The sequence below is a fragment of the Aethalodelphis obliquidens genome, unplaced genomic scaffold (genome assembly GCF_003676395.1).
Source record: "Aethalodelphis obliquidens isolate GAN/ISIS:26980383/991018 unplaced genomic scaffold, ASM367639v1 scaffold8, whole genome shotgun sequence".
In the NCBI taxonomy this organism is placed as follows: domain Eukaryota; kingdom Metazoa; phylum Chordata; class Mammalia; order Artiodactyla; family Delphinidae; genus Aethalodelphis; species Aethalodelphis obliquidens.
The window spans coordinates 16,684,384-16,960,237 of NW_020837952.1; the positions used below are offsets into that span (position 1 = coordinate 16,684,384).

Below are 275,854 nucleotides of genomic sequence, written 5' to 3' on the forward strand. Positions count from 1 at the left end.
ACTGAGACAGAAGAACGGATAAGTGACCTGGAAAATAAAATAGTGGAAATAACTACTGCAGAGCAGAATAAAGTAAAAAGAATGAAAAGAACTGAGGACAGTCTCAGAGACCTCTGGGACAACATTAAACGTACCAACATTCAAATTATAGGGGTTCCAGAAGAAGAAGATAAAAAGAAAGGGACTGAGAAAATATTTGAAGAGATTATAGTTGAAAACTTCCCTAATATGGGAAAGGAAATAGTTAATCAAGTCCAGGAAGCACAGAGAGTCCCATACAGCATAAATCCAAGGAGAAATACGCCAAGACACATATTAATCAAACTGTCAAAAATTAAATACAAAGAAAACATATTAAAAGTAGCAAAGGAAAAACAACAAATAACACACAAGGGAATCCCCATAAGGTTAACAGCTGATCTTTCAGCAGAAACTCTGCAAGGCAGAAGGGACTGGCAGGACATGTTTATAGTGATGAAGGAGAAAAACCTGCAACAAAGGTTACTCTACCCAGCAAGGATCTCATTCAGATTTGATGGAGAAATTAAAACCTTTACAGACAAGCAAAAGCTGAGAGAGTTCAGCACCACCAAACTAGCTTTACAACAAATGCTAAAGGAACTTCTCTAGGCAATAAATACAAGAGAAGGAAAAGACCTACAATAACGAACCCAAAACAATTAAGAAAATGGGAATAGGAACATACATATCGATAATTACCTTAAATGTAAATGGAATAAATGCTCCCACCAAATGACACAGATTGGCTGAATGGATACAAAAACAAGACCCATACATATGCTGTCTACAAGAGGCCCACTTCAGACCTAGAGACACATACAGACTGAAAGTAAGGGGATGGAAAAAGATATTCCATGCAAATGGAAACCAAAAGAAAGCTGGAGTAGCAATTCTCATATCAGACAAAATAGACTTTAAAATAAAGGCTATTAGAAGAGACAAAGAAGGACACTATATAATGATCAAGGGATCGATCCAAGAAGAAGATAAAACAATTGTAAATATTTATGCACCCAACATAGGAGCACCTCAATACATAAGGCAAATACTAACAGCCATAAAAGGGGAAATCGACAGTGACACATTCATAGTAGGGGACTTTAACACCCCACTTTCACCAATGGAGAGATCATCCAAAAAGAAAATAAATAAGGAAACACAAGCTTTAAATGATACATTAAACAAGATGGACTTAATTGATATTTATAGGACATTCCATCCAAAAACAACAGAATACACATTTTTCTCAAGTGCTCATGGAACATTCTCCAGGATAGATCATATCTTGGGTCACAAATCAAGCCTTGGTAAATTTAAGAAAATTGAAATTGTATCAAGTATCTTTTCCGACCACAACGCTATGAGACTAGATATCAATTACAGGAAAATATCTGTAAAAACTACAAACACATGAAGGCTAAACAATACACTACTTAATAACGAAGTGATCACTGAAGAAATCAAAGAGGAAATCAAAAAATACCTAGAAACAAATGACAATGGAGAAACGACGACTCAAAATCTATGGGATGCAGCAAAAGCAGTTCTAAGGGGGAAGTTTATAGCAATACAATCCTACCTTAAGAAACAGGAAACATCTCGAATAAACAACCTAACCTTGCACCTAAAGCAATTAGAGAAAGAAGAACAAAAAAACCCCAAAGTTAGCAGAAGGAAAGAAATCATAAAAATCAGATCAGAAATAAATGAAAAAGAAATGAAAGAAACGATAGCAAAGATCAATAAAACTAAAAGCTGGTTCTTTGAAAGGATAAACAAAATTGATAAACCATTAGCCAGACTCATCAAGAAAAAAAGGGAGGAGACTGAAATCAATAGAATTAGAAATGAAAAAGGATAAGTAACAACTGACACTGCAGAAATACAAAAGATCATGAGAGATTACTACAAGCAACTCTATGCCAATAAAATGGACAACCTGGAAGAAATGGACAAATTCTTAGAAAGGCACAACCTGCCAAGACTGAATCAGGAAGAAATAGAAAATATGAACAGACCAATCACAAGCACTGAAATTGAAACTGTGATTAAAAAATCTTCCAACAAACAAAAGGCCAGGACCAGATGGCTTCACAGGTGAATTCTATCAAACATTTAGAGAAGAGCTATCACGTATCCTTCTCAAACTCTTCCAAAATATAGCAGAGGGAGGAACACTCCCCATCTCATTCTACGAGGCCACATCACCCTGATACCAAAACCAAACAAGGATGTCACAAAGAAAGAAAACTACAGGCCAATATCACTGATGAACATAGATGCAAAATCCTCAACAAAATACTAGCAAACAGAATCCAACAGCACATTAAACGGATCATACACCATGACCAAGTGGGGTTTATTCCAGGAATGCAAGGTTCTTCAATATATGCAAATCAATCAACGTGATACACCATATTAACAAATTGAAGGAGAAAAACTATATGATCATCTCAATAGATGCAGAGAAAGCTTTTGACAAAATTCAACACCCATTTATGATAAAAACCGTGCAGAAAGTAGGCATAGAGGGAACTTTCCTCAACATAATAAAGGCCATATATGACAAGCCCACAGCCAACATCGTCCTCAATGGTGAAAAACTGAAAGCATTTCCACTAAGATCAGGAACAAGACAAAGTTGCCCACTCTCACCACTCTTATTCAACATAGTTTTGGAAGTTTTAGCCACAGCAATCAGAGAAGAAAAAGAAATAAAAGGAATCCAAATTGGAAAAGAAGAAGTAAAGCTGTCACTGTTTGCAGATGACATGATACTATACATAGAGAATCCTAAAGATGCTACCAGAAAACTACTAGAGCTAATCAATGAATTTGGTAAAGTAGCAGGATACAAAATTAATGCACAGAAATCTCTGGCATTCCTATACACTAAGGATGAAAAATCTGAAAGTGAAATCAAGAATACAGTCCCATTTACCACTGCAACAAAAAGAATAAAATATCTAGGAATAAACCTACCTAAAGAGACAAAAGACCTGGATGCAGAAAATTATAAGACACTGATGAAAGAAATTAAAGATGATACAAATAGATGGAGAGATAGACTATGTTCTTGGATTGGAAGAATCAACATTGTGAAAATGACTCTACTACCCAAAGCAATCTACAGATTCAATGCAATCCCTATCAAGCTTCCATGGGCATTTTTCACAGAACTAGAACAAAAATTTCACAATTTGTATGGAAACACAGAAGACCCCAAATAGCCAAAGCAATCTTGAGAACGAAAAACAGAGCTGGAGGAATCAGGCTTCCTGACTTCAGACTATACTACAAAGCTACAGTAATCAAGACAGTATGGTACTGGAACAAAAACAGAAATATAGATCAATGGAACAGGATAGAAAGCCCAGAGATAAACCCACGCACATATGGTCACCTTATCTTTGATAAAGGAGGCAGGAATGTACAGTGGAGAAAGGACAACCTCTTCAATAAGTGGTGCTGGGAAAACTGGACAGCTACATGTAAAAGTATGAGATTGGATCACTCCCTAACACCATGCACAAAGATAAGCTGAAGGTGGATTAAAGACCTAAATGTAAGGCCAGAAACTATCAAACTCTTAGAGGAAAACATAGGCAGGACACTCTATGACATAAATCACAGCAAGATCCTTTTTGACCCACCTCCTAGAGAAATGGAAATAAAAACAAAAATAAACAAATGGGACCTAATGAAACTTCAAAGCTTTTGCACAGCAAAGGAAACCATAAACAAGACCAAAAGACAACCCTCAGAATGGGAGAAAATATTTGCAAATGAAGCAACTGACAAAGGATTAATCTCCAAAATTTATAAGCAGCTCATGCAGCTTAATAACAAAAAAAGCAAACAACCCAATCCAAAAATGGGCAGAAGACCTAAATAGACATTTCTCCAAAGAAGATATACAGACTGCCAACAAACACATGAAAGAATGCTCAACATCACTAATCATTAGAGAAATGCAAATCAAAACTACAATGAGATATCATCTCACACCAGTCAGAATGGCCATCATCAAAAAATCTAGAAACAATAAATGCTGGAGAGGGTGTGGAGAAAAGGGAACCCTCTTACACTGTTGGTGGGAATGTAAATTGATACAGCCACTGTGGAGAACAGTATGGAGGTTCCTTTAAAAACTACAAATAGAACTACCATATGACCCAGTAATCCCACTACTGGGCATATACCCTAAGAAAACCATAATTCAAAAAGAGTCATGTACCAAAATGTTCATTGCAACTCTATTTACAATAGCCCAGAGATGGAAACAACCTGAGTGTCCATTATTGGATGAATGGATAAAGAAGATGTGGCACATATATACAATGGAATATTACTCAGCCATAAAAAGAAACGAAATTGAGCTATTTGTAATGAGGTGGATAGACCTAGAGTTTGTCATACAGAGTGAAGTAAGTCAGAAAGAGAGAGACAAATACCGTATGCTAACACATATATATGGAATTTAAGGGAAAAAAATGTCATGAAGAACCTAGGGGTGAAACAGGAATAAAGACACAGACTTACTAGAGAATGGACTTGAGGATATGGGGAGGGGGAAGGGTAAACTGTGACAAAGCGAGAGAGAGGCATGGACATATATACACTACCAAACGCAAGGTAGATAGCTAGTGGGAAGCAGCCGCATAGCACAGGGAGATCAGCTTGGTGCTTTGTGACTGCCTGGAGGGGTGAGATAGGGAGGGTGGGAGGGAGGGAGACACAAGCGGGAAGAGATATGGGAACATATGTATATATATAACTGATTCATTTTGTTGTGAAGCTGAAACTAACATACCATTGTAAAGCAGTTATACTCCAATAAAGATGTTAAAATGAAAAAAAAAAAAAAACAAGTCTATATAGGTAGTATAACAGATTCCCCCAGAAATCAGTTAGACCTAGCTTTAATAAGGGTCCACTGCTTATAGTGACACAATGTTTTTTAACATGTTTCTGATTCAGTTTTCTCATCCGTAAAATGTGGATAATACTAATAGCCACCTCATTTACTTAGAGTCAGGAATAAGATCATTTATACAGGTTCTGGGCCCATTTAGCAAATAGAAATGATTACACGATGATGATGATGGTGGTGGTGGTGGTAATATTAAAGGGGGGAAAAATCACAAAGCCACAAGATTTAGGATACAGAAGTGTTTATTGAGATAAAATAAACATATCATACATAGCTCCATAATTATTATCATAAATATTAATATTAGCCTTATATTAAGTAGAAATATCTTATAATGCTTCTATAAATAAACCCATATTAGTAAAATGACATAAATAAGACAGGTACTTATAACAATAAATTAATTCATAAATATAAATTATTGATTATGGAAATGAAATTATTTAGGGGCTTTTTCCCTAAAGAGATGGGAAAGTAATCTTTTTTGTGGGGAAATAGACAACTGCTTAAAAATTAAATTTCTGTGTATAAAACACCAACTACGATAAAATGTTATCTATTAATAGATCTCGTTACGCTTGGAAGGTCTACCTTCTGGTCGTATGGATACAAGTGACATTGTTCTCTTTTTTAAGCTAAGCAGGGGTTTGTTTAGAATCCACACAGGACTGTGGAGTTTGGCGTCCCCTTTTTCTTTTGTTAAAAGAAAACCTCAGGGGATCTTATTGTTATTTCTAACAGGCAAGAAGCGTTAGTTATCCATTTCTGAGCTTTGCCCTGGACGAGTGCATTCATTTTTCAGGGCCATAAACAGCAAATTCAGTTCTCCAATTACTTTGATCTCTCCACTCTCTCCAAGCTGTGAAAATAAGAACACACAAGTATTTCAGCATTTATACCATGTTTTCTAAAGAGAAACGAATTAGAGGGAGATGAGATGGTTAGGTTGCTGGGACAGAAACCAAGGTTTAGCCTTTTGTAAAAGATCAGTAATAATACCCTTTTAGCAAGTGTACGTGATTTGCCAAAGACTTTAAAAGTATGGCTATGTGAACTGAGAGGGCACCTGTGGGCATCAATCTAAGCTGATGATGTTTCAAACCACTTCCTAACCAGAGCAAGCAGATAGAGGCTGTGCTGGGATCTGGGGGACCCAGAGTGCCACTCATCCTCCTTGCCCTACCTCCCAGGCCCACTACTGTCTATGACCAATCAGTTACATATAACCACTTATTTCAAACACCCTTGAATCCAAACTGCACATCACCAATACACATGGGCTTTTTCTGTTTCCACTTTCTTGACCGAGGGGTAGAAAAAACACGTTTTCACATTTATGGGGAAAATACCAAATGCATCCTATCCAGTTGCTTTAAGAGTAGAGGGCCAGATACGACTTCTAACACCCCTTCTTTCCTCCTCCTTCCAAGCAGCAGGCAAATGAAGCTTTCAAACTCCATGGGTGAGGGAACCCAGGTTCAAGTCCAAATCATCCTCCTCTGAAATTCATCTAATCTATTAAATGTGCTCAAGATTACCTCAAAGAAAACAACAACCCTAAGTCATCAGTGTCATCTAGATTGCGGTCTCCTTTCTCTTCCTGCTTTCTTCCACCATTCCATCTTTCCATACTTCCTTTGACATAATGCCAAGAGATCATTTTTATATCTCAAAGACTCCCAAGATTATAAAGAATTTTAAAGCTTCTCTTGCCCTACTGTGTGTCATCCGTTCTGCTATAGACTGCTCTCTGCTTTTACCTCCAGTGACGGAATTACTACCCCCCAAGACAACCCTCCCGTTTCAGACAGCGTTGACCAGTTTTTCCTCATGCTGCGATTTGTCTGAATAACATTCCTCTCACTATGCTTTCTGGAGCTAAAGGGAAAAACAAAAGCATAACCACTCTTCCACGTGGCAACCTGTTGCAAACGTGAAAGTCAATTCTCTCAAAATGGATTAAAAGATTTAAAACCTGTTTTCCCACACAGATCACCAGCAGATTTTTCTCTCCCACACTTCACTTTTCTAAAGACAAAAAAGTAAGCCGACATGAGGGATTTTTCAAACCAGAAGCGCAAAGTACTTCTTAGCTATGTCATGCTAATATTCAGCCCTCCACGTCTAGCTAATGATTCTATAAAAAGAGAGTTGATCTTCACAATGAAAAACAACAAATCCTTCAGTTATCAAAGAAAGAGCCAGACACGTTCATTAAAGCATGTTCAGGAAGAAAGACTTTTTATAAAAAACATCAAGATGGAAAAAAGGGGGAATTGAGGTTACGCTTGTTCCTGAAAATTCCATCAACTAGAGCCTTCATGTTTCTGAGGTTTCATTGTACCTGCTTGCCAAATCAACACTTTTGCTGCTACTAATCATACCTCTGGTTTTTGGACGAGTCACAGTTGCTGGCCTGAGCCTTCCACCATTGTTCTTTTCCTCAAATAGGCCACTTGACAATATCTTTCACTGTCGAAATATACACTAACCTATACCAGATAGATGCTCACTAGGGCATTGTTGAAGGAAGGAGGAGACTAGAAAGGAAGGAAAATGAGAGAGGAAGAAAAGAGCGTTTCCAGCTCGGACTTTCATTTCCCTATAATGAATCCGTTACTAGTATTTTCATTCTATTTGAAACGGTGTAAAAGAAACTGGGGGTTGTTCACTTTTGCTTTTAAGTTAAAATCAATAGATATTGGGTATTATATTATAACAGTTAAATGTAAGTATCAATCATTCCAGAAATTCATCCTATATGCACGTCCAGCTCTTTTGTTATGGTTGTTCTGGGTATATTTCTCCAAGTTTTAAATCTTCAAATGAATGACTTCAAAAATTATTTCAAATAAATTTACCCCCAGACACTTTTCTGGTTTTGAACAAATGCTTCTTCAGATTAAATGAATCAGTAGGAATCTTAAATTTCCCTTAGAATTAATGAGACTAAACATAATATCCATTGCTTCTGGCCTGGATGGGATTCAGAAGACATGCATTCTATTCTGACTCTGCCAGTGAGTGGCATATGGGGTGATGAGATTAGATGATTTAAGTTCCTAACCAGTTCTAGAATTCTATGATTTGCAAAATTTGGAAATTGACTTATAAACATATAGACACATCTAAACACATATGCACCTAAATAGTCAACCCAATGGCAGGAGAATCAAGTAAAAAGTCATGACATGGGGGGAAAAAAAGGAAAGAAAAGAAAGGAAAGGAAAACAACATTGTCTCTTCTAGCAAATGATTTAGCATTAACAGTTATTAGTAGTACCTTTTTCACTGTGTCCTTCAGATTCTGTACATTTCTCTGGATATTCTGGTTGTCACACTCCATATGCTACAAAATGAAAACCAGAGTAACAATTTTAACACAGCTGTACTGAGGCTTTTTGAACCTCAGCGCCCCTAAATGAGGTAAGTTACATTCACCTGGAATTAATGTGCTTAGCAATTTTGCCCACAATGACCTAGATTTCACCAGTGGCCTAGATTTTCTGAGCTCTTGAATTTCCTTGGACACCAAAGTCCAGTCATTTCTATTACATGGGACCTCACTTCACTTTTGGGAAACCCTACTGAGGTTGAAGTTTGTGGAAAGAGTGGAGTGGTTTATGCAAATCCTGTCAAGAATAAAACCATAACTGCACCTCATCAAAAATGCGTGCTCAGAACAAGAAACATACATAAAGCATCTTATGTGAACAGGGCCCTCTGCAATAAATACTAGGCCCCCTTTGCTCTGCTCACTCCACTCAAATCTTTTTTCATAGTTTTAAATGTTCAGAGGCATCGAGTTCACACACCTCTGATTTTGTCACTTCCCATATCAAAAGCGCAGCAGTCTTCACCCACCCACCACCAAATATTAAATCTTGTTTCCCTCTTTCTCTCTTTCCAGTTCCCTCCCTCCATCAACTTATACTCGGTGGATTCATTTGCACCAACTGGTATTTTTCCTTACAGCTCCCAACTCCCTTCTCATCTCACATAACCCAAATTGGTTTTTTCCAGGGACAAATAAGCTCCATGTGGTCTTTCAGACCCTGTCCATCACCATCAACTCAAAGTGTGACTCAATTAAAGCAAAAATAAACATTCTGTGACTCCCAATGATTCCTGTAATGGTGTTACTGAGGCACTTCTAACTGCCAGCATGGGAGGGGCAACAAACGAGGGTGGGAAAGAAAAGGGCTCCATGAAGAAGAAAGAGAGAGGGTGGGCACCTGGGAGCGGGTGGACTTAGGTTGGGAAAGGAACTTACGCATTGGCCTAGCTTTTTGTTGAGCCTGGCCAGGAAGGGCACCACCTCCTGCATGTAGGGCTTGAATCTATTGGATTGGGGGAGCAGCACCTCTTCAAGGGCAAAGTTCAGCACCTGCTTCAGCATACAGCAGCGCTCCATCATCTGTTGGTGAAAGTGAAACAGCAGGGCTCATATTAGGCGACATTCAGAAGACCCAACCCATCCTCACCACCGCTCCAAACAACCACGAGTGGCATCATGCCTATGGCTTACCTTGACTCCCTGGAACAGTTTGCTCCCAATGAGACGAACATCTGTGTTGTTATCTACCAAACTAGCCTGGAAGAGAAGAAAAGACTAAGTGCCTGGATGTCAAGGAGCTAGAAGAAATGTCTGTAAGTAGAGCTGTACTCTATCCCCTCTCCCCAGAGCAGCCACATAAGGACTAAAGAAAGGATTCAGATATGTGCATGAGTTTAAAATAATGCTCAGGTGTTGGGAGGAAGGATAAATGAGGAGTTTGGGATTAACATACACACACTACTATATATAAAGCAGATAACCAACAAGGACCTACTGTATAGCACAGGAAACTATATTTTGTAATAACCTACAAGAGAGAAGAATCTGAAAAAGAATATATATATATATACATGTATATATCTGAATCACTGTGCTGTACACCTGAAACTAACACGACATTGTAAATCAACTAGACTTCAATAAATAAATAAGATATGCGGGTATAATGTACAGCATAGGTAATATACCTAATATTTTATAATAACTATAAATCCTTAAAAATTGTGGATCACTGTGCTGTACACCTGAAACTTAAATAATATCGTAAATCAACTATACCTCAGTTTTAAAAAAAAATGGATTTAAAGCTCCTAGCATAGAGTTCATAATATAGTAAGTGCTCAATAAATGTCATTTTCTTTCTCTTCAAAATATAAAATAAAATAAAGTAAAATAAAATAATGCTTAGAGGAATAAAGGGAAAAATAAATAGTAAGATGAGCTACTAAATGGCTCCTTTCAGGGTAAAACTCAATGTATGCATCCTAAAGGCGTACATTGGAAGATCTCCACAAAGTCTCAGAAGAGACAGAGAATATGATGGCTGGTCTACCAGTAGAGATAAATGTTGGTTTCTTAAAGATCTTAGATGTGCTCTGAAGAAACTTTAAGAACTATTCAGGTTCCAGGTAGATAAGGATGCAAAAGAAAGAGAGAAAGAGTGAGATGAGTACCTCATTAGCCAACGCGAAGGTGCGGTTGGTGATGTAAGGCTGCTGAAAGTTGGCCCTGTCGAGCCTGCACGGTGACACAATGGGCACAGCCGCTCCTCCCTGCACCCACAGGGCCATGAGGAGGAGGCAGCTGGCCGCCAGAGTCCCCATAAGGGAAGCGCTCATAGATTTCTGCCGGGCAGCCATTGTAGACAACACAAACTCGAGCAACTGGTGACTAGGGAAGGAGAACATGGTATCAAGAGAACAAGAAGCAAAAACAACATAAAGGAAAAAAGTAAGTCTCAAGAAGTGTCACACCCAACAAACAAGCATGCATACCAAGTTTGTTGGAGGACTTACCTGTTGCTTTCAATGATTCTGCTTGTGATGGGAAGGTAGAAGATGCTGCTTTTATAGCGCCCAGGACACCAAATTGTGTGTGTGAAAAATATGACATCAGCAATTATCTAATTTCCAGTGCTGTCTTCTGAGAACTACCTAACCACCATAGGAACCCGCAAAGCACCACTTCCTAGCTTTCCCAACTTGATACGCCAGCATTTCCATAAAACGTCACTTTTAGGGCCCAGAGGATGCTTGTACAGACAAATCCCAGAAATTTTCCAAACCCTACATACTTTTCAAAGAAAACAATTGCTTTGCTTTGTAGGTTCCAGGTTTAGTATAATAGTTTTTGATTTCCTATAGTCAGTGAGTAAGCATTTTGGTCATGAACTCATTTTCCTACCAGCTTCATAGATTCTTATCTCATTGGAGGTGATCAAAAATAAAGCACTACATCCTCTGCTTTAAAATAAACAGTAATGACAGCTTGAGGATAATTCCATTTTCAAAAAATAATTTTATCTCATTTTTTAAAATATGCTGAGTCCTGAAGAAGACTTACATTTTAAAAATAACAGTTTTGGCTAATCTAAGCACTGTTTTCCTCCCGTTCTGTGACTTTTTTTAAGTGATCATAACAATTATACTAGATGCAAATATACCTTAAATGTTTTCATTAAATTATAATCAATATCAGTTTAAGTTTGGAAGTATTAATGCTGAACAATCTGATCGCTATTTTTCTTAACATGCAAGTATTTTAAGAATACAAGCAATTATACTTCAATAAAGATTGAAAAAAAAGAATATAATAAATACAGTAGTTCATCATAAAATTTTACCTGCACTACTTCTAAACAACACACAAGTCTCAAAAAAATTTTCCAAAAACCTTATAACATTTTTTATTATATATATGATGGTCTAAAGAAGAGAATCTTGCAATTTAGTTATTACATGTAGACTTTATTAAAAATACATTGAATTCTATATAATACCTAAAAACTAGACTGAAACCCTCCCAATGGGTGGGAGCAGGGAGCAAGTACACTAATCTATTGCTAAGGGAAGGAATGTGAATTCATGCAAAGTAGTTTGATCAGATATTTCTCTTCACAACGAGTTCAGATCAGGAACATCAAAGAAGGGATGTGAATAATTGTAGAAACTTGAGCATTTTGTGAGATGGCACAGACCTAGGCAAGGAGCCACAGTAAAGGCTTAGGACAGCATGAGGACGTTGAGCATTTGGGAAGGTGGTCTTAGGAAAAAGAGAAGGTTAAGGTGGGTAAATAAAAACTAGACCCATTGCCCACGTCTTCTTGTGGTTGTTCATGAGCCCAAGATGAGGAAACTCTTCTTTTCCAATTTCCTGTTAATAAGATATGACCATTTTTGTCCAGATCTCTGTATAATTATATTAGCATTAGGGTTAAGAGTTAAGCTCTTAACTCTATGTAGAGTTAAGCCCTATGTATAGAGTTAAGAAATATAATGGATTAAATAGGCTTTTGTTTGTTTGCCTGGGAACCTTACAAACATACATAATTTTGTTCCTGGGGAAAATAAGTTCTGATATTATTGAATTATATGCTTTTTTTTTTTTTTTGTGGTACGCGGGCCTCTCACTGTCGTGGCCTCTCCCGTTGCGGAGCACAGGCTCCGGACGCGCAGGCTCAGTGGCCATGGCTCACAGGCCCAGCCGCTCCGTGGCATGTAGGATCTTCCTGGACCGTGGAACGAACCCGTGTCCCCTGCATAGGCAGGCGGACTCTCAACCACTGCGCCACCAGGGAAGCCTTCATTGTTGTTTTAATTAGCAGTTTTCATACATTTGCAGCCACTTGGGTTTCCTTTTATGAATTGATTGTTTACATCAATTGCCCATTTTTCTAATGGGCTTTGGTCTTTTATTGTTGTTGATGATGATTTGTAAGAGTACCGTGTATATTTTATATATTATTCTCTTTTTGGTTGTAGGCAACTCTTCTCCCAATTTGTGTCCTGTCTACTAACTTTTTCTACTTGTCCTTTGTTGAACAGAAAATGTAATTTGGATGTCATGTAAAACATTATTTTTCATTATATGGCTTGTGCTTCTCGAGGCTTTGTGTAAAAATCTCCCTCCATCCCTAGGTCACAAAGATATTCCTCTGTCTTTTCTTTCATTTACCCTATAATTTTGCCTTTCACAATCAGGTTTTTAATGCCTTTGTGTAGCTGATGGGAAGTAGGGAATCAGTTTTATTTTTTCCACATAGCGAGCCAGTTTTCCCAACACAGTTTACTAAACAGTGAGTCCTCTATCATATGTGAATTTCCCATTTATAAGTAGCTATCTTTGAGCTCTCTGTTTTGTTACACTGGTTTATTTATTTTTCCCTTTTTGTTCTTGAGCTAGTTCCATATTTTTTATTACTGAGGAGTGTCATTATATCTAGACAGGAAAGTCTACCTTCTTTTCTTTACTTTTTCAAGGCTGGCTTAACTATTCATGAAATTTTTGTATATATTTTACATAAATTTTATAATAGATTTGTCAAGTTTCTAGAAAAATGCAGCAGAAACTTTAGAATATCATTTAATGTAAAGATTAATTTGGGAAGAATTAGCATCTTTATAACATAAATTCATCCCATCCCAGAGCATTTACCATCTATCTCTCTTCTATGGAAGATTTTCTTTTATACCCTTTGATAGTCTTTCAAAATTGTCTCCCTGAGATCTGGTGTATTTTTTAAATTCCTAGCTACATTATAGTAGAAGTAAGATTTTAAGCTGTTATTTATCACTTTCACCTGGGTGTGAATGAATACCAAGATGGCTTGGAGAAAGAGACTATGTGGGTTACTCATCTCCTGAGAACATAAAAAGCATGTACCTTTTTCAACTTCAGTAGAGAGGAGAGGAGAGATAGAGGTACCCAGCAAAGAACAAAGCTAGAGACTGGGGTTTCCAAATGTGAACTTCCTTTACTTTTCACTTCTGCTCAAGTATAACCCTGTCAGTACCCAGGACAACTTCCTACCATGTCCACCCTCCCTCTTAACACCCTGCCCACAAAGACACTTGTCAACCATAGCCACCTTTCTCTCCTTCCTGAGGACTAAATCGTGTGAATCTGTACTTTACCTCATCTTAAAGGGAAGACTATACTCACGGGGATGTGTCATAATATAAATGAGTACAGTTTCCTCTCTAGTAATACCAAGTACTGAAATTGATTTAAATGATAGAAGAAAGCAATATTTATGCAGTTCCTCACTACTCTAGGACATAAACACAGAATTTGACATTGGCTTCTTAATGTCCACCCTCTACTGTCAGATTTTTTTTAACCCATAGATCCATCCCAGTCTCTCTTTCCACTGATTATTTTGGCTAGTAAATAAGTCTTAAAACATCGTAATTCACCCTTGCTTATATCACCAGATATTCTAAATCATAGCTAATTGCCTATTATCAGTGAAACTTTTATCCCAACTCTCTAATCAGTTTTAGGATTATTAATGTTTCTCACAGTCATTTGCACAGGTTAAATAGTATTTTAAAACATGACTTTAAAAATTCATATTAAAAACTCTATGTATCTTGGTGCAGTTTAACCAGACCCTCTCAGTCTCTGATAAGAAAATTTGGGGCCATGTGAACTAGACATTTCTTATATTCTCATGACCCTGTTGAACTTGTTAAAATACAACTGATCAAACACAGTTCCAATTCCTAGGTGATTTGGTTTTAAAATATCACAAACGTCAATCCTGAGAAAATGTCCCCTTTCCCTTTTCTTTGTCCTAATTCAAAAGCTGTGTGTGCTATAAATAGGACAGAGCATCACCAATTTAGGTCAGCTGGACAAGATGTCACTCTAAATCAGTGCAAGTCTGAACTTCTTTTAAAAGAAGTACCATTTTGTTATTACCTCCAAATTCTTATAACCAGATAAACTAAGCTAATTTATTTCATTCTGTTTAACAAATATCTGTTTTGTTTCTATTGGAATATTTTACCAAGTAAGGGTTCTTGAACCCATGTTTAATACTTTTTAAAAATACAGTAACAGTTAACGAATTGCATTGTAGTAGCCTTAGGATTAACCTGAAGTGGGCTTACCTTTGAGAGGAAACACTGAAGTACCTAAACACTGATTAGAGAACTGGAATTGAGATTGAACTCATATTAGTAAATTAACATACCTTTAGAGAAATTTGACCTACAGGCCTTTATATGAGTAGGGAGGGAATTAAATGTAAGAACCAGATGGAAATAGTATTGTAATACTTAAAAGCCTAGAAAAGGGAGGAGTTAACAATACATAATAAAGTCATAGACAGCGGGATCATCTATTAGAACATTTAGTTGAATGTGTCCAAGAGGAAATATCTAAGTAGGTTTACCAGGAAATGGAGCAGAGACAAAGAGCTATGCACAGGTTGCTGAATGAGAGAAAAAGGGTAATTTGCTTTATTTATTCATTTCCTCATGCATTTCTTCATTGTAACATCAGCTCCATAAGAGCTCAGGCTCTATCTGGCACAGTCCTTAGAACATCCTTTTCTATGTGTTTATTATGGTTTAATAAAAGTTTTCCTAACATTCTTCAGAATCAGTTACACCTTTTCAGCAGTGACCCTGTCCACATTTTTCTCTTACTTGGGCAATAATTTCCAGGGCGGCTTCTGCTCGGTTCTGTACTTCTCAAGAAGTGATCAGTGTCGACCTTCACTATCTGTTCAGAGTTCTCTTCTTAGGTCATGGACAAAACCAGGGCCACACCTTAATTTCTAGAGCTGATCCTACACATCCCAGATTTCGTCTCTTTTCAAGCCTACTCCCTTCCAAGCACGAGAATTCCTACTTCTTTATCTTGACAACTCAATGTATTAATGACTGCCGAATACCTGCCATGTGCCTAATACTGTCTTGGGTTTTCAGAGATGCAAAATGACTAAGACATGGCCCTGGCCTCAAGAAGCTTATTAATACAACTGATTCAATAACATTTTTAATTCAACTGCTATGTCCCAGGTACTGGGCTGGACACTAGGGAGGCACAAATGAATAAGGTATATTTCTTTCCTTTGGAGCCCTCAGAGTATAATGGAGACGGTGATCACTCAAAGAGAAAAGTAATGATTCTTGTAGTATTATCCTACAAGTACAAAATAACATTAAATGAATAAAATATGCTACAATGGAATTATAACCATTACAGTAGAGATGCCTGATTAGAAATTGATACTGGAAACTCATTCAAGACTTCAAGATGTTGAATTTGAGTAAAATTGTTAATACTATCAGTATTTGGATCAGTTTAAAGCATGGAAGAAGAGTTTCCCAACAAGAGGAAATGGCAGGGAAAAGAAACCTTGGAGATGGGGCTGGTGGAAGAGAAATGACTAGTTAGATTAGAATAGAATGATGTGGAGAAGTGATGGCAAAGAAGGGGTGGGGTAGATAGGGTAAGAGCAGCTTACGAGCAGCTTTGAATACCAGCCAGAATAGTCTAGACTTGAGACAATGGGCAATAGAGAGCCATTATGGACAGTTGTGCATGGAAGGGACTTGTATAAAGCAATAACTTAAAAAGACAGCCTGAGAGTTACGGGAAACATGAATTGGAGAGGCGGAAACTGACATCAAGGAGATGAGCTAGGGGACTGTGACAGCAGCAGCAGGGGAAATTTAGCACTACTGGTGCCATAAGAAACAATGAAGACGAAGGCCAGAATCCAAATATACCGGCGCCACCAGAGGGTAAGATTTAGACTTAACGCTAGTTTGAGTTTGTGACACAAAATATTTTTTGAACACTTTAATTGAGGCAATTCAGTAAAAAAAAAAAAAAAAAGCTACTTAAGATGTTTTAGGAACTAGTGATCCTTGAAACATAGTCCCATACGCTACTGGTGATCAGTGGAATGATCTGGTAAACAGCTGGCACACCCAGAGTGCAGAGATGCCATATGGGGGTCCCTGAGAAGGTGCAGCCACTTGGGAGAAAAAGATAAACGGAATAGGAACCGCTGACTCTGAGGGAAATTTAGGCCAAATTTGAAGGCTTCAGGAAGAATCACCAAACTGCTGCCACTGATTATATCTGCAGCAGCCCAAAGGCTTCTAGCCAACTTTCTCCTCATAATTGATTCATGAGCCCAAAGGGTCCCTTCCTGTCCTCAGGGATCACTCCTCCTCCCCCACTCTAGCTGAAATGACAGGTGGGGAACCAACTGAAGCCAAGATCAAATACGCTTCCCCCGTGGAATGGGGTGCAGTGGGGGGAAAGGATAAGAATGAGAATGCTGGGGCCGGGGAGATCGTATGTTTGGAGAGAGGGGTAAAAGGGACTCGGTGGTTCCTGGACTTTGCCCTCATAGAGATGGCCTACGCACCAAAGGCAGAGAACTGCTAGTGAAAACAAAATGATCACTTGGTTGACAAAGATTCTAGTTGCTTTGACAGCTTCTCGACAGAGCCTGAGCGACAGCGTGCACTAAGACAAAACCCTTCTGCTCATCAGACACTCAATCTGGAGGCAACTGAGTCATGAGAGCTGATTTCTTCAGCTTCAATGTCGACTGCCCTCGTCTCCACACATTCCCAACAGAGAGAAGCACGTGGGAGAGTGGTTTCCGCTGACTTTGACCTAAAGGCAGAACTTTATCCAAAAACATCAAGGACGTGACTAGAGACGTTCCTGCTTGAGGAAGATCTTTGGTGTGACATTTTTTACTCTCTTTCATACAAACACCCAATCACAGTTCACCATTGGTCTCTTCTTCCCATTCCCAATCCTCCAGCCCCACCCAGAATCTCTCTTTTCAGGTTCCATAAGAATTGAGTTAAAATTCTTCAACTTGGCATCATCTTGGTCTCTGAATCTGATTTGTTCTGATAACCATATTCTCAGGCTGTTCTCAGCCAGCCATGAAAATGTGCTCCTGTTGGGCTTTCAGGAACTCCGCCAGATCCTTTGAGGAAAAAAAGGAAGTTTGATGATGTCGGTATAGTTTCTATTGGAAGGAAAAGAGGTGGTTTATATCTGTGGACAGCATAACACTGACTGAGTCACACACATTCTAGTCTTTCTTTCCTTTTCCTCGTTAACAATGGGGTTAATTATTCACATTTCTCAATGACTATTATCTTCAGTTAGAATGGATTTGAAGCAAAACTGTGGAATAAAAGAAGCGTGCTTTGGGACTGTCATCTCTTCCTTTCCACACCATTTCATTCACCATTGTCTCTCTCCTCTCCAGCTCCAACCTCTAGCCCAAACTGTTTTATATGCATACTAAGTGATAAATCATAAAACTAATGTCATCCATAATTTTCATCTGTTCCCCCAGATTTTATCTCATTTGATCTTCATAATAGCTTGTCAAATTATGTTATTCCAATTCTACAGATAAGAAACATGAGGCTCAGAAGGGACAAATAACTTTCTCCAAGTCAACTGTTACACAATGACAACTTCAGGGCTAATGAAGGGCTTTTTCCATCACCATGCTATCTCATAGTGAAGTGTCAAGCTAAATGCATCTCCAATTATAAGATTTCAAGTATTAGCAATCCAGGCAAAGGAAATACTTGGTCAGCAAAGAAAGTTTTCTGGAATCCATGAAACTATACCACTTCCTCTTCCACTAAGTCACATAGTACCTTGTGTGCACTCCTAACATGGCACATGTGAATCTGAATTAAAATACCCTGGTTATCTCTCTATCTATCTCCCCAACTAGATGGCTGGCTCCATCACATCAGGGAGCATGGATAGGTCAGTTTTTATGTGCTTCTCCCTGTAATTCCATTAAATACCATGGTCTGTCTGTCTGTCTGTCTGTCTCTCTCTCTCACACACACACACACACACACACACACACACACACACACTACAACACTTTATGTTTTGCCTAGGGATGACCTGAAGTAAAGTGAAAAGAACAAGAAGTGAGGATATGGCTATTCTACATAACATTTAATATGTTACCTGATTACTCAAACTGAACATAGAGAGTTTTTTTATGGGAAATCTCCCCCTTACATTAGGAAGAGAGATTGAGAGAGAATGGCAAGGAAAAAGAAGGGGAGTGCCATGGGCACCAAAGGGAGAGGAGGAGCAAACTGCCCACTTCCTTATTTTATGAAGGATAAAGCCGGCACTCACGTGAACCCAGCCTCTCTGTGGTTCATTCCTTGAGCTAAGATCAGACCTGGAAGATTCACTGAAAGAAGGTCGGGTTGGGAAGGATGCTGTCTCTGTGTCTCATGAGACTTATCCAGTTCTTCCTACCACAAGCAGACACACATGCTCCCAGAGTGACCCAACTTCAATGACCACCCAAGTTCACCGCTTTTCTGCTTTCTCCACAGTTGCAAGGCTGTCCTGAGGGCACTCTAGATGAAAAACTGAAACTGTGAGTAATTATTAGTCAAATCCTTTTCACCTGCCTTCACTAATCAAGCTTGTTTTAAGACTTGCATGTCCTCCAAGCGGCTTGTGGCCTAAACAATGGGATGTTTGCCCAAGTGGTTTTCCAGGAACTTGGGGTCAACTGTGTCTAGTAGGAGCTGAGCTGGTTATGACTGGATAGGACCATGGACCCTCCCACTGGGCATGAGCAAGGGTCCCCTTGTGACCTTTTGACCTCAGGGAGCCAAAAACTTGACCCTCAGATGCTGCTGAGTGCCTCCACATTTGAACGTGCAGAGGCCTGGAGCGTAGTTACACCTGCCCAGAACCACAATCACTGCACCTTTTTTCAATCACCTTTCCCCATGCTCCCCACACTCCCCATGCCTCAAACCACCCTGCAGCTTCATTCCTCATCCCATAAATACCCTGAGCCCCGCGCCTTTGGGGAGGTGAATCGGAGACTTTTTCTCCCATCTCCTCGCTTGGCTGCCTTGGGAATAAACCCTCTCTTTGCTGCAAACCTCAGCACCTCAGCATTTTGTCTTGCTGCACCCAAGCAAACAAGCCTGGCTCGGTAACAAACCCACAGTGGCAGCCACGCTCACCTTCTTTACTAGACCTGTTCTCCTCCACTCTTCCGCCCTTATGTTGACCCCCAGACTGCTCGGGGTTTCCAACGTTTCCCCCATGGAGGCATAGCCTCAGCAGAAACACGCCATGCCCTGGTCCTTACCTCCTGCCCCAAACTTTATCAAAAATTGTTCTGACCTGTATTGCTACTACCCACTGTGGCACCAGGTAACTGAGACAATAATGGCTAACTAATCCACACCTAGGCATTAATAGCTAAGAAATTCTACATGCAGATAGGCATTTTTGCAGGATTCTTTAATATCTTAGCTCAAAGGAACAACTGGCGGGAAACTGGTACAAAATGACAGGCTTATAGAGGAAAGAGTTTGGGTATGTGTCTCTGGGCAACTTTCCATGCCTCTTACGCATGTGTTGGGCTACGCCCTACCCTGACCCCCTGACTTTCTTATAACATTATCATTTCTGTGACCTCTTTGGAAATATTTGTGATTGGCTGCATTCACTGTAATTGAGAAAGAGTACAGGGTTTTTTATATTTTCACATAAGATCCCAAAACGTATGATTGCATTTTTGGCACCAGGTTGACCTGGGGGACTTAATAGCATGCTCACTACCAGATAGCCATGAACTAACTCCCCCAGGAGGTCCAGAAAACCTCTTCCAGGGACGCTTCTGAGAACATGTTCTAATATGTTTGCCTATGGGGTTCCCCTGAAGCACCCTGGTGGTTTAGTGTTCTCGACAATGACTTACACAATGAAGGGTATTGAGGGAAAGAACTGGAAGCCAGCATCACTTTACCTCAAGAGCCACAAATGCTTCCTTCTTTCATTTTTCACACCCACAAAAAGAACCGAAACTCTACCTTGATCTTTTGAGATAATCCACTTTCCTAGATGTCTACATTTGTCACACGATGTTGCTAGGTGCTGGCAAAAGCATCATTCATCATCATGAATTAAATTAATTAAATTAATTTGAAATAAAATAAAAGTTCTGACACTCGGATAGAAGTTATGTCCTGAAATCCTGATCTATCCAGAAAGGACTTTTCCATGAGTTTATGAAAAGCCACTTCTCCCCATAAGTCAGTGTCTCACAAGAGCATTTATTGAGTGACTTCTGCATGCCTGACCCTGTGCTGGTCCTCATTATGTAGGAGGAAAGAAACGTAAGGAACACCTCCTTACCTTATATTTGAATCAGTGAGACAAACACAAAGAAGGAGCAATTAGGAAACATGAAAGTAATGGTCAGAACAGTCAGTGTTGACATTAAGAATGATAGAAATTCAGATCAGGGTGAGTGTTGGGCTGCACCCCAGAGGCCTGCAAGCCCTGTGCTTGCCCAGCCTCAAGACCAAAGAAAGAGCCCCCGGAGCCAGTGACAGAGACATCAGTGGTTGAATGGATGGGGGATCTTACTTGTCTGAAGCAAGGTCCTGGAGCGACACCCCACCGTGTGTGCAGCAGTCTTCGCTATGGGGAGAGGGAAGTTGCCAATTACAGGGGGAATTGACGTCAGGTGGATTTATCGGTTACCAGGGAAACCAGCAGAGGAGCAGACCCCTTACTGCCCTTTCGATAAGCTATCATAGTGGAGCCCTTCTGATCTAAAGTTTAGAACAATCACGAACTGGGGCTGGGGGCAAGTATGTAGGCATTTACTTGTTAGGCTGTATGATTAAGAGAGTTTAGTCTTGTGAGTAGGGTGTAGGTGAAACAGGCACTGGTCGAGCAGGGCATGTACAGACAGCAAGAGAACAGTCATCTTAAATGGCCTGACCATAGTGAGAAACATGTACGTGTGCAAATTTCTTGTTAAAAATGCCTCTTTTTTAAGAAATTTTGCCATCTTCCTTTTTCTACCCCTATTAGAGAAGAGAAAGGAATTTGACCTTCAGGGTCCCAAGTGAAGCTAAAAAGTTATCCTTGCCTGTTCACAATTTCTGCTCTGAGCCACAGTCATAAAAGGAATCTGAATGCAGTATAACAACATGACTTTGGAATAATAGCCTTCTAGGCCAGCAGAGAATCAACCCAAAACACAGGCACCCCCTTGGATGTCCAGGCCCCAAACACTGAGAGAACAAGCCAGAATAATTTGAAATTAGAGAATTCCATTTTAGCAGAGAGTGGAAGTAGTGTAAGAACCGTACACTGCTTTGAGTTGTCATCAACAGAGAATTAATAGAAAGTTAAAATCTCTTGACTGGAGGTGGTAGTAAGACTGCATACATTTGTCACAATTCATAGAACTGCGCTTCGAAAAAGGATGGATTTTACTATGCATACATTATATCTCAGTAAACCTGATGGAAGAAGAGAAAGAAGGAAGGAGGGAAAGAAAGAAGAAAGAAAAAGGATGGGAGGGATTGAGGGAGGAAGGGAGGAAGGAAAGAAGAATTTGGCTAATATTTGTCTCTCGTATCCTAAAATCTAATTGTGTTTGAAAAAATAAAATGGGGCTTACCCAGAGAAGGTATTAATCCCCAATTTTGCCAGTTTCAAGGCAATTGTTTTCTCCTAAATAGACTGTTCAATAATAGAATGGAATGCACTGTCTTGTAAAGGAACAAATTCCTACCACTAGAATGTGGCCAATACTTATTTATATAAAACTTACTCAGCTAGGTGATTTACATAGCCCATTTATGATCTTTAGCATATCTTCCAAGGGAGGTATTTTACAGATGAGGAAACAGAGACTCAGAGCATTTATGTGACTGCTATTTGGTGACGGAGGTTGGTCCAAGCAGGAGCAGAATATCTTCTTGCACTTGATACATATGCATTGAGTTCCTACCAAGTGTCCATTGCTCTGCTGGGTACATGTTATCACTGTGATAGATCTGGCCCTATCTTCACAGAGAGTACCATCTACCTAATGAAAACCCCCCCAAAAAGGCCATCATCTTACAGTGTGTCAAGTGCTATGGGGGTGGGGTGGGGGGTACGAGGAAGACGTACTTTCCCCAGACTAGACAGATATGAAGAAGCGGCATCTAAGCTAAGACCTGATGGCTAAATGAGGAGTTGATGAGGAGGTCGGCAGTGGGAGTGGGATGGGTTGCAGTGGCAGGGAGGGGGCAAGGGGTGAGTTATGGGTGAAGGAAATAACATGTGGGAAGACCTGGAGTTAAGAAGGAAAATAGCGCATTCAAATAACTGAAGTAAGTTCCATATGACTTCAGCGCTATAGGAAGAGTAACAAGACATCTCCCCGAGATGTGCACATGACTCACTCCCTCATCTCCTTCAGGGGTTCTTTCTCTCTCCCCAACTTTAGGAGCAGTTTTTAGTTCACGGAGATTTTCCATGTACCCTCTGACTCCATGCTTAGACTCCCCATTTTCAACATCCCACACCAGAGTGGCACATTTGTTACAGCTGATGAACCTCCACTGACACATCGTTATCACCCCAAATTCCTCAGGTGTTTGTTACAAAACTCCTTCTCAAGGAAGCCTCCCCAACCACCCTGGCAACTGCCAACACCGCCCAACATATATATTCACTCTTTTCTTTTTTTATTAGTCAGCTACTGCTGTGTAATAAATTGCCCCAAAACTCAGCACCTTAAAACAACAAACATTTGTTATCTCATATAATTTCCAAAAGTCTAGCTCAGGGTCACTCATGATTTGTATTTAAGAGCTAGGCCTGCAGTCCTCTGAAGACTTGACTAGGGCTAGAGAATCCAGTCTCTCTCCCACAACTGCTGTTGAAGTCCTTGAGGTGAGGAATCTGGCACATCATGGATGTCACAGAGGGATTCTTCCATCGGTCGCTGCATTTGAACTCCAGTCGTCTAAGGGACTTTCTGACTCAGGGTGTGGTCCATACTGGCATGGCACAAGCCCTCATCAGCTTCGCTGCTGGAGACATGCCCCAGGGTTCCACCTACTGTGGAACTAGTCTCATAATTTGGAAATTATTTGCTGTAAGCCGTTGATAAATTTTAGCTGTGGGGGGAAATTATGATTCACTGAATTATAAAAGTCTCAGACTTTTACAATATAATCATATCATTAAAGAAAAACATGTCCCTAAATATGTAAACAAAAGATACATACTAGGCTGGGCTATGTTCTCAGGATGATATGCCTTTCCTTTTTTAAAAATCAGGAACAATTGGATAAAGAAGAAACTAAGCTAGAAAACATTTTCCCTAGTGTCATGAGAAAACAGAATAATGGCAGCAACAACAATGATTAGCCAAATTTTTAAATGATGTTTTAGACAGCACTGCCATGCTGAGGATGAAGAAAAGCAAAATAGCCCCCAGAATAAAGCTATAAATAAGAAATTTTCCTAGGATTTTCTGCACATTTTTGCATAGTGAAACCAGAAAACTGTAATGTGAAAAGTGAAGGTCTCTTGCAATCCTGCCCTCCAGAAAAACCCTCTTTAACAGCCTGGTGCATAGCCCTCCACATTCTTTTCTATAAATATGCTAACTCAGTTATTCTAATTTTACAAAAATGAGGTCATGCTATACACAGTTTTATATTTTTCTTTTTGTGTTTTATTTTTTAAGGTTCTGCTTAAGTCAATATATACCTTTTCTTAAAAATATATACCTTTTCTTAAAAAAAAGTCAATATATACCTTTTCTTAAAAAAAAAGAAGTCCTGCTTAAACCTGTTTATAACCATGTCTAAAAAATTATACCACAGGGAAGAATATTCTCTTTCCTTGGTAGCTTCAGATTATCATCCAACGCATAGGGTATTCGAGTCCCTCAACTCTGTGGTTAGCTTCACCAGGAGGAAAGACAAATCAAAATTTGAATATACGCAAGTCAAAATGATATGGCAATCCCATCTGTAAGTCCTTTATTTTTTCACGAAAAAAAATCAGTGGCGTAGGAACATTTTGCACCATGCAAACGTTATGCAAAAGGTAATGTGTTGCCTACTTTAAAGCTATTTGGAATTGTCTTCAATGCTGGAAATGGTTGTTGCTGCTGAAACTCAAGGAGTGAGAGGAAGCGTAGCCAAGCTTAGATGTGTCTCTGAATGCGTAAGAAAGGGAGAGCATTATAAAATTCCAGAAATGTTGGGGGGGTTGTTTTTGTTTTTTCAAAAAAAAAAAAAATGCAGCGCCTGATGTGGTCAGAGGAACTAAACAGTTCCTCACATGACTTGTGATTCTGTCCATTGGTCAATTAAATATACACCAACTCATCATGCCCTTCAAAATTGGAAGTTCATTTCTTTACTCAGCAAACAGCTGTACCTCACCTCCTCCATGCTGGCATCTGGGCTATTTTCTGAGGATGGTACACAGTTCTTGTCTTCAAGGGGTTTACCTGTGAGACCGGTTTCCCCACCCCACCCCCCAATGCCGGGACTCAGGCCCCCAGGGCCTTTTTTAGCTTGCAAGACCTGTTTTGCCCAAGGCTGTTCCCCAGTCCTTTACCCAGATGGCTGTACTCTTGTCTTCTTGTCTCAGTAGGGTTGCTGGATCATACAGTAATTCTATTTTTAATTTTTTGAGGAAACTCCATACTTTTCCATAACACCTGCACCAATTTGCATTGCCACCAACAGTGCAGGAGGAGTCCCTTTCTCCAGAAGCTCGCCAACACTTGCAGTCTGTTGTCTTTGATAAGTGCTGTTCTGACAGGTGTAAGCAGTTTGACTCCCGCTGCTGTATAATCACCTTGGTTCTTCCATTCTCTCATTCCATTGCTCATGGTAACAGTAATATCTATACCCTAGAGGAGACACAGTAAATACTATACGTGGTGCCTAAGAACTGAGCCACTACCCAGAGAAATCACTGCACTGGCATCTCAGTGCAGGGGCCTTTATCTGTTACCTTCTGAGACATCTCAAGTTCTAAGAGGCTGGTGCTTTTCTGGGAATCTCATTTAGGGAAATCCAGCCTACTTAATTCCAAGGGTGTTTTTATGACTATTTTGCAATTTTTCAAAGGGGAATCAAATTTAGTGAGACCTTTATTGGAATCATTGCCCTTGACTGGCCTACTTTTGCAAGCAGTTCGGCAATGGTGCATTTTCAGAAATCAGCGTTTGCAATCAACGTGCATGCAAGGATGTTTATCAAGTCCTTAGTGAGATTGATTGAAGTATCAGAAAATGGGGGGAGCCTCCTTTGATCTGGAGAGGCAGAATGGAAAAGGCAGTGGAATAAAAGAGAGTGGCTTCATTGGTTTTGTGCTGAGGCCCAGAACTGGATCAACCTCGCTTTAAACTCCTCCTCTGCCCCCTGCTAGTTGTGAGGGCCTCAGAAATCTGTTGCAGTCAGGTTAACTCTGGCATTTAACTATCAGTTGAAATGCCACTGATTTAAGAGAAGGCTGTAGGTGCCCCTTGTCCATTTCTCCACGGCATGGAGAGGAACACACAGGCTTTAGAGTTAAAAGAGCTGGGTTTGGATTCCAACTTATCTCAGCCTCAATTTTCTTACTGGCAGATGGGAGATAAACTCATAAGATCATTCTGAACATTTAATTGAATAACGTAAGCAAAGGACAAGTCACGTAAAACCCATTGATTCCTGTCATTTGGCTTCTAATAATGGCTAGCGTTTACTGCATGTTTGCTGTGTACAGGGCACTGTGTAGGAATCCTCTATGGACCTACTCAATTAATCCTTGAGGGAGAAACAAGGCTTAGAGAAATTCAGTATCTTGCCTAAGAGATGACATCAATATGTCAACGCAGAAAATCTGAACCCAGTCAGTCAAACTCCACAGCTCGTTTGCTTAACCACTGTACCACCCAAGCATTTTCAAAAAGAAATCACAAGTTAATACTGTGTTGCTTTTACTTATCAAACGTTTAGAACTTTTACAACGAGAAGACTTGGGGAAGTGATTCTCAACCAGTGTACGCAGAAACAACCCAGATAGTATTATGACTTTCTTAAGAGTTCAAGTGGTGCGTATAAAGCTCAGGCTAGACGTCATGGTGCTTAGACGTGCAAAAAAGGCTACAAGTGCAAAAAACACGGTTTTTCTCTGTAATGGAACTTCACTTTCACGTGGGTGATAGAGTGGAGTCAACTCCAGGTGATCAGAATCAATTAATCCCTCCCACTTATCTATTACATCTGGAGTTATCTCCATGTCCCTGCCCACCAGTGGGAGCAGGGAGGAACCTGGTCCTCTGTGGTCAGCTGTCCATCTTGTATCTACTGAGAGACAGATCTTCTGACTGATCGTTGATCATCAAAGAGCACAGGCTCAGCTCCATTTCAATTGCTTGAGTCCCTCTTGAAAATACAGGACAAATTTGAGCATCTCCCCTGTCCCTCTGTGGCCATGGGAAATTCTGGGATGCTGTCTCATAACCTTTCTGCTAAGACAATACACAGGCCACAGAGTCATTTCTATTTTTTGCTAGACATGGGGTGGACATGAGACAGATTTCCAAAGGTTTCCACCTCTCAGGATACTACCCAGGAAGTGAAGCAGAAGTCCCCTTTCTTCTCAGTAGATTCCAAACTAGTGGTGTGCTGGTAATTGTTTAACAATCGGTTCTCCATGGGGAAAACCTTGATTTGTCACAGTTGCCAATTCTGCAGTGTAAATACTCCTACTGTGGCCAATTCCAAGCTGTCAACGCGAGAGCACTGAACATGGAGTTGGGAAGAGATGCCACCATTGGCTCTCATGAGCAGGTACAGCGGCTCCAGCACACCATTGCCCCAAGCTAACAAATGTCCACAATCCTCACTCACTCACCCAACCCAGGGCTCCATCTAGGAGAGTCTCAAGGAGGGGCTACTCCTCAGGAAACCCCCAACCTCCATCCCCTCTCCTTCCCTTTTCCATCCCCAGTTTGGCCACTTTGAGTCTCTCTCAGGGGCTAAAAACATTGTTTTATCTTTTGAAAAAACCCAAAATAAAATAACTCTACTACTCCCATTATTCAATGACAATCTTTATAGGTAATACTAGCTTATGGTCTAGTTAGTGCTGAATTGGGAGAAAAACAGTTTAACAGAAAATACCCGGTGGGGCGGGGAAGTGGGAAGGATCTATGTTTACTATATCAAAATAATAGCTTGCTACATTACAGAGAATTTCCTCACCTCCTACACTCCCACCAGCACTGCCTGCCAAGGATTATACCCCCTACCCATTCCCCAGGTGATGCAGGCATGATGTGGGTTTCAGTAGATGCTCAGGCTACAAGCTCAGGTGTGCAAGAAACACAATTTCATTTTTTTCTCAATTATGAAGATTAACCTTTTTTTTTTTCAGGATGGCAATACGACCAATCAATAAATATAAAATGTATACGTTCTTTGACCCCCAAACTTCATGTTTTTTTGATATATACCTGTTATGGGCTGGGCTGTGTTCCTCTCCCCCACCCACCAAAATTTTATATGTTGAAGTCCTAACCGCCAGTACCTGAGAATGTGACTGTATTTGGAAAGAGAGTGTTTTGAGAGGTAATCAAGTTAAAATGAGATAATCTGGGTGGGTCCTAATTCAACATGACTGGTGTCCTCATAAGAAGAGGAGATACCATGTGAAAACATGGGAAGAAGGTGGCCATCTACAAGCCAAGGAGACACACCTCAGAAGAAACCAACCTTGCTGCCAACATGATGTCAGACCTCTGGCCTCCAGGAATGTGAGAAAATTAATTCCTGTTGTTTAAGCCCCCTAGTCTGGGGTAATTTGTTATGGCAGCCCAAGCCAACTGAAAAAGACTTGCACTTTTGACAAGGCAGGTATTTGTGGGACAGGACTCAGACTCGTAGAGCTTGACTTCAAGGAATCAGGACAGAGGACAGAAGAACACAGCACTGCAGCAGACACTAGGTGCTTCCCTCTACCTACCCCTCCACCTCTTAAGTGCACACCTTGGCCTGAGGGCTATCTCATCCCTTCCACACAGGAGTTGCCAGAGCATTGATGCTACTGATGCTTATTCACTTTCCTCTCCATCCTGCCTCCTTCAGTCAGTGACTCCTTGGGAACTCCTTTGACCCTCAGCGCTCAGATACGAGCTCCCAGAGTTCTCCCAGCTGTGCTGAGCTCCAGTCACCCAGCATGGTAGCTGGTTTAACAATATACTCCTTTACTGGATGTTTCTCTGAATCTCCAGGGTAGGTGCATTGCTGTAGTTGCAGGCTTCCGTGTGAACAGCATCCTCTCTTTTCTCTTTTTTTAAACTTCTCTTTCTAGTTCCATTTGGGTGGGTGGTAGAAAGGAGTCAGAGGAGATAATATTCGAGGTCCAGACAAAGAGATGCCAATGAGCTGCTGTGCACCTCTTAAGGTTTACCCTCCTTGGCCCTTGGGCCACTGCCCTGACTTCCTGTCTCACTTGTTAATTAAAAATGTTTTAAATGCTAAGTGAGAATAACTTTCATTCCTCCCAGCCTCCCTCATTTCCAATAAAACTGAGCAATTTTAGGAAGTGAAGTAGAAAATAATCATTATGATTTTTGAGTTCTATGTGGCAGCATTAAGTGCTTCAGGTGCACAGAATTACTTAATTTTCACAGTAACAATTTGAAATAACTTATGCTTATTACCCTATTTAACATACTCATCAACTGGAGCTCAGAAATTAGGTAACTTGCCCAGGATCACACAGCTAACAAGTGGCAGAACCAAGATTCCAACATCCTCTCGCCTGACCCAAGAGCATAAGCTCTGTTTAAAACGAATATTTGGGAGTGTTTCTTTTTTCCAGCTTCATTGTAGTCTTGTTACAATTGTTAAAGAAAATCTACTGTAGGAAGACTCGTGGGGATTGCACCATTCACCCATAGAAAAATATGGTAATATACTCCAACACATTTGACCTTGTGTCCTTGCCGCATCTGGATTTGAGATGGCCTGCAAAGGCCAAGGAAAAGGTGAGTTCTAGAGTAACCGGCACCTTGGAGCCCAGGAAAACCAGAAGGCAGAGACAGGGCAAATGTTCTTTAAAGCAGCTTGATTTGACAGAGGAAAAAATATGCAAGACTTGTTATTTCTATCTTATTTAGTGTGCATAAAGTAACTGAGGTAGTGTGTTGGTATCATCAGTAACATACATGCAAACACATAGGTACACACACAAACCACTCATACCATATTTTACTGTAACTGATGAATTTGTTATTAGCAACTAGGAAAGAGTTGAACAAAGGGAACCTGACACAGGAAAAAGGAAGACTCGCTGGCTGGTTACAATGCCCTCCAGAGAAGGAAACGGAAATTAATTGTTACAGAAAATTTGAAATCCATGAATCATGAGTGGAAAATGATTTTTCTCCTTATATGGAATTAACAAAAAACCAATATCTAAATGTCTGGTAGATTATTTTGTAACTTGCAACTGTGACTTGTGTTTATCTTAAAGAGACACTAGGATTAACATTGTGCATAGCAGAAAATATCTGTGGAATTTTTGCATGCAGTTTTAATGAATGAATAAATGAATATAGTCACTAAATTTATAAAATAAGGATTGCCAGATTTTTAGGAGCTTCTCTAATCAAAAGTGTTCTGCTTCTAAGGTTTTCTAACATATTATTTAAATAATTAAAGAACTGTATGTGTTGATTTTAGTCTTTACTGTCTTTTTTATATTCAAATTATAAACACAAACCTAAATTAAAATTTTTTTTTAATTTTTCTTCTTGGTCCTCACATGTTGATTCTGAATGATGAAAAAAACTGATTATGTTCTTAGAGCCTTGACCTGTGATGTTTTTAAAGTCTTGGCAGCTACAATTCACAGTAATTAAAGTGATCAGGCTGGAGTGTTTGTTAATGCCAGGTTATACTCTCAAATTAGTATAGTACTTTGGACGTTTCATCTTTGCAAAATTACAAGTTAAACCTTATTACTGGTTCTTTATGGAACAAAAGTGTGAGTATTGTCATACAAACCTATTTTCAATTTTCTTTGGTTTTTTTCCAGAACCTTAACTGTTTTGACCTGAATAATTTTTAACGGGAACATTAACTGCTAAGGTACTCATTGTGGGCAAAATTTTCCTGGGTGACATGCTCAAAGTCTGACTGTAATTGAATTTATGAGTGTAATGTTTCTACATTTTCCCATAGTGTGTGGCATTTAGGTTAGTTTATATTTCCTTCTTGAAGTTACAAAACTCTGAGTTTTTATTTAATTCATCTCCAAAAAAATAATAACTTGTAGCAAAAGTAGGAAATCTTTGATATTGACTGTGCATTCATTCAGAGACCAACCTTGCCTATCTTTCCTTTCATCAGTAATTATCGTGGGTCCTTTATCTCTGCATGTCTGGCTCATACCTGATAACATCTCCAATTCATGGTTCCTCTAATACACTTTGCATATACCGAGTAATTGATTCCACCTTCTAGAATCGCTGAGTCACAACACTGTAGTCACAGACTTCTTTGCTTTACCACACAACGGAAATAGACAAATCATGTCAGCACCCCTGCCCCAAACTGCCTCTGTGTGAGCTGAATGTAGGTCATCGCACACAGGGCTGTGATGCGAGATGCCACGATTTCAGGATACACTGCCTCTGGCTTTTTTATTTAAATTCAGCCTCTCTAAAACACACCTTTCCCCTACCATTGTTTTAGTGAAAATTTGCCTTCAAAATAACAGAACTAACATTTCCAATTGAATTGTAACCAAATCCAGGTTTGGCTATCCACAGCTCATATGCCAATAATTGAGAGGCAAATGTCAGTAGAAAGGAAAGATACTTTAATCAGAAAACCCAGCAATCTGGGGAGATGGTGGACTCATGTCCAGAGACAAATTCCAAAGATTCTGCTCAGCCATGACAGTTTTTAAAGGAAAAAATGGGGGGGGGGGGGGGGGGGAAGAATCTCAGTGATTCATCGAGGCAGGAGATTAGGTTCTATATCATTCTCCATTGAGTGTAGACTAGCTGACTCTCTCTTCAGAAGTTGTCTTACCTGTGTGATCTGCCTGCAGGATTGCTTAGGGGGCTGCTGGGGGTAGAGAGCTAATCATTTTTTAACTGCTTATTTCTTCATTCTTCTTTTTATCTAGGAAAAGAATCAATAGTTTAGGCAAGGCATGGTGTACGTTCAGGAGAGCGTAAGTCAGGAGTTAATTTCAACTGCTTAGTGATCTCATTCCTATAATTAGGTTTTTTTAAGGTTAGAGGGGAATAGAAATGGGCAAACAGGAAAGGGGCAAAGAGCTGCTTTCAATTCCCCACTATCAAGCATCATTCCATTTCCAAGGGATTAAGGGGAAGGTCTATCTTCTGTAACATCTTCATACTGACATAGGGCACCATATTCTCAAGAGTGGAAGATGTCAACCTGGGTCTGTAGCATCTCTTTGCTGACAATTTTAGTTGCCTGCTTACATATATGGGCAGAGCAAGCTACAATTATTTTGATGCCCACAAAGATATAGATTACTATGAGCAGTAACGTTAATCCCATTCTCTTGAGGCCAGTTTCTTGGAACTGTGCTAGCCATAGATTCAGAACTACTCAAGATGAAGAAGCTTATATCATGACTACAGTCTGGTCATCAGGCAGTTTTTGTTTGTTTGTTTTTCTTTCCCTTGGTGGCAGTTATAGTATCTGTAAAACAGCTCAGGAATATGCATCAGACACTGAGTCTGTGACTCTATTGTCCTAATCATTAACTGCTCAGTTTTGTACTTGGGGGGGAGGGAGGTTCTGCTTGGTTCCAGAATGACATTTCGGTAACATACATGAAACGTCTTTACAGACCTTAATCATAAGTTTTGTAGATGAGAAACAAACTCAAAGGGATTTAACCAGCTTACTCCAGGTTGAGTTGGGATTCAACCATAGCTTATTATAACCCCAAAGCCAGTGGTTCCCAAACTACCTGAATATCAGAATCACCTGAGGATGACACATACAGATTCCCAGGCTCCATTTCTGGATAATTCTGTGGGTGGATCATGGGTAGTGTCCCTGTATAGTCTAGTATCTGCTATTTGTGGCTTATTTTTATTTTCTAGGTAGACTTCAGCCAAGAAAGGAAATTAAACCAAAGTACTTTATTTTTATAAGCCAAGGAAGATGTGAATGGTTTAATAAATCTCATAGCTTATCTTGAGCTGCTCTTTTCTTCTTCCTGAAATGGATCATTTTCTCTATCAGGCAAATGATATGGAAAGAAAAGCAGAGACTGATGCAGTGGCTGCCATGGTGAGCTTGTATACTGCCTCTGGACGTAATGGGGAGGAAACCCTAATCTATAGCATTTGCCAATTTCTGTGGTGTAAATACTCCCACCATTTTCAAAATTGTCAATTTCAAACTACTGATGGTTTAACAACCTGCTCACAAAAGTTCTGAATATTTAACAATTGGCCCAAAAGCCAGCTTCAGGATAGGATACTACTGGGTATAAAATACATAGGGGGGAACTGAACAATTTCCCAACATTATCGATATTGTCCACTACATGGCTCGAATTAGTCGCGTGGTCCGAGTTGGTTGTGACCTCCCCAAACATCAGTCTATCTGTTGCTCTCCTGCTCTGACTTCCAAAGGGACCTCGGTGGCCCCGCTCCTCATCTCTCACTCAGTTTCCAAGGACATGCTCTGATATGGGCCTGGGGAGTAATGAAGCCATGGAAGGGACTAGTGGGTAGGGAGCATTTAGTGGAAGAGAAGTGGATGCCGTCTTTAGGAAGACTACTCTTTCTTCTTACCTGCCTTATAGCAGGGGCAGTACAGCAGGCGAGCCACCCTCTGCTTGAGAAAGGCTTCTATCCTTAGCAGGCCTTGCAGGACAAGGTGGGAATGACACATGAAACAGAGTTTAAGGGAGCTTGGCTCTGAATCTGAGAGGACCAAAAAGGGCTGGGTGTTTCTGTGCCTCCACAGGAGAAACACGCATAAGGCCAAGTCAGAGTACAGGATCAACATTAGCGAAGATACCATAGTGAAGATACCACTGGCTTGATTTTAATCCATGAGTTAGGCTAGAGGGGCAGGCTGGTTTCCCAGGCAGGGCACAACCCTAGCTCATCCAATGACAGAGACTGTTCTTTTGCCTGGAGTAGCCTTTGTGCCACTGACTCATCTTAGGAAACAGCGACGCTGGCAGTTTGACAAAGACTGGGCCCTGAGCACGCTATCGTGACTAATGCCACCACATGGAAAAGGACCCAAAACATATTCCCAAACCAAATGTAAATGATTCTAAGATCACTTACCGTTTTAGATGATTTGTTCCTTAGGTAAACTTCCAGAAGTTGTGATATTTTGGGGGTGTCTACAACTGCAACAAAGGTACATAATCCATCCTTGAGCTCCTTGAGTAGCCAACTGCAACACTACTTATATGAGAACAAACTTTTTTTGAATGTTAACTCACTTTTACTCTGGTTCAGTCCATTTGTACAATAACTCATTGCCATATACTCTTTTTCCCGACTAGACATAAAGATGTTTAATTTATCTTCTAAGATGACAAAGTTAAATTAACTCCCAAATGAATCAACCAGAGAGAAATGAATCACAGTAGGACTCACAATTTTAGTATAAACTCTAGAGCAGGCAGCGTGGGTAGATTTCAAGTAAAAAGACCTAGATTTACTCCACCAGCTGTCAAGTCTTGGTCCAGTCATTTAACCTAAGAGGGTTTTCCCATCGGTAAAACCAGGATATTTATACTTAAATCTCATGGTAACATTTCCTGCCATGTACTAAGCATGTTTATCATGTTCTTTGTCCTTAATCCTCAAAATCATCCTTTAAGAGTGCTTAACTTGGAGTTCAGACTCCCACACAGAGATCGAGATGAGATCCAACATGAACATGCCTTCCCGTACACGTGTATGAAATTGAATTGAACAAAGTCTCCCATATATGTGTGTTTGTGCATTTTTATCTGGGTTCTCAGCCAGGGACACATGAGAATCTCAGGATCTGGGGTGAAGATGGGGGTAAGGAAGAACAGAGGCAGTAGGTGTGCTACTTCCATTGTGATCCTGACATTTGCTCCCCTGTCTAGTTTGTGAGATACCAATTTTGACAAAACGACCAAACCACCAGTTTATAACAGTGATTTGGGTGTGTACCATATACGTAAAGTAGAAGTTATATTAAAGATGAATAAAAATGGAATTACCTAGGATTTTCCAGAGAAATTAAAGCACATGTCTACAAAGATTTGCACACAGATATCAAATATTCATTATAATCCGAAACTGCAAATAACCTAAAGGTCCACTGTGAATGAGTGGATTAAAAGGAAACATAGGTGCCCAACACATAGATGACTCTCAAAAACATTCTGAGTGAAAGTCATATATAAAAGATAGTTCCATTTATATAAAATTCTGTGGGACTTCCCTGGTGACACAGTGGTTAAGAATTCGCCTGCCAATGCAGGGGACGTGGGTTCAATCCCTGGTCTGGGAAGATCCCACATGCCGCGGAGCAACTAAGCCCGTGCGCCACAACTACTGAGCCTGCGCTCGAGAGCCCGGGAGCCACAACTACTGAGCTCACATGCCACAACTACTGAAGCTCACGAGCCTAGAGCCCGTGCTCCACAACAAGAGAAGCCACCGCGGTGAGAAGCCCGTGCACCGCAATGAAGAGTAGCCCCTGCTCTCCGCAACTAGAGAAAGCCCACGCGGCAACAAAGAGCCAACACAGTCAAAAATAAATAAATAATAAAATTCTTGTAAACTAATTTATACTGACAGAAAACAGATTAGTGATTGCCTTGGGGACCAGGGGTGGAGGGATGGACTGAACTGCAAAGGGAAATGAGGAAACTTTTTCCATGATGGAAATACAATGTATCTTGGTTGTGGTGTTGGTTTCACGATGTACACATTTTTTCCAAACTCATTGAGCTGCAAAATTTTTAATAACTGCAGATTATACATAAGTATGCCTTAATAAAATTGATAAAAAATTGAATTAACAACTCCAACTCCTAGATGCCAGCAAATCTCATGGAGCATTTCTCGAGTAATTAAAACCACTCACCAACTCAAATGCATGTCCTTTGAGTTGCTCTTTTAGGGAGAATGATGAAACAGTACTGATCCCTCAACACTATTCTCTCCCTTGGGCCTCTGAATAGGGCTTTTAAGAGGCAGTCAGAAGTATACTGCAAAGCTAAAGTGTCATGCGGAGGCTGGGGTAATGACCTCAGCCTCATGATAACCATACCCTAATCCATCTTAACACCTGATAGACCAAGTTCATGTGGTCTGACTTATCCAAAGGGTATATCCAGATTCTACACTCTGTGGCTTAGGTAAAACAGACTGTGTGTTATGCACAATTCCCTGCAAGCAAGCTATAATTCCTCTCTTTACTGTAGATCACTGGTCAGCCATTGAAAACTCTATGCTAACCAACTAAACTAACAAGCTTTTTAGAAAGAACACAATGATACATCTAAGCTTCCAGAGAAATAATGTTTCAAATTTATTTTACAATATGCCTCAGTACACATTTGTATAGAAGCCAAGATGATCTGTGTTCTGTGTTCTAAAATCCAATTATACACTAATTTCTAGTTTTTATTTCCATCTTTAGTGCCTTAGTTTTTAAATTAACAAACGTTTTTAAAAGGTCTGTGAAATGTAAGCAAATACTTTGCATGACCACAGTTCTTTATAACCTCATGGTAACATAAGATCTTTAAGACTTATTGTGAATCAGTGATTTGCAAAAACACTCAACCAAATTAAGCACTTTAGAACAGACTGTTCACTTGCTTTCTAACCAACAGGCATGAATATTCTGTGTATCATCTTCAGTACCTTCTATCTATTGTAAATATTTTATGAAATCCATACTTTTTAGAAAATTAAGTTTATCATGACCTGCAAGATAAAGAGTAAGACCACAGAACATGTCCTAAGAGTAAAGAAGTATAGTCAAAAAGTTTGTGTTAGGGACTTCCCTGGTGGCACAGTGGTTAAGAATCTGCCTGCCAATGCAGGGGACATGGGTTCCAGCCCTGGTCTGGGAAGATGCCACATGCCACGGAGCAACTAAGCCCGTGCGCCACAACTACTGAGCCTGCACTCTAGAGCCCATGAGCCACAACTACTGAAGCCTGCACGCCTAGAGCCCGTGCCCTGCAACAAGAGAAGTCACCGCAATGAGAAGCCCGTGCACCGCATCGAAGAGTAGCCCCTGCTCACTGCAACTAGAGAAAGCCCACGTGCAGCAATGACCCAGTGCAGCCAAAAATAAATATGTTAAAAACAAAAATTCTTAAAAAAAAAAAGTTTGTGTTAAATTTTTAAAAAATGAGTTTGCCTTGGAAATTCTACATTTTTCCTACACTTGTGCAAAAACATTGTGGACTCAGTTTTGCTGCATTTGGACCAAGCTGCAAAAGAAGTATGATATGTTTAAGTTGTTGTGAGTAGAATGTTTTTAAAAAATAATTATTTGTTCCAGATAATAACTTTCTAGAGAAGCCAAACCCTTGAAACCCTTGAAACAAACAGAACTGAAACACTTGATCAATTTTTATTTCAAAATGTCTACAAAGTTATAATTCTCCATTTTACAAATAATTTTTCAAAATTCAGACATTATTCAAATGTAAGCCAAAGTCCTTATACAAACAGAATACACACAAAGATCAAAAATATACATATTCTCTCAGCAAACTTTGTTACATAAATAAGTATATACAAAAGCTGGTATTTTCAATCTAAAGAACAATTATTTTAACACTGTAACCATATACAGAAGGTACTAAAATAAAAATAAACACCACAGCAAAAGTTAAAGGAACAACAAACTCATTTTATGACATCTACAACTGTAAACATACATAAAGCCAATCTTGGGGGGAATGTATACTTCACACTTATATCTTAATTTTTACTTCACTTTATTCATTTTTAAGAATATTCTCTGGATAGGTGAAATTCACAATTCTACCAGCTACCCCTGACACCTAATACAAGTTAGAACATGTGAAGAACTATATACTCTATGTCTTTGTACTTTGGGACAGATGCAAAACGAATTCTTCAAAAGTTAAATTTTTATGAACCTATGTTAAAAATTTTCCAAGTAAATTGAATTGGCTATTGAAAAATCAAACAATTCTTTTTAGGTAGGAAATGTTAGAAAAAAATCCAAACACTTGTAGTCTTAACATAGTAAAGCAATAAAGAAGATTATGCCAGTGGTTCCCCTAGATAAAAACAATTTAACTAGGTGTATGTCTAATTATGTTTTGCCCCAGAAATTCTCCTTCCTTCTCTGAGCTCGTGACAGAGTTTGAAAAGCCCGGAGACTAGAAGCTGCAGAGCGAGCAGAAATCTCCGACAATCTGTCCTCATCTGCAACGAAAGAATTATATTCAGTGCAAAAAATATGTCTTATAAAAATACTATGTTTCAAAACATTAACAGCAAATTAAAAGCATCAAGCTTTGTAATGTCAATATTGACTCTGTCAGAAACCAGTAATCTATTAAAATACAAGATATCAACATTTTTAGGATAGTTCATAGTAATTTTCCAAGTTTATCATATTTAGAAATCAAACATTTTAATGTGAAATGAGCATTGTTTCCTTCCTGAAATCCCACTATGTCATTACCTAAACACCTGGCCTGTGATTTCAGTATTACTCGGAAACAGTTCATCATCATATTGTCTCGTCCTACTTTAAAAAGCACAGCTGTTTGAGCAGAACTTTAATGTTTTAAAAATGAAATGCCATACCTTAACATGGTACTCACATCACATTTCTAAAATAATTTCACTTAATATAGAAATAATGTCTGACTTTAATATGCTACCCTTCATTATTAGTGAAATTCCACAATCGGAGCAAGTAAATCTCTTATCAAGTTATTTGTAAACACTGTTCTTCCATTAAAAAGAAAACAGAACTGGATTCAAAGTGTCCAGATATTGGCATTTCAAAACATAGCAACTTGATTTCCAGCTCACTGAATTCTGAAAAAAGTCTCAAACTTGCTAAGAGAAAACCTTTAATGTGTGTGAAGCTATAATACATAAAGTATTAATTCAAATTTAATTTCAAATTCAAAATTTATAAATTTAGTAATTTCATACTTCTTAGGGTGCATTTAAAATAGTAATTTCAATTGTTCAACACTGAGAATTCAAAATTCCTCCTGCCACTATTAGAAGCAAATGAATTTGTCAAACCGAAAGAAAAAAAATTCATTTTCCCTAATTATATATATTTTAAGAATATACAGACATATGAAAAAAATGATGGATATAATGCTAGGCTGAATTCCTGAGCCACCAGCTACCCAGGCTGTAAAACAGAGTACTGACCTTAGGTGTGATGCTAGGCACAATCTCTTGCCAACTGTTTGTTTTAAAAAAGATTCTTCAAGGCTTATTTTCCAGTTTACTCATTTATAAAATGGGGATAATTTCACCCTCTTCACAGGGTTTCAAGGTTCTAATGAAATGACATCTGTAGAAGTACTTTGTAAACTATAAAGTGCTAACCAAATGTAAGATCATACTATTATGAACTACTATATAATAAAACATTATACTTTTATCTTGTGTTCTTTGACTATTAAAATACCTTCATCATTAAAGGCTTCTTGCTGGGGTAACTGGAAATTGTTCATCCTTGATTTTCCCACTTAAAAAAAAAAAAAAAGCCAGAAGAAATTATCCTTCAAAGCCACTCAACAGTGTATCTTATTTCTAGTCAACTCTAAGTGAAGGTAGGCTGTCAGAAAATTTATTAATTTTATAACTTTAATAGAAATTACTGCCAAAGGGCCATTCATTAATTCATAATGTACTTAGCAAATATGTAAACAAACAATGGATAATCTCCTGGGATTCTTTTCAGTGAAAATACTGATCTATTCTAACTTTAAAGAAATACAGTAAGCTTCTCTTTAAAGATGGCAGCTGGACTACACACATCTACAAAAGTGATATAAACCCACAGGACAGCGAAAATGGGAAGCAAGAAAACAGCACCAAAATTTTGGAAAGTGGGAAGCAAATGGAAGGGCAGTGAGTATGTGGTCATCATAGCCAAGTGAGCTGAATCCTTAGCAGCAGAGGAGGGATACCAAGAAGCAACCAATTTACTCCCCTGATGGCTGGGGTTTTGGGAGTTCTGAGTACCACTGAGAGTTGGAGCGAAGGTAAAACTGAGTCAGGAATCTAGTTGAAAGTCTTTCTACAAAAGTCTGCCAGATCCTTCTTCAAATTTGTACAGCAGGGTAACTCTCCCAAAAGAGGAATGGAGGTCTCATTGCTGGAGAAGGTTTATCAGAGCTACTTTGACTGAAGGACACCGGATTCAACTGGGGGCACATATTCAAAATAGGGGTATTATATATATCATTTATCTCCTCAAACAGATAAAACATGCCATCCATGAAATAAGAACTGGATGCTGTATAAAAGGAGTATGTAGTATTTTAAAAATCTTAGAAATTAAAAATATAGCAAAATATCATTTAAAAACTCAAGTAGAAGATAAAAATTAGTGACCCTTTCAAATTAAAACAAAAAGACAGACATGGAAAATAGGAGCGGTAAGATAAGAAAATATCATGTTCAACACGTCCAACATCTGAAAAATAGTAGTGCTGGAAGGAAGAAATAGAAAGTGGAGGGGAAGAAATCACTGACTAAATAACTTGAGAAAATTTCCCAGAACTGAGGAACATGACTTTTCAGATTGAAAAGGTCTAGTGAGTACTAGCAAAATGAATGAAAAGGGACCCACTATAAAACTTCAGAGCACTGGGTATAAAGAGAAGATGCCAAGAGCTGCCAGGAAAAAAAAGAAAGCCACATACAAAAGATCAAAAATAAAAAGAGCTTCAGACTTCTCAGTCATAATAGTGGACGTTAGAAAACAGCAGAGCAACACCTAATAAAACCAAAGGAAAATATTTTATGACCTTGAATTCTACAACCAGGCAACATTTGGTAATGTCTGAAGACATCTTTGGTTGTCACGCCTGGGGAAGAGGTGCTATGGCACTTAGTGAGTTGCCTGGATGTTTATGGGAAAGAACATGAGAGACACCTCACACTTAGACCAAAGTGAACTTGGGTACAGCACAACTGAGTGTTCCAGAGATGAGATTTTTTTCTATTTAAAGAAATCTATTACATTAACTAAAAAACTAAATAACACAACTTATTAATACATAGTATATACTCAGAGCCTTTGTATCTATCAGTATAACACTTTCATTTTAATAGACAAAAAACTAAAATCCAAGTAATTACCATTATGCTGAAATTCTGGATCTCTCAGGGAGCCCTGAATTCGACGAGAAGGATGCCAGTAGGATGGGGCACAGGGTGGAGATGGAGACTGCCCAGGTGTGTTAGTTGGATTTTCTGGAATTTTTGAAACTGGAAGAGTTGTCTCAGCAAATTTGGGGATATTGGGTTCAGAATCTTCCCTCAAAGGCAAGGGATCAATTGTTTTTAGACCAGCAGCTGGAGAAGTCAGGAGGGGTATAGCACGACTTTCTTTCTAAATGACAAAAACAAAACAAAATACGTATATGCGTGTGTACATATATAAACAAAACAAACATTTAAACACACAAAAGTATATAACCATAAAAGCAGTAGGAAAAAATATGGGGAAAATTTATGTAACCTCCATGTGGGGAAGGTTTTATAAGCCTAACAACCGATATAGATAAAGATATTTAGCTAAGTAAAAACAAAAGATATGTAAATATTTAAAAAATGAAAGAAAAATGACAAACTTGGGGAAAATATACAACTTACTGGATGGACAATGAATTATTATCACTGTTACATAAATATTTCTTTAAAAGTAGTAAGATAAACCTAATTTAAAGGTAGAAAAAGGATACATGTCAGCAATTCATATACATACAAATTACAAATAGCAAACATATTCCACACCTCACTGATAATCAAATAATTACAAAATAAAAGCAATGACATAGTAATTTTTCACTTACCAAATTACAAAGATAAATTAAAACAAACAAACAAACTATAATACCCTGAGCTGACAAGGATGCAGAAAACTGGCACTCTTATCCAGTGTTACTGGTAGGACAACCTTCCAGGGGAGCTGGCAAGATAGCAAAAACCTTAATACTGTGGCTCTTTGACCACACAATTAATACTTAGGGAGTATTTACATAAAAATAGGTAACAACAATATGAACAAAAATGCAGGTAAAGAATGGATTTCTTTAAAGCATTTTTTCAAAATAAAGTAAAACTAAGAAATAACAATAGGCATCTAGTTTTAAAAAATACATTTCAACAATGAGCATCTAGTTAAAAAAAAAACTATAGTATAACTACAGATCGTACATCATATCACAATTAAAAGTCAGATTATAAATTAATGGTATGGATGTATGTTCACAATACATTGCTAGGCAAGAAAAATGTATTATGAAAACTTATCTACAGTATAATAAACAAATACACTATATATCTAAACTCAAATTCAACAACGGATGTTTCTGAACAGTAGGTATGAATTACCTTCTTTTTTGGTTTGCTCAGTATTTTCTGTTTTTCCACAATGATAATATATCATGAATAGAAAAGTCCCTGTATAATTTTACTTTTGAGGAGAATGTAAACAAGTAGTATCAAATATAGCCCCAAACTTTCCTGATCATTCCTTGTAATTGTTGCCTTTAGTTATTAACTTTGAGTTTATCAATGTAATGTTCAAAACATTGCTTTCTGACCTTAGGCATCATTTTCTGCAATTAGAGGGCTTATTGCTTCAAAGGGGAGATAGCCTGGGGTCTCATCCAAAAAACAAATATTTTTAAATCAAGATCTAAGATAAAACCACAAATTTTCCACTTGCTTCCCTTTTTTTTTGCGGTACGCAGGCCTCTCACTGTTGTGGCCTCTCCCTGTTGTGGCCTCTCCTGTTGCGGAGCACAGGTTCCAGACATGCAGGCTCAGCAGCCATGGCTCACGGGCCCAGCCGCTCCGTGGCATGTGGGATCTTCCCAGACTGGGGCATGAACCCGTGTCCCCTGCACTGGCAGGCGGACTCTCAACCACTGCATCACCAGGGAAGCCCCTGCTTCCCTTTTTAATTACAAAGATCTCTTATGAAAATCGTTCTTTTGGTTTTTTCTTTTTGTATACATATATGTAGAATTTGGAACTTCTGTCAAATTGGTTTCATTACTGTTAAAACCTGAATTAAATCTATAGAATATTTGTAATACATGGGGTTCCCAGGTTTAATTTGACTTTATGATCTGTTCTTGAACCTAAAAGCCTCCTTATTGGCCTCACTGCTTCTACTCTCCCCCAGTATAGCCCATTCTCCACTGAGTAGCCAGAGTGATTTTAGTTACCAAGTGTATCAGAGATCTATATCTGCTTTACTGCTTAAAATCCTCCAAGAGCTTCCCAGTGCCATTAGAAGAACATCCCACTCCTTACCCAGCTCCCTTGCCCACTCCCTTTCCACCCTCATTCCCCACCCTCTCCCCTGCTTTCTCCAGGCTCCAGTCACACAGACCTTTTCACTCTCGATGAAACGCTCACTGTTGTTCACCTGCACTTGCTGTTCATTCTACCTGGAAAACAATCTCCAGCCCAGATCTCTGCATGGGCACCTCCCTCATCAGCCAGGTCTTGCTAAAATGTCACCTCCTCAGAGGTGCCTGTCCTGATGACCCAAACTAAAGCAGTCTCACCCACCCCTTGGAGGTCGTTTTCAGTTTTATTTAATTGATAGCACTTACTACTATCTGAAATTCTTTTTTAAAAAATCATTTGTCTACTTCTCCCAATGAAAATGTAAGTTCCACGATCGCAGGAATTTTATCTTGATTACCAATGAATCCCCAGATCCCAGAACAGTGTTTGATACATAGTAAGAGCACAGTAAATTCTGAACTGAGTGAATGAAAACGAAACTCCTGATACTCCCCTCCAAAGATGGCTTTCGTGCAGAGTTCTCTTACTCAGTGCGTGGCACTCTCCATCAATCCTGCTGGGCAAGCCAGAAACCTAGAAGTCATTATCCAACCCAGCTCCAGGCCTTGACATTGTTCCCCTTACACAATTCTTCAGTTTCGCTCACGTCTATGCCCACCCTCTTTAGTCCAAGCTATCACAGCTCCTATCTGGACTACTGCAATGGGCTCTCAAAGGTATCCACAGTCCACTCTTGCCTTCCACGGCAGCCAGAGAGATCTTGCAAAACATAAATCAATCACAACACTCTCATATTTAAAATATTTCAGTCGTTTTCCCTTTTACTTGAGATGAAAGAAATTCTCAATATTGCTGTCTCTTCCAGCCTCATCTTGCTCCTGCTCCCTGCCACACACTGCACTGGTCTTTGTTTCCTAAAACTCTATGTCCATGGGACTTCCCTGGCGGTCCAGTGGTTAAGACTTCACCTTCCAATGCAGGGGGTGTGGGTTCAATCCCTGGTCAGGGAGCTAAGATCCCACATGCCTCGTGGCCAAAAAACCAAAATATAAAACAGAAGCAATATTGTAACAAATTCAATAAAGACTTAAAAAAAATGGTCCACATCAAAAATAAAATTAAAAACAAAAAAATATGCCCTTTCTCTCCACGGAACTGTGGCATATGCTATGCTTCTCCTCCCCTCCCTTTTTACCTGGTTAACTCTTCTTCCTCTATATCTCAACTCAATTATGACTTCTTCAAAGAAGCATCCTTGACTTTCAAGAAGCTTCCTGATCTCCATGACTAGGTCAATTCCTTCCAGGACAGCACTATATACTTCTTTGAAACTATTATTAGTTTTAATTTTACTTTTTTGGGGGTATGATTCTCACAAGACTGTAGGTTCAACAAAATCATGTACCATGTCTATTTTTGCTCATTATCACAACCACAGCATCTAGCATGTAAGTAAATGGATAAGAAACATCTGCTGAATGAAGTGAGCTAACATACACTTGGGTTTTTAATATCATTTTTAAAATGTACAGATGGTACTTGACTATCAAACCAATATCATGAGAATTCTACTCTCAAGTCTTGTGAGACAGTGTTGTTTAGGGGTTAAAAATGTGGGCTCTGAGAACAGACTGCCTGGGGACAAATCCTACTCCACCATTATGAAGACTGAACAAATTAACACATGTAAAGTACTTAGCACAGAGCCTAGAACATAGTAAGTGCTCAGTAAATGCTAGCTATTATGATCATCCCCACAGAAGTTCCCCAAATTGCTGCTGCCCCACAACACTCCCACAATTCAAGGTGAAAATATTTCTGGATAATATAATATAGTCTTCCTAATTCCTATGGTAAAAAAAAAAGAGATACAGAATGATATTAACCAAGGGCAACTGAATGACAGGGATAATTCACTGCAAACTGAATGACTTACAGATTTAATGTTATTACAATAGTAGCTTCTGTAAGAAAACAAAGGAAAAAAATGACTGTGTTAAGTGAGTTTAATGACTCCTCTGCCTACCAGCCACCAAGGGGTAGACAATGGAAAATAACCAAATCTAGCTCCTGGTACAGCTACTGCTATGATCCAAATGACCATCAACTCTTGCCTGGATATTGTAACTGACTAACCAGTTTCAAGCCCTTGCTCTTGCACCCCTACTGTCTATTCCCAATACAGTTGCCAGAGTGACCTTGGAAAAACCCAAGTCAAATCATCACTCCTCTGCCCCTCTAAAGGCTTTCCATTTCATTCAGAATAAAATTCAAAGTCTTTGCTATGACCTATAAGGCCCTACACAATTTAGTTCCTCATTATGCCTCTGACCTCATTGCCCATCCTGTTCTCCCTTTCTTGCTCTCAGCTCCACTCCTGCCTGTTCCTCAAAGAATCAGGTACCTTCTCACCTTCTCACTTGCTATTCTTTTTGCCTGGAATGTCTTCCTAGATATGCATATGGGTCAGTCCTTCACCTGCTTCAGATTCTGCTCAAATGTTACCCTCTCAGTGAGAACTTCCCTCGCCACTTCCTACTCACTTCCCCTGCTTTATTTTTCTCCTTAGTTCTTATCACTATCTAAAATACTATGCATTTTACCTAGTTATCCTGTTTATTGTCTCTCTCCTCCACTAGAATGTAAGTTCAGTGAGGGCCAGGATTTTTACCTGCTCCTTTCACTGCTACATCTCTAGTGTTAAATCAGCATCTGGAACATAGCTGGAACAAAACTGCCACAGAAGATGCTCCAATAGTATTGTTTTTCTTCTCTCTCTTCCTGTTGTCACTACTGACAAAAATTGAAAGTATAGCAGAAATACAGTGCCACTACCCAAAAAAACAATTCAATGCCTTTGCCTTCTGAAAGTAAGTTAAGAGCATCATCTCCATATATGATAGGCAGAATTTTCTAAAATCGGAACCTCTCATTCACTTATTGCATGTGACTAAAATAATCACTCCTGAAGAGATGTTTTTTTCTCCAAAATATAAATATTTACCTTCCTAAAAGTTTCTAAGCCATCCTGAGAGGACATTCTTTTTCTCTGTTCTGCAACTGAAGGCTTCATTTTAGATGGAGACACTAAAACAGCACCACCTGGAAAAATGCAAAAGATGTTATATTTTGATTAAACTAAATTATCATGTAGAGAAAGCAGGTGAAATAAGAACTGCACAATGTTTGCCTGTTACCAACAGCTGGAGTGGTAAGATCGTGATGAGTCCTCTGGATTCCACCAAGTTCTCTTAGCTTCGGAGTAGGAAGCCTGCCTCCTTTTCCTGAGGACACAGAAGACGACTCCGACCTACAAATTAAAACAATTATGAAGCACGTCCTCCAGAAAATATAATAAAAAAAATACTTTGCCATCATTATGCAATTAAACTATAGACCTATAAGAGAAGGCCATTTTGTTTCTGAAAAAAATAAACAAATCTACGCACAGTTAAGAGTAACTGAATATTGGAAAAGAGTTAAGATCACTGCAAGTCAGCAACACACCAGAGAATTCTTCCATTATATCAGAACCTAACTTCCATATTAGCTGCAAAACTCACGAATGAATGCTAAGGGCGTTGGACTATGGACAAAAAAATACCATAACCAATGGCAGAGAACCACTCCCCAAAGCATTCTGCATATAAATCAATGGAAATTAGCTATTTGCAGAAATCACTTATTTTATTAAAAAAATTTTTTAACATCTTTATTGGAGTATAATTGCTTTACAATGGTGTGTTAGTCTCTGCTTTATAACAAAGTGGATCAGCTATACATATACATATGTTCCCATATCTCTTCCCTCCTGCATCTCCCTCCCACCCTCCCTATCCCACCCCTCTAGGTGGAAACAAAGCACCAAGCTGATCTCCCTGTGCTACGCAGCTGCTTCCCACTAGCTATCGATTTTACGTTTGGTAGGAAATCACTTATTTTAATATTACAAAACATCTTTTCTTTCTTTTTGGTAGTATAACCATCTGATAGTAAAGAATATCAGTTATTTTCTTCAAGTCATAAAGTCATACTTCCAGAGATATCTAGCAAATCATAATTAGGAGGATATAAATGAAAATAACCCTGACTACTCCCTCCCCAAGTAGCTCAATGTTCAAGTGTTCAACTACCAAGCAGTGGTGACTCAAATACCTGAGTGAATCAAATTATATAAACCATAAAGAAATGCCTATTTCGTGACATTAAAGTAAAATCTGCTCTTTATTAGTCATAAAACCAAAGTGTAAACCACTATAATTAATTAGTGACAAAACGAAATACATATTAACTGTGAACAATAATGCGCCTATATACTGATTAATTTAAAATGCTCACCCTTCTTTTATTTTGTCTGCTTTAGATTTTTCCTGTACTTCCAACTTCTCTAGCTCTCCCACATTAACCTGCTTGTCCCTTTCCTCCTCTTCCTCCTCTTCTCTTGGCTGTTTCTGTGTGTCTTCAGTGGTGTTCTCTGCATCCCAAGCCAGACGCCTTCTAACAGGTATGGGAGCATCTGACACACCCAATTTCTCTGTGGTAGTTTTCTGGGGCTGTTCTTCCAAGATAGGTCTTTTTTCTTCTAGTTTTGTAGAAGGATATTTCTGCAAAGTCTTATGGCTTGTAGGATCTCTGCATAACAAAAATAAGTTTTATTTTAAATTGAGTAGTTTGAGGTTTCTAATTGATACTTATTTTAATAAGTCCGTCATTGCCTTCCATCGTTCACAACTCTGTTTCCCACTGATATTGCCTTGCCCAGATACTGAAGAAAAAAATCGAATTAAGAGTTCATTTTACAATAGAAGTTAAAGTTACAATCTATTAAAATATTCCAAAATAAATTATATTTATCTCCTTCTACTCCTCCCATCACACATATATGCCTGCACCACTGCTGATAAAACTCACATGTATCTCTCGAGTGGCCTCTGCATACATAAACTAGAACCCCCTCACATGGTCTAACTTGTTCAGTTACTCAATTAGGGTTTGTGCACAAACTCATGTGTACTTATGGATCAAATAAGCTGATTCCAATTTTATATTTTAGATATATTAATCTTTTCAAGTCACTGTTAACAGATTTTGTGATGAACTTTTAAAATCAGATGTCACATAATTAGAATTTATAGTTAATTTGGTATGTATGGCTACACTAATACACTATAAAAACCAAAAACTATTTTATTTGCTACAAATCGATGTGCTATTCCTCTTAGAAACAGTTTAATTGTGTTCACTTTAAAACCCAAAATAGCAGAGAATTCTTCCATAGAATCAGGGTGGAAGTTCCATATTAACCACAAAAATCCATTAATGAATGATAATGGAAATGTACTAATAGATAATATTCTCTAAGTTTTTATTATTGTTACCTTTTTCTTTTTGTTTTACTTTTTAAAGTTTTTTACGTCTACTGTATAGTCATCCCTAGTCTACTCTTAATTGCTAAGAAGGAATTTTATAAAATCCAATCTTCCAGATTTAAATTATGTATTATTTCTACCCAAGCGTGTAAAGCAAGTATGTATAGCTTTACTTTTCACAGAGAATAAACTAAAAATAATGAAATGTAATAAGTGGCTGGTATATTTCCATTAGACTAGACGACTTTTGAGTCTTCATATCATTTTCCTATGTAATTCCATGATCTACATAAGCTATAACATACTTTTCCACCATCCACAAATAACATCTCACCCAGCAAGATCTAGTGCTCTAATGTTGCTACTAATGGTTCCTTCTGAGCTCGTGGTCGAGGAGACATCCCAACAGCGGTTGTTTTCAGACAGAATCTGATTCAGATGGTCCCGAGAAAAATGAGTTCCCTGAACTCGTTTCCTATAAAACTCAGCCTTCTCTCGGAGTTCTTTAACCTATGCAGGAGAGTTGAGATATCATGTATCATTGTAAATGCTCCTTTGCAAATATCACCAAGTAGCATATCCAAGACATTGTACAAATACAGCCAGAGACCAAGGAGAAAGAAAGGCAAAAGTAGCCACATATACTATGTGCATTTTTAAGCAGAAATTAAAACAGTCAAGCTGATGCACAGTGCAGTTATTTTACTTCAGGCCAGCAGGCAGGGAGAAATTTGCAGCAGCTAAGAAAAATATCGACACCTACTTCTTACTTCAACTGAAATTACACAAGTACTCTATGCATTATTACAGATTTAAAAACTCAAAAGCAACCAACCTCCGCATACCACATGGCATTTAGAGAACCCTAGGGGAGGAATACAGAAACATACTTAATGACAGGTTAATGCCATAATCGAATATTAATGGGAATCACTGAAATACCTTATTATTTTTCCTTCTAAATATATACCAAACTTGTCAATTTTTTTTTAGTATTTTTAGTAGCATTTAATTCAGTAACCAAGATACTTTAACATTGCCTTGAAAATCAACCACGTTCTTGCATGGGTGGAATGCTGTCCGCAACAAGGTAACCTAATTACTATTTCCCCACCTCTGGAAGAGTACTGACATGCCAGAAACCCCTAGCCCCAGTCTTTACTTCTGGGCTTATATACACCTGCTGCTACTACTACAGAAGCTCCACTGAGAGAGTCATGAGGCTTTCCTCTCCACATTCCTCAACATTCCCTTGTAATCAGCAAAACCAGTATTAAATACATAATTTAAAAGAATATCCCACAAAATAATAACTGTAATATATTTGACAAAGCAACAGGATACCAAAAAAAAGTTCTGATGAACTACTGATATAAGGTGACTTGAATTCCCTAATATGCAAATAACATATTTTCACGTGAAAAGGCGTCTTTTATACTCATTGAAACCCTTTCATTTTATACATCATACTGCCACCTTCTGGCTTCCCTGAATACAATTCCACAATGTAAAAAAATTAAGTTGCAGCTTAAAAGTTTTGAATAATCTGCTTAAAATAATTTATTCTCAAAAAATTGTATCATTTTTTCCTATCATAAATACAAATATTAGCCTTAAAAGGATACCTGGATACTGTCTGCTAAAATCGCTTTTCTCATATTATGTAACAACCTAAATGGGAAAAGAATAGATACATGTGTATGTATAACTGAATCACTTTGCTGTACAACTGAAATTATCACAAAATTGTTAATCAACTATACTCTAATATAAAATAAAAAGTTAAAAAAATAAAAGCAAAGAAAAAAACTGCTTTTCTCTCACTTAAAGGCAAAAAAGCAAATAATGAAAATTGGCATTGCAAAAGCAACTGGAGAAACATATCCTCAGCTCCTTAAGGAAATACTACTGATGCAGAGAGATGCAAGTTCTACATCTCTAGGGAATCAGACAAAGCAAAGGACAGCGCCTGCCAGGGCAAAAGAAAACACATAATCCCAAAAGAGTCCTACTGCTCTAATGAACCAAACCTGAAACATTCCTAAAAGATAATTCAAAATATTGTTTTCTTCACTGTTAAAAAAATTAAGCCATGTTCATTTATCATTTTTTCAACTCTTATGCTTTAAAGAAAATTACTAATAATGGTTTTTGCATTTAATAGGTATTGAGTCTGTTGAACTCTTAACCAGTGTATTCTGAATGCATGGGAAGCTTGTAATAAAGTGCCTTGATATAATCTTAACCAGTGTATTCTGAATGCATGGGAAGCTTGTAATAAAGTGCCTTGATATAATCCGGATTTTATGAAGCATAAGTACCCCCATGCTTCAAATGTGTCATGGTCACTCCATCACCTAAAGGATAAAATCTTCATGCCTTAGGATCACTTCCTCCCCCCTGGGTTCTCAAAGCCCTTGGTGCATATCCCCACTAGTACTTATTTCATTCTTCTGGAATTATTGCTTGTGTCATTCTTCCCCATTAACCTATGAACTCCTTGAGGTGAGGGAGAATGTAGCCTTTCAACATTGATTCCACAACCTGTCCTGAGTATGGACTAAGCACTAGGCCTGAGCTAGACGGCTGGTAGCAAAGATAAGCAAGAAAGTTCCTGCACTCAACGTGCTCACAATCTGGTAGAGCAGGCCGATCTCCTCGTATATGATAAATCATTATCATAATATTGGTACGATCTATGCCATAATAAACAAATGAGATATAAACTGAAGGAGTGGTTTCAAAAGGGGGTCCTACCAGTCCTGCACTGTGTGTAAGGTGGAGCAGGAAGGAGCCGCAGAGAAGGCTGCATTCTATCCATACGGGAGGACCTCACTGATTGATGAATGAGAGGATTGATGAACATCCCCTCCATGTACACAGTGACCTAGTTTTATCTGACATCAACATTTTTTAAAGAAGGGAGGGGAGATACAGAAATTCTGTAAAACTTTATTCAGTTCTATTTGTTACTGACATTCAAAACTCAATGTTTTAAATTGACTTTATCAGCAATCTTTGTTAATAATCTTAGTACTGTTATATTTTACAAATACATGATTTTAAACTTCTGTAGTCCTAAACTCAGATGAAAAAATAGGACGCTGATATTTCCAAAGTAAGGTGTTCTACTAGAAAGAGAAAAAAAAATCAATGGTGTGAACTCAGTATTAAAAACAATCCCTACAGCCAAAAAAAGGAGCCACTAAAAATGATATGAATAAACAATGCCTAACTCAGTTAAAGCCACACACACACCCCTTTTCAGGTCAAGTAACACCATCAGGTTACATAATATTAAATGCTATAAGTAGAACGTTTTCCTTTCTGGATTTCTTTTCCCAAATTAAGAATTCAACTAAGTTGTTTAAAATTTATATGTGAAAAATTCAAACTCAGAAAACTGGGGAATAAAATACTCCTTTTCCCAAAATCATCCCCTGAAAATGAAGAGTCATCTTATACCTAAAAGTCCTTACAGTGTCTCTCAAATTACAGAATGTCTCAATGTGGCACTTCATCTTGAAACAAAGTCCTATTTCTGGAAGACACATTAGAAAAAAATTATCTCAACCAATGCAGTTGGGAGGATTAGAAGACTACCTAACAATCAGGAAAAAAAGACATTTAATACAGATCCAGTAGTTATTCTGAGGATTGGACTTAACAGTTGCAGTTGCTGATTATTATTAAAAAACAGCCTTCAAGCGAGCATTAGGAATAGAGCCACTGGTTATAGTATAGAGATAACAAATATACAACCACTGGACAAATAAAATCAACTACCCTAATGTTATGTGAATAGGAACTTGGGACACAGGATAAAATATCTAGTGACTAGACTATAAATAGATTTAAAAAGTACAATATCTCAAAGAAGAAAGAGGGAAATGAAGATGATACATGGACTAGAAAACTGTAACATGATTCAAAGTGCGTTAATATTCTAATGATAAAAAAGTTGCTGATGTCCAAATGCATTTGACGAGTGTGAATAATATTCCATGAAATGTTAGGAGTAGGAAAATGAGGGAGTACCTTATACGTAGGTACCTCAAAATCAGCCACATACAGTAAGTATCTTCCAGGGAAAAAAATGTAAGATATAAGAAAATATGGCCCATATTAAATGTCTATGACCTGATCGACTAAAACTATTAGCACTATCAGTGATCGCTAACCTCATAACTAAAAATTCTTATTCTTTTCTAACTCCAATTTGTTTTTTTGAATGATTTTGACCATGAAGTTAAGGCAAACTATTCTACTAATTTAAACATTTTCAACCACCTATAGCAATTAATAAAACAAACCTTCAGAAAAGTCACATTACCAAGATATTATAATAGGAAATCTTAAAGACCGATCTTAAATTAACAACAAAAACAAAAATGTTCTCTTCCACAAGGGCAGGATAAGGACTGTCACATTATCACGACTCCAGACATAACAGTCCTCTGAGTCCATTAAATGTTTACATCTGAGGCCTAAATACCAACTCATCTTAGTTCAAAGAAGTCTCAGACTAAGTGATAATCTTTCCAAAACAAGGAGCTTCTCATGAACCCAACCTAGCAAAGTACCGGAACACGACAGGGCAGTGGCTGACACCTACCAACTGGCCACACACGCCCTCTATGGCCACACTCTGCTCCTGCCTTTGCCTGGGGTTTTCCCCCATTCCCCATCAGACTCCTCAGGCACAGAGATCCTCACGGAGGTCTGGCATGGTCAGAAACTGCTCAAGAATTCAAAACTGACTCAATTCCTTTCTTCTGTCATGGCTGCTTTCAATGTTCTCATTTTTAACTTGATTTCACCAAGGTGAGTATAGGAATTTTGCCCCCAGTAATATTCGGTTGGCCGAAAAGTTCGTTCGGGTTTTCTGTGACGTCGTATGGAAAAACCTGAACGAACTTTTTGGCCAACCCAATATCGTCACCAGGACATAGGTCTGGGAGCTGCCAGAGCCAAGAACCAGAAGCTCAAAGTGTCAGAGGCTGATTACACATAATTGTTAGCCATGGTTTAAAGTATGGAGCTAAATAAGATTCATTCCCCATCCAAATTATCCCTCTCTTTATAATGTCTAATCCAAAATGTTCTCATTTAGCTTATTCACACAGAAAGGGGAGCAAACCATCAAGATGTAGTTTAAAAGATGCTAACTACACAATAACCAAAAAAGCTCCACCGTTTATCCTTTGGCTATAAGAAGCTAGTACTAAACTAGCACTCACCAATTCTAGAATTACCCTTTTCTTCCAACCTTTCTTTAGGATCCTCAGAATTTCTCCCATATGTCAGGGTATCCCAACACTAGAACTCAAACCTCTATCAACACAGGCCACTCCTTCCTTGTGCTTGCAGACTGCACTATTAGTACATGCTAACAGGGCACGTCAGTCAGATAAACTAATCTTGAAAAATTAATCAATCTTGAATTGAGAGAGGTCTGAAGGTTATAAAATAATCAAATCTATAATGCTACAATTCTATAAACTGACTTCATTAACATATTTGATTTTAAAAACATTTTTAACTTTAAAGACCTTATAATAATACTAATCTCTAAGCTAGTATTTTTAAAAAAACTAAACACACTGATAAACTATATCCTCATGCATACAATTGAAGTTCCTGATACTTTTAGTGCTATTACCGCATCATACATTTTCATACTGTCATCTCTATTACTAGGTGAAACTATTGTGAAATCAAACTGATATAGTGCCAAAGAACATGTGGGCTTCCTGAGCTTATACACTCACCTGATTTGGTATGTTTTCCTTCACACGTGTCCAAGTCCCAGCTTTATAAAAATATTGGGCTGGGCTCAGAAATTTTGCTCTATATTCAGAATTCACCTTCCTAACAGAAATGAAATGAGAGTAAATATTTCACCATGTTGATCATCTAAATACCATGATATTTTTCTTACAAAATACATACCCAAGCCTTTGATGTCTCCAAGGAGTAAGTTTCTTTTTAGGCTGGTTTAAGTCTTTTGATTCCATCTCTGCTTCTAATTTTAAAGGATCATCTGTTTTATTATACTAAAATGAAAATAATTTTAACTTTTTATGCTCAATTTATGTTATACATTAAAGTGAAAACACAGATGTTGTAAAGTATAGCTGGATACTGAATTACAATTCTGTTTTTAAAAGTAAGCTTTAACTACTAAAGATAACATAGAAATCATAAAAAATCAACAAGCAAATTTTGAAACTAGTATATCTGGTTAGTTTCTTGAAGTATATAGCTCAGGATATGGTTTCATTTTCTAACAATAAAAATTTTAGATACTTGGCTAGGAAAAAGTTTTAATTAACAAACATCTAAATAAATAAACTTTATGTTAACGACCTATTGAACACTGGTCTTACATTTTCCCTTGATATTCTAAGTTTACATTTAATTGTTACTCATTGGGACCTTCCACTTAATTATTGTAAGTTAGCACACAGCTTTACTGAATAACTTAATTCTTTTTTTTTCAAGAACATCATAGGTCCAACAAGTATATATATTATTAAACATATACATCATATATAATATATATGTATGACTTATATATATGCATATATAATTTTTATATATGTATATTTATATATATATAAATTATTTTACTTTTAGTCATATAATTTTTATTCTTAGAACCCATAACATTTCAGGTATGACATTCCAGGAGATCAAAAAATAGGACTTACCCCTGATTTACCTATAATTTACAATAATTTTAACCTGATGCTGTAACTGAAACAGCTGTAATTTCACACAGAGAAGTACGTTTGTATATACCAAGGTAAATCGTGTGAATTATACTGGCTATAATTTGGCATATTAAAGCTATGGTTTAAAATACATGTGTGAATGTGTGTTTCTATCTGATTTCCACTATTTAATTTAAAGTATGTGTTTCCATCACCACTGTAACCCCTGGAGCTCACAATACTATAAGGACAATCATTTGATATTAGACATAGCAGACTTACCTGCTGTATTGCTAAGCATATGCTGCACTGTATTACACTTAATTATTTAGATCTGTCTCCCCACTGACCCAAGAACTGCTTAGGGCTTAGTGTAGTTATCATTGTATTCTCAGTACCTACCTGGTGCCTGGTTTCTACCAGGTGCTAGATGAACATTTGACATTTAGTGAATAAATAAACAAATTAGTGAACTAGCTAAAAACAAAATCTCAAATGGTGATAAGTAAAAGGAAATTTGTAAAGTTCCAAATGGTGGTAAGTAAAAGAAAACGTGGAGAGTTTCAAATCATGAGGATTTTATTTTGTTTAAAGAGCTGACAAATACCTTCTTTTCAGGAGATATTGTTTCAAAATTTCCGTTCTCCTTCAAATGATTTCTTTGTTTTGGTTCTTTCACTGGAGATAAACCCTTAAAATTTCTTTTGTATTCAGTTTCATGGATGAATGAGTTACCTTGGAATTGTGGAATGAATTTGCTTTTATTGTGGAAAACCTTAAAAAAAAATTACTTTAGTTTAGTTTTTTGTTAAATATACAGAACTTCTTCAATTGCTTAAAAAATTTCACATATGAAGTTGAATCATAGGATACAAAAAAGGGAAAATTATATACGACTGTAATTTCATTTCACATGTCTAATTAACATCCATTGCAACAAAAGCAAAAACAAATGGGATTGCATCAAACTAAAAAACTTCTGTACAGAAAACAATCAACAGAGTGAAGAGACAGCATATTGAGTGGGAGAAAATATCTGCATTCATCTCATAAGGGGTCAATATTTAAAATATTTAAGGAACTCAACTCAACAGCAAGAAAACAACCCAATTAAAAAATGGGCAAAGAGGCATAAAAACAGACATATAGATCAATGGAACAGAATAAGGAGTCCAGAAATAAGCTCACATGTATATGGTCAATTAACTTATGACAAAGGAGCCAAGAACATACAATGGCGAAAGGGTCTCTTCAATAAATGGTGTTGAGAAAATTGGACAGCTACACACAAAAGAATGAAAATGGACCACTGTCTTGTGCCATACATAAAAATTAACTCAAAATGGATTAAAGACTTGAATGTAAGCCCTGAAACAATAAAACTTCTGGAAGAAATCATAGGCTAAGATCCTTGACATGGGTCTTGATGATGGTTTTTTGGATTTGACACCAAAAACAAAGGCAACCAAAGCAAAAATAAACAAGTGGGACTACATCAAACCAAGACACAATATTTTCAAATCATATATCTGATAAAGAGTTAATATTCAAAATAATAAAGAACTCATAAAACTCAATTAAAAAAAAGCAATCTGATTAAAAATGGGCAAAGGAACTTTTTTCCAAAGAAGACATACAAATGGCCAACAGGTACACGAACAGGTGCTCCACATCACTAATCATCAAGGAATAAACCAACATCAGTGAGATTTCACCTCACATGTTAGAATGGCTATTATCAAAACTACAAATGGTAACAAGTGTTGGCAAGGATGCAGAGAAAAGGGAACCCCAGTCCACCGTTGGTGGGAATGTAAATTGATATGGCCGTTATGGAAAGCAGTATAGAGGGTCCTCAAAAAATTTAAAATAGATCCAGCAACCCCACTTCTAGGTATATATCCAAGGGAAATGAAATCAGTATCTCAAAAGATATCTACACTCCCATGTTCATTATAGCATTATTCACAGTAGCCAAGATATGGAATCAGTCTGTGTCCATGGACAGATGAATGGATAAAGAAAATGTATTATTATTCAGCCTTAAAAAAAAAAAATCCTCTCACTTGCAACAACATGGATGAACCTGGAGAACATATGCTAAGTGAAATGAGCCAGGCACAGAAAGACAAATACTGCATTATATGATCCCACTTATATGTGGAATCTAAAGGAACTCATAGAAGCAGCAAATAGAATGGTGGTTGCCAGGGACCAGGGGGTGGGAGAAATGGGGAGATGCTGGTCAAAGGGTACAAAGTTTCAATTATGCAGGATAAATAATTATGGAGATCGGAAGTACAGCATGTATGTAGTTAACAATACTGTATTATGTACTTAAAATTTGCTAAAAGGATAGATCTTAAGTATCCTCACCACACACACAAAAAATGGTAACTACATGAGGTGATAGATGTGTTAATTAGCTTGATTGTGGTAATCATTTCAGAATGAATACGTATGTCAAAACTTCACATCGTACATCATAAATATATAATTTTTGTCAATTAGAGCTCAGTAAAGCTGGAGAGAAAATCCAAAGGTCAACTTTCTCTACTCATTACTATGTTTTGAATAATAGTTATTGTAATCAAATAATGCTTAAGCCAAAAGAAATAATGAACCATATCTTTTCTCCCCCAAGTGTCCCACCCCCCTATTAGTTTGGTAGTGAGAATAGTAAAATAGGCAGATTTTAATAATAAGAAAATACACATTAGCTTTACAAAGCAACTCTGTTGTCAGCTCTGCAGGGTTTTTTTCCTCCTTGACATGAATTTTTTTTCCTCCTACAACAATAAAAAAGTCTTAACGTTTTGAATATCTGACATATGCATTTGCTCAGGTTTTTTCCTTTGCTTATTTTTAGCTTAAAGCAAGGAAAAAAACAGGTAATTATCATGTCTCTATTTTTAAATGTTTTCTTTTATCCTTAATATTTCATAATATGGTTTCCATTTCATGGTCTATTACCACTGATTACAGAGAAAGCAAATAGAAAAGATATGGAGTTCAAATAAGGTATATTATTGCTTCACAACGCTGAATAATACACCTTCATACAGATCACAACCAAACAGTATATCTTTTTAAGTACAGTATAACCTCAAGGACTCTTCTGCCAAAAATTGTTCTGACTCTTTTACATATTAATATAAGACATCCTTTCAGAAAACAGGTGTCTGATAAAACAGAACGGAACAGCTCCTTTAGAGGTTCCCTATCAACAAGCTTTGAAAGTTTCTGTCACAGAGCTCTTCAATCCACAGACCCGAAAACTGATATGCTTTCAACTAACAAAGAGCATTTGCTTCCAAAAAAAATTCTCTGAAACCCTCACTAATGAAAGTAATAAAGCTAGTAGTGAAGGTATTGCTAGTGATTTATTTTATGTTATACTTCTGATACTATCAAAAGAACGTTTCTACATAATGCTCTCACTGAAGTATGCAGAAGTTGTCAATAGGGCTTTGATTTGAATCACCTCTACCTTAAAGGTAAGATATTCTACAAAAACTGAACAGTCATGATTTTTAGGCTGTAAGTAATTTTGTAGGTACACTTTCTATCCAACAACACTTGTGAGCCAGCAAAAGAAGTACTGATTCTATTCACTAGGTTTATAAAGGGTATGTATTGATTTATGTTATTTTATGTGTCCCTAAAATGTTATATAAATTTCAGTTTTTTAAAAACTGAATAACAAGTAAGCAAGCCTAAAGCTGCTACAATTTGTAGGATAACACTGGTACTATCTTAGTGTAAGATGACATGTTATTGTCTTGCTGAATCTAATTATCCTCTTGGTCCTTATGGGTGTATAAAGTATATAGGTGAGTGAGAAAGAAAAGACTAAGCTGTCATGAGCCTTTGGGGATATTCTAAATGGAAGTATTTCCTACCTAAGCCTAGGAGTATGGTTAAGAACATAAATGAGCTAAGAACTGTCTGGAGAATTCTAGTAGTAAAACAACAGAGTATATATTAGTAATGGTAGTCTAATACTAAAATTGTGTGAGGATACAATGAAACCTAATATCACATTTAGTTACCATTATAGCTTTTGAATTTATAAATATAGTTAAACTGACAATTCCTATCACTGTTCATTTGATATAAGGACAAAATTATATATCTTGCATCACTTTCAACCTATTTTGTACTTATTAAAATAAATATCCAACGCAGTTACACCTTTCTTAGAAGACAGAAAACATGCAATATATTAGTCAACAAAATTCAACATTTCAGAATACAATCAATTTAACAATTTTTTAATAAATAAAAAAAATTCACAGCATGCAAAAACTTACCAGTCCTCAAGTTTTCATTACCCTGTCTCATATTTAGTATATGTGATGGATCTGGCAACAATGATCATCAGTAGCCTAGGACAGTATAATATTACTACTATAAATCAGAAGTAATAGGATGATTTTAGCAAAACTCTCATTTTCACGTTTCTAGAACCCACCTTCAGGCCTTCTTAAGTATCTAATTTCTTTCAGTTCTTAGTTCTATGTAAATCTGCAACACTAGATTAGATGATATTCCTCAAAAATGTATTGCATCCATTAAACTACCTGATTGGCTGCAAAAGCTGAAGTAGTTTCTTTAGGGGTCTTCCAAACAAACTGCCTTTGATATTCAGAATTTCTCAAGACATTATGTGAAGGAACAACGGTCAGTCCAGCTTTTTTCTGTAGAAGTCTATCCAACTGTTAGGGAAAAAAAAAAATCCCACTCAAAGTTATTAAAAATTTCTATTCAAACTTTTTCTTTTTTTTAACTATGGTAAAAAACGTAGAACATAAAACTCTACCCTCTTAACAAATTTTTAAGTGTACAGTAAGGTATCATTAACTATATGCACATCGTCATACAGAAACCTTTCTTTAATTGTTAATCTTCCTTTAAATTGTGAAACTCTTTAAAATTCCCTTAATACCGTCAAGGAATTATTGTGCATCCCAGCAAAAGATAACATTTCTCTCATTGCTTCTCGGCCTTTTGGCTAAGATCAAGTGTAGATAACATTTCTCAGTCCCTTCCTACCAATTATGCATAATTGAATATATTACTAAGAAACAACAGCACATTACCTCGTCCACAGCTTGCTTTGGGGACACCCCTTCCCCTGCCCACCAGACTTACATGTCACCTTCCTTGATTCCCATGCCCCCTGGTCTTCCAACACTTCTAAATGCCTCTCCGTGGTTCCAGTCAGCGGTGGACATGAGATGGGGAGGAAGCAGTAGAGTGGAGAAAAATGGGGAAGCAGTGAGGCGTCTGCACGGGTCCCTGCAGCCTCTGCTTATGTGCTCGCAGGGACCTGCTGCAGGCCAGCTGGGACATAAGAGAGCAGAACTGCAAGATCTTTTGAGATCTAGCCAGACCTCTCCTTTCTTTTGCATTTTGTCAATTGAGACTCTGTTTTTTCTGCTAGTACACAATAAGAAATTGAAAAGGGCCTAGGTATAAGTCAGCTCACCATCCCTGCCAGAGGTAATGGCCTACTCCCTTTCTCTGTCTCAACTTGATCTGTCCCTTAGGACTCAGGTGCTGATATATGATAAATAAAATCCAGAGGCAGGCTGTGTACCCAACGAAGGGATATCTTAGTAAAACCAGTACAAAATGGCAACTATTAAGAAGAGAACTAAGTCATAATAACTAAAGTCAACAGCCTCTTATCAACTCTTCTACAGACACTGGACAAGAAAACAAATAATGGAAAAATTTAAGCACAAAATGTAATATTACTGAAATGATGATGAAATTTACAAAGAATTCTATGCTTCTGAAAGGAAATACAGTGAATATACCTACCCCACCATCTATGTTTTCTGAAAGAAGCTTGGTAGAATGTTCCAGCTCCACATTTTCATTAACTGGTACATGATTTGCTACTATATCCTCCTTATTTTCCACAATTTCTGAAGCCCCTTCAGCTCTGGAGTCTGCAGAGTGAGATCTGGTTCTCTTGGGAACCCTGGAGGCGTCTAGTGCAAGAACCCTTTCTTGGTTAACATCTTCTTTTTGTTCTGGTTCTGGTGTTCTGGGGGCTTCGGGTTCTGGTGATACAACCACAGCGTTCTCTGAGGTAGCTCCATTCCACTCAAGAGATTTTGAAATCTGTGGGTCATGGTGAGGGACTCTTCTTTTGGAAATAAAACTTGGCTCTTTTGTGATTCCTACAAAATATAATATACAAAAATAGCAGATACCAAAGCATCAAGCTACAAAGACAACTTTTAATCACATGTATGAGAGGAGAAATGGAATTTAAAATTCAGTTGAGATACACAATATCCTTCCAGTTACGGGATTTAAAAAAGTACAGTTTTTCAACATAATATCTTTAATTTTGTTTTAAAGAAATATTAAACGTTTGACCATAATTTTTAAATTGAGGTCACAATGTTCGAGTTATCCTAACACAAGTTGCTAGAATCACAACGTGATGGACCTGGCAAGCCAGGTGGAATGTGTTGCCTCCGTTTCTAATTACTTTCCTGTGCTACTTTACAGAACAAAGGGCCCTGGTGCTGTCAAAATTTGGAACTTTTCACAAAGCTTCTCTTATGTACAGCAGACCAAGATGAGAAGGGGTGAGATGTCATTATGCTGGATCTTAGTTCTACATTTGCCTTGAGTTCCTGAGAAGTAAAGAGAATGAACCCTTTTCACAAGACCTAAGATACTATTTCTCTATATTTCTGTCTGGCAAGCAAATGTCCAAAAACTTAACCTTCTACCCAGGTAAGAGGAGCTCTGTGGAATGACAGTCACTGAGATACTGCCCTAGTTTGGAGCCATTCTTTAAAAAGAAAGAAGACAGTGCAGGGTGGGGTAGAGAAGAAAGATTAAGAATGGAAGAGAAGGGAAGGTAGACAGACAACCTGGCATTAGGTAAAACCAGAGCCCTTTAGCCTCTATCATGGATGTTCTGGCCATCAAACCCAGGGTCCCCACCCTTACAAGTCTGCCCTAGACCATGGTCTCCAAACTGGGTGCATATATATCTGGAGGCACAGAAAGACATTCTGTGCGGGGGCAGGAGCAGAAATGGGCAGCTTAAGGGAATCACTTTCCAGATCCTAACTTCCATGTGTGCTACTTCCTGACAGCCTAAGGGCTGCATCTGCCATCTGTAGTTTCCTTTCTCACCACTCCCTTCATAATCACCCTCTTCCCACTTCATACAAGAAAGACACGCCTCTCAACCACCCTATGGAATAAAAAAATTGTCATAGGTGGGGAGGACAAACAAAGGAACAATTCAAGAAAGCACAACTCCTGAGGAAGAGTATTTGGCAGCAAAGCAACAAAGGTAGAGATTAGAAATAACAAAAGAACAGTGCCTTATTTTATCCAGCACAACACCTTTTCCATCTACCTATCTTAGAATTAAAATTCAGGGTGTAAGACAGTCATTATGTGAAATGCATATATGCATATTAATGCATTTATGTGGACCAAAAAATAAAGTCAGACTTTTTTCTCACAGAAAATAATTCTAATTTACATGATTAGTTTTCTAATGAGGACTGACTTTACCAATTAAATGATGAACATTTACCATAAACTGAGCTCAATCGCTAGCTCCAAAATTGTAACAAAAGACATGTAAAACATATACACAATATTCAATATGCTAGAAATCATATCCTTTGAAACTATTCATTACACTTTTGATAAAAAAGAACTTAAATATCAACTTTAAAATGTGAACAGAGATAAGAGTTTCTAAATTCTTTTAGTGGGTATGAAAGCACAAAAGCTTGAAGACCACTGCCCCAGACTTCTCTCTTTAACACAGAGCAGGGCTGGTGGAAGAAGAGCAAAATGAAAAGGGAAGATTCTCAAGTGGTCCATCCTTGTCTCCTAGCACCGTGGAAAATACACTATGAGGAAAAATAAGCACAGAACGCCCAGCCAGCCTTCGGTAACACCGCTGCTGTTCCTTCTTGGCCCCCACCTCCCTTTCTGAGCAACCTGGAGTTCTCACTCTGCCCCTCCCCCTTACCTCCCTGTTAACAGGCCTCCCCCTAGACCATTCCTTCCTCACAAGGTACCATACTCCAAAGTGGCTCTCCTCCCACAGTCTCATTTCATCACCCCTACCCTCACATGTAGCTGATCCAAGCTAAAATGTTACATGGGGGCAACTATGTGGTTAACCAATGCCCCGTGTCATAACATCCCCCAAGGCCCTCAGTGGGCTAGCTACATTTTGAGAGATTTATGTTGGGATTCTTAATCTAATAGAGCCTCGAATCTGTGGAGTTTCTGGTCATTCGGAGAGGATTATGAGCACCACCCTGCCCAAGATGCAGTGACACCCAGTCTTTGAAGCCAGGCTCTGGGCAAAGGGTCCTGACAATTCAGAGGAATCCTAAAAGAACCACCCACTCTCATCCACTTTTCCCTTTGTTCTCCAAACCTAATCCTGGAAACACTCTCATCTTACTAATTTCCCAGGCTTGCCACCCCACATGTAAGTCTTTCTTCTCCTGGCTTCAAACATCTAAGTTGGAGGAACTTATATACTACACATCTGGCACTCTCACACATGTCACAGGTTGGGCACCAAGCACTCATCTGTATATATGCACCTAGCCCTTAAGAGGAACATCTCATTTCATCCCTCATAGGAATCCTGTGCAATGGGCTTCCCAACTCCCACTTGGTGAAACAGGCCCAATTTGCCCGAAGTCACACAGCAAATGTGGATTCAAACCCAGGTTTATTCATTCATTCAAAAATGAAGTTTAATAAACTCCAGAGTATGCCAAGGCCCTGTGTCATGTACTAAGCAGGAACAAGGTGGTGAAGACAGACAGAGCCCTGCTCTCAGAGATCTTATGTTCTAGTGAGGGAGAATTAAGCAAGCAGGTTGAATGGAATCAGTCTGTCTCTTTCCCCTTCTACCACACTCTGGGAAACCTTAGCCGAGGGTTCTAACTTCCCTGAGATACAGGGAGGAAGCATGTGTGATGACAAGAACATGGCCTCTGAACTCACAGGCTTTGAACAACACAGACTTGATTTCAAATCATGGTTCTGTCACTTATGAGTGTGAACCTTGGGCAAACTGCTTTATCTATCTAAGCTTCCATTCCTCAAGACCTTGGGAGTACCCCTCCCCACACTTGTCCACACTCAGCTTTCATGTCTCAGCTCCAATATCACTTCAAATAAGCCTTTCCTGACCACTGATTCTAAAGTGTATTCCCTCCAACCCACCCCTCCTTCCAGTTATCTATCACACCAGCCTACAATTTTATATAACAACCTGAAATCCCCTGGTTTATTTATTGAGTTACTTGTTTACTGTTTTCCCCACAGTTAAGGGTCTTTGCCTGGTTCAAAGTTATATTCCTAGAAGAGAGGAATAGTCATGGCCTACGGTAAACCCTCAATAAGTATTTGTTAAACAAACGAGTGAATCAACCAGGCCAACTGAACAATGCTTCACAAATTTTTTTCTTTTTTTGTGTGTGGTACGCGGGCCTCTCACTGTTGTGGCCTCTCCCGTTGCGGAGCACAGGCTCCGGACGCACAGGCTCAGCGGCCATGGCCCATGGACCCAGCCGCTCCGTGGCATGTGGGATCCTCCCGGACCGTGGCACGAACCCGTGTCCCCTGCATCGGCAGGCGGACCCCCAACCACTGCGCCACCAGGGAAGCCCACTTCACAAATTTTTAATAAATCATTTTGCAAACTTGACCCCGAGGTTTATTCAACTTATAATGACTACTAGCTGTTCAACTTACCTAATTGATCTGATCTAAGTCCAGCCCATGGGTACCTTCTCCCCAATGAGGAATTACAGGACTCTGACAAATATGACTTTTTCCACAGAAAGTTTCTCTGGTATTCACTCAACCCCTGTAATGCAAAGTACAATTTGAGTAAAACGTAAGTAATGAAAGTTGTTTTAAGGTAGACATCAGTAAAAATCATTTCTGAACCTCTAAAAAGAGTTGAAAGACTTAAGACTGATAATTAAACATAGAAGAGGTCCTTAATAATAGCTCCCAACATTGACCCAGCCCTGTGCTACCAGTTCATAGTGTTATATCCTTTAATCCTCACAACCACTTGAGACAGATGTTACAAGGATTCTGAGGCTCAGAGTGGCTACCCTTTTGCTGGTTGTCTGATTCCAAAGCCTGAGGTCTTGTCTGATAATGGGTGGCAATCTAAATCCTCATCACTATAATTATCCTAACTAACGAAGTTCTCACCAAGTACACAATATAATATAATATGCCTAATCCCTTTAGAAGTTTTGTAAAGTCAACCAAGAAAAGCCAAATTCCCTCCCATTCTGGATGCAAACCCTCAAGATAAAAGAAGACAGTCAGGGCTTGTGGAACACTGTGGTCAACTGTTATGTTGAAGGGTGCTTGACCATGACAGCTACCAGCTACCTGGAACTATTAACAAACCTTAAACAAATGCACAATTGTGAAGAATGTGTATTTCTTATACCCTGTCTTTATCTTGTCAGGGTACCATTTCTCAAGCCTTTAAAAGACATAACACACTTTAAAGTTTTAAAGGGAAGGGGTGTTAAAAGCTAAGCTGTGATGTGGTCCACAGGTGTCCCAATCTGAAGCCACCGTAGTTCCCATTATAAAGTGCCCTCCATCTACACGCCTCTGAGCTCTCCCCGCCCCCACCCACCCAAATAAATCCACCTCAAACCATCTAACTATTCCACTCGGCAACTCGGAAGTGAGTGTGAGCGGAGAGGGGGCTAGGTAAGAGGACAAGAGCAGCATCCTCTAGGATGGTTACAGGCAGGATCGGGAGCTGACAGGCTCAGCAGGGCCGAGGGGCGCGGCCCAGGAAGCCAGTGAGGCTCCGGCGCCCTGCACCCGCCCTGTCCCAGCTCCCCCCATCAGGCTTCGGCCCCCGGGGACCCCGGCCTCACCTTGAAGCGCACCGGCATGTCGCCCGGCGCTGGAGCCCCAGTCACTCCGACAGTTAATGAGACAAAAAGCCCGGAGGGGGCGGGGCGACAACAGGAGGTTCCCTAGCAAAAGCCTCGGCCCAGCGTCCCCGACTACGCGCCGGCGCACTCCGCGCTTGTCTCCTTGAGCCGTGTCGCTCTGCCTTTCCCCGCCCATTCTGAAGACTGAAAACCAGTAGAGACTCGGAGAGCCCCGCACCGTCATTAAGAGTCGACCAATCAGTGCTGGAAAGGAGAACGCCCGCCTCCCCAGCCAAATCCCGGGGATTGATAGAGATGGCGGGCGGAAGGCCGGCCAATGAGGCTCCCGGGCCCGGAGTGGGCGGGGCCCCGCGGGAGCTTCGTCCTGAGGAGAGCTCGACGGCGTCTGTTTTGTCGCGTCCTGCGCACCAATGGGTCTGCGTGCCGCTGGGATTCGTGAGTCGCCGGCCTCGCTGGACCCAGGTTCTTCACGTCATAAAACAGGAAGGTGTGTTTTTAGTTCCAACATGTATGACAGAACGGAGTGTTTCTTTGTATGAAATGAAAATATTCAGGTCTGTTCTTTAGAATATCAATTCCTGCCACCGACAACCGTGCTACACTATTTACTGTCACGTCAAAAGGAAGAGGCCAGAAAATAAATATGGCTTACAGGCCAAAAAACTTTTTTACTGAATCTTGATAGACAAACTGCTGACTTCCCAGTGATGTTCTTGCCTCCCACAACCCCCACCCCGCCTCCGCCCCAAAAGATGTACATGTAGCTCCTAGATTAGGAAACGTTCGTTAATGATGCTTGTGAGTCTCAGCTTCCAAAGTTTCAGCCTTGTCTCTCCTCTCACCCTTTTTAAAAATAAAATTCCACTTGAATTTTACAGATTTTTGCCATCATCAGTGTATCTTGAGATTCTACCATTGACAGAACACTGTGCTGACCCTGGTGATGGAAAAGTCATAAATTGTCCAGATAGTTCTCTAATATGCTTGGGGAGAATGAACATATATTTATTCAATACTACTGTACAATGTATCATGTGCTAAATTTCCAAATGAGAGGTATGAATGATAAACGAATTGGAGGAAGGAGTCATCCCCAAGGTCAGAGATGGTTAGAAAAAGCCTCAGGAAGAAATATTCAGACTTAGCCTTGAAGTTTAGAAGAACTGAAATAAGTAAAGAGGAAAATGGGACAATCAAAGGGCAGATGTCTGAATGGAATGCTGCCAGGCTTTTTCCAGAACAATGAATGCAGTTTCGTTTTACTTCTGTCATTTGTTGACTGAAGAAAAGGATACCCTCTTTTAAACTTTCAAATATTATTAATCCTTTCTGCAGAGGCTTGTCTTCTGAATCCTAATTGATGTCTCTGTTCTTCTTCTTCATCACTGAGATACTTAAAATTTCATTTGAAGGAGCCATCTGATATATGAAACAAAGAGAATATTAAATTAGTCCCTATGCAGCCATGCATCCAGAGGGCCCTTGATAAATGTTAATTGGTGATGACAGCATCTCTGTCGTGTAAATTAAGAATGGCACAAACACACAGTGGAACATAAAACAAAAGTCCTCTGCAGGAAAGCAGCCCAGATCTTACAGGATAGGAAAGACACAGATCTGGTTGTACACAAAGCTTTGTTACCACATAATGCTAAGGTGAAATCAGTAGAAGTAAGTATACAGAATGTAGCCTGTCTGCCAAACAAGGGCAATGATAACTATAGTTGAGCTCTGCTGAGCAGGGAACAAATGTCAAGAAAACCAAACAGCAGATGGTAAAAAATGACTTAGTCACAACCTGAGTTTGCTGAGATGTATTATAAGGACTCAAGGAAGACGAATAGTTTACTTTGTTATTTTTAAGAAAAGCCTATTTCAGTTTATGAGCCAAAGATGTAGAAATGAAAAGAGCGACATTGTTGCTAAAGGAGAGTTTTGTGGCCTGTGTTTTACCAGCTCCTAACACTCTCCACTACTGTAGGCAGCAGACCCGGTACCCCACAAAGTTCCACCCAAGTGTTCTGGAGAGTGCCTAGGAAGTGTCTCACATGTGCCTACAGCTACCACATATAGTTTGCCCAGCAGCACTGCCACTTCTTCCAATAGCCACACATCTCTAGGTGTCACTCTTCTTGCTGGCCACCAACATTTCCTGTGGCCTGAGTTACCACAGGCGCAGCATGGAACCTCCTTGGGCTATTCAACCCTGGCGGGAATCTGTGGCAAATCACCTCCGTACATTTTTTGTGTTACCCTCTATTGAATGAGTACCAAAGTGTCTTACAGAGCTTTTCCACTTGTATTTTAGCCTTCCTTCTCTCCAAAGGACTCAAGGTGAAGTCCATTGGGTCTAGGCCAGAAAGTAATTCCTCAAATGATGGATCGAATTCCGTGAGATGAGGGTGTCACAACTGGCTCCCTCTTCCCTTTCTTGATTTCTCTGTTTCTCATGCAAATAGATTTCTGTTTATTGCCTGTGAGAGACAAACTGATACAACCTGTATAAAAGGCAATTTGGCAGTGCTTTTCACCCAGCAATTCCACTTTTGTAAGTTATCTTACAGATATACGTGCCCAAATGTGAAAAACCAATTCATTTAATGTTGTTGACTGCATTGTTTATAGTAACAGAAGTTGGAAGCAACTTAAATGTCCATCTGCAGGGTACTAGTTAAATACATGATGGTTCCTCCAGGGACCAGAGCAGGAACAGGCGGTGCAGCAGGTCCAGACGGCAGTGCAGGCTGCTCTGTTCCTTCGGGCTTTCTGACCCAGCAGATGTCAAGTATACACTATATCCTTCAGGGTGTGGTAGGGAAAACAGAAACTACCAGAAGCATTTCAACAGAGAAAACTTAATATGAGCGATTGGTTAGCTGTTGGAGAACTTTAAAAAGCTAAATGGAGAAAGAGAGCATAGTAATTCCAAGAAGCGGCTCATACCCTGGGTCTGGAAGAACAGAGGGAAAATGTTGAGGTTACTCGAGCACAGCTCCAGGCTGGCTGGAGACACCTCATGGGAGTTGGTCAGACCTCTGAGAAGGAATCAGTGCCTAGTGGTGCTGGTGCCTCTGAGGGGACAAAATGAGGCTGCCCCCCAAAAAAGAAAAGGGAGGCAGAAGGGAAGGGAATGAGGAGACTGCAACCAACTGGCACCATGGAGGTAAAGGTCATTGCTAAGGGGCTGCAGAGAGGAAAAGCTAGTAAAAGAGAGCATTCCTGTCTCTAGAGTCTGTCTTAGCACACCTAACAGGGAGCTAGCAGGATCCAAGGGGTCTGCAGATTCCAAAGGGTGAGACTAGAATTGAGACAATAGCTTATTAACTTGAACGCCCCCATGCAACCCTTAAAAAGAAAGAAGCATTTCCTTGAGCTAACATGGAATGATTCCTCCCTCTCCCTCTGCCAAAAAAAAAGGCAAGTTGTAGAAGAGCTTGTGTAGTATACCGTCAGCTGGGATAAAAGACAGACAAAAAAAAGAAAAATGATGTTATGATGGCATCATTCACAGACATTTTTACCCTGAGTCTAACTACATTAGCAGCAGCTATGAAGATGAGCATTTTATTCATAGTTTCTAATACATGGAAATTTTGTGGTATTGATAGTTATTAAGGCTGTCCTATTTAAAATGACGCTTTCCATTGACCCATTCTAGAGTCACTTTGATTTATATATATCCCAATAGGGCTGTTGCTTCTTTTAGAGACAAAAACATATCAAAATCGTTTAAAGCAACTTTTATTTGTACTTGAAGTGTAAATATACTACTCACTCTATTAAAAACAGAAAGTCGATCACTTCACAAATCTAACAATCTCCCATCATTTTCTCGGTAAGAATTGAAAGATTGAAGAATTTGTATTTGCCTCTAACTATATTTTCATTTAACAAACAAAAATATGTTATCTATAAGCAAAACACTTATACAGATAACAAAGTTGAAGAAAGAAGATACAGTGAGTAACACACAGCCTCTGCCTTCAAATGTGATTGCAATCAGATGAGGGAACAGACGCGTACACAAGAACACAGGAAATGATAGAGAGAAGGAAGCAAAGAAGGGGCTAAATGTGAGCACCCTGGTATTCTGAAGATGCTTTCAAATCTAGAGCCAGCAAGTTTGATCTAAGCCTGGGGACTAAAGAGCAGACAGGATAAGGCAGCTGCTTTTAAATTCCATCCTGGGAAACACCTGACCTAGGTGACCTTTCACTTTCTCTTTTGTTATGCCCCCAGGTAGCTGAATCCAGGCCAGAGATCAGGAAGATTTTAAGGAACACTTGCTCAAGATTCTTTCCCCAAAAGGTAAATTACTTGCTGTCTGTTGTCTCTCTTTTTTTCCCTTACTGCTTCAGAAATAAGAGTAAAGGTGGTTTAGAAATCACCGTTTTAGCAACATGGTGATACGTCATCCTTGCGTTTGCATGTGTATAATTTACTCTGAAATACCTTACAAGGTAACTGAAATTCCAGTTTCCAGGCTCAGCAATGCTCTGGCACTTGTAACTTCCCCTCAGGTCACACTTATATGGTCTTCCCTTGGTAAAGCTTGAGTTCAGCCTTTGCCAAAAAGCAATCAGTCTGACCACTGCTTTCTTTGGCATTTTTCCATAGGTAATAACTGCCTTTTCCTCATATGAATGAATTTCTGATTGCACAACTGAAAAAAAAAGTGAAAAAATTAAGTCAATGGATTCTGTCTTGGAAGCAAAATTTCTGGCATTTCACATTAATGTAAGAAACAAATAAACAGGGTCTGTGATTAAGACTTGCCAATGAGCCAAGTGCAGTTTGCCCTCCAGACTTTTAGCCCCCATGCCTTTGTTGACAAAGAAGTGTCTGGCTTTTGAATCAGTGGGGCACCTTTTGGAGGGACTCCAGCTTCTCCTGACAGCACAGACTTTTGTGTGTGTGTGAGGCTGTGGGACTCCTTGCCATACAAGGCTATAGTAAGTAAAGTAATTCTCAGTAAGGCATAAACCACTGCAAGCCTTACATACCATAATAATGTTGTGTCTCCATGCAACAAGACACAGAATAATATTGGGGACACAAAATTCCTTTCATTTTAAGGCCTTCACTGTTGAAGATTCTGTTATCTAAGAATTACCTTCCCTTTTCTTCACTGAATATTCATTGTCTTAAATCACCACCCCTACAGATTTTTCTAGAGTTGCTAACTCGGCAGATTTGGAAGCTTTAATTCTCTCACCACTTAAAACCAGATGTCATGTCTTAAGGTCAGATCAGAGGACACTACCCACCTGCCTTCCTAAGAACCTTGTAAATATCTACTCTATGCCAAAATAAATTGTGAAATGTTCTTTTATCACATAGTTGTGTATATACACCTTAATAACTGCAGATCAAGACCAAATAGCTCTTATTATTCCTTCTGAAATCACTGTTTTTTCCATTAGCATTGCTATATCAAATATCATAAGGGACCAAGAATTTTTCAGAACATAAATCAGTTTTCCTCTCCTTAGTTGACTTATAATTGTTGGTTCCCTTAAGAAATTTTTATTTGAATTTTGCTGAAGCCATGAGTTCATAAAATCTTAGTACTACGTTGTTAATCCTTTACTCTCAACTTCTGTTAATTGAATTAATGATGTTTGACAGTGTAGAGAGTGATATGCCCAATTGTGAAATACACTGAATGTATGAATTTAAAGAAGTTGTTTTCAGTATCATTGAGCATATGCCTATGAAATAAGTTTTAGGACTGATGCTTGTTTTAGTTGATCATAGCTGTGGTAGATACTGAGGCTGACTCATTCCAAATCCATTCCAACTTCCTTCTCATGTCCTGCAGAAGCTAGAAAGCTAAAAATCCCTTTGACCCTAGATGCCTTTGCAGCTGAAGTTCAGGTGTAACCTACATTCTGATGACAAGAAGCACTTACATAAAATGAATTAGATGGAAGAAAATGAATTGGAAGAAAGGCAAAGCACAGGCATCTACCATGATGGTGTAAATCATGGCAATAACAGCAGCAGCCTGGTTCTGAGTTAGCAGCTTCCTAATTACAGGAGAAGTGACAGGGTTCTGGAACCAGAGCTTGTAACAGTGGCTTGTCAACTTAGCAGGGAGTTTCCTGGTTCGACAACTTCATGACTTTAGTGACTCTGTCATGTAACATGGCCCCAGAGTCTACTTCTTCAGACTTCCCAGTGATTCTGTAAGCTACTCATATCAATCATCTATTGCCACAATAATGCTCTATAACAAACATTGCTAAATGCAGCAGCTTAAAACAGTAACCATTATTATTGCATGAATCTCTTGGTTAGCTGGCCAGTTCTACTGGTCCAGGTTGAGTTTGGCTGATCTTACTGAGCTTGCTCATGTGTTTGTGGTGTGAGAGCTGATGGGCTAACTAGAGGCTGACTGGTCTCAGATGGCCTCAGCTAGGACAACTGATCAGTGTTCCATGTGGGCCCTCATCTTCCAGCAAGCTAGCCTGGATAGAGATCCAAGAGGAAGAGCAAGGTGTGCAAGGCCTCTTGAGGATTAGGTTTACAAAGAGCACACCATTTCTACCACATTCCATAGGCCAAAGCAAGAGTCAAGGGGTAAGGAAATAGACTCAGTCCCTTGATGTGAGGAGTTACAAACTCACATGGTAAAGGAGGAATGAAAAATTGGGGCCATTATTGCAATAAATCTGTGTCAACACTGAATACTCTGAAAATACCCTTTCTGTTTTGAATTGCTAGAGTAAATTATGTTCTCTGCAGTTTAACTCTGACTTGCACAGTGGTGGGTTAGACGCTCTCATTTACCTCCAGTCCCTCTTAAAACTCTAAAAACAGACAATAAATGAGGAAAACAGGTACAAACTGGTACGGTCAAAGAGAAAGGCAGAGGCAACAATGGCAAAATAGAGATAGCAACACATACTGGACATATAGAGAGCAGTCTGTGGCAGACTGGGTTCTCTGGGAAGCAGACCCCGGGATGTAGTTGCATGTGCTGAATGTTAGTGAGGGCCCTGGGGGTCCATAGCTGTGGAGGGAGAGCAAGGGAGCAGGAGTGAGCAGAAGTCAAGATGCAAGGCAGGCCTGACCACAGCCTCAGGCAACCCCCTGGGGGGTCCAGAACTAACATGGCCTGTCAGAGTTCTGCGTTGGGCCATAATAGACTTCCCTAGGAAGGGCATGGCCTTGGGCAAGGTGGCTGTCTGCAGTGAAGGTGATCCCTAAGGGGGATGATAGCAGAGAGCACAGCCAGTAGCAGCAGGATTTGGACAGCGCATCATTGTAAGCATCTTCCTACTACGCAGTCAGTGTTCCCAACTAGTAGCATATATTTGAAGCCATAGACCAAAAAACCTCTGTTCCCATTGGGAGCTAGTCTCAGTGCAACCATTAGAGTCTTAGGCCCCAAACCTTCAGGAGTGAAGATGGGTACCTGTCAGCACTAGTGCCCTTCATTTCAGGCACTAGGCCTGAATTTCGCTGTGCCCTTTCATTCCCTCTGCTGGTCTCCTCAACGTTACCGTGTGGCATGGTGTTATAATGGGCCTCTGCAGAAGACCATCCATAGCCTTGTATTTCCAGAGATTCTGGTAGAGTTGTTGCCAAGCAAACAATTAGGAGAGCTGGATCCAAGGGCCAGCAGGACATCCTGCTGATGGGAATTGGACAAAAGGCAAAAGAAGGATGGGAATCGGAGCTGAGACGAGCACAGGAACCCCTACTCTAGAAGGGAGCAAGGAAAACAGAAACTGGACCTGAGCATCTGGGCCCAGAACTTGTCTTTCTACCTATAGGTGTCTAAAACACAGTATTAAGGAAAATTATCAATATTGGTGAGCCAAAAAGAGAAAAAATACTGGCTCCCTAAAATTAATTCCAATTAAAGTCATTTATAAATTGGCTACTACCATACATGTCATCAAGTGTGTGCTCAGTAAATTAATTGGAAAGCTAAACTCTGCAATTATTGAAATATGGATGGTCATTAGGGTTTTTTACTACTTCCTTGTGATCCAAGGCTCACACCATAGCACGAGAGAACACATGAGCCAGAGGGCAGCTTCATTCTCTTCTGATGAGAGAAAACTCTGTGGAACAAATCCATGTTTCAAACAAATGTTCTTTTTACAATGTAAGCCACTTTGTTATTATAGTTGTGCTGTTCTCTTGATCATGGGCTTTTATTGTTAAGAAAGTAAGTGTCTGTTTCCAAAATGTGTTTCATCTTAGCCAAATGCAGTAAGGTATGGGCAAACACTTTGTGAATTGAAAAGTATTATAGAAGCGTGAGCAGTTCTTGTTATTAGGTATTAAGAATTGTCTCCTTTTATACGACTCCTCGTATTTGCTGTTCCTAAACAGTGGAACTCACATGGTTTAACAATCTTTCTTTTTTCTTTTCTTATTGAGGTATAATTGACATATAACATTATATTAGCTTCAAGTGCACAACATAATGATTTGATATTTGTATATACTGCAAGACAATCACCACAATAAGTTAACATATATTCTCATACATACTTACAAAAATTATTTTCTTTTGATGAGGACTTTTAAGATCTACTCTTATCAGCTTTCAAATTGCAATATAGTATTGTCAATTATAGTTGCCATACTGTACATTACATCCCCGTGACTTACTTATTTTATAACTGGAAGTTTGTACCTTTGCCCCCCTTCACCCATTTCTTTCTTTTTCTTTTAATTAATTAATTAATTTATTTATTATTTTTGGCTGTGTTGGGTCTTTGTTGCTGCACGCGGGCTTCTCTAGTTGCAGCAAGCGGGGGCTACTCTTTATTGTGGTGTGTGGGCTTCTCATTGCAGTGGCTTCTCTTGTTGCGGAGCACAGGATCTAGGTGCGCGGGCTTCAGTAGTTGTGGCACACAGGCTCAGTGGTTGTGGCTCGCAGGCTCTAGAGTGCAGTCTCAGTAGTCGTGGCACACAGCCTTAGTTGTTCTGCGGCATGTGGAATCTTCCTGGACCAGGGCTCAAACCCGTGTCCCCTGCATTGGCAGGTGGATTCTTAACCACTGCGCCACCAGGGAAGTCCCACCCATTTCTAACATCATTAATCTGTTAGTCTCAAGTTTATTATGAACATACGTTTTCTGATTAGTGTTATTATTGTCTAATATTTATTGAGTGCTTGCTACATCTCTTAGGACTGTATATACTATATCAGAATGGTTCTGTCAGGAAAACAGAGCCGCTGTAAGTGGTATAGGAAGTGTAAGTGGTATATGCAATGTGGCAAAGGAAGGGAATACATATGGGGAAGAAAAGTTCCTGTAGGAATTTTAAAAGGAGAGAATCAATAGCTTTTACTTTAGTTGTAAAAAGAGGCCTATTGGATTGTCAAGTCTCAGGGTTGGAAATGGTCCTTAAAATCTGGTCACTAGTCTGGCCCTTGAGATAGATGCATAGTATTGATGAGAATGAACTTGAACATGCAGTTTCGCCCCCCTAAATTTATTTAGCAAAGAAATACATGTGATATCTCCAATTGTATGTCTTTAAGGCATCTTAATATTAGTCAATCCAAATGACCCCTAATTTCTCACCCTTGCATCTAAGAGTTTCCCCCTCCGTCCTTTTAGTTGTTTAGGCTGAAAACCTTGGCTTCATCCTTAACTTTTCTGTTTCTCTTACATTTGGCATCCAATTCATCCACAAGTCTTGTCTGATATGTATTCAAGGTTTATCAATAATCGGATCATTTTGCACTATCTCCACTGATACTATACTAACTCTAAGCCACCGATAATGTTTGCCTGAACTGGTATGGTCTCCTGGCTCCCACCCTTGGCCCCGTACAGTCTGTTTGCCCTCACTGGGGCTCTGCACATTCCCCGTGCTCGACTTCTCAGGGTGGGCCTCCCCCAAGATGCATTCTTGGCCATCTGCTCTCCTATCTGCCTGCCTTCTTCAGAAAGCTAATCCATTTCCATAACTGCAGTTAACACCTCTGTGCTGATGACTCCCAACTGTTGTTTTCAGTCTTCACTTCCTGTCAGAGTTTGGACTTCCTGAGAGTACTAAGCACAGTGGTGGTCTAGCACAAGCACTGGAATCAGACAGCTTGGGTTTAAATCCCAGTCAATTCTATAAACTGCATTAACTGCTTAACCTCTTGTTCTTCATAAAATGGGAATAATAATAGTACCTATCTCAAACAGTTTCCATGAGGATTAAATGAGTTTACATGTGTAAAACATATAGTGCCTGGCACATAGTAAATAATAAGCATCAGCTATCATTATTGGAGGTCATACTGTCACTGCCAGCTATATTTATACAACACCAGACTCCTCATTTGCTTCTCTCCCCCTTTAATCAGTTCTCCTCCAGTTTTCTATGGGGTCTCTAATTCTCAGACCCACCGATTTGAACATTGGAAATAATTTTTGGCTTACCTGCTACTTAATTTCCTTTATCCAGTCAGTGACAGACAGGCCTTGCTAACTTGCCTGACTTTTCCTCGAAATGCCACTTACTCTTTTTCTTTCCTCTCCCTCCCTCTGCTGTGCCCTGGACTGGACCCCATTGGCCCCCATGTCCTCGCACTGCCACAGCCAGAGCAGCCACCTCCTCAGTAGTCTCCACGGGCTCAGCCTCCAACCCCTGAGCCCTGGAAATGTTCTAAGAGTCTCTGTCTGTTGCTCTGTCCTTCACTCAGAAGCTTGCTGTTCTCCTCTCTTTCCACTTCCATAAGGTGGAGAGTCCTCTAAGTAGAGAGAATTGTCTAGAACTTCCATAATGAAGCTCCATTCTGTGCAATCTTATTTCCTTCCACTCTTCTGCTTTGCCAGCTCTTTCGCCCACTGCCCCAAGACCATCTCACACTCTTTCTGGCCTCTGCTTTCTTGCATGTTGTCCTCATCTGGAATGCCCTCCCCACTTTTCTTCATCCAACTCAGTTCTACCTGTTCTTCAGCCCAGCTCAAACTCAACCCTCTCCCTGAAGAGCATAAACCCACTTAATCTCATTCTTTGTGTTACTGCAGCACCTAAAACCAGCATTTGATTCGGATTACATATTGTAGCATATTACTTCATGTAGTTTTAAATATTTCATATTTTGTGTGTATTAGATAAGATCCTGGAAGGTTGTAATGTTTCCTAAACTTCAGCGTTCCTGCTCCACCTCTTCCCTACTATACACATAGGGAAGACATAAGTAAATGGTAAAGATTCAGAAAGCCTTGATGACAATATAAAATAATAGTAATAATAATAATACACATTATATACCAAGTACTCATCTAAGGAGTTTTACATTTATTAATTTGTTTAATCCTCACAATAATTTTATGAAGTAGAAATATTATTAACCCCATTTTACAACCAAGTTAACTGAGGCACAGAGAGATTAAGTAACTCGCCCATGATTAATTGCTGACCCAGAGTAATCTTTACATATGGAGATATATGAAGGAATGCAAAATATAATCTATGAAGACTATATTGTAGAAAATACATTGAATACCCAAGGAAAAGAAATCCTAGGATTCATCCTCACTTGTTATACAAAATATAATAACTGCATTTCTGGGTTGTGAAGGGAAAGTAATAAATAGGGATCACTTAAAAAACAATGATGCAATTTGTCTTCTCTTTATTTTTCTGATTCTAAATGAATCACAGAGATGACCTGAAAAAGCATCTCATCCCACCTTCCACCTCCCCACTCCCATTTTATAAGTGAGGTCACTAGGATTGCTTTGAGAGCTCACCCAACCAAAACCATCAGTTGTTATGAAATAACAACTGTGTAAATTGGCAATTGCCCTGCCCTAGGAGGCTCATGTTCCATGGCATGCTCTGAAAGTCACGTACTCTTTTCTTTATCTTGCCACAAGGAACAGTTTGTATATATACAAATGATGAAGGGCTGTATTAACTTGTGGCTGAAAATCAGTTAAGTATTCCCCGCAAATAACAACTCGCCCACACCTACCTGAACTCTAGGTCTTCACTCTTCAGAAGAGAGTGCAATAGGGCCAAGTGGTCCCTCCATGGCTGGCTGAAGAGCCTGCCCTCTTAACACTGAAAGCACCATCCCCAAAAGCTGGGATTTCCCCTTCCCGCAACACTCATCACCTCCTGTGTATGAAGGAAAGACTGTAGCTTGTCTCCAGCACACAACTAAGGTGGTGAGTTGAAGAGTTGAACAAATCAGTCATTTTCTGTGGCCTGAATAGGAATCTGTACCTCTTGGCTTTTTGTTAGAGGAGGGAAAAGCAGTGGCCTGTTACCTCAGAAAACTCTGCCCAGTAAGAGGCTGGCCCTTCAGAGGATCTGCCCTGGTTGCCACACAGGTTTTGCAGACCTGGTTAAAAAGTTCTTGAAATGGTTATCTTTGCTTACAGTAGTAAGTTAAAAAATGAAATGAGAATTAAGAAGCCTTGTAATATAATTAATATTTCATACCACCTCATTAGTATTTGAATATGTTTTTGCTAAGCTCAGATGATTTCCATACAGGTGGGAAACTTCACATTTCATTTTATGACAAACAATTAACAGCACTTTGAAACAGTAGTTAGTTATATGTCATCCTACCTCCAGAAAAATATTTGCGTGTGAGGAGGTTTGAGCTGCCACAGGCATTCCTGACTGGCGTTCAAGTGGATTATTCGCTATCTTGCCTCTAGCATCTATTCTGCCTTAATGGCTTCTATCCTCCAACACTGCTGAAAGTGACTTGAGGCATTACAGATTCCAAAGGCAACCTGCCAGATGAAGCAGAGAAGCTGCAGGAAGCATACATTGTGACAGAAAAGTGAATACAGTTCCCCTGAGACAGGCGTGCATTAATATAACCATGGTTTTTAATCTCCTCAGATACTCTCTCTGTAACTATACATGCCTTGTATAGTATGTTCAAAGGAAACATGAATAATATCTAACAGCTGGACTCTTTCTAGTACTTTCTTATCAAGTCCTTCTAGTTTGCAGCTTTCCGGAACAAAGAGTGTCCCTAATGCTTAAGCCCAAACGCTTGACTTATAAACTTAGTGTAATGAACCCTGTCAAAATTTTATTACCAATTGGTTTGTACCATAATATATGTATGGAGCAGCTATTGTACACAAGGATGAGTTATTGTAATGAACTTTCCATTTGTTAGCTTTCTCTTAACCCCGGAAATTGTAATGTCTCCTTTGTTTTTATTTTAGCCAGCTGCCATTTAGCCAGCTGCCATAAAGATAGCCATCTCCATCTGATTTCTTTTGCAGCTACAATTCACATATTAAAGTGTAATCCATATCTTTCATCCTTCTTGGGTGATGTACAGAAAAGATCCTGTCCACAACTGGTCTGACACCTGTGTGTTCTCTCTCATAAAAGCCAATGCCAAGCTAAATCTTGGACTAGGTTTAATCATTACAGTCCTTCTGGACCCCACAAACGCCAAGGCATTTGCTCCACAAGACAGCCTGGAACCAAGGTGTAATCAAGTCTTCCACTGGTCCCACTGGACTGGGCTATGAATCATCTTCCTTTCTTACCCAGCTGGCACAGATAAAGAGCAATTGGACAGCATTTTGTCTCCTGAAGAGTATAATTTCCTTAAATTACCATAGGTACTAGTTGTTGTATTCACTTGCAGCTTTTATAAGGCCAGACAGATCTCAGGAAGGCCAAACTAATCTCAGGAAGCAACCCACATGTGGAGAAAGCCCATTGCAGAGTTCAAAACCTCTTAGGGAGATGGAATATGCAGAATTGTCCTCACAGTCACCTGCCTGGGAAACTTGAGCTGATGGGGCCTGAAGAGCATTGCTGCTCCAAGCAATGACACCACCTTTTGTTCTCAGTTTCATTTCACTGCCAAAATCATTCTGTCACCTGCCTCTTCCCTAGAGGCTGAGCTAATAGGAGATTGTTACACCTATCAGTAAGTCCATCTGGTTCACTGAAATTTATCTCACAAATAGTAGCTAGTCAAAAGAGATGGGAAGAGTGGCACAAAGTGGTCTTATTTCTGTAAATCACCACCACCGCCGCCCACCCCGTGAAAAAAAGCACTAGCTTACCCTTCACTAGAGCAGCAAACCTGTAAGGTAATGGACTCTTTCAGAGCATTCAGGTATGACCTGAATTGGGGCTGATATTTATTTGGTTTGTTCCTGGTATTTTATTCAGATTACATTTGTAGTGCTTCAGTCTTCCACTGAAAGTGACTTTCTTCTTAATCTTCATAACCTGGAGGGAATGCAGATTGTCTAGGTATATACAAAAGGAAATAATGTATTCACAGTATCAGCAAAGAGCAGGAAAATCTTTTTTTTTTTCCCCTTGTAGATTCCTGCTGAATATTTTAAGAGTCAGTGGGAGTTGTGGTACTTATTCATTTTTTAACCATGGGTCAGATTGGCTGCACTCTCCTCCTCCAGTCTGTGGCTAGAACAGAGTTTCCCCAACTACGTTGCTGTGGTGGTAAAGTACGCACACTTTGGGGCCACCTGCCTGTGTTTGAATCCTGGCTCTACTACACCAGCTGTGTGATTTTAGGCAAGTTTGTCAATCTCCACATGCCCTGGTTTCCTCATTTGCAGTGTCAAGATAATCATAGTGCCTACTTCATGAGATGGTAGTGAGGATTCATTTCAGTAATATAGGTGTATTTAAAGTGACTGGGCGATCATAAGTGGTAGGTATCATCATAATTATATTCCACAGAACACTAGTTCCAAGAGACGTTCCTGAGGAAACAAGAGTCTGTGGTCAAATAAGATTGGAAATGCTTTATACTAACATATTTCATCAAACCTATAAACTATCGATTATATACCACTAAGAAAGAAAAAGCAATGCCAATTAAACTAGGACACGATGCTCTTCTAGGGATTTGGCAGTTCTCCTGAGTTTTGTTGCACTGCTCTCTGGCCTGTGGTGGGCAATCGTTTTGCACCTACCTCAATAACACGATATAGCCTCAACCACTGGGTATTGTCCTTTCTTAAGTTCTATCAAGCACCTGGTTATTGTTTTGCAAGAAAATATGGCATGGCTGTTAACCCTGCATGATGAATTTTGGCTGCTATAACATCATACATACACGCCCACTGCTCTGTTTCCATACCTCTTGGCATATACAGTAACTTTTCATTCCAGCGCCAAATCATGGTGTCATCTTTATAAAGACATTTTAAAGAGCAATTAAACATCACATATGTTGTTCTAAGAATGTTCCTAACTCAACTGACGTATGACGACAACAGCTCTGACCAAGTTCATATGTGCCCACGCAGTGTCTACCATTGCACAACTGCTGCTTGATGAACAGCCACTGGAAGATGCCTCTGTCCATAAGAAGCATCCTAGCTTCAGAGATGACAAAATGTGGGAGGAAAGTGCTGCTTAGAATTGATGAAACATTTATGTCCCCCTTTAGGAGATACTCAATGCATGTTAGCATATTAAAGGTTGGAGGATGCCCTGCAGTGAAGAAACCATCTTCCCTGATTGAAGCCAGTATATTGGGCCACACAGATGTCTTTACAAGCTGCACCTGTCAACACATTGTGGTGTGCTGAAATAGAACCTAACAAATCTGAGCATTACAAAGTAATTGGAAGGGATTTTTCTAGCCACTCTGTAATCAAATAGCAGCAAAGAGAAGGCTGACTGACCCTGATGGGGTTCGGAACTTGCTACCCCAAAATATGGCATCTTGGCATATTGAATATTTTCAGCTGAAGGAGTTTGAGAAAACAGCAGAAACAGGAAGGTCACCCTCACCTTCTCCCTCCACAGCCTTCTCCCCAGAAAATTCATAAAACCCTCAAGTGAGAGGTACCTTCCCTATACCCCAGGGGAAAGGAATACCATTACCTCCGAAGACCAATGGACCCTTAAAGAATCCTAACAAACAGACCTTGTTAAGTTTGCCCCAGTTTACTATACATGCTTCATACTCCCTAACGTATCATATTTCGACATTGACCACTCTTCATCAAACCTAGCATAAAATTACATAGGTCTAACTGTTTCTTCAGATCTTCATTTCCTTATGAAGTTTCCCATATCACATAAAACATATTCAATAAATTTGTATGCTTTTTATGGTATGTTAATCTGTCTTTTTCAGTTTAATTTTCAGACCCAGCCAAGGACTATAAGAGGGTCAAGGGAAAGTAGCCCTCAGAAAACTCCTGGAGACTAGTGTTGAGTCAATATCTCCATACTCTTAAGGAAAACACTTGCCTTCATCCCAGTCCAGGGTTTCCACCGTGATGGGACTAACTCCGTAGAACTGGTCAAATTTTCAGTTAAATAACAAACATTCTTGAGCCCTCAATATGTATCAAGCCCTGATTTACAAAATGGTTAGGGAATCTGTTTCATCATCTATAAAAATGAAATAACTACACATAATAATAGTGTTTATTAAAATAATAATAGTAATTATTGTAGGTATACAGTTAAGAGATGTATGTAAAGCACTTAATACAGTGCCTGGCATGGCGTGTTACAGGGTTCATTGCAATGAGGGAGATGGGAGGGAAATGCAGGAAATGCTGAAGGTCCTGGGGCCCGCTGTGAGCCATGAGGGCCACTGCCGCCCACTTGTTTCTTATTCTAAAAGGGCAGATTACCATAGAGGACACCAAGCGAATGGCTTTCTGTCCTCTGGTTTAGTTTAACTTTAGATTCAACTCATTCTAGTTCCTTTGTGCCTGCAAAACCAGAGGAACTAAATGAGGCTTCAGCCAGCCTTGCCTCTGGTCACCTGCCCCCTGCAAATGCTGGGGTGTGGAGAGTAATGCAATGACTTATTCTACCTTCAGCTTGGCATTTGGGATGAGAACCAGCATTGAGAAGATCATCTGGCAGGCAGAGGGAGAAGGTGCATGTGGGCACCGGGAGTTAAGCCAGACATAGACGTCAACTCAAGGCTTTCACTTCCAGCCCCAGATTGGCAAGCTAAGGGAAGGATGGCACCTGAAGTCCTGCCCGACAACCCCCACTGGCCCCCCGCACTGGGCGCTGCCCAGAACTTCAGGAGATACACAGGCCTGCTTTTACTTGGGCCTGAACTTGAGTTAGAACCAGGCCAGGTACAGAGATTTTAAAGACAGGAAAACTTGTCCTCAGAGCACCCACTTTGCAGCCAAGCTCCCTGTTCTTCCTCCCTGTCAGAGGCTTAGCCAGCCGCTCCTGCAGTTTTGTAGTGCTTTTCACATACTCACAGCCACTCTGCAGCAAGATGTCAGCCGCTTAGATGCTAGCCTCCTGCTGGGAATGAGAAACCAAAGTGAGAGAATGTTTTAAAGGGGATTATTTGCAGGATGGGAAAAGCAAAACACCGCACAGACATTGAAATCGCAGTAATTGGCTGCAATAACAAAGTTCACAACGTTAAGCTTGGCTTCTCCATGCAAACATTGAGAGGGATAAGGAACAACTTGGTGAATCAACAAAGATTGCTCCCACCTAGAAGGAGGAAAAGAAGAACAACGTAGAAGTGAACAAAGAAATAGAAAAAAAAAAATGCTGCCCAGAATCATGCCTATGGAAATGAGTAGGGGATAATCAAGAGAAGAAAGTTGGTGGTGGAGGTATAGGAATGCATTCAAGGAAAAGTTTAGTAGAGAAGGCATTTGTAAACCAGTGAAAGAACTTAAAAACGGTAAGAAGAGGGAGTTAATCTTATTTTTGCGGCAGTCTCTGCAACTGCCTGGAGGATGGAGAGAGGCCCCAGAGCAAAAGATAGCATATATCATTGGTTTCCATGGTGATGACTAACCGTGTCACCATCAGAGCATTATGACTTCAGAATAGGAATGAGGATATAATGATAGTATATGCTAACATACCCCTTTAATCCCTCCCCAAGCTCTTAGTATTTATTCTTTAATTTTCACAATGCCTGTGAAGTAGAGAATATTATCCATTTTATTTCAGAGATTAAAAAACCAAGACAGGAGCAGTCCAAATGGGCACAATGCCTGAAAAGTTGTATTTCTGTTCATCTTTCATTCTACAGTATAAATTTGTGAAATAATCAGTATGAAAGACTATTTCATTGGTTTCATGATAAGTAATATGAGTATTTTGAGCTAATCATTTTTGAAAAATGTACTAGCATTGTATGGAGGAAAAACCATTGCTAACTACTATTCACATGTTTCGCCTTTGCTTACAAAACAAGAAAAGCCAAAATTTTAGCATTTTCAACGGGTCAGCATTGCCTTCCAAACTTTGTGTCGAAGATTACCAGTCCATCTTACCCATAGGTTACTTTCATTGCAACTGGCATTTTTTCAGGCTTTTTATATTTTTTCTGGGCTTTGTTTCACTTTAGTCTTCTGTCTCACTCTCTTCCTCTTCATTCATCTGTCCCATAGCTCCCTTCAAACACACCTTCAAAACCAGGGGTAATAAGACCTGTGACCATATCACTATAAAATTCTTAGAACTAGTTGACATGGAGAGGAAGTTTGTATAGTAGTTGAGAAGGCTTTGGAGTCAGACAAACTGGGTTCTAATTCTGCCTCTGCCACCTACCAGCAGGGTGACCTTGGACCAACTACTGCTCTAACCTTAAAATAAGATTCTATTAGTATGTTTTGTGAGAATAAAACTGGAGAATGTATACAGAGCACTTAGCAATTATTATTCTTGGGGCTGTGAAAACCCAGGAGTCCTTTCCTAGGTGGCTCTCCTTCCACTTTCTCATACCCTTTTCACATTCCCCACCTTGGCTCTAAGGTCTTTTGACGCTAGCCTCCTTGTGGGAGGTTCTCTCTAGTCATATCAAGAGAACAAAGAGAGAATCTCAGAGAAGCTATGTTCATGCTTAGGATCTACTAAGACCTCAGGAAGTGGCTGAGGGGCTGTAGATCCAAGGACCAAAGTTTTCTTTCTCTGTGTCTCCCCCTTACAGATTGTGTGATCTAGGGCAAGCTACTTAACTTCTCAGACCTTCAATTTCCTCTTCTGCAAAATGTCATCGCAGTGCTTCGTAGGTGGTCATAGGGACCCTGTGAAGGTTAAATGTGATTATGAATATGAAAATTGCCTTGTGCAGGAGCATAGCACACAACAGATGTGCAATAAAGTATGAACTGAATGTGACTATGAATTTAAAATATTCCCCACCATTCTCACTTTCCTGGAATTTAACAGTAATTAAGTACCTTCTGGTGTATCCTATGATGCAGTTACTAAAATCGTGTAATAGAAAAACATTTTTTGACATGAGAAAATGCTCATGATCTATCACTAAGTGAGAAGTATTTTATATCATTTTTGTTCTTTGTTTTTTAAAAACTACAGGCACACACAAATAAGGAAAAAGGGGCAATAAGGATTTTTGCCAAAATGTTAACAGTGATTATCTCTAGATGATGGTGGTGTGGTGTCTGTGTGTGATTTTCTCCATTTTCTAAGTGTTCCACATTAAGAATAAATCCTTTTCCTTTTCGGGAGAAAAAGTAAAAATGAAATTTAAAAAGGAAATTGTGGCAAGTTTTTAGAAGAATTATATGGTGATTCTTAGGGACATAAAGCATGACCATGGAAGAAAAGCAGTAAACGCAGCAGGGAATGTGGAGCAGGCCAGCAGCAGCCGAGAAAGGGGGGTATGGGTGGAGGGAGAGGGAAGAAAAGAGGTCAGAGAGAGGACAGGCAGTAAGTCGAGGCCAGGACCCAGAAAGAACCTTGTCCTCTTCCAAACATTTGTTGCTTGGACTGCCAAAAAGCCTGTGGGGATACAGGGTTGTGTCCCCAGGCAGGCAGGCCGCTGAAGTTCAAATTTCACCAGGGAATTGGGAGTCAGTGGGCTTCTGAGCCCCAGTGGCTTTGAACTGCCTGTCTTTTCTGTCTCGGGTCCACAGAAAAGGTGATGTACTTGCCTGCTTACGTAAAAGCTAAAGGATGACCCAGATGGCCTCTGTGTGGCTTTCAAGCCTAGGAGACTGATTTACTAGGACTTGGTTTACTTTCTTCCAATGAGCAATAAACCAAAAGCTATCGCCACTAGGTGGCATGCCCCCAATACTATTTCACTTTGAAACTGGCAGAAAAGTTGGTGTGTCAGGGAACCACAGACACCCTATAAATCAAAAGCATAGTTAAAGGCAACAAGGTAAAGACCACTTAAGGTTTTCAGTTTCTTCCTATTAAAAACAAACAAAAACAATCACCACCACCACAACAAACAATCCTCTCCAGAATAATAAATTCAGTGCATTTCTCATGAACACACCTGAGGGTCTCCTTGGAAGACTTGCCTCCCCCCACCTCCTCCTCCCCGTCCTTTGCCAACCAAAATAAGTAAGTGCTCCCACAATACTCCAGAAATGGAAGCAGGTATCTAGTGTCATCTTAGATTAATGTCCAGCCATTGATGTAAGATAAGCTTCAGTTGAGGGAGGACGAGAAAGGTCCCCATGTAGGATCTGTTACAGTTGAGGAAGGACAAGAATGGTATTCAGCCCAAAATGAATATACTCCTTTTGGCCTAATAAATTTCTCTTTCTGAATATCAGTGCTAGTGCCAGGACCTCTATATTTATCTAGAGTTATCAGTCATTCACACCTTGCTGTGGATTCATTTTCCTCTGCTGTCTTTTCTCCTAAAAATTACATGCTATTGGTTGTCCTGTCAGAATAGAATTTTGGTCAGATAGCTAAAAAGAAGGATAATTTTGCAGCACATGAAAGGAGCACCCAGAAAGGATAGGACAGGGTGGGACCTTGAACTTGCTCTACACGTGGTTGCTGAGGCTCTCTGAACCCTTGGCATTTTTGAGTGAGGAGAAGAGAGAGTAGATGGAGAAATAATTAAAGGGAAGTGCTGAAAGAAGGGGATGCTGCAAGACATTTTGCATAATTTGCAGATTTGCCTAGGACTATCTGGATCATAAAGCCCCAATGATGAAGTGGAAGAAGTACAAGCAGTTTGGTATTTTCTGATTATAAAAATCTGACAGGAAACTCCCCAAATTCCCTGTTATTTAAATAAATATATGAGATGTGACAATAAATATAAGGACAGATTTTTTAAAAAACAAACACGCATGTATATACACACAAATGGGTATTACCCATTTCAAAGTAGAAAACTTAGGAAGCTGATCACTTATTTTAATGATGCAAACCATTTTGGGAGTTCCTGTTTTTGAATTGATTTTAGCAACTGATACATATCTTTCGAAAAGCCACAGTGCTAACAAAACATCATTCTTTTTGAAGACAGATTTCATTTGTTGATAGAATCAAACATCATTTGGAGCTAAATCTGGCAAATAGGAAGTTTGATCAATAAGAATGCTCCATTGCTAGTCAAAAATGAGATGTGACTTTGAAGTATTGATCAGAGGTATGTGCTCTGATATCAAGCTGCACCCCAATCCCCATTCCACTATTTTATTAGCTTTGTGAATGTAAGCAAGTTGTGAAATCATTCTGTGCCTCAGTTTCCTCATCTATAAAATGCAGGTGATAATTTCTACCTGATAATGTTGCTATGTGATGAGATAGTGTGCGTAAAATACTTCCATGGTGCTGGTACATACTATTTACTAAATAAATAGTAAAATTGGTAGTAGTATCAATAGCAAAAATAGATGTAGCAGCAGCCATAGTAACACGTGGTTTATAAACTCAGAGGCAATTAAAGTATACAGTCTCCCAAAGTAACAACTTGCAATAAGCACACTAATTTGCATGTGTTCTGACATATTTTTTAATGTTCTTTTTTGCTTATTAGCCAATCCTTATTTAAACTCAGGTGGTACATATTTTCCAAGGAGCTCCTCCAGTCAGTGGAGAATATTCAAACAGGCAGTTTCTGCACCAGTGGTTTTAAATTATTGTACCAATACATTAGAATTAATTAAAATGCTCTATTCTCTAGACATGTCAAATTGTATGTCTTTTGTTAATTCACAAGATGTACCAAGCTAATGCAAATCACTTAAAAACTAAAATAGATCTAGTCAGTCACTGATTAAAATAGATCTAGTCAGTCATAGATTAAAATAGATCTAGTCAGTCCATCAACAGATAATTATTGACAATGAATTTTGGACTGTACAGGCTGGCCCCTGTTCTAGTCACCAGAGATATAGGGATGAACCAAAAAGACATAGCAGACCTGCAGGAAGTTCTTGGATTCTTGAAAATCCTTCTATCTAAGGGACATGCGCGTGCGCACGCACACACACACACACACACACACACACACACACACACACACACGGCATCATTTATAGAAGAACACCCAAGACACTACCAATGGTTGCTTCTAGGGAGCAACCATTTTATACCATTTTGTATTGACTTCCCATGTGCTTGCATTCATTACCTTTTCAAAAAGTAAATAGAAACTAAAAATTTAAACTTTTATATAAGCCAAGAAATTTAGCAGCTCATATCTATGACTCCGATCCATCTCTTCTAACTATGTGAGATCTTTGCACTTCCCTCTTAACGCAGAAAGAAAATTAAATCGTTCCCTGCGATATAGTACTGCTATTGATCCCCAGCCCATTAATTACTCCTAATTTCCCTTGTAAGCACACAATAACAGCTGTGCAATCAGTCAATCCATGTACCACTGTGACAGCCTGTTGAAATGCTTTGCCAAAAGAATTTGGTCGTGGTGGGGTGATCAGGATCTCCCTGTGTGGCTGGGTAACCATTACGTAGTGGCCAGCAGGATCTGCAACCCGCACAGCAGAGCCGGTCCAGCATCCTCCTCATCCATCAGCAGCGTGTCTCCCAGAGGCGCTAGGCAATGACCTTCCCCCACGAACGCTGAGGCTCATTTTCTTCTTTGAAGCTCATTGCTATGTGCTTGACTCCAGAGAGCAGTATGTCCTTCAGCTTTAACCTTGCCAAGAAACCATCAATCAATCTATCAGCAAAAATTTATTAATCATCTCCCACGTTCAAGGCACCATGATGGATGCTTTTGGGAATGTCAAGAAATAGATGTAGTTTCTAACCTATAAGGGTTTATTATCTAGTTCAAGAGACAGAACATGTAACAATTCAAAAGGTAGAATCGTAGAAGGTAGAATATTAAAAGTGACAAATTAAGAGGTGAAGGGGGAAAGGGAGCTAACATTTACCAAATGCCTATACATTGCGCTAGGGCTTCACATATGCTTTTCACTTAATCATCCTGCCCTGCTTTTAACTCCATTTTACAGACTGAGAGATGAAGAAAGTTGCCTAAAATCACAGATAGGTAATGGCAGCACGTGCATTAAAATTTCAGTAAATCTGATTTCAAAGCTCTGCTCTTCTGACTCCAAAACTTTGCTGTTCCCAGTGTGTATAATACCTCTGCACAGAAAATAAGCACTCTAAGAATTCACTGGAATGAGTTATCACTTTGATGGTAACATAAGGCATCATGAATAGGATGTGAAATTTGAGTAAGGCTCTAAAAGGTTAAAAAGCCAAAGATGGGTAGAATGTTGTCAGGTAAAAGAAAGGAAGAAAGGTATATTTCTATTTGTAAGGAAGGGCCTGTACTGTGGTGTAGAGATGAAAAAGCCCAAGCTGGTGAGAAGAATACTGGGTGGTGTGCCCATACCTGTTACCTGCTCTTCTCAGCACAGGTATACAGCATGGTCCCAAGAGCATGTAGGTGCTTCTGGGACCGTTCAATTAATGAATAAGGGAGCACTTCTTAGGAGGAGGTTCCCCTGGGCATATACTGGGAATGGCATCTTAAAACCTTATATATCTCCTTAGGGGTTCTTGGTGTATGTCAGGGACCCATTATACAAGACAAGCAATTTAACTTGATTATAAGTAATGAATATATTGAAAGAAACACAGATATTTTGGAGTAGAATCCAACACTGACATTCTTTTGAAAATATAAGACAATAATGCAATGCCTTACTTGTAGTGGGAGGCATCACAAGTTTTGGGCTCTGGCTCAGACAGCTGGGAATGATTGGTTACTCTTCTCTGCCATTGGGGGTCTTAGGGTAAGGGTTGAGAAATGCTAGTATGGACAAGACACATACATGGCACAGCACATGATATTGTGGAGGCAAAAGGTGAAGGAGAAAGGATCCGTAATGCTCCTCCAGGTCTCCATGTCCTGATCTCCCTTGTCATCCATACTCTCTTGTTTTTTATTTCTTGTACTGACTAGTAAATCTCTCATTAGGAATACTTCATGTGTTGCTTTGCCCTGATAGGTCATCTTCGATTTTGCTCTGTCTCACATCCCACATCTGATCCATCAGCAAATCCTGTTGACTCTACCTTGGAAATAGACCCAGAATCCAACAATGCCACCATCTCCACTGCCAACACCTTGACCCAAAGCTCATCTTCACTCCCCTTAATTGTTGCAGTAGCTTCCTCACTGGTCTCCCTGCTTCTGCCCTTGCTCCCTAGAGTCTACTCTCAACAGCAGCTGGAGGGATCTTTTTTTTTTAATTTATTTATTTTATTTATTTAGTTTTGGCCACATCGTGTCTTTGTTCCTGCGCGTGGGCTTTCTCTAGGTGCAGCCAGCGGGGGCTATTCTTCAGTGTGGTGCGCGGGCTTCTCATTGCGGTGGCTTTTCTTGTTGCAGAGCACGGGCTCTAGGCATGCGGGCTTCAGTAGTTGTGGCTTGCGGGCTCTAGAGCGCAGGCTCAGTAGTTGTGGCGCATGGGCTTAGTTGCTCCGCGGCATGTGGGATCTTCCCAGACCAGGGCACGAACCTGTGTTCCCTGCATTGGCAGGCGGATTCTTAACCACTGCGCCACCAGGGAAGCCCGGAGGGATCATATTTTAACCTACATCAGATCATGAGAGTACTGTGCTCAAAACCCGGAGTGACATCTTGTCCCACTCAGAGTAAAAGCCCAAGGCCCAGCTGGCCTACAACGCCCTCACAATCCTTTCGAACCACCTCCTCTATTCTCCCTGCCCTCACCATTCCCCAGCCACACTTGCCTCTTTACTGTCTGAGCAAGCCACACACCTTCTTCCTCAGATACCCTTCCTTCTCTTCCTTCTTCCTGGGATACCCTTCCTCCAGACATCCACCTGGCATTACCCCACCCGCCTTCAGATCTCAGCTCAAATGTCACTTTTTCACTGAGGCCTGACATGCCCTGCTAGCAACGTCTGACATCACCATGTATTCTACTTGTTCATTGTCTACCTTCCTCCACTAAAAGGTGAGTTTCACAAGGGCAATGCTCTTTATCATTTCATGTACTCCCAGCACCTTGAGCAGTGCCTGATACATAGTTGGCAGGCAACAAATAGTTGAATGAATGAATCTGGTAGTCTTTGGCTCAAAAAGTTTCTGTTTTGTTTTTATAAAGCATGGATCAAAGTAAACCACCTGCTAAGAGGCAAAAAGAAATTGCATTTAAAATTTAAAACAAGTTGCAGAATTTGTATAGTATAATTTCATTTTCAAAATTATATGTTTGGGTGTATATTATGGAACACTAATTATATGCTGGCAGTTTGATAAATATACTCTACATAAGCCATATAATATACTCTTATATAAATGTTTGTAATGGCATGAACAAAGCTCTGGGGAAATACACCAAACTATTGGAAAGTAGAAGTGACATTTGAGGGAGCAAGGAAAGACCAGCTTTACTTTATATACTTCTCCAGGAGTTGATTTACAATGACATATATTATTTTATAATTTAAAAAGAAAAACATCTGAAGAAACTGGGTACCAGTCTTATTTCCATTGAAAGCTTTCCATTTCCATTTTTAACTTCTCACAGAATGATTTCCTTTGGGTTTGGGGCATGCGCTAACTTCCAAGGTTGTTCTGTCTCAGGAATTCTTTCTTGGCTACTATAGAAAACATTACAAGTGTCGGTGCCATCCAGAAAGCAAAGGACTGTGATCTTTCATTTTTTCCTTTGGGTTGCATTTTTTTTTAAGATTTCCTGTTCTTATTGGCATGGTTACAAAATGAGAGATATTGCACACTGGATTGCCACAATCACCATTTTCAACCTATCTTTGTGTCCCACACGTTCTTCAAGGATTCCTGTCACCTCAGTATCTGTAATTTCCACACCGAGAGCATAACAGCGTGGTGCAATTGTCCTTTGCAATGCAGCAGAACAACAGAAAGATGTCGAGGCCTACGGCAGTTTCACAACACAGAGGGTCTTTCCACTTCAGCTGGACAGATGCCCAGACAGGCTGGGTGGAGTATTCTTAAGGTCTCTACACAGAGACCAGGCCTGTTGGAACTGAAATGGCTCCACCCAGTCAGCAAGGGACACTGTGTGGGGCAGGCTGCCTGCATCCTTCTGTTTGTTGTTTAGTTGGGCAATTTGGGCAATTGTTCACAGGGCAACAGGGACTCCACCACCTATCACATCTGGGCTGTCACTGCCGGGCTTATGAGTTACTTCTGCCTGTCAGTGACCACGCCCTTTCCCAGGCTGGGCCACAGGAAGTCAGGCCGGGAGGGAAGGAAGCCTTGCGAGCTGTGGGAACCACACAATCTCCTGTACTGCTGACCAAGATCTACTCACCCCTCACCAGAGTAACTATCCTGGAACCACCTTTGCTCCTCCTCCCCAGCCCTCTTGCCCTGAATGGCTGACTTGGGTGAGGTTTACATTCATTTTTTTCATACCTAAGGTTTGGATACAGGGATCAAGTTGCTCACCACTCAGACTGCACACAAGAAGCCTTACACTGAAGCATGCTCAACCTCCATTAATCAAGTCACGCAAATGGGAAAAAAAAATCAGATCGCATTATATATTTTTTCTTTTTTTTTCTGATGGTAATAGTTGTTGCCAAATACTTGGTTTCAGTTAACTGCGGTTGGAGTATACAGCCTTGGTACAACCTTTTTGAAAGGTACTTTGACAGCATGGATCAAAAGCCTTAAAGATGTTTATATCCACCAGTAATTCTACTTCAGGGAATTGAATCTAAAGGAACGCAAGATGAACATACAAGGATGTTTCTTTGAAGGTTACATCCGTAGGGATGGAATACTTGAAATAATATTTTAGAAGGTATTTTAAGGGCATGAGGAAATGCTCATGATAAATGAAAAAAGCCCTATGTTTATGTAAAAATATACATAGTCGGTGAAAAATATGCATGTGTACATACATGTAATATATGTATGTAAGTGTTATGTGTGCAAAGAGAGAGGGAGCACTTTCATTCTTGTGAACTACCCTCTATCCTTGGTACCAACCACTGCCCCCTCTCCTAGACTTCTTACTAGTCACTGGCTGGTCTCTTATGCTGCATCCTCCTCCTCTTTCCAACAGATACATTTTGGAGGGCCTTAGGTCTCGGTGCTCAGTCTTCGTCTCCATCTGCATTTAACTTCCCTAGACCAGTCATCTCTTTTTCCTGATGATGATGATCCTTAGGTTAAAATGCCCAGTCCCGTCCTCTTGCCCGGAGCTCTCACCATATATCCAACTGCCTACTCAGAATCTTCATTGGGGTGTGAAATTTCCATTCAGACTTCTCATATCCAGAATTAAACTCTTGATTTCCACTACCACACACACACTTCTCTCCCATTGTTTTCCACCTCTGTAACTGGATCATCATTTCACCAGAAATGGGACTAGAAATCTGAACGTCGTCCTTTTCCTGCCGTCCTTCCTTACATCCAATCCATCAGCAAGTCCCCTTGCCCCTATGTTCAAAATATATGCTCAATCCAGTAATCTTTCACCATCTCCACACTTAGCTCTTAGCCCAGGACACCAGCATCTCTTCCCTAGACTTTTGTAAGAGCCTCCCAATTGGTCTCTCTGCATCCACACTGCCTACCTACAATCCATTCTCCATACAGCAACCAATGATCATTTAAAAATAATAAATCAGATCAAAGGCAAGAAATCCATAACCAAAATATTAAAAGTTACCCAGGAATGATGAGATTATGGACTGTTATTTTCTCTGTCTGCTACTCTGTTATTTGTCAAATTTCCAATGATAAACACATTTCACATTTACCAGCAAGAAATCAAAATGTTGTTTTGAAAAACCAAAATCATTACAGAGTTCAGCCTGAAATATTAGTATTTATCTCCCATGAATCAGTTCTGGCAGACTAGCACCAAACAAGCTATAGGGCGGTAACGAATGCTCAACTTCCAAATACAGCACAAGGAGCAATAGAGGAATGTCCTAAATCAAGGTAGCTGATACATAGCACCTGTGATGCCACTTCATCCTCCTGCACGCATAGCAGACATCACTAAATGATTGGCACTGTTGCCAGCTGAGCTTAGGTGCAGCCTTGAAATCCTTCTCAACACAGAGGCAGCCACTACCATTCAGTTAGGACTGACACTTAAGAGGAAACATATTAGTCATCTATAATAAGCATTCTATGTGAAGATTGAGACATTAAATTTTTGTGCTCCATTTAAGTGAATATAATGCACTAAACATTTTCAAATTATCTTTACATCTAAAGCTTTATATATTTTCAAAACACCCCATAAGGTGGGTAGGGTAGATATTTTTATGGCCCCAGTGGTTAAAGTCACACAGCAGAGCTCTGGTCTCCTCATGCTTGTCTGTGGTTCCCATAAACCTCTGCAGCCTATGAGAGAGGTCAGAACTACACACCAGACACTGACCACAGCAGACAGGGAGGTGGGGGGCAGGGTAGCATCAAACCCCAGCAAAGATGGACTGCAGGTAATGAGTAATTCATTACTTAACAACTTCGAAAATAAATAGTGGAGAAACAGATGAAGTGCAGTTCACAAATATCAAAACAAAAGCCATCATCCTCTTCAGGGGCAGGGCCTTTGAAAGCCAGTTTGTTGGTTACCATAGCAACCCAACTGGTGTGCTGGCCAGCTAACCATTTGACCTATTCTGAAGTAGTTTTTATTCGGGGCTCCCAAGCCTGCAAAGGACAAATTGCTCAGCTGGCTTTAGTATCTTTTCACACTTCCTTGTCACCTTCTTTGCTGTCATATACAGGTTCAATGACCAAGAAAAATAAAGTGTTCACATGACCGCCACGAAGTAGAGTACAAACTCCTGCTGCTCTTCCATCTGTCGGAAGTAAGCAGCTTATTCCTTTGGCCACTAAGCAATTCTGATTGCCATCGGAGATAGTGTGACCCCTGTCCTTGGCAAGCCACTTAATGGAAGTTCCATGGTAGGAAATAAGTGGAGAAAACTCCTCTTCCCATAGGAATAGGCATGGCACTCTAAAATAGCAAAGACTATCACGGAGATTAATCTTTCTGTAACATTCAGGACCACATCACAACATTGGTGAGTGAGGAAGTTCATCTTCTCTTTAATCTCCTGCCGACACACCTCCCATTAACTGCTCCACCTCCCCCCCACCCTCCTAAGGCATCCTCCTGCAGTCTCCTGCAGTCACATATCCAGAGGCTGATGCTTTATATTCTTTTCCCACCTCTCTGCCTTTTTACTCTAGTTTTGGAATAAAATGTTGTATCTCTTTGAGCAATATGCAAGTAAGAGGGGGGCATTCTCTGGCCAGGGAATTCTGCATTTTTTAGGTGCAGGGACGGAGTGGGAGTAGGGAAAATATAGAGCACTGGGGTTGTATTGTCAGCCCCACCTCCTTTAAACCTTACTTCACCCCTCCCACCCTCCTACCCTAACACCACCGGCTCCTGGAATCCAAAGCTCTGTTTCAATTAAGGGCAAGAATGTATGTCCTTATCCTGCCCAAGCCACTCCCCTTGCTGCTGGCTGATGAAGTCCTAAGACCTTCAGGTGTGCTGGGTGAGAGTGATTATGCAACAGCTCACAGTATTGTTGAAAGAATGTGGGCTGAAGTCAGAACCCCAGGATCGGAGCACAGTACTGGCCCCTTCCACTTGTTAATTATGTGTATGGACTCTGTGTCTAATTTCCTCTGCAGGATAATAATGGCTATAAAGTGTGATGTGTTCATGTGAAATTAATATAGCACCATGGTGGAATACCATCAATGCCAATTATAGATGCTAGAGAAATAGATGAGAAAAACAAAACACGGTTTAGCCAAATAAAAAGAAATGATACAGCAGTAAATTGTTTACAGGGTGTGCCTAAGTGCCATGCAACCCAGTAACAACTAGGTATTCTATTAAATATGTGCTGCAAATTTAATTCAAATACAGTAATCAGATTTACACAGGGCCCTTTGCTCACGATCAAAAGAAAAAACGGATCCCCTCCATCCCCATGGCTGCTCCAGGAAGACGGGAAATGGCATCTCTAATGTGCCTTATGTTATAGTCTCCTGAGTCTGCCAGCTGCCCAGTGTCCACTGGCACCTTCTGTTTAACGCTACTCACACGCCTTCCAGCTCTGTCGATCCCATGGATTCCCCAGTTTGAGCAAAGGGAAATAGGTCTTTCAGAGACAGCTGACAACGTGGCTTCCCTGAGGGGAGCTGACAAATGCTGCCTCGGAATGGCAGGCCTTCCCTAGTGGGAAGGGCAAGGCAAACAGTATCCAAGCAAGTAGGTGGGTGAGAAGGAGGTTGTTTGCACTGACTGAAACAACCGGTGCAAACAGTCAGTGACAGGAAGAGCTGCCAGTGGAACAAGCCAAAAGCTGTGGTCAGTTGTGGGGATTGCTGAAGGGAGAGCACCAAAGCCGCAGGAGTCCGAGGCCAGACAGAAGGTACCCCCCAAAGAAGGCCACCAGATGACAAGCGCTGGGACGCAGTGGGCCTTTTCATCAGCACAGCTCGCAAGCTCTCCCTTGTGGGGGGCCTCTCCTGCTCTTACAGGGCCTGACTTCTCACAGCAAGACTCAACTAGAGCCCAAACAGGTCTGGTAAAAATGAACCAAGCTGGGCAAAATTCCACTCCATCAGACCAAAGGGCAGAGTTCAAGGGAAAGCCATGTTTCCACGTTCATGTTAAGATCACAAAATATAAAAGATGTTCCCCCAGGTCACCAAATCTGTATCAGATCTACTGTCATCTTAAAAATGGCAGCTCTGGACCCCACTTCAGGAGTGAGGTTTACCCTCTGAGTCAACCACCAGAAGTTGGATATCAAAACATAAGGACACATGTTAGAGGGGAGTGTAATTTTATGTTTGTTGCCTGGTAATTGTTGGGTCCCAAAACAATAGGCTTGGAAGGAGTCTGGTCCTCCACACCCAACAGGGAGAATATGGGTCATAGGGTGAGGACAAATCTGTATGAGAACTCACCATGTGAATTACCCCTATCTCAAACCTCCCCACCACACACAAATATTTTAGTTATACTCTGCTAAAGCAGAGAGGCATATCCCAGTGTCGTGGCAAAGCCAGGCGTTTAGTGGCTTCCCATTGCCCTTGGAATGAAATCCAAACCCTCTGACCAGAGCCTACAAGGCCTGGCACATTAGGGACCCTGCCTGCCAGCTAAATGTCATCACTTGGTGTCGCTGGCCCCCTTGCTCACCCTGACTCAGCCACTCTAGGCTGCTCTCCGTGCCTTTTCCCTGCCTTAGAGCCTCTGCACCTGCTGTTTTCTCCACCTGGACCTCTGACACCACCTGCCTTTACCAGTGGCTCTTTCTCATCCTCAGGCCCCAGTTTCACATATACTAAGTCGTCCAGCAAATGCTTACTGAGAACCTGCAGTGGGGCAGGCTCAGCAGTGAACTGCAAAGCCCCTGCCCTCCTAGAGCTTACATTCGAGTTGAGAGAAATAGATAGTAAACAAATAAACCAGTAAATGGAGGAAAGAAAGCACAGTTAGGGGTTAAGGAGGAAGGAAGGGGAAGGGAGGGAGGTATTATTCTATCTAAAGATCTTTTCCAATATTCTCTGTCTCAGCCTTTGTCTGTTTCCTTTATAATGCCCATAACACTGTGTAACTTTTAAGGTATAGGTTTGCTTGTTATTTTTAATCTGTCTTCCCCACTAGAATACAAACTCCATGAAGGCAAGAACTACTGCTGCCTTATTTTCTATGTATCTCAGCACTTATGGTTGGTGTAGTAGTTGCTTGACAAATTTGTTGAATAATTGGATAAAGGAAGGAAGGAAAAAAGGGAGGAAGGGAGGAAAGGAGGTAAAGAGTAGGAACTAGAGGGAAGAGCAAAGGAATCAGACAGCCAGGAAAAAGACAGGGTGAGTAGGAGGTGGTCTCAGTGGATATTGCCCTCAGGTGGACTTTAACTTATTCATGAATGAGGGGTGTGTGTGTGTGTGTGTGTGTGTGTGTGTGTGTGTCTGTGTGTGTGTGTGTTGATGGAAGGGTGGGAAATGACGCTAATGAGGGTAGAGTTTGCCCTGGGTCCATCTAAAAGGTTTTGAAATAGAATAAACAGAGCAAACTTAAAGCTCTCTCACTCCCCTAAGAGGAGAAGGCAGATGCTCAGAATGATTATACACCCTAGTGGGGTGAGAACTGGGCAAGTCTGCACTCTGAAGATGGAACTGAGACACTGCCCTCGTTAGAGAGTGAGGAGAGGGACAAATGTCGTCCCTGTGTTCTTGGCACTGCCTTTGGGAGGTACATGTTCTTTGAAAGTTTTTAATGATTGAAAATGAAGTGACTTTGGTGAGGGTGAATGAAATGAATACTTACATAAATTGCTGATGGCAATAGGAATTGAAAAATAACACTTTGCCAAGGCAGTTAAGCAACATGTATTAAGAACTTTAAATGCCTAATGACCTTAACATTTTACATTGGATGTTTTAAGGAAATAATTAAAAATATGAAAAAGCTTTATGCCCCAAAATAAGCAAAGCTACCTATAGCAAAATTATTAACAAATTGTAGCAGGCAAAACAATCTCGAATGTCCAACAATAGAAGATAAATTAATCAGAGTACATGCACCTGATGGAATAGTATGCAGTCATTAAAAATGAAGTTTATAAAGCCTGAGTAAAATTGAAAATACTTCATAAAATGTTAATTTAAAAAAAGTAGGGCTTCCCTGGTGGCACAGGGGTTGGGAGTCCACCTGCCGATGCAGGGGATGCAGGTTCGTGCCCTGGTCCAGGAAGATCCCACATGCCGCGGAGCGGCTGGGCCCGGCTGGGCCCGGCTGGACCCGTGAGCCATGGCTTCTGAGCCTGCGCGTCCGGAGCCTGTGCTCCGCAACGGGAGAGGCCACAACAGTGAGAGGCCCGCATACCACCAAAAAAAAAAAAAAAAGTAAAATTAAAATCTTTATATGTCCTCTAACATAAAATTTACATGGTTATGGTAAAAGGAAACACAATATAATTAAAGCAAAGGTTAAGGGGAAATGTTTCTAAGAATGTAAACAATGGTTCAATTTAAATTCACTTCAACAAATATTTCTGGAGCTGTATGACATGAACTAGGTGCTGGGCTGTGCACTGAGGATAGAGATGCCCTCACAGAGAAGGGCTAAAATACTGTACAATGAGCCACATGATGGGAGAAATTCTGTGGGTATTTGAAGTACCCAGCAGGACCTCCAAACTCAGATTTGATAGGGAAAGGGGGAAGGACAGTCAGGGAAGGTGTTTTAAGGGAAACTAGTATCTAAATTCTGAACTGGAGAGAGAAAAGATGAGAAAGATAAACACAGGTAAGGAAACAGAGGAAAAGGACCAAGAAAGGTGGAGAGAATTCCAAACAGAGCAAACAGCTTGTGAAAAAGACCAGAGGCAGCAGGAGAACATGCAGCTTGTTTAAAGAACTGAAGGAAATTCCATTTGGCACAAGTGTAACATGATAGGGCTCAGAGGATAGGAAGCTGAAGAGACAAGCAAAGCCAATGCTGTTGAGTAGTTTGGACACTGAGGGCAACGGGAAGCCTTTGAAGTGTTTTAAGGTCTGTGTTTTAGAAAAATTTCTCCCTGGCACTGTAACTAGATTGGAGGGAAGCCTGGAGGGAAGAGGGCAGCTTTAAAAGCTGTTTTTAGGGACTTCCCTAGTGGCGCAGTGGTTAAGAATCCGCCTGCCAATGCAGGGGACACAGGTTCGAGCCCTGGTCTGGGAAGATCCCACGTGCCGCAGAGCAACTAAGCCCGTGCACCACAACTACTGAGCCTGCACCCCAAAGCCCGCGAGCCACAACTACTGAGCCCACGTGCCACAACTACTGAAGCCCACGCACCTAGATCCCATACTCTGCAACAACAGAAGTCACCACAATGAAGCCCATGCACCGCAACGAAGAGTAGCCCCTGCTCACCACACAAAAAAAAGCTGTTTCCATAATCTAGGAGAAAGAGAAGGACGCTTTTGTATTGAGGTAAAAGGATTACGGATAATTTTTCCACCTTTGTATAATATTTTTCTGCCATTTTCAGTCTTTAACGAGCATGTGTTATGTTCATAATGAGAAAAATAAGATATTTTAAGGAAGATGAAATTTATGGTATTCTGCCTAAAAGTCCCTCTGAGCCTTTGGAACTATCTGCTAAGCCCAGGGCCTGTGTCTGTATAAGAATCCACACCCACGTGCTGACCCACAATGCCCTGGGTTTGTGTCTCTACTGAGAGGGTGAAGTATTCCCTAGTCCCTGGACTCAAGGTATTTTGGGCAGAAGTAATAGCAACTGAGAAAAGAAAGAGATGGCTTTCATCTCATACATAAAACCCAAGTGTTCATTCATTTGTTCATTCACAAATATTGGGCACCTGTGATGTGCCAGGCATGGTTTGAGGCACTGAGGGTACGGAACTGAACAAAATGACGAAGTCCTGGTTATACATCCTAGGGGGCAAGACAGATCACCTAAAAATACAAATCCAGCTAACTGTGTTCCCTATTTGATAAGGGAAGATCCTTGTGCCCTACTGCTACTTATTGAAAAGAATGGTTTAGGAAACTTTGAGAAATAATTGCAGGTTTGCTGATTTATCAATACATCCATGTCAAATGCGGCACCTGTTCACAGAGAGCTATGCTGCCACGGTGTTTGTGACTGAGTTGAGTAAGAGCATTTTCAGTATCAATTTCATATGTATGGATGGATATTTACAGATGTAACTCATTTCTCCAAGCCTCCGCAGCCACTGGGTACAAATGAGGTTACAATAACAATAACAACTCACATTTTATTAATGTGCTCTCCTGACCACTAAGGAGGGACCTCAGCAATCTTTTCTCCATGCTTATATTTGGAGGCATCCAAGGGAAACTCACATGTGTTCACAAACAGGCTTTTTATGTTTTTGTACGCCAGCCTCATCAGTGATGTCTGCTACACAAGCAACCATTTGGAGCAGCATGTCACTGTAGCCCTGCATGAGAATTTTGCTTCCCTGCCCAGGGAACAATTTACAGAGATCCCCAAACAGCAACTGTTGAGGTGGAAAAACTCTCTTCAGAAGAGGAAAAATGTCCTTTTCCCCTATCACTATGCAAAGACCCAAGCTGAGTCCACGTTCAGGACTTTTGAAGCATGAGCTTAGGAAATGATTAACAACGTCTGGGTGCACTCTGAGTGGCATTTTCTCACCTGGTCCTGGAAGCAACATTGCTTATGGCCCTTTGTCTCAAAGAGTTCCTTGTAGAAAAAAATAGCCCCTTTGGCTTCTGCCTGCAGACCCCTGTCCACTGAGCACAAACCTAGTCCACAGGCTGGTCTGGGGAAGCCCTGTGGTGGCCTCCTCCACGCCCTCTTCTCCACATCAAGCCCCATGCACAAATCCCCCCTCAATCCAAGCAACTCAGCTGGGGCCCTTTGGGGTCACCAGGTAGGCCCAGGTGTGGCTAAATTTCAATTCAAGACCAGTAAGATGGAGAAAAATCAATTCGAAAAGATCAAGCATGGTTTAGGAGAGTATTAGGGCAGAAAAGTCCATCCCATACCACCAAGAAACCAGGGATTAACAGAGAGGAGAGCAGGCTGGAATCAGTATTATGCCCCTTAGTACACTGCGTATCAGGATGCAAATGTCCCAGCCCAGGTGAAGTACACACCCTCCTTCCTACCTGCCTTGCTGCTGGGCCTGCTACTTCTCACACATGACCTTCTAGTTTAGAAGCCCTGCTACGGAGGACAGAAGGCTTCAGGGAATCAATAAGTGAAGACAGAAGAGATACTGCCAAGAACCATCTCTAAATTTTAATTCTGGGCTGTAATCCAAATTTTCTTTGACTGCAAGCTTTGCCTTGTAGAGGTTCAGAGTCTTTCAGATAGCAACTTTTGGACCTTACTCAGTACTAGAAGGTCACTTCAGGAACCCACCATCAGTTCCAATGCCACTGATTGAAGTTAGTTATTTATACAAATAGACCTCAGTCCCCTCCCACCCCAACAAGCCAAAGATCCTGAAAGGAGCTCCCAGAAACAGAAACATTAATGTCAAAGGCCAACCCAAGTGCCACTTCCACCATGAAGCACACCTGGAGCTCCCACCCCAGATACAAACTCCTTGTAGTCTTTTCTTATTTCTATAAAGTTCTACAAGACTGTTTTACCTCCCTTCCCTCTGTGGTGCAGTGACTTATATGCCTATTTTCTCTACTTCAGGCTAAACTCTCTATGACAGATGTCAGGCTTCATCACTGTAGCCCCAGCAGCACCACACAAAGTCCCTCCTGTAACAGACATTTAATAGGTAATTATGGAGCCAAGTCCCAGGGGACTACTTACAAAGACCATTTTCTTTGGGCCCTAATATGGTAGGCCCCAAGTAGTAGGGAATTCTCACCCAGTCTATTATAGTCTTTAGGGACAAACCACAGAGGCTGGGATTCCTTGGCTCAGCATGAGGGCTCCCCAGTCTTTCTGTGACTCCAGCAAAAGAGGTCAAGGATTTTCTGACACTATCTTTTCTCCAAGTCCCCGCTGGCATGTATTATAGTATAGTCAGGATGTTTTCCGCAAAGGATAATGACCTACCCAGGGCTGATACCCAGCCAGTACGAACCTCTATGACATAAAGTCTTACGTCTGTTCTGGTTGGTCAGGGCCTTGTCGCTGGCCTTTCCCACACATCCCTAGGGTCCAGTTTCCCTGAACTCCCTCTGAATGCTCCATTGCTTTTGTATACCCTCTTCCCTCCATCAGGCAGACCCGTATTCATCCTTTGAAGTCCAGCTGAAGAGTCACCTCCTGTGTGGAATCCCTCTGACCGCTCCTCATAGCAGAGTGAACATTCTTTCCTCTACCTTCCCCCAACCCTCTGCATACACTTGCCTACAGCACTTATTCTAGGCTGAAATTGCTTTTTGTTTCCATCTCCCCCACTTATGTGAGCTTACATTTCACTCATCTTAGTAGATCCAGCAAAGCACATTGCCTGGCAGGACAAGGAGCCCCTCAGCAAATGTTTCATGAATGAAAGAATGAGCATGACCCTTGCAAATGTCTTCCAAAAAAGAAAGCAAGGAAATCCCCCAAGGCACGTGAAATTAAAGTTCTTATTATTTTGTTATCTATATCATGTCTTGCTTTTTCAATTTAAAAATAATAATGGCTAAGATTTATTGAGCACTTGTTAGGTACATTATCATGTTAAAATCCAAAGCAACCATCTGAAGCAGAGATTATTATTACCTTGTTTCACAGTTGAAGAAATGGAAACTGAGGAAGATTAAGAAGGATATCCAGATCCACATAGCTGGTAAGTGGGCGTCTGTTTGGTTCGAACGCCTGCTTTCTCAGCTACCAGACTTTCCACACAGCCTTTCTAATAGGAATTACAGTATGAGCATTTTCCTATCTCTTTAAACTATAATGTGTTTATTATATAAAGGACACGTTTCAACACATGACTGTAGTACCTTGCTACTCAAAGTGTGGTGTGCCAACCTTGTGGCTTGTTAGAAATGCAGATCTCGGGTTCCACCCCAGATCTACTGAATCAAAGTCTGCATTTTAACAAAATCCCTAGTGATGTGTATGTACACTAAAGGTTGAGAAGCACTGGTTTAGATCAGGAGTCCACGAACAACAGCCCATGGGCCAAACCCAGCCCATCCCCCGTTTTTGTACAGCCCATGAACTAAGAATGGTTTTTACATTTTTAAATGGTTGAAAGTTTTTTCAAAATAAGAATACTACTGTATGGTATGTGAAAATCATATGAAATTCACATTTCAATGTCCATAAATAAAGTTTAATTGAAACACATTTTTTGTTACTTTCTGCCTGTGGTTGCTTTTGCACTACAATGACTGGCAGACTTGAGTAGTTATAACAGACTGTATGGCCCGCAAAGATATTTGCTATCTGGTCCTTTACAGACAAAAGTTTGCCAATCCCTTCCCAACTCTATCCCACATTCACTGCCACCAGCTCATAATGGGAGTAGGAAAAAGGGCAGCCGCCACTCGGGAAGACTAAGGAGGAAACAGTATTCCTAGGGAGAGCCAGAGTTCAGCTGAGGCCAGGGGGCTGCAGGAACTGCTGGAAGGGGATTTACCATGGAGTAGAAGTCCAGAGGGAGAGGGAATAGGGCTGAGCATATGGTGTGGTAAGACAGTGGTGGTTAGGAAGAGGAAGCACAGAGCAACGAGAAGACAGAGTCCAGAACACAGCCAGTGTGGGGAGTGAGCTCCACAAAGGCGCGTGGGAAGGCTGGCCAAGCCCAAAGATGAAAGGTCAAGTGGAGTTCTCAGCCTCAAGTTCCCCCAAGGAGCACAAGTGCAGTTGTTTCGAGACTGCTGCAAGTTGAAGAGTCGGGTGTGTCCCAGTTGTTGAAATTGGCGGACTTTTCCTGAGGTTTCCAAACTGTGAGGGTGAAAAGCCATTCTCATCCTTAAGAAGAAATTGTAAACTTGATGTCTACAGGGATGAAATTAGCTCTCTGCACCTTTATCTTGAGATGGAATCAGCAGCCTAAGTAAGGAGCTTGTTACATATGCAGACTCCCTACCCCACCAGAAAGAGCCTCATTCAGTGGGAATCTGAAGAGAACTACTGCTTCAGTGAATGAAAGAACTCAGGCCTCTGGAAGGAGTCAGCTTGAATAGGTCATGCTTCTGAAAGTGATCATTTATATGAATGAGAGATTGGTTTCTGGTTTCTGATGACACATAGGACATCAAGAAGAGGCAACAGCATTAGAATTGATGGGCTCTATCTGCTAACGCCAAGAAGCAGGGAAACGGTAGGGGGAAAGCTGCAGGCATCCGGGAAACTCGAGGAAAGGCATTAGCTAGAAGGCCTTGGAGGAGCTTGAGGACTGAAGCTAATGGTTCCAATCCAGAGGACACCACCAAATGAGACTCAGATCACACAATGCCAGAGAGCAGATACACCTGCCTCTCCCTATGACAATGAGGATCTCAAGTGATACTTGACAGATTAGGCTGCTCAGGGCTCAGGGCTCAGGGTTACCATAGGCAGGTGGCAGATCTAATATGTATTTACATTGCTTTTCTGAACTTTTAAAAATTTTACCCCTATTCCACTGTTCCTAGGTTCTTTCATGACTGTCCCCTGAATATTTATTTTCTCAGGTGCTAGATGGGGGCTCAGTGCCAATTAAATTATGACACTGGACCCCAAGGAATCTCTGACACCAGGGTAGATATGCAGGGGCAACTTATTTTTCACAAGTTACAAAAATAAAAATGTAAGTAATGTGACTACAAGGCATCGTCTCATACATCAATAATTCAGTTTCCTAAAAAAGATGGATATGGAGAAGGACAGGATGGGAAATTAGTGCTTTTTAAAATCTGCTTTGGAGCTGCCTTGCAAAAGCAGTCATCTTCTCTATTTTTCTGTGTTTCCATTCATTGAAGGAAACCATGCTGGAAACCACCACATTTGATGCGCAGCATGAAACATCTGTCCAAACTGTTCTGGCTTCTCATTGAGACATTGGTTCAGCTTTTGCAGGCAGCACCTTGCTGTCTTGAGACAAAAAACATTCCCAGGCTCCTTAAGCTATTATGAAGGGTTGCTATTACAACTGAGTGTACTTAAACGGACTCTCAGCCCACCCAGGAGTATAGGTCTGACCCTTAAGGATAGTAAGTCGGAGTCAGATCCAAGAAAGGCTGACACTCCCTCCCCAGTTATTTTTAAACCCCAGAGGCTGCTTCTGCATATGATATCACTTATGTAACTTCTTTTTGCAAAGACCCCTCTGCTGCCCCAACCCAGCCTCCACACCCATCCCTCCCCTCCCCTGTAGCATCAGCACAATGACACATGTGCTGCTCCACCCCGCTGTGAACTTGCCAACAGTTTAAGGATGTGCTCATTGAGTAAATAAACACACCAAAATGAAGTTGGCTTTTGTGCAACCAGCTTTCAGGAGTTACTTTTTGCTCCTTTAGGTTTAAAATTTCAGTGCAGTGGGATAAGAAAATTGCCCAACCTCTACTGCAAAGCTGATTAGGAATTTCCATCACTAGAAATAGCATTATGTTACTTTGGGATAAAAGATTTTTTTAATTTATACTGCAGCTTCCATGTAAGAATATTCATATTAATCTAGAACAATCCTACTGGTTTCTGTATACTGGATTTATAAATGTTTGATAAAAAATCATGTTAAAACTTTTAAATAATTTCTAACAATGACCATCCAATCCAAAAAGTGAGAACTAACTAACGGGATTTTGCTTCAGAGAACCTGGCCTATTACATATGACATTAGATATTCATCTATTTAAAAAGCTGCAAATGTCAATGAAAGAACAAAGCTGTCAAATGCTAGGAGCATTTCATTAAGAAAACAGCCTGAAACACTGATGGGATTTTGATGAAGTTGGGGACTCAGACAAGCTTTACCTGCCAGTGAGACAGCTGTTGATACTGTTTTTGTTGTTACCAAAATGCCAAAAGAGCAGAAAACAGCAATATGCTAACCTGAATTGAAATTTTTCCTTTTCTACATTTCTACTGGCCCAGTCCTATTGTAAATAAAACGTTTATCTAACTAAATTAGCATCAACTTCAATGGAAAATTGTGACATCAGTACTATAGTTAATTTGACGCCCACGGCCAGGCTAAGAGAGGAATAGAATGGATAATCAGCACATCTAGTAATTTAAAAGAATCATTTTAGCGATTTCTTTTAATGTTGTCTACAGCTAAGTGTTTCAGGTAGGGATGCTTTTGGCTGTAGGTAACTGAACAACCAAATAACAATAGTATAAAAAATAGAGTGTTCTAGTTGCTGGATCCCGCCCCAAATTTAGTGGCTTAACATTTATTTTGCTTATGAATCTGCAATTTGGGAAGGGCTTGGGCAGGGGTGGGGGCCGCAGGGAGAGGGTTGTTTGCTCTCCTTGGCATCAGCCAGGGAAGCTTGAAGACTGGGGACTGGAATCCTTTGAAGCCTGATTCACTCACATGTTTGTCAATTCTTGATGGAAATGCAGACCTGGAGGCTGGGGCAGCTGGGGCTCCTCGGGCATCTCGATCTCTATGTGGTCTCTGATGTAGTTTCTCCAGCATGGCAGCTTCAATGTAGACTGACTTCTCACATGTCAACCCAAGGCTCCCAAGCTGCATAAGAGAGAGAGGGATTGATAACGAAGCAGAAACTGTATCACCTTTTATGACTTGGGGAGTCATGCATTATTACTCCTACTGCATTCTGTTTATTGGACGCAAGTCATTAAGGCTGGCCTATATTCAAGAGAAGAGGAATTAGACTACATCTTTTGATAGGAGGAGTGTCAAGGAATTTGTAGGTATGTCTTAAAACCGCCGTGAAAGGATTTGTTTTTCCTATATGACGTCTATAGGGAAGCAGTTCTGTATAATGTGGCCCTCCTTGATATAATAAAAACCAAGGTTTTTTCTGTAATTCTGCTCTACCATTTTTAGTACATTGCTTTATTGTCTCAAAGTCACAAGATGACTGCTATAGATCCAGACATCGTAACCAAGTTTTTTGGGGTTTTTTGTGTGTTTTTTTGCGGTACGCGGGCCTCTCACTGTTGTGGCCTCTCCCGTTGCGGAGCACAGGCTCCAGACGCGCAGGCTCAGCGGCCATGGCTCACGGGCCCAGCCGCTCCGCGGCATGTGGGATCTTCCCAGACCGGGGCAAGAACCCGTGTCCCCTGCATCGGCAGGCGGACTCTCAACCACTGCGCCACCAGGGAAGCCCCGTAACCACGTTTAAGACCAAAAGGGAAAAAAAAAAAAAAAAAAGGAAGGCGTAGTGCTAGCAGCTTCTGGCTTCTTTTATCAGGAAATAAAAGACCCTTCCCAAAACCCTCCTCAGCGGAGTTCCACTTATGCTGCATTGGCTGGAACTCTGTCAGAAGGCCACCAGTTGCTTCGGGGGAGGTTAGCACAGTGACTGTTTAACTTCATTCTCTGTTGCAGAGGTAGGCAAGGGTGGAGAGATCTGAAAATGGGCATTGGGTCAGCCAAGCCTTGCTTCTGCCCGCACATCAGACCCATAAAATCATGAGTAGGAGGAGTTTCAAAGAGCTGCTTCTCTTCCCTCAGCCAAAGTTAACAGTGAAATGACCCGAAAATGGTTAGCAGAGGAAAAATGCATCAGCTAATGAATGGAATCATTTTCAACTATATATTTGCAAATAGGATTAAAAGCTAGATATTGAATTAAATGAATCGTTTATACAGTTTAAACAGGAAGCAGAATTGGGTCACCACAGGAACATTTGCCAACAAGATAGGGAGGACAAAGAAGAGCTGAGACCACTAACTTCTGATAAAATGTTACAGCTGCTTCGAAGATTACCTTGGGTTCAGAGGCCCCAGGCTAAAAATAATTTGGGGGCAGGGCAAAAAGGAACTATTACCTTATAAGCCTAACCCAAATTTTATATCTTACTTTATAAAACATTTTTTTTAGCCTTCCGTTGCCACTAGTCAATAGAAACAGGAAAAATACTGTGAGTTGATGGATTTTATTTAACCTATCTGCAACAATTATTCGAATTTAAGCTTTAAAGTTTTATAACATTTAACTAAAGAAAAAAAAATCAAAACTGCTTTCTTTCCTCCCTGCAAGCACAGAGCTCGCCAGGTCTATTGTCTCATGCTATAGTCTCACACAAGAATAAAGAAATTGCACTATAGCAGATATTTTCCGGATGCTTCCCCCCATACAAGCATTAGCACATGACCTCAATAGCTAAGACTGAAGAATGAGACAACCAGATTTACTGACTCTGATGGTGTATAGAGCTCTTCCTTGAGTAAACTAACACATTCATGAAAACACATGTACTTAAGGGCGAGGGCTGAATATGAAGAAATAATATGCCCACAGTGAGAATGCAAGTAATCTCAGGCTATAACTCACAGTGAGTTTAAGGGAATAAATGAGTGGTTAATTCTCAAAAAAAAGAAAAAGGAATAGGGAATAGGAAACCTTACCCTTCATAATGAAAGAATTCTGGCATAAAGAAATTAAATAATTTATCCAAAGTGATATGCCACATATGAAACAGAAAAAAAGCCCAGGCATTTCTATTTATAGTTTAATTTGGAATAGGAAATCATGCAGGTCTTTATTCTAAACAATGACCACTTGATTTAACACAAAATAGACACCTCTTAAAATCATAAAGCATACATTATGGGAGTTACCAATCCTTTTTTATAATCTGTAAGCTAGCACTCTGTTTTCAGTGTTTTTATCATCTGTAAAATTTAATTAAGAAGCAAAGAATAGGCTTATAATGAGCATGACTGCACATATTTCTTACTCATATTTCAAATTATAATCATATCATGATGAATCTTGATCCTCACACAGTACAACAAAATTATATATTTGAACTTTTCCTTATTAAAAAAAAATACCAATTTAAAGACAGACTATAAGTTACTTCAGGTACTCCCAAGCCACATAGCAAAATTCTGAAGTGCAGAAACTATCATAAACTTATTTTATAACTCTCCAAAGCAACTGTCAAGTTCTAGGCCTAGAATAAGTGTTTGATTCATACTCTCAAAATTACATTGACTGTTCAACATGTCTTATAAACACATATATATTTTTCATGTACGAAAATATTTCTGAGATCGAATATTCCCCACACTCATTTCTAACTAGAAATTCCCATTGGGTTTATTTTTGTTTTTGTTTTTGTTTTGCGGTACGCGGGCCTCTCACTGTTGTGGCCTCTCCCGTTGCAGAGCACAGGCTCCGGACTCCCATTGGGTTTTGAATGAAAAGGTTTATTAGAAATTACTCAATTAGGTGACAAGATTAATAGTCCCTATTAAACACTAATTTGCTTTTTATCCTGCAAAGACTACCACAGACATAAAACAGGTGTTGGCCACCCCTGGAACATATATCTGATGATAAGACAGCAAGCAAGCTGATGGTAATTTGGTACATGAGCTATTGTTCATTCCATGCCTCCCTTTCCACTGTCAGTTTTGCTAAAACTGAAACTTAACAGCAAATGCTTCTGTTTTCTACATTGTGTCTGACATCCTCGGCGCTGGTAGTTTTCAGATATGTGTGGGACAAACACACACACACTGAGTCTAGATAAACAAGCACTTAACGGGACTTCCCTGGCTGTCCAGTGGTTAAGACTTCGCCTTCCAATGCAGGGGGTGCGGGTTCGATCCCTGGTTGGGGAGCTAATATCCCACAGGCCTTGGGGCCAAAGAAACCAAAGCATAAGAAAACAGAAGCAATATTGTGACAAGTTCAATAAAGACTTTAAAAAATCATAAAAAAAAAGAAAAAGCACTTATCAAGTATCTACTACCAGGTACCAAGCTTGTATTGTAGATACAGTGCCAAAAGGGGCAGGCCCTGGCTGTCTTAATTCACACCTGAGGTCATTATTTGCTAGCTATATAGCCTCAGGATCAGTCTTTCTAAGCCCTAACTTCTTTATCTGCACAATGAGGATACTAATAATACCTACCTCATGGGAGTTTTTTGAATATTAAATAATTCATATACAGAGCCTGGTACCTAGTGAGTGCAATAAACTCTGCTATCGTCACCATCATCATCATCGTTATCACATCATGGTCTCTCAATTTTATTTGCCCAATTGGGGGAAGAGACACAAACACATTGTTCTCTTTTTCTTTTTTTTCCTTTTTTCTGCTGGGGTACGTGCAGCTCAGAGAACAGGCACTTGTCTCAACCTGGAATTCAAGGAAGGTCCCTGAGCTGAGACTTGAAAGATGAGTAGAGTTAGCCAGATGAAGGAGAAAGGTGTTCCAGAGGGAAGAGCTTGAGCAAAGTCACAAGCAGCATGTTGTGTACAGAAACTGAATGTGGTTTTCTATAATTGGACAGGAAGTTCACTGTGGGGAGTTGTAGAAAATGAGCTTCATAAGGAAGGTGAGAACCAAGTTATGGGAGGTCTTACATACCATGTTAAGATGACTAATTTTCTTCCTGTAGACCAAATTTCCTAAGCCAAGTTATATAAAGTACTTCATAGAGATATTTCATGAGGTGTTCCTCAAAATAATAGCTTTACTGTGACTTGTGCCTGGAAATATCCTCAATTTTACCCCTGCTGAGTGATTCATAATGCATACATCATCAGCATATTGAAGGCTCTGAAAAGTCCTGCAATAAAAGGGCCTCTTTATCTCAGGTTAGCACAATATTTTTTTTTTTTTTGCGGTACGCGGGCCTCTCACTGCTGTGGCCTGTTGCACTGCGGAGCACAGGCTCTGGACGCGCAGGCCCAGCGGCCATGGCTCGCGGGCCCAGCCGCTCCGCGGCACATGGGATCTTACCAGACTGGGGCACGAACCCACGTCCCCTGCATCGGCAGGCAGACTCCCAACCACTGCGCCACCAGGGAAGCCCAGCACAATATTTGTTAATTGATTTTACTGCAAGACATCATTTTTACAGAATGCTGAGGTTTTTCCAGGTTTTAATCAGAATAATGAATTAGACACTTTAGCTTAGTAAAATCACTGTAGCTAAGGAGATGGATTTCAAAGGAGCATGACTGGAGCGTGTGAATGAGATGATGATGATCCAGGGTGGAGGAGATGTAAAGATTCAAGATGTATTTAGGAGGTAAAACCTATAAGTTTTACTGATAGAGTGGAGTGAGGGAGATGGCTGTTTAGAATGATACCTAGAGTTCTGGCTCAAGCCAAAAGAATAGTAGTGCCCCTTGCTTCAAAAGGAATACAAGAAAACATGACACAGGGGAAAGAATAAGAGGTAGGTAAGATAAAGAATTCAGTTTGGGACATGAAAAGTTTGAAACACACGTGAAATTTCTGAGTGAAATTATAGGTAGCAATTAAGTCAACAATTGTTCAGCCCCAGTCTAAACCAGGGTCATCTGACAAATAATTCCCTGATCATCCTAATCGAAATTTCAAAGTTAATTTAATATTCCATTATGCATTATGTTAATTTTAACAGCATATTAGCGAATAATAAGATTAGCATTTGGTCATATTAAAAAAAATTCAGGGGCTTCCCTGGTGGCGCAGTGGTTGAGAGTCCGCCTGCCGATGCGGGGGACGTGGGTTTGTGCCCCGGTCCGGGAGGATCCCACATGCCGTGGAGCGGCTGGGCCTGTGAGCCATGGCCATTGAGCCTGCGCGTCCGGAGCCTGTGCTCCGCAATGGGAGAGGCCACAACAGTGAGAGGCCCACGTACCGCAAAAAAAAAAAAAAAAAAAATTCAGGGTTTTCTTAATGCATTTCTAAATTAAAATATGCAAATGGACGTACATAGACAGGTGAATCTCAAATCACTCAAGGTAAATTACTTAAATTCTCACTTAAAACATGAATCTGCAGTAGAGTTACTGTCATAATTCAGATTACTGTTACAAATCTATATAAAGGAATTAATTTTTCATGTATGTTGTAGTGCATCATTTATTAAAACCGATTTGTTTTCTTCCTGTTCTATCTCTAAGCTCTTTGAAAGTAGGAGACACATCTTCATCTTTGTGCCCTGAGCGTCTGAAACAGTTGTTGACACACATAAAATATACATTAAAATTTTTTGAGTAAAATTAATTAGAGCAGGTCACAGTAATAAATACAAAATAATGTTTACAATTCTACTCTCTCTCTAGTTGACCTCATACACCTTCTGAGCTTTCAATATGATCTACACGCTAATAACTCCCAAACTGTTATCAGTTCTGCCCTCCCTGGAAATTCAGACTTTTATTTCCAATCTTACTTGACTCTCCCATTTGAATGTTCAACAAGGACCTTAAACACAGTGTGTCCCTGGTGATACTGCTAGTTGTTTGCTTTCATAATATCCATTCACCCCTTACTCCTTTTTAAAATACCCCATTTTTATTTATTGAAACAATGTGTCCAGCTAAAGAGCTCAGCCTCCCTTGCAGCTAGAGGTGTTCACATGACATAATTTTGGTCAATGAGATAAAAGTAGAGGTCTACTGAGGATTTCTGCAAATTTTTTTGCTTTCTTGACCTAGACACCACCCTCTTCCTCCTTTCAGCTTCCTCCTTCTCCCATCCAGAGTGCTGATGCTACGCCTGGAGCTGTAGCACTCCTGTTACATTGATGGGAATGAAAGACATGCTAAAGAAGGACTTTCAGACCTGTTCCTTTCCTAGTTATACACATCTCGATTTCTGCCTTCACCATCCATCCGGTAACTTAAGCCAAAACAACAACAAAAAATAGGTACATCCTTGATGCTTCCTCCTGGTTCTACCTCTAAACTGTGTCTTCAAACCCACCTCTCCATTTCTGCTATCCAGCCAACCCATCATCATAGCCTCCCACTGCTCTCCCTGCTACAATCCATCCTCCACACAGCACTCAGAGTGGTCTTTTGAAAACACATATCAGGTTAAGTCACTCCCTATTTTAAAACCTTCAAATTGCTTCCTATTTTGTTTATAATAATATCCACATGCCCGCCCATGGCTTACAGGGCTCTGCATGATCTGACCTCATCTTGTACCCTTTCCCATCTTACTCACTGTACTCAAGCTGTACCACCTTCACTTCATTCCTCAAAACCACCAAATGTATTCCCATCTTAGGGCCTCTGTACGTGATGGTCCCTCTGCTTCAAATGCTCTTCTACCTGGCTCTTCCCATTGTTGGCTCCTCTTCATTGAGGTCTCAGCTCAAATGTCCCCTCCTTAGGGAGGTCTTCTCTGACCACTTCATCTCCCCTGTGATTCATTATTCCTGCACCCTGTGTTATTTCCTTCATATGCTCATCATTATCTAGAATTATCTTGCTTATTTAGTTATTTACTTGTCATTTTTCTTCTCCCCTTCTAGATTATGAGCTTCATGAGTGCAGCTTATTGTGTCTCTTATTCCCTGCTGTATCCCCATGTCTAGAACAATGTTTGGCACAGAGTAGCCCCTTGATAAATATTGTTTTTAATGAATGAATTAAAAAAATCTTTTTTGTTCTTTAGTCTATTTTATTTTATTTTTAAAACTTATTTATTCAGCATTGGGTCTTCATTGCTGCGCGGGCTTTCTCTACTTGGAGGCGAGTGGGGGCTACTCTTCATTGTGGTGCACAGGCTTCTCATTGTGGTGGCTTGTCTTCATTGCAGAGCATGGGCTCTAGGCCCATGGGCTTCAGCAGTTTTGGCACGCAGGCTCAGTAGTTGTGGCACAAGGGCTTAGTTGCTCCATGGCATGTGGAATCTTCGTGGACCAGGGCTCGAACCCATGTCCCCTGCATTGGCAGGCGGATTCTTAACCACTGAGCCACCAGGGAAGTCCCAGATGAATTTTTTTAAAGAAACCAACACACAGTCTTGGAATCTTAGAAATCTGCCAAAGTTTATGGTTTTGAAAACATATGAATTTTCTTGTCTAAAACCTCGAATAGCAAAAGAGATTTTTAGATTTAAATAAAAGCTTATTCCAGCATATTTGACTCAGAAATAACCAAATGTACTTAATCCTATTAACTATCCGCTATCACAGGTAAATATTTTTGCTTACCACATATACTCTTGAACCTAGTTATAGTAACATAATAAGGGATTAGATCCCTGATACAAGTTGCCAAGTGTCATGTTTTTATATAAAACAAGCCCTTAGGAGTTTGGAAGGGAGCCCAAGAGACTCAAAGTTCAAAGCTTCCGGATCCATTTACATGTGGTAGCACTAGGGAAAGGCTATCCTTCAGACTATTCCTATGGACAGCATAGAAAGCCCGTGTTTTTTTTTTCCGAACTCTTCAATTTCAATCCAATGAAAAAAAGCATGTAGGAAAAATGTTCAAGGTAATCAATACAGCCTCTTTAAGGGACAGATGCTTTCAAATCCACAAGGAGAAGTGTATACATTTCTGGTCAGTTCTTTTTCTAGATGGTTTTTTTCAACAATTTGGAGGTTTTTTAGGGTTTTGTCAGTATTTTCATTAGTAAATTCTTAGTGTTGGAAGGAAAGGGAGAAAAAAGTCTTACACCACCACCCTTCCCAGAACTGCTACAGAGGCTAGTGGCAGAGTAAGTTAAAAGGCTCAGTGTCTGGAGCTCCCAAAGACGTTGTCGTATTGCGCTGTGGACAGCCCAGGACAGAAGAGGGGAGCGGCAGGTGCTGGGACAAGTCAGGGCACATACAGAACACAAGGTCCTAGGCAGTAACAAGGAACTCTCAAAAAGCAAGAACACTCTCATCCCTTGGATTCTTTCATTTCCTCTGCTTGCTTCTTAGAGTGTGGTCTGTAAAGTCCTGAGGAAATTTTCAGGGGATCCAAGAGATCAAAACTATTTTCATAATAATGTTTAAAGAATGATTTGCCTTTTTCACTATGTGGACATTTATATTGATGGTGTAAAAGTAATACTGGGTCAAACTGTCAGCACCTTTGTACATGTCAAAACAGTGGCACCAAACTTTACCCAGTAATCATCAAATTCTTCACCAGCACAAACTCACAGGACAAAAGGAGAGAAAGCCAGTTTTACTTAAGAATGTCCTTGATGAAGTGTTAAAAATTGTCAACACTTCAGGGCAGGTCTTTGTAATACGTTGACAAACTGGGAAGTACACAGAAGGCACTTCTGCTCCATACTGAGGAGCATACTGATAGAATGGGTACTGCCAAGATAAATACTTGTGTTATTGTTTGAGTTACAAGCTGAACTAACCATTTTTTTCATGAAACACCATTTCTCCTTGAAAAAATAACTTATTCAGATTTAGGAATTTGGCAGACATTTTCTTGAAAATGAATAAAATGAGCCTGTTATTTCAAAGAAAACATTTGGCAATATTTGTTGCCAAATAACCTTTAAGAAACCAACTCCCAGTAAGATTTGGGTAATCTACAATTTTGCAGAAAAGCTACTAAAATACTCCCCCCCTTTTCCAACTACATACCTCTGTGACAGCAGATTTTCTTCATATACTTCAATGGAAACAACATCTACCAGACTGAATGCAGAAGCCAATATAAGAATCCAGTTTGTCTTCTATTAAGTCAGACATAAAAAGATTTGCAAAAAATATAAAACAATGCCATGCTACTCACTAATTTTTTTGCTTGTTTTGGAAAATAAATATATATTATATAAAATATGTTAATTTACCTGTAGTGGGTTTATTGTTTTCAAATGAATTAATAATAAATGTTTTCTAAATGTGTTAGTTTTGATTTCTAGTATAGTTAATATTCATAGATATAACCCCCCAAAACAAAAGCTCTTTGGAATCCTCAACAATTTTAAAGAGTATAAAGGAATCCTGAGACCAAAACTTGGTATAGTAGATAGTTAAAATAGAAATGTATACTAGAAATATATAACAGAACTATGTAGTAGAAATAGAAAAATGTGTAATAGAAATATATAACAGAAATGCAAATCCTTCATTTCTAATAGCATAGATCAGATCATTTTCATTCTACTGCAAAAAAAGAGATAGCCTTATTATACAGTTAAAGTAAAAATACAAAGAGCAGAGTCCAGGTTGCCACCTAGCATGTCCTCACAGTAACCAGTGGCTTGTGGGAGTTAAAAAGCTGTCAGGATGCAGTGGCAGGTGGGCTAGTGGCACAGGAAAGTGCCAGCAGTGACTGGACTGGGGAATTAAAAAATGCATAATGGGGGCTTCCCTGGTGGCTCAGTGGTTGAGAGTCTGCCTGCTGATGCAGGGGACACGAGTTTGTGCCCCGGTCCGGGAAGATCCCACATGCCGCGTAGCGGCTGGGCCCGTGAGCCATGGCCGCTGAGCCTGCGCGTCTGGAGCCTGTGCTCCGCAACGGGAGAGGCCACAACAGTGAGAGGCCCGCGTACCGCAAAAAAAAAAAAAAAAAAAAAAAAAGGCATAATGGGATAAAATGCTCAGTTGCTTTATGGGCCTTTCTGAATGCAGAGATTTGAATAATGAGAAATGTACTCTGACACAAGATTACTTTTTTAGATAAGTGTGTGTTTTCCCTTCTGTTTTTCCCCTTTGAGGTCCTCATTCATGTGAGTACAGGCTCTATGCTCCCTTCCCTCAGGGAAAGTTTGAGGTTGGAATTTCTAAACTTTGTTTTAAAAGGCATTAAGGAGAATCCAGTTAAACCTGGGGAGGGGACTTCCCTGGCGGTCCAGTGGTTAAGATTCCGTGCTTCCACCGCAGGGGGCACAGGTTCAATCCCTGGTCAGGGAACTAAGATCCCGCATGCCAAACGACACGGCCAAAAAAATCAAAAGACAAAAAAAAAAAAAAAAAAAAAAAAAACCTGGGGAGGAATATCCCCTATCTAAAAGGAGAGTCTCTCTGACTTGGGGGGAGGAGTCAAAGTCTAGGGTCCCCTGTGTCCTGCCTTACTTCCTGCCAGTGCCCCAGGGACACAGCAGTACCTCAGAGAGACTGGCCATCAGTGTACCACTCAGAACATTGGCCCGGGCTTCTCCAGCCACAACAGTGGTTCCCATGCTCCAGAGGTGGCATGGGAACCCGCAGAGGGGAGACCCTCAAAGGCTGCAAAGGGAGAGATAGTGACATCTCAGCAGTAACCTGTGTGGCCAGATGGCTGATGCCTTCCTGGGCCTCTGGGGTGTCTCAGCTCTGCTTGAGAGCCTGGAACCTTGACACAGCCTCCAATGGGAAACCCCAAGAAGGAGGAGCTGAATTCTTCACTAGCCCTTTGGAATGTGGGGAGAGGGTCAAAGTTAGCTATTGAATTAAAAGTAGAGAAGTATGAATATTATTTGTCAATAAAAAGGAATGAAGTGGTATTGCATGCTAAAACAAGGATGAACCTTAAAAACATTATGCTAAATGAAAGAAGTCAGTCATAAAAGGTCATATATTGTGTGATTCCACTTATAGGAAATGTTCAGAATAGGCAACTCTACAGACAGAAAGTTGTTAGTGGTTACCTGGCGCTGGGGAAATAAGGGGTAAATACTGAAGAGTAGGTGATTTTGTTTGGAGAGGGGTTATGAGAATGTTATAAAATTGACTGTGGTGACGGTTGTACAACTCTGTGACTATACCCAAGAAGTGAATTTTATACTTAAAATGGATGAATTATATGGTATATGATTTATATCTCAATGAACCTGTTACCACAAAAAAAAAAAGTACAGAAGTGTGATGTCAGCCCATTTTACAAAGTTAAAGCTTTACTAAGTTATTTTATGAGGTTGCATCAAGCTGCGGTAGTAACTTCGGAACACACACACTGTACCGTCTCAGTGCGTAGTCAGAAAGCCCATAGCACATGTACTGGGGAAAGGTGCAGCAGAGGGCAGAACGTGGGCTCCAGGGAACGGGGGGAGGGGACAGGGCAACAAGTGGTCTCAGCAAGTGGTCTGTACCACCGAGGAACCAGACATGCCACCAGGGCACCATCGTGGGGAACACCAGAGCAAGCAATATTCAGAGATGTGAGAGGACAGCCAACATTAAGGACATCCTCAGCAGACTGCAAGTCTCCCACCTCAGAGAAGGCATCCAGTGACAGAGTCCTGCCCCAGCACATGGTTGCAATGAGGGCTGCAGCCCTGGAGAGACTGGGCAAGCTATCCAGGAAGGACCTGAGGCAACCCAGCAGGGAGCTAAAGTGTTAATAATAATATAAGTATATAATTGATGTCATTTATGTCTAATAATATGAAATATAAGTCAGACAAGCTCTATAATAGTAACAATAGCAAACACTAATTGCCAGGCACTGTTATATGTACTTTACATTTTTAATGTATTAAATCTTCACAACAACCCTCTCAAATCACTCTTATTCTCCCCATTTTACAGGTGGAAAATTGAGGCATGGAAAGATGAGGAAACTTGACTAAGCTCATTAGCAAGGGCAGAGTTGAGATTAAAACACAGGCCCCATCCTAACAACTCTACCATGCTGCATTCAGGGTAGAGGCTGACTTATTACAACTGATTGACCAGGACCACAGAAACCATGGTTGATGTTGAATCCCCCTCAGCATTGAACGAGAAGTCTTTAAAGCCCTTCCCACAGAGGAAGGATTGATCCTAGAGCCTGGGCTGGGACGGAGCCTGCAGGTAGTCGTTAAGTGATGGCCTTTCTAGAGGGAAGCAGGATAGGGAACCAGGCAACAGCAGACAGGTATTATTTTCTTCTTTCACAGCTGAGGAATCTGAGGCTCAAAGAAGTTACACAATTTGGCTGAAGACCCAGTAAACAGGACTGGATCAGGATCTGGATCTCAGACCTCCTGATTCCAAGATGGAAGCTGTGACCTGACTTTTGGAAATGGGCAGGCAATGTCAAAGAGTAGGTGAACTGGGAAGTAGGATAGCAGAATGGTTAAAAAACATGTGCTTGGTGGCCAAACTCCAGCTATGCCAATTACCTTATGATCTTGAAAGAGCTACTAAGCTCAGTCTCAGCACCTTCACCTATAAAAAAGGTTTAGTAATAATAATAATGTCTGCCTAATGGAGTTGCTATAGGAATTGTTTGGAAAACTGTGTGTAGGGCTTCCCTGGTGGCGCAGTGGTTGAGAGTCCGCCTGCCGATGCGGGGGACACAGGTTCGTGCCCCGGTCCGGGAGGATCCCACATGCCTCAGAGTGGCTGGGCTCATGAGCCATGGCCGCTGAGCCTGCGCGTCCAGAGCCTGTGCTCCGCAACGGGAGAGGCCACAACAGTGAGAGACCCGCGTACCACAAAAAAAAGAGAAAAACTGTAAAAATCTGATCACCCAATATACAGTAGGTGCTCAATAAGTGGTAGCTGTTTGAGCAGCCATTCCTCTTATTATACTGCTGAGTGACGACAAGCTCTGAGGCAGCCGAGATCTTTCCCCTGAGCCATTTTACTTCCTGGCTCAGAATATCAGTGCTGAAAGGCACATTAGAATGTACTTTAATCTCATTCTCTTTTTTAACAGATGGGAAACTTGAGGGTCAGAGCAGTTACATATGTTGCCCAAGGTTTTATAGCTAGTTACCAGGAGAGCAAAAACAGGTATTTTATTTGTCAGCTTAAAATTTTTAAAAGCTGTTAAGAGGAGATGGAAAAGAAGAAAGCTTAAGAAGAAGTAACATTGTGACAACCTCAGGTAGCCCTTCAATCAGGGATGTAAGGTAGCAGGAAAAGGCTTGCCATACCTGAGAAAAGCTGTATGACTGATGATGCTCTGGCAGAGCCTCCCCCCACTGTCAGTGTGCACAAGCGAAGGGACGCTTCCCAGCCAGCAGGAAGTATTGCTTTCAGATATTCATCCCATATCATCCTACCCTTAGGTAGTGGTATAGTCTGTACTGAACAAAGGAAACTTGACCTTGGGTGATAACACAAGAGAAGTTAACAAAAGGGTGGGAGCCAGTATCTTGGAAAGCATATGGTAGGTATGGGATTAGTGTCAGCAAAAGGATCAAAGGCAAGAAAAAAAAAAGTCCTTTTATAATTCTTGAGTGGATTGCCTTCGCTTGCTGAAAGACTAGCTGAAAATTGAATGAAATTAACAAGCAGGTGTTAGATGGGGATGCAGAACGTTAGAGAAGGTGTATTGAACTGAACAGGTAATAAAGAGCCTTGAGAATAAGGTTTGAAGGAAGCAAATGTGTGCCTTTGCACACGTGCACACATGTATATTTAGCAGAGAGTGCCTGTCTTCCCCCTTTGCAGTTAATTTAAGAGCTGCCCTCAAAGGCAAATTAAATGTGTCCACTGTGCTATTTACCAGTGTCGGGGGAGGTTAGGGGGCATGATGGGAGATGTGGTGGGAGTATGACAGGGCAAGGCAGTTAAGGATTAAGGAGCAGAGATTCCAAACTGAAATTGCTGGGTCCACCTGCTATGCATTAATTATGCAACAATTACTATTTAGTGTCACTGCTGCATCTTTTAAGAAAAAGAAGTACACTTGGGAAACACCTGACAGATCTACTCACCAAAGAAAGAAAAGGTTAGAATTTTGTATGTTTTTTTGACCATATATATATATATATATATATATATATATATATATATAAAATATATTATATATTTTTAAAGACAGTCCAGAGGCCGGACTAAGCAAGGCCTTCAGGTCCTAGTAAATATCTTTAATTTTTTTTTAACATCTTTATTGGAGTATAATTGCTTTACAATGGTGTGTTAGTTTCTGCTTTACAACAAAATGAATCAGTTATATATATACATATGTTCCCATATCTCTTCCCTCTTGGGTCTCCCTCCCTCCCACCCTCCCTGTCCCCTCCAGGCGGTCACAAAGCACCGAGCTGATCTCCCTGTGTTATGCGGCTGCTTCCCACTAGCTATCTACCTTACGTTTGGTAGTGTATATATGTCCATGCCTCTCTCTCGCTTTGTCACAGCTTACCGTTCCCCCTCCCCATATCCTCAAGTCCATTCTCTAGTAAGTCTGTGTCTTTATTCCTGTCTTACCCCTAGGTTCTTCATGACATTTTTTTCCCTTAAATTCCATATATATGTGTTAGCACACGGTATTTATCTCTCTCTTTCTGACTTACTTCACTCTGTATGACAGACTCTAGGTCTATCCACCTCATTACAAATAGCTCAATTTCGTTTCTTTTCTATGGCTGAGTAATATTCCATTGTATACATGTGCCACATCTTCTTTATCCATTCATCCAATGATGGACACTTAGGTTGTTTCCATCTCCGGGCTATTGTAAATAGAGCTGCAATGAACATTTTGGTACATGACTCTTTTTGAATTATGGTTTTCTCAGGGTATATGCCCAGTAGTGGGATTGCTGGGTCATATGGTAGTTCTATTTGTAGTTTTTTAAGGAACCTCCATACTGTTCTCCACAGTGCCTGTATCAATTTACATTCTCATCAACAGTGCAAGAGGGTTCCCTTTTCTCCACACCCTCTCCAGCATTTATTGTTTCTAGATTTTTTGATGATGGCCATTCTGACTGGTGTGAGATGATATCTCATTGTAGTTTTGATTTGCATTTCTCTAATGATTAGTGATGTTGAGCATTCTTTCATGTGTTTGTTGGCAGTCTGTATATCTTCTTTGGAGAAATGTCTGTTTAGGTCTTCTGCCCATTTTGGATTGGGTTGTTTGTTTTTTTGTCATTAAGCTGCATGAGCTGCTTATAAATTTTGGAGATTAATCCTTTGTCAGTTGCTTCATTTGCAAATATTTCTCCCATTCTGAGGGTTGTCTTTTGGTCTTGTTTATGGTTTCCTTTGCTGTGCAAAAGCTTTGAAGTTTCATTAGGTCCCATTTGTTTATTTTTGTTTTTATTTCCATTTCTCTAGGAGGTGGGTCAAAAAGGATCTTGCTGTGATTTATGATAAATAGAGTATTCTGCCTATGTTTTCCTCTAAGAGTTTGATAGTGTCTGGCCTTACATTTAGGTCTTTAATCCATTTTGAGCTTATTTTTGTGTATGGTGTTAGGGAGTGATCTAATCTCATACTTTTACATGTAGCTGTCCAGTTTTCCCAGCACCACTTATTGAAGAGGCTGTCCTTTCTCCACTGTACATTCCTGCCTCCTTTATCAAAGATAAGGTGACTGTGTGTGTGTGTGTGTGTGTGTGTGTGTGTGTGTGTGTGTTTATCTCTGGGCTTTCTATCTGTTCCATTGATCTATCTTTCTGTTTTGACCACATATATTATTAAGAGAAACTAACTTAACCCCATTTGATAAAAACACACTGAGTGACTACTGGGCAAAGAAATCAGCCTAGAGTAAAGTTTCCCATTGTCTAGAACCAGCGTTCTAGTCCTGTTTGATATTTTTAAGCACCCAAGTGATGTTAACGTGCACATTGTTTTGCACAGATTTGCATTTTGAGTTAAAGAGGCACTTGGTACAAATACGTAAAGGAAAAATGAAGTTAATATTGCACACTACCCACTAGCACTATCAGCTGTGACATCATACACTAATAAGATGAATCTCAAAGATCACAGGTCTTCCTGGATATGTTCCCTCAATGGGAGAACCACAAGTTATTATGAGAAGAGAATTGCCCGAAAATTGAGGAGAGAAAGCTGACACCAAATACAGATGATGCAGAATTCCAACTAAATATGTACTCCTTCTGATGAGTGACGCACACATGTTCACATGGGACTACCACTCCAGATATTACCATTCATTGCCTACATGCTTGGGCACTGGTGTTCTGCTCAGCTGGCAGCTTTTTTTGTGTGGAGACATCCTTGGGGAAGCCCAGTTTTGTCCATCTTCTTATATCTTCTAGTCTTGGAATTTTGTTGGTGCTTGTCCTTTTGTCTTCATGGAACATTTACAAGCTCACCTGCAACCCTCTCTAGCCTTCAGCACCCTGAACTTTTTTCACAGATAATATTTTAGCTTGGTGGGTAACTATTAATATTTGTCTAGGAGCTGCTGGGTTAACAGGGTTTTGTTGGGATTTTTTGTGTTATATGTATTTACGTGTTTGTTTTCTTTTAATTTATTTATTTATTTTTGGCTGCGTTGGGTCTTCATTGCTACACACGGGCTTCTCATTCCTGTGGCTTCTCTTGTTGCAGACCACGGGCTCTAGGCACATGGGCTCCAGTAGTTGTGGCATGCGGGCTCAGTAGTTGTGGTGCACGGGCTTAGCCGCTCCACGGCATGTGGGACCTTCCCGGACCAGGGCTCGAACCCATGTCCCCTGCACTGGCAGGCAGATTTCCAACCACTGTGCCACCAGGGAAGTACTATGTGTTTGTTTTCTGTCTGTTTACACCACAGCTTTGACCCACTTCAGTCATTTTGGGGAACTTATATTTAAACACAGACCCACAACTAGACTTATGAGCACAACTTTCATGATGTTTTTCATTAGTCTCTTCTGTATTTTAAGTTGTCTTGGCCATATAACTACACGTAGAAGTAACTGGAATATGATTTCTATATACCTCTATTAGCTATGTTGGTCTACCTCTAAGAAAAATGCTGTCGACCTCTCGCTTAAGTAAACTAGGTAGGAAATCAGTAGCAGCTCTCACGAAAGGGAAGATTGGAATTGGAGCCATCATTAACTGGATTAGATCTTACCTCATCCCATTCCCTCTGGAGCCAAAAGTGCCAACTCCATTGGCAGCAAGTATCTGGGGTTTACAAGGTATGAGACGGAACCAAAGGGGTAATAACTTCTCTTATGAGAAGAGTTGAGATTCCAGAGGGAGGGAACATGGGCACAAGTCTGTAAGCCTTGAAAGGGAGTTGTAAGAAAAGAAAGAGGAATTGAGGAGAGAAGGACCAACAACTTTGAACAGCATCTTCCCAAAACCTCAATCCTTTGAGCCCCTTCTTCTGTGTAGTACACAGGGAGGAAACTTAGGTTTAAATTGCTACTGCCTCTGTTCCTCTTACACTGCATTGTTCTTTTTGAAACATGTCTGGTCCTAGGGCCAAAGTCTCAGGGCAGAAAAGAACAATCTCCAGATACTGCTGAACAGTGCAGCCTTTGCTCTAGTGATAAAGGCTGCTCAGAGACCCCCAGCCTTCCAAAAAGACCTGACCGCAACACTTCCTCCATCTTTCTCGGTGGAGAGGCTCAGTAAATTAAGCACTTCAGTGATCCACAAAATATCAAATTTTTCCTGAACCTGCATGAATTTTATCTTTCTGTTTCCAGAGCCCTTGGGGAACTAACATGTCGATTCTGAGAATTTCAAAGTTCGTGAAGTTCCTAGGAACCTTATGGAAGGGAGATTTATTTACCTATGGCTATTCTTTAGGGTTGTAGAATTTCTTTGGCCAGGTTTTCTTTAAAAACTTCAGAAAATAAAAACACTAAAGGGAAATATAGGAATGCCTCCAGGACAAACAACCATTTGGGTTACACAGATGGAACATACTTGACATAGCTTAAATCTGATAGCAACTTTACCAGACGTAGGATAAAGTGCATACAACAGGAGATTGGTTCTCAAATTTTAATGTGCCTCAGAATCAACAGTAGGACTTGCTAAAAATGAAGATCCCACGGTGCTACCCCCCGAGATTCTGGAGTGGGGCCCCGACATCTGAGTTTTTCAGAAGCACCCCAGAAGCTTGTTGCAGGTGGCTCAGTGAACTAATTGTCAGAAGACATCAATTTCTCCGAAGAGCCTCAGTTCTCACCTTCTCCACTTGCTCTCTCCTTCTCCCCCTCCTCTGAAATAGCTCTCATCAAGGCCACCGTGACCTGCATGTTCCCAAGTCCGTGGTCTGTTCTCATCTTGCTTGACCTAACAGCAGTATTTAACCCAGTTGAGCGCACTCTCTCCATTGGAGCACGTTCTCCACTTGGTTCAAAGGGCACTCCTCTCTCTTGGTGTCCCTCTCCCTTTCTACTTACTCTTTCTCAGTCTCCTTTGCTGACCTTATCTTCCTAATTTCTAAACCTTGGAGTGCCCTGGTTTCAATCCGCAGGGCTTTCGCCTTCTCAACCTACACTCATTTCTTTGGTATTTTCATCCAGTGCATTGGTTTAAATGCCCTATTAATGCTGGGAATTTCTGAATTTGTATTTATAGTCCATTCTGCTCTCCCGAGCAGAGTTATAGATAAAATTGCCAACTCAGCATCTCCACTTGGAGGTCTAAGAAGTATTATGATAACATGTATAAACTCCCTGACTGATACTTCGCCTCTCAAAACCTGCTCCTTCACCAGTGTTTTTCAGCTTAGTAAAGGGAAACTCTTTTCTTTCAGTTGCTAAATGTAAAAACCTCAGTCATCAGTGACTCCTCAGTTTCTTCACAGTCCACATCAGAACCATCAGTAAATCCTGTCATCTCTACTAGGAAATACATCCAAAATCCAGCCACTTAATGCCATTTCCAATAGCCTCACCCTGGTCTAAGCCATGATCATCACTGGATTACTACAGTAGCCTCTTAACTGGTCCCAGTGCCTGCTTCCCCCACACCATACTCTCCACGTAGCAACCAGTGTGATCCTCTTAAAACAAGAGTCAAGTCATGTCATGTCACTCCTCTGCTCAAAACCCTCCAAAGCCTTCTTGTCTCAAAGTAACATCCAAATTCCCCACAAGGACCCACATGAAATTACATTATCTAATCCAATGCCACCTTTCTGACCTCGTACCATTCCCCTTCAGCCTTTGCACTAGCTATTCCTCTGCCTAAAATGCTCTTCTCCCAGGTAGCCATGCTTGCTCCCTCACTTCCTTTAGGTTCTGTTCAAATGTCCTCTCTTTAGAGAGGCTCCCTAACTGTGGTAGGCAGTTTCTAAGGTGATCCCCACCTCCTGGTATTCATACCCTTATATAATCCCCAACACTTGAATGTGGGCTGAATTTAGTGACGCGCCTCTAGTGAATAGAATTAGACAGTGGTGATGGATGTCGCTTCCCGGATTACTGTGTCACTTCCAAGAAGACGGTGGCTTGCATCTTGGGTACACTCTCATCTCTCACTTGCCTGCTCACTCTGTGGGAGGCCAGTGGCAGAGACCGAGGGAGGCTTCCAACCAATAGTCAGCAAGGAGCTGAGACCCTCAATCCAACAGCCTAAAAATGAACTGAATGCTGCCAACCCTTCCAGCTGACACACTGAATGTAAACTCTTGAGAGACTTGAAGCAGAGACACCAGGTAGGCCATACCCAGTTCCTGACCCACAGACACTGTAAGATAATATGGGTTTTTTTGTGTTAAGCCATTAAGTTTGGGGCAATATATAGTTAATACACTGACCATCCTATATAAATTCACAAAATCTTCCTACCCTTACCACCTAGTATTCCTACTCCTCTTATCCCCAGAACTTGCTCCAAAGCCTTGCAGATTATCTGTTTAGTGCTGTCTCTACCCACTGCAATAAAAGCTCCATGAGGCAGGGACATTGGTAGGTTTTTGTTCACTGCTATATCCCCAGCACCTAAAACATGATTGGCACATAGTAGGCACTCAATAAAAATTTGCTGGATGAACGAATGAATCTGAGTAAGGGAAAGAGCTTTGTAAAATGGTGAAAACACAACTTAACTCACAAAGTTGTGGTGAGTGTTAAATGAGCAAAATATGTAACACCTCTGGTCCTCAGTAGGTGCTTAACAAAGTAAGGTTCGCCCCTTCAAAAGAAACTTTCGTCAAATGACATTGGCGCAGACAGCTAAAACTGTAGAATTTTTTCAGACCGGGATGCTTATTTGCATAACACCTGGCAAAGAAAACAGGGCAGCTCATTTCAATTAAGATACAAAACGTTATTTCAGTGGCTGTCTTAATTGTGGGTCTCACCCAACTTGTCTCCATTTAATCCAGGATCTCTGAAAGCAAACAGTACTTACTAATATATCAGCCACATCTTCAGTTTTCTACATTGTTCTACAACTCAGTCTTCTTTCAGCATTAAGGTCTTTGAATTGATCGGAGTTCTTTCAGACCTCTATGGGCTCTGAATTAAATTCTCACATTGAGAGTCATTCAGAGAAAAATTTAAAAATAGTTCCTTCTGTCACTCTTATTGAATGGCCTCTTAAAACCCCACTGTCTTCATAACCATCGCCAGACAATAAGATAATCCCCTGAGCAACAGGCAGTTATTACCATTTCAAAACCATTGTGCAGTTGCCTCTGAAACGAAATCATTGAGTTATATGATCTTCAGTTATTATGGACTTAGCCATTCTCCAGCAGGAAGTAGCATAAGCAGACCATTTCTACAGAACAATAATGTTTAAAACTTTAAGATTGACCAAGCAATAGGAGCAATTTTCCTAACAGAATTGAACTGAGGATAAATGGGCGTCTGACAAGCTACTCAACTGCACCAACGTTTCTTGAAGCCTTCAGGAACTGTATTTTGTTCATTGTTTTATCTAAACCTGGCACAGTTCTTGTTACATGAGAGGTGCTCAGAAAATGTTTGTGGGTTAGATGGATGAATAGGCAAACGAAAGAGTTATTATAAGCCCCTGGATGACTGTCTTCTTGTATAAGCTAGTCCACCTGGGCACAGTATCCTGGGTGGTCATTTCTTTCTTGTTGATGAATCAGCTGATGGCCTCACTTGCCTTAGTGATTAAACAGACTTGACTTTCACATCCTGGCCTGCAACTCCCTAAACATGTGACATTGGTCTTGTTACTACCACTCTCAGGCTCAATTTCTCCATCTGTAAAGCTGGCATAATAATATTTACCTCACAAGATTATTAAAAGGATTAAATTAGCTAACATGTAAAATACCTATAACAAACACACCTAGGCAAGCAATACATAATTGTTCATTAAACCTAGCCCTATCCTCTGTCTCTATGATCAAAAATATCTCACTTGGCCTGTTCTTTCTCAACCAGTTTTGTTTCCCAAGCCCCCAGGTAGGTTGGCCCTTAGTATGGAGAAATTTATGCACCAGCAGAGTATTTCCATTATTATGTTTGCTAACTCCTTTCATTTAAAATTTCTTTCTATTTACAAAGTACACTCAAATACATTATTTCTTTGAGTCTCACAACCTAAAATGTTAGTAGAACAAGAGTTGAGGCCCTGTTTTACAGATGAGGAAACTGAGGCATAAAGAAATTACTTAAGATCACACAATGATGGGAAAGTGGGGTCTCAGACTCAAGCCCAGAACTTTTTCACTATGTTATATAGTCTCTAGCAGGTGGATTGAGGCAGAAAACCAATGGAAGAGCCCAAATACATCTGTCAACCAATATCCTGCCTGAAGCAGCACAGGTAACATAAGCTACTGGGCAGGCAGCCCCTTCTGAAATCTCAAACCTGGGTCTTTATAAATTGACAGAGCAGTGAGCATCTATAACCAGCAGTGGAAGGGAGCCTTGAAAGGGTGGTGCCAAGCCTTCTTTTATTTATTCCCTTAGTGTCAGGTGATGGGGGCAGGCATGGGCCGCTCCCACCAATAATTGCTCTGATGACAGAAATCTTGAAACTGAGAGGTGTTTTCTTTGTGTATGCACATCACAATCCTGTTTTATTTGTCCTCCAAATACATAGCCTCAAGCCACCCAAAGAGGGAATCTTTTCTATCCCCTTACCATTTTGCAGCACAGCCAACTAGATCTAGGAAGAAGGAGTAAATTCACAATCATTGACCACCTACTATGTGCCAAGCACTGTGCTAGGCCCTTGATATATAATCTCATTCAATTTAATGTTCAAAACAATCGCTATCTCCCTGTAGTGGACAAGGTAGTACCTCCCCAACATCCTGTCCCTGTTATCTTGGTAACCATCCCAATTTCTATTAGAGTGCCCATACCTCCTCCACATAGTCCATATGTTCTAGAGAAACTGACTTGCCTTGCTGCTAAGAGGTGGGACAGGTGGATGGTCTTAAACTGATCAGTATAAGCCCATCCTCTGATCACAATTCAGGGAAGACATGTGACCAAAATTGGGTCAATACGAAGTTTGCTGAGAGTGTTGGAAAGAAGCTCATTTGTCTCTCCTCTCCTCTCTCTTCCTGGAAGGTGTGGTGAGTTACTGTGACGCCTGGAATCACCATAGCCATTCAGAACAACCAGTCATGGGGTGATGCTGACTCCACAAAAGGTGGAGCAAAGGGATAGGAAGAAATCCATTCTCTGGTGATATCATCGAAAACTGACTCAAACGACTCTAAAGTTTTCCCTACTTCTTAAATTTTCTGATATATGAGAGTCAAATAACACCATTTATCAATTTACCTAGTTTGAGTTGGGCATTCTGTTACTTGCAACATAAAGAATCTTAACTGTATCGGTTAGGGTAAGGCTAGGATAACAAGGACGCCCAACTATAACCGAGTGGCTTAAAGAAGTCAGAGATCATTTCTCTCTCTTGTAACAGTGGACAGGTATTCCAGGTGGGCTGGCAGGTCTTCTCTGTGTGTTCGTTTAGAGATCCAGGTTTTTCCATGTCATTGCTCTCTTACCTATGGTCTTGTCCTCATCTCCATGGTCAAGGTTGGGGTGCTGTGGGTTCAAGCTTGTAGGAAGGGGAAGGAGCATGGAGGAGACTCATGTCCCAGAGCCAAGTGTGTCACACACACTTCTGCTCACATTGCCCTGGCAGAGGGTTAGTCCCTTGGCCACATCTAACAGTAAGGCAGACTTGGAAATATGTTAGTAGCCATGTGCCCAGCTACATGTCTATTACCACAAAAGAAAACAAGAATGGGATTTTGGTGGACTGCTGCAGTCTTAGCCACATTAACCATCATAGAACCCCTTTTTAGAGGAGAAAAGTAAGGTTGAGAAAACTTGCCTAAAGTCACATAACCAGTAAGTGACAGAGCCAGAATTTGAACCCAAACCTCCAATTCTCACTACTGCATGCTCCATAAGGTAGACTCTTCTTGCTCTTCCATGTATGCAGTTATCCCTCTCTACAATTCCAGCTCTTAAAAACACTGCCCACCATTAGCAACATACATGGTATAGGTTGCTAACCCCTGCTCTGTCAGTTGCCTGGTTCCCTGCAGAGATTGCTGCTTCCTCCTTAACTCCCAACCAGGACTTTATTTTCCATTCTCTAGGGGTGGAGATGTTGAAGCAGGAATTGAGGTGATTGCCCCAGGTCTGGCACATAGAAAAAAGAGGTCTACAAAATGATATCCAGCTGGAGGGGTTGTTACCTGACAACTGCAGGAGCAATCAAGAGACACACAGAGGTCAGAAGCAGAGATGGAAAATGTGTGGCACATAGAGGAGCAGGGTAAATGCATACATGGAGGATGGATGGCCACTAAAGTCAATTTAAAAAGAGACTGGAAAAATTGAGGATCTAGTACAGATTGAATAAATTTAGGCCATTACAGTTTTAATCTGTGTCAGAGCATTGCTCTTATTAAAAATTATTATTTTCTAATTTGAATTGGCAGGACAATCTCAAAAAGAACAAAAGGGATACAAAGTAAAAAAAAAAGAAAAGAAAAAACTCTCTTCTACCCTATGCCCCAGGCACCCAGTTTCTCTCCACCAAGGGACTGAGTATTATCAATTTCTTGGATATCCTCCTGGACATACTTTATGTACATACAAGCAAATACATGCCTATCTAGTATAAGTATTCTTTCCTCTTTTGTTACCCAGTTTTCTGCACCTTAATTTTCTTTCACTTAACAGAATATCTTGGAGATCTTTCAACGTGTGTACATAAAGAGTATCCTCATTTTTTGTGGCTGTATCATGTTCCATTATATGGATATGTCATAATTTATTTAATTAATCTCTTACTGATAGGTATTTGGATTGTTTCCAGTCTTTTGCTATTACAAATAATGCTGCAGTGTATATACTTGTGAACTTGTCATTACCTATATCTGCGAATAAAGCTGTAGGATAAATTCCTAGAACTGGATTTGACTTATCAAAGTATATAGATATTCATAATTTTGAAGGATATTTCCAAATAACCCTTCATAAGGTTGTAGCAGTTTATTCTCCCAGCAGTTGTGTATGAGAGCGCCTGTCTCCTCACACTCTTACCAACACAGCTTGTTAATTTTTTATCATTACCAATCTAATTCATGAAAAATGGGTGTCTGTATAAATTTAATTTCTATTTCTCTTATTATGAAGCTGGCTCTCTTTTAATATGTTTAAAAAACATATAGTCCATTTTCTATGGACTATCTGCACATTTTGGGGGGGCAGGGTTCAGCTGTTGGTCTTTTTCTTTTTGATTTGTAGAAGCTTTTTACATATAAAGAAAATTAGCCATTGTCTATGAAATGAGTTCCAGATATTTCCCCTTTTTATAAATTGTCTTTTGACTTTGCTTATGATGGGTTTTGCATTTCAGAAAAGCATTCCTTTTATTCACTCTGAAGCATTTCATTTAATTGGGAGGAGGAACTCCTTAAACAAGCCAAACTTTACTACACAGGTAGGAAAGGAGTATGAACTTGAGAGAACTTCACTCTTGAAGGTTTCCTCTCCTGTTTGATTCCATCCTTAATTACTCTCTAATGATGATATTATCACAGAACTCACCCCACTGAGTAAAATTAAGATTACTAACCATGACTTCCAGCAGTAACAGAGTGCAAAGGAAGCAAGTTTCCTGCCCTTTGGCTTCCAAGCTAAATCAAAGAGGAAAGTAATGTTCTGAAAATCCCCAGATAATGTTGTTGACACATCAGCTTTCATTCTTTCTGAGCCTACTTCCTCCATACAATTCAATTATAAAAGTCCTTCTTAGGTAGTTATTCAATGAATGGGACTGGGCTGAAGAAGAATGGGCTTATGGATAGGTTATCAGATGGACAGGGAAAGAAAATAAAGAAATGGAATAAATGAATAACAGGAGACATTGCACTGTAAGTGAGGGGCATTTCATAAGGGGAATGAAATTGCGTCTGCCACAGGCAGGCAAACAGATTTCCCCACACAAAGGAGGATGGAGCACTTCTCAGAAGACCAAACATCAGCCTCAGCGGTGAATGTTTTCAGGACCCCAGAGACTGTGACCACAGTGGGTGTGGGGTGGGGAGGAGTGATGCCCCTTTTCAAGGTCTAGGAAGGAATGTAAGCAGCATTTCTTTAATGTCACCAAGCAAATGTGCTGAGGCAGCTTTGGAGAAGACTCTGGTTCCTTCTGCTTTCTCAGCCTGATCCATGGCAGTTACTGAAAACCCCCAATCGTCCATCTTAGCTGGTCAGCATCTGAGCGAATTCTGACTCTGCCTTGGACATTTTCCTGCCCCATTGATGAGTGAGTAGTCTGGAACTCTGGAATTGTACTGCTGCCTCTCTCTACACTTTCCCCTTCCTTCAGGCCCCCCCTTTCTCGCCACCCTAAAGCACAATGCTGTGCCGCATCTGGCAGGGCACCCCTTCCCAGGTCTGGGCTTCCGCCTGGCTTCCTGACTCCTGTTCCGGTGCCTGTTCTTGCTGGATCATTGCCCTGAACTTCAGCCTCTTTGGCAAGGGCACTGACAGCCTGGCTGGTCCTCAGCCACCATCCTGTTCTTCTCAGCAACCGGCCAGCATCCTGTTTCAACCTGGATAGCCCATGACCCTCCACCACCCCCTCTTCCTGACCACCAATTGGATAAGTGTTTCCATGATCCAGTGCTCAGTTTTGCCCCTGCTGTGCTTCCCTCCCTCCAGTAGATGGGACCCCATGGACCAGCCAGGTCAAGCCCAGATTCACTACACACAAACACCAACTTAACTCGCTTTATGCAATAAGCACATTTATTAACTTATGTAACAGGAAGTCCAGAGATGGGAAGATTCCAGGCTTGGCTAATTCCATGGCTCAAGGTATCATTAAGGACCTAGAGTCTCTCATCTTTCTGCTCTGCCATCGCCACCATGTTGCCTATTCCTTTCACAATACGGGCACAGCAGCTCTGAACAATCAGTGGTGGGCTGGAGTCAGCAACCTCAGGCTCCCGAGAGCCAACTGCTGAACTTGCCAGCTAGTCGTTGAGCTATTGGTAGCTTGAAATAGGCCATTGGAAGAGAAATTATACCACAGAAATGGAAATAGGCAAATGCCACAAATCAGGGCTTTTTTTGTTTTTGGAGAGTGGGTTAACAGCAGGTTAATACTGCATCACATCCTCACACAGTAATATCTAGAGACATAACTGGTCTATTTCTCGAAATATCTTTTTTGAAAAGCAAAGAAACTTCTGGAAACCTTACAGAAGATTCCCCCACTCCCACCTCCTTGGCCTGACTGTGTCGTGTGCCCATGTTTCAACCAAAGATTGGCAAATTGATAGGATTATGATTGACTCTTCTGAAGCATACTGAGTACCTGATACCTGAAAATCAGGATCCTCTTAGCTAGAAATAAGGTGGGAGATGGCCTTTGGGTGAGCAAACAGAAGGGTTTGTCACACACACAGACACACACACACACAGACACACACACACACAGACACACACACACACACACACAGACACAGACACACACACACACACACACACACACACACACACACATACACACCATCTACCCAGCTGATTGAGAGCTTCTCTCTCTGCCCTGGCCTGCCGTGGAGTTTCCAGCAGGTTTACAGGGCATGTAGGTTATGAAAGCTGAGTTGCTTGCAAGACTATCTCAGCACAAGAGTAAAAGACAGCAACAGAAATCAGTGAGGGGCAGTTTTTCTTAGGTTCTCGGCCTGCAATTTACCTAAGTGTTTCAAAAACAAAACAAAACAAAACAAAAACTGACCTCTTTTAAGCACTGTCAAATGAATAGAAATTGTCCTGTGTTTCCACTCAATAATGCTTTTCTGTAAAGAAATACACATTCCAAAAGCACTAAATGTTAACCAGGAAGAAAATTACATTAATTTCTGTTTGTTGACATGCAATTTAAATTGAGTTAAATACAAGACTAGATTCAGTTATGCAGTTCACTCAAAATTAACTTTTCTCAGTTCAGGCTTAACCTAATACTTGGTTTCTCTCCACCTTGAGTACACCCTAAGTTTGAACTCACCTGCATCTTTTTTTTTGGAGTTGGTCCCTCCAAAGATTTGTCTAAGGTTGCAGAACTTTCACTGATAGAGTGAAGAGTCAGGCTCCAAGATATCTGTCTTCATGTGGCTTTCATTGCCTGCAGGAAGGGACCTCAAGCCTGCTCTCTGATAATTTCAAGAAAGTGTCTAAATTGCCCTTCTCTGCATCCTATCTGACTTCTTGTGCCTTTTCCCTTCTATTAATGAAAACAGAAATAGAAACCTGACCACATATGCCTATGTTTGTCATAAAGAGTTAGGCTTAAATATATTAAACTTTTCTGTACAAGCTTCTGTAGGGTATAAAAACAAGTACAGAACTTAGTTTTCATCTTCAAAGAGCTGACAGTCTGGTTGGAGATACATACAAGAAGCGAATGAGCACTATAAAAAAAGCTGTAGACATTTGGGAAAAGGAGAAATCATTTCTGAGGAGGTGGTTGGAAACTTTGTTTTCTTTTTTAATGTTTTCCACTATTTTATATGAAATTTTCAAACACATGGAAAAGTTGAAATAACAATGAACACTATATCCCCATCAGTTAGATCTAGCAACTGTTAATATTCTACCATATTATTTATCTACCTAAATATTTCGCTGTACTTTTTAAAGGACGTTGCAGTCACGATAACACTTCACCCTGAATATTTCAGCATGCTCGTCTTAGGAAGGACATTTGCCTAAAGACTACAATACCTTTATCATATCTAAGAATATTGATAATAGTTCTTTAATATCATCTAAAATCCAGTCAGTACTAAAAACTTCCCGATTTTTTTCCCCAAATATATTATAGCTGATTTTACAAACCAGGTTCATACATTACATTTGATAGTTATGTCTCCTTAGTTTATTTTAATCTAGAAGCGTTTTCTTCCCTTTTTTTAATAATATTGACCTTTGAAGACACCAGACCAACTGTCTTGTAAATGTTCCCAAATTCTGGATTTGTCTGATTGTTATCTCAAGTTGTTGTTTAACTTGTTTTTCTAGTCTTGGTGTCCTGTTAAAGGCCTGATTAGATTTAGGCTGAATCAGTCCAAGTCCTGACTGGAAGCAGATGGCACACTCCAAGGGTTTAACTGAAGGGAGTTAAGTGAAGGGACCATTTACAGACATGTGGACAGGCTAGAGAACACAGGGGTGGTGAAGCGCCCAGGAGCTACCACCCTGGCTTGAAGCAGCCGGGCAGAGCAGTGTTACTGAAGCACTGCAGCAGCTGTGGCTTTGGAAGAGGGGCCCCCAACAGGAGTCGTAGATGTGAAAGGAACACCGCCACCGCCAAAAGCGCACCCAGGTGGAGAGTGAGGTAAAAGGGAATAAATACCCCAAATCTCTCTCCCTTGTCCTTCAGATTTCTGCCAGAGCCTCTGTTGGTCACATCTAATTAGAAGCCAAAATGTGAGGGAACCTGGGTGATACACTGTGTAGAGGGATTGCCAGGGGCACAGATCAGGATGGAGAAGGTACCAAATGGACTTATAAGGGCAAATAGAGAATGACCAACACACAACTTAAACATTTTTGGGCTAGAATGCTTCATAGATCATGCTGTGAATTTCAAATTGTATCATACCAGAAGAAACTTGTTAACTTGTCTCACCATTAGCAAAGCTAAGCTTCACAGTTGGTTAAAGTGATGTCAGCCAGATCTCACCAGTCAGATGTAAAGGTGGGTTTTCACTCTTACAACAAGCAAGTAATCTAAGGAGACACCCTTTGGAACCATGAATGTACTTTTGCCCCAACAACTTTCAGAGAATCGTTTCAGCATCCATAGATAATTCTGATCTGAATCAGTTATTTCATTGGGGTTACAAAGTGTTAATTTTTCTAATTCTTTTTTTGCATATTTGGTTGAACCAGATGAAATTTTGTAGATTAAAAATGGATGAATATCAACAATTTCATAGGGTTCAAATTAAAATATGTATTACCTAGCATACTTTGGAGAGGAAATCTTTCTCTCCTCTACCAGGGAAAGATTACAGTTCCTCCTAAAAAGACAAGGTAGGCTTCCCTGGTGGTGCAGTGGTTGGGAGTCCGCCTGCCGATGCAGGGGACCACGGGTTCGTGCCCCGGTCCGGGAGGATCCCACATGCCGCGGAACGGCTGGGCCCGTGAGCCATGGCCGCTGAGCCTGCGCGTCAGGAGCCTGTGCTCCGCAGCGGGAGAGGCCACAGCAGTGAGAGGCCAGCATACGGCAAAAAAAAAAAAAAAAAAAGACAAGGTAAATAAATGTTCCTTTCCTTTATATACGATTGTCAAAATAAGAGTCCCCACCAAATGAATAACAAGCTGCTGCTACTCCAATTGCTCTTCCTCCTCTTCCATTCTTTTTGTTCTCCCCTCGCTCCCCATTCACTTTTTTCTTCTTAATGCCCAAATTAATGGGAACTCCTTCAAACTGACTCCTTAACAGGCCCCTGTTAGTCTTGGAGGACTTTCTTTCTTTCTGGAACTATGGGATATCCCAGGCTAAGTCATATTTCCCTGCCCCAGATCCCCAAAGAGTCTTGGCTCAATTTAGTAGAAAATGATACTTGGTGCAACATCTGTGCACTAGGTGTGCTCGTTGCTACCGAGGTATTATTGCCTGTAGGCTTTTACAGTGGACAGATCCCATACATATATGCACACATACATACACATATACCTTAAATCAGGAGTTCATATTAACATTTCCAATTCAAATTTAACCTTATAGGGTAGTCAAGAATAGTTATGAGGAGCAAGGATTTGAGCTGGCCTTGGGAGGTGTGTACAATCTCTTTTTTAAAAAACAATTTTTCCATAATATAATCACATTTCCAAAGAAAAACAAAACTAAAAAATAAGAAAGAATAAATTTACCAATATTCTCACCATCTTAACACAACCATTTTAAACATTTTTGTATAAGTCCTTGGTTGTTAGTATTTTAATAGATAGGTCTAAGGTATGTGTAGGACTTGAAATAGAAGGTTTGTATGGTACACTGTTCATCTTTAGGCCTCCGTTCACACTGTACTTCCTGGGTGCATAACCTTTCCCCTATTTCTGCCTGTCGAAATCCTGTTCATCCTTCAAAAGGCAGTTCAGTAGCTTTCCCTGATTCCCCTGCCGAGTGTAGCCTTGCTCTACGTACAGAGCATTTCTATGGACCTGATACCACTTTTCACCTGATATCTTTCAGAGTTGTTTGTGTAGCTGTGTTATCTCCCTAACTAGTTGTCAAGCTGCTTGAAGTCAGGTGTTATATCTGGTTGTCTTTGTATTCTCAAAGCTCTTTGCTTGGTAGCTCACGTGTAAGAGGCTTCTAATAAACATTTGCTACATTGAGCTGTGGAGCTTCCTAAATGAGTCTGACACATCTGCACTGTATTTTTTTCCCAGGTTGAAGAAAACATTCCCATGACCATTTTTCACCATAGTTATTTACTTTTGAAACCTAGGGCTTAGGTTATTCCTAGTTGTGAAAATATACTCAAGGTTACTTATTTAAAATCCTTTCAGTTGCCTAGTAATGCTTCAATTTACTTTTAAGGCTGCTTCTAGTTTTCAAACAACAATTTTAAACACCTTTTAAGGAGAATATATTAGCTTTTAAACAGACATATAGAGTGTTCCACATTTACATAAAAAAATATCATTAGATTGAGAGGTGTGAAAAACACTCTAATGCTTCACAAAGGAAGTGACCAAATTGCCTTCTTAGTAGGCTGTAAAGAAAACAACCAGCTGATATTTTTTAAAGCCTCTGTGATAGAGGCAGATGGATACATTATTGTAAGAGACCTGAAGGTCCCTTTCAGCTCTCTAATTTTAATTGAGCTATACAAATTTACCCAGTCCCACCTGTCTCATGACTAAACTCAACTGGTTTGGCTCTAAACCTCATTATTGGTAAATAGTTAATTTCAGTAATACTTGACAACAAAGAAATCCACTTGCCTCCGTTTTCTTATCTATAAGATGAGAAACTTGAATTGATTAATCTCATGGTCATGAGGTACTATAACTCCATAAGTCTTTTGAGAGTCTAGTATAGTCAGGTACATGCTTTCTGTGATATTGACTGGGAATAATTTTTTTGTCTCCTAGATCTTCCTAATAGCTGATAGATTTTTTAAAGAACAAATTTAGCTCTATTGAATAACTTTAGATTTCTAACAGTAGAGTTATAGTTGAGGAAAAGGAAAAGGACAGACAGACATATTGAAAGACGCCTGGACATGGATTTGAATCCCAGCTCTGCTACTTACAAGCTATATGACCTTGGGCAATTTACTTACCCTCAATATTTGCGTATAAAATTAAATAACAGCTACCAACTCACATACATTAAATGTAAATGTCACAAACAGAAAATAACAAGTGTTGGTGGGGATATTGAAAAACTGGAACTATGATGCACTATTGATGGGAAAGTAAAATGGTACAGTGTTGTGGAAAACAATATGGCAGTTCTTCAAAAATTTAAGAATAGAATTAGCATATGACCTAGCAGTTCCATTTCTGGGTATATACTCAAAAAGAGTTGAAAACAGGGTCTCAAAGAGATATGTGTACACCCATGTTCATAGCAGCATTATTTACAATAGCTAAAACATGGAAGCAACACAAGTGTCCATGGATGGATGGATAGCAAAATGTGGTATGCACATATAATAGGACATTATTCTGCCTTAAAAAGGAAGGAAATTCTGACACATGTTACAATATGGATGAAACTCGAGGATATTATGCTAAATAAACCAGTCACCAAAAGACAAACACTGTATGATTCCACTTATATGAGGTACTTAAAGTACTCAAAATCATAGAGACAAATAGTAAAATGATGGTTGCAGGGGCTGGGGAAGGGGGGGAATGAGAAGTTATTGTTTAATGGGTACAGAGTTTCAGTTTTGTAAGATGAAACAACTTCTGGAGATGGGTGGTAGCAATGGTTGCACAATATGAATGTACTTAATACCACCAAACTGTACACTTAAAAATGGCTGTGAAGTAAATTTTATATTATGCATAATTTACCACAATTTTTTAATTGGAAAAAATGGCATAATAATTTCTATCTTGTGGTATTGTTTTGAGGGTCAAATTAGATAAGATAGATGAAAGCCCCTGGCATACCATCTGGCACTTTGTGGATGATGACCAAATGTTTATTGACATGCCTGTTAGTATAGTTTTGGTAAAAAGAGATGGTTGGAATTCCCTGTTCAGACTGCCCGTTGTGCCAATCAAGATTCCTGGTTGTCAGCATCAGAAATCTACTCTGGCTAACTGAAGCAAAAAAAACAACAAAATTTACTAGAAGGATATGGGGGAGTTCACAAAATCAAAGGGAAGGCTGGAGAACCAGGCTCAGCAGAGAACAAAAAGCAAGACCACTTCAGGGTCTCTGTAGCAGGGATATTGCAATAGTCTAGACGGTGTTGCCATGGGAATAAGTGAGCTCCAACTGTTTTCAATCTCCTTGTCTCACTGATCAAGACTTGGGTTCCCAGGGGAGCATCCATTTAGGTTCACTCAAGTCTTACACCTTCCCCTGGGGTGTGATCCGGGCATCTTAGTTAACAGTCCCACCAAGAATGCAACCAGTGAGAGAGGTTTCCTTTTCCACAAAATGAAAATGTCAGTGTTGCTGCCAAAAGATGATGAATAGATATAGGACTGACTAAATTAAAAAGTGAAAAATAAAGATTTCCACTAATCATAGGTGTTCAGGACAGGAAAGTACTACATGGAAGAGCTTAGAACTCCCCAAAAGACCCAGCTGTTACAGGTACAAAAGTTGTCATCAGAGGGTTGGACATGCAGCCAACCTTAACCCCTAGTCTGAAAGGTTCTGTCCAGAACTAACAGTTGTGTCCTAGTTGTGCTGCTGTGCAGCCCGTCTGTCTCCTTTATCAAATCCCGTGACACAAGCCTTCATCTTCTCCTGATTCCATTTGTCATTAAACCCTGTACCTTGTTGGAGCCTTCAACTCAAGTCTTTGCATGAAATTTATGGCTACCAACCTCAGTTAGTCCTCTGGATCTTTGTATTTAACATCTTTCCTTTGATTTTATAGTTTAGTTTAACTGGGGTGGTACCTATGTTACTTACCTCTCTATGCCTCAGTTTCCTTCTGTGTAAAATGAAACCTGAAAAGAGGTCAGGGGAGTAGATGACCAAGGAGTAAGGAAACGGATACTGAAAATTTGAGGAGGATAAAGCCCTTTGGACTAAGTAATTTATGCTTCCAGTGAGAAACATCAGAACATTTTCACACTACTATTTACTACTGAGTCTAACAATACAATCTAACACAATGCATCCAAAAGCTTATTATGAGACAAAAATCACCCTCCAAAACCTCATCATTGGGCTTCCCTGGTGGCGCAGTGGTTGAGAGTCTGCCTGCCGATGCAGGAGATGCGGGTTCGTGCCCCGGTCCGGGAGGATCCCACATGCCATGGAGCGGCTGGGCCCGTGAGCCATGGCCGCTGAGCCTGCGCGTCCGGAGCCTGTGCTCCGCAACAGGAGAGGCCACAACAGTGAGAGGCCCGCGTACCGCAAAAAAAAAAAAAAAAAAAAAAAAATTAAAAAACCTCATCATAAAGACCACAACCTGGATTAGGGCCGTACAATAAACCAGTGAGGAACTAACGAGTATCCAAGAATCTGGTTTCTAGTTCAGCTTTGCCACAGATAAGCTAGGTTGCCATGGAATATTTACTTACCTCTCTGAGCTTGCATCTCCTCCCTGTAAAATTAGGGGGGGAAACCAGATCTGGCCTCTAAATATCTCCCTGCTTTTACATTCTATGTTTGCAAACAAGGTATAGTCAGACCCTCAATAAAAACTAAAAAGAAAAGTTAAAGCAAGGTGTGGGGGCAGAGAATGACCAGAATTCTATTTGAGATGCCATAGTCAGGGAAGACCTCTCTGGAGAGATGGCATTTGCAGAGACTGAAGGAAATGAGGGAATCAACATGTGGCTGTCTGGGTTGAGAGGGGTCTAGGCAAGATCTTTCTTTTTCAAGGATGGTGCTCAGTTCTGTGCACAGTGTGACAAGAACTCTCATTCCCTGTCAGATTTCCCATTTCTGTCAAGAGGGAACCATGAAGAGATCATGCCAGCCCAGGACAGGTCCCACGGGAGCTGGATGAGGCACAGCTGGGACTGAGTGCCCAAGACAAAGGGTGGAATCTGAAAGACATGGCTTAGAGGATAGTGACAGTCAAATCCAGTTGAGCAAATCCGAAACAGGTCATCAATTTAAAGGGATCGTTGAACAATGGAACCCTGGGGCTTAAATGAGTAGAGAAAAGAGAGAAGTTGAAGTCCTAAGAAGTCAAGTTGTAAAATAGAAATTGTCCTAGAATGATGTTTTTCAAACTCAGAGTAATGACCCATTGGAGAGTTATTACATCAATTTAATGGGTCATGATGAGCTTATTTTAAAAATTAAATTAGAAGAGAATGGACTTTGACCAAATGCATCACATAGAAGAAGCGAAAGTGATTATTTTGTGAAACTTTTGTTTCAGTTATATACATATATGTGTTGAGTCACTTTGTAAAATTTACTTCTCACTGTGAGTCATGGTCAAAAAAGTTTGAAAGCCAGCGGCCTAGAGAAATTCCAGATATGGAGTACAGATGGCAGTGGCAGCTTTTCATTCAAAGATTTATGTGGGTGGACCAAGTTTATTTAAAGGGGACGAAGCAGAATGTAGAAACACTGTTGATGGGAGAATAGATGCAAACAACCTTAATGGCAACATTTTGCCAATATATCCCAATGTTCTTAAAAAGAATTAAGTACTTCCATTTTCACAAATCTATCCGGAAGTGATAACCCAAAATATAGTCTTATGCACTGAGATTTCATCGCAACATTGTTTATGGAAGTGGAAAATTGGAAACACTTAAACGTTCAACTTTAGAGGAATGGATAAATTATTATACACTCTGCATCAGCTCTCCTAAATTGACCTAGAAGGAATGGGAATCTCACTAAAAAAGAAAAACAAAACAAAATAAAAAACGTAAATTATGACTGAACCCTCTCAGAGGTTACTATGGGTTCACTTTCCCATCTACTGGCTTCGTCACTCCTTGGTCATCTGCTCCCTGACCTCCTTGCAGGTTTATGACAGGGTGTCTTGGCCCCATTTGTCATCTACCCTGTTGATTTTGGAGCTCTAGTTTTTGGACTCTCTGCTTATCTTAGACCTCTGCCTCTTAAAGTAACCAATTCTAGAATCTCTTTATTGGTTGGTACCCTGTCCTTACCTCTTGTTTCCTCTCTTCCCCTAATGGACATGTCTTCCCACTGGACCTGCCTCTCCCTGAGACCTCACCCATTAGAAAAGAAGGGCAGGAAAATGTGCTATATCCATATAAGCGAACACTGTTCAGCCACTAAAATTTATTTTCGTAAATAATTTTAATGACATGGAGGAATGTTTATAATATCTCTGTGGCTGGGTCAAATGCCAAGACCTAGGCCTAAAGGGAAACGGGGGGTTTAAGGAGAAGTGATCTGGGCCTTACCAGGCTCTCTTCACTGTTAAGCAATGTGTGAAAGCACAGAGGGAGGAAGTAGTTTCTTAGCATAATAAAGTCACTCTTATCAGTTCATAGGAACATGGCCAAAGTTATATAAATAATATGCAGAATAGATTAGGAAGTGTTTAAGGAAATTAGTCCTCTAGATGTAGAGCTTATTTAAATTTCAGATACACCAGGAGACAAAGCAGAAGTCAAAGACCTCTGCTCTCCCACTTTCTCCAGCAAGAGGCCACTCCCTCCTACCTATCACTCTTTGTTACCATGGCCACCACCCACAAATAGTACAGCTTTGGACCTTAAATGTTGTAAGCATTACTTTCAAATGAAAAGAGAGAAAACTCAAAAGCCCTCCCAGGGCATGAGAATAACACGTGAATGAAGCTGAGTGTAAGAAAAGTGGCAGTGGTGGGGACTGGGATAGATGGAGTATGTGGGCCCTCCCCTGCCCCCAAAGCAGCTGCTTCTCAGCTTCCATCAGCTGCTGCCCTGCAGGAATGTGGCCCCAGTGTTGTCAGATCTTGATGATGTTTTCAGCATCAAGAGATGCTAGAAATCTAGGTTTTTTGTATGAAAAACATTTAAAAATAATGTGTAGTCTGAACAAAACATGTCTGAAGGCCTAACACATACTACATCAAAATGTGAATAGCTGTTGTCTTTGAGTGATGGGATTTGGGGTCATTTTTTATTTTCATTTTTACGTTTGACTGGATGTTCTAGAATCTTAACAGTGAATATGATATTACTTTTATAATCAGAAAAAAATTGCTACTTGTTAAATTTTTTAAAATTAATTACTAAAAATTACTAAACATCATTAAAACACCAATTAAACAACAAATGCTACAGGAACTTTCCTGGGTGGATGTTTACATGAGACTAAAGGTTTTTTTTTGTTGTTGTTTTTTATAAATTTATTTATTTATTTTTGGCTTCATTGGGTCTTTGCTGCTGCGCGCAGGCTTTCTCCAGTTGCAGCGAGCAGGGTCCACTCTTCATTGCGGTGCACGGGCTTCTCACTGCAGTGGCTTCTCTTTTTGCGGAGCACGGGCTCCGGTAGTTGTGACACGCAGTCTCAGTAGCTGTGGCGTGTGGACTCAGTAGTTGTGGCACACGGGCTTAGCCGCTCTGCAGCATGTGGGATCCTCCCGGACCAGGGCTCGAACCCGTGTCCCCTGCACTGGCAGGCGGACTCTCAACCACTGTGCCACCAGGGAAGCCCGAGACTAAAACATATTATTTTATAATATGTTTACCTTCACAAGTTTGCAATATATCAAGAAGAATTTCAGCTAAACAATAGTAAATACCAGTCCTCAGGCTTACTGATTCTCGGTTTGTGGTCATGATCTTTAGCTGTTGTTTCCAGATCAGAATATATGAAAGCAAGTTGTTTGTTCTATAATATTACCATCATTTCTATTTGATTAAGTATTTAGCCAGACTCTCTAATATGTGAGTCGTCCTCATTCTGACTAGATGTTGAAAGAAAAGAGCAGGTAATGCTTCCTTCAGAGTAATTATAGGATAGTCAACTACATAGTGTGTTTATGAGTATTAAATCAGTTAAAATTTGTAAAACACTTAGATGAGTGTCTGACACAAAGCAGGCATGAAATGAGTGTTAGCTATCATTGTATTATGACTGCTGCTAGCATTGTCATTATTGTTATTATTATTGTCATTATTTTTCAGAAATCAGAAATTAAGAATGACCATTTCTTGCTAGGGAGTGGAAGAGATGTAAGAGGGAGAGAAAAAGAAAGGGAGATAAGGGAAGGGAAGACTAGAAAAAGAAAAGGCATTTCTGATTTGCTCTTTCTTAACTTGGAAGACAAAAAGGAGGAAATGGAAGAATTAAGAATATGACAAGTCTGAGGAGTCAGGGTAAGGGTGGTGGGCTCAGAGTGAGGACATAGCCGGTGGGATACAGCAAAGTCCATGTATCTATTAGACCTCGACTTCTCTACCTGCAGGTGACACCCATTATGGGTCATGAAATTAATTTAGTATGTGACAATCCATGTTTTGCTAATGAAAGAGAATGGACCAGAGCAGAACACGGTAGTGCAAGTAGTGAAGACATGTATTGCTTATTGAAAATTTGTTTTTTCTTTTATGTGGATGCATGTATGTGGAGGTGACAGTCGTGGCAGTCAGAAATTTTTGAAAATCTTTTTACTAGACCAAGGTGAAGCATTGGCTTTCCTCTGTATTTCCTCTGTGACCCTTCTTTAAAAGAGGGAAGGGGGCTTCCCTGGTGGCGCAGTGGTTGGGAGTCTGCCTGCCGATGCAGGGGACACGGGGTCGTGCCGCGGTCCGGGAAGATCCCACATGCCTTGGAGCGGCTGGGCCCGTGAGCCATGGCTGCTGAGCCTGCGCGTCCGGAGCCTGTGTTCCGCAACGGGAGAGGCCACAGCAGCGAGAGGCCCGCGTACCGCAAAAAAAAAAAAAAAAAAAGAGGGAAAGAAAGAGTGTGTGTGCGCACACACGCATGCATGAACACACATACATTAATTACCCTGAAAGAATTTCAGAAAATGGAACTTTTTAAGAGAATTGAAGAAGTCCCCACTCAAATGGAATGCCCTAGATGTAAAGATATTATCCAAGGGCAAACTTTTTAATAACAACTAGTGTTTATTAAGACCTTACTACACTGCAGGCCCTGGGCTAAGTACCCCACATTTAATCCTCCCAACAACACTATGAGATGAAAACAAACACCAGCAATAGAAGAAATCCCTGAGATCAACAAACATTACAGATTTACAACCTACAGGTAACAGATAATGCTTCTTCCCTGTCTTCTCTCCCTCCTTCCTTTACATCTTTTCTTTCTCTTTCTCCCTTTCTTTCACTCTCTCTCTCTCTTTCTCTTCCAGTTTCATATCTGAGGAAAGGAAAAGAATGGTGAAAGAGAATGAAAAAGAAAAACCATGAAAATAAAACAGATGGGAGCAACAGGAGAGGAGGAGGGAGGAAGGTGATAAAAGGGAAAAGGAAGGGAGTATTGAACACGATTGACACCATACCATATGCCTCTGAGAAATTATTTTAAATGTAAAGCCTTCCATGAAGCTCTTTAAGGGGACTCATTGTTTAGGGTGGAATTGAGAAGGGCCAAGGGGGGTAGTGTGCCAAAAACAAGCCCTGCTCCCTCACTCTGCTCAAGGTCAGCCTTGGCTGCAAACATTCATCAGATAGGACACGACAACCAGCTTCAGACAGAATGCTTATGATACCAGTTCTAGGTATTGATGTTACCATCTTGTGCAGGGGTAGCCTGGAGTCATGCACTTTCTCCTCTCAGAGGAGCCCTCTATATCTATTTGATTTCTGTCATGCATGCCAGCGGGCTTTGGCTCAATGTTAATGATTTTGTTCCCTTTGAATTCCTGTGAGATTTTATTCCTTTTGGTTTCCAGGAGTTATGTGCCACTGTGATTTCAGCCCAGTCACACTTTTGCTGTGATAAAAAGAAACTATAGGGAAGGCTTGCTCTGTATCCACTGCCTGATTGCTGCTGCCAGACACGACTATTAAGACTTCCTTTCAGAGAATGCAAGGGATAGATTCTGTTTCCAGGGCCCTGATCATGTGCCTTTACTGTTGGATAAACTGAGAACTCTAAACCATGTGCTATTCACACACACTCTCTACCTGGAAAAGACCCCTTCTGGCTTGAGCCAATTGGACTAATCATGACTAGACAGACAAAAATGTTGTGGTCAGTGACCTAGCTCTCACTCCTGAACCATTACATGACAAACCACCCGTTAAAAAACAACTTTATTGTTAGGCATACTTCACAGCATTTTTGTCAATGCTATCATTTCAATGTTTTGAACTAAGGTTTTGTTTGTTTCCTGGCTGCCCCTGCCCCACACACATAATGACACACACACACACCCTTTTTGCATTGAGGTAGCAGGCTGGGATAGGAAAACATCTGCTTATACTGATAATTAAGTTATCAAAATTTGTAGTTTACCAAGAAGAACCAGGTTTTAGGCAATATTACTTATACTAGCCCAGAAACTTCATTTTCAGTCTTCCTGACCCCAAAGAAATCACTAAAGTATCCCCTTTTGCTTTTGTATCTTCCACCTGGGACCCAGATTTTATCTGTGTCAATGACACTCTAAATATAGGATCTTTTAGTGACTCAGGTCATGCAGAGGCACAAGAAAACTTCAGGCTGGGGCACCAAACCCTCATCCAGTCTTTGAAAGCACCCTGAAGCATCTCAAAATATAATGAGGGCAGTAGCAGAAAAAAAAAAGCCCTCAAATTAAAATTAATTTCAATCTACTTTAATTAAATGCCTGTTAGCACTTCGTGGAGACAGATGATGATTTTGTTACAAAATCAAAAAGCAAGTGATTCTCTAATCTTGTTTTGTTGCCAAGTTCCAGCTGACCTACTTTTAAGTTGCCCTGCAAAATATGGCCTCCACACACTGCCCCTCCTTCCTGTCCACCACCCCTGCTGATCTCTCTGCTCATCTCCCTTCTGGTTCTGCTGGGTCTTTCACAGACTCCTCTTTCTTCTTCCACTCTTGTCTATGGGAAGGTCCAGAAGCTGGCCTTGACATTCCCTTCTTCCCTCAAGCTGATGATGAGAACCCCGTCCTCATGGCTTCTCCTGTGTCGCTCTCACAGGGAAACACCCAAATCTTTAGACATGATCTCTCACCAACTCTCCAAAATTCCTTAAATCCAAGGTGACCCCTGGCACCCTTTGCTGGGACAGTCCCAATTTGTCTGTCATTCCAGCTTAATTAATAGTGCCCACTTTGACTCTCAGAAAGGTCGCAGACAATATATTATTTAGTCAGCATATTATTTAGTCGCCCTCCTCTAGATTAAGGATTTCCCCCTATTTACTTGATCCAAAATTTAATCACTCCACTGCTTCTTTTTCTAGAATACTGGCCTTCTTTCCCTGCATTCCCACTTCTGTCGGTGGTTCTGCTGCTCTTCCATGGCTCAGAGGCTGGAAGCCTTGGTGCCTTGCTGACCCCTCTATCCGCATCCCATCTTCACCACGCACAGCACCAAGGTCAGAGGAATGGACACAGCTCCTGACTGTGTCACTCACCAGCTCTGTGCTCTGTCTCCGTGACTCGATATGATATTGTCATTTGTAAAACAATGAGGACAATACTTTCTGACAGGGTCCTTGCAAGGAGTAAATGAGGCTGTTTCTAAAGGGGCACCAGCCACTGTGCCTGACACAACAAATCTGATGGCTTCTTAGTCACGCATTCATTCAACACATATTTACTGAGCACCTCCTATATTCCGGGCACTGTTCTAGGTCCTGTGGATGCATCAGTGAGCAAGACAGTCACAGCATCTGCCCTCATAGAGCTAGCATCCTAGTGGAGAAATTAGACAATGAACAAATAAAGAACTAACAACAGGTGGTGATAGGGAAGGAAAAGCCAAGCAGAGCAAGGCAGATGGAAAGTGTCAAAGTGAGTGAAGAAGGGTTGCTATTTTGAGAAGGGTGGTCAAGGAAGATGTCACTATTAAGGTGGCCTTTGAGCAGAGACCTAAAGGAGATGAGGGAATTAGCTCTGAAGATATATAGAGGAAGAACAGGCACCGGCATGTTCCCTGGGGCAGGACCAGGTCTGATGTGTTTGAGGACCAGCACAGATTACAGCTTTATGGAGTGGAGAAGCAAATAGGCACATAGTAGGGGCTGAAGCCAGAGGTAGCGGGAGCCCAACGGTGCAGCCCTTGTAGATCCCAGCGAGGAGTTTAGCTTGTCCTCTGAGCGAGGTGGGAGCTGTTGGACAGTGTGCACAAAGGCACGACTGTCTTGAGATAAGGCTGCAGGAGGCGAGGCCAGAAGGAGAGAGCCATTAGAAGAGCTGCAATAATCCAAGCAAGAGATGATTGTGGCCTGGACCAAGGTGGAAGCAGCAGAGGTGGTGAGAAATGGACACCGTTCCTTTGAAGTCTCTCAGATTTCCCACCGAATTTCTGTCTCACAGCCACAGCCCTGGCCCTGGCCTTCGTTGCCTAACACCTAATAATTGCAATAGCCCCTCCAGGTCCTCACTGGACCTCCTATCCCTGTTTCTCCTTCTCTCACTTTCATGATATCACTTCCCTGCTCAGGAAAAGCAGCTGTGCTCTAGCAGTTACATACCAGATCCAAACTCCTCCCCCAGCTCTCTAGACTTTCCACTGGCTTCTACACATTCAGTGTTCTTTCCTACCATAAACCAATCCCAGCCAGTGCTCCACAAATTCAGTAGCAACTCAGACAGTACCTGGCTTTCTAAATGACCAAGAGATTTGCTATTCAATATGCATGACAAAATTAATAATAGAGTAGTTCTTTTCATTGAAACCTACTTCCAGGTATGTATTACAACAACAGATAATAACGACTGACGTTGTTTACTAAGTGCCAGACACTAATCTAAGAACTTTACAAATAGCATTCCCTTTAATCCTTACAACCCCCCATCACACCCCTATGAGGTGGACACTATTATTACCCCCAGTTTTACAGATGAGGAAACTGAGGCACAGAAATGTTGAGTGAATTGCCTTTCATTGCAAAGCCAGTAATGAGAAGAGGTGGGTGTGGAGCTGGGATTTGAATCTAGAAAGTCCAGCCCCAGGGTCAACGCTCTTAGCCAAACCCTCTATTGCCTCCCATACTTGGACATTCTGTCTCAGATTTCTTAAAGTGACTTGTTAAATTGTCAGTGTGAGTACCGCAAAACTCTCATTACCACCCCCAGGCCTTGGCTTGGCCTCTTCTCCACCTCCCCACCTAGCTCTGCCTTGCCAAATCCCACCCAGCTCTCAAGTAACTTAACTTAACTTAACCTCCTGTTCTTCCACAAACCTTCTCTAGACATATTAGACCACGCTGACCTTCCATTCTCCCAGCTATTTGAAATCCATTGCAAATCACTATGTTTTCTGGGGGTTTTTTTCTTGTGTCTTCCCAACTACACTGCAAGCTGCTTATGTAGAGCAGCTATAAATTATATCTCTTTTTATATCTCAATGATATATAAAGCAATCCTGGGCCATTCAGCTCAACAGACATTTTAAAATCAAGCCTACAGCGAGCCAGATATTGAATCGGTCCTGGAGACACAGTGAAGACAGTGCTCAATAACCCTTCTTGCCCAGTTAGGAGGATCCAGAGAAATGCTTCCCAAAACATAATCATTCCAGTTAACCCTTTGGTGTAAATGCCATCAGTGACACTATTCATACACAAATATATGATTTTCATGTTATTTCAGTGTAAATTCATTGAGCACCTAATTTTTCCTATTTTTTGCAGAGTGCTGTGCCAAATTCTTGCTCAAACAGGGAATAAGACAAAATTCCAGTCGAAGATTTCCCAGCCTATGTTACCAATTTCCAGTCTATGGTGCCATATGCCTTAGGGCATAGTTAGACGTAAAGAACAGAAAAGCCACTCAAATCTACTTTAGGTGAAAGAGAATACAGGAAATCTCACAGAACTCAAATGTAGAAAGAACAGCGAGGCCCATGGGTGATTGGAACAAAGAAGGACCAACAAAGTTACTTTCTCCATCTTTCTGTCCCCCTCTCCCTCTCTCGTCATCAAACCTACCCCCAGGTCGCCACCTTTCACACGATCCATCATGGCTTTCACAAAATGCTACCCTCAGCCTCCAAACACCTACATGGTGACCTTCCAGGTCCAGCATCACTGTCTATTCACTCGACTTTCCATATTCTAATCCCAAATGTCCAGCAAGAGAATCTAACAGGCCTACTGTGTGATAGGTTTCCAAACACCTATGGCTGAGGAGTGGGGAAAGGATACACAGGTCATGTTGAATGGTATGTAGGGCTGCAAGGGACTACTCTTCCTGAGGCAGAACTCAAACGTGGGATGGTGTCTTCTGTAGAATGTAATGTGATACGTGGTACAATAGTTACTCTAGAACATAGACACACCTCAAATTCACATACTGCAGACTTCATAGATTCATGGAATTGTAGAAGAGTAAGGGATTAACACAACTTTCATACTTGAGCTCAGTGGAAACCAAAGCCCAAGAGTGGTTAAGGGTAGAGCCCAGGGTAGATCCTGTACTCTTTGACTCCTAATTTAAAGTGCTTTCTACCTCATGCCCAACATTTACCAAACCAGCAGCCCTTAAAGACCACCTTTGACATGTGGGTACCCAAAGACAGTCTACACATCATCATGCAGGTTTGTTTATTCTTTTAGTATAATTTCAGTACCAACTCAAGCACTTTCACACATATATTATTTGGTCCCCATAACAATTAGGAGAAGAATCTTTAAACCTATTTTGTAGATGATAAACTGAGACTCAAAGAAATCAGGAGACTCACCTATAGTTTATATACTTAGTACTGGGCAGGGCCAGGATTTAAACCCAGTCTATCTGACTCTAAACCCTTGCTGGTCCTGCTGAGCCATATTGCCTCCATTCTCCAGAAATCAGTTAAATGTCAATCATAAAAAAGGGATCGGAAAATCAGATTGACAAGTTCAGAGGTTCAAGGAATTAACATGTACAGGAGTGGGGTGCTCAAACTATGGACACAGTGTCCTTCATCCCTGATAATAATGGCCTCTAGCACTTCCCTCCCTCAGCATTCATGTCTCCATTACAGAAGAAGGAAGGACGGGAGCATTTTCCAATGCACAGATCAATCCCATTTGCATGGTGGGGAAAACCGGTTCTTACATTAGATTGTTTTGCAGCGGTGATTCACTCTATCAAAGGTATCACTGCTGCCTTTGATATGGACACTATCATCATCAGCCCCTTTGGAATCAATCTCAAACTCATGTATAATTCAGTTAGCCTGGTGAAATTCTTCACAGTTCTCTAAACAACTTCAAATTCTTCTGGATAACTTGACCCTATATTCCTGGGACCAAAAAGGAGTGAGGCACCAATGTTTGCATCCCAGAGTGGCTCCAAGGGATGAACTGTGCACAAGGCTCTTTCTTAAAACATGCATACTTTTACTGCCTATTGACTTATGTTTCTTTGCCGTGGTGGAGATTTATTATCCTTTAAAGGAAACGCTGGACTCCAAATCAATTACATGCTTTGGTTTCAAGAAACCCTCATAAGGTCCTCTCAACAACACAGCTAGGGAGAGGGTGCCCAACCTTCTCAGTTTGCTCAGGACTGAAAGGGTCCTAGGGATTTGGGACATTCCATTTTAAAATCAGGAAATTTCCTGGCAAACCAGGACAAGCTAGTCACGCTAATATGGAGATTTTTTTAAAAGGCAAATCTTTTGTCTTACTAAACTACAAAAGTTGTCTGTAGAACCGACCACCTTGGCAATGCAGGATGGCTGATAATTGTCCTTTAATGTCTTTAAACATTTTTTATAGGGGTGCAGAAAACGCAAAGTAAAAATGTGTGACAATAAATACATCAAACAGTGATTCTTAATACCTCCAAATGCAGATGAAATACATCAAGCAAATGAAGAGCAAAACTGACACAGGTGACAATGATTCATTTCAATATGTAAAGACCCGGCAGGGACTTTTATATAAAAGGGAGTCTTTAGCAGTCAGCTCTGTAGTCTTTGATTCATTGCTATGAATCAAAAGGTGCCAGATTTCACTCTTCGAATGGTGAGGGGCGGGGATGCTTCAGTCCCATGCTCCGTGTTCAAACTCTTACCTCTGCCTGTTCCAGCAGTGTTAGAATGGGCAGCCCAAACCATGTGCACGTTAATTAAATCGTCAGTAGGGGCTAAAGAGAGGGAGCCTGGTGAGAGCCCAGATTGCTTTAATCCTTTCTGGAGAATATGAAAAGTTAAAGCTTTACCAATATAGCCTCTAATAAAAAAAAAAAAAATCCTTCAAATCTCAGCCCTGCAGTGCTAATTGATTGATGTCATTTATAAGTAATCTAATAGTGTTGAATAAGTTATTTTAAAATGGGAGTTGTTGAAGATATAGAGCCATACTAATCTGTGTCTTTTGAATATTCTTGTGATTATCATATATGATTTCAGGTCAGGATTAAATTTTGTTTTGTTTTTTAAACAATCTCCAGATACCTCATTTTAGCACTTAATAATAAAGTGAATTTAGGAAATGAGTAATTTTGAGCCAGTAGATGAGGCTGGATTATAAATTCATCATTAGACAAATATACGCCAATCACGTTGCTAGATGGTAGGAGGACAGAGAAATAGTGGAGAACAGAAAAATGGTGCTTCCCCTCCCCCACTGGTTTCCAATCTAGTGGAAAGCCTGACAACAAACAAGTAAATAAATGCACAAAATAATTTCAGACTGTGATGAATAAAAATTAATATAAATCTTCTTTCAGGTTTCATATCACTTTATAGCTCTTTGAACCATTCACAGCAGCCTATGAAACCTCAACATAATATATTATTCAACAACAGTATTTTTTCCAACTCAGTCTTTGTTAGTTCCTGCTTCATTAAAACAAAATCTGGGGCTTCCCTGGTGCCGCAGTGGTTGAGAGTCCGCCTGCCGATGTAGGGGGCACGGGTTCGTGCCACGGTCCGGGAGGATCCCACATGCCGCGGAGCGGCTAGGCCTGTGAGCCATGGCCGCTGAGCCTGCGCGTCCAGAGCCTGTGCTCCGCAACGGGAGAGGCCACAACAGTGAGAGGCCTACGTACCGCAAAAAAAAAAAATCTTCGGGAAGAATGATTTAACGTTACATCATAATTTTCCCACCAGAGGAACTACATTATCCACCTTAGGCTATTAAAAATTCTTTATTACTTTTTTATTGTTTTATTCAATATTTTTAAAGCCCTGGAGATAATTTACAACATCAAAATGCCAGGCCTTACAGATAAGCCAGAAGTGCAGTTTCTCACCACTCATGAGGCCTCCTTTCCTTGCTAATAAGATTAACATCTGTTTTTTCTGGTTCCTAGAACAAATAGAAGAATAAAGGGGGAAATCTGTGTTCCATCTCTCTAAGTATAACTAGTGCTGCATGCAGGAGAAGGGACATGGAAGATAAAGCTGCATGAAGGGTACAAGATGGCCCAACTGGCTTCTCTAGAGAGGACAGTCTTAGACTGGCTGACCCTCCTCGCCCCCAGCCGCCAAACATCCCTCCCTCCTTCCCTGCAGTGACAGCTCTCCTCCCAGTTTCCCTAAGAGCCTTCTCCTCTGGTAAAGCTTAATCTTCAAACAGGACCCAAACTCACTCATACAAATATGTCAGTGATTTATGACTGTAAGGATATTACCGTCTTAATAAGGATCAAGGTCGTTAAGAAATGAAACTCTGAGCATAAGGTCTAGCAGTGGTGAGTGACCAGGGGTAGTATATATTTGGCCAACCCTAGATGTCTTGTCTCTACATTTGAAGTCTCCTGGTCTAAAAACCAGCTGGCACATAGGGCACTGGTTGCTTCTGATGCAAATCTCAGTGTCACACTTCACAGTCATGATACAATATCAAGTAACACTGTTTTCAATATATTATAGAGTGACACCCAGGCAAACTACTCAACAAGAAAAAAATCACTGTAGGTACACTCAGTCCATCTTGGATTATCTTGTGTAATAGTTTTTCACTGTACTGAAATGTCCTCCATCTATTGTATTTTTATTTAGATTTTTTGTGCGCTGACATTTGTCTCTCCCTCCAGGCACGGACTTTCTTCTGAGTCGGCACATGGAAAATATTGTTGGCTAGCCTCTTGACTATTAAGTATAAATTAATCTTTCCAGGACTCATTACAAATGTTTTGTTCTGAATGCCTTTAATGTTATTATTATGAATAATAATAACAGCAATTATGTTAGCTGGATATTTGCTACATACCAGGTGCTCTTCTTTACGTCACTGCTAATGCTCACAACAGCCTCCACGTTCGTTATTATTATCCCTCTTTCTGTAGTTGAAGAAATCACCCTTTCTCTGCAGAGAAACTCTCCTAAAAAAAGTCTGTCAAGGTTTTTGCTCCTGCACAGGTTAAGGACAATAAAGCAGGAAAGATACTGTGTCCTGGCTGTTACACGGGACACATTAAGGCACAAGGTTAATAGATAAGCACCTTTTAAAACCTCTGTGTTTTCTGAGGAATACTTATGAGTCTGGAGGTGAGTCAAGAATGAAACAGCCTATTGAAGAGTATAAGAACTATAATCAACACTATGGGACTCAGCAGAAACGGCTTGAACAGAGGAAAGAGAGTTCCAATTTAGACTCGCCCTTTCCAAAGTAGGCAATAACAGAGCAAGAACCTGACTGGCAACCACAGGTTTAAAGCATGTGATGTCAGGACCAACCCTCCCTTGGCAAACCCAGCGTTGTCCCAGGCTAATTTTCAAATGCTCATGCTTTATGGGGTGTTATTATTAACCTTGCTCTCGTAGGATAAACCAGGGTTTCAGTCACCAGAGACCTGGGGGCGGCTTAAGTATGGTTCTCCACTCTGTCCTCCCTCCCACTCTCCCTCCAACACTGCTGCCAGCAAATCAGCCTAAAAATAGTCCTAACTACCATTGGTAGACTTCATCTCAGTCTACAAAGTCCTTTCACATACCTTCATTTAACCTTGTGAAATAAGCATTATTAGTAGCCCCATCTTAAATAGGAAGATGGTTCAGAGAAAAGTTATGACTTACTTTATTTTTTTAATTTATTTTTTATTGAAGTATAGTTGAATTACAATGTTGTGTTAATTACTGCTGTACAGCAAAGTGACTCAGTTGTACATATATATACATTCTTTTTCATTTTCTTTTCCATTGTGGTTTATAACAATATTGAATATAGTTCCCTGTGCTATACAGTAGAACCTCGTTGTTTGTCCATTCTATATAAAAATATTTGCATCTGTTAATCCCAAAATCCCGATCCAACCCTCTCCCACCCCCTCTCCCCCTAGGCAACCACCAGTCTATTCTCTATGTCCCTGATTCTATTTATGTTTCATAGATATGTTCATTTGTGTATGACTTACTTGAAATCACACTGCCAAGAAGGACCAGAGCCAGAACCGGGTCCAAGTTTTCTGGGTCCTCTAATTCAAAAGGAGACCAAATGAAATCCCACCAAAGAAAATGTACCACGTGATTATCATTTGCTCTACCTCATTTCAGGCTTTAAGGTTAAAATTGATAACAATTTAGTAGATGTAGTGGTGTCCTACCATTAACATACCCACCTCCAACAAGCACATCTAAGTCCCACAGAACTATTTATTTAGTATCTTGTAGCTTATTTCATTCATGAGAGTTTATAGAAAGCATTGCTCACCCATCAGTTTCTCTCCTCCCCACCCCCCGAGGTTTATAGACAACGTACATGAGTATCAGTAAGTGTTAGTTAGAGAAGTACACGAGAGGATAAATCCTCCTACATGTCCTGTGTAGGCCTGGGATTCATTTTCACTGCTTAGTTATGAACTTCTGAGGGAGATAGCTTTAATAAAGCACACACATACACTGAGTACTTTTTGTCTCTATAGTATAGGCAACAGTACTTAGTCTTACTCTTAAGATAGAGCTCATTTTCAACGAAAACAACTTCTGTTCACTTGGGAGTGAAAAACAAAAGAAGAATTTGAAACTACTACAAGCACTACTTAGGTTAGTGGTCAGTAATTCAAGAATCAATTATCCAGTTTGTAGATTTCTCTGTTCCTACATTACCTCCCTCTTATTGCCTACTTGGCATTTTCACTATTCATTATTCTCTCCTGCAGAGGGTATTAAGGAAAAAGAGTGGAGGTGAGATTCAAAATAAAATTTCAATGAATGATTATTAAGCCCTTCTTTGTGCCAGACACTGAGATAGGTATGAGAGTCCTAAATGAGTAATACATGGCCCCTGTATGTGGGTTACTGTGATAAATGCTGTATATGTATGTATACAGATACGTATAAAGTGCTACAAAAACCCTGGTGAAAGAGCAATTAGCCTGGAAAGAAGGGCAGGAGGTAAAAATAACAGATGAAAGAAATGACACTTCTGCTGGGACTTGGAGAAGTTGAAATCTAAGAGGAAACAAGGGACGGGAGGATGAGGAGAAAACAGGATGAACAGGGGACAACAGGAGGGTAAGCCGTGGAGTTTAGAAGTATGCATGTGCTCCGAGAACAATGAATCTCTGACGTGGCCCTAATGAACACAGGTGAATAGTGAGAGATGACACTGGGGTGATTTCATGAAAGGCTGTGTGGATGGTGACCATACATCCTGGTTTCTCTGAATCAGTTCCAATTTATGGCACAACTTAATTTACTATTTTAGTGTAATTATGATAGCACCCCCCTTTTACTCTCAAAAATACCTTGGTTTGGGCAATAAATTATATGGCCATGTGTGTCAATCGGAGGCACATGTCATCACTCTCCCTACCTTCACCCATGGCAGACATTACTAAATTATCATGGTACACATTCCTGGGGAAGCCCGCACTTGTCTTCAAAATCCTATTAGAGGTATCACTCCAGACATAGATTGAAATTGGACTTACATATTCCTTCCATTCTATGGGCCAGAGAAGGTGCAAACTGGCAGCTCACAGTCCATATCTGGATTGCATTTGTATTTTGTTTGGCCCACACTGGATTTTCTAAAATCCTAAAGCTGACATTTACTCTCATGAGATTTAACTTAGAAATCTGTTTTTCTGGCTTTATTTGAGAAATGGAAAAATCCAGCAACATCAGTCCTGTGTTCCACCATAGTGACAGCTGGCTGAAACTGGATGGTAATACCACCATTTTGTAACAAAACTACCCGAGGTCATCAGCGAGCAAAATGTCCCCCAATGATCCTTGTTTCCTGGTATCCATACCCTTGTGTAATCCCCTCCCACACTGTATCCAATCTGGTACTGTGACCAACAGAATAGGACAGAAGTGATGTTATGTCACTTCCAAGGCTAGGTCATAAAACACACTGACTCTGCCTCTCTTATATCACTTGCTCTGGAGGAAATCTGCTGGCATGTTGTGAGAAGAGGCCCTCACAGTGAGGAAGTGCAACAGCCATGTGAATAAGCCTTTTTGAAGTAGATACTCCAGCTCCAGTTAAGTATTCAGATGACTGAAGACATAAACATAGACATCTTGACTGCAGCTTCATGAAAGATCTGAGCCAGAACCGCTCAGCTGAGCTGCTCCCAGATTCCCGACTCTCAAAAACTGTGTAAGAAATAGGGTTTGTTGTTTTAAGCTGCTAAGTTTTGGAGCAATTTGTTACACAGCAGTAGATAACTAATACACCAATACAATTGATTTCCTTACAATCTACTTGCCTCTACCAGTTATGTTACCTATATTACTCTAGACAGTTGAGGTTACATCCCTGCTGTAGAGAAAGAAATATTGTCGAGGATTCTAAGCAAGAAAGTGAGATGGTTAGATCTGGTTTTCATCACAGTAGAAATGGATGGTAAGAGAGGGATGAGTGTTGTTCAGACAAGGTAACACTTGACACTGGCATCTCTGAAAAGGAGAAGTAAAAGGGAGGCTCAAGATCAAGCTCAAGTTTCCTAAGAAGCCCATGAGTAGATCTTGCAACCTAACACAATGGGAATGTGATATAGTATCATGTCTAAGAGAGTAAGCTCTAGACTCTGGAGTCAGAATATGTGAGTTAAAATCCCCATACCACCACTGAAAGATTATATAAATTTGGCAAGTTACTTGTTACACGAAGCCACCTTTGGTTTCCATATCTGAAAAATGGGACTAGGAATGTTTTCAGCTGCAAATAATTGACTGCCTACCTAACAATGGCTTTAAAAATCATTTATTTTTCTTACAAAACTGGAAGTACATTGGTAAGCAGTTGCTGGACATGGTTTGGCTGTTTAACAATACCATCAGGATCCCAGATTTTTTTCTGCCTTTTAACTCTACCTTTCTTAGCATAGAATGCTAAGAAAGCATGTTTTGCTTTCTTGAGCATGTTGGCTCATTGCTTTATGTTTCCAAAATGGCTGCTGCAGCTCCATCACATTTATACCAAAGGCAGCTCCAGCCATCACATTTATACCTAAGGCAGAAAGAAGTGGGGATAGGCTGAGAGCGTTACTCTAGCTCTGTGTGTCCCATTTCATCAAGAAAGAAAAAAGCTTCCCAGAAGCTCCCAGCAGACTTCTGCTTACATCTCATTGTCTAGAACTGGATCACAAAGCCATCTTAGCAGTGATGGAGGCTGGTAAAGTGAGTATTTAGTTGGATACACTAATACCCCAAACAAAACTGTGTTCTGTTAGCAAACCAGAAGAGGGGATAATGACTATTAGGTGTTCAGTTGCCCAAAATGGTACAATCAACTTCAGAATATTGATACAAGCGTTAAAATAAACTGATGCATGCTTCAGAATATAGTGCCTCACATGTAGTAAGTGCTCAATAGATAGTAACTATTGAAATTACAATAGTCCCGGCACAAAATGATTCAACCCTGCACTAGGACATGGCAAAGGGAATCATTTTGAGACCCAGTTAAGCTAAAGTTCTTGAAAACAAAGACAGATGAAACTGTTGGTGGGAAAATAAAAGATTTTGTTTTAATTGTTTTTTATTACCTTTACTTCTTTCCCTTAGAACCACTCAAGTGTCTATATTCCACATCATCATCTCTTTTCTAATTATTTTATAATTGTGTGCCTTTGTTAGATCTCAAGTACTTTATTTTTAAAATCTAAGGGAAATATAAAATTCGAGTTCTTAAATCTACTTGATTAAAAACCCTCTTACAGAAACTTTAACTCTACTCCCAATTAATAGCTTGCACAATTATATAATCATATAATGCTGGGCACTGTGACCTACTCTTCACATGTATTTGGTTTAGAGATAGCTTGCGTCTGTGAAGAAATAGAAATATCTCCCATGTTCATGCTAAAATTAATTGCAATATGGTAGTCATAAGACATGAAATGTTTAATTAGCAGGCAACACAGCTCCCAGAAACCCAGTGACACACTTTGCTGAACCCATCTCAAGGCACTTTCAGGGTGGATCAAACAATTGGTGGACCCACCATACACTTTTCTAACCATGGAAAGTGGTTTAGGGGTCAGGATTCAAAAACGATTGGTAGTTATGTAATTACATAGTGTTAGAGACCAGAGAGGTAAGTGGCGTGGGATAGAGATTGAAAGGGAGAGGAAGGAATTGGAATATGATACCCCAACTTCAAGCGCTCATTACGCCCTCCCAGCCCTCCCCGAACACACTAAGTCCTCTAAAATTTGCTTAGTAAGGGGGAAAGAAGGGAACAAAATTACAGAAGAGAGCCTTCCAAGCTCTTTCTAGATATGTACAGCATCTTTTAGCCATTCTGTATTTTTCCTTTTTTTACTATAAATATGTATTGCATTTGTAATCAGGGGGAAGAAAAGGGACAGAATATTACAAAACTGGGCAGCAAAGGAATAAGTGGCTTAAGTTTCTCTTCATCTCTGGACTGACAGGGTGAAAGCAATTCTCCCCTCACCCTCACGAAGCTTGAATTTTCACCCTAAGCATGAAATATCATTCCTTTTACCTTTCACAGCTTCAGTGTATGATAAACTCGGGGTCAGCAATTACATGACTGACCTGGAATGATTTCGCATTGCTGCTTGCACCGCCTGGTTTGGGGCGATGAACTGGAGCAAATGACTGTGTAAGCAGCTTCTGGAAAGACCAAGTCACAGAGCTGCTGCAGACAACTTACTCTCTTTCATTATTTCTGATTAGATCTTTTCACTTTTTGTTTTTTCTTAGAGGAGGCAAGGGTGTCTCATCGAAGCTTCAGGGAAATAACTGAATTTTAATGGAATCTAATTGGCTCCCATGGTTATCTCAAAGGAGCTGTGGTCATAAAAGTTAATTAAATTAGATTCATTTGCATATTCAAGACGATTCCCTTCCCTCACTTTAAAACCAGAGAAAGAGAAGATGTGTCCCTCCTCCCTGGATAGGACACACAGCAGTGTCCAGATTGCTTTCTTTGTATGCTGGGATTTAGACTGGCAGGGTTTTTGTTTTTTTTTTTTTGTTTTTTTTTTTTTTTTTTATTTATGGCTGTGTTGGGTCTTCGTTTCTGTGCGAGGGCTTTCTCTAGTTGTGGCAAGCGGGGGCCACTCTTCATCGCGGTGCGCGGGCCTCTCACTCTCGCGGTCTCTCTTGTTGCGGAGCACAGGCTCCAGAAGCTCAGGCTCAGTAATTGTGGCTCACGGGCCCAGTTGCTCCGCAGCATGTGGGATCTTCCCAGACCAGGGCTCGAACCCGTGTCCCCTGCATTGGCAGGCAGATTCTCAACCACTGCGCCACCAGGGAAGCCCTGGCAGGTTACTTTTTTAATCCTCTACTTAGGTGAGTGTCAACACAGGAGTTAAATTGGTATGCATTGCAGCTCTTGCTTTAAAATACAGAACCAGTCTTTTATAGAAAGAGGTTTGCCGTGCTTAAAGACTGCGGTAATTTTCTAAACAAAAGGTGAATTCAGAATGTTCAGTAGATAAAGAACTAGCAACAGATACAGCCCCAGGACTGGCTAGAAGTGTTTCGCATTTGTGTATGTACTTGCATATTTATTGGCAACAGCAGTGTCTATAGCTTTATTATGGGTCAGAGGGATGGAACGATGGGACCTTAAGAGACTGTCTAGTCTACCCTGCTGCCTGTGGTAGGCCCCAAATAATCAGCTGAAATGGAACTCTGGCCTGTTTTCTGAAGCCTCTGGGGAACGCTTCCTCTATATTCCAACCCATTTTTAACAATCCTTAATATCATACCAGAAAGCATTCCCTTATATCCAACCTATATCCCCTCTGCTGCTGATTTACTGTTTATCCTCCTGTGCATGCAGTGCAGGTGTGGGCAGTCAAGTTCAGTCTCCCCTGCCCTGCTTCTTTGTACATTTCCTTGGGATATCAACTAGTGCCTGGATCAGTCTCAATGGATTAAAGGCAGTGTCTGCCCTACTTCCCCCAGCCACTCTTGACTGTTAACACATATAAAGGTATATCATTATCATCATTCTGCCCCTCATGAGAAGACAAGGTTGATTTTATTTTTAGTGTTTTGTATGTTTTTTTTTTTTCTCTAATGAACACAAATGTGCCAGACACTATGCTGAGTTCTTGAGAGACAATGGTGGACAGGACAGGACAGACCAAGGCCCTGCCCTCATGCCCGAAACTCAGACATAATACAAGTAATTACGAATGGAATGAGCATTTCAAAGAAGTTTTGGCTGCTAAGAAATCACACAACAGGCTGAGCTAACATAGACTAGGAGGACAGGAAATCTTTCTGAATAAAGTGATGTTTCACCTGAAACAAGAAGGCTAAGTAGGATTGATCCAAGTGGGGAAGAGTATTCACGGCAGAGGGACCAGCATAGGCAAGGGCCCTGACAAAGAGCGAGCGTGGCCTGTTTGAAGGGTGTCAGGGTCTCCAACCCCTCATCTGTAAAATGAGGAGTTTAGCTATGGGCCCTCCTAACTCACATTCTGGAATCATTTAGCAACATAGTACCCATACGGTTCAGTTCAGAAGTGGGTCACATTATTACCAAGCTAGCCTACATTTGGGAGTGGAAGGAAGAGCTATTCAGACACAAGCCAGTAGCCTCTCTCCAATTCGCTTTTTTCGTTTTTTCAATTTTTTTTTTATTGTGGGAAAATATACATAACATAAAATTTAGCATTTTAACCATTTTCAAGTGTAGAATTCAGTGGCATTGATTACATTCAGTGTTGTGCAGCCGTCACCACTATCTACCTCCAAAATTTTTCACTCCAATTCACTATTTTTTTTTTTATGGTGAGGATAGTTTCTCTTTTTTTCCCAGTTTTATTGAAATATGATTGACATACAACATTGTACTAAAGCTGTACAACATCATGATTTGATCTATGTATATATTATGAAATGATTACCACGATAAGTTTAGTTATCTCCAATTCACTTTTAAACGAGTCTGGGCAAGTTCTACAAGTGTCCTCACAACCCATGAACCTGACTGTCTGTTGTGACTCCTGACTTGGACCTTGAGAGACCAGGCACCGGTCTTAAAGCAAATGATGCTTCTTACTCCTTGTATAAAAATGAGTACAAAGGGTAAAAATAATCTTTGAGTAAAAACCTTTGTAGCTAAATCTGCTCCCTCCACCTCTAGCAAAGTCACCTTGTTCAAGATCATAATGCTTAATACCCCAAATGTACTGAGCCCCACATGTGTGCCTGGCACTGAGCTAATTGCTTTGCATTTGCTATTTGACACATAGTTGATATTATTCCCATTTTACAGATAAAGAAATAGGTTACAGTGGCACCAGACTTTCAACCCAAGGCAGTCTGCCTTTAAAATTTGGTTCACCCTCTCTACCTAGCAGCTTTCCCAAAGACAGCTACAGGGGAGACTTGAATGGGGGGTTTTGAAAAATGAAGAAGAGCAAAGAAAGACAGAAACTGAATCTAAGCTCACACTGCTCAGCGTACCTCAGATTTGTGACTGATTTTGTCACATACCTTTTAGTGTCTCCACTTCAGTCTTTCTTATCTCTCTAGCCCATGGAATTGATGGTATTTACTGCCCCACTTTTCAAGGATAACATGTGGCTCAATTACTTAATTAAGAAAATCCTTAGAGCATCATGGTGCTTAGCTGGCAGATAGGGTTAATAGCCCAAGGAAGGGTTGAGTCCCTCCACCTCAGGTAGTGACAGAAGGCCGGAAATGATGAGGCCAGGTGAGCTGCCCACCCTCCAGAAGCCTTTGCTGTGAGTCTTGAAAGAACAGAAAATAAATGTTGAGACAAGGGAATTGCCGGGTAAATTGATGTGAAGAGTTCAGGTTTTGTTTTCTTTTTCCTTCAAGAGGTGTGTCATGAGAACTCACAGCCCAAGACAGGAGAATGGGTTAAAAATAGTATGACAATAGCCAAATGATGCTTGTCTTATAAAAAGAGCATCATGTAATATTTTACAAGAAGACTGTAGGAAACTGAAAAGTCAGAGCAGTGGCAGGAGCAAACATACTAACACCACAGGATTTTTAAAGGCTCAGAATGAAACCATATTGTGATATCATAAAATAAATTTTAAAAAAGTGTTCCAAAGAATGAAGATTTTTAAACAAAAATGTTTGTCCCTCAGGGTATCAGACATCATCATCTTGGCCTGCAGGGCCCTCTATGGCTTACCTCTCCAGCCGCATCTCTTCTGCCACCGTGAACAGCTCTCTAAAGAACTGCTTGAACTCCTTTTATTTGCTGTCATCCTCTCTAGCTCTTTTTCTCAGACCCTTATTTCCCTTCTCTAACACCTCAGACCATTCAGGGTCTCCCAGTTATACCTTCTAACAGCTCCATGCTAACCTTATTATTATCCTTGTAAATATTGTTGAACATCTGCTTTCCTGCTAGATCTGCTCTCCAAGGGCAGGGTCCATGTCTGCCTTGCTTATTGCTCTACTGCCAACCATAGCACAGTTGTGAATAAATGAATGAATACTGGTGGCCATCTGGGTTTCAGTTGCTGACTTCATGACATGTAAAGCAAACAATGGCTTCTTTAGTCCATGTATCTGTCAGAGTTTAACAAGAGAAGCAGAACCAGTGGGAGGTTGTTGTTTTTTTTTAATCGATCCATTTATTTATTACAAAGAATCGTCTTACACAGTTGTAGGAGCTGACTAAGCAACTCTGACATCCACAGGACAGGCAGTCAAGAAGGGAGATCACAAGCAGGCTGGGATCCCACAAGTATGAATTTTGTAATGAGGGTCTCCTGTGGAAGCCAGAGCTCTTGGTCCTGGAGCTGAATGCATTCACTTGACCCAAGAGTCAGTGAAACTGAAGGAAGAACCACCTGTACAGGCCCAGCTGCTGCTTCACACCAACGAGGCAAATCGGCAGATCAGCAGCAACATGGGTGTTGTCCTAGAATATAGAAAAAGATTCTACAACTTCTCTTCAGCCCTGTTACGTGGACTCTCTGATCCCAGCAAGGGTCTAACCCCTCTTTTTAAATGCTTTCCCTGAGTGTAGGGGCAGGGGATTGGATAAAGCTAGTCACAAGGTCCAAACTTTCACTTATAAGATAAATGAATATGGGGTCGGGGTGTGTGACATACAACATGCTGACCACAGTTAACACTGCTGTATGGTATATTTGAAAGTCGTTAAGAGAGTAGATCCTAAGAGTTCTCATCACAAGGAAAAAAAACATTTACAAAAATTTTGTATCTGTATGAGATAATGGATGTTAACTAAACTTATTGTGGTAATCTTTCTCAATATATGTAAGTCAAATCATTATGCTGTACACCTTAAACTTACACAGTGCTGTATGTCAATTATATCTTAGTAAAACTGTAAGAAAAAAAAGCTTTCCACTGATTAAGACCTAGAACAATCTCCCTTTTGATTAAAGTCAACTGATTCCGAACTTTAATTACATCTGCAAAATCCCTTCACAAGTAGTATCTAGATTGGTGCTTGGTTGAACAATAGGGAGAAGGTATGTGTATGCTACAAAATAGCTGCCCGCCTCCCTTTCATCTTCCGGTTTTTGCAAAAGAATCTCCCTTATAGCCCACCATTGCCAAAAACATATTGGAAAGAGAATTCTGGGGGATGTAGTTCAGCCTAGCCAAGTGGGCACATCACAAGTCATATTGTAGGACAGTATCTCCTTAACTTTCAGTTTGACCCTGAAGGAAAGAAATGAGTAACAGAAACTAGTGATATTCAGAAGGGGGAGGGGTCACTTTGCTAGCAGAAGTAGTGCAGAGGCAAAGGAAATGAGCCCATCTGGATAGGAGTGCAGAGCTAACCACCCGAGAAGGGCGTGCTCCCAAGAAGTGCAGGAGGCATAGAGGAGCTCTTATAGACAAAATAGTGGGTGGTAGGCATGTATTCCTATCGAAAGTTGAGGATACTCCATTCCAGCTTTCCAAGCTGGAGTGTAGGTATTCATCAATGAATGTTTGTTGAATGGGTGAATGATTCAATCAAGCAACAAATGAATGAATGCCTCCTTCTAACTCACTGATTAAGAAAAACGTAAGGCCCTATGTGAAACTAGAGTGATAAATAAGACACATTGTCCTCACTTTATGGAGGGTCCCTAGGGATGGAAGGGATGGCAGCTATACAAGGGTCAGACAGCTCAGGCTACAGGCCAAGAGTTCTCTTAAGAAAGGCCACTTGACTGAAAGAGAACAAATTGGCTGTCATCAGTCCCTTGGTGGGCACTAGATACTTCCTTGTTGCCATTTCTGCATTGCCAGAGCCCCCCACACACAGGTCACACAGGTTTTGTGCAGCTTCCAACAGAAAATTAGGAGCCAGAGCTGAGCATCTAGCTGACAGTGACAGTCTGGTGATTACAGAAGCCTAAGTATGGTATATCTTGAATAACCGATGATTGAATCGTGTGCCTTTAAGCTTAGCCTAAGTATGGTATATCTTGAATAACCGATGATTGAATCGTGTGCCTTTAAGCTTAGCCTATGCCAAACGCCTCAGGGAAATGTTTAAAAAAAAACTCAGAATTTGCTCACTGGCTTAGAGTGATTGAGTTATGCTGTGGGCTATGGTAAATTCCTCGCATGGCTAAAAATAGATAAAGGGCAGTTCAGTAACCCTGGAGAATTTTATCTGCCTCTTTCATGCATCCAGAGATGCTGCTTACGTAAAGCCAAAATAAGCACAACCAAAAGGGCACTGAGGGAGATGGATAAAAGGTGATGATTCAAATAGAAACCAAGAAAACAAGCAAAGATCAGGACTAGTCCCGGTTGCAAAGATCTGAGCAAGAATTGGACCTATGAAGATGATCAGTACCTTGAACTTTCTGATAGCTTCTAGAGGGTAATTTAGAACCTCTTCCCAGAGAAAGCCAGAGCCTCCTGCTGTCCTTACCCTATACATGCAGGCACCGACCTTCCTCACAGTCTCTCGGGGAATTACTCTTCACACTGGCAGAGCACACCCGCCATCCCTCCTAGAAATACTGGCTCCTCCCTGACCTCAGGCAGAGCACCAGAAGGTCAATTAAGAACCATTTTAAAATGTGACTCAAGCAACTCCGCAATAAGCAAAGATATGGAGAAGTTCCAGGAGTTGCCCTTGGCCACGTTTACCACCAAGTTATTTTATTATACAAGTGGTTTTTAAAGGAAATCATTTATCATAAGGTTGCAGGAAAGGTCTGTTTCTGGTCTCAGCCCCCTGTGGAAAGAGTCTCGGATTGGCTGGAGGTAGCTCTAAGAGGCTGGAAATTCAGTTCATGGTCAAGTGTGTCACTGTTTTAAAACATTCTAACAAACCCAACAGCACCATCTGTAAGGACTGCATAATTTGCAAAATTTCTTGCTAAATCAGCTGGCCAAATGCGGAGCCAATTACTTTGGCTTCCGTACAACACCATGCTGCAGTCGGGAAGTATTTTAAGTGGATAATGAGTAGTCTCTTCTCTCAATGACTATATTCAAATAACTTCCACTGCCTAAAATATGCGAAGTTCCCAGTCAAAGCTGCCTTAGGAACCCCTGCCCCTTAACTTAGAGCTTTAATCTTCACAGGGGAGTGTGTATGTGGGGGGGATAATTAGATCCCCCTTCTCCAGCAATATTTTAAAAGACATTTGTCTAGCAAAGACCTCATACACTTCCCAGCTCACACATACACATATTACAACAGCACACACATGAACACAAACACACACAGCTCACCCTAGTTCTGCGATATGCTAGGCTTACACCCTGCATCCAAGAATGGCAGTCAACTTTTTCCTTTATTTAGTTACAATATCTAAAATTATTTGGGGACTCAAAATGGCCTTTTTTTTCTTAGTGAGGAAATACAGGCAGGAAGTATTTTTCTGCCTTTTTCCTCTGAGAAAAATTGTTATCCATGGAAAATGTTCCTTCTGTGTGTGTGTGTGTGTGTGTGTGTGTGTGTGTGTAATAAAAGTGGCAAAGCAAATAGAAGTGCCTGATGTGAAGAAACCAAATTCTATACTCTTTATAAGCCAACCTCCATTGCCTCCATCTCTGTAATTTAAGGTATCAATAGACATGCAATAAATGCTTGCTTGTTTGATTTATTAAGTGAGCTTCTCCCCCAGGTTTCTTTAGAATCTTACCACTCAACCTGCAGGCCACAGACACCACCACCAGCATCATGAGCTTGTCAGAAATGCAGACTCTCAGGCCCCACCCCAGACCTCCTAAATCAGAATCTGCATTTTAACAAGATTTTCAGGAGATTTGTAAGTACACAAAGGTCTGAGAAGCACTGTTTTGAATACACCTTGATTCTTAACACTGTTAGTAAGTTACTGTCTAGTAAGTTCCGTAACTCCTCCAAGATCATATCTTGCATCAGGGACACTCTTCTGGAGGCTAGTGAGTAAGAGCTGACATTATTGGGCACTAGCCGTGTGCCAGGAGTAGAGGGCACAGAGTTAAAGTGTTGCAAGTGACACAGCCAGCAAGGTGTGGGGCTCGGTTGGAGCTCAGTCTGCCTTCTGGGTCCACATTCTCCAGTCACTAGGCTGCTAAGCCAGGTGCTGCTTCTCAGCCGGGGCACTACTGGCATTTGGGGCCTGGCAATCTTGTGGGACTGTCCCACACTCTACAGGACATTTGACATCCCTGCCGCCACCCACTAAGCGCAAGGAGACCTTCAGTATCCTGACAACCTAAGAACCCCCCACACACACACATTACCAGACACTGTGGGGCGGCACTAGTTCACGAACCAGTGTTTTATAGCACTTCCACGTAGTGAATTTGAGAAACTCATTTCCTGGGATTTGTTTCTTTCTTCACCCATTTAACCTTTTTATACAATTCTTTGACATTTGACATTCAATTTTCATTTCAACAGAAGGCTATAACTATTGAGTGCCTACTGTAAGCAGACTAAAAGATAAGATCCTTGCCTTCTAGCAGCTGACAATCTCATTAGGAAAATAAGGTCTTAGCAATTTGAGGCACTCAAAGATTGTCAAGAAATGCCCCCCCCAAAAAAAGAAAAGACCTAGATTCATCTTCTGGCTTTATGCCACTTACTACTTGTGAGCTCACTGAAGTTCTCCAAGTCTCTGTTCCCCCATCTGTAAAATGGGGACATTGTTAAATAATGCTTGTGAATAGCCAACACTGCCTGCAGCGTGATATACGCTTAATAATGGTAGCCATGCCCTCAATCACACTTCCTCCAAATCAGTGAAGATATAGGACAAAAGTGAGATGGAGAAAGGATGAAAATGAGCTCACATTTGCACAGAATCTCCTGGGGATTTTTTAATTTCCTCAGTATCATGACTTTCAAAGAAATGCACAACAATGTAAGCCTACAGAAAAGTTGAACTTCCTGCACCAAGGGGCAGAGATGTATTTAAGACCAATCAATGTCTTTAAGAAGCCTGAAGAAATAAATACATGGCACTGCTATGGGACATATTATAAATTTTTATTTCAATTCAGACCTGTCATCTAATTTATTTTCAGCTTCACTAAAATGCCTTTTAAACCCAGACCTGGGCTAAATCACATAGCTCATAAGTAAGTGTACATATAGAAATATATTTTGTTCTTCAATTTTACAAAGTCCACAATTTCAGCGTAAAAGAGGACAAAAAAAAAAAGGATCCCAAAATATCTTAAAATGGCCAAGAAGCTTTTGCTACTACTACTGAGTTAAAATAGCTTACGGCAACATTCTTGTTTCTACTGCTTTTTACTAAAAGGACTATAACACCCAGCGGAAAAGAATAATTAGCAAATCAATTAATCAAGGCCCTATCGACACTCCTCTTGCCACCCCAGTCCCATCTTTGTTGTAAATAAGCTTCCATGGCCTTCATTAGAGTCATTAGCTCTTCGTATGTAAATAATAATGCCCTTGAATTTAAACTGATTAAATATCAGAGAATAATTTCAATCCACCCTTTCTGATCTAGCCAGGATATTGAAAACAAAGAGCATTATTGTCTTACTTAACCTAGCAAATTCAATACAACTGTATATACTTCCGAATCCATTAATTTCCAGATTCACCTTCTCTTCTGAGGACATAAGCTGGAATGCTATCTTTAGTTATCTCTCTCTCTCACTCACTCACTCACACACACACACACACACACACACACACACACAAACACACACTACAGTAATTAAAGAGACCACCCATTTCCTTCCTGCCAAGTTCCAGGAAGCCATGTTATTTCTGTGGACCATTTCTATTTGCCAACAGTTCTCCAGATCTTTTAAGGGAAAAAGAAACAAACAAACAAACTAGAAGCTACTCTCCAAATGACAGCCAGGAACTCATCTCCTAGTGTCTCCTCCCTTCAGAGGAAAAAGCAAAAAAATGTGTGTTGGTGTATATGTAAGACATATACTCTGAGCATCTTGTTAAAATCCTGAAAGATTTAAAGCCCCACAGTCACTTGAAAGGAAATGTTTGAAGGAGCTTCTAGTCTCTAAAGTTAGGTAGATCCTTTGCATCCTTCCCCTCTTATTTTGTCTCCTCTAATTATCCCTTTTAACTTAATGCTGGTTATTTTTTATCTCTTCCCATCTTCCATCATACCACATTGTTTACAGTTGGTTTAAAAAAATAGTCTATGTTTACATATTCTCTCTTCATTTTAACTTCTCAGTGTGTTCCCCTCCTCCATTTACCCAAGGGGAGGGGATGGCTTCTTCTGTCATTTTCCTTCTTCAGTCTAAACAGCATGAATTAGCAATATAATCCCCAACAAACAACTATTTCCCAACTCCTCAACCTTTGGTCTATTATTGTAATACAAGATAGAGATGTATCTCAACCAAGAGTCACATATAGATCATTTTGTCGTGAGACAGGAGGTAGGAGGTCCTTATTTTCTTCTGATTTGGATCCAAGGCAGATATCTTCTGTCACCCAAAAGGGAGCCGAGCAATTCCTCACGCTCTAATCTTTCTTCCCTCCATTCTTGTCCCTCACAAATACCTCCCAGAAGGCCAGATTATTTTGTTAGAGAAGCTCCAAGCTGCCTCAAACCCCAAACAAGATAAAAGCTTTAGCAAGGTTTATGTAACCAACACTCATTTTCCTCATTATGACCAACACAAAAAAATAATCTCCCCTTCCTGCTCCTCAGATGATGCCCTTCACTTCCTGTCCAGGTCAGATTCCGGCACTGGAGGTCCACCCAGGGCGCCACATCCTGCCGCCTTAGAGCACTCTTCATTTCCTGTGACCTTAATGCCCGTTTTCCCCTTGGGCTCGTGTGCTTCTTAGCCTGTCACACCATTTGTTTACCTCTTGCTTGCTCTTTACTCCTTCTGAATTTATCTTCTATATCTGGTTGTCTCTCCTGGTTCTTTGCCCACTCACCAGCCTCAGCCTTCCTTAAAACCAGCTCTTTCACAGAAGTGATTCAGTAGCTAAGTAAGGCTAGAACTTTTTAATATCCTATTGACTCTGGTTTGCTCTATTAGCTTTATGGTGAAAATCACCACCACCTGCAGAATTCTGTCTTTTAAAGGCCCAGAACTTCACAATTAATTAGGAATATTTTATATCTGAATTGTGCTGCTTATCAATTATGAGCCATACCTTTGGTCTTTTCTGTTTTGTTTTGTTTTCTGTTTCTTTTTTACACTGAGCAGGATTGCACCTACCAGCTACCTTCCCTGACCTCCTAGGTTAAATTAGTTCCTCTAGTTATTCTTTCTCATAATACCCTGTACTTTTTATTGTTGTATTTAGGGACAGTGTAAAAACTGTTTGTCTAATTATCTGTTTAATAGTTTTTCCCCAGCCACCTGTAAACTTTATGAGAACAGAGAAAAGCCAGGTGGTTCCTTCTCAAGCTGTCCTCTCTTCTTTCTTTCTGGCTTCCTCACTTTTTGTTGCCAGCACAAACACAGGGCTCAGCGCATAGATGAGCAAGAAATACACATTGAATGCACCACAAAAAAAGAAAAAAAGGAAAATGGTAACTATGAGAGGTGATGGATATGTTAATTAGCTTAATTGTGGGGAATATTTCACAATGTATACATATAACAAATCATCAAGCTATATACCTTAAATATATATACTTTTTGATTGCCAATTATACCTCAGTAAAGCTGAAAAGAAAAAAATGCATACTGAATGGATAAATGAATGAATGATACCTTCTCCCTTTTCCCATCCCCACTCTTTTCCTTTCAGTGCCACACCTCCAACCATGGTGGCAAGTTGGCCCTGGTAAGACCAGAGAAGCATATGGCCAGGCCCTGGTTGATTATGTGGACACCACCTCTGAGATCCTTTCTGGAACAGCATTCAGAGCACAGATATGGTGGTAAGGCTGTGTTTTAACTGCAATAATGCATCTTTCTTTAATATTTTCCAGGAAAAAATAATCTCCCTTTATAAATGCTCTCTATGTCTCTGTGTCAGTGTATTAAGCTGACATCTCTGGGCTCTACGGTTACAGATTTTGCCATACATACAGGAAATTCTTCTTCAAACATGAATAGAAGTTGGCAAAAGATCGCTTTTCTGCACTACTTTGCAAAAGCCACTAATGTGGGATGAGTTGCACAATAATAAATTATTCAAGTCATAAATCTGAAGAAATTAGTTCATCATGATCAATATAATCTAAGCGAATTGGTGTGTGGGATTCAATTTTCGTAATATAATTCATTTTAAAATATTCAAATTAAGGGGACTAAAATCATCATGAAAAGTATTGTCTCCTGTTTCTAATAGAAAAATACTACATTTTGGTCTTTATACTAATAAATCTAAATTATGTTCTTCTTCACTTAGATAAAAATTCCTATTTAAAAAAAAATTACATCATGTCTTACTGGTGTTACTATAGCCCTAACTGTTGAAAAATGTTTTAAGAATGATGGAAAGTTAGCTAAGGCCATTTGCTGATGAATTTGAGCTATCTCATCACATGAAAATTTATTTTTTCAATAATTATAAATTGGCAATTTTGAGAACTATCCCATCTAAACCACAAAGAACTTTTCTTAAACTGTTGAATTTTCCAATTAGAAACTCCAGATCATCATTCTGCTCATGTGTCCAACATAAGCTATGTCATTTCCTTACATTCATTTTTGTGTTCTGTACTTGCCAAGATAATACGTTGCCTCCGACTTTCAAATTCTTCTGTGCTTGGAGAATGTGGTGTTTACATGGCTCATTAAAAGTATATACTCAATATATAATAACTTTAAATGGAGTATCATCTACAGAAATATAGCAAATCACTCTGTTGTACACCTGTAACTAATATAACGTTGCGATCAACTATACTTCAGTTTTTTAAAAAAGTAAAGGCTCAATGAGTCCTTGTCATTTTAACATAGGGTTTCTCAACCTGGGCACTATTGACCTTTGGTCCAGATAATTCCTTGCTGTGGGGGCTGACATGTGCATTGTAGGATGTTTAGCATCATCTTTGCCCTCCACCCACTCTACCCACTTGGTCTCAGCACCTCTCAGTTGTGACAACCAAAAATGTCTCCAGACAGTGCCAAATGTCCATGGACAGCAAAATTGTACCTAGTTGAGAACCACTGTTTTAATATATTGTTTCCTTCCAAATAAGAAGACATTATTAATTCAATATTTTTAATTCTCCTTTATTCTTTATCAATAATACTAATGACCATTCACTGAACACATACTATGGACCAAATAAGCACTTTATAGTTAGTAATAATCATTAACGCCTCACCACAGGACTATGATGTAGGTATTATTGGCCCCATTTTACAGAAGAGGAAGCTGAGGATTGAAAAGTTTAAATAATTTGTAAAGGTACAATTCGGGAACAATCTCAAATCCACTGACACTAGAGCCCATTCTCTTAACTACTGTACCCAGTCAGGTCAAGATCTGTAGGCAGAATTCCCAAGTTCAGGTCCCAGCTACACCGCTTGTGGTCTTGGGGAGATCATATAACCTTCCTGAACCACAGTTTCCCATACCTAAAGAGGTATCACTTATAATTTATATCTCACAGGATTGGGAGGATTTGACAAACTAGCATATGTGATCAGCTCAGCAGTCATAAGGTATTATTATTATATAAATAAAAGTATATTAATCTTCTGATATACTTTTACTTCAGCAAATCAGCTAGAAAAGGGAAGACAATTTAAACAACATTCCTAAAGGACCAAATATAGTTGTGGCCACTATTTTAAAACCTTACCTCTCTGCTTTGCAGGAATGACAAATTTTAAAGAACTACAGTGCTAAATCTACAGAATATTTTATAATAATACTTCCATTTGTGTCTGTTCCTCTTCTTATAAAACAGACATTATAAAAAAATGTGTATTAAAAAAAAACCTAGGGCTTCCCTGGTGGCGCAGTGGTTGGGAGTCCGCCTGCCGATGCAGGGGACACGGGTTCGTGCCCCGGTACGGGAGGATCCCACGTGCCGCAGAGCGGCTGGGCCCGTAAGCCATGGCCGCTGAGCCTGCGCGTCCGGAGCCTGTGCTCCGCAACGGGAGAGGCCACAGCAGTGGGAGGGCCGCGTACCGCAAAAAAAAAAAAAAACAACAAAAAAAAAACCTAGAATAGATCTCTGACCACTCAATGTCATGTCCATTTCCTTCAGTGGCTTTTTTCAAAACCATAAATTTAAATGGTACCTCCCTTGTCTACCCTAATTAAGCATATTGGCAGCAGATAAGTATTCACTTTGCTTTTTCGGACATGAAGTACGGCAATGTGTGCATTTTTCCCTTTGGAACTTGTTTTTCTCTCGTGACAGATTAAATACTTATAAGAAATTTTTAAATAAAAATAAATTTTCATCAGTTTTTAAACAAAGCCCAAAGACAATCTCAGAGAACCAACCTTTGCATTCCAACAGTCCAACTCATCTCCACCCAATATGGCAGCAAGTTCCCAAGATTCCTTTGGAGATGGGGGAGCCATTGGCTCCCTAAATATGCCAGGTGTTTCTGCCCCAGATTCACTTCTTTAATAGAGCATCAAAATGTTAGCTCCATGGGGGAGGGGGGGCATGAACTGTGTTTTGTTCATTGTTACCAGTATCTTAAGATAGTGTGTGGCATCTAATATGTGCTCTCAAACTGGTTTGAATCTTTGATCCACCAGTTACAAGCTATGATTCTAGGCAATTGACTTAACCTCTCCAAACCTCAGTTACCTCATCTATAAACTGGAATAATAAGAGTACCTACTCATAAGGACATCACAAATAGCACTTTAAGTACTACTGTTAAAGTATCAGTACTGTGCCGGGCACAGTAAGCACTCAATATATATTTTAAATTAGTTGCCTGTGTCATTGCCTCTGCCTAGAACCTCTTCTTCCCATCCTCCTCTTTATTTCCTGGCTAGTTCCTCTTTTAGGGTCTCAGCTCAAACATGCTCTTCCACTCTGCAGGATTCAAATCCAAAGGTATTGTCCCCAAATTGTCACTCTCACAATCCATTTTAGTAAAGGTTCTTAAGGGAGCTGATGATCCACAAAATGAGACAACCCTCTCACACTATAACCCTTGGTTTCAGTCACCTCATTAGAACAAAAGACACTTCTATCACCCTATCGCTCAGAAAATTCCAAGGGTTTTAGGAGCTCTATGCCAGGAACCGGGATCAAATACCAAATTTCTTTCTTTTTACCACAGTGACTTATTAAGTTATTGCATCAGTTGAGGATGCTTTGGACCACAAACAAGTAAGAACGTGCCTAACTAATAGTTAGCTTTATTTATTTATTTATTTTCAATATCTTTATTGGAGTATAATTGCTTTACAGTGGTGTGTTAGTTTCTGCTTTATAACAATAATAGTTAGCTTTAAAAGGAAGGATTTAATTTTTTCACAAGCAGGAAATCTGGAGACCTTTTTTGGCTAGTGTTGGTTCAGTAGTTGAGTGTAGGCAGCGCTCAGAGGCAGGGCTATAATTCTCTTAGGCTCTACCTCAGTGATGAGAGGGCTACAGCAGCTCAAACATCAGATCCTCACCCGGCAGGTCTCAAGGGGAGAAAATAGGCTGCAGAGAGGGCAAAGAGTTTCTACTTTCTCTCTTCCTTTTATCAGGAGGAAAATATTTCCCAGAACCTCCTGGTATTTATTCATTCATCTGTTCGCACACTCAACAAATATTTATTTAGCAGCTATTATATGCTATGCACTTTTCTAGGCACATGAGATACATCAATGAACAAAATAAACAAACATCCCTGTCTTCATAAAATATATATTCCAGGAGTATACAGAGACAACAAGTAAACATAACAAAAAAGTTAATTAAATAGCATGTTAGAAATTAATAAGAGCAGTGGATAAAAGAAAAATTTGAGCAGAGTGAGAGGGACTGGGAATGTATTTAAATAAGGTGGCCAAGGACCTCATGAGAAGCGAACATTGGAGCAAAGTCTTGAAAGAGGCAGGGAGCTATGTAGGGGGAAAGCATTTGAGACAGAGGGAACAGCCAGTACTGAGGAGGACAGCTCTGGGATATTCATGGCCCAGCAAGGAGGCCAGTGCAGCTGGAGCAGAGTGAACCAGAGAGACAGTGGTGAGAGATAGGCCCAGAGAGGTATTGAAGGGGTCCTGATCATTTAGGGCCTTGTAAGCCAATGCAAGGATTTCCCCATCCTCCAGAAGAAGGGGTCACCATGTGATGTCTGCACATAAGCAGGATCTGTTAGCAAAGCAGGGATGGGGGTAGAGGCATGGGGGTTGTGGGAGAATTGCAAGCCAGTGATGAACAGAGTCTGTCTCAATAATAGGGTAAGTGGATAAAACTCTTAATATCACACAGAGAGGTAACTTTGGAAATGTTCTAGTAATTAAGACTTTATTTCTTTTTTTTAGTAAGACTATTTAAAATCTCACAAGAAAAAATTCACCACCATTAAAATTAATGAAGGACTGCATTTTATGCAGAAATTGTTTTTTTCCCTTTTCCTGATTATCTGGGCAATTTCGTCTCTTGCCTCAAATCCCAAAGTCTCTGCTCTGTCAGTGGAGACCTGAGACTTGATGTTACAATACAGGATGCTTTTGTAACTTGACTAATACCCTAGAGCAGTGTAGCGCAGTGATTCAGAGCAGGTCACACCAGCATCAGACTGCCCAGCTGCCTATCCAGGCTTAACGACTTTGTGCCTTAATTTTTCTCATCTGGAAAATGGGAAGGATGACAACAGCAGTACTTAATCAGGTTTGTGGTAGTACATAAAAAGCACTGAAAACCATAGTAGACCCATAGTGTGTACTTATTTATTAATAGCTGGTATTAGTTAGCTGTTATTAAGTAATTTGCCAGGTCACCTAGAGATTTGCTATCTTTGCCGTGCAGCAAAAACTTCTCATCTGCAAGCATAAAACTATCAGTTCCCTTAACACGGAATTCTGGGAGCTTGCTGGGCTCTGCCTTCCAGCAGCCCTCTATAGATGAATTACTCGGCAGCCCTCATAACTCTAGGGACATGCTCACCGCATTTTTTTAAGATGATGGGATTGATTTTTATCTTTAATTTTTGCTTACAAATAATTCATCTGTTATGAGAAAAATAACAAGCTCCAAAGGGAAAATGCAGATACTAGTCTGTTCCCGTAGTGCCTTCAGTCAAAGGATAAGAATTATCTACCACTGATAAGCTTAATGAGAAACAACTTGCAAGTTATAATTTCAAGTTAGACTGTAAATTGAGGTCTAGCTCTACCCATGGTGGTGGTGTTCTAAAATTCAGTTGAATACCTTCTCATTACCCTGTCATATTAGTTGGGACTCTTTCTGATGCAAGTAACTGAAAGCCAACTAAAACTAACTTCGAAAACAAAGGCGGGGGCGTGGGGTGGGAATTTATCGGCTCTTGCAAGTTAGAAGTCCAGGGCATTCTGGTTTTAGGTGTGGCTGGATCAGTCTCAAGGCTCATCTGCAGTTCTCTCTGCCTCCAGGCTTTGCTTCTGTCTGTTGTGCTGGCTTCATTCTCTCCAAGGGAGAATTCATCTAGTATCAAAATGAAGGATAGGGCTTCCCTGGTGGCGCAGTGGTTGAGAGTCCGCCTGCCGATGCAGGGGACACGGGTTTGTGCCCCAGTCCGGGAGGATCCCAAGTGCTGCGGAGCGGCTGGGCCTGTGCATCCAGAGCCTGTGCTCCGCAACGGGAGAGGCCACAGCAGTGAGAGGCCCGTGTACCGCCAAAAAAAAAAAAAAAAAAGAAGGATAACGAGGAAAAAACATGTTGAGGAGCCCAAAGCAATGGCTACTATGGTAGATAATGTTCTGATTTACACATGATTGTTAATAAAGAAATGAATTAAATAGAGACCTACTCTCTCAAGAAATCCAAATTCTACCCATTATTCAGAGTCTAGGAAGATTTCCACGCCTGCCATGAAGGCTTCTCTGATAACCTCAGCCCCTAGTGATTGCTGCTTCATCGAAACTCTAAAGCATTGTCTGCACGGTTTATTTTGCAAAATAGCATGCATTGCTTTTTATTATTAACTTTATATGTATAAAAATACGGACATGTATATTTTATATCTCCAACTCAATTCTTTTTTTTACAACCACGATTATTTTTTCTTATTATGAAAGTTACATGTACTTCAAGTTATACATGGCAGATTGAACACTCATAGTTGTCACAGATTTCTCCCAATCTCCGCTGCCCCAGGCCCAAGTGATGGTAAAAGAATTTTGTTTAAGGCATAAACACACAAGGACAAAGAGAAAGCAAAAGCAACAGAATATTGGAAGCTGGAAAGTCAGTGGCAACTGACTAAGCAAAGACAAGGGACTGAAACAGCTTTGGGAGAAGCACAGACGTAAGCTGCTCTGGGCTACAGAACTCCAGAAAGACTGAGGAATGAGAGCTTCCAGAAACCTCTGAAAGTGGGGGTCCAGGGGGGCCTGAAAACAGAAGGCTTGGCTGAATGCCCATATGAAAGCACTTTGTCCCCCAGCCAGCACTGTACCCATAGGAGCAGGGCAACTGCCCTCCCCAACCTAGCAGAAAAGCAAGTGGGTGGTTTCTCACCTCTCCAGTACCTATGAGCTGGTAGAGGTACTCTGTGGCCTTGGAGGGTTCTGTGCTGACTGTTCCTATGATGGGGTGCTTTTGTGGGATCCTCAGAGCTACCCCCATTGAAGCCTTCTGACTAGCCCCCTAGATATGGGCAGTGCCTCTCTTCTGACCTCTGATTCCTCTCTCTGCCTCTGATCATCCAGAGTCACACCTCCCCTACCAGAGTCACAGCTCTCTTCCGGCCACCTCTTGGGCAGGATTCAAATATGGCTCCATGTAGTTTTGCTCCTATGAGTCCCATGTCTGGACAATGAGAAACACAAGCTCTTGCCAGTAAACATGGATGAAATTGTAGCTTATTCCCCGTGAAGACCTGTCTCCCTCTGCTGTGCCAGCGGGCCGGTGGCTCCAGCCCCCATCTCTTGCCCTCAGTATTTTCAGCACAGAACCAATGACTATCCCTTTGCCCTCAAATGCCACAGGATTTCTGTTTTTCTCTTGAATGGTCATGTTGAAGCCCTGTTGCTTGACTTGAGCAGAGAAGGAAGTCCTCCTCCATTCCCTCGCTGTTGGCTGGGGGGAAGACCATACAGCACACATTGTCAATGCTCTTGGAAGGAATCACCCCTCCTCCTCTGACTCCGCAACCCTTTGATATCCTGAAAGTAGATAATGAACTCACGAAATCAGCTTTAGAGCATCTTCTTTGCAAGCCCAGCACATGTGGTCTGGCATCCCACTTTGAAATATGGTAGTACTTGGCATCTATTTTTTCCATTTCAAACTTTGGGGTCTTAGTGGCAATCGAGGCATAAAAAGAGTTTCATTTTGATAAATAATGATGATGTGTTTTGGCAAGTGCTGTAATAGAAATCCCTTACGCAAAGAAGGACCGCTCCTTTTCCTGGAGTGACTGGGAAAGATCTCACAGAAGACGTAATACTTGAACTGCTTTCCAGGCAGAAAGTATATTATATGCAAAGCGTGACGATATGAGTAAGGCATGCTCTGTGAAGGGTTCAGTGAGGTGAGAACACAGGGTGTATGCTGGGTAATGGTGGATGAACTTCAAAAGCCAGAGGTCTCATGTGCCATGTAGACAGTTTGGCCTTCCTCTGAGTACAAAAGGGAGCTATTGAATGAAAGTGGCCTGGTGAGGAGAGGTCTGACTAGCCCAAATAACCAGGGAGGCCGAGTGAAGGCTGAACTGAAGGGAGGAGAGACAGGAAAGTTGAGCAGGTAGGAAGGGATTACAATGGAGACTTGAGGTGGGGGAGCGGTCCTAGCTCTTGGGCCTCCTTCTTGGTTATCTGCACTTGATTATTATCATTTTGACTTACAGAGCATTATTCTTGTGGAGACAGCTCATGTTTTTGCTTAATTTCCCACTGAGGTCATTCTTTGTTTTTAGAAATGCATTTTATGCAAAATATATAGAAAACAAGCTCAGAGTAATGGTTCCAAAAACAGGACTATGTAGCCCCTGAGAAAAAGAAAACCTTTGGGGTGTTGTTTCTAATTCGATTCATCTTTATGAAAAGTCACTTGAGAATTATTTTATAAGTCAAAAAAAGTGGATAAGTCTGCCACATAGCAACCACTTTCCCGACAAACAAAATTCGATATGTCAACATCCGAATTGCATCCACTAATTATTTGCTTGCATGTCTTGTTTTTTGATAGATTATTTGGAAATAATCTTATCCTTGATGCTACTCATTTCTCCTAAACACTACCACGCACATGGACATGTATTATTTTCACTTAAGTGTGGAACTTGTCTCCTGAGAATTCTGAGACAAATAAGAGCTAAACCACATAAATCCAGTCTAGGCCGTGCATTTTGGTTCCTCTTTGAATAATATGTTTCACACTACAAGGCTAAGGGGATCTTATTCTCAACATTATTGTCTCATCCTTGTATTTTCTTAATTGAATTCCCTATTGCCTGTAATAACAGCCTTCAGCAAACATTATGATTATCATATTTATGTTTTCAGTGGGATTATGAGATTTTTCTCAATTAAACATGAAGCAAATTTCAATACTCAAATCTCACTAGAAAACAGAGAGGCTTCTTGTTAAACAATTTCTAAATGTTCTTCCTCTTACCAGACTTGATTACAGATCAGTGTCAGTCACAAACTCATTGGTCACATGAACAAAATACCCCAGGGAGTGTCACCCCAAGTCCTCTATCATCTTATAGGAAGTACCCATGACTAAGCTTAAGTGCTGCTTTCTCAACACCCAACCTCACTGGACTCCTCGAAGGTCAAACTGTTGCCTTCATCTCAGCCTCCTCTGAGCCCCACATCAGGCCTGGCACACAGTAGGCCTTCAATTAATATTTATTATTTTATTGAATTTTAATAAAAAGACAGCCAGACCTCTTAGAAATCATGTCATAAATGGTTTTTTTTTTTTTTTTGGCTGTGTTGGGTCCTTGTTACTGTGCGTGGGCTTTCTCCAGTTGTGGTGAGCGGGGGCTACTCTTCATTGCGGTATGCGGACTTCTCATTGTCGTGGTTTCTCTTATTGCGGAGCATGGGCTCTAGGCGCGCAGGCTTCAGTAGTTGTGGCATGTGGGCTCAGTATCTGTGGCTTGTGGGCTCTAGAGCTCAGGCTCAGTAGTTGTGGCGCACGGGCTTAGTTGCTTCGCGGCATGTGGGATCTTCCTGGGCCAGGGCTCAAACCCGTGTCCCCTGCATTGGCAGGCAGACTCTTAACCACTGTGCCACCAGGGAAGCCCATCATAAATGTTTTGAGGTATTTTTTTTTTTGGAGTTTGCTCACAGTCAGCAATTGTTTTATTGCTTTTACAATAAAAACTAAATCAAGGAAGAATCATTCACAGAAGGGGCACTTGAGTTATTTAAGGCCACTCCATGTCTCTCCCTGGCTCTGCTTTGGTCTTCTACTGAGCCTTTAGCTTTATGCCTTTAGCTTTAAATAAAGAAAGAGAAAAGGAGAGGAAGAAGATTAGAAATATTGGGTCAGCTTTTCCGAGGAGAAAAGAAGTACTACCGTTGTCAGAAACTGCAGGAAACATTTGTTGAGCCTACTAATTTGGGTGTGACTACAGGACCAATTGAATAACTAGGAAAGCGCTGCTTTGGAGAGGACAACCTATGAAGGACAAAGGGGCATAACTTCTAACTTGCTGACTTGTATTAAGAGAGGTCTAAACTATCTAAATAATCATCCAATGTTCCATTTATAATTTAAAAGCAGAACAAATGGTTGTTCATTAATATGTTGAAAATATTCATTTTACTCTGTATATTCGTTTGGGGGAAAATTTAATAATAGAGCATGGTTTAATTTTATGTTTTTACATAGATTTTACATAATCCAGGTATTGGATAATCAATGTGTATTTATGACAGTTTTATAGAACTCGAGGCATGATTTTACTATGTTAAATTATTTTAGAGGATTACAGTTGTAGCTTTATCTTTCTGACATGTTATTGATCGTGACTGTATTTTATTTGATACTGAGTCCTTGGTAAGCCCTTAATTACAGCATTGTCTCTAGAGGAGAAATGTTCCATTTTATGGAAGACGTGATTTCTAAGAATACAATGTGGCAAAAAAGGGGGACTGACTATAAAATCTAGGAATATATATTTATGGCTATAACGTGATAACAGGAAGTGTCTTAGGAAGGAGGAGACTGGCTAGCAGATTGTAAGAAGGATAACCAGCAAAGACTTTCCAGAGAAAATAGGCCTCAATCTGTTATTTGAAGGAAAGAAAATGAAGACGAGAAGATATGCTGTAGGTGGTTACAGTTATTGTTATTTAATATCTGTTGAGCAGAAAGTGTTTTATTTCTTAGCTGAGTCACTCTACCTACTCCAGTTACACCAGGTAACAGAACACTCATGGCATAGAGAGTGAATGCATTTGTTTTCCTTCATAATATAACAAATCATTATTGATTACCTACCATGACCCAGGCACTATCCTGGGTGTTGGGAAATATAAAGACAATTGTAACTGGATTTTGTTCTCAAAAAGGTCGAAATCTAGTAGGGGAGACATACATGCAGTAAGGTAAATGCTGTTACAGAGATAGCATTGGAAGACAAAGAAGCAGATATTAAATCTATATTTGTGGGCACAAAGAAAGCTTCCAAAGAAAAAGTATGAAAGAATGAAGATGAACACATCCAGAAAGAGGCCCTGCTAGCCTGCCAAGGGCAGCCACCTCTCCCCAACAGGGCCAGCCTCACCCCATCCTATTGCCCTGCCACATGGCGAGAAGAGCATTCATCTAAAGGATGCTAGTGCTCCACAGAGAAGGCTCAAAGCCACTGTGCTTCTTCCCTCCCTAGCACCTCAGCTGGACATCCCTGGTGATCCCATTGGTGACAGACCTGACCCAGCGACAGGTCTGAGCTCTTCCTAGGACTTAGAGGATGGGGCTTGACTACATGTGATGTTTGGAGAAGTCACAGCATTGGACCCCCCTTGCATCTTTGGAAATAATGAAGTAAGGGTGCAGGTTAGGGCCACTTCTCAGCATCTCATCAATATCCCAGGCACACCCCCCATTCCCTCTCCAATTGTCGCTTCTGTGACCCAGCCCAAAGAAGCCTTATCTCTGCTATTATTCTTTTAAATCTTAATACAAAGATCAAGACTTTTCTAGTTTAACCAAGAATTTGATGCCTTTGTTCTCCTACTCCACCTCTCCTTGTGAAGCAGAGCTGGCCAGATTAGGGTTGGGATGGTGACAAGGTTGGGGGCAGGGAGGCAGGGTTCCACAGGATAAAAGCAGAATGTTCTTCGTTTTGTTTTTAAATCTACTAGTATATCACCCCTCTTGCACAGATGGCTTTGATTGTCTATCAGATGAGGTAGTTGCTGCTGTCCAGAGTTGCAATTGAAGAAAGTCCTTAACATGGTTGAAAACTGAAAATTGAACAGTTAGATCCACACCTGAGGTACAGTACATCATGGGTTAAACAAGCTTTTTATGGGGTGACCTGCAAAATGAAACACCAATTGCAATCAGGAAAAAAAGAGTTCCAAAGCCCGAACTTTATTTATATGTACTGTAGAGGTGATTTTGTTAATATGCATCCTGATATGTCTGATCTTGGGGATTTATAAATGCACATGCTAATGGTTTGTATATCCACAGTACTGAGAGTTCCTTGTTTTTATCATATTATAGATATGCTTATATTATCAGGAATATATTGATATGATCTCTTTGATTCCATTCAGTTAAGCAAATTTCCCTGATCTAAAGTAATTCATCCTGATTTTTGGCAGTGACTGGCCAATCTCCTGCATATTTTGTAATGATAAGAGAGGACTCTTGTGTGTGTGCTTTATCACAATGATCCTGTGTAGCAGCCACCTGCACAAGCATAAATCTTCCCTGGTAGCCCCCCAGCTTTGGGAGCAGATCTCCAATATATAAACCCAGTGTTCACAGTAGCTGCTGCCACAGAGCCACCAGAACAGCTTTTAAGTGACTGCTTCTCTTTACTGTTTCCACCTATCTCCCCACGCTCTCTGTAGTATGTTGCAGTCCTCCAAGTTTCGGTGCTCTGGCCTCTTTCTTCCTGATTTATCTGTCTGTCTAGGTGATCTCATTTAGCCTCTAACTCCAGCCCCAACCTCTCCTCCAAACACGTCATACTCTTGTCTAACTGCCTCCTTGAAATCCTTACGTGGAAGTACCTCAAACTTAAGATATACAGAATAGAACTCCTTCCTAAGTCCCTTCTACCACCTACAAACATTACACACACAAAAAATATGCCTTCCGTAGTATTCCTCATCTCAGTAAAAGGCAGCTCCATTCATCCAATTTTCGAAGTTTCTTGAGCTGAAAACCTTGGAGTCGTCATTGATTCCTCTTTCTCTCATATCCAGTCTATACCCAGGATTCAATGACATTTGGCTCTTACCTCCACCATCACCCTGATCCAAACCATCATCATCCCTCACCTGGATTATTACAATAGCTGGCTAACTGGCTTCCTTGCCTCCATCATTCCTTTCCCATAGTCTATTCTCCTCAGAGTAGACAGAGTGAGTTTCTTAAAATAAGTCCGACCAGACCAGTTCTTTGCTTATAATAAAACCCCAAGTCCTTCATCATAACTTATAAGACCATGCATGATCTGCCCTTCCTTGACCTTGAAGCTCTGACCTTATCTCATCTCCCCGGTGCCCTCCACTCTCACTTAGCTCCAACTACACTGGGATACCTCAAACATGGCAGAAAACTTTCCCACGACCTTTGTACTTTCTGTTCTTTCTGCCTGGAATGTTCTTCCCTGAGGTAACCTTTACTGCCTTCGAGTTCCTGCTCAAATGTCACCTTATCAGCGATGTCACTGACCATTCTATGGAAAAGACAAGCCCTCTGCCCAGTCTTCCCCTTTTCCCCTTACCCAACTTCATTTTTCTACATAGCACTTACCATCTGACATATTATACATTTTTGTATTTGTCAACTGTTTCTCCACACTACTCGATTTGGCCCGTGAAGAGAGGGACTTGGGGTATTTTATTCTCTATCCTACCCACAGCAAATAGAACAGAGATTGGCACAGGATCAGTGCTTTTAAAAAACTTGTTGAATAAATAAATGAAAGAATTTTAGAGACCTCAAGACATCATGTTCCCTAACGCCTGGCCACGTGGTTGCTGGCTGTAGCCGGAGGATGTTCCATTGGAACTGCCCTACTTCAGTCAAAACAGCTCATGAAAATCCGAGTTTCATGATGAGTATTGGCAATACATCTGGTAACATTATACTGCCCTGGCACCCAACCCAGGAGGGCCTACACCTGGAATGTTACATGCAGTTTTAGCTGTTATCTCTCAAGAAAGGTCCAAACAAAAGCAAGGAAAAGGAAAGGTCTGCCAGAGTAAGGAATAGAATATTTCAGTCTGGAGTGACAAACAATGAGGAAATATAATCAAAATCTAGAAAATAATGTGATAAAACCCAAAATGAACTTGTATACCAAATCCAAGATATTAAAATAATGGAGGGAAACCCTTTAAAACTTGGAAGGTAGCACAGTGGGACAGAAATTTCATGGGCAGTGAGATAGGCACCCTTGTGTTAAAACCAAACATTTAGCTGCATGATCTTGGACATGAACTACTATGAACTAGTACTTACATGTAAAATTAAGATCATGGTACCTGTGTCTTCATCTGTCATGAAGAGAATGCACATACAAGGCACAGAGTATTCTCGTCCTGTGATGAGGAAAATATTGGGATAAATAAAAGGAAGGGTTTTTTTCCTTTGTTTTTTATTGAAGTATAATTGACTTACAAAAGGAAGTCTTAAAGCAGAAGGCAAGCTTAGATATGTTTTGTTAAAGAATAGAATCAGGTGAATTCATAAGAGGTAGAAAATATATATCTTATATTCATTCCGCATTTTACAATTTTTAGACTGTTTTTACTGACTTTATCTCCTTTGACCCCACAAGCTATCTTATAAGGTAAGAAATGTAGATATTATTAAACCCATTTTACAGATGAGGAAACTGAGGATGGGTTTTCTTTTAAGTCCTCTTAATACAAGTTTAGTGATCTTCCAACTACTCCACAGGGCCTCCTTCTAGAATTTAAATCACTTCTCAGAAAAGCTGAGTCACTTAGGAGAGACTCACTGTGGGTGATTAATGAAAACAAAAATGTCTGAGTATTTAGTGTGTAAGTCAAAAACTAGCAAACTCTTTCTCAGCATACCTCTTAGGCCTGTTATGAAAATATTCAACTGGTTGAGACCTGGATCTAGTTCTCCAGAGCAAGTTTCTCAGTTCACTGTTTGCTGTCCTTAGCTAGGCATGAATGCAGTCTCTCAGGAGGCATGCCCACAGAGATTTTCCTCCTGCCTCTGGTTTGGAGGGCATGTTGTTCTGCATTCCCAAGGGTGGAGGGCAGACTTGGGAAGCTTGGGTCTTCAGTCACAATAGTCCCAGTTACAGAAACAGATAAACCAAATTTATAACAACTGTTTCCACAGCCTCAAATACCCACCATTTGTCCCATGACCTTCTGTCTTTAAACAAATGCCAAAAAAGGAGATTCAATTATTCAGTCGGTCTAATAAGGAATCAGTTTATGCTGAAGTTCAGTGTTGGGTTTATGTAATTTTACATTACAGGTCACGCTGAAAGCTTTATGCAAGCTTGTAGCTGCAGTCAGGGCAGAGTCCTGCCTTTCTTTGTAGTTAAACTAGTAACTAGGCAGAACTGATCCTCAAAGAAGAAAAAGCCAATCACACCACACCAGTTTTGGGAATGAAAAATAACAGAGAAACAGCGTTCATTCATCCATTCAATAAATATTTATTGTGCTCTTTTGAAGTGGCAGGCACCATACAAGGTATTGGGAATATAAAATGGAAAAGAAACAGTCCCCTGGTCTCAGAAGCCCAGGGTTTGGTGGGCAGATAGACACTGCACAGTCTGAGTCATTTACAACACAATGTAATAAATATTATGACAGAAAGAATTACAAGGTACAATGGGAGTCTACGCTGCATAATTCTTAAGTGTTACTAGGAGATATCACCTCAGCAATTAGAGTGACCTATTCATCCCAGTTAGCTGGGACTTTCCTGGTTTTACCACTGATAGGCCTGTGTCCTGGGAAATCTCCCAGTCCCAGGCAAACAGGGATGGTTGGTCACCCTACCTGCGACGCTAAACCAAAAAAAATGTTATTTTGCTCTCTTTGTAAAAGACTAAGTTCATTCTGAGGGTCAAGTTCAGTCTGATGGGGTCAGAATGACCCCATCAGACTGAAGTCTCAATAGTTGATGGAAAAATCAGTGGCCTTTCATGGATCTGCCAGACACAAATGAGTCAGCCTGCCATGTTAATAGAGCTCAGACATCGTTTCCCTGGCCCTTGACTAGAGTCCTAGGCCATCTATTTCACCTGCGTGAGTGTGCATTTATTCACCTGTGAGACTGCAGGAGATGTGATATTAGTCAGTTATGGCACTAAATCTTGGTGGCGGATAATCACAGAAACTTCTCTGCACTGCAGGTCAGCTGGGGCTGTGCTGCTCAGCTCCTCACTCCAGGACCTAGGTAGATGGAGCAGCCACCATCTCCGCCATTGTCTGTCTGCAGGTCGGAGGGAAAGAGCAACAGCCTTCCTGCCTCAGAAAACGTTTTCTCACCATCCACCAGCAATCCCTAAAACAATGCCAGCTGATTTTAGGCTTTTTTGTTGCGGCAGCATAACCTGGCCTATTCCAACTGATGGGCATACCCTATCTATGGTGCAGATGTGACCCATAGAGGAACTAAGAGTGGTGAAGAATGTTTGGTGCCCTCTTAAGGGGTGATGTGAATGCCCTGGAATGCTGTCTCCTTGGATTACTCATCTAAGCGGTCTTGTTTAGAAACCAAAGTTAGCGTTGAGGTTAAGGTTAGGGTTAGGGTGCCGCTAAGGAGCCAGAATTCCTAGTGTGACCTTTAATACAGACTTGTCAGTTGCTCACAGACAAACACTTTTCCCACAACTGGAGACTGTAGCCGTGGTCGCACCCAGCTATTTTTCTGACAAAAAATGAGCAACTGGTCACAGGGCCAGAAAGTGTGGCTGCCACAGCAATGCCCCTCCCTGCTACTGAACAAAACAACTATGCTCTATCATTCTCATGTTTTAAAAATGGACTTTTTAAAGCCACTGGATCATTTGGAACAGATTTCCTATGAGTTTTATAACATTTTAACTCTATTCCCCTCCATTTGAGTTTCATCGTAAGTTTCCTGTTCGTGCTAAAGATAGTCATAAACAAATTCTGTGGTCTGTATCTCAAAAAGGGAAACATGTGTAAAGTCCAATTATCATCACTTTTCTCTGAGAATGCAAGAGTTCTGCTTCCTAGAGGGTGATGTTCATTTGAAAATTGCCCTTTGACAGGCAATAAAAGGAACATCCGAACTAGTGGCCTCTCGTTTTTAGAAATCATTGGAAAGAATCGTGTGGATAGCCATAACACCCAACTACAGGGTGAGTAACAAGAAGGGTTGTCCAGTAGGGATCATCCAGCAGGAGTTTCAACATGGCTGAACTTCTTTATAAAAGAAGTCGTCCATTAACTTCTGAGGAGCATCTATATAACACAATGCCCATGTAACAGGGACATCAAAAAGCTCTGACCTTTTAGTTAAGTGAAGTGAAATATTTCTCGTAGTCTGATGGTCCTTTAAAAAATCATAAAAGTTGAATTCTGTTTAGATGACTCCCATTATGATCTTGCTTGGAAATGAGTTCTCCTACAGCATGAGTTTTATAGTGACTGATTTCCTCCCCTGCTCAACATAGCAATTACTTAGCTGTGTTCATATGTATTAATGCACATTCTCTAGAGTTCAATTTAGTTCGTTTCACTCCTGATGACACTGGGAATGAAATTTCAGCATAATCTCATGAGGATCCATGGACAGGAAATTGTCCAATGGAGGAACTCCAGTGAGGCAGAGAGAGACCCGCTTGCATCTGCAGTTGAAGATGTCAGATGGTGGAAGCCCAGAGACAAGCATAGAGAAATTGGTTCCTGAGGATAGAAGGAGAGTCTCCTGGGCAGTGCTCAGCTCAGGAAATAAGTACCTCTCCTACTGTTAGAGGTCTATTGGGTCCCTCCTTAGTTCATGGGCAGAGGACTTTCACAGAGTTACAGGCACTGGGAATTCTAGAAGAGGCATTTTATGGAGGTTCCCAAAATGCATTCCAAGTATAAAGGACTGCAGAGCAACATTACCTGCAATGCACAAATCAGTCCTAAACAGGAGCAGAAAAGGAATGAATATTTCCCAACATAGGAGCCTCAGATCCTTAAGTTTCCATGAAGGGACTTAGAAGAATCAGAAACTATACTCAAGATTCCCCCAAAATCTCATTCACTTACTTGTTTTTTGGGTTTTTTTAAAATTTTATTTATTTATGGCTGTGTTGGGTCTTCGTTTCTGTGCGTGGGCTTTCTCTAGTTGCGGCAAGCGGGGGCCACTCTTCATCACGGTGCGCGGGCCTCTCACTGTCGCAGCCTCTCTTGTTGTGGAGCACAAGCTCCAGATGCGCAGGCTCATTACTTGTGGCTCACGGGCCCAGTTGCTCCACGGCATGTGGGATCCTCCCAGACCAGGGCTCGAACCCGTGTCCCCTGAATTGGCAGGCAGATTCTCAACCACTGCGCCACCAGGGAAGCCCTCACTTACTTGTTGATTCCTTCAGTGAGTATGTATCAAGGGCCTATTATGTACTAGATGCTCTGCTAGGCCCAGGGAGTTAATCTGCAAATGAGACAGCTCTAGTCCCTGACAGCATGAAGCTCATGTTCTACTGGAGTTGCCTGGTATTACATAACAACTTTCAAAATTAATTAATTAATTAAACTTGTGGTAAATGTTGCAAAAGAGAAGATAAGATACTTGGAGAGCATATGACAGAAAACATTACCTGGTCTGAGTTTCAGGGAAGGCTGCGCTGAGGACATGCTGTAGAAACTGAGAGCCACATAAGATGAGTCATAGTGACCTTGGCAAAGAGGTGAGGGAAAAACATTGCAGAGAGAACTGGAAAGGCAAAGGCCTCAGGTGAAAAGGAGAATGGCATTCTCAAGGGACAGAGAGACAGCCAGGTGACTGGAGCACAGATGATGGACGAGAAGATGAGGAGAGGGCAAGGGCTGTCAAGGGCCTGAGGCCTGAGCTGGAGGAGGGAAAATGGCTGACTGTTAAATTATACAAGTAATAGAAATTGTATTACTTGTGGTCAAATAATAAACAAATCACGTAATACAGAAGAAGATGAAAAACTCCATGAGAGACTTTCTCCATCTACCCTCCACCCCAGTCTCATGTTAGAAGTAACCACTATGAGCAGTTTTGTGTGTGGATTTCCAGATCCATTGCCAGAAATATTTTAAAAGGAGAGTTGCTTTGCATTATACTTAGATGACTTTACACTATATATATTATTGTGAAAATTTTCTTTTCATTTAGTAATGTGAGAATATCTTTGTGAACTTGAGACAGGAAAGAAGGAAGAAAGAAAAAGGAAGAAAAGAACAAAAGAAAGAAGGAAGAAAAAAGGGAAGGAGGGAGAGACATATGTATCGGGCTGGCACAAGCAAAGGCAAAACCAAAACACCTCTGTTGGGAGTTATCCACAACTCAGAAGACACATGATTCCAAAAATATAAAACAAGCCAAACAAATAAAAATACCCTCTAAAGATGAGCTCTCAATAAACCTACAAATCACACACAGAAACAAATGCCCAACTGGAGTTGCATTAAATACACAGATTATCTTAAAGACAATTGGCATCTTTAGTATAATAGATAACCTATTAAGTATTTACTATGTGCCTGGCACTGGGCTGAGTGCTCTAAACAGATCATTTAATTTAGTCAGATCATTTTAGTTAATTTTCATACTTGATACACGAGCTAACTAATATTATTACTCTCCCTTTACAAACAAGGAAGCTAAGCCTTAGAGGAGTGAAGCGACTTTCCTGAGATGAGGCAGAAAGGAATTGCTGGCATTCATACTCACACAGTCAGACCTCAGGCTCATAACCACCACATTAAACTTTTCGTGTAGAAACATGGAGTGTATTTTCATGGATTCAAGTGTTATTTTTCTATCTTTCAATAACAGTTTAGAGCTTTTTAAAAATGTGGATTTACATATTTTTATTAAGTTTGCTTCTAGGTATTCTATAATTTTTGCTCCTTTTGTGAGTCAGATCCTTTCTGCCATTACATTTTCTAACTGGTTACTGCTGGTGATTGGGAGATCTATTGATTTTTTAAAAATCTTGTATCTGACTACTAAGCTGCCTTGTTAGCTTCCAGTTGATTCTCTTGTATATTCCAGGTAGTCAAGGTGAGGTATGTAAATAATGACAGCTTCCCCTCTTTCCCCTGACTACCTCACTTGCCAATATTTGTGCATTTTATGGTGTAGGGGTAAGTTCATAAGGTAGTACTGGTGGGCAGGGCGGTCTTTAATTCATTCCAGAAAGAAACAGCTCTCTTTTGAGCACAAGGTTATGAAACAGCTTGACAGATTCCAGAAATTGGGAATAGTTTGACATGACTATAAGGTAGGGTACAAATGAGAAAAGCAAGAGGTGATAACTTGAAACACAGGGGATCTTGAAGGATGACAAGCCATTAAAAGATGTTAAGCAAAGATGTGGCACAGTAAGATTTACATTTTAGAAAAAACCCCAGTGTCAGCAGTGTGGAGACTGAGGAAGATAAATCTAAAGAAATGGAGAAAAGTTAGGAGACTAGAGCAATAATACAAACAAGTGATAAGCCATCCATGGGGTAATAGGGAGAGGACATAAATCTGTGAGAATGGAATCGCTACTCATTCAGCCTCCTTCAAGGTGTGATCTTGAACCAGTTAATCTCCCCAAGCCTCAGTTCTTCTAATCTGTAAAATTAGGATAATAGCACCAACCAGGTATGGCTACAAAGTTTAAGATAATGTGTGTGAAGTGCACTAAAAAATGGTAGCTCTTTATTATTGAGCTATACAATGGCAGTGAGAATAAAGTTGAAGTCACAGATTCTAGAAATGCATCTCCATCAAAGTGCCATGCCAAAGCTATCACTTCCTATTCTGAGTTATCAGACTTAAGTTATTGAGGAAGATAAAGCTGTGTATCAGCACCCTTTCAGCCACACCCCAAGTTCCACCTCTCCTGTGCTCTTTGCTTCCTCTTCTCCCTGCCCACATTCCACCTTTAAGACTACTGTGGGTGTTGGATTTGCATCATGAAACAGCTGAAGTGCATGGCTCAAAAATTAGTATGCTAACTCAACAACAACAACACAACCCAATTAAAAAGTGGGCAAAGTATTTGAATGGACATTTCTTATTTCTCCTAAGAAGATATATAGATGGTCAACAAACACATGGAAAGATACTTATCACTAGAAAAATGTAGATCAAAACCCCAATGAGGTACCACTTCATATGCGTTAGGGTAGCTATAATAAAAAAAAAACACAGAAAATAACAAATGTTGGCAAGGATGTGGAGAAACTGGAACGCTTGTACACTGTTGGTGGGAATGTAAAATGGTTCAGCCCCTTTAGAAAGCAGTTTGGTGGTTCCTCAAAAAGTTAAACATAGAATTATCAAATGACCCAGTGATTCTACTCCTAGGTGTATACTCAAAAGAATAAAAAATAGGTGTTTAAACAAGTACAGGTACACACATGATATGGTGTGAATGTTTATGTTCCCCCAAAATCACATGTTGGAATCCTAACACCCAATGTGATGATGTTAGAAGGTGGGACCTTTAGGAGATGATTAGGTCACAAGTGTGGAGGACTCATGAATGAGATTAGTGTTCTTATAAGAGAGATTCCACAGAGCTCCCTAGCCCCTTCTACCATGCGAAGATACAACAAGAAGTCTGTGTCCCAAAAGGGGCCCTCACCCAACCATGCTGGCACCCTGATCCCAGACTTCCAGCCTCCAGAATTGAGGGCAATAAATTTCTGTTGTTTATAAGCTACCCAGTCTGTGGTATTCTGTTATAGCAGCCCAAACGGGCACATGTTCATAGAAGCACTGTTAAAATAACTAAAAGGTAGAAGCAGCCCAAATGTCTATTAATGGATGAATCCATTAATATGTGGTATATATATATATATACATTAAATGGAATATTACCCAGCCAGGAAAAGAAATGAAGTACTGATACATGTTATAACATGGATGAACCTCAAAAACATTATGCTAAGAGAAAAAAGCCACACAAAAATTATATATTGTATTATTCCATTTCCAATAGATATCCAGAATAGGTAAATCCACAGAGACAGAAGTACTGATACATGCTACAACATGGATGAAACCTCAAAAACATTCTGCTAAGTGAAAAAAGCCACACAAAAGATTATATATTGTATGATTCCATTTCTAGTAAATATTCAAAATAGGTAAATCCATAGAGACAGAACAAAGATTAGTAGTTACCAGAGGCAGTGGCAAGGGAGAGTGAGGAACAATTACTTAATATGTATGGGGTTCCCTTCTGGAGTGATGAAAATATCATGGAACTAGAGGTGGTGGTGACACAACGTTGTGCATATACTAAATGCCACTGAAAATGTTCACTTTATAATGGTTCATTTTATGTTATGTTAATTTCACCTCAATAAGATACATAAATAATATATATTATATATATTTTTTAACTATTATGAGAGCCTCTTCACAGAAAGTGGATGTGATTGGCTGCTAGAGTTCATAGCCTCAAGTCACCCCTGAATAAAAAGTAGTTTGCATTAAATCACTATGGTACCCAGGCATTCTTTATTGTTTAACACCACCAGTAGCCCCAACTGGAGCAGTGCAGTATCCTACATTACCTTTAACTAGTCGCAAACTTTGTTGGGAGCCCTTATTTTTCCTCTCCATTATCTTGTCTTCCCACAGTCCCTCTGAATACTCCCTGCCTTGGGCTGGCTCCAGGGGCCTTTTGGAGGCAATATTTCTCCTGGTGAGTTGCTGAATTTTCTTTGACTATGATATCGCTTTGAAAGAGCTCACATACTGTTATGTGAAATTATTAAGTCTTTTTTGTCTAGACTGTAAGCTCCGTGAAGGTGGGAACCAGGCTGCTTTGGTTCACCACTACACCTAGCACAGAATACAACGAAGAAACTTAGGTGTTTAGATGCCCATCTCACCGGACCTGTTTTTTGCTATTTTGCCTGCTTTTGAATAGAACAGCACCTGAAACAAAAAGCCAGATATTTAAATGATTTTTCAGCTTTAACATTTGACTTTATAATTATCTCGTGCACATAGAAAAGGAGATTGACTAGAAACTAGCTAATGCTTCTCTTATATCGCCATTCCCTCCCCAGTCAAACACCACCTTGGCTCCCGTATCAACTGATAAAACACAGGATCCTTCTCAACCTCTTCCAACTGTAGCTCTTCCATTGTGCTTGTTCATTACTGCCTGATGGTAAAAATTCTAGGATAGTGATTCAACATACTTTGAAAAGTGAAATAACATTTTCATTTGTTTCTTTCTACTCAGAATTCAAACTGATTAATTAGTTGTGTTAAAAAAAAAAAAGACGGGCTTCCCTGGTGGCGCAGTGGTTGAGAGGCCGCCTGCCGATGCAGGGGACACGGGTTCGTGCCCCAGTCCGGGAGGATGCCGCATGCCGCGGAGTGGCTGGGCCCGTGAGCCCTGGCCGCTGGGCCTGCGCGTCCGGAGCCTGTGCTCCGCAATGGGAGAGGCCACAACAGTGAGAGGCCCGCATACTGCAAAAAAAAAAAAAAAAAAAAAAGACAAGGCATTAAACACCTCTCACTTCACTTTTTTTTCTTTTATTCAAGGTGACTCAATTCTGTCCAGTTGCTGACAATGGTGCCAGTACTGGAGGCTGAGATTGTACTGTTTTATTGCTCTACACAAACAAAGTGCTAATCTGGACTTAAGGCTCCAAGAAAGACTCTACAGGTAATAATTACAGGCACGCGGTGTCCCAAAAGAAAAAAGATGTTTTGACACTGTTAAGAATCACCATGCGTAGGTGCCTCCTGCATTGAGTACAATACGTGGGAAGAATACCAATTTACTAGTCAGAGAGTTTGGGGTTTGAATCTCAGCTCTGCCACTTACCATGTGAACTTGAGCAAGTTATTAAACATCTCTGAACATCAGCTTATTAATCTTTAAAAATGGAAAAATGATTAAGTCATAGGGTTTTTGTATGCATAAAATATGTTATTGATTTAAAGACTGCCTGACACATACTAGGCTCTCAATTAATAGCCATTATCATCATTCTAAGCAGAACTCATCTTATTGGTGTGAAATTTCATTTAGCTCTTGTTTACGCACACACACACACACACACACACACACACACACATACACACAGAGGCATCTCCTCGCCTCATTTTCAGGCTTACTTGGTAATAAAACTGCCAAAAGAGAAAAGTAAGACAAACTGTATAATGTACCAAATCCATGAAAACAGTTCTTAAAAACTCTTAATCTATATGAATTCTGTTAGACCAAGCATGTCTTCATTCGTTTTACCCCTATTTACCAAATATTAAACAATTTTTGCTACTGCTTTCCTTGTCAGAATCCATAATTTTCTATCACAAATATATACCCAAGTTTCCACAACATACATGGATTCCCCACAGGAAACTAAAACCAGATGTAATTTAAAAAAAAAGAACATCCAGGAATATATTTTTCAAACACTGTCTGATTTTTAGGAGGCCCAGAAATGATTCTTATAATTTTTATAATAAACTGAATTTAAATCAGTAACTATTTAGAGGATGCCTACTACATTCCTGACACAGGAGAGATTCAAAGATAAATGCAATACAGTCTGTGTCCTTGAGTAGCTTATAGTCTAGTAGAAACTTGATAAGCTCAGCCAAACATCAGATCTTATTCTTCGAACAAATCCACTTTATCCTAGCATAGTGTGTTCAGTGGATCTCACAGAAACAGATTAGACAAAATCAGTTGGAAACAGTAGAGGTAATTTTCCAAATTCTTCGGACAGATAATCTTGCTTTAAAGGATAACAAAACAGAAAAGGCATTCTGAATTATCTCTTGTGGCTGGCTCTGTGTTTGTATTCACCAAGTAGTTACTCAATTATCTTCTTCTATGCAGATGGCACCATGGCAGAGAAGCTCTGGCAAGAATATTTGCAAAATGAGGTATTTCCAATTTTGTACCAAACATGATGACATTTAAGTAACTCAAGGGAAATAAATTTGTACGCTGTGCTAGATATTCCATGCTTAGAATTTTTATGTGGTACACTAGGTAAATTCCATGTAAATAGTTTTCCCTAAGAAACAAAATGTTCACAAAGACACCCTTGTTGATTTTTTTTTTCCATTTCAAAGGTTAATCCAAAATTTGACCTTCTGTACAATACTGGCACACAGTGAGCCAGACACTTGCAAGTGAATGTTGCTTTTTGGTAGCTAAGCTCTCTGGGGGGGAAGAAGGAATGGTACATCATTTGCACTCTACCACTAGGGAACTATTTATAGTCCAGCAATCTAATGAAAACCCTGGTGACCTGGAAAAGTTAATGTGCCTTTCAGTGTCTTATTTACACCCAAGGAGTAACTCAGGATCAAATCCAAGATGTATACATGTGTTTTCTCACACACACACACAGACACACACACACACACACACTCACTTATCCCATTCAGTATGAAAGCCAGAAAGAATTACACAGTCTATATTTATTTGGGTTCTTGCATTACACAGCTGATAATTGAAGACACAGCAGAATAATAAAGTTCTACTAGAAACACCTTCAAGAAAATGATGGACCAAACTGTGGAGATAATTAGAGTCCAACAAAAACACCAAAAAAAAACCCAAATCACAGTATTCCTCCCCTTAAAAGTTTAATGAAATTCAAAGGTTAAGTCAGAAAGTGAAACCAGTAGAGTGGGAAATGTAGTCTGAAAGAAGGTTAAATATCAGTTACATATACTTATGTTATTAAAATGATAGCGTAATTATTACTGGCATAAGTGTGTGTCCTAGTTTACAAGGCTCCTCTCTTTTTGGAGTTGGACCCACTTGGACTCCACTACATTCAAGAAGACTCTCCTCACTCTTCTCAGACCAGGTTAGGTGCCCTTTCATGTGCGCCTTATCTTACCACTGGTCAAGTAAGCCTGGAAAGAATTCTGTATGATAGATGTAGTTTTGATCTCCACTTTACAGATAAGAAAACTGAGTCCAGAGAAACTGAGTGAGCTGTCTCCTCAAGATCACAAAGCAGAACCGAGAACCAAACTCCTATCAAATGATTCCAAATCCCATTGTCTGGCTGCAGCTCACAGGCCAAAGGTAATTCAGTGGACTTCTCTTCCACTTTAAGATTGCACAGCTGAATTAAGAAAGTAGGAAGATGAGCAATTATCTGTTGACTTTGGGTAAGAAACAGAGAGCATTTGAGTAATTATGATAAGAATGCATTGAGCATTACTGTGTGTCAAGCCCTTGACTAAGTGCTGAGTGCCTTCTCTCATTTCTTTCTCACAACATTTTGTGAGCTACAAATGATGATTAGTCCCCTCCACCTACTTCTACATTTTATTGTTAGAGAAACTGAGGCTCAAGTATATTAAACAATTTGCCCAAGTTCACACCACTAGAAAGTGAGAGAGCCAGGCTCTCTACCGAGGTTTCTGACTCTGAGTCCACTTGCTTAAGCACCACATGTGTTGCCCACTTCAAGCCCCACCCGCCTGACACTTTTCCTTAGATATTTAAGGGGTGAAAGTGTAGGCTACAAGGTGAGGGCTGTCCTGAATTATCTTAGTAACTGCTGAGTTCTCCTCCCCCTTTTTTTTTAAACACATATAGACATACACTAAGAACTTTTTTCAGACTTGGGTTCAGATTCTGGTTTAGTCACTTACTAGATGGAAAGACTTTGTTCACATTACTGAACCTCCAAAACTCAGTTTTCCCATTTGACAAAAGGAGCTAATAGGACCCAACCAACTGGGGTGGGGGATCTGGGGGGGCTGGTACCCAAAGGGAAATCATGTCATGGAAACCATCTAATACAGAACCTAGCAGTCAGAGGTCAATCAATCAATTTCAAACCCATCCCTTTCCTTTCCCCTGACTTCTAGCTTTAACTATAGATATAAATCAAACACACACTAGATGACACAAAAATCTTCACTCATTCATCTCAGCATATTGTTGATCTTTCTTGAACCTTTCCAGTTAATAAGATTTTAAGATGACAACTTCCTAAAATTCTTGAGGGTTTTTTTTCAGTTCTATATCTGGATGGCAACAGTCTCTTGAACATTTTTTTTTCTGAGTCTGTAGAAGTGCACAAATTTATCTATATTTTAAACATACTATCTACGATAGATACACTCTTTAATTCCACAGTCATCAAGTAAGTGCCTCCCATGCTGAGAACCATTCCTACCCCCAAGGAGTGCATAGTTTATTGGGTAAACAAACAGCATTATGGTAATGGTGCCATAATAGAGGCATGTACCAAGCTCCTTGGGAGCAATTAACCCTGCTCAAGGTGTTGGGGACTAGTTAACAGAGGAGGTGACATTTGAGTTCAGCCACAAAGAATGAGTCAGCTTTTCAGAACTAATGAGCGTTCTAACATCAGAGTCAAATTTCAAGGACGGTATCTGGTTAAAACTCTGACTACAAGAATGTCGCATCAGAGAAAATTCTCTCCTTTAGCTTTGTCCAGATTATGAAAGACAAAAAGTTGTGATGACTTTCAGAGTTAACCTGCTGAAGTCACTCGGTGATGGTTTTACAAAGCAAATATGTGGTGTTTACCTATCCCAAAGCCACCATTGTGTAGCACTTAGAATTCTAGACAACAGGAACTTCTCCTTTGAGGGCTCATATATTATATAATGAATATGTATTACATTAAAGATTATTGAAGATTGTAAGCTGCCTTTTTTCATGTGTAAGATTGGTAGCTTTTAAAATATTGATGCATTTGTGCAAGTTACTTGACTTGAATTTTACATTAAACTCAGGAAAGAAAATGTCAACACTGGACATCAGGCCCTGGGAGGAGACAACTTGGCTGATGGTCCTAAATCCCTCCCCTCCACTGACCAAAGCTTTGTTTCTGGGTCTGGCTTGTGCCTGGCTGCCTTACCTGTCAGAAGAAATCCTCACCAAAGATGCCCATGTTATAGAGACAGCCTGACATGCCATTTCCTCAGATAAAGCCAAACTAGTCTGAACTTCAGAGATACACCTACTTGGGCTTGTAGGATTCTTGTTCTTATTCCCACTTGCTCTAGTTACTTGATGAAAATAGGTTCAGCCTCATAAGAAATCTTGGAGGAAGCTAATGTCCATTTTTATTTGGTTAAAGATAAAAGGAGGAAGGAAAGGAAGGAAGGGAGGGAGGGAGGGAAGTCTATCGTATTAAACTGTAACTTTCCCCAAGTAAATGGTTGGTAGAAATATTCCATCTCTGTAACCACTATCCCCAGATCACTCTTATGATTTCAAATATTTTGTTCTTTTTTCTTAAGCTAAAATTATCACATTTTACAAAGGCTTCTCCTTATACAAGCCATCATTTAGTTTTTAAGTACCCTGTGAAATAGATATTCTTGTGGTCTCCATTTTTCAGAAGAGAAAATTAAGCAGTCTCTCTCACCCATTATCACCCCCTCCCTTCACTACTGAATTTTACAAACTTTTCCAGCTAAGTCTTCATTTTCTCCAGGAAGACTTACTGACATCCTTGGCCTGGGTAGGCAGCTCCAATCCTCTGTTCCAGTACAGCAGAGTACCAGTTGACCAGAAGGAGCTTGGGGTGATAGGAGACCCAGAGACCAATTACCTCAAGCCCTGAGCTGTCCCTTTCATTCTCCCCAATGTCATATGAGTAATATCATTTTCCATGTGTGCCAAGATGTGAAAAACCCTGAGAAGTCCCACCACAGAATAATGGCTAAGAGCATAGGTTTTGAAATGCTGCTTAGCTGTGTGACCTTGGACAGTTATATAACCCATCTGGGTGTTAGTTTCCCCATCTGGAAAATGGAGATAATAGAGAGCACTTCCTACCGTGTAAACTATCTCATTTGCTTTTCAAAACAGTATAAAGGTAAGTACTATTATTCTTCCATCATACAGAGAGGAAACTGAGGCATGGGAAGGTAAAAGTCACATAGACAACAAGTTGTTTGGACTTCACATTAATAGTATAAGAGCTGTGATTCAAACCCGAGCCCATGTTTGTCTGTAACCACTACACTATGCTGGGATCAAAACAGAACCTTCCTCATAGAGTTCTGATAAGAATTAAAGTCGATAATCTATGTGTAGATGATGCACTTGTCTCGGAATTATAACTGAAGAGCAAATCAACCATGTCTCCCTGCCACTCTCCCACAGGGTGTACTGAGAGGTCCCAGCTCAGAGAACTGGGCCTGCCACCCACTATCATCCCCCCTACTACCACCCAGCATTGAGGGACTAATGTGCAGACCTGCCTCTATGTAATCAGAGCAAAGGAAAGAGATTTGGGGAGATCAATGTTGTGGTTATACTGCTGAGGGAGGGGATATCAATTTCCCAGCACCCTTTGCTAGAAAGGTGGATTCTGCACTTGACCATGGTCCCAAGAATTGACTGGCCAGAGAGGGTGGACAGAATTGGAAGCTATGTCTTATCATAATTGGCACTGTATGGTGAGCAGAGAAGCACTTATATCAAGGTATTGCAGTAAGATGTGTAAACCTTGCACGGGGTCACCAGTGCTTAGGGAAACTGCACTGGAGTGAGTCCCTCCCTCACGGGGCACGCTGAAGCCCCCCATGCTCTCACCTATGAAATATGGGAACTGTGATGCTTTCCCCATGGGACTGAGGTGAACACTAAATGAGATAATGTGAGTGAGGTTCCCTCTGCAATGCAGACCCACGATTAATGTTAGCTCCCTCGCCACACTTCTGCTACCCAGTGTTTAAAGCCTAGATAAATACTTTGAGTGTGGGAAGAGAGGGGTAGCTTTTCATAATGTCAGATTCAACTTAAAAAGAAAAGTCTGTGTTTGCAGAGTTCTATCTCCCTGGATTACCAAGCAGAGTCTGAAATTTATTAACCTTTTTAGTCATATGTGAGCACCAGCAAGAGGACTTTTTTGAATAATAAAAAAAACCTTCCCACTCTGGCAGCCAAATAAAGGGAGACCAGGTGATTAGGATTAAAAATGCATTACCCCCACCACTGACTTTCTGGGGATAGTGTCAAGTATTTTTTCTTTCATAGTATGTACCGATTCTAAAGCAGACAAAGAGAAGGGGGAGGTGAACAGAGGTGATAAGAGGACTTCAGGAAAAATGGGGGTGGACGGAAAAATGACGGATGAAAAGTGGCAGAGAGAAGATGGAGGAGAATCCTATTTTTAACCAGTTATAGTCCTCTTCCCTCCCCTTAAAAATAGATCCTCTTCCTGCCCACAGTGAATTGAGTGGACAATATCTGGGGTTCCATAACACCATTGGTGTATCTGTTTGGAGGCACTGATACTGTGTATCTTTTGGGTAAAGTTGGGCAGGCCTTTTAGATACACAACCACGGAATTTCCTCTAGAAATGTTTCTAAGAAAAATGTCGACATCCACACTATCAATTTAAAAAAATTATCCTCGGCACACAGCTAGGGCTATTTTCTTGAAGTAAAACTAAGATAATTTCTGGTTGCTAATACTACTAGCATACATTTTGAGTGTGTGTTCTCTGTGTCAGGCACCACGCTAAGCTCTTGACACTCATGGCAGCCTTTGGCAGATGGGGAAAATGAAGCTTGAGAAGCTAGACAACTGAACCAGGGCCACAGAGCTCCTATGTGATAGAATTAGGATTCAAACCCAAGTCTACCTCCAAACCCTGACCTTGTCATCTCTGCCCTATTATCTGCTTTTGAAACCTTCAGTGTTTGTCACTCCATCACCCAGGCTAAGCTCTGAGGCTGATCAGAGGAAGAAACCCAGCCCATGGGAAAGGCAAAAACTAAGCTACAGCTCTGGCTGTAACAAAAGGGATTGTATTGCAAACAAGCCCTTCAAACTTTGTACACAACAAGCTCATGGTGCACCGTGAGGCCATTCTGAAACTCAAGGATTACTTCGGAAAGGCTTCTGTAATTTCAGATTTTAATAATATGAAATTAGACCCAGAAACCTCAAACACACCCATTTCAAAACTACAATACCCCTGGAAATGAGTACTTCCATTAGATCTGAAACCATTATGTATCCATCTCTCTGTGGGGGAAATAGATGCTTTTACGTTGGAACAAATACAAAACATCAGTACATTTTCATCCAGTACAATTTCCTAAACTCCTTTTATCCAATTTCCCAATTTTGTCAGATATTTGAAACTGAACTAAAGCTCTCGTCTTGGCCTATTTTCTAATTCACTTTAACTCTGCAACAAAATTATTCTCAGGTTTCTATCAGTGGCCTATTTCTTAGATAGGGCTTGCATTTCCTTATTTCAACAAGATGTCAAAAAATATGAAGAAATGTTCCAGAAAAAGACTTTTGTTATTTTCTCTATAATATAATCATTGACTCTTTTTGCTATTTTTGCTCAAGATGTAAGTGTACACATTATGAAGGTGATCATCAAACAATTACAAATCCACTACAAACAATAGCTTCTAGTACTTAGGTAATGAGAAATGTCTCTAGAGATCACAGACAAAAGGTATTTACATAACAAGTTAAGAGATTAAGCAACCTAAATATAAGGGAAATAATTCCCCAGTCTTATGCATATGAAGGTTGCATATACCACAATCAGGAAAAGTTTCATATTTTTTAAATACAACAAAATGTTTTCAACCCTTGGGCCATCCTCAGTTATTAAAAAAATCCTCAGTTGAACATATTTATTGTGTATATATACAGTTAGTATTTATAAGACATTCTCTAAGACATCACTGGGACGCTGGGCTAAATAATAAATACATAGGTCACTACCTTCAAGAATCTTTCAGGCTTGTAGAGGTGGTAAGAAATGTGTTTGCAGTTATAACATAAAGAAGTATGTAGATGACACAAACAGATGGAAAGATATACGATGTTCCTGAACTGGAAGAATCAATATTGTTAAAATGACCATACTGGGGCTTCCCTGGTGGCGCAGTGGTTGAGAGTCCGCCTGCCAATGCAGGGGACATGGGTTCGTGCCCCGGTCCGGGAAGGTCCCACATGCCGCGGAGCGGCTAGACCCGTGAGCCGTGGCCGCTGAGCCTGCGCGTCCGGAGCCTGTGCTCCGTAACGGGAGAGGCCACAACAGTGAGAGGCCCGCATACCACAAAAAAAAAAAAAAAAAATGACCATACTACCCAAGGCAATCTACAGACTCAATGCAATCCCTATAAAATTACCAATGGCATTTTTCACAGAATTAGAAAAAAAAAATTTTAATTTGTATGGAAACACAAAAGACCCCAAATAGCCAAGACAATCTTGGGAAAGAAGAACAGAGCTAGAGGAATCATGCTCCCTGACTTCAGGCTATACTACAAAGCTACAGTCATCAAAACAGTATGTTACTGGCACAATAAGAGACATATAGATCAGTGAAACAGGGTAGAGAGCCCAGAAATAAACCCATGCACTTATGGTCAATTAATCACAATAAAGTAGGCAAGAATATACAATGGAGAAAAGACAATCTCTTCAAGAAGTGGTGCTGGGAAAACTGGACAGCTACACATAAAAGAATGAAATTAGAACATTCTCTAACACCATATACAAAAATAAACTCAAAATAGATTAAGGACCTAAATGTAAGACCAGATACTATAAAACTACTAGAGAAAAATATAGACAGAACACTCTTTGACATAAATCGCAGCAATGTATTTTTGGATCCATCTCCTAGAGTAATGAAAATAAAAACAAAAGTAAACAAATGGGACCTAATTAAAAGCTTTTGCACAGCAAAGGAAACCATAAACAAAATGAAAAGACAACCTACAGACTGGGAGAAAATATTTGCAAACAATGCTATCAACAAGGGATTAATCTCCAAAATATATAAACAGCTCATACAGCTTAATATCAAACAAACAAACAACCCAATCAAAAAATGGGCATAAGACCTGAATAGACATTTCTCCAAAAAAAAGACATACAGATTGCCAATAGGAACATGAAAATATGCTCAACATCACTATTAGAGAAATGCAAATCAAAACTACAATGAGGTATCACCTCACACTGGTCAGAATGGCCATCATCAAAAAGTCTACAAATAATAAATGCAGGAGAGAGTGTGGAGGAAAAGGAGCCCTCCTACACTGTTGATGGCAATGTAAGTTGATACACCTACTATGGAGAACAGTATGGAGGTTTGCAGATGAATATCTGATTGTTCCAGCAGCATTTGTTGAAAAAAATTATCCTTTTAAACTGAATTATCTTTATTCCCTTGTCAAAAATTGACCATATATGTGTAGATCTATTTCTGAACTCTCTGTTCTGTTCCATTGATCTATTTGTTTTCCTTGATGCCAATACCACACTGTCTTGAGTGCTATAATATCATAATAAACCTTGACATCCGGTAGTGTAAGTTCTCCACATTTGTTCTCTTATTTCAAATTGTTTAAGCTATTTTAGGTCCTTTGCATTTCCATATAAATTTTAGAATCAGCTTATCAATTTCTACTAAAAGAAAAGAAAAGTGCGAAGATTTTGATTGAGATTGTGTTGAATTTATATTTTAATTTAGAGAGAACTGCTATCTTAACCATATTGAGTCTTCCAATCTCTATACATAATATATCTCTCTATTTTGGTTCCTCTTTAATTTCTGTCAGCAACGTTTTGTAGTTTTCCACGTACTGGTCTTTCACATCTTTTTTCAAATTAATTCTAAAATATTTCATATTTTTATGTTACTGTAGATGTTTTTATTTCAATGTCTGTTCATTGCTAGTATATTCAAATACAACTGATTTTTGTATATGATCTTGTATCCTACAATCTTGCTACAAGGTCGCTTATTAGTTCTTGGAGCCCTTTGGAGATTGCATAGGATTTTCTATGTAAATGATCATGTTATCTGTGAATAGAGTTTTACTTCCTTATTTCTAATCTGTATGCCTTTTATGTCTTTCTTCCTGCCCTCTTGCAGGAAATTATGACTCCAAACTCCCCGCAAAGAGCATGAAGTACCTGACTCATTGCTGCCCCAGCGTGCAAGAATTTCTCAAGTGCAAGGGCAGATGGCTCTCCTTCCATATTAGGCCAGCTATGGACACCCCAAATCACTTCAGTACTGGACTCTTAAGTTAGCCCTTCCATGACTTTGGTCTCCAGAATGTACATGCTTACACATACATGTGCACGCAGTGTTATCTTAAAGCCTCCTTATTAAGTTCATATAGCCCATCCAGGACCCAACCCTCCTCCATTCCATTCTAATCACTAGAGGTGTACAGCCTTCATCACCACTCCAGATTCTCCTTTCTCTTATGGTGAGTTTCTCCTTAAAAGCATTTGATGTCTTTGCCAAATGACCTCAGTTGGGTCCATTTTAACACATCTGATATTCTTCAATAATATTTAACTTCAGAAAGCTTTTTTTAATGGAAGTATAGTTGATTTACAATATTGTGTTAGTTTCAGCAAAGTGTACAGCAAAGTGGTTCAGTTATACATATATACATTTTTCAGATTCTTTTCCATTATATGTTATTATAATATACTGAATATAGTTCCCTGTGCTATATAGTAGGTCCTTGTTGTTTACCTATTTTATAGCTAGTGGTGTGTATCTGTTAATCCCAAACTCCTAATTTATCCACCCCCTCTTTCCCCTTTGGTAACCGTAAGTTTGTTTTCTATGTCTATGAGTCTGCTTCAGTTTTGTAAATAAATGCATTTGTATCATTTTTTTAGATTCCACATAGAAGTGATATCATATAATTTTTGTCTTTCTCTTTCTGACTTATTTCACTTAGTATGATAATCTCTAGGTCCATCCATGTTGTTGCAAATGGCATTACTTCATTCTTTCTATGGCTGAGTAATATTCCGTTGTATATGTGTACCACATCTTCTTTATCCATTCATATGTCGATGGACATTTAGGTTGCTTCCATGTCTTGGCTATTGTAAATAGTGCTGCGATGAATATTGGGGTGCATGTATCTTTTCAAATTAGAGTTTTCATCTTTTCTGGATGTATGCCCAGGAGTGGGATTGCTGGATCATATGGTAGTTCTATTTTTAGTTTTTTAAGGAACCTCCATACTGTTTTCCACAATGACTGCACCCACAGTGTAGGAGGGTTCCCTTTTCTCCACACCCTAAATAAACGCATTTTTTAAATATAGAATTTATTATTTGTAGACTTTCTGATGATGGCCATTCCGACTGATGTGAGGTGATACCTCATTGTAGTTTTTTTAATTAATTAATTTATTTATTTTATTTACTTAATTTTGGCTGCATTGGGTCTTCCTTGCTGCGTGCGTGCTTTCTCTAGTTGCGGCGAGCGGGGGCTACTCTTCGTTGTGGTGCTTGGGTTTCTCATTGCGGTGGCTTCCCTTGTTGCGGAGCACGTGCTCTAGGCACACGGGCTTCCGTAGTTGTGGCTCGCGGGCTCGTAGAGTGCAGGCTCAGTAGTTGTGGCGCATGGGCTTCGTTGCTCCGCAGCATGTGGGAACTTCCTGGACCAGGGCTTGAACCCTTGTCCCCTGCATTGTCAGGTGGATTCCGAACCACTGCGCCACCAGGGAAGCCTCTCATTGTAGGTTTGATTTGCATTTGTCTACTAATTAGTGATGCTGAGCATCTTTTCATGTTCCTATTGGCCATCTGTATATCTTCTTTGGAACAATGTCTATTCAGGTTTTCTGCCCATTTTTTGATTGGGTTGTTTGTGTTTTTGATATGGAGTTATATGAGCTGTTTATATATTTTGGAAATTAAGCCCTTGTTGGTCACATTGTTGGCAAATATTTTCTCCTCAAAAAGTTTTAAGAGTTTTATCCACTAATTGCTAGAAGGCTCCCTATACCTTATGCAAATATATATGTACAATCTTTTGCAACCTCCCAAAAGGACAGTATTTGTCAATATAAAAGTTCTGTTACACACTTGCCCCTAATTTTTCCCTAAACATGGTGTCTGTTGGCCTTCCATCTACCTAAAAGAGACCATTCTAGATATTATTCTCAGGTAACAATAGCACTTCATTTTATCCTCACAACATTCTGCGGAGTGGGCATCATTGCCATTTTCTATGAGCAACCCAAGATACAATAGTCAAAAAATTAGGGACAAACAGTGTCCCAGACTCTAATAGGATATCAAGATTTCAACAGTATCCTAAGTCAGACAGGTCAAGAAGAATGAAGACTAAGAAAAGATCAAACATCTTGATGATTAGGAAGTTCTTAATGCTTTCAAGACAAAAATTTCTGGAAAGTCCTAAGGGTGAAAGACAGTGAAAGAAAGGAGTAAAGAGTGGGAGATGTAAAGGAAGTGAAGCCTACTTTTAGCTGAAGTTCAACAGTCTAAAGAAAACGGAAAGATGAAATAGTACTTCAATGGAGCAGCAAGTTTGAGGGGAAAATAGTTCTGTTTCTTGTTTGAAAGGTGGAAAAGACCTCAGCATATTGGTGGGTGGAGAGAAAGGAGCCAATGGAGGAGAAGAGCTGAAGGTACAGAAGAAGGAGGGCCTCCCTGACAGAGCAAGATCTGGAGCACACGGGAGAAGATGTGCTCTTTGCCTTCCCTCTGTTGTCTGCTCCCTGAGCTCTGCTTGAAGGGAGGGCTCTGAGGGCTGATCAATGGCCAGACTGAGCTGATGAAATCACTGCTACAAGGTATTAATAATGAATGAACGTTATTTCTTTTATGCATTATTTTAATAGCCCTTTATAAGAGGACCGTTGGAAAAAGACCAACATATCTTTCCAAAGGGTTTTTTTTTTTTTTTTTTTTTCCTTGCGGTACGCGGGCCTCTCACTGTTGTGGCCTCTCCCGTTGCGGAGCACAGGCTCCGGACGCGCAGGCTCAGCGGCCATGGCCCACTGGCCCAGCCGCTCCGTGGCACGTGGAATCTTCCCGGACCAGGGCACAAACCCGCGTCCCCTGCATCGACAGGCGGACTCTCAACTACTGCGCCACCAGGGAAGCCCAAGGGTATTTTTTTTTAACATCTTTATTGGAGTATAATTGCTTTACAATGGTGTGTTAGTTTCTGCTGTATAACAAAGTGAATCGGCTATATGCGTATATGTATCCCCATATCCCCTCCCTCTTGGTGTCTCCCTCCCACCCTCCCTATCCCACCCCTCTAGGTGGTCGCAAAGCACCAAGCTGATCTCCCTGTGCTATGCGGCTGCTTCCCACTAGCTATCTGTTTTACATTTGGTAGTGTATATATGTCAATGCTACTCTCTCACTTTGTCCCAGCTTACCCTTCCCCCTCCCCGTGTCCTCAAGTCTATTCTCTATGTCTGCGTCTTTATTCCTGTCCTGCCCCTAGATTCATCAGAACCATTTTCCAAAGGGTATTGTTAAAGGGCATAATTACTACAAAAAAAGTATCAGTGCAGAGTAAAAGCCAATATTTATCTCATTCCCCTAACAGAATGTGACCTACGAAGAAGAAAAAGATGAAAAATATTATTAAAAACAGAATGGTTTTATACTGGGTCCCAAATTCTATTGTGAAATGACCTAGACTTACATTACAGACAAAAAATTCAAATAGAATAAAGAAGTTCCCATTTAGTAAGAAATTACTATATGCCAGGCCCTGTGCTAAGCACTTCATATATATTATCTTATTTAATCCTTAGAACACCTTGTGAGATGGGTGTTATTAACTTTATTTTCTGCTGAATGAACTGAGGCTCAAAGAATTTTTATCCCTAAGATATAACTGCACTATTCTATACCAGTTTTTATAAATCAAACAATTACTCACCTCTATTGAGTATTAACCATGTTCTGGGGAGTGCAAGATACTTCCTAGTCTCATGGCAGCCATGTAGGTGTCTGTTTTTATTATCCTTATTACAGAAGTAAATCTCAGGGCCAGAAAGGTAGCCACAGGATGCTAGAGCCCATCCTTTCAACCAATATGCTCTGGTACCTATGTAGATTTTAAAAAATGAAGTTGAGGAAGACTCTTTAATGTAAAAATGGCTTTACAGGATCATTTAACATATCCAGCAAATATGAGCCAAATCTCCAGTTCCTTGAAAGGAATGAAGTATAGTGTAGATATCCAAGGATGAACATGTGGCCTCTGGCACATAAGCTTAGTAGCATAGTTAAAAATCTTTTGAGTCAAAATTGAACGCCAGTCATGAGACACTGAAGTGTGATATGTTTAGTACCTAGTCCGTAGTTGATGTTCCAAAGGAAAGGATGTGTTTGCCCTATGGTGCCTTTCACTCTTAGTTTCCAAGTGCACGTAGACTTAAGCCTTTAAAGGGCCCTAGCTAATCAGTTTTCTCTGAATTCAAAAGTAATAACCAGAACAATCAGAAATACTGAAAAGCATCTCTCAGCAAACTGATGTCATTATTCCATTTAGCAGAAAGAAGAAACATTACATTAACATTCTGAAGCCATACTGCCTTGGTTTATATCTAGGCTCTGCCACTTACTTAGCTATGTGAACTTTGGTGATTTTCTCACCCTCTCTGTACCTCCTATCTTCAACTGCAAAATGGGGATAAAATGCTGATTAAGTGAGCTAACGTATGCAAAGCCTGGCACGTGGTTATGAGCACCACACAAATGTTTGTTGTTACATGCACTTGGATGTTTATAACACCACTCGTGATTGCCGTGTTCTCAGTTTACTCTTGCCTGGATGGATAAATAAAAACTATAACATTTTTTTCAAGGCATGTTTTCAGTATTGTTCTGGAGCATCCTCACAGAAAAAAAACAAAAAAACCAAAGACCTCTTTGAAAGCCTTTTTTCCACCTCTCTTGCCATCAGGACCAGCTCCATCATTTGTGGGACCCAGTGAAAAATGAAAATGAACCTGGAAAAAATTATTAAGAATTCCAAGATGGCAACAGCATTAAGCCAAGTGCAGAACCCCTCTAAGTGCAGGACTCTGTGTGTACACATCATATATCTACAAAGCCGGCCCTGCTGGGCATCTTTTCTTTGGTAAGAAGGTAAGACTCAGAGAGCTCTCTAACTTCACTCAATTGTTTATTTATTTCTTGGAATAGTTGTTACCAACCCTACCTTGTCCAGGAAAAGACTTAAGGTAATTCTCCTTCTATGGAAAGAGTCTGAGAATCGAAATGTTCTTCAGAAAACCAACTTCCTATTCCAGGGAAGTTATTTAGTATGTCATTAAACATAACTGCTCTCCTGGAATGTGGGAAAATCAATCTTTGAGTTATTAAGGATTCTCTCTGTTCAATGATAAGCTCAGAAACCGTTTCCTGGTCTGGGAACTGCCCCAGTCACCTTGAAGCAGGGACAGAGCATCAATGAAGCCTGAGGCACTTGAGAAAGTCCTCACCTCCAACCAACAACATGAGTCCTAAACCAACAACTAAAAGTTTTTATTCCCATTGAGAGAACCAACTGAATTTTTTTAGCATGTTTTTTCCCTTGTGATTTTTTGCAAATTGATTCCTAAATCATTCAAGAATATTCAAGGCTGAAATCTGTTCACATTAGTTTTGTATCACTATTAGGTTACCAGTGTTAATATCAACTGAACACAAAGAGAAATGCCAAGCCCCCTTTCTTAATGAAGAGCCTTGATTTTATTAGGTTCAAAGAATAGAAAAGTATAAGACTGTGCGTCTCAAAACCATTTAATGCTTAGCCTAGATTTATCCCATATGTCCTTCCTCTGAGCAGTGGCAAGGAGAAACTCAATTGATAAAGGACCTACATGTTTACTCAATCTCCTCTGAACCTTCTTTGAACTGACAGCTGGGGAAGAGCTGCCATTTGTTTAATTCAGCTGCTCCATTATTTTAACCTAGGCCCCCTTCAGAGCTCTCAGCAGTCTTGAATCTCCAGGAGTTGTTTAGAAGTAAGGCAGGCGTGGTTTTTGCAACTATTGGCAGATATTGATCACACTAAAACAGTAATATCTGCTTAAGTCAGGTCATTTTCTCATGTTGCTGTTTATCAGCATTTGGATTTGAGTTGTGGTTGGCAAGGCCAAAGCCAGGAAGCCAGACAGCCGTATAATCAGATCATGGAAATAAGGCCAGGTTTCAGCTGTTGAAGCAAAAGGAACCTTGAATCCAAAGGTAGATCCAAAAGTAAGAGCATATGCAGGATAGAAGAACCAGGAAATAGAGTCAAAGCAAGTGCAAATGCCAGGGCACATATTGAGACAGTAGTGTGGGGCAAGTAAGTAACAAAGCAATGTAGCGTGTGATGGTCAAGCAAGCAGTCCACATGTGAACGGCGCCTCACTGTGCAGAGCAGAACATGTATGATTTGATCAACCCTGAGTCAAGAAGGCATCAGAAGGAAACTACTTTCAGGACAAAAAGCAGTGTCTGGAGGGATGGTGGTCTGTGTAGGACACCTTGGCTGTTGCAAACAAAGAAAGACTTGAGTACTGAGGGCGAGGCTCACAAAGATTAGAACATGCAACGAGAGAGCTAATGCCGCTTCAGAAAGCCACTGACCCAGGGCTTCGTATAAGTGACCTGCTTAGGAAGACCAGTCCCAGGAGACTGGGCTGGCATGAATCTGTAGGGAAAGGGAGTAATGACAGTGGTGTGGAGGAGTCAGCTTCTATCCAATCATGAGAGCCAGTTGTTAAAATTGAAGGAGTTTTGTAAGCCAGCTGTTAAACACCGTCATTATTAAAAATCAAATTACATAAACTTAACGGCATAATAAAAACAAAGGTAATAAACACTCAAAACTCATTGCTTCCTAATTATTTCACTACATGTTACTCTTACCTATGCTCTTCAGGTCATTTACGTCTATTGTAACTGTGTGGGGGAAATATTTTTTAATGGCATAATACTGTGGATCTCATCTCTTCCCACATCCACGTTCAGTAACGTCATAACGTCACACTGGTAGCTTGAAATGGACTGTGACAGATAAGGAATATGGTCAATGATACTGTAATAATTTAATATGGGGACAGATGGTTACTAGACTTATTGTGGTGATCATTTCATAATGTATGCAAACATCAAATCCTTAAGTAGTACACCTGAAACTAATATAACATTGTACAACTGTGTTTCAGTAATACATATACATATATATACATAAAATTTTTTAAAAAAGAAATTGGCAGTGACAGAAGCGTGTACACCATGGAAATAAAAAAAAACACAACTTTGTTGGTTATCCATTTTAAATATAGCAGTGTGTACATGTCAATCTCAAACTCCCTAACTATACCTTCCAATAAGGACCTACTGCATAGTGCAGGGAACTCTGCTCAGTATTATGTAACAACTTAAATGGGAAAAGAATTTTAAAAAGAATAGATACACGTATATGTGTAACTGAATCGCTTTGCTGTACACCTGAAACTATCACAACAGTGTTAATCAACTATACTCCATTATAAAATAAAAAGTTTTTAAAATTAAGTAACTAAAAACAACACAACATTGCATGTGTATAACTGAGTCACTTTGCTGTACACCTGAAACTATCACAACACTGTTAATCAACTATACTCCAGTATAAAAGAAAAAGGTTTTAAAATTAAGTAATTAAAAAAACACAACATTATATGTGTGTAACCGAGTCACTTCGCTGTACAGCTGAGATTGGCACAACACTGTAAATCAACTAGACTTCAATTAAAAATAAAATTAAAAAAAATACAACACATCAGAACTTTGGCAGGGAAAGGGAAGGAAGCAGCTATAAACATGTGCTAGCACAACTCTGGTTAGTGTTCCCATTGCAGAGTTATACCTTGAAAAGCATAATATCCATGGATGTGAAAAGAATAAAGGATTTTGTGACTGTTGCTTGCAAGTTTCTAAACTGAGCATAGCACTCTTCATGATCTGACCCCAAGCTTCCTGCACAGGTTTAGCCCAGATCCTCTGTTTTCTGGCCTCATCCAACATCCTACCAATAACATATTAGGTTTTCTCATGCCTCCATTTATTCAACAATTACCAAGCTCCTACTGAATACTGGGCACTGTGCTCTGGATTGATGATTCAGGGATGTAAGGAATCCTTCCTGCCCTCAGGGAGCTCACAGCTTAGGGGAAAAAAAGGAACCAACAAACAAACACATGCTTGTAATAGGGAATGGCAAGTGCCATGATGGAGATAGGCATGTGCGTGTGCTTTGTGGGAACACAGGAGATGCACCCATAAGTAAGGGCAACAAGGAAAGATTCCTGGAAGAGGTGACAGTTGAGCTGAGTCTTCATGAGGCAGTACGTTTCAGTGATTAGGCACATGGGTTCCTGAGTTGGATTTCTTGGGTTCAAAGCCCAGCTCCACTAGTTTACTAGCTGGATAACCTTGAACAAATTGCCTAACCTCTCTAAATCTCAGTTTTCTCATCTACAAAACCGGACCCCTCCTTCACAGGGTTATTGTGAGGAGTAAAAACATAATAAATGTAAGGCATTTAGTGCAATGTTGATGATACATAAATGAATTTACGTTTGTCTTTATATTAAGTATTAGCCAAGTGAAGAAGGGAGTGAGGAATGTTTCTGGTAGAGAAAATGGTGCACGCAAAAACCTAGAGGAATAAATGATTGTGACGTGTTTCCCCAAATGCATTTTAAAAACTTTGACTGTTGCATGAAACAATAGGGAAGTGGGAATTTAACATCTTTCTTGAAAGATGTTTGCTTCTGTAACTTTCTGTACCTACCACTCCAGTTATCAGACCCAAGAGTCATATTACACTCCTTCCTTCCACCTACTCCCATATTCATTCAGTCACTAAGTCCTGTAGGTGAGTGCTTGTCAGCCAAATGTGGTCCACTTAGTATTTCCTGCCCATGCGGTCCAATACTTTTATAAAATACAGTAAAGATGAGTAACTAGAAAAACGAAATAGAAAGCAAAGATCTACAAAATCCAAGTCCAATTTGTTCTCTGTTAGATTTTTCAAATGTAAAATTACTCCTTTAACTTGCTACAAATGTTTCTTAATACTTTTTTATTTTATTTATTTATTTATTTACTTTTAGCTGCATTGGGTCTTTGTCGCTGCGCGGGCTTTAGTTGTGGCGAGCGGGGGCTACTCTTCGATGCGGTGTGCAGGCTTCTCATTGCTGTGGCTTCTCTTGTTGCAGAGCACAGGCTCTAGGCGCGTGGGCTTTAGTAGTTGTGGCACGTGGGCTCAGTAGTTGTGGCTCGTCGGCTCTAGAGCGCAGGCTCTAGCGCAGCATGTGGGATCTTCCCAGACCAGAGGATTGAACCCGTGTCCCCTGCATTGGCAGGTGGATTCTTAACCGCTGCGCCACCAGGGAAGTCCCTGATTCCTTAATTCTTACTCTCAACTTCTGTATTTATCTCACAGCAGATGGTAACAAACAATTCATAGACTGTCATCAGTTTAGGAACCATACTTTGAGACGCATCGCTATAGAACATAATTCCCCCTTAACATTTCTAAAGCACCCCACTTTCTTTCCTTAGTTCAGCCCATAGGCCTTCATCATCTCTCCTCTAAATAACAACCTTCCAGATGGCCTCACTGCCTCCAGTATCTTACACCCCTCCAGTCCATCCTCCATGCTATAGTCAACCAGATCTTAAGTCCCAAATCTAATTAATTTACTCTTCTGTCTAAAACTTGTCAATTATTTCCCACTGCCTTCAGACAGAGCCTGGAACTCCAGCATCTGGCCCTGGCCTCCTTCTCTTTCACACACTTGCACTCTGTGCTCCATGCCTTTGCTTACACTAATGCCTCTACCCGAAACACGTTTTTCCATCTTCTCCACAGAAAAAAAGATCCCCAAATTTACTTACCTTTGAAGATTAAGTTCAAGAAACTTTTTCTGACTTCATCTCCCTGCCCAACTCCTCCTTCAGAGACCTAACACACATTCCTTTGTGTATTCAGCGCACCTTGTATATACTGTGGTGACTATAACATTTATCACAGCTATTTAGATTTATTTTCCTCACCAGACCATAAGTTGCTCTTACACAAATACCATGTCTAGACTTCTTTGTATTATTTCAGTAGCACCTAGCCTGCACATTTGCTAGCATATTGTAGGCATTTAAATCAATGGAAGAGTGGATGGATGAATAAATGATGAGAAAAAATTAAAGTTGAAAAGGTACAAGAACAAGATCAAGAAGTGCTTTTCATATCCTGCAGAGGAATTTGGATTTTTATCTTAAAGGCAACTGAAGACCTTAAAGTATTTTAAATACAGACACAACAAAATGCCTTATTGGGTTTTTGAAAGACGGGTCTGGCGACGGTATGATGGGTGGATTGGGAGTTAGAAGAGACAAATGAGCCTAGAGAGACTAGTTTGGAATCTACTGCAGCAACCCCAGCAAGAAGATGGAGAAGAGATGGAGAGAAGACTGGTTCCAGAGATATTTAGGGGGTTGAAGTATGAGAACTTTGTTGAGCAATAAGAGTGGGGAAGATAATTTCTAGAATTTTATCTCAGTTCATTGGTGCCAACTGTTGATCAGAGGAATAAGAGTAAGGATCAGGTTTTGGAGGGAAATAACACATGAGCTCCTTCCTTTCTGTTCAGTGGCGAATTCAAACTTCACACTTTTCTCAAGCTTCACTGAAGATGCCCAGCAGAGAATCTCACTTGTTTCTCTTTCAGGGATAATAGCAGTCATCAAGCAAGAATCTTGCTGTTTCCTTATTCCCACTGACTAACTCGTCTGCATGTTCCTCCTTCACGGCTCAGTGGAAGAGGATGCCCCCTCAGGTCTCACCCAACCCTATGCCCTCAGACCTCAGCCCCAAGGAGAACCTCTCCTCAGACCTTTAACCTCTCCCTCTTCACTACCTCTTTCCTGCAGCATATAGCTTTCAAATGTCTCTCATGTCCCCTTCCACCTTTTGCTTATTCCTTTCTTTTATTTAACCAACTTTCTCTAAGATAAATCTCTACAGTTAAATTCAAGTTATACTTGCAGTACATTATCATTGTTAAAAGCTCAAAAATACATAGACTATGAAGGAGAAATCATTTGTAATTCCACTATCCAGAAATAGTTCTTGCTAATAGACTGGTATATTTCTTTCTAGTAATTTTTCTATGCACATATACAAGTATGTATAAATGCCTACTTTATAAATACTCTCCAATTCAAAGTATTTTGCCATGTTATTAAATTTTTTCCATTAACATTATTTTAATGAATATGTAATCCATTATCTGGCATAAATGTATTTATCTCTCACTTTTGACTTTTTAAAATTTTTCTATTATTTTGGTAAGATAAATAGCATTGTGTATTATAAACATCTTTACTCACCTTTCAGATTGTTTCCTTAGAATATATTTCTAAAAGTGGAACTCATGTCAAAGAGTATAAACACCTTTCAAGATTTTTTTTTTTAATTGGGGTATAGTTTTACAATGTTACGTTAGTTTCTACTGTACAGGAAAGTGAAGTAGAGTTCCCTGTGCTATACAGCAGGTTCTCATTAGTTATCTATTTTATACATATTAGTTAGTGTATATATGTCAATCCCAATCTCCCAATTCATCCCATCTCCCCCTTTCCCCCCTTGGTGTCCATACGTTTGTTCTCTACATCTATGTCTCTATTTCTGCTATGCAAACAGGTTCATCTGTATCACTTTTCTAGATTCCACATATATGCGTTAATATACTTTCAAGATTTTGATACATATTCCCAAATTGCTTTCCAGAAAGGTTGTACCAAAATACATTTCTATTAACTCTGCTTTTGCTAGGTTTATTATCATTTTTGAAGAGATTTTTTTCATTTAATAATCAAAAATGGTATCTGATTGTTTTGTTCTGCATTTCTTCAATTAAAACAGTTTTAGGCCACTGAACTGTACACTTAAAATGATTAAGATGATGAAAGTTCTGTGTATTTTACCACGATAAAAAAATTTGAAAAAAGTAAAGTTGGGCAGTTTTAATATTTGTTAGTCATTTCTATTTTCTCTTTGGTGAATTATGTATTCTTGTCCTTTGTCCATTTAACTATTGGGCTCAATAGTTTTCTTATTGATTTTTATGAGTTCTTTATATAGTAAAGGCGTTAAATCTCTTGCTGTTGATTTTATTGAAACTATATTTCCCTATTTGTTTTGTCATGTAAGTTTGTTTATGGGCTTGGATGTTTATGGAGGAGAGGGCAGTATAGACACATTTTAACTTTTCATATATTCAAATCTTTTAATAATTTCCTTTGGGTTTTCTTCCACTGCTATTATGCTCAAAAAGTCCTTTACTAGCCAGCCATCAAGTAATCATTCATCTACATGATTCTCTTACAGATATTGTTCTCCAGTCCTACAGCTCTAAAACTAGCATGAAAACACTCATTCTCCATCTCAAGGAACTCTACTAGCCAGTGAAGGAGACAGACATATACACAGGTAAATACGAACACATAAGAGATTGGTGAAGGACTGCTCATCCTACTTAACAGAGGTTCATGACTAAACGCACCAACATAGGTCAGGGGACCAAATTTGCCTAAAGCAACTCATCTCCTGGTTTTATCATCATAAATTAATTTTGGACCATTTAACACATGCACAAAACTGTACTATTTCTAGAAATATATGAAATGGGAATATGGTAGCCCATCCCAGCTAATCAGCCCCTTCTTCCTGGCTCTGGAGGTTTTAAAAACAATGATTCATAAAATATTTCCCAGGCAACCATCCATCCAGTCTTCCCACAAGTCTGAATTTGTCAGCCTGTCTTAATTTTAATCTAAGAAATTAAATCTCCATTTTAGTTTTATTAACGCTTTTACTGGTTTGCTGTTTTTAAAAGAAAACATGTAAATTATGAGGAAGATAAGCAAGAAATGAAAAGCCTTAAATATAATGGCAATAATTTTTAGTAAATGACCATTAATAAAGGTTCCCAGAAATTAATCAGCACAGATAGGCGTGGCAATCACTTGTGAAGGAAGTCTTCACAGAAATGCTTAGGGTTCTAGGAAATACTGAGTCTCATACACTGCTGACAGCAGTACAGCCTTTCCACAGGATACTTTTTCAATATGAATTAAGAGGCTTAAAGGGGTTTTAATTTTTGAAGTAATAATTCCATTTCTTGGAATCTATTTTAAAGAAATCAGGGATTTACATATCGTTACAGTGCTATGTATTATGGCAAATATTCTAAATAACCTCTAAAATAGGGAAAAATTAGATGAATTATTGGTAGATTGGTAGGATACTACATAACCACTCAAAATTACATTAAAATATTCTTATGTACAATGACATAAGAATATGCTTTCTGTATAGTGAAAGATGAAAAGAATCAGGTTACAAAAGATATGTATGGTTGATTCCAATTTAGATATATGTTATATAAAAGAGATCGGAAGAAAATTCACCAAAATAGTTTTCTCTGGCTAGTGCGATTACAGATGGTCTTCACATTCTGGATTTTCCAAAATTTTCTATAATAAACTAAGTTCTGGGGGGGGGGGGAAGCTATTTTTTGTAAATGTTTGTGCAGTAAAATGTCAATCCTTGTGATTGGCTAAGAGCAAGCCTATTTCCACCCAGACCACTGTCAGAAAAGGAGTGATGTTTAGAGTTATGGAACATACTGAATGCATCTATGGAAAGGATATAAAAGACATGCTTCATGCTTTACCTAAAAGATGTTCCATCTTCATCTCTTTTCCCACCCAAGCCTTACAACATTCTCTATAAAGACCCACCACTTCTTGGGGCAAACAATAAAGCTAGAAAAACACATTGAGGGTCTACCATAGGCCAGGTAATTCCACATACATTGTCTTATTTGATCCTCACAGAAACCTGTAACATTGACTTTGAATACATCTAAGCAGCCTACCCCAAGTTATAGGTATATTAAGTATCAATATTAGAGCCAAGATCTGAAGCCCAGGCCACCGACTCCAAGTCAAGAGCTTATCACAATTGCCTCCTTGATGCGCACCTGCACATCTCAAATATACACATGGTCCAAAAAGTGTCCATGTTATTTCAATTACTTATCAGCTTACAGAAATGAGACATTTGTATGTTGCACTAATTTGTTAAGTATATGATTATTGATGTATTATATATATTGGCTACTTGTCTTTTATTTAAGCTCTGCTACCCACTATCATCAATACCAAAAACAAGTTTCATTACAGTTACCAAAGGGGAAAGGTGGTGGGGGGAGGGATAAAATGGGAGTTTGGGATTGACATGTACACACTACTATATTTAAAATAGATAACCAACAAGGATACTGTATAGCACAGGGAACCCTGCTCCATATTCTGTAACAACCTAAATGGGAAAAGAATTTGAAAAAGAATAGATACATGTATATGTATAACTGAATCACTTTGCTGTACACCTGAAAATAACACAACATGGTTAATCAACGATACTCCAATATAAAATAAAAATTAAAACCAAACAAAACAAAAACAAATTTCAAACAGTTTCATGCAGAACATGGTTCTTCTCAAACAACAAGCCTTCCCTAACATTTTTAAAGGATTTGTTTTTAAAAAAACGAGTCACAGATTGTGTATTTAAGTTTGTCTTTCCAGATTCACTTCTTTAAATCACTTCCCAAGTCACTAGAGATATGTGTTTATCTCTCCTGGCAATCCCTTTGTACTTACCATCCCTCCCTTGGCCCCATGCTTCCTGCCACACCGAAGAAGTCAATCTCACTCATGTCCATTAATCCTAGACTAAAACCAATTCCAAATTTTGGTTCAGCATTCACCAACTGAAGATAGTTTTCTAAGACTGGCCCAGTTCTGCTTTGACCATTTACTCTGTTTCTCCTATTAGTGATGTATTTTATATGGCCTAAATTATTTCATACTTCTCCACATATCATTTTGTGTTTTTTCTCCTTGACTTTATTTCTACCTATTTACATTCTATGTTTCTCAGGAATCATGACTTCTTTTTTCTCTTATATCACCCCAGATGTTTTGTTAAGTGCTGTGTACATTTCTTTATTCATTAGGTACATAAGGGATGTCCAACAAATGCTTGTTCATCAACTGTGTTCAGCTTACTCCTATTCACCTACAAACACAGATTCTCAAGAAAATCAGTAAAATGGAAAATGAATAGATGAAGAACAGGACACCACACTTTGAATTAGCATATAAGCCTATGCTCTCCTTTGCTTTACTAGTTTCTCTTAGGCTGGGGAAGAGAAGTTTGGTATGTCTCCCAGCATTTTTAGGAATTTCAGGATTGATGGCCAATTTCAGGGTTTGCCATTGTGATTGAATCTCAATGGAAATATTATGAAAGTTCAACGAATTACATTAGTTTGGTCTTTTATGTGAAAAAACTTAGTAATGTGCTAAAATATCACCATGTATTAATTTGCCCCTATAGCTGTTGAAAGTTTCATATTAAAAAAAAAAAACTGGGGACTTCCCTGGTGGCACAGTGGTTAAGAATCCACCTGCCAGTGCAGGGGACACGGGTTCGATCCCTGGTCTGGGAAGATCCCACATGCCACGGAGCAACTAAGCCCATGTACTACAACTACTGAACCTGTGCTCTAGAGCCCACGAGCCACAACTACTGAGCCCACATGCTAAAACTACTGAAGCCCGTGTGCCTAGAGCCCATTTTCCACAAGAGAAGCCCGCTCACCACAACGAAGAGTAGCCCCTGCTCACTGCAACTAGAGAAAGCCCGCATGCAGCAGTGAAGACCCAATGCAGCCTAAATAAATTAATTAATTAAAATATTTTAAGAAGCTGATCTGATTTAAAAGCTTTTATATATGATAATTTCTACTAACTAAATGTGTGACCTTAAATCGTTTAACCACTTGACTAGCAATTTCTTCATCTACACAGTAGGAATAATAATACACTGCTCACCTCACCTGGATGGTTGTAAGGGTTCTATGAGATGATGTATGTGAAAGCACATTATAAACTCAGGTGAAATATACAAATAGGAACTTATTTTTTTAATGCAGAGCTCCCCATATGCTCTTTCAGTTGTGATTTTTAATATCTCTAATTATTTGCAAGGCTGATGGATATGTTCCCTGTTAATGAGTGACAATACCTTCTTGTCTTCATTGGGACCATTTCCATCTCCTTGCTTCCTGCTGGCTTTATTGAATGATAATCACCATATATCACATGCTCTTTAAAAACAGACCTATTTTAGTCACTGGTATCACAGTCTGATCCTTTTGTTCCTTGAGCACACTGTCCCTTCAGGTACAGTAAAAGAGCTGAATTCAATTAAAATCCTTGCACAGTCTTAAGCGGACAGATAAAGTCCATTCTAACTATGCGAAATAAACTATGTTCCTTAAATAAGTTTTCATTCATTTTTACCACACTCTATCAGTTTCTCTATCAAAACTTTGCTTTTTTAATTGGTTCTGGCAAAATTCCAGATATGCACTCTTCCAAATGTTTAGCTATTTGGCATTACAACTCCCAAAATATCCCTAAGTAGTTAGAGGAAATGTAGGGGAAAAGAAGGTATGAAAAACATTACAGGTGATACAGTGGCTTGAACATGTGTTTCCAGCTGCCTCTCTCCTATAATCTCATTGAAATGACCCAGGAAATAAAAATACATCTACGTGAGCAAACCTACATCAGCAGTGGGAACTGGGGCAAAGGGACAAACATTTACTAGCAACATCGAAGACAATCTGAGCTGGAGAAGGGACCCTTGTGTCCAGAGGGGTCATAAGTACAGGCAACCCCGGCAGACACTCAATACTAATCCCTCCTGTGGAGGGACTAAGACTAGAAAAGTCAGGGGTATTCTAGAAAACCACCACAGAGACTCTGAGAAAAGCACCAGTCCCCGAGAGTATACAGAGAGGCTTGCTCTTGACACAGACGTATGCATTTTTTAACCCAAATATATCAGCTATACCCATTACTCTGGATATTTTCTCATATCAGAACATATAGATCTACTGCACTATTTCTAATGTTTCAGTCACACTGTTGTATAGCTCCATCACATCTGTGTATATTGCTGAAAGAATAGTTAACTAAATTCCAAAAAGTAAATTGCTAATCTAAAGGTGTGCGAATTTCATTTTGATTAATACCGCCAAATTGCCTTCCTTAAAGTGTCAAAGCCACCTATTTCCCACCACCAAAGTATAAGTGTCAGTATCTACAAATTCTTACCAATTACCATATTTCAATTTTTTAGTTTTAATGTTATCTCCTTATTACAGTCTTTTAAAAAATAAAATTTTTTTTACCACTCTAGAGGGCAAAAGGTGACATTTCATGTTCTTTTAATTTTCGTTTCTTGGATGACTCATGAGGTTTAGCATATTTTCACACTTTTGTAAACCACTGTATTTCTTCCTCCATGAAATTTCTTCTTTCCTTTTTCTTATTCTTCACTTGGGTTGTTCTTTTTGCTTATTTGTTTGTTCGCTTTTGCTTTATAAGCAAGAGAGTAGTTGAGAGAACAGAAGCTGGAGCCAGCCTAGCTGGATTCAAATCCCATCTCCACCCCTTAGTAGATACATGACGTTGGAGAAGTTAATTAACCTCTCTGTACTTGTTTCCTCACCAATAAAATGACGATGACGCTAGAACCTACCCCGTAGGGTTGTTGTGGAATTTTAAATGGCTTAAAATTAAAAAGCACTTAGAACAATGCCAGGCACAAAGAGAAATGCCTGATAAATGTTAGCAATTCATAGGAGCTCACTGACCAGGATGGACAGAAATCATTTATCTGCAGTGATTATTTTCTTCCACTCTTTAATTTTTCATTTTGTTTTGTTTTAATCTGTCTTAAAGCATACTAAAGTTTTTTATACAGTGAAATCTGTCAATCTTTTCCTTATAGAAAAAGATTATTTTTTATCGAAGTATACTTGATTTACAATGTTGCATTAATTTCTGCTGAACCGCAAAGTGATTCAGTTATATAGATATATAGGTATAGATATAGATATATTCTTTTCCACTATGGTTTATCACAGGATATTGAATATAGTTCCCTGTACCATACAGTAGGACCTTGTTGTTTATCCATTCCATATATAATAGTTTACATCTGCTAACCCCAAACTCCCATTCCATCCTGCCCTCCTCACCCTTGGAAACCACATGTCTGTTCTCTATGTCTGTGAGTCTGTTAGAAAAAGATTCTAATATCATGTGCAGAAAGGTAATTCTCACTGCAGGATTTTTTTTTTTTTCATTTATTTGGCTGCTCCGGGTCTTAGTTGCGGCACATGGGATCTTCATTGCCACTTGCGGGATCTTTTTTAATGGCGGCATGCGGGTTCCTTTAGTTGCAGCACACGGGCTCTTAGTTGCAGTGTTCAGGATCTGGTTCCCTGACCAGGGATCGAATCCGGGCGCCGTGCATTGAGAGTGCAGAGTCTTAACCACTGGACCACCAGGGAAGTCCCTCACTCCAGGATTTTAAAAGACTTCTTTCACATGTCCTTCCAATGATTTTATAATTTTATTTATTTATTTATTTATTTGCGGTACGCGGGCCTCTCACTGTTGTGGCCTCTCCCGTTGCGGAGCACAGGCTCCGGACGCGCAGGCTCAGCGGCCATGGCTCACGGGCCTAGCCGCTCCCCAGCACGTGGGATCTTCCCAGACCAGGGCAGAACCCACATCCCCTGCATCAGCAGGCAGACTCTCAACCACTGCGCCATCAGGGAAGCCCTATAATTTTTTTTTTTTTTTTTTTTTTGACATTGGGCTCTTTAATCAAATTGAAACTTAGTTTTATAAGTTGGGTAAGATAAGACAAACTTTACTCTTTTCCTCATGGATAGCCAATTGTCCTGCTCCCCCTCTTACTCATTAATTTGAAATACTCAAAACATCAAAGTTCCAATTGGAATTGCATTGTTTCCATATCACCTTGGAGAGGATTGGTAATTTTACAATATAAGTTGTCCTACCTTAGGACATGGTCATTTCTCTCGTTATTCCAGTCTTGCCTTGTGTCCTCAGTTAAAGTTTTGTTGGGTTTCTTTTTATAAATCTTACCCATTTCTTGCTCATTATATTCTTAAGCACTTCTTTAATTTACCAGTTGAGTTTACTAATGTGATGAATTACATTAATATATTTCCTGACGTTGAATCATCCTAATTGATTATAGGGTTTCATTCGATGATTTCTTATGAAATATGCCAAACATACTAGACAGTATTACATATATTTAATTTATATTATATCTTATATTTAATAGATAGTTAATATAGTATATATTAAACACCTGTGTATTATTTGCCATTGGTCTTTATCAAATCTGAACATTTTGCTACACTTATATAATTGGAGGGGGGAAAGGAAATTCATCAGTACAGGCAAGTCCCTTATATACTTCTCCCAGATTCCATTCCCCTTGCTCCCTACTCAGATATAGCCATTACCCTTAATTAAAAGTTTATCGGGGCTTCCCTGGTGGCGCAGTGGGTGAGAGTCCGCCTGCCGATGCAGGGGACGCGGGTTCGTGCCCCGGTCTGGGAAGATCCCACATGCCGCGGAGCGGCTGGGCCCATGAGCCATGGCTGCTGAGCCTGCGCGTCCGGAGCCTGTGCTCTGCAACGGGAGAGGCCACAACAGTGAGAGGCCCGCGTACCGCAAAAAAAAAAAAAAAAAAAAGTTTATCGTTACCATGGACATGTTTATAATATTAAATTTGAAGAAATCATCAGTAATATGGAGCACTATGCAGTAGTTTTCAACCTGTATATAAATTGCATGATACTGTATTATCACTCTGCAGCTTGGTTTTGCTTTGTTTTTTGACTTAAAAAAATCTTATATTTATAATTACTGATGTCTATAGTTCTAGTTTACTTATTTTGATGGAGGTATGGTATTCCAGCTTATGAATATATTATACTTCCATTTGTTCATTCTTCTACCAAGAGACATTTAGGATGTGCCAGTGTTTTCCTATTATACGCGGTGCTATGATGAAAACTCTTGTGCACATACATAGATTTTCCTTAAAGCTGCACTACCCACTACATTAGCCACTTCTCTAAACAGCTGGTTCATATCTTTGCCCATTTTTCTATTAGATTTGCTTGTCTTTTTCTTTTTTATTTGTAGGGGTACTTTATATATTTAGAATATAAATCTTATATTAGTTGTATGTGATATAAATATTTTCTCCCATTCTGAACTTTTCTTTCAACTTTGATTATGGTGTCTTTGTTAAGCAAAGGTTTTTTATTTTATCAATCTTTGCCTTTATGGTGTATGCTTTTGATTGTCTTAGTCAACAGATCCTTCCCTGTCCCAAGATCAAAAACATATTTCTTACATTTTCTCCTAAAATGTCCTAAAATGTTAAAGGCTTTTCATATTTAGGTCTTTTTTAAAAATTTTTATTTATTTATTTATTTATTTATTTATTTATTTATTGGCTACGTTGGGTCTTCGTTGTTCCGTGTGGGCTTTCTCTAGTTGCGGCGAGCAGGGGCCACTCTTCATTGCCGTGCGCGGGCTTCTCATTGCGGTGGCTTCTCTTGATGCGGAGCACAGGCTCCAGGTGCGTGGGCTTCAGTAGTTGCGGCACGTGGACTCAGTAATGTGGCTCACAAGCTCTAGAGCACAGGCTTAGCAGTTGTGGCACGCGGACTTAGTTGCTCCGCGGCATGTGGGATCTTCCCGGACCAGGGCTCGCACCCGTGTGCCCTGCATTGGCAGGCAGACTCCTAACCACTGCACCACCAGGGAAGTCCCATATTTAGGTCTTTAATCCCCCTGCAATTAACACTGTAGTGTACAGTGTGACAGTTTTCTTTTCTGTGTGGATAGCCATCCATTCCATGACAATATTTTGAATAGTTTGTCCTGTTCCCAATTATTTGTAACGTCATATGCTATATCTCTAAACATATATGGCTCTTTTCTAGGCTTTCTATTCTGTTACATATATGTATAGTGGGCCCTCTATACTGTGAGTTCCATATGCAGGTATTAAACCAACCACAAATTGAAAATATTTGGGAAAAAAAATTCCAGAACATTTCAAAAGCAAAATTTGAATTTGTCGTGCACCAGCAACTATTTACATAGCATTTACATTGTATTAGGTATTATAAGTAATCTAGAGATGATTTAAAGTATACAGGAGGATGTGCATACATGCATACATTATATGCAAATACTATGCCATTTTATATAAGGGACTTGAGCATCTGTGAATTTTGGTATTGGGGAGGTCCTTGAACCTATCTCCCATGGATACTGAGGGATGACTGTATTTCTATATCTTTGCATAAATATGATATTATTTTAGTTACCTTAGGTTTATAGTAAGCAAGTCCCTCAAATTATTCTTCAAAATTGGCTTAACTTTTGTTCTTTCTAATGAATTTTCGTATCACTTTGACAAGTTCCACAGAAAACACTGAATTTGTAGATTGATTTGGAGAAAATGACATAATTATAATATTCAATCTTCCTTCCCTCAAAATTGGTATATAGTTCTATTTATTCAGATCTTCTTTAATGTGATTCAGTGATGTTCTATTTTCTCCATAAAGTATCACAGATACTTTGTTAGATTTATTCAAAGATATCTTATTGTTCTGTTACTATTATGAATTATATATTTTTCTACTAATTTTCTAAACAATAATTATCAATATAAGAATGCTATTGTGTCTTACAAACCTGCTGAATTTTTAGATGGTCTCTATAGACAATCATATCCTTTACAAATAAGAGAAAGTTTTTATTTTCCTCTTCTATATATTAATTCTCTTCCTTCTCTTATTGCATTTGCTATACAATACAACATTGAATAGAAGTGGTGCTAGAAGCCTCTTAGTCTGGCTCTTAACTGGCTCTTAACTTGAACAAGAATGCCTCCAAACTTTCACCTCTAAAGTATGATGTAAACCATTGTCAGGCTTTTAAAGTTTCCCTTCTATTCATAGTTTTCTAAGAGTCTGTATATGTGAGTGGGTGAGTGTGTAAAAGAGTTCTGAATTTTATATGCTCTTTCAGCACCTACTGAGATGATCATATGGTAATCAGGAAGACAGGAATAACAGGGAGACTTATTACCCTATACCCTTTTGTACTTGTTGAATTTTTACCAGGACTTCCATTTCCAGTAATAGAGTGGGCTAAATAATTGGAACAACCCTCCAACTGAAAATACTAGATAAAATACTAGTAAAATCTTAAAAGCATCAAAGGAATGTTAAGAGGAAATTATTAAGCCTAACTCTTGGTGAATGTAGGAACCCAGAAGTGAATAGGACCCTGAGGGCATTTGCCAAACCTCACCAATCTCAGCCTTGGTTTCCGTGGCCTCAGGAAATGTGGAAGAACAGAAGCCAAAGCCCAGAGCCTACCTGGGGAATTAAATAGGACACTCAGATCCCCGAGGACTGGTAAAAGGATGAACCTTTGGTATAAGAATAAATCCCACAACTCCTGCCCCAGAGAAAGCAAGAATAAAGGAAAGGAATTCCCCTGATGAGTTGTAATAACAGATAGCCCTCATGAGGATTTACAAATTCACACAACCTGAATGATCCAAGAAAAAGTCAAGAACTGATAGTGGTCCCAGGCACAGCCAAGGCAAACATAAATCCCCACTGGAAGAACCCACCATCGTCCAGGGCCTCAAAGAATGCTCACAAATAATTTTCTAAAGAAAATGAGTAGCTCATAGTCATTTAGGAGACAAAGCACTAAAGCAAAAACCAGCAGAAATAACAGAAACAGAGCTGCAAAACCTCTGATACTGGAATTATCAGACACAGATTACAAAATGACTATGATTACTCTATTAAATAAAAGTCAAGGGACTTCCCTGGTGGCGCAGTGGTTAAGAATCCACCTGCCAATGCAGGGTACACGGGTTTGAGCCCTGGTCCGGGAAGATCCCACATGCCGCAGAACAATTAGGCCCATGTGCCACAACTACTGAGCCTGCACTATAGAGCCCGCGAGCCACAACTACTGAGCCCGTGTGCTGCAACTACTGAAGCCCAGGCGCCTAGAGCCCGTGCTCCACAACAAGAGAAGCCACCACAATGAGAAGCCCACACACGGCAACAAAGAGTAGCCCCCGATCGCTGCAACTAGGAAAAGCCCATGCACAGCAACAAAGGCCCAATGCAGCCAAAAATAAATAAATAAATAAATAATTTTAAAAAGTCAAGCTTGAAAATAAATCCAGATAATAAGAAACCATATAGAATAACCAAGCAGATTTTTTAAAAGAATCAAATAGAACCTCAAAAACTGACAACTATAATAACTGTAATTAAAAACTAAATGGATGGTTTTAACAGCTTGTTAGGCATACCTAAAGAAAGAATTGTTGAAAACAGAAGTAGAGTCATGAATGTAGGAAACAAACTTATGGTTACCAGGAGATTGGGGGGGAGGGGAGGGATAAACTGGGAGATTGGGACTGACATATACACACTAATATGTATAAAATAGATAACTAATAAGAACCCGCTGTATAGCACAGAGAACTCTACTCAATACTCTGTAATGGCCTGTATGGGAAAAGAATCTAAAAAACAATCAAAAAGAATGGATATATGTATAACTGACTCACTTTGCTGTATACCTGAAATTAACACAACATTGTAAATCAACTATACTCCAATAAAAACTTTTAAAAAGGGGACTTCCCTGGTGGCGCAGTGGTTAAGAATCCGCCTGCCAATGCAGGGGACACAGGTTTGAGCCCTGGTCCAGGAAGATCCCACATGCCGAGGAGCAACTAAGCCTGTGCACCACAACTACTGAAGCCTGCGCGCCTAGAGCCGCTGCTTTGCAACAAGAGAAGCCACCGCAATGAGAAGCTCATGCACCACAATGAAGAGTAGCTCCTGCTCGCCGCAACTAGAGAAAGCCTCCACGCAGCAACGAAGACCCAACGCAGCCAAAAATAAACTAAAAAAATAAAATACCCAGGCCAAAAAGAAAAAGAAAGAAAGAATTGTTGAAATGGAGGATAGACCAGAATAACTTGTTTAGAAAGAAGCACAAAGAGGCAAAGAGATGTAACACATGAAAGAAAGATTAAAAGACATGGAAGATAGTGAGAAAGTAACATGCCTCTAATCAGAGTTCCAGAAGGAAAAAAGAGTGAGAATGAAACAATATCTGATGAGATAAGACCTGAGAATTTTCCCAAGTGAATGATCCTAACCACAAATTCAAGAAGTCCAAATGAATTCCAAGAGGGGTAAATTTTGAACTTTTTGAATTTATTCCATATTTGAAAAAATTTTTAATTTAAATCGTTTTTTGCAAAAGAAGCCAGTTTGGGAAGAGAGGGGCAAGAGACAGTCGAAAAAGAAGGTTGCATATTATATAAGCTACTTTGTTTAAATTTACTTTTGTGAGTTAACTTGTACATCAGAAAGTACACTGAAAATATATGAAAAAAATCAATTTACTTATTTAATATTTTAATATATGAAAAATGTTTATCCAAATTTCCCTTAAATCTAGAAGTCAAACATTATTGACGCACGTATTATGTAATGTTCTCATGTTTTAAAAAAAAGTATTGGCTAAGGAATCTAGCCTAGCCCACTGAGTACTTTTTTAACTGGAACTTTGGTTCAATCACAGAAACGTAAATTGAATCAGGAACCTGAACTAAAATGAACCCTGAATCAAAAACCCAAAATGAACTATACTAATCTGCAGGAACACAAAGGGAACCAAAGCCAAATATGGTAATAATTGTTTACAGAACCAAAATTCTCTAAGAAAATCATTTGCCTGTGCCAGTTTTTCTTCTTTCTGATGTATTATATTTTTAATACTTTTAGAAAAATATTATCTAACAAGATAATGTGTCCTTAAGAAGAACAAGTTGGATATTAAATAAAATGGTCATTCCTCTCTCCTCTTCAGACACCCTTAGCCAACCCAGTCTGAGCAACAAGCTGAAAATCAAGCATTAAAGGGAACCAGGCCTTAAAGGGAATGAGGCCTTAAATGGAACCAGGCCTTAAAGGGAACTCCAGGGAAGCCAGGAAAAACAGTGAGAAAAACCAAGAGAGAAGCTACAAGTCCCTGGCCCTGTTCTGAGGTGGAAAAGGCCTTGACGGAGGAAAAGAATGAGAAAGCTAATCTCTATTTTGCTTTTTTTAAAAAACTCTCTCTCCCCTCCTCCTGATCTTTTCCCCCTTTCCTGTCTCTTTTTAACAGATCATCTCTTTTTCCTACATTTCTTTTGCTTATTTCCATATCTTTGTCTTCTATATCTTCTGCTATTATCTCTCCTATTTGTCTTCTTTCATCCCTTTTATCCCCATTTCTTTCCCTTCTCCTTCTCTACTACTTCCCCACCCCCACCCCCACCCCCCGCCCCGTCCCGGACCCTATTATTCTGTTCTCCAATATTTCCCTTCCTCCATCTTTTTTTTTTCAATTATCTGATCTCATTCCCCACCAAAAGTAGAGGATGTTTATAATCTTATGAAACAGATTTGACAATATTTACTTATTTGCTTTATGCAACATGATGCTATACTTTGTTCATAATATTTGGAGGGAAATGTTATTTATCCACTTATCAGGCCATTTTGTTAAATGCTACTTCCATTTTTGCACCACTCGATAATTTGCAAAGCACTTTTTAGTGCACATTAGTAACCAATTCAAAGTTGGTGGGAGATTTTAAGGTAACCCTGATAATTTTCACTGTGACAGTCAGCCTTCAAGATTTTTCCCAATGATTTTTTTTTTTTTTTTTTGCGGTATGCAGGCCTCTCACTGTTGTGGCCTCTTCCGTTGCGGAGCACAGGCTCTGGACATGCAGGCTCAGCGGCCATGGCTCACAGGCCCAACCGCTCTGCGGCATGTGGTATCTTCCTGGACCAGGGCACGAACCCGTGTCCCCTGCATCGGCAGGCGGACTCTCAACCACTGCGCCACCAGGGAAACCCAAGATTTTTCCCAATGATTCTTACCTTCTGGTATCTATGCTCTTCTCTACTCTCTTGACATGCTATGTAAGAATTGGTTTATGTGACTCGTTGAACATGGTGGAAGTGATGGTGTGTGACTTCTGAGGTTAGGTCATGGAAAAACATAGCAACTTCCACATTGCTTACTTGAATCACTTGTTCTGGAGGAAGTCAACTACCATGTTGTAAACACACTCAAGCAACCCTACAGAGCAGTACACATCTTGAGGAACTGAGGTCTCCTGTCAACCAGCACATATTTGCCTGCCATGTAAGTGTGCCATCTTGGAAGCAGATCCTCCAGCCCCTGTTAAGCCTTCAGGTGATTGTGGCCCTGGTCAACATCTTGACTGCAACCTCATGAAACCACCCCTCCAGCCAAAACATCCAGCTAAGCCGCTCCCTAATTCCTCACAGAAACCATGAGAGATAAATGCTTATTATTGTTTTAAACCACTAAATTTTGTGGTAATTTGTTATGCAGAAATAGATAACTAAAATGATTACAGTACTGTTTTGGACACAAAACCAAAACAATTTGTGCATAGATAAACACCTGAAAACAGTTCTTTCTTTACTTCACCAGTAATAAATAGGCACTTACCAATTCCAGAAAGGAAATTTTGAAAAGTTCCTGGAAATTTCTTTTATACACTCAGCTTAATTCAGCAGTACTTCTGTATTCTTCTCATATGAGGATGGAAACAATAGTATACACAGAATAAAATTAATAACTTCCTTGTCTAATAAGTCTAGTTACATTAAAAAACAAGTCCCCTGTGAGAACACATCACAAATAAGATCATCCAAAAAAAAGTTCCACTCTCTCAGAACAATGCATTTGTACTTTGAAATACAGTCAGCCCTCTGTATCCAAGGACTTTGAGAACTTGAGCATCTGCAGATTTTGGTATCTGCAGGGGTGGGGGATCCTGGAAACAATCTCCCACAACCAAGGGCCAAGAGACCAGTGTATATTCTTTTAATTATCCACAATATGGAGCTAAAGAACATTTTTGTTATTTGTTCTCAGTTCAGAGAAACTTATGCATTCCCTGTTCACAGTTATAGTTTCAAATAAATTTTACATCAAAAATAATGTTAAATCTTGCTAAATCTTATAAATAGGCATTACTATCCAGCTTCCACAACTGAACTTTTTTTAATTAAAAAAAAAGTGAACCCATTCTTCTAATGACCCAAGAATGTAATCTAATAATGCTGTTAACCTAAAGCTAAAATTGAACATGAAAACATCCCTCTATATGAAAAATGAACTCTACTGTTTTGTCATTTAATTGCACCTCTAGATACTTGGAGTGCAGAGCAGCTATAATTCTGAATTTTTTTTTTCTTGCAAAGTATCCTGATGGGTATAATGTGATCATCATTTACATGATCCAAGATTAGGATGATAATCAAAAGGAATTAAATCAAAATACCAGCCACTGAATCCTCCAGTATGTCTTTTCTTTATAATAATAACCACACGGGCTTCCTTGGTGGCGCAGTGGTTGAGAGTCCGCCTGTCGATGCAGGGGACACGGGTTCGTGCTCGGTCCAGGAAGATCCCACATGCTGTGGAGCGGCTGGGCCCATGAGCCACGGCCACTGTGCCTGTGCGTCCGGAGACTGTGCTCCGCAACGGGAGAGGCCACAGCAGTGAGAGGCCCGTGTACCGCAAATAATAATAATAATAATAACCACACTGTATTTGTAGTGGCCTATGAAGATTTTGATAATCTCTACAGATTAGATGCTGAGTGAAATTCATTAAATGATTCAACAAATATTTTATCGAGTTCTGATTGGGCTCCAGGCATTATCCTCGATCTTCAGAAGCAGAAATGAACAAGGAGTGTCAGTTCCCTGCTTTCATGGTCTTCATATTGCAATGGTTGGCAGACAGACCAAAAGCAGGTGAAAAATAAATGAACAGGATCACTCCAGGTGGTGCTAAGTATTGTGAAGGAAATCCAAAGAGTGATGTGCAGGGAAAAACTTTATAAGTGGGGTCAGAGAAGGCATCTCTCAGGAGATGGTGCAATCTGAAACTTTGGGTCTGATCATTCCATTTGGAAGAAATATCTAATGACGTTGGATCATTTCTTTAGGTGATGTACCATTATTATTCTTATACCCCAAAAGTCCTAAGACACACTGTGAACCATAATCAAATATATTTTTGTCCATTGGTTTACACTGTGGTCCTCTAGGTTTGATGCTAGAACAGGTATGATAATCATGTGCAAAGGGACCAATTTGTTGGTCCATCTTCACCTGCACCTTGGCAATCTGGGTAATGAAAAATCCCTTGGGAATATTAGATACCCAATTTATACAGTTCTGAACTTATTCCTCATTCTCCAGGATTTTGAATTGATTTTGAAAAACTGGTGTTGTTCGACATTTATGAAAAGTAAGGCTGGGATCTTAAAGTTCTTTGATATTCTACTAAAACCATTATTTTCCATCAGCCAGCCTCTTAAATTAACATTATTTTGAAGTCTAGCCAATTCAAAGACTGCAAAATCAACTATGATGCTTGGTGTTTACTGCATCAATTACCATGTACCCGTCCATGAAGTAGCTTAAGACACACAGTAGCTTCCCATCGATGACGACAGTATCACAAAGTAGTGATTCTGCCCGTAAAGTAGCTGGTTTAACCAAGATGCCATGAGGGGCTCTCTCATCCCTTCAGAGATTTCAGTAAACCCATCTAGATCTGTGAGCATCTTAAAAATCCCTAACACTTTTTCTCAGAGGCTTTTCTCTGCCTCCACTCTTGGGTCCACACAATTTAACTCTTGTTCTACTCTGTGATCTAGACACAGGCCGAGCCCTTACACAAGTTTCTATAAATAAATAAGTAAATAAACAAACAAATAAATAAAAGACTTGCACCAAATATTTAATCAGCTCAGTAAATTTCAGCAAAGCTGGGTGCAGGAGTGAGGGGAGGAAGAGTCACGTGGGCAGATGCGAGGCGCTCTCCGCCCTCTCAGTGGCTGCGGCCCCTCCCCTGTCTCTCGGGATGCTGCTCTGGGAAGTTACTGCCAAATTGCTCCCTTTGTCTCAGAAACATTCCGCCCACACCCTAAGCCCTCCGGAGCTCTCTTCTACTCTCTCAGCTCTTATCAGGGTATTTTTCAAAGTAAATACATTTCCCTTTCTAGGAGGAATTCTGGTGCCAACTAATAATAAAATAACGTTCCTCCGCCTTGTTACACGTGATGCACCAGTTTTCATCTTGGGGCCGCTTGCAGTGTTGGGATGGATAGCAGGAGGTTCCGTGTAATTTAGAGCTTGGTAAGCTTGACTTTTACCAAAAATAAAGTAGTTTAAAAATGAAGCGGAGCCACAGGGAGGGGTGCTTAGAGGGGAGGAACCAACAAGTGGTTTTCTACATTTGCTCAAAGGGGAGGCTGTGGATCTGTGAAGTTTGTCACCTCCGGCTTCCAAAGTCAAGTTACATAAAAGAGCAGACCTTTTCACTTTCTAGAGGGTTCTGCAAACTGTCACCATGCATAAGGAGCTTTTGATGCATTTCCTTTAAGTTGCTCGGTGTAATCATAGGGTTTTGCATTTTCTGATCCTCCCCTCTTAATTGAGGGATTGCCACACACAAGATGACATCACAAATTCCTTAGTTTCATTAGAAACAGCCCTTGCTCTGTCCACTTAGGTTAGGGTATGAGAACTGCTTTCTAAAGGAACTACATTTATCTGAAAGCCACAGAAAACTTCTAAATATAGGGTAGCTTTAGGAAACAGCAGGAGCTAGTGCCTTCAGGATACTTTATTTATATGGTATAATGAAATTTGAGTCCTTTGAAATTGACAAGTAGATGTAAGTAAAGGAAAAACTGTCATTTTTTATGGAAACATTTCACGGTACTCTTAGTTTTCACATTGTTACATGTTCCTTGGCTCAGTTGATAATGGGCATGTAAACTGCTTCATGCAATTGAAAGGAGTATAATTTTCAGTTAATTTCGGGGGTGTGATTATTATTCACATATTTATGCATAATTATTATAAACAAACGCCCATAGAATTCATTTATCTGGGCCTATATATCCATGATCAAGCCTCCCTCCGTTCTTTCTTGACCGCTGCTTGGTAATTTCTTTTGACTCACTTTAATCATGTTTTACCATCACATTGCTTCTTAATAAGACAGTCAATTCTTGCCATCCCTCTGCAATGAAATGCTGTTCCTGGAGCTTTATCTGTACAACCTAAATGATTTCTGCAGTCAGTACCACAGAGTTATTTGTCCCAGATGGACAGTGAATGATTGTACTGTTTCTAAAGCAGTTCTCCTTTGCAAATACCCAATTTACAAAGCCTTTCAAAGGTATTAATAATAATAATAGCAATGAGTCTCCTAATTAATTTTCTTTCCTCTGCCTCTGTTTGACCATCTCATGGAAAAGCAGGTGACAAGAATGTAACCTAGAAGAAACAGAAATGACTGTTTTCTCAGCAAAGCTGTTTAGAACTTCAATTGTCTGATTTCCACAACTGCGAATCTCTTCATGTGCCCAGGACCCCTACCAGCTCCATAAAGATCGGGCTCCCAGGGAAGACCACAGAACAGTAGGATCCAATCTACCTAAGTGCAAGTTCAAAAAATAAGGTGACATTTAGATGCATAGGATATGCTTTTGAGAAATACACCATGAATTTATGTTTAGGGCCGTGGAGCGTTCAAACTCTCATCCTGACACCTGACAATACCTGCAAGGAGAATATGCAGATTATGACGCATATTTTTGAGAAACCCCAGGGCCAGTTGCAACACACTGAGCCTTGTTAAAATGTGGATTCCATTCCATTAAATAGACAGTTATTAAACACCTACCACATACAAGGTCTCGTGAGAGTGGCAAGATGAGTAAAGTAGTTCTTTCCCTCAAGAAAGGAATACCTTAGTAGTAAAAATAATTCTGACTAGTATTTACTGAGGGGTTTACCATGTGCCAGATGCCCCACATGATTATCTTATATAATCTTCATGACAACTATTCAAAAGATGATTAAAGAAGACAATTTAGGTGATACAAACAAACTTTATTTAACAGTTCATGAAATGGACAGTTTCTCAGTTTCCTGAAACTGCAAAAAGGGACAGAAGGCAGGAAGCTCTGATAGGCTAGAGAATAAACAACAAGGAAAGACAAATAGAAAATATCTGATTGGCTGGGTCTACATAGTCCGCCTTGTTTGGGGGTGAGAAGGCCCAGAGTTGGCTTGGCGTTTGGGGATTGGCTGACTGGACATCCTGCATTTCTGGTCAAGAGGAACATTCACAGGGACACAAAAGTTATCTCAAGAGGAACATTCACAGGGACACAAAAAGTTATCTCAGTTTCTGTTTGCTGACGTGATACCCGGGCAGGAGCAGCTTCATCTTGAGCCTAGAAATTTGTTTCAGCACAACCTGGAAATATAAGGACTGTTATTATCCCCATTTACAGATGAGAAAACTGAGACAGAGAGGTTAAAAACTGCATCAAGGCCAGAAGAAAGTGCTGAAGCCAGGATTCAAATTCTGAGTCTGCAGCCAGGGTTTCCGTCCTTAGTCCGTCTGCTAGACCCATGATCATGACACAGAGACAGAGATGTGCATGGGGCCTGCGGGGAGTGGGGAGCCCACGACGTGAGAGGGAGAGAAATTTTGAAAAGCTTAGAATGCTTCCTCTCTCTCTCTCTCTCTCTCTGTCTCTTTCTCTGTCTCTCTGTCTCTCTCTCTCTCTCTGTCTCTCTCTCTCTCTCTCTGTCTCTGTCTCTCTCTCTCTCTCTCTCACACACACACACACACACACACACACACACACACACACACACAAGCAGAATGTCCATTCACTTGAACTGAGAAAACTGAGAGCGTTATTAACAAAAAACCAAAAACAACAAAAAAGAGAGAAAAACATTTCCCTCTGCCCATCCTCACCTCCAAATATCGGTTGCCTATTTATTTCAAGTGAAAGGTTTGGGTTGGGGGCTGAATTATCCTGATCATTGCTTAGATTTGCCACTTTACACATATAATCAAATCTTCCCTCCAGACTCACTCTGACAACTGTTATAAGGAAAATGAGCTCCATGGAGTAGAAACAACATTAATCATGCTCATTTTATTCTATTTTCTAAAAATGTCAAGAGTTGATTTCCAACCATGGTCCCCTATTTTATGGGCAAAGTTCCCGGCATCTTCAGTGGGGGCAAGTTTCACACATCAGGTCTAACAGCTGGATTTGTAGGAAAACTTTATTGAATTTAACACCCAAATACATTAAGGTTTTTTCAAAGTTGATTTAAATCCTGATTAGGTAAACATTGGTAACACAGAGAAGAATATTAGATCTCATGCAGTTGACAAAATTCCCATATTTGTTACTGAAGTCATTTATGATTTTTAGGTTGACTCAGATGGAGACACACAGATAACTAGTTAATGCAAACAATAATAACCCCACATGATTAAAAAATAAAGAGAAACAAGATATGAGAAGAAATTAGCCCTAGCAACAGAAAATAACAAGTAAACAAAGCGACCTGCAATCTCCACTTGCCCCAGCCTCACCATTTCCGCTTTCTGAACATATGCACATTTCCGCTAAAAACAAAGTCAAAACCAGTGCTACATCTTAACAACTTCCTATCTTCCTCTTTCATTCCCCCGCTCCCTCCACCAGAGAGAAACCCCAGTGGGTGGTCCTAGGTCTCAGCAGTATCTGTAGATTTGTAGTTCAAACTCTTTTTCTCTAAGAGTTGAGGAAGAGGGTAACAGATGTTCTCTGGTGGCCCTTGCCCTTGCTCTTACGGGGCCACCTCCAAACAGGGCGAGGAGCAGACCCCATTAGGCTCTGTGGGAGCCAAGACTGCACTGTCACACAGCCTCAGAGCAGCACTGAGATCTGGACTCACACTTCCTATATGGCCCTGACTACAGTATTGAAACCCCGTCTGCTTCAGTTACCTTATAAATAAAACACTTACCCCATCAGGGCTTTCAGAAGAATTAAATAAACTCGTTTGAAAAGCAACGTATCAGAGGCGTAGCAGCACTCACCAGCCTCTGTTTGTACAGTTTCTCCCCCACCCATACTCCCAAGTACTCCCAGCTCCCTGCAGCTGAGGACAATATCAAGGGGTCTTTCCTCTCTAGATCAAACTACCTCTTCTGTCCTTCCCTTCTGTCAAAATGACCTATCCTCACACTACCAGAGAATCTGATCCCCACCATGGGGGTTACCTCCCTTTTTCTTTGCTGCATTTTACCTTTGATAATAACAACCTATATTTGCTTAGCCTGGATGGTCTGAATGTTTGCATCACCCCAAAATTCATATGTTGAAACCTAATCCCCAATGCAGTTGTATTTGAAGGTGGGGTCTTGGGAAGGTGATTAGGTCATGAGGGTGGGGCCCTCATGAATGCAATTAGTGCGCTTCTAAAAGAAACCCCAAGAAAGCTCCCTCCTGCCTTCTGCCATGTGAGGACAGAGCAAAAAAAAAAAAAAAAAAGGTCATCTATGAACCAGGAAGCAGGCTCTCATCAGACACCAGATCTGCCGGCACCCTGATGTAAGACTTAGCCTCCAGAAGTGTGAGAAATAAATTTCGGTAGTTCATATAAGCCACCCAGTTAGTGGTATTTTTGTTATAGCAGCCTTAATGGATTAAGACAGCCCCTAACTGTTTACAAAGCACCATGATAGCCAAGTCCTCATTTGATCCTTCTCATGTTCCTGTAAGATAGGCAGGATGGATGTTATTGTTTTCTCTTCATTTTATATAAAGAAATCAAGGGTCCAAGCATTGAAGGAATTTGCTCAAGGTCACATCAAGAAAGAAAAGAGTACAGTCAGGGTTTAATGCCAGGTCTTCTGCTTGAGATCCCTTGCCCTTTTCCACTCTTCATGGATTCATTCAACAATTATTTGTTGTGATGTCAGCTTTGCGCTGAGCACCATTCCAGAGCTGAAGCTGAATCAGAGCAAAGCAGTGTCTCTGCCCTCATGGAGCTTAATTTAAATTACAGTAGATTTATCAAAACTAAATTAATTCTTACATAATAACAAATAACTGACTTGTCTTGCTGAGAGTTATAAGTGCTATGAAAAAAAATGAAGCAGGGGAAGGGGATAAATAGAAAGTGAGTAGATGGGGGTGAAGGAGGAGGCTTTTTTAGATAGGATAGTCATGGAAGACACCTCTGGAGCGGAGACCTCAATCAAGTGAGGGAGTTAGTGATGTGAATATCCATAGAAACAGCATTCCAGGCAGAGGGACCAGCAAGAACAAAGGCCCTGAGGTAGGTGTGTGCTTGGCAGGTTGAAAGAACAGGATATTCATCGTACACTAATTTCACTGGTTGTTATGAGGTGTTTCCTGACAGAAGCATTCTGTGGTCCAGTAACTTTCAGAACCTCTGGGTAAAGCAGAACTTCCAAGAGCCTCTAGCCTATGAAGGCACTCTGCAAATCTGCTCAAGCCAGAGGCAGTGTGCAGCGTTGCACAATGTTGTTCAACCATGGAAACCTTCAAGGAGCATCTCAGGGGATTCTCGTTCCACAGAACACTCTGGAAAATGCTGCACCACACCCTGCTTTTACTGGAAAAAGGAAGCTGGGCTAGGAACTAGAGCTTCAGGCACTGCGTGAAGCCTTTGGAGTTCCCCAGCGGCGGAGGCACAAAGATCGCAGCGGGCAGAGGCCGGCTCCACTTATCCACAGCGGTGAATGTTCAGCCCATCCTGATTTTTGTCAACTATCTGAAACCACTCTTGGCTCCTGTTTCCTGACTGGTGTTTCCCGTGATTTAACCCTGGTTAGCTGATTCCAAGCCCTGCTGACCTTCCTCAGGGCTCTCACTTGGGAAAATGGGACCAGGGCAGAACAGGAACGGTGTATAAATCTGCTTAGATGATGCTTCCCCTCGGGTCGGAGGTGGGAAGCCGGGCAGGGGGGATTTCCAGTGTGCAGTGGGTGGCCTCCCGACAACGGAGGCAGGAATTCCGCTGAGGTCTGTCACGTGCTCTGAGCTCTGGCTGCCTGGGACGCCTCCAGAAGCGATTCAGCTGCTCACAGGTGGGCGATGCTGCAGGAGGAAGACTCCTGTTCGGCCGGAAGACTGCCCGCTGTGAAGAATGCGGATCACTGCCTCACTTGGGAAGTATTCCCAAGCCCTCTACAAGCTATGAAGCCGGGAAATGAAGGGGAAGCAGCTGGAGTGGGCCAGGCCGAGCGGACAGCCCGGAGAGAGGGTGAGAGGGCCAGGCAGGGGCCAGACTCAGGGAGCCCAGCAGAGGTCAGCTGGGCCTGCTGCCTCAGAGGCTGTGAGGGGGCAGTGGCTGGTCCCCAGGATATCACCCCGCAGGCTTGGACCAAGTCACATCAGAAGAGTGCCAGCAGGAGTCATCTGTTGGCTAAAAAAAAAAAAGAAAAACAAACTGTATAAATAGACCTTGATTCCAGATGTTGCCTGCTCTTAAAATACATAAAATGTGAGTGATCAAGTGTAAATACCAAATGAATTCTTTCTTTGAGGACTTTCAAAGGAATCTTTCAAAAGATCTGGCTAAGAAGTTGACCACAGATTAACAAATACATCCTACATAAAATTAGAATTTTTTTCATTATGATGCCTTGTCACAGGAGTTAAAAAGTTGACTCGGGACTATGATCTATGCACAACTGAGAAATCCTGCTGAAGACAGCAAATGCCAGATGCCCGAGATCAGAAAGTGTGAGCATTTTCTCTTCGTGTGATATAATAGATAATGTTAAAGATAAAGTAACTGTTGTAGCTTTTATTGTGTTGAGAACTTGCCGGACACCAGACACTTCACACACGCATTTAAAAAAATTTTTTTATTGAAGTACAGTCGATTTACAATGTTGTGTTAGTTTCCAGTAAACAGCAAAGTGATTCAGCTAGGGTTAGGGATATATATATATATATATATATATATATATATATATTCTTTTTTCAGATTCTTTTCCATTGTAAGTTATTATAGGATATTGAATGTAGTTCCCTGTGCTATACAGTAGGTCCTTGTTGTTTAGCTATTTTATCTATGGTAGTGTATATCTGTTAATCCCAAACTCCTAATTTATCCCTCCCTCCCAGTTTCCCTTTGGTAACCATAAGATTGTTTTCTATGTCTGTGAATCTGTTTCTGTTTTGTAAATAAGTTCATTTGTATCATTATTTTAAGATTTGACATATAAGTAGTATCATATGATATTTATTTTTCTCTGACTTACTTTATTTAGTATGGTAATCTCTAGGTCCACCCATGTTTCTGCAAATGGCATCATTTCATCCTTTTTATGGCTGAGTAATATTCCATTATGTATATATCATATCATCTTTACCCATTCAGCTGTCCATGGACAGTTAGGTTCCTTCCATGTCTTGGCTGTTGTAAATAGCGCTGTTGCGAACATAGGGGTGCATGTATCTTTTTGAATTATAGTTTTGTCCAGGTATATGCCCAGAAGTGGGATTGCAGGATCATGTGGTAACTGTATTTTTAGTTATTTGAGGAACCTCCATACTGTTTTCCATAGTGGCTGCACTAACTTACATTCCCACCAACAATGTAGGAGGGTTCCCTTTTCTCCACATCCTCTCTAGCACTTATTACTTATAGACTTTTTGATGATGGCCATTCTGACTGGTCACACGTAGCATTTTTAATGTTTACAAAAGCTAACATTACTATGCTTGTTTTACAAATGAAGAAACTGAGGTTCAGAAAGGTTAAGTAACATGTCCAATGTCACAAGGTTAATTAAGTGGTTGGTCTGGGGTGCAGACCCCAATGTCTGACTGGAAAGTCACTCTTTCTTCTATCACCTACTGCCTATGTTACCACATAGGTAGCACCGTAGGGTAGATAGAACTGAGGACGTGAAGTCCAAGAGATAATTAAATTACTTCCTAGTATACCCATCCACCCACCAGCAATTTATAAAATACATTGCTTTGCTATCTTCTTTGTCAGATGTTGGGAAGGTCAATAATTATTTGCATGGTGCTTTGAGAGAATTAGAAGAAAAATGCTAGCTTAAAAAAATTATTCTGCCACGAGATGGATCAGACATAAACTGGACTGGTTTGACTGCTCTGTCACCCACATGTCAGTAACTTTGGGCCCTTACGTGAAGCTGCTGGTTTAAATATCCCTGCGAGATATTAAAGGTATCCCAGCCATAGTCACCACCTTGCCAGCTTCTGGGAAAGTTGGTGTTCTTCTCATTCTCCCCTGCTCCTCAAACTGCCCTTTAATTCTGAACACTCTTTCAGAAGCAGGTAAAAAAAATGCAATCACATAATTATCAAATTGAACTCTGCAGGATCTATGTGAAAACCTCATGGATCTTCATACGCTTGATCACTTCTTTTTATATAAATTTATTTATTTTATTTATTTATTTTTGGCTGCGTTCGGTCTTCGTTGCTGCGCGCGGGCTTTCTATAGTTGCAGTGAGAGGGGGCTACTCTTCGTTGCGGTGAACAGGCTTCTCATTGCTGTGGCTTCTCTTGTGCGGAGCATGGGCTCTAGGCGTGCTGCACGCAGGCTCAGTAGTTGTGGCTCACAGGCTTCGTTGCTCCGCGGCTTGTGAGATCTTCCCGGACCAGGGCTCGAACCCATGTCCCCTGCATTGGCAGGCGGATTTTTAACCACTGCGCTACCAGGGAAGCCCGGGTGATCACTTTTTTCTGTCCTTCCAACATATGCTCCCAGAGCTAAATGTTACTCGTGTTCTTAACTAAAGATGAGCTAAATCCTTTCTGTTTAATTTGCTCTTATTTTAATAATGTATTCAATTATTCAATTCATAAGCCTACTACTGTGTGCCAGCTACATGTTCCCACAAAAAAAGGGGGGAAAGGGGATTGGTTCCCACAAAACAATCAGCCATTGGAGTTGCTTTTGCATTTTGTTCTTGTTAAGGAGATTGTGCCCTTACACATTTTTCACCTACGTGTCATTGCAGTACACAACCGGGGCTGGAAATAGTGCCTAAACTCTCAACCACAGTGATAGTTTGACTAGTATATAGTTCATATAATCCCCCCAGGTTGCCGAGGTAATCTAACTGCAGTTAACTAGTAGTAGCTGTGTAAAAGACACAAAAGAGAAAACATGCTTTAGTTACGTCAATATAATATGCACACTGATATTCATGATCATGTCTTAGAAAGAGTAAAGCATTATAAAAACACTTTCTGATAGTTTTTATTAACGGTCTCTATTCCCATACTATGCCCATATATTGAAAAGATCTACAGTTGAAAGAGAAATTGAGAGACAAATTAATTCATTTACATAAAAGTACCAAGAAAGTTAATAACAGTATGCAGTCTGGAATCTAGTTCAATTTAAGTTCAACATTAAAGCTACTGCATAAAAATTCTTTGTAGTAAAATGAGCTTTAATTTTCAGAGGCTTTGTAGCCATTATTGTAATCATTCAAGGTTAAAAGCAAAAAGACAGAGAAAAAAAAAAAAAAAGCTTGCCCTTGTTTGCAAAAAATGTAGCAAATTTCCTTTCAATCTTTTCCCTACTTCAATTAACTGAAACCAAGTCTTTTCCAACCCACTTCTAAGCAACTATACCCACTCTTACCTGCCTACCATCTGAATGGTTGCAGCTTTAAATGATTTCTTTTAGCATTTGCACCCAAAGCAACATCCATTTTTATGCATGGGCGGAGTTAGTGCTATAATCTGAAGACAGTAGAATAACTTCCCTTTGGCCCTGATAACCTGAACTGTGGAATTCTTCTACGAAAAAATGCATTTCTTTGGGTGAAGATATTGTCTCCTGTTAAAACATAAATATTCACTTTTTATCATGCATTGGAATCACCTGTAGAGTTTTAATCTATTAAAAGACAGATTTCTGGGCCCCATACCCAGAGTTTCTCATTCTTTAGGGTAGGGCCCCAAATTTTGCATTTCTAACAAGTCCCTGGGTGATGCTGATGGTCTTTGTCCAGGGACCACACCTTGAGAACTTAGTATATATCAGTTCTGCACATCTGGGGAGATATCGCAACTGGTGCCATTAGGGGGAAATAAGATATGAGCCTGGGACTGTGAGCATACGTAGGGCTATACGCAGAGCTCTGAGCAGCAAATCGTCATGGATAGGGTAGATATAAAAGAAACAGTGTCAGGAAGCAGCATCATAAAAAGAACAAGAAACACTGAAGACACAATGGGAGAAAGTACTTGTGAGAAAAATATCACCACTTACAATTTACAATTTGGATGCTTGATGAAGCAGTTTACAAGAAGGAAAATAGCTTCCCTGGTATTAAACTTAGAATACTAACACTGTCTAGGGTCCAAACATTAATTGCATTTGTGCTTTGCTGAAAAAGGGCATTCCCAGGTTAAACAGAAGAGTAAAATGTGCAGGTGTGTCCTAGTCAGTGCTTGAATAATCAAAAGGTGAACAGCGCTTCTTGAAATCATGGCTGGCTAATGTTTATATTTTGATAGCTTTAGTCCTTTCTCTTTTTTAGTCTCTTTTCTTTTTTTAGTTCCAGCTTCTCTTCCCTAATTGCCTTTCCTTGAATATTACTTCACTCTTCTAAAAAACATAGTTGAGGCCTTCCCTGGTGGCACAGTGGTTGAGAGTCCGCCTGCCGATGCAGGGGACACGGGTTCGTGCCCCAGTCCGGGAAGATCCCACATGCCGCGGAGCAGCTAGGCCCGTGAGCCATGGCCGCTGAGCTTGCGCATCCGGAATCTGTGCTCTGCAACGGGCGAGGCCACAACAGTGAGAGGCCCGCGTACCGCAGAAAATAAAAAATAAATAATATAAATAAAAAACATAGTTGAGTATTTTTAGGGAAAAATCATTTAGGTCATCAGTCTTTTCTTTGTATATATTCTTGAAGTCTCTCAGAGTTCAAAAAAGAGCCACTTTCTTTTTCTTTGTGAGCCTCTTGTCTCATTAAAAAGGAAAAAAATACGTGAACGGGGTTACAAAAATTACGTAAGTGTAACATTTGGCAACGTAATACTTTTAACACTCTTCCCACCTCACCGCCCCCCGAACAATGTGATAGTCACAAGACAATTGCAGGATTTATTCTAAAACAATAATTCATGGGGATTAGATACACAGTGATAATATACACATTTAAAGTCGTAGACTGCATCTGGCACTGAGACTCTACATATGACCACACTTGGCGGTGGCACATCAAAACTCCAAATTTCACGTTATTTGTGAATATGACTATTCCCAGCCATGAAAAGACCTTATTCCCTATGAGGGAAAAATATACTTGACAATGTGCTTTCTTCTAGAGCAAGGAAGAAAACGGTAGATTTAGATTTTGGATTTCCAATTTGACCACTCAAATCTCACAAGAAGAAGGCAGCTTGAGTCTGAGTTCCTTTGAAAGCATCATCCCATCGAGAAGAATTTATGATGCAATATGCAGTTATTTCTCCCATACTGTCCAATCAAACAATTTAAACCCTGAAAACAAAAGAAGCCTTTACCATGCCAGTCAAGTCAATGGCAGAGCACAAGCGTATTCATATTATTCATTTGTCAAATGTTATGATAGTAGCAACATAAAAAATTTAACTTAATATCCTAACATCATTTCTGGAATTGTTAAAATATTACAGAAATATGGTTTAAAATAAACTGCCTATGAGGCATTTTTCTAAGAGGAAAAAATTCTACAAATGTTTATGGCTCCAGATGATTTTCAGTATAATTGTCAGTTGATACATATCATGATTCTACCAATTACATAAATTTGAGCCTCATTATTAAGCAATGGTTTCCTTAATTTTAAAATATGGCGAACAAATGATTTTTCATCCTAGCTTTAAAATTGTCAAAGGCAACCTAGCACCACGTTTCTTTGTCTGTTTACAAAATGTATGGTTCAGTTTCCTTCAACCTTTCAGCTCTGCTAGAAATGCTGGGCAACAGAAAAGAATGAGTTCACGACTCAACCAGCTTATTAGGCTACTCTTTGCAGTGACTGTAATATACTGCCGTCAGTCTCATTTTTATGGTGCTGATAAAGGAAGGTAACCTGTACAAAGGAGTTAGTTAAATGATCCAAAATGTCATTGCTCAACACTGGAGATGCATTAATTTGTAGTCCTATAATTGGAAAACAAGATATGAAGTCTTTAGGGGCTGGCTGGCCAGCTGGTCAACCAAATAGAATACCATTATTACAGCAAAAGGAAATGTCATACAGCTCTTCTCTAAGTGCAGCACAAGATTTATTTTTCAAACCCTTTTTTTTTTCTTTTTTATTGGTTCATTTGCAGGTTTTGTTTGCTTTAGCTTTTAGCTAAAACATGCTTTACAATGACTGTGTCCGTTCTGCAAATTATCTGTACTCATTTCCAAAGGACAGTTTCTCTGCTTAGCAATCTGAAGTAATGTTTGTGGTCACTTTGGAACGTAGCACAGTTAATGAGATTACTGCTAAATCAATAACACAATGAAATGCAGGGGAACTCTAGTTCTATGCATTTCCTTCTTGTGACATTATTTGACAGCCTATGAACCCATTGTTTCAAGTAGTTATAGAAACCATATAATTTATAGAAACTATACAAATTGAGATACATAAACATAGAAAACAAAATGTGTTGGGGGATTAAAATCTATATTTAGGGATTAGAGAAAAATTTTGGTAAAATGACAAAAATAATATTGAGACGTGATTAAACAGAGGTACTGGCAGGTAAGGCATTATTCCACATTGAGTGATTATACAAAAAGCAAAAATACCATAGGAAACACATTTGATAGACTGGAGACTCATTCGAGATTCCCCAAAAAAGGAGTAAAAGCATGTACATATAGGGCTTCCCTGGTGTTGCAGTGGTTAAGAATCCACCTGCCAATGGAGGCTTCGAGCCCTGGTCTGGGAAGATCCCACATGCCGCGGAGCAACTAAGCCCGTGCACCACAACTACTGAGCCTGTGCACCTAGAGCCCATGCTCCGCAACAAGAGAAGCCACCGCAAAGAGAAGCTCTCGCACCGCAAGGAAGAGTAGACCCTGCTCGCTGCAACTAGAGAAAGCCCGCGTGCAGCAACGAAGACCCAAACACAGCCAAAAATAAAATTTTTTAAAAAATGTACATATAACCACTCCAGACCTCAACAAAAATGAACATATATTATTACATAGAAAACTGTAAGGTTAAAAAGTAAATCTGATTATTCTTGAGAATGAGAGATACCTTGTTTTCAAAAATCCTGGCAGAAAATTAAGTATTTACTGTGGAAAAGATCTAGTTTTGCGTAAGATAGTGTATTCAACTAAAAAAAGGTATGGACCAAACATATTTTCATCATCTTGTGACAATAAGTTTAAAGACGGAGGGACCAAACTGAACAAGACTTTTTTGGGGGTTTTTTTTTTGGTTTTTGGGTTTTTTTTAAGGGAGAGGAGGGAAGAAAAATAGACCAAAGAAAAGATTGTGATAAGGTTTCTGAAATATCAGAAGATTTACATAGTCACCCCAACCAGGGCCCTCCCAGTGATGTCAGAAACATTGTTTGTTGAAATCAAATTCTCCTCCGCTTCACATGAGAGGCCTTTTAATTTTGAGTACGAGTCTGTAGTGGTTAAATCAAACCAGCTAAAGTAAATTCTAACCATCAAGCTGTGAAATGTTGAAGACTCCTCACATTCAGTAAATAATTTCTGTGTGTTTCTACGAATTCACAGGAGAAAACATAAAACTATGAGATTCTCCTAATGACACACAGGACATCACACACGCACTTCATTTCCTGCGTATTCAAGAAGCTTTCCCAAATGTGGCTTCCACAGCATCATTCAGTCCCTGGCGGAATTCCTAATTCTGCCTCTCACCTCTATAGTTCAGCCATAATTGAGAACAGCTAGGATGCAAATCAACCTGAAGCCAATTCATGGCAATCATGAGTGCCTTGATCTCCAGGAGAGCACTCTCAAAAAGCCTTCCCAGATAAGCAAGGGAGAAGGACCCTGCCTTCTAGATTCTCTTCTCTCTAGGATTAAGCTTTATGGTAAGATTTACCCAACCCAAACCCTACACTACCCATCCTACCTCAAGCAGTTGGAAACTACTACACAGGAGTACTTTGGCCATCCTTGTTGAAAAGGGAAATGTTTATGCAAAGCCAAGACATTTTCTTACTGACCTCATCCCAACTCAGGGACCCTTTATTATCCATTACATGATGCTGCTTCCACAAAGGAGTTAGGTAGATGAAACCAATTGAAACCCAATCAAATCTAGAGAAGAACTGTGAAATTGTATAAAAATGTGGCATTATTCCACCGCAATTTGTTAATTATGCTGATGTAGAATCATATAGATACTTACCCTCTAAAAAATGTAAAGACAAAAATTTTTAATTCTTTTTTTAAAAATTATTTTACCCAATTTAACTAGTTCAATTTTTTTTTTTTTTCTTTTGCGGTACGTGGGCCTCCCACTGTTGTGGCCTCTCCCTGTTGTGGCCTCTCCCGTTGCGGAGCACAGGCTCCGGACGCGCAGGCTCAGCGGCCATGGCTCACGGGCCCAGCCGCTCCACGGCATGTGGGATCTTCCCGGACCGGGGCACGAATCCGTGTCCCCTGCATCAGCAGGTGGACTCTCAACCACTGCACCACCAGAGAAGCCCCTAACTAGTTCAATTTTTAAAAAATTCATCTATGTGCCCAACAGCATGGTAGGCACTAGGGAAAGAGATGAACATTACATGACAAATTCAGTACTAAAAAATTGTGTCCTGGAGGAGATTGGCAAGAAAGTCAATGATAACCATATAGTATAGCAAGTACTCTACTAGAGATTTGTGCAAGAAGTTTTGGGAATATACTAGAGGGCATGGATTGAAGGGTCAAAATGTGTCCGCTGAGTACTTACACTGAATACTGAAGAATAAGTGTAATACAGCTAAGGAAATGAAGGGGAAAGAATTTCTATGCAGTGGGAACTGCATGAGCAAAATCACCAAGGGGAAAGTGTATGGTACTTCAAAGGGACTATTAGAATAATGTTGTGGCTGGGAGCACAGAGGACACAAAGGAAAATAAGGCTAGAAGAGACAAGAGTAGATACTAAAGGATGCTGTATGCCATGCTAAGGAGTTTCCCTTTGGTCCTGAAAGTGCTAGTGAAGGATTTTCAGCAGAGGAGTTACAGTCTTTTTGGCTTTAGGAAAAAGAAATATTAGTGTCTATAAAAAGGATTGAATTGTAGTAGGGCAAATCTAAAGCAGAGAGATCAGGTAGGATACCAGAGGCAGTTACTTCTCCAGGGACTCACAGTGGAGCTACAGGTTAGCAGGGTGATTCAAAGGCCAGAAAATAGTCAACAAGATCTAACGATCATTTTGTAATGGAGCTGGGGGGAAATCAAGTCTAGGATTTACTTCTATTTCTGGTTTGGGCACCTAAGAGAGGAACTAGAGAATGCAAAGTAGATTTGAGAAGAAAGATGTTCACTTCAGGATACTTTGACTTTGAGGTCCCTGAAGACACCCAAGGGAAGGTGCCAGGGAAATGGTTGGATATGCCAATTCAGAGCTCAGAGGAGCTGCCTGGTGGGAGGTACCAAACCAAGAGTCAACTGTATACAAAATGAAAGCCAGGGGTGTGGATGAGATGACCCAGAAAGAGTGTATACCATTAGAAGAGGGCCAAGGAGAGAACCTTGGAATCATAAACAAAATTAAGTTTTTTTCAGGCTAATGGATTTTGTTTGGAAGTGTTTCTCAGGTAACAATTCATGATTAAGGTTAATGATATACAAATAATAATCTAATATTCTTTCAATATTTCATGCATTGGGACTAGCACAAGATGGTGGTTTCCTCACTGCAAACCCAAATGTCCCTGCCAATGTCAATTACTGCAGATCCCAGTATGGGAACTACCTAGGAACCATCAATTCAAATACCACTGCGGAAGTATTTCAGGGAATTCATGAGACCAGATTTATTTTCATGGCAAAACTAAGGCATTATTTGTCTTTTTCACTCTATTGATATTTACAATGACATTGGACAAAATTGCTGGCACTTTAGTGCGAATCAAGGAAGTGACATTAACTGTAATAATAGTCATGGCATTCATCACTTCCATGCCTTCACAGCAAAAAAAAAAAAGAAGAAAAAAAGGTGCTGCTTCCACTTAAGAATGTCCTTGATGAAGTAAAAAGTATTAGTTTCTTACACCTCGACCTCTGGGTACATTTTGTGTGATGAAATGGAAAGTACGCATAAAGCACTTCTGTATACCAAAGTATAATGACTGTCTCTAGAAAAAGCATTTGTACAATTGTTTGAGTTGCGAGACTGTACAAGCCACTTTTTTTCATGGACCACCATTTTTATTTAAAAGAACAACTGACAGAAAAACCATCATGATTCAGACCTGGGTATTTGGCAGACAATTTCTCAAAAAAGGAATGAAGTGAAACTGTCACTTCCAGGAAAATACCTCACAGTATTTGTTGCCAATGATAGAATTCAAGGATAAAGTGAAAAGAGTTATGGAAAATTTATGTCCACCACATTAAGCTTGACAGCTTCCCAATGCTTAAAGACTTTCCTGATGACATCAATGGTGACATTAACAAATGTAATTTTTTTGATATTGTATGATATATTGTGTCAATCTTTGAGATATTTGCATAATTCAGTGAACCAATATTTTCCAAATGACCAACGAATGGTGTTACAAAATCAAAATTTGTAAAAGATTCATACAAAGTATGAGATAAACCAATAACCTTTTTTTTTTTTCGGCTGCATTGGGTCTTTGATGCTGCACAGGCTTTCTCTAGTTGCGGAGAGTGAGGGCTACTCTTTTGTAGTGTGCAGGCGTCTCACTGTGGTGGCTTCTCTTTTTTGCGGAGCACAGCCTCTAGGCGCATGGGCTCAGTAGTTGTGGCTCGCAGGCTCTAGAGCACAGGCTCAGTAGTTGTGGCGCACGGGCTTAGTTGCTCTGCGGCATGTGGGATCTTCCTGAACCAGGGCTCGAACCCATATTCCCCGCATTGGCAGGCGGATTCTTAACCACTGTGCCACAAGGGAATTCCCCAAACCACTGACTTTTAATGTAACAGCACAAAATGTTTATTGCTATGGGTTCAGATCACAACTAACCTTTATGTTAACATGTAAAAGTTTTATGATTGTTCTTTTAAATAGTTGCAAATTTCTCAGTTTTAATTTTGAATATGGTAAATATTGATAGATATAACTTACAAAGACAAAAACTTTGGAGGCCTCTACAGTTTTTAAGAATTTAAAAGGACCCTGAGACTAAAGAGGTTGAGAACCATTTTCTTAGGGAAAAACAAAACAGGTTTTAGAAAGAAGGATCTTCTCACTGCCCCATTGCCCAGTCTTCCCTTTTCTCCCACCTTCTCCAGCAGCCTTGCCTAAGCAATCTTTAGAAATGTCCATCTAATTCTTCCATCTGCTGGCTATCTTTGTCTGCTTCTCCCATATACCATTCAGTGGCAGGTCATGGCTTTATTACAGAGGAAATTCTGCACTATCAAATGGAGAACCTGCCCTTCTCGGAAGCTGCTCTGACCTACTACAACAAAAATATCTTCTCACTCTAATGAATACATTTTTTTCTCCCACAATATTTTTAGAATCATTAAGAACTGTGGCCATTTTTCTATGACTCTAGCCCATTGTTGTATTAGCTAAGCTGTTCAAATGAAAGATAATTATTGGGACCTCTCCTGGTCAATAAAATTTCATTAGATCATCTCCATGCACGTGTTGAACTTGAATTATTGTGGTTTCGTCATATGTGTAAATACCTTACAATGAGTAAGTTGTTCTGGTCCTAATCAATGAAAGTAAGGAGAAATTTATACTTATGAGCAAATATTATCCTTAATGAACCATCTACTTGCCTAACTTGTGTTTAATGCTGGTGCAAATGTTTTAACTTAAGAATAACTTGCTACAGGGCTTCCCTGGTGGCGCAGTGGTTGAGAGTCCGCCTGCTGATGCAGGGGACACGGGTTCGTGCCCTGGTCCGGGAGGATCCCACATGCCGTGGAGCGGCTGGGCCCGTGAGCCATGGCCGCTGAGCCTGTGCGTCTGGAGCCTGTGCTCCACAACGGGAGAGGCCACAACAGTGAGAGGCCCGCGTACCGCAAAAAAAAAAAAAAAAGAAAAAAGAATAACTTGCCACCGATATATGTACATGAATGTTTCCTATGTTTTCTTCCTCTTCATTCAATCCATATTTGAGTAAAATGAATTTCCTCTGCCCTCATTCTATTATGTTGCATTGAGATCATTTCATTTCTAAGACATGCAGCCAGTGTTTTGGGACCTCACATAGCAATTTCCATTTCACAGGTACCCATAAAATTCATTCTGACAGACACTGAATTGACAATTGGCCCATATAGCATATATTCCAACATGCTTCTAGCATAGGTTGTAAAGGCAAAAGCTCTATTTCTTAGATTCTTGAAGCTAGGGTTCTGGATTGATTGAGCATCTACCAATCAGATCCAATCATGCGGGAACTGATTTTGGAATTAAGTGAGGGGAGAAAGAGCACAGGGCACCATTTAGTGTGGATCAGGCTGGATCTGATATAGGCTGCAGCTGTGTGACCCTGGAGCTAGGACCTCAAACAAGACTCATGGTTTAACAGATGGTTTCTTGATCATGGCAGGAGCAGCAGTGCAATCCTCTGGGGGCTTTGGTAGTTGTCCATTGAAGCTCAGCCTAGGGGCTATTTCTTCAGCTCCCTCTCCCCAGTGATTCTGTAAGCCATTTAAAATCCTGCAATACCTTCCATTCTGCTTCTGCTTGTTAGAGTTGATTCTGTCCTATCAATAGTGACCAAGACTAAGGCATTGTTTATCAGACATGATACTATCTTTGAAAATCACTTTCTTTACCCATATCACAATTATAGGACATGTAGCTGGCATCATGTAATGGTTTGATGACACAATAGTTTAATTTCTACCTGGACTCAGAAAATGCATTATCAGAAGTTGACAGGTCAATATAGAGATGGGATTGTTTCTTGGCTCAGGGTTTCAGGTGTGACTGGTTTACTGGGAGATCTGCTGAACCTACTGTTCTCTGATTACAGCTTCAGGCATCCTGCAGACACAACATACCTTGCATTTATGCAATGCTTTTATAGTTAGCTGTAAAAGCACTTTCACAGTTAAGGTTCACAACAAATGGAAAGCACCAGGAAAAGAATGGTCACATCCACATTAAAAATGAAAGAACTAGGGCTTCCCTGGTGGTGCAGTGGTTGAGAGACCGCCTGCCGATGCAGGGGACACGGGTTCGTGCCCCGGTCCAGGAAGATCCCACATGCTGCGGAGCAGCTGGGCTCGTGAGCCATGGCCTCTGGGCCTGTGCGTCCAGAGTTTGTGCTCCGCAACGGGAGAGGCCACAACAGTGAGAGGCCCGCGTACCGAAAAAAAAAAAAAAAAAACACGAAAGAACTAAACTTTCAAGAAAGCTCAGTAATTTGTTTAAGGTGGAGGCAGGGATAGGACCCAGGGCATTTGTCTGCTAGTCCGATGCTCTTTCTCGAGTGCTTCTCTGAAGCATGTATATACCCAAGTCCTCATGTATATACTGTCATAGGAACCATAGCTGCCACCTAGTATCCATTCTCTTTTCTTCTTTAGAAGTAAAACTCCAGTTTAATTGGAGGCAACAAGACACCTAATTATGAGATTACATTTCCCAGTCTCCCTTAAACCTGGGTGGGGCAGTGTGACTAAGTTCTGGTCAATGAAATATAAGCAGAAGTGTTGAATAGCTTACTTACTGAGAAGGCTGCTAGAAAGAAGCCAAGTCAGCTGAGAGAAGAACTCTCTTATCTTTCTGTTTGAAAAAAAATTTATTTTGTTAATGTTTCCAAGTTTCTCTCCTTGGCCCTCTCTTTTTTTTTTTTTTTAATTATTTTATTTATTTATTTTTGGATGTGTGTTGGGTCTTCGTTTCTGTGCGTGGGCTTTCTCTAGTTGCGGCGAGCAGGGGCCATTCTTCATCGCGGTGCGCGGGCCTCTCACTGTCGCAGCCTCTCTTGTTGTGGAGCACAAGCTCCAGACGCGCAGGCTCAGTAGTTGTGGCTCACGGGCCTAGTTGCTCCACGGCATGTGGGATCTTCCCAGACCAGGGCTCGAACCCGTGTCCCCTGCATTGGCAGGCAGATTCTCAACCACTGTGCCACCAGGGAAGTCCTTGGCCCTGTCTTAATGGTATTCGCTAGATCAGGGCCATCTCACACACCCCTGGTCTGGGTGCCCATCATTTTACACACAGTGAGCTCCTGGCCCTGTACCTCTCACCAGGCACTTCCTCTGAGCTCTGAGCCAGCATTTCTAACCATTTCCCTGGCACTTTCCTTTGGATGTCTTCTGGCACCTCAATCCAAGATGTACCAAATTGAACATCTTTCTCCTCAAACCCTTCCTGCTACTTGAATGCAGATGTTATGGCAAGAACTCAATTAGCCATATTGAATCATAAGACTAGACATCACTTGCTAACGATGGAGTAGCAAAAAGACAGAGGGAGCCTGGGACAGTGACTTTACAGAGGTGTGCTACTCGTAGACTTCTTACCTCTGAACTTTTTTTTACACAAGAGAAAATAAATATCTATTTTGTTTAAGCTACTGTGATTTGGGGTTTCCAATTATATGCAGCAGATCTTAATCCTAACTGATACACATAATTTTCCTAAATCATTTCTATTTTAAGGTTATGTTTTTTTAAAATAAATGCTGTCACCAATGAGTAATCAGAGAAGGGTGTGATTGTCTCAAGATAATAGCTGTCCCAAGTTCAGAGTCAACCTCTGGATATGTTGTTAGATCCATATGAAATTTGGAAGAGTAAAAGCTGTATGCATCTTTAAGAATATGCTAACTTGAGTCAGCATATTATACATGTTATGTATTCCCCTCAGTCTTGGTATAGGAGGACTTATACAGAAATCCACAATCCACCTGGATTCATGCCTGGTATATTGTGGATAGAAGCACCTTGGCTATTGACCCCTGGGACCTGCTTACATCCCTGGCCATGGGCGGGCTGGCTGGTCTTCTTTATGTTCAAGAGTTCTGACTCAGATCTCTTAGACTGAAGGTCAATCATCCTTGCTGAAAGCTGGAAAGGTTAATGAGGCTCTCTTCCTCTTTCATAAGATGTTCTGGACACCACACAGAGAGTTTGGCCTAGAGGCTACATTTGACCAGAGTGCCCTCAGGTATAATTCCCTGTGCTATACAGTAAATCTTTGCTGCTTTTCTACTTTATATATACTAGTTTGTATCTGTTAATCCCATACTCCTAATTTGTCCCTCCCCACCCTCCCTCTCCTCTTCAGTAACCGTGTTTGTTTCTATGTCTGGGAGTCTGTTTCTGTTTTGTATATAGATTCATTTGTACTATTTCTTAGATTCCACATATAAGTGATATCATATAGTATTTGTCTTTCTCTGACTTATTTCACTAAGCGTAATATTCTCTAGGTCCATCCATGTTGCTGCAAATAGCAATATTTCATTATTTTTTACGGCTGAGTAATATTCCATTGTATATATACACAACATCTTAAGCCAATCGTCTGTTGATGGGCACTTAGGTTGCTTCCATGTTTTGGCTATTGTAAATAGTGATGCTATGAACATTGGGGTGCATGTATCTTTTCTAATTAGAGTTTTTGACTTTTCTAGATATGTACCCAGGAGTGGAATTGCTGGATTATATGGTAGTTCTATTTTTAATTTTTTAAGGAACCTCCATTCTGTTTTCCCTAGTGGTAGCACCAGTTTGCATTCCTACATGTACGAGGGCTCCCTTTTATCTGGTAGAGCCCTTTTAGAAAAATGTTTTCAAATCTATGAAATTAAAGTAATAGGATTGCAAGCCAATAATATCCAAGTACAGTTATCAACATATTTTTTGAATTTGATATTGTAATATATGTGCTTCTTTATTAAAGCACTAAATTTTAAGATGTACAATAATGTCAAATAATTACGATGACTTAAAGTAGAGAGGAGGATAAATGATATTTTGTGACATTGGTAACAACTGTAATATAAAGGGAAAATACCTATGATTTCTATTGAAGACAGAATCACAGGTATTATCAATAGGTAATACTATTGTGGTTTGTAGCCTACCTTCACAAGGAAAGGAAATTCTAAGTTTCAGCTAGAGATGAGTGAAAATAAATATATGGATTTTTTTCCAGTCAGGTCCATGGAACACTTAATTCTAACACAGTTGCCTTGGGAGTCTATGACTCCCAGGTTAAGAACCCTACTTTAGATCATGAAAGGATCCTCGTGATTTCTGCATTCCATCAGAGACCACGTAGGAGTTCTTGATTGTGAGACGATTAATGCCTGACAGGATTGGTCCTGGATTTTAGCACCTTTCACAGTTCAAGAACCTTGTGAAAGCTGTAATGTATGGATGTCTGATTCCAGTCACTGTCATCCAGAGAGGCCTGTGTTGTAAAATGTTAATTCCACTGCAAATGACAAATGACATCAGATTGCAGTTATAGGCCAGTGCATGGATTCAAGGAAAAGTGAACTACCAGCCAGCCCCTTGAGGATCTCTTTAGTGGCTCATTGAGACCCAGGAAAATGGCTATACATTTTCTCTGGACAGATTATGTTTTGGCTTATCTGCAGATAAGAGACCCCAGTCTCAAAGGCCTTATTTGGTGCATCCTTCTGAACATTAAAGTCAAATATGAAACTAAGAAAAATAATAAAAATCAAATTCTTTCAAAAATTCCCCATAAACATTAAGCTCTACTCCCCAAACTCCAGTTTAGTGAAAGAAATTTCTACAATAAAGTGGTGCTTGACAAGAACAGTTGAAGAAAATAGTTCTGGTGTCTTTGTCTACTATTAAGGAGACATACCCAAGTAAGAGATGATCAAGTTCTCATCACAAAGAATATGTTTGAAATTTTTTCAAAAATACAGGAGATCTGGGGCTTCCCTGGTGGCGCAGTGGTTGAGAGTCCGCCTGCCGATGCAGGGGACACGGGTTCGTGCCCTGGTCTGGGAAGATCCCACATGCCGCAGAGCGGCTGGGCCCGTGAACCATGGCCACTGGGCCTGCACATCCGGAGCCTGTGCTCCGCAACGGGAGGGGCCACAACAGTGAGAGGCCCGTGTACCGCAAAAAAAAAAAAAAAGTCTTGTGGGGATTAAATGTGATATTACCTCCAAAGTTCTTGGCATAGTGTCTGGCATATATTAATGCTCAGGAAATGATAGTTTGTATCAGAAATAGTAGGAGCATTAGTATTGGCATTTAATAATATTGGAATTGGTGTTTGGCATCAGCATTAATAGAATATTGGTATTAGTAAGGGCATCTGTATTGTTTTGGATATCAATATTCATATCAGTATATATGATGTTATCCTGGAACACCCACCAGGGTGAGGAGCCCCTCCTTAATATGCTGTTGCTCTGAGGAACTCCTTTCCTGCCTTGCCTCAAAGAAGATGAGGGCTGGGACCCACCGTCTTTCTTTGGGCATATTTTAGAGATCGATTCCAAATCAACAATTCCATGGCTACATACAGCCATGGCCACAGACCCAGTGCCATTGTCTTTGGGTTCAGGCAATAGGACCATGCAATACTAATAATATGTCTCTCTCAATGATATCCTACTGGCAAGGAACTAAACATACGTGAGACAGTCACACTGCCTTTGGTCCCTACAACCACTAGGCCAGCTCTGAAAAGACCAGCTATTTCTGTGCTCAAGCTGGGTTCATTAAGAAAAGGCTCAACAGTCCAATGATTTATTAATTTGTTAGCGGTGAAAAATTTTTTCCATAAAATCCCATTATCCAGAATGCCTTAGAAATAAGATCTTGAAGTTAGCTACATTTCCTGGGGACAGAGGTTACCCTAGACACAATCCATGAATCACCGATCAACTATAACAAGGTCATGAGAAGTGTCCTAGTTTCCATGCCCACCTCAGGAACTCTGGGCTATCTATCTCATACTGACCAAAAGAACTGTGCCCATTTAAATGATGATCTCAGTCACCATTAACTAAGTTTCTGCTCCATCCAGGTATCTTTCATAAAGTACCTCTGTTTCTCATAACAATCATGTGAGGAGGCACTTTTGTCTCCAATAAGATACCTCAGTGTATCAGGGCGATGACTACGAAGTGTTGAGAGTCCAGGCACAGTGATACTAGAAAACAGGTGATAGTTTTGCTAAAAGCAAAGCTAGTCCATCACTCCACGCTAGGTGTTGACTCTGGCATTGCTGACTAAGGACTGGGTTCTGGTAGCTGAAACTTCCAGATCCCAGCAAGAAGCTGATGGAGAAAGAAGAGGAGAATACTGGCTGATTCCTCCATCAATACAGAAGGAGGTGAGTGCCTGTCCCTCACCTCACCTTCAAGAGAACTTCCTGTCCCTTCCTCCAAAACCACCTCTCAGCCCCCCTACCTTTTGTCAGAAAACCACAACTACCAAGGCCCCAGATTCACAGGCCTGCAAAGAGGCACTCCGAGCAGTTTCCTGCTCTTCTTCATATTATTTTCCCCTCTCTGGGCTTGGTTGTACAAAATAATTACGACACTTTAATATGAACTACTTACCATTTATGCCGTGTTATCATGCAGCACAATAATAATTATGGCTATCATTAAATATATGTCTAACTTTATTAAAATTGTTCTTTGAAATCCTAAACTCTGCTCACAGATAATCATATTTCATAATCTATTGCTCAAGTGGTATGATCATTCACTCAAAACTTTAAAAATATTAGGGGAACCATTAATTAAGAGGCCAGGTTCTAGTCCCAACTCTGGTTATAATTAGCTATGTGATTTGGGGCAGTTCCCTTAGTCTCTTTGGGTCTCAATTTCCTCAAACATAAAATGAAGTAATTGAACTATAAAACTCTCTAATTTACCATCCATCTCTAAAATTCCACAGTGTTGTGATCATGCTAATATTGAACATCCTTTAGCATTATTAAGGAGACTTTTGAGAACCTTATACAATCTCAAAAAATTATTATAAAAGCTATGTATGCTATGATAGCCTGACATTCACTGGGCATCATATCTGTCCTAGGCACCATCCCAGGCATTTCACAAACCTGGTCTCATTTAATCTTCTTAACAAACCTATGAAGCATATACTATTGCCCTGATTTTAGAGATAAGAAAACAGAGGCTGAAGCTCCCAAAGTCAGCAGAGCTGGATTTCAAATAACTGGATTCTATATGGTTCCAAAGTCTGTGTTCTTCAAGCCACATTGTGATGCCTTCAAAATAATTTTGCATAATGTAAATGGGGCAAGAGATTGGTTTGAATCTGTCCCAAATTTGAAATGCACTTTGGAATTCATGCTTGGTGTGTGTGTGTGTGTGTGTGTGTGTGTGTGTGTGTGTGTGTGTATTTCCTCCTCTTCCTCTTCCTTTCTTTTCTCCTCCATCTTCTTCAGCTAAATTTCCCTATCAACTGATTTTTTTTATCATCTGTTTCTTTCTCATAAAAGTTTAGAATGGCCACACATATTCCTGTTGCTGGAATTAATTGGTTGTTGGAATACCTGATAAATTCAAGTTTATTAATTTATCCTAAAAGTCAAAAATCATATAGAAAATGTACTATAATGATTTACAATCTATATGCAGAGGCAGAACTCAGTACAGTGAGTTGCATAGGCTTTAGAACTAGATAGATGAAGTGCAAATACCAGCTCTGCTGGTGCAAAGCTCTGGGACTTGGGGTCAGTTACTAAGCTTCACTGGTTATGTGTTTATTCATCTGTTAAATAGATGCAATAATGCCTGTCTCACAGGATAATAAGGACTGCGGGAGCTACCCTAAGTGAAGGTAGCTAACTACAACAGTAAGAATGAGTGCTGATTAAGGGCCAGGTACTGTGCTAAATGTTGTATGGTATTATCTAATTAATGCTCACAACTGCAGATGAACTGAGCCCTGTCATTATCCCCAGTTTACAGATGGCAAAACCAAGATACAGTAAGATTAAGTAATTTGCCCAGTTCATGCAGGTGGAGGGTGACAGGGCTCAGTTTTCAATCTACAAAGTCTATCTTCAGGTGCTGGACTCAATGTAAGATGCCTGACATAAAACAGAAACGTGATAAAGATATATTTCTTTCAGCTCTGTAAATATTTTTAAATATTTATAATAAGAAACTGTCAACACATTATTTGATGAAGTGAATTTAATTTCTCCCCTCAAAAGTCCTAGATTTTGTAGAGAATATTGTATCTGAATGTTGAAAAGTATAGAATGACCTACTTCAAGTAAAAAAGCTTTGAATAAGGTCTGTTTTAAATAGCACGCCCCAGAGTATTCACCACAAAAATTGCCAACCATTTATCAAGTGAGCTATGTGTATGTGTGTGTGTGTGAGAGAGAGAGAGAGAAAGAAAAGGCATCTCACCCACTGCTTTGTCCTCCTGACATTTGGTAAGTAGACTTTTGCTGTTGTTTTTGTCTTTGACACCAAATAATTTAGTCTGAACTTGACTCTTGAATGCAATGTTAAGCAAGGTTAGTCACATTTTAAGGGAAAATACTTAGGCATCTGAGACCCTTATTAGATTTCTAAGTTTTTGTTACTTAATTTTTATAAAATAATAGAAATCCCACAAAGAAAAGAAGGAAGGAAGGCACGAAGGGAGGAAGGAAGGGAAAGAAAGAAGGAGAGAAGAAAAGAAAGGAAGGAAGGAAGGAAGCAAGGAAAAGAAAGGGAGGAAGACAGCTTCAAACCAATGCAAAAGGATATAGCTGTAAACCTCCAAATGAATAGGAGAATATTTCAAAAATAAATTTAAAAGACAAATAAAGATGTCCATCAAATACTTCAAAAATAAATGAAATACATTACTGAGACAAAAGCATACTGTTTGTATATTTATCATATATATTAAAATTCAGATATATATTCTGTGGCTCTAATGACAAAAGAACCAGTCTAGTCCTACAAATGAGAACAGGAAATAAGGGTTTCATTGGCAATAAAATGCATTACTTAGTAGGAATTGGGAAGGGAGTCTGCAGGCTTGTAAATGTGGACAATTGGACAAGCCAGGTGATGTGACATCTTATGTAGTAGGGCAGAGGTACCCCTTCTCATTAGAAATCACCAGTTCTGGACTCTGTTTCAGCCCTATTTAAGTTATTATGTGGTTTACAGTAAATTATTTAAACTTTTTTAATACATTAGAAATGATGATACAACCACAATTAGGCTATCATAGTGCATTTGAAACTCTTAATTTAGAAAAGCAGTTTGAATGAAATATCAGTGACATGATTTCTTCCATTTCTGTTTGACTTCATTTTCAATGTATTTCAGCTGAGTTGAGGCTAAACATGTGTATTTCAAATATGGTAATCTGCTCCATGTTTAAGGTGAATAAGAAGAGATGTAGATAGAGAATTCTTGCTACCGGGTCTCTTCTCTTAGGGTTACTCTTCATGTTCTAGGGGAAAAAATGTGTGCAAAACTGTAGAAATATGAAACCCATTGGATGGGAGGTGTGTTAATCAACAAAATAAAATTCTAGCAAATTACAGTGGGATTCAACAGAAGAGAGAAGAAGGAAGACGTAAGGAAACTGATCACAATTTTATTTTCATTTAAATAAGTTTGTTAATTCAACAGTAGAATCCTACTGTTGAAAGGAAGAGGACTATAGAAGACCAGTTTATTTATTCATTTATTTATTTATTTGGCTGCGTTGGGTCTTCATTGCTTTGTGCAGGCTTTCTCTAGCTGCGGCGAGCGGGGGCTACTCTTGGTTGCGGTGCGCCGGCTTCTCATTGCAGTGGCTTCTCTTGTTGCGGAGCACGGGCTCTAGGCACGCGGCCTTCAGTAACTGCGGCGCACGGGCTCAGTAGTTGTGGCTCGCGGGCTCTAGAGCGCAGGTTCAGTAGTTGTGACGCACAGGCTTAGTTGCTCCGTGGCATGTGGGATCTTCCCGGACCAGGGCTTGAACACCGTGTCACCTGCATTGGCAGGCGGATTCTTAACCACTGTGCCACCAGGGAAATCCCCAGTTTATTTTTAGCTTGCCTAAAATTCTTCAGTGCTTCTTTCAGCTTGGAGTCAAAAGAAGAGTAAATGTCTCTTAAAGTGACAAAAGGTTAAAGTTTCTTTCACATCGGCAGCCTGCCTCTAGTGAGCAGACGGTTTGATCTGAAGACATCAGACCTGTGTTCTGTTCCTTGTTCGACACCATTACTAGTTCCCAACCTCTGGCTTATGTCGGTGGAAGTTTGACGTTTCCCAGCATTAATGTATTGTGGCTGAGCTCTTTATAATTTTGAAACATACACCACAGCCTCATATGTATTAATTTCAAACTATTTACCACCTCACTGTTTTTTTCTTCCATGAATAATGCATAAGAGAATAAAATATGTGGAATCAGCCTTTTATTTCTCCCCTAACAAAAACAAAACTAAAAATGAAAAATCACCTCTACCAGCTCTTACTGAACACCTTTCCAACCCAAATAAATTCAATGACTGGTAAGCGGTCAGTGATCTATCGTCTACCACTTCTATTTTTGCATTTCTCTTGAAACCCATCTCCTGGTCTGCCTTGTATTGTTACTGCTCTGCTTGTCTTTATTCTTCTTTGTTAAGTCTTAAATTCCTTGAGACCACTATCTATGCTTATTCCATCTTTGATGACTCCCCAGGATCAACCTCAGTGTCTTGCAAACAGTATATATTCAATACATTTTGCTGTCACTTTTCTTTTTATGAAAGGAATCATCTTTATAGGTAAGAAAATGGAGAAATAGAAAGACTTGCCCAAGACCACACATTTAGTAAAAAAGAAAGTGCCAATTTGTGAGATTGCTTTATGGTCTTTATCATTCTATTAAATGGGCCAATAAAATTATCCCCATCATTAAGTTACTTTATCAGAGAACTTTAAGTGGAAGTTCCCAGATTTGGCTGGCTACACTCACGAGACTTCAAGCCATTCGTTGTAAGGCCACAAACCTCACTGTCTCTGAAGTCACTAAAAGCTTTATTTCTGTTTTTACTGGAATGATCGGCACATGGATGTTCGACTGTTTATTCAGATTTGCTTCAAAGCAACATGTTGTTAGTTGTCACAAGGTGGATGCGGCTGGGCTCTCTAACAGGTATTTGGTGGAAAGCTTCCCAAAAAGTCCAGGTAATGCAGGAAGTGGCAGTTGACTCACTGTTCAGAGCCCTCATTCTGAGTCATTCTCCACCGAACTCCTCAGGATAGTGCTAAGGAAAGACAGAGCTAGAGCGTCATGATCCCAGGGAATTGTGAAAGAAGCCACTTTTGGCTTTTCTCTCATCTCCCACTCTTCACTGTGCTGCATCCCTGGCCACACCTGCCCCTCAGGCTGCCAGAGCTGGTCACTACAATTCTTTGTCTTCCTCTTACTCAGACTCTCCGTCCTGATTCTTCAGAACCAAGTCTTAATCTCATAGAAAGGAAACTCTTACTCCTGGTCAAGGCAATCTCTTCCTTGTCAGGAAGTATGTTTCCATTCCACTATAACCTTTTAAAGTTAACACCACTGTTTTCATTCTCTAGTCCAAGGGTGATAAGTAGGCTTCATCTCATGTGTTAATTCCAAATGGTTGGTAGTGGGACCTGGGATGCTGAGGCCATACCTGGGCTCAGTGGTAGAGAGGCCTGTAATAGTGAGCTGGTGCTCTGGGCATGGGCATGTCTGCCATGTGTTTGTCATCCCTGACCTCACAGGAAGTACTTTCAATAGTGGGAATCTCCATAGGGGCAGGAGAAAAGGAACTACCATAGCAGTTCCACGTGACTGATATATTTAAGTAGATCAGACACTACAGCATTCTGCAAATCATTTAACTCAAGAAGCCTCAGACTCCACCATAGGCAGAGTCAGTTTAAGCCAGAAATGCTATCCAGCAAATTCTGTGTTCTTATGAGGTTTTAACTAACATATTATCTAAAGCACTGTCCCATTTTTGTATTTTTTCGTATTGTTTCCTTCAAAAGTAAAGGTTGGAACTCTATCTTTTGGTCCTAGTTATAAATTGGCTGATTACTTACTGTCTTTCTCTGTAGAGGCCCAACTGAGCACATTAGTTTTAATTTCCCTTTCTAAAAACAACATTATATAATGACATTGCGTAACTACCTCACACCACTGAACTGAAAATACTGCAAGAGTTGTAGAGCAACCTTGATTTACTATGTATTCACAAAAATATGAAATATTTGAGAAACAAATGAATTCTCATCTCTACCTTCAGATCTGATATGCTTCCAAGCAAGTACAGAAGGCATATTTTCACTTTAAAAAAACCTCCTAACTTGCATTTGACGTCTATATAATTTGCAGAGGTGCTGGAGGCCACAGATGCCACCTAAGACCTCTTGTAGCCACCCCCTAAAACTTTCCCACTTGCCATTAAAGAGGAGGCTTCTTCAAAGTCTGTCCTTCCGAAGCCTGCCAAAGGAACCACTGCCGATGAATCAAAACTGCTGCCAGGAGCAGGGAGCCCCTTGCTTCCACTACCAGAGGCACCACATAGTCACCAGGTCGCCTGACTCGCCACCAGTGCCGCCACTGGAGGAGCTGAGGCCAGCCCAAGAAAACCTGGAAAGTGGAAAAATGTGTCTTCAGTGCTGGCTTTTGGCTGTCATCCAAAACAGACTTTAAGCTCTGTGAGGGTGGAGACCATGTCTTTCTTACTCATTTTTGCATCCTTAATAGCATGGTGTATGATATATAGCTAGTACTCAAGAAATCATTGTCGAATGTGTTGATGGACGAATGGATAGACGGATGGATGGATGGATAAACGGATAAATGAATGAATGTCGTTCCCTTCAGGCACTTTATGTTAACATGTTGGCATGAAACAAACAACAAACCCCCAGATGGCTGCAGTCACGGGAAACATTTGATAGTTTGACACAGGAAATAACTATCAAGCAAATGATTTTTTTTTTTTTTTTTAGTTATAGGAGAAGCATTTTTGATGTCCCACTCAACCTAAAAGTTGTTTTCTTCCTGTCATGGTTAGGGCAGTATGACACATTGAAGAGAGAGGAAAAAAATTCCTGGGTATTCGCAGGCAGCTGTAGAAATCAGAATTTTCCTTGGAGAATGGTTTCTTACACTCCAGTAATGCTTGAATCGGTTCAATAGCAAATAGGAATGGGAATAGCTAGAGCTATATAAATACAGTTTTTATAAGATACCCTCCCTAAAGTTCTGATGCAGAGTACTCTTAGACTCCATTGTCTATACATGATTTACCAGCCCTGATAACAGAAAGTCACTACACTAGGGTGGATCAATGGGGAAATGGGGTGGGACTGGGCATAAAACATTATGAAACCAAAATGAGCTTCAGCAAATAGTGTTGGACTAAGACAGAGATTTCTCAGTCTAAGATTTCTTAGATTTCTTAATCTAATAATTGAGATATTTTTCTTAATTATTTTTAGTTGTAGTTTTCACTGGTAACAGTCAAAATGAATATAGGACAGAAGCAGCTTTATTGAGATCTAACTTACATATCATAAAATTCACCTGTTAACAAGTATATATTTCAGTGATTTTGGTAAATTCATGCAGTTGTACAACTGTCACTGCAATCTAGTTTTAGGACATTTCTATCACCTTCAAAATTTCTGTCATTCCCATTTGTAGTTAATCCCCACTCCCATGCCCAGCCCAGGCAATTACTGTTCTGTTTTTCTGTCTCTGTAGATTTACCATTTCCAGAAATTTCATATAAATAGGAACATGCAAGATATAACCTTTTGTGTCTTTCTTCCTTCACTTTGCATGATGTTTGTGAGATTCACCTATATTGTGCATATATTAATGATTTCTTTTTATTGCTGAATAGTATTATATAATACCACATTTTAACCAGTTTAAATAACCAGTTTAACCAGTTTAAATAACCAGTTTTAATAACCAATTTAATAACCAGTTTAAATAACCAGTTTTGAATAATAATTTTATGAACATTTTTAGACAAGTCTTTGTGTGAACATATGTTATTTATTTCTCTTGGGTATATACCCAGGAAAGGAATGGTTGGGTCATATGCTAAATTTATGTTTTACTGTTTTAAGACATTGCCAAAGTATTTGCCAAAGTGAACGCATTGTTTTATATTCTCACCAGTAGTAGGTATGCATTCCAGTTTCCCCACGCCTCCTATACTTGATAAAGTCAATCTTTTGGATCACAGTCATTTCAAAGAGTTTATAGTGGTATCTCACTGTGATTTTTAATCAGCATTTCCGAAAACAAGAATGTCAAGGATCTTTTTGTGTGTTTATTAGCCATTCAGATAGCTTCTTGGTGAAATATCTTTCAAATCTTCTGCCCATTTTTCAGTTAGTTGGTTTGTCTTATTATTTGTCTTATTATTGAATTGTAAGTGTTCTTTTCTTCTGGATACAAGTTCTTCATCAGATATATGATTTACAAATATTTTCTCAAAATATTTGGCTTGTCTATTCATTCTTTTAATGGCACCTTTTTTTAATGTATTTATGTTCTTTTTTTTATTCATTTATTTTTGGCTGTGTTGGGTCTTTGTTGCTGCGTGCGGGCTTTCTCTAGTTGTGGCGAGCGGGGGCTACTCTTTGTTGCGGTGCACAGGCTTCTCATTGCGGTGGCTTCTCTTGTGGAGCACGGGCTGTAGGCACGTGGGCTTCAGTAGTTGCAGCATGTGGGCTCAGTAGTTGTGGCTCATGGGCTCTAGAGCACAGGCTCAGTAGTTGTGGCACACGGGCTTAGTTGCTCCACGGCATGTGGGATCTTCCCGGACCAGGGCTCAAACCCGTGTCCCCTGCATTGGCAGGCGGATTCTTAACCACTGTGCCACCAGGGAAGTCCTAATGACACCTTTTAAATAGCAAATTTTTTAATTTTGATGAAGCCCAATTTACCAATTCTTTTCTTTGTGGACTGTGCTTTTGATGTTGCCACCATATTTTTTCTTTTAGTGTTTTTATTTTCTTTGTCCTACTTCTTTTCTTGATATTTGATATTTGTTGCATCTGTATTTATGCCTGAGTTCAGCCAAATAGGTATTTCATAACAAAGTGTTTATCTCATTGCGTTCCTCTTTCTTTCATAAAATTACATGTTAAAAGAGCTCCACTGGGTATTTTTAAAGTAAGGTGAATCTGTTTGACAATTTCAATGAATATTATGATGCCTCAAAAGCCAGATAATAATAGTGATTTTATCCAGGGCTAACTGTGTGCCAGGCACTGTTTTAAGCTCTTTGCTGGTATTAACTCATTTAATCCTAATGCTCTCATGTAGTAAGTACTATTATTATCACCACTCTAGAGAGAAGCAAACAGACACACAGAATACTTAAGCAAGTTGCCCAGGAAGTGGCCGTGCTGGCATTCAAGCTCAGGCAATCCAGCTCCAAAGCCAGCAATCTTAACCACCACGCTGCACTTCTTCTAAGCAATTCCCCCTCCAGAATGACTCCCCATATAAGATCTAAGGAATATGTGGTAGGTGTCTAATACAGTGTCAGCCCAGCCCCTCCTATCTGGAAACTGCCTCATCACCCCACAGGGAGGGTTCCTCTTTCTGTTGTGTGAACTTCTCACTGCACCAATCTCTGCCCCTTCCCCCATGCAACCATTGCTGGCCAAGCCAACTGTGAACAATCAGCTCAGCTGAACGTATCATATTCTCACTCTCACTTGAGGCTTAAGATATACTGGAATCAGGAGCCAAGTCAAGTCACTGAGTGCTCTAGGCTAGGACTTCTACCAGCTGCCACTGCAGCCCCAGGCCTTTCCCTGGCTCCTCCCTTCCTGAGACCTGGCTGTCCCATAATTCTACGGTTCTCTGAGACACCTCCCTAATTCTTCTAATCCATTCCCTTTCTGCTTAAGGTAGCTCAGGTTGGTATCTCCTACTTGCAGCCAACAGATCATCACCACCCCAGGCAGCCGTGACTGAGGCCCACTCCCAGGGTCCCATCGCTATGTGGGTTTCAGGACCCCTACGCAGACCTGCTGGCCTCATGGAGCACTGGTGACACTTGCTTGTCAGGTGTGTCTTCCCTGAGATAGTCTTTCTAGGCTTTCCAGGAGACAACGAGTTTATCTGATAAACTAAACTGTGCTAATGGGAGACAGAGAGAGAGAGCTGGAAGAATCTCTGCCTGCTTCTGACTCCCAGGTAGCATGTGTATACTGAAACAGGGGCTTTCTGAAGATAATGGCACTTTTGTTTTCCAAACTGAGTGGCTTTAATAGTGGCCACTGCAGGTCAGAAAAGAGGAGAAGGAATATTTCTGGGCAGTAGGGGCTTTATTGTGCCCTCTGTTTCACCTCCTCTGAGGAGCAGCTTCTCCCTCTTAGCAGAGGGTGGGTTGGTGAGCAGGAGCCACCATTACAATCGTCCAGGGACAGCAGCAGTCTCCAGAAGGTGATTTCAGAACCTGAGCAGCTCCAAAAGTGACACTAGCGCCAGTGACAGTAACAAGTGGCAAGAAGTTCTGGTTTGGGGAGTGTGGTTTGAGAGAAAGAACACAGCCTGGAGTCAAATCAACCTACTTTCAAATTCCAGTTCACTGCTCACACAGGTAACTTCTGAGCCTGTTTCCTCGTCTTTAAAATGCAATGATGATAGCGGCAATGTTGAAGGGTTGAGGATTCTTTTACAAAAAGCCTGGCACACTGTCTCCTCTGTATTATTCAGGTTTACCCTTTTCCAAAAGCAGTAACTCCACGGCTTTTTCCACTGTTTCTCCTTCACACACACACACACACACACAATTATTCACAAAGGGATCATAATGCTGAGTGTAAAATTGAGACATTTCACAATTATGGTTCTGTAATTATTCAAGTTAGCAGATGTATATATACTCAGTGGCCAACTTCCTAGGGAGCCATGATCTAGGCTGGGGGAAATTTTCCTGCGGTTGCAACTTGGCGAGTATCTCTTGGATTACACAACAAATGTTACCAGACAACTGAAAAACTATCTCAAGTTTCAGGATACTCAAAAATCAATATTATTTTCCTTGCTACTTATTTTCGGAGAGCTGAGAGAAAGTGGCTGAAAATTTCATTTCCCAAACATAAAGGGGTACTTTTATCGTTACTCCAATACCTTTGTTTTTTCCACTGAACTTGGCAAACTCATTAGAACTTCATGCTATTCATCAGTATCTCTGGATCAGCTATCCTTGTAGCTGATCTACATACTGAAATCACCCTCCTGGAGTCACATATTTAAGAGATCTAAATCTGGAGTAAATTTCTAAAACACATAAGAAAATCTACCCATCTAATCTTTAAAAGTGAGTTAAATGTAAATAAATGATCATAAAATTATAGTGGCTAACATTGATTGAGTGCTGACTCTGTGCAAGGCAATGTACAAAGGATATTAGATAGACTGTTTTATTTAATCCTCACAAGGCTTTTGTTTATTTGTTTTTTGGGGAGGAGACAGATTTGGTTAGGAATTGTTGCTCTCCCTGTCATACATTTAGGTATGTACTCTTCTTATTCCAATTTTTTAGATGAAGCAACTCAAACTCAGGATGTGGAAATAGTGTGGATTCTCACAGCTAATAAGTGATGGAGTCAGAATTTGAACCCAGGCTTTCTCACCCAGAGCCCAGGTTCTTAACCAATTTTTTAAGTTTTGGTAAAATATAGGTAACCTAATATCTACCAATTTAACCATCTTTACGTGTACAGTTTTGTGGCATTAAGTACATTTACGTTATTCTGTAACCATCACCACCATCCATCTCCAGAATATTTTCATCTTCCCAAACTGAAACTCTGTACCCATTATACACTAACTCCCCATTCCCGCCAGCCCCTGACAACCACCATTCTACTTTCTGTCTCTATGAATTTGACTACTCTAGGGACCTCATATAAGTGGAATCATGCAAATTTGTCTTGTGGTGGCTGGTTTATTTCACTTAGCATAATAATGTCTTCAAGTTTCACCTATGTTGTAGTACTGATCAGAATTTCCTTCCTTTTTAAGGCTGAATAATATTCCATTGTATGTATACACCACATTTTGTTTCTCCATTTATCCATCAGTGGACACTTGGGTTGCTTCTACCTTTTGCCTACTGTGAGCAATGCTGCTCTGAACAAAGTAATCTACTCTCCCTGACATTTCAATTTTGGGGGGAATATATCCATTAACCAAGACATTTAAAATACTTTCCTTCTCTTTGCTATTGGTCAGTTACTCTTTGCTTTTTGTTTGTTGTTTGTGGATGTCTCCATTTATGAATCAGTTATAAACATGTAATTAGCTAGGGAGACTCTTGTGTTATCTTAAGCTAGTAGCATGAAGAACAGCAGGAGGAGGCTGGGCTAACTCACAGCTGGGGTAGATGTAGGCACATGCAGGCAGACTGGTGAAACAGAACTTTTCAGGCCAATATATCTTAAAAATAATTTCTCTCCCTTGGCTAACATGGTCTTTTGACAAGCTTTTTTAGGCATTAAGGACATGACAAGCCACTGAAGAATTTAGATAGAGACAGTTAGGAGAGGAAAGGGATCCTAGTGAAAAGAAGCTGTGGTTCTGAGGCCTACAGCGAAGCAGGAAGGAAATGTATAAGCACATTAGTGATGTTAAAGTCCGTCTTAAAAAGACAAAAGCATGTAATTTAAAAAGAAAAAAGAAATGGACAAAATCAGATAGAGCAGGAGGGCACTCAGAGACAAATGCCCTTAGAAGGCTGCTTCTGCCACTGTTCAACTTTCATCAGACTTTTACCAATTTTTATCAGAATCCCACTGAGTAATTATTTTCTCAAATATATTCACCTTACAAAAAAATAATCTACTCCCCCTTATATAGACTCAGGTAGGACTCTTTTTTTTTTTTTTTTTTTTTAATTTTTATCTTGGTAAAGCATCTACCAGAATTGTCTTTTGGTAGTTTTTCCCCTATTTAAACCATCCTTCATTACTTCATTACTTTATTACTACAGCAGCATGACTGGATGAAGAGACAATGAGTCCCTGGGAAAAAGAGTCCAGGGCTTCAAGTCTGGCCTGGCCCTGTCTCAGACTGACACCGTAGCCCTATAGTTTTTACTTAGCCTCTCTCAATCTGTTTCTTAACCTGAAGACGGGGATAAAAAACTCAAAGGATTTTTTTAAAGGATCGAGTGAGATAAGTTCTTAGTAGTATATGCACTTCTTATCTGGATTTTGATATGAATGAATAGTTTTCAATCCATCTTCCATATTTTCTTCACATAATGTAAATATGTGAAAGGGAGGTCCTTACTTTCTCAATCTAGCGTTTGTAGATAAAGATGTATAATATCAAGGCTATAGGATTTTTGCCACAGATATCCACCAAAAGTGATATCATTTATAGAGAAGCTGAAAGATAAGGAAAGGCACAGCACAAAAGTAGAATACAAATGGTCATCCACTCAGCAAATGGAGGAGGGGCTATTAGAGATTGAAAGAGATTTAAGAGGCATAACAATTAAATATCATGTCTGGACTTATTTGGATGGCAAACTGAACAAACCAGCAGTAAGGAGCCATCTTTGATATAATCAGGAAATTTTAAATTTGGACTGGTATTATATTTTGTTAAGGAAACTTTTAAAATTTTGTTAGGTATGATAACGGCATTGTGGTTATATTTTTTAAATGTTCGTATCTGTGGGAAATGCATAGTAAATTAGTTACAGGATTTTCCTTAAACTATTCCAACTAGAAAAAAAAAAGGGAGGGGACAAATGAAACAAGAGTAGCAAAAATTAGGATAATGTTGAAACTGAGAGATGTGTACATAGGGGCTCCTCTATGTGTAACTGAAATTTTCCATTATAAAAAGCTTTTTTAAAAAATTAAGACCACTTTTAGACAATGGATGGGAAGAAGGGCAGAAGTACATAAACCAATCAGACAATGAATATGGAGAAAAGTGGTCATATTTTAGTGATTTGGGAAGTACAGTTGACCCTCGAACAACATGGGTTTGAGCTGCACGGAGCCACTTATTATGAGGATATTTTTCCAATAGTAAATACTACAGTTCTACACTATCTGAGGTTGGGTGAATCTGCTGATGAGGAACTGGGGATCTGGAGGACCCTCTTCATAAGGAGATCCAACTACAAATTATACTCAGATTTTCGAGTGGTTGGAGGGTCAGTGGCCCTAACCCCCCATATTGTTCAAGGGTCAACTGTAGAATCAACAGGATTTGGTGAAGAATTTGATATGTGGAAAAGGCAGAGGGAAGTGATAGTTCTCTGTTTTAGGGAGCTGGTACCATTTATTGAATAGAGGATTCCTGGAGGAAGAGCATATTTGGAGAGGTCAACCAAGGAAAGCTTTCCAGGAGGCAATTGGCCCTATGCAACTGGAGCTTGGCAAAGAAGTCTGAACTGCAGATATAGATCTAAGAGCCACTGGCATTTAAATGGCATATAAAGCCATGGGAAAGACTAGAAATGCCTAGAAGAAAGTATCCAAGAAGAAAAGGACCCAGAATCAAGCTCTGGGGACTCCGACCCTTAAAAGCCAGGAGGAAGAAGGGATAGCGTAAAGAGGGGGAGATGAAAAAGCTAGAGAGAAAAGAACAAAACCCCAAGAATAAGGTGCCATGAAAACTAAGGGAACAGTGTTATAAATGCTGATTAGTAGCAGTTGAAATAGTACTTTTGGAACTGTGTTTTTAGTGTCAATGGATTAAACAGGTTTTTTTTCAACTTCCTTAATAATTAGATAATATTTTAAGGTACCCACACCATAAACTTTATAGCATTGTTTCCATTGCATAAGTATTTTTGAGTTACAAACTACTGACATAAAGAAACTTTAGAACACAACCAATCCTTCACTGAGAACTGTCATAAGCAAAGCAAAAGGAAAGTTTAACAAGCATTTGTTGAACTCTTACCATGTTTGTAAAAAGTTTTATTGTGCCAGAGGATGTAGTAGGAACCAATATTTATAGAGAATCTTTTCATGATGACGTACCTAACATTTACAGAGTGCTTACTTTGTGGTGGGCACTATTCTATTTGTATTGTTAACTCTTTTAATCCTCACAATAATACCATAATGTAGGTTCTACTGTATATTCATTTTACAAATGAGAAAACAGGCACCAGAAGTAAATTCCCTAAGATGAATGGAGCCTCCATTTGAATTTGCAATCTGACTCCAGAGCCAATCCACTTAACTGTTACCCTGTATTACTTCCGTTTTTATACCTGGTCCCTTATTATTATTTTTTTTTTTTTGCAGTACGCGGGCCTCTCACTGTTGTGGCCTCTCCCGTTGCGGAGCACAGGCTCCGGACGCACAGGCTCAGCGGCCATGGCTCACGGGCCCAGCCGCTCCGCTGCATGTAGGATCTTCCCGGATCGGGTCATGAACCCGCGTCCCCTGCATCAGCAGGCAGACTCTCAACCACTGCGCCACCAGGGAAGCCCCTGGTCCCTTATTTTTTAAAAAATTAAAACCCTACACTTTAGATACTTTTATGTACATTTTTAAAGATTACTAATAAACTCTGAAAGGTTAAATAACGGCCAGAGGTCACAAATCCACTATGATCAGCTTGGAGAATCACACCAAGATTAGCAAGACTCCCCACACTACATTTTATTTATAATATGTGATGCCAGGCAGTATGGTAAATACAAAGAAGTGTAAGATATGCTTTTGGTTCTCAAGGATCTCAGGATAGAGAGAAGACAAAAACAATTTAAGTAAGGCAATGTCTGATAAGTACCAAATGAGTGGTACAAACAATAATTATTAGGGAGATTCAGAGAAGCAAGAAACCACTAGATCTAGAACAATGACTAAGATTTAGATAAATACAAAAGAGACAGGAAAGATTTTCTGGCTGAAAGAACAGCATTAACAGAGGAATAATAGCACAGCATGGTGCCAAAGGAAGGCAGGCAAACTAAGATATAAATTTCAACTCTGCCCACATATTTATATATAGCCTTGGTCACTTAGCCTTCCTAAGCTTTAGGCTTCTCATCTGTATAATGGATCATTCAAACCAACCTCCTGAAATTTGGTCATCATTATTGAGGTATGTGATTCATACACAAGACTTGGGAGTGACTGGGAGTAGAAGCCAGGACTATCATAATGATAAGTTCTAAGGGGATGCCTAACTCTTGAGCATCTTTGGCATGATTTTATTAGCTGTTTGATTTGGAGACAGCCCAGATTCTGAAAGTATTTATGTGCGGTTTTTGAAGATTTTCTTAATTTAAATTTCTTTTGAAAATTCATGACGGGGAATTTCATGAAGCTGGTTCTTCCAGTGGTTTTCTACTTCAACATTCATTTACATGATGGCTCTGGGAATGTCATTTTCATTTGTATGGTTTTTCTCAGCTACAGCTTAAGAAAGGGGGAAATTTTAAGTATAATCTATTCCTTACACCATAGACATTATCAGTGACAAAATTACAGAACTGTTAGAGTTAATGTGGTGTAGGCAGGTTTGGCGGTCAAGACTACAACTGCTGAAAGAGAGTACAGACAGAATT

General features: G+C 40.2%; 2 protein-coding genes and 3 long non-coding RNA genes across 8 annotated transcripts; 1 reads left to right on the plus strand and 4 right to left on the minus strand.

The window, feature by feature from the left end:
* Window positions 1-5,327: 5,327 nt before the first annotated feature.
* Window positions 5,328-10,651, minus strand: IL22 (interleukin 22). Its single transcript, XM_027108244.1, has 5 exons — window positions 10,466-10,651; window positions 9,483-9,548; window positions 9,228-9,371; window positions 8,238-8,303; window positions 5,328-5,813 (listed from the first exon to the last, which is right to left on the minus strand). The coding sequence occupies exons 1-5, from the start codon at window positions 10,649-10,651 to the stop codon at window positions 5,706-5,708; spliced, it is 570 nt and encodes a 189-aa protein (XP_026964045.1). The 3' UTR covers window positions 5,328-5,705.
* Window positions 10,652-37,245: 26,594 nt separating this feature from the next.
* Window positions 37,246-66,364, minus strand: SAXO6 (stabilizer of axonemal microtubules 6). Of its 4 annotated transcripts, XM_027106954.1 has the most exons (15): window positions 66,229-66,364; window positions 65,063-65,177; window positions 61,112-61,476; window positions 59,866-60,000; window positions 55,890-56,057; window positions 54,519-54,622; window positions 54,338-54,437; window positions 49,402-49,431; window positions 48,901-49,076; window positions 47,536-47,829; window positions 46,395-46,507; window positions 46,202-46,299; window positions 41,011-41,263; window positions 39,329-39,388; window positions 37,246-38,091 (listed from the first exon to the last, which is right to left on the minus strand). In XM_027106954.1, exons 1-15 carry the CDS (start codon window positions 66,244-66,246, stop codon window positions 37,979-37,981), a joined length of 2,142 nt encoding a protein of 713 aa, XP_026962755.1. In that variant the 5' UTR covers window positions 66,247-66,364; the 3' UTR covers window positions 37,246-37,978. The 4 variants fall into 4 exon arrangements, with proteins under 4 accessions (XP_026962755.1, XP_026962756.1, XP_026962757.1 ...); XM_027106955.1 differs by lacking the exon at window positions 49,402-49,431; XM_027106956.1 differs by lacking the exons at window positions 59,866-60,000; window positions 61,112-61,476; window positions 65,063-65,177; window positions 66,229-66,364 and adding an exon at window positions 58,009-59,299.
* Window positions 58,049-59,858, minus strand: LOC113620717 (uncharacterized). The gene is made up of 3 exons (XR_003432888.1): window positions 59,757-59,858; window positions 59,596-59,670; window positions 58,049-58,071 (listed from the first exon to the last, which is right to left on the minus strand). It is a non-coding gene; the product is annotated as an uncharacterized LOC113620717 (long non-coding RNA).
* Window positions 66,365-107,569: 41,205 nt separating the features above from the next.
* LOC113620718 (uncharacterized) lies at window positions 107,570-232,214 on the minus strand. The gene is made up of 3 exons (XR_003432889.1): window positions 232,168-232,214; window positions 186,609-186,688; window positions 107,570-107,590 (listed from the first exon to the last, which is right to left on the minus strand). It is a non-coding gene; the product is annotated as an uncharacterized LOC113620718 (long non-coding RNA).
* LOC113620719 (uncharacterized) lies at window positions 195,857-198,363 on the plus strand. Its single transcript, XR_003432890.1, has 3 exons — window positions 195,857-195,975; window positions 197,161-197,207; window positions 198,244-198,363. It is a non-coding gene; the product is annotated as an uncharacterized LOC113620719 (long non-coding RNA).
* Window positions 232,215-275,854: the final 43,640 nt, after the last annotated feature.

What these genes read in the sequence shown, in the direction of transcription:
- IL22 (XM_027108244.1), bottom strand. Translation starts at nt 10,651, where the DNA reads ATGGCTGCCCGGCAGAAATCTATGAGCGCTTCCCTTATGGGGACTCTG. An exon ending in ACAAAAAGCTAGGCCAATGC is followed by an intron (nt 8,304 to 9,227) that starts GTAAGTTCCTTT and finishes TTCATTTTGTAG; the next exon opens with CATATGGAGTGTGACAACCA. An exon ending in TGAAGGACACAGTGAAAAAG is followed by an intron (nt 5,814 to 8,237) that starts GTACTACTAATA and finishes TTATTTTCACAG; the next exon opens with CTTGGAGAGAGTGGAGAGAT.
- SAXO6 (XM_027106954.1), bottom strand. An exon ending in GCAGACAAAATAAAAGAAGG is followed by an intron (nt 46,508 to 47,535) that starts GTGAGCATTTTA and finishes TTTAATTTGTAG; the next exon opens with GTCGGAGTCGTCTTCTGTGT. An exon ending in TCTTACCACTCCAGCTGTTG is followed by an intron (nt 46,300 to 46,394) that starts GTAACAGGCAAA and finishes GCATTTTTCCAG; the next exon opens with GTGGTGCTGTTTTAGTGTCT.